The 288,358-nt window shown below is 44.3% G+C and overlaps 3 protein-coding genes and 1 long non-coding RNA gene across 18 annotated transcripts; 2 read left to right on the top strand and 2 right to left on the bottom strand.

Moving 5' to 3' along the window:
* The first annotated feature begins 91,532 nt into the window (after positions 1-91,532).
* Positions 91,533-257,315, top strand: ATP2B4 (ATPase plasma membrane Ca2+ transporting 4). 9 transcript variants are annotated; one of them, XM_081193411.1, is made up of 22 exons: positions 91,533-91,691; positions 170,013-170,615; positions 190,802-190,999; positions 202,087-202,344; positions 203,168-203,293; positions 204,124-204,249; positions 208,599-208,634; positions 210,692-210,856; positions 212,961-213,175; positions 214,597-214,839; positions 216,994-217,235; positions 219,861-220,095; positions 223,247-223,426; positions 224,116-224,203; positions 225,477-225,583; positions 226,639-226,830; positions 227,879-228,092; positions 230,417-230,628; positions 233,445-233,552; positions 234,035-234,217; positions 238,644-238,733; positions 247,615-257,315. In XM_081193411.1, exons 2-22 carry the CDS (start codon positions 170,420-170,422, stop codon positions 247,918-247,920), a joined length of 3,720 nt encoding a protein of 1,239 aa, XP_081049537.1. In that variant the 5' UTR covers positions 91,533-91,691; positions 170,013-170,419; the 3' UTR covers positions 247,921-257,315. The 9 variants fall into 9 exon arrangements, with proteins under 9 accessions (XP_081049537.1, XP_081049535.1, XP_081049529.1 ...); XM_081193409.1 differs by having other exon boundaries at positions 238,644-238,842; positions 247,615-247,779; XM_081193403.1 differs by lacking the exon at positions 238,644-238,733.
* LOC308586716 lies at positions 116,709-139,635 on the bottom strand. The gene is made up of 2 exons (XR_014008039.1): positions 139,060-139,635; positions 116,709-117,293 (listed from the first exon to the last, which is right to left on the bottom strand). It is a non-coding gene; the product is annotated as an uncharacterized lncRNA (long non-coding RNA).
* A 5,090-nt stretch (positions 257,316-262,405) lies between the features above and the next one.
* On the bottom strand, positions 262,406-283,786 carry ZC3H11A (zinc finger CCCH-type containing 11A). Of its 7 annotated transcripts, none has more exons than XM_081193433.1 (18): positions 283,571-283,786; positions 279,789-280,174; positions 278,863-279,066; positions 278,469-278,588; positions 276,125-276,248; positions 275,032-275,232; positions 273,575-273,697; positions 272,777-272,857; positions 271,965-272,066; positions 270,827-270,889; positions 270,255-270,350; positions 269,151-269,216; positions 268,114-268,617; positions 267,261-267,334; positions 266,469-266,787; positions 264,993-265,165; positions 264,636-264,700; positions 262,406-262,729 (listed from the first exon to the last, which is right to left on the bottom strand). In XM_081193433.1, the coding sequence occupies exons 3-18, from the start codon at positions 278,914-278,916 to the stop codon at positions 262,471-262,473; spliced, it is 2,424 nt and encodes an 807-aa protein (XP_081049559.1). In that variant the 5' UTR covers positions 278,917-279,066; positions 279,789-280,174; positions 283,571-283,786; the 3' UTR covers positions 262,406-262,470. The 7 variants fall into 7 exon arrangements, with proteins under 7 accessions (XP_081049559.1, XP_081049560.1, XP_081049562.1 ...); XM_081193434.1 differs by having other exon boundaries at positions 279,789-279,968; XM_081193436.1 differs by having other exon boundaries at positions 279,789-279,842.
* Positions 283,787-283,926: 140 nt separating this feature from the next.
* On the top strand, positions 283,927-287,562 carry SNRPE (small nuclear ribonucleoprotein polypeptide E). Its single transcript, XM_081193590.1, has 5 exons — positions 283,927-284,143; positions 284,957-284,983; positions 285,713-285,775; positions 286,215-286,293; positions 287,290-287,562. Exons 1-5 carry the CDS (start codon positions 284,090-284,092, stop codon positions 287,343-287,345), a joined length of 279 nt encoding a protein of 92 aa, XP_081049716.1. The 5' UTR covers positions 283,927-284,089; the 3' UTR covers positions 287,346-287,562.
* The last annotated feature ends 796 nt before the right edge of the window (positions 287,563-288,358 follow it).

The following is a 288,358-nucleotide window of genomic DNA, read 5'->3' as shown; positions in this document are numbered from 1 at the left end:
GTAGATTCATGTTTTTAAAAAGCAATTAATTGGTTAATTTATTTCATTTTTCACCTGTTCTCCTCCTCTAAGTTGGGCAATCAACTGAAGTAAAAAACCAATAAAATGTTTTAAACGTAGAGATAGAATTATGAGCTCCAAAACCGCTAACTCTGTTCTTCTGTAAGTTATGAAAAATCACAGGTAACATCACTATTTGTAAAGGATTCATATATATATATATATAAATACAAAAAGAGTCCAGGGCTAGGCAGTTACTTAAAGTTCTTAAAATGCATAGAGAAGTCTAACTTCAGATGAACATTGTATTCCTATCATCTGTGAGTCAGGCCAACTCTACAGGCCAGGACCAGCCCAATATATTTTGCTGCCTGAGGCAAAGTAGCAAATGCCCCTCCAACCCCCTTCCCAGTCTAGAACCATTAATATCCAAGGCCAGCCAAGGTATGCTGCCCTGCAGAGGCAGAAAGTCCCACAAACACCTCCCTTCACTCCCCTGGCACAAAAATACAACAATCATAATAATGCATTTGCTGCCTGCTCACGGCACCCAGATTCTGTTGCCTGAGGCAGCTGCCTTACTCTGATGGCTAGCCCTGCCCCAGGCTTTCCACCCCCTTTTATACTCCTGAGTCCTGAATTGTCAGCTGAGGCAAACTCAAGAACAGAAGCTTTCTCACTAAGTTTCTGTCACATCATCATTCAATGAGTATGACTCCCTCTCCCCTCCGAAAGGTAATTCTTTATAGGGTTGTATCATCATTTTTTTCTGGGTTTCTGTGACTTTAACAGCTTCGTGACACACAATGATTCAATACATGAAGCTTTCCTTGCCGCTGCTTTTCCATTTCTGTTTGTTATGCAGGTATTTAAATGCTCTGGGGATCTGTCAGAAGGAGAGAGAGGCAGCAACTCTCTTATCCATTAACACTATTTATTATTATTATTACTTATTATTCTAAATTTATATCCAAAAAGAGCCCAGGGTGGCAAACACAGAGACGATAAACAATTCCAGGTACTGGGAAAGATCTCAATAGAATAGAATAGAATAGAATAGAATAGAATAGAATAGAATAGAATAGAATAGAATAGAATAGTTGGAAGGGGCCGTGAGGGTCATCTAGTCCAAACCCCCTGCAATGCAGGTGTTATCAGCACCACGCTTTAACCAACTGAGCTACGCAGATTATCTGTAAAGTGGTACCTCAGGTCACAGACGCTTCAGGTTACAGCCTCCGCTAACCCAGAAATAGTACCTTGGGTTAAGAACTTTGCTTCAGGATGAGAAAAGAAATCGCGTGGCGTGGCGCAGTGGCAGTGGGAGGCCCCATTAGCTAAAGTGGTGCTTCAGGTTAAGAACAGTTTCAGGTTAAGAATGGACCTCCAGAACGAATCAAGTTCTTAACCCAAGATACCACTGTACTTAAAAGGCTTGTTGGGAGAGGAAGGTGACCAATATTCAGGGGAGAGAATTCTACAACACTGAAGGCCCAATGCCTAGGTCATGCAGAGTGAACTTCCTGATAAGAAGGTATCTGCAGGAGGGCCTCATCTGCACAGCACAGTGGTCAATTGGATATACACTCTGGTCTTAGGATGTATAGCAATAAAAGATTTATATCCCTTGTTCTCTCCCCCCAACCCAGGCCTGCTTCTATCATTGTCCCTGCTACCAGCTTGAGAGATGCCTACAGCAACACAATATAACATCGGAACTTGAGTTGACAGGAGCTGAGGGAGGCAACGTCTGGTTGATAGTTCCTCATCAAGTCTGGGTTGTCCTCCTCTCCCCTGTTCCTCTGGGTGGGCTTGCTATGGCAGGCACCTTGGTTTGATGGATTGAAATGGGATACAGAGGAGAAGAAGAAAAAACACAGAAGCAGCTGCGTTATTAAAGAGCTGCCCTTGGCAGCATTGAGGAGGGAGCCTGCCGTGCTGCACACGCGTCCAGCTTCAATCGTGCTGATTTAAATGGGATCATCCAAAGGCTGCCAAATGGCTTGACAGAACTGTCTGTTGGTCTGTCTGCCTCCCTCCTTCCCCACCCCACCCCAGGTAATTTTTAGCAGCAAGAGAGGGGGGGGTACACTCTGGTGACTCAGACGCTGTTTACTTCAGCCAAACCCTTCAGGGGCTACAGAAACAGCCTAGCGTCACCGCAGCAAAAATAAGCTTTCTCAGGAAAGGCCTTGGGGTTTAGCGACACAGGATTAAAGGTATGTTTGTTTGTTTGTTATATTTTATCATATTTACCCCCCTCCTTTCTAAGTAAAATTGATCAAGGAAGTGGTGCGAAAAAATAATTTACAATAAAGCAGTAAAACACAAGAGAAATAAATGCTTTATATAGATAGCGGCAGCGAATACTTTGATCGATTGTCATTTCCTTTTCTAAAAATAAAAGTCCTGGTAAAGACCAAGGTTTTACTAGTCAGCAACTTAAGGCCTGCTGGGCCAAGCTGACATATTCAGCAATGCCTGCAGTATCCGGATAGCCATTGCTCCAGTCCATTGCTCCAACATAGGTGGTGGTTCACCAAATGGATTGATGCTATTATTGCCCCTTCCAGTCATTACCAGGAATGTCTGGAAATCTTGAGCCTCTCCCCATGAGGAAGACAATCATGGTATCTAACCACTCTCCCCATGTTACATATAGTGCCATGTGGAGCTTTTTCCAGGTAGCCTCCGTGAAACCACAAGAAGAGCCCTGAGACTCATTCACATTAGTGCTTTCTGTTTGTTTGTTTGTTTGTTTGTTTGTTTGTTTGTTTGTTTTTTAAGCTGGTATTATCGCCTCTCACCTCCTTGCGATGCATGTGATGCTCACCCCTGCTTCTGTTGATACTGCTACTTCTGACATTTTATTCTGAGATTTTTCAGACTGAGACAGTTATGGCATTTTGCTATGACCCTTCATCTCATGTGCACTACTACTGATATCCCTAGGAGTGGCTGGGTTTCTGCAGAACTGGTTTGGCACCCTTCCTCCACTCCCCGCACCTTCCTCCCTCACCCCATCTTTGACCTAACAATGGCTCTGTGAGATGGAAATGTTATTCTCCATTTTATTCCAATCTAGTGAATGGTCCTATAAATTTTTCTATGCTATTTCTCAACGGACACCTGTGGAATTGTGCATGTTCATGCACAGCTCAAATATAAGCTTTTCATTTAAAATATATATGCTACTCTCTATGCTGCTTCCTTAAGTGGATGCAGCATATAGGCTGAACTGGTCGCCCTGCCCAGAAGGCATAGGAAATGAGGCATAATGTAGTTTGCCTCTTACAGAGTTACACTTCCCAGAAAACCTTAACAAACTACCATACCCAAAATTATTTGAGGGAAATAATGTTATTAGAATGTGCTTTAAAGGCACAATGTGTACACTACCTAACTCTCTCGTGTCCATCTTAGCTCCATTATGGGACTTGGGTTCTATGAGGGGTTCATGTTGTGTGCCTTGGATGGAGTTGGGTCCTTTAAGGGGGACTATTGAGTCTACACATGTCTACTGAGACATGGGTTCAATGGGACTTACTCCCAGGTAGGTGCATATAAGATTGCTACCATAATCAACTTGCGATCCTCTGAGATGTGCAAAGAATTCTGGGGAAGTTTTCACTGTCCACCAGACTTTTGAGAGGTTGAGAAACAATGTAAACACTTTTGGCTATTTTTAACCTTCCCTGACACTGGCATGAAGTTAGTAAGAAGTTAGCATGAAACTTAAAAGGCCGGGGAGAGGCTCAATCTTTCCTTTTGTGCCAGGTGGAAACAATGAGAAAACTAGCATTCATACTCACCTTCCTTGAACCCATCTGAGGAATGAAATACAGATCTTCTATCCATCCTTGGAGGACTCTGAAGGACTCAGAAGAAGATGAGGCCAATCTCTGTCATCCACTGAACTCCCAGCAAGTAATGAGAGAGTCCAATTCCCCAGTGATTGATAAAAGCTCAAGAGAAAAGCCAGCATAAATCAAGATATCAATATCCACCTCTCCTCCCCTGAGAAGCCTGTGATACAATAAGGGCTCTATGTGTCTGGGAATGTCAGAGGCAATGAGTTTCTATCATGTTGCTTTGTGACCATCTTGAGCACTCTCAGGGCTGGCCCAAGGCATTTTGCTACCTGAGGCAGAGTGGCAAATGGTGGCCTCCTTCAAATCATGATGAATAGTACCCAAGGCCAGTCACATTATTTTAGCACCTGAGGCAGAAAACCCACAAGAACCTCTCCCTCAACCTGGCAATAAAAGCACAATAATAATAAATTACATAAATGTGCTGCCCCTTCATCCCTTGCACCCAAAAATAGCTGCCTGAGGTGGCCATCTCTCTCTGTCTAATGGTAGGGCTGGCCTTGAGCATTCAACACAAAGGAAAAATGATACTGACACTGCTGCTGAAGGGATGGTTTCTAGGGCCTGCCCAGCCTGAGGGAGAGTTTCTGGCAGAAACGTGGAATATTAATGAAATATATCAGCTTAGTTATGCATGAGCACTGTGCTATAGGTACATACTGAACTATCTGTTCATGCTTAGATTCATCTTAGAATTTTAGTCTTCTGGAGAAGCAGCTTCCTGTTTGAGGCCTTATTTTAGTGTAAAGGGAAGAAAGCTTAGGTGGTTGTGAAGAGAAGTCAGCAAGTTCAATTAACTACTAACAAGCATCTCCTGATTAGCCCTATTTTAGAGAATTAATTAGCCCTGTTTTAGAGAATTCTCATTAAATATTTCCTTACTAGAGCTCCCTTAATGGAAGGAGCTACTTCTGCTTTCTCCAAAATAGAGGAAGACTTGCTGTTGAAATGGAACACTCAGGATGAAACAGTGAAATCAGCTATGATTAAATGGGCACAAGATGTTGGACATAACATAATGATGGCTGACTGGGAACAGTTATGGACCACAGGTATGAAATTCACGGCATGTAATGCCCTAAGAGAAAATTTAATGAAAATGATTTATAGGTGGTACATGACACCAGTCAAGCTTGAAAAAAATTACCATTTGCCCGATAACAAATGTTGGAAATGTAATGAGACTGAAGGTACATTCTTTCACCTTTGGTGGACATGCCCAAAGATTAAGACATTCTGGGAGATGATTTATAACGAAATGAAAAAGGTATTTAAATATACCTTCCTGAAGAAACCAGAGGCCTTTCTCCTGGGCATGGTCGGCCAATTGGTGTTAAAGAAGGACAAAACTTTTTTTATGTATGCAACAACAGCAGCAAGAATACTCATCACGAAGTATTGGAAGACACAAGATTTACCCACCTGGGAAGAATGGCAGATGAAGTTGATGGACTATATGGAATTGGCGGAAATGACTGGCAGAATCCGAGACCAGGGAGAAGAGTCGGTGGAAGAAGACTGGAAAAAGTTTAAAGACTATTTACAGAAATACTGTAAAATTAATGAATGTTAGAAGAATGTTGGAATGAAGTTATATGGCTTTAGTAGAAATGTTATAAGGAATTAAGTATAAATAGACTAATAGAGAATTAAAGGGAAAAATAAGGTTAAAATGTGTTAAGATAATTATAGGATAGAAAACAGAGGAAGATGGAAAGGAATTGCTGAAAGAACTAATAGAAGTGGAATACAAAAAGGGAGGTGTGAGGAGGTCGTTGAAATAAGTGAATGAAAGATAAGATATTGAAATTGTTTGATATGTTTTAAACTGTTTTTGTTTGTTTTTGTTTTGTTAGTTTAATGTGTTAGTGTTATGTGTTATGTAGTGTTTTTGTATTGTATCGTATTATTCTTTTTTTGTAGCGTTTAAATTGTTGGAAAAGTAATAAATATTATTTTTTTAAAAAAAAGAAATCTCAGGCAAAAGGAAGCCACATTTGGAGATGGGCATGGCAGATGGATGCTGTTCTCTTCTCAAAATGTGGGTTCCCATTGCTGCTGATGCTACTTACTTCCTGGCATTATATCCTGCTGCAGACCCAGCCCTCAGAAACCTGACAAATTTTGACAGGAGCTGTAAGCACTGATGGTATGCCACCAGTGTTGTTAACTCTTGTCAGAAATATTTACATGCCCAAGCCTCACAGTATGCTCTGTCACACCAAAATGAACCTACTGCTGTGCTGTCAAACTTCTGGGAGCTGGTTTCAGCTTTAATAAGGTACAGGCAGAAGAGCTATGAAAGCCTTTAACGTAGTTTGACCAGTAGAAGCCTTCGCATCAGGAGACTTTAAGAAGGAATGTGTGTATTGTAGTAATGAGGATTCTACAAGAGTTCTGAGCACCAGGAACCATTGATACTCATCTGCCCAGGTAGGGAAGAGCCCTGCTGCCTTTCGACACAAGCATCTCAAAATACCAAACCTGCTGCTCAGTAACACAGTTCCAGGATGCTGCTTCTCTGTGGCCAACATGGTCCTGATGAGTAACAGCAGCAACTCGGGGACCGAGGAGATGACTTGTGGTGTCACAATTTCCCCCAGCTCCCTTTCTACAGCCTTTTCAAGAACCAAGGCACTGTTGATAATTTCAATTTCTGTGCCATAGCATATAAGGTATTTCCTGTTTATTCAGGATCACATTTCACTGCATAAGCCTTCTCTTCACATGTACAAGTGTTTGCATGAAAAAGTGTGCTTTTGTTGATTTGTACAGCTCAACTGTTTGTGTACACAGGTATTTATCTATTTGTCTATCTTGATTACATTTGTATACCAGCCTTCATCCATAGATCTCAGGAAAGTTCACAACTTGATGAATGTAAAGTGTGACTAGTCCTTGTGTGATCAGGGGACCGGTGATGAAGCATTGCATCAACATGGTGAACTGGCAAGAACACCTTCTCACCCCTTGCCTTTTCCTGTAAGACCTATTGCAGTCGTTAAGAGTCGTCAACAGGCTCATCTCAGCTATCTGCCAATCTCCCATTCCCACCACCCTTCTGAGTAATACCCCTCCCCACCTTCTCACTATATAGAAGGATCTGGCAACTTCTGTTTCAGTGTATCTGAAGAAGTGTGCATGCACATGAAAGCTCATACCAAGAACTAACTTAGTTGGTCTTTAAGGTGCTACTGGAAGGAATTTTTTTATTTTGACTATGGCAGACCAACACGGCTACCTATCTGTAACTGGCAAGAACTGGAAACACTAAAACTAGGGTTGCCATATTTCAAAAAGTAAAAACCAGGGCACCCCAAAAGTTGTTGAGCTTTTTGTAGGAAAATCCGAACGTATGGTCACCTTTTGGGAATCCCCCCCCCCAGATGTTAGTTCCTGGTAATGTCCAGGAAAATCCGGACGTATGGCAGCCCTAACTAAAAGTATCCATTCAAAATTCCTTAAAACAGGAGTGTCTGGATGGTTCATTTTTAGAAGACGTATTCTGGTACAAAATTACCCTTAAAATATTGGAATCATAGGAACATAACAAAAGTCTACTGGATCAGGCCAGTGGTCCATCTAGCCCAGCATCCTTTTCTCACAGTGGATGACCAAATGTCAGCAGGAAACCCACAAGCTGGACCCAGACACAAGAGCAGCCTCCGCCATGTGTTTTCCAGCAACTTGTATTCAGAAGCATCACTGCCTCTGAAAAACCTAGAGGGCAGATAACATCAGCTTTTTCTGATTCCTTGTACAAGTGACAGCAGAAGCAACTTGAGAGACATCCATTTCACTCTTTGGCATATGACAGGCCTCTTGGATATAAAACACAGAGTTCCATTTTGTATCTTCTGAGTAATGACTGACAGGAGAAAGACACAGTCACTTGGCTGTCCCTGTAGCTCATACACAATGTCCTTGGAATCTGGAATTCCATTTTTCTATGGCTTGCTCTTGAAGATAGCCCTTGGGGCACTGAAGCCCTGGAGAAACAGGACCTGCCTGGCTTCAGATTAGGGCTCCGTCACGATAACCCGTGTTGATTCTGTACAAAGCTACTCTGTGTTCAAGGTTAATTCAAATCTTCCTTTAAAACAGGTCTCTCTAGAGGGGATTACAATTGCAAGCAACCCACCTTTTTCATGTTATCTAGCTATAATCCTTTGTGCTTTGTTAGCAATGCACAGGAGAGGGGCAACTAGAGAGGTGTGATGCACCACAAAAGGTCATGCTGGGTTTGCTAAATCCAACAAGAGGACGACATTTGGTGCAAAGCCTGGGTTACCAGACCCACTGAGCACCCACAGCTTTATTCTTTTGCAAGAACAGTAGTGTAAGTTCTACAGCTAACTAATAAATTATAGTTAAAGTTTAGTGAAATTAACTGAAACATATATGTAATTTCTTGCATGTGCTGGCAGACAATATAGGGCTCCTCCAAGCAACCTGTTTATTCAGCATTCATCCTGATGTGCTTGCACAAAGCTTGTGCAAAGGTTAGACTGTCTGGTCTTTACTCAGCATTTGTTCTGATGTGATCTATTTACAGGACAGTTACTGTATATGTCTATGAGCATTCATCTTCTTGTTAGTCAGTTATTTACCCCACACTTTTCAGTGCATTTCCATATCACTTTCCAAACCCCAAAAATCTGGTTTGTCTTTTAAAATAGATTTGCTATGCTAGGGTAACCGAGTTTCCCGGCAGAGTGTGGAAGGCTCTGTCTGTATGATACATTTAAAGCAGCATCATACCACTTTAAAGAGCTATGGCTTCCCTCACAGAATCCCTGGAACTGCAGTTCACAGAGTTCCCTGGGAAGAGGGATTGATAGTTAAACGTCTCCAAGAACTGTAGCTATGTGAAGGGAACAGGAGTTTCCTAGCAACTCTCAGTATCCTTAACAAACTACACTCCCCAGTTTTCTTTGGGGGAAGTTGTGTCTATTTAAAGTGGCGCAGTCCTGCTTTAAATATATAGTGCAGATATGGTCCTGAAGTTCTACTGTGCATTTGAATCCCACCCACAAAATACTGACATTGCAGAGGCAGCCACAATGAATTTTCCAGTGTGTGTGTGTGTGTGTGTGTGTGTGTGTGTGTGTTTGAACAACCACCATCTTGACCTCTTGCTTTTGAAGCGCATAGGCTGCACCAACATGGCTGCATTCTGTGGAGCTAAGGGCTAAAAGACAACAGAGCAGGATGAAGAGCAGAATATTCCTGGAATGGCATCATTTTCTCACCAGAGTGTATTTATTATCATGCCTGATTGAGTTAAATTCATCAAAGGATGAATCTTTTCTTTCACGACACATGCAAATTTCTAGGCTGGCTTTCTAAAATGCTACACCCATGTTTTTGTCAAAATGGAAACAGGTATCAGCACAATCCAAGTCGAATGAAACATGGTGTGTTCTTGTCTTTCTTACAAAAGCAACTGGAGAAGATGCAGGAAAAGGCAGAATTTTGCTCAAACTCTGCTCCTAATAGGTTTGAGCAACTCAGCAATTACTGCTGATAAATGTTTTAAGGTTGCCATGGAAATGAGAGAGCCTGTCTAATCCTTGGGTTTCCTTTCTTCAAAGAGAGGAAACTTTCTGCTGCAATTGAGGGTTTGCCAACTCCTGTCATCTCCATCTCGTATGGCCTGTGGTGGGCACATCTGAAGGGCACCATGTTGGCTACTCCTCTTTTAGTTAGAGTGGCTGTCAGTCAGCATAGACAGTGTTGAGCTAGATGGACCAGTGATCCTACTCTGTATAGGACAGCTTTCTATGTTCCTGTGTTCTGCATGTGTCCCCGCCCTAGACCACAGGTAGCCCACCTGTGCTCTGGGCAGACAGCAGTCACAAGGATCAACTTGCTAGGCTTGCCTTTCCTTGCCTGAGCCAATGCATCTTCCCAGTCCCCACAATGGATTTATCTATGTGCATCAGAAGTTCAGTGCAACAAATCAGCTTTATAGAATTATCCCTTAATAATTCTCTTTATTCCAAAGACCATAGGAGGGAGTTTTAGTCATGCAACCACCCCATGGCACACACTACTCTGGCTTCAATAAAGCTTACTCTCACACCTTCCACTGTGGACAACTAGACATGACAACTGAAAGTGCCCCAGAAAACCCATTTGAACAGAGATTGAGACACCGGGAGATACAGCAGGAAAAACACCTGCGAGGAACAGACGGAGCTAAAAATAAAACAAGATAAATAAATGATCAGCTCTTTAAAAATCTGGGATGCATTAGGAGCTAGGAATTCTAAGAGCTGTTTTGCATCACGCTGTGGCTGCTGAAGGGTTGGTGGAGAGGGGACATAGGAAGCTGACTATATACAGACTCCGACTGCTGATCCATCCAGCTCAGAACTGTGGCTGTCAGGTGCTCTCTACAGTTTCAAGCAGGAGCTTTCCCCAGCCCTGCTTGGAGACACCCAAGACGGGACCTGGGACTGTCTGCACTGCAGTCCTTTCCCATTGCTGCAGTACAGTGGGGTAGTTGCCTGATATCTCAGCTATGCCAGCTTGCATTTAAAAAAAATAAAAAAAATCTTGATTCTTACCCATTCCCATTATGGCTGGTGTTTGGTCGGATTGCAGCAAATTATTTGTTGTGTTTTAATATTTATTGTTTTATGTGTAAACAACCCTGGGGTAGTACAATGAAAGGCAGGAGATAAATAGATTAGATAGATAGATGATGATGATGATGATGATGATGATGATGATGATAGATAGATAGATAGATAGATATAGATCAAATGAACACGCTGCTGCACAGTAAAACAGCATAGCAATACCTATGGAAAGAGCAACGGGGGGCGGTTCTGGATTTCAATGAGATGCACACATTAAATCAGGAATGGGGAACCTTTTATAGGCTAAGTGATATATCCCCATGTGGGCGTAGCTAGAGGCAAAAGTGGGTGGACTCTTGCCTTTGATTAGTAGGCAACATTCAAGTCACACGCAGTTCAGAGGTTTCTACACAGAAATCTCTATCTAGGCAAGTAAGGGGCATGGTCAAAGTTCAAGGGCACAGTGCAGCCATGCAAAAGAACTCAATGAGTGCTTTGGATCAGGGTCACTGAGGGATGTGGCGTGGGAAGAGGGCTGAGGACTGGACCTGAGGTTCCCACCCCCCTTTAAATGCTCTGCAAAATAATAAAAGAAACAGGGACCTCTAGCAGAAGCTACACTAAGAGGACCTCATTTTTGAGAAGAAGTAGACAATGCACTATACCATCACACAAGAGGCCGATCTGTTTTATTAGTGCTGGATTTGAATGACTCAATTAACAATCACTCTACCAATGTGAGTTCTGCAAGTATCACTTTTTGGTTCTGCAAAATCCTTTTGTACCTGAGATTTTTAGAGGTCCCAATTCAGGAGTCAAGGTGGGACCACACGTTAAATTGTTCATGTGATAATGGCAGTATTTACAATCACCACAGATCAATAACCATCATGGATCACTGCTTATTATTGTGTCAGGTAATTATGCAGCAGCAGAAGCCAGCCTGGGCATAGTGTGTTCACTGGCACTCATACTGAATGGGCACACTCACCTGACTCAGGGGAAGGCACCTTTTGGCTTAAATCCTGTTACATAAGTTCTGAATCCATACTAGACTCCAGTGATCTGTCGTTATGACTTAAGCAAGCTGCTCAGCTCCCAATCTCTTGCTCCAACTTGCTATCAAACCACCAGTCTCCATGCCCTTACTGTCTCCCATTCCCACCCATCAATCCATTCTTCCCCCTGTTCTTTGAAAACCTGTTTCCTTTACAACATATAAAATTTGCAAGAATGCAATTGACTTCAGTTGTACCATTCACTCCAATAATTGAATCAGAGCTTCCTTGGTGTAAAACTTTGTAGCTATAAAATTCATGCTTCCTGTTTATGAATGACCATTAAGAGACTTTCTAGGGCAGCTGTGAATGGACTGATGGGCATCATACAAAAGAATTGTGGGACTAAGACAAGGGCATCTCTTGCACCAGGTCAGAAATTCAGAAATGTCATTTTGTGCAGCTGCCATGTGTCATTATTATTTGAATTATTGTTACAAAGAATTTATATACTGCTCTTCATCCTATCTGGATTTCAGGGTGATGTACAATGAAAATTTACCATCAATGAGCAAGCTAACTTTTCTTCAGCTTGTCCGTGAAGTCCATAGCCCAGTCCCACTTAGTGTGGGCTGCAAAAATCAATGCAGGGCAGCGGGGGAATAGTTATCTGTATCCGTCCAACCAAATGCAGGGATTCTGCTTGTTAGCTGATGGTTCTCAGTGCTGTGTCCTAATTGCTTGACAAATCTGCCTTCCGGGGAAGAACTATGTAGGTCCGTTTAACTCTCATCCCTGGGAAATTAGTAGCTGAAATGTCACTGGCACCAAGGATAAGAACATTAGTCCTAGCAAATATCACCATTTCCTAGACAACAAAGTAAGCTCAAGCCAAGTATCTCATCTGCTCTGATGCCAGTAGGGGACTTTGTACTTGAGATCAATAGGAGAGATAGATTTCCATTCTAACTTCACCATGTATATACTGTAGTCACTTGAGGAAGAAGGATCTTGGTTACCAGGTGCATATACTAGTCACAGCATCACAGAACAGGAAAATATTGGTGGACCCAAAGACCACCTGATCAGTGCTCATCATGGGGCCACCCCTATCTACTAGACACCCACTGAAAGATCTTGGTAATCCAGACCAATCTTTATGCCATAAAGAGTGAGCAGGTGTGTGTCACATTTAGGCTTCCCCATACTCCTAGAAAGCAGTATCTACTTCCAGCATGTGATTGATTATTTTGTTTTAATTTCAACTTCTTTTGCTGGCAAGGAGTAATCCACATTTTATGCCTTTTGGCTGCTTCTCAGAGGCATGTTCCAGGATTGCTTAGTTGCTAAGAGCCCATGCACAGGGCTCGTTCCAAAACACAAGGCAAGCAAGCTTATGGAGCTATGTGCTTACATTGTGTCCACTGCAAGCTTCACCAGCCCTAAAATGTCAGCCTAAAAAAGGATTACAAAGCAAATTGTTGCTTTCATTCTCCTAGCAATGCCCTCTTCTCAAAAGTTTCTCGCCGGTGCAGCACAAATTGTTCACTCATTGGCTGGGTTTCAGTAGTTGTTGCAGATGATCCTGCACTTACATTTTGGAAGGTTCCATTTTTCAAATGCACAAGATTTCATGTTTTGTTTTTCCTTTTTTGTCAAATCATTCTCAAACCCCTCAGGCAGGCTCAGAAAGCATCCCCAATGGAAGGCACTGATAAAATACACACCTGCCTGTGTATGTATATTTTTCCCCTCAATGTGCCAAGCAAGCAATTGTCCAGATTTTTCAAAGCAAATCTATGAAATTAACACATATCAAAGCAGCAGAGACAAAACTAGTACCACAGCTGATTTATTAATGGTTTGGTAACATTCCTGATAGAGCTTCAATATTCAGAGTCAATTAACAATCAATCCCTCTTCCTAGGAACAGTCAAAACAACAACAACAACAACAACAACAACAACAACAATAATAATAATTTATTATTTATACCCCGCCCATCTGGCTGAGCTTCCCCAGCCACTCTGGGCAGCTTCCAAAAAAAATATTAAAATACTGTAATACATCAAACATTAAAAGCTTCCCTAAACAGGGCTGCCTTCAGATGTCTTCTAAAAGTCTGGTAGTTGTTGTTCTCTTTGACATCTGGTGGGAGGGCATTCCACAGGGAGGGCGCCACTACCGAGAAGGCCCTCTGCCTGGTTCCCTGTAACTTGGCTTCTCGCAGTGAGGGAACCGCCAGAAGGCCCTCGGTGCTGGACCTCAGTGTCCGGGTAGAACGATGGGGGTGGAGACGCTCCTTCATATATACTGGACCAAGGCCATTTAGGGCTTTAAAGGTCAGCACCAACACTTTGAATTGTGCTCGGAAACGTACTATATCCCTCTGAGGCGGAAAGAGTCTCATTATAACTTTCAGCACCCTTAACAAGACACTTCCCAGGATTCTTTGGGGGAAGTCAAGATTGTTTAAAGTGGTATGATAATGCTTTAAATGTATCGTGCAGATAGAGCCCAAGATCCATCAAAGACAGAGGGACACACTTCCCAGTAAGCAAACATATGATTGTGCTATGAGACGGCAAGGAAAGAGTGAGCAAGTGATGCTGTAGGCAACACTGACCCCTCCTCAAAATGACCTTCAAGGACATCTGTATTGATTTTGAATCTGTCCACAGAACAAGACAGAGGAAGATGCAGCAAAAGCAGAGTGGGAAGGAGCATATTACATGAACTGGGAAAGCAGTGAGAGCAGAAATAAGACAAATGAAAATAAGATTTTACTTTGTTTCCATTAATTGTTATTTAATTTGTGTATTTAAGGGGGGAAGCCACCCCTTACTGATTGACTTGTATTGTACGTGCTGCTACCGGCATCACTGATGCTCTCATACTTTGTCTTAAAATTATTTCTTACAAGAAAAGCAAAAAATAGGCATGGGAGGGTGAATGCTCCATTTTATCTGTGGTACTCTCTACAAAATTACATTGCATGCATGAGCCTAGGCTTTTTCATTGTTCCTTTTATGTTGTTGTTTTTTTTGTAAAAATTTTATTGGTTTTTACAATATTAACGACAAACAAAAACACAGAACAAACAAAACATAACAAACATAAATCATACCCTTATTGAAAATAACAGTTATTGACTTTGTAAAACAACTTCCTCGTTTCCCCTTAGTTGAATTTCATTGTATATCCTTATAACGGTTTTCCAAATCCCAATTTTGATTCCCTTTAAATTAAACATTAACATCTTTAATTCTTCTCCTTCTTGTATTAAACATATTATTTTATCAGTTAACATAAATACAATCCTAAGCCCATTAAGTATCTGGAAGCTATTTCCAGTTAGTTTAGCTTAACAAATTTAGCTAAATAATCATTAAATTCCTCCTTTCTTCGTGGTGTTCCTCCTCCTGCTGGTCGCGGACTCTTCTGGTTAGATCGGCTAGCTCCAAAAAATCCATCATCTTCATCTGCCATTCTTCTATTGTTGATAATTCTTGAGTTTTCCACTTTTTGTTCCTTTTGTGGTGTGAGTTAGCAATTTCCTTGGAGGACCAGGTGGAAAACGGGCTGGTAGTTGACATGCTTTGTAAAATTAGGTGCTTGTTCTGCTGCTGATCTTCTTTAAGCCATATACAGCTGGTTCATATATAGAAGCATGCAGGCTCATGGTGGGAAGCAGGCAGAAGTGTAGTGTAGTGCTTAGACTAGAGTGTTGCACCTAAAAGACCTAGAATTGGCAGGAATTGAACCTGGGACCTTCTGCACCTTCAGATGCTCTTCCTTTGAGCTACAGTCCTTCACGTAAGACCAGGCATAGGCAACTTGGCCCTCCAGATGTTTTGGGACTACAATTCCCATCATCCCTAGATAACAGGACCAGTGGGCAGGGATGGTGGGAGTTGTAGTCCCAAAACATCTGGAGGGCCGAGTTTGCCTATGCCTGCGTAAGACTGTAAGTGGCAGTCAAAAATATCTGAAGGGCACCAGGTTAGAGAAGGCCGCTTAGAGGTGGTGCTAAAGGGTTAAGAACCACACATTCCTCAAACATTTCCTTTTGGTGGAGAGGCCTTGAAATACCTTTTGTTGTTATCGCCTATGCTCAGCTCAACACACCTGCCAGGAAGCATTTCTCAGTCTTGGAATTTAACCAACGCCTTGCAAAGCATGGAACTGGAGGCTGCATATATTCCTTGCCTCCATTCACGCATTGACTGATTGAAAGGGCATGCAGCTACCAAGATATATTTCATTGCTTGTTCATCAAAAAAATATTCAACTACTCAAAGTCATAGGCTGAAAGCTTGAAGAAAGGGAAAGCGGAGCAATTGGAGAAGATGAGCCACTGGCCCAGAGATGTGGGGTTGGGTGGTAAGGGGGAAAGAGAGTTTTGCTTTGGAGAAGCTCGGGGCTCTAGAATTAGGTCATCCTGCACCTTCAGGTGGGGAGTCTTCCCACATGGCAAACCCACACATAAAGGCATCTGATCAGTGCTGATCATATCAAGAGTGGGTTCAAGGAGACAGGTCTTGTTTGTCCCAAGGATGGGTGAATCAAAAGGAATGGCAAATGAAGGCTGACGCCTCCTCTGCAGCAAGGCATGCCTTCCCCTGTGTGCCGCTCGCTGAATGATTGATGTGGGAGACTCCTCCGAGAGAAAGTTTCTAACCAAGAGAGGGAACAGGCACAGACGTTTAAGGCCTCCAGAGATGTGGAATTAATTTCAAAGTAAGGCGGAGGAAGAGCCTGCAAAGCCCTCTTCCCCTGGACGAGGAATATGATTTGTAAATTAATTTTAAAAGCTCCTCCTGGACTGAAACGAGTTGTAGAAGATGACGGCCCCCAAGGTGCTAGGATGAGCTACCTGATCTGCCACTGAAAGAGAATATCTTAGCTTGTCAGTGCTTCCAAGCCCTCTTTTATTTTGGTAAATCAGAGCCTTGTAAAACGAAATGAAAAGAGCTTGGCTGTTAAGTCCCCAACATTGCCTGACATTGGAAGGAGAGAAGGAAGCATCTGCATCACACTGTGATGCTCTGAGTGCCAAGCGCCCTCCTGTTGAATGAGGTATGTGCCCTTCCTGCCTTCCTGGCAACAGTCAGCAGGGCACAGCAAGGTGATCGTGCTTTAAAAATCACCCTTGCGCTTATTGTCGCCCATGAGGATGTCATGCTGAAAACACCGAGGCAGGCAAGGGAATGCTAGCAATGCTGAATGCCTGCCCTACTTTCTAAGGTTCATATAAGGTGGTTGTCTCTGTGGCAGATTGAAATGCAAAGATACATTGAAAGTGACACTCCTTGCAGGTTTCTTCATATGCACTGCTTTCCTTGCCAAGCAGGAGTCTGGATCTGCATTTCTCAAACACTGCTGCCCCCAACAAGCCTTTGAAACTTGAGGATACTGCCAGAACACATTGTAAAGCAGCACAGATCATGTAAAATGCAAAGTGCCCCCCCCATACAATGCTTTCCTCATCACTCCTTATTGACATATTCAATCATAGATTTTTTTCACCACCTGTTTTTGCTTCATGTTGTTTTATTTTTCTCTTATTTTTAAGCCTGTTTCCATTTTGCTCACCAGGGGCTATAACCAACCTGCTTGCTTTCGAAAATACTAATTAAGGCATTAAAACTGGAATGACAGCCACAGGTGAATTGGTCTCGGAAAAATCAGGGGGAAGAAAAAGGAACAGATGTTTGGTTCCCGTTTGGAAATGGGGGAAGTTAAGTTGTAGCACCGATCAGATGCGGCACTTCTTCAGGATAGGCAATAAATGTTCAGATTTGCACATATAATGGGCTATAGCAGGGCTGGGGAAACTATGGTGTTGTCAGGAGCTTGTCCTACACTTGAGTAGGACCCTGGCAGAGACACATGCCCGACTACCATGTTCTCTCCCTCCTGTTCGTTCAGGAGCTTCAAAAGCTTTCTTCAGCCCGAACATCACAGCGACCGATGCCAACAGACATTGGCACACTTAGGGATCTGCAGAGTCTTTGCAGCTTGCGTAACAGACCTCAGCAACTCAGCATTTTGGCTAATCTACTTTATTTACATATGAACACACACTGCAACATGGCTCCCTCTCTCTCTAGCATCAGACAGCAAAGAGAAAAAGAACAAAGGACAATAGTCCCACTTCATGGAACACAATAACACAAACATCCTGTCTCTGTCACTTCCCACTCTGTGGAGTCAAAACATACACCGTCATGTGATAGACAAAAATCCCATGACTGCAATAACGGAGCAGGAATTCTAACAGGTCCTACATAGTTTGCTGGACTCCAGCTTCCCTCATTTCTAACTCTTGGCTATGCTGGAGGCAGCTGATAGACTACACTACACTACATTATGAGCAAAGGCAGTCCGCCTGGTATATGTAACAGCTGCTCAATTCTGCAGTTTGAATGGAGGGATGAGTCATCCAAAAAGATATTTCACAGCAGAATCACGCTCAAATCATGCATTGCATGAAATTTTTCATATGTGTTTTCTCTCTATTCCTTTTTTAAAAAAAACAGCCCAAATCATGTGTGACGGTGCCCAAGTTTTTATTTCCTAAGAGTAATATAACTGATGAATCAACTCTTTTTGGTAAATGGTAGGAGTGTGCATTCAATTTTAAAATTAATGAAAAAATAAATGAATGAATTCCCATGTATTATAATTTTTTTACATTTTACATTTTTTAAAATGTAAAATGAATGTAAAGGCGTAAATGATGTAAAGTGGGAGACCCAACTGTGGGTACATTAGTTTTCATTTTTGCTTTATCTAATCTGCAAGTAGGATGGCTGGAAAATTCCTGAAAAATTAATGTCATTTGAATAGAAAGCACCAAAGCTCATAGAAATATAAGCTACCTTATATGGAGTCAGACCACTTGTTTATTTAACTCAATTCTACAGAGGGGTTCTACAGAGCCAACTCCTAGGGGCCATGGGGTCTTCGGCCCCCACAAAGTTGATGGGCACTGCCATTCAAATGGTTTGTGTGCCCTGTGTCATGTGATTGATTATGTGGAGTGGGGCTTACTTGAGCCCCCACAATATTTTATTCAAGTTGGTACACCTGTACAGAGATGGGAAATACCATGTGGGCACAAAATTCAGCAAAGTGCAAATTTTGAAAGATACCTGTTTAAGTTTGTAGAATGTCTTAGAAAGTGCCAATTTAGGTAGGTTTGCATTGAATTCCATGCTGAACTTAATTTCTCCTCCATCTTAGCTGGGAGAAGATTGATTTCTTACTGCACCCATGATTTCCCAACCTCTGCAAATAAAAAAAGGCTTAGAGACTTACTCCTTTAAAATAAAATAAAAAGCTGAAAACTCACAGAAGGGGCTGGATTTTATCCCTGAGAGGCTAAGCTGTTGCAGTACCCCTCTACCTGTGGCTCTGGCCTAGGTCACATTCACACCCTACATTTAAATATATTTTTATTAAAGATGTCTTAGTTTACAAAAATATGTGCATTGTCTCTTTTTTCAAGTTGCGTTTTCTACAGATCAGTTTCATTTGCTATGAGACATTCATGTTACCACACCCTACATTTAGAGCACATCCAGGGCATATTTAAAATACATGGCTTCACCTAAGAACTCTGGGAATGGTAGTTTCCCTCTCACAGAGCTACAATTCCCAAGCCCCTTAAACTACACTTCCCAGAATTCTTTTGGAGGAAGCCATGTGCTTTAAATGTGCATGAAATGTGTTCTGTGCCTGGATACCTGGCCTCTAGACAGCGCAGAACAGAATGGGAACAGATGAAGCCCTTTTAAAACCACTTTCAAGATAATTGGTCATCTTGCACTCATTTCTGGAATGCTGAGTATGTCTAGCAAAACAGTAAGATTGCTTTGTGTATTTTTGTGTAGACCAGCAATAAAACGCCTTGATGCTTATCTTTAGGAACTTTGCATGCATTATCTGAATGTCTGAACTTTGAAATGCATTTTCTGAAAGTCGTGTTTGTTTCCTTTCTTTTTCTCTGATTACTTTGCTTTCTATATTACATATATATTTGAGACAGTGTAAAAGAAAGATAAGCCTGGCTAAGGGGGAAGGGACACAGCTCAGTAGTGGAACATCTGCTTTGCATGCAGAAGGTCTTAGGTTCAATCCCTGTCCTCTAAACGGGGGAAGGAGACTCCTGTTTGATAGCCTGGAGAGCTGCTCCAAATCAGTGTAGATGGTACTGAGATAGATGGACCCATGGTTTGCAGTTTCCTATGTCCCTAAGTGGCACTTCATGGGGTTTTGAAGCTGCCACAGGACTTCTTCATGAAAGCAGAATGGAAGTTCAGTTTGCCCTGTTGGTCAGGAGGAATGTTAAAGTAGAGATAAAAGCTAATACGTTGCACCATCCAGAGAGTTTATTTCTAATGAAGGCTACCCATCAATCACTCTGAATTGTCTCCAAGGCAGAGAGAAGCTGTGAAGGCAGTGGAATGAAAGACGCATGCAGTCCAGAAACTGCACTTCTGACCCAGCTTCGGGGGTGTGCCAATAGTGGCTGATATTAATGCTCTGAAGTATTGCTCCAATTAATTAAAAGTTGGCCAGCTTGCTAATCTCCTGCAGATAAAACAGCAGGTTAATAACACACTAGCCTGAAGAACTGGATTTGGGCAGAGTGTAATGTGTTTTCTCAAAGGAGGACCAGAACAACAAAAAAACCAAAACAAACAAAAAAAATCTCTGACTAACTATTGGCCAAGATGGAAATACATTCAGCAAAACTTGTCTGCCTGCGATTGACATCTAGGCTTTCTTCCTTGTGAATTATTTCCTCCATCAAAGATGTGCTGTGTAATTCCCACAAATCTGATGGACACACAAGTCACCAAAGCTGCAAATAACACTGCCCTGGGCTTCTTTGGGAGGAAAGGGTAGTACACAAAAAGTTAACAAACATCTAGGAGTCTTGGTTGACCACAAACTTGACATGAGCCAACAGTGTGACGCGGCAGCTAAAAAAGCCAATGCAATTCTGGGCTGCATCAATAGGAGTATAGCATCTAGATCAAGGGAAGTAATAGTGCCACTGTATTCTGCTCTGGTCAGACCTCACCTGGAGTACTGTGTCCAGTTCTGGGCACCACAGTTCAAGAAGGACACTGGCAAACTGGAACGTGTCCAGAGGAGGGCAACCAAAATGGTCAAAGGCCTGGAAACGATGCCTTATGAGGAACGGCTAAGGGAGCTGGGCATGTTTAGCCTGGAGAAGAGGAGGTTAAGGGGTGATATGATAGCCATGTTCAAATATATAAAAGGATGTCATATAGAGGAGGGAGAAAGGTTGTTTTCTGCTGCTCCAGAGAAGCGGACACGGAGCAATGGATCCAAACTACAAGAAAGAAGATTCCACCTAAACATTAGGAAGAACTTCCTGACAGTAAGAGCTGTTCGACAGTGGAATTTGCTGCCAAGGAGTGTGGTGGAGTCTCCTGCTTTGGAGGTCTTTAAGCAGAGGCTTGACAACCATATGTCAGGAGTGCTCTGATGGTGTTTCCTGCTTGGCAGGGGGTTGGACTCGATGGCCCTTGTGGTCTATTCCAACTCTATGATTCTATGATTCCTGCCTCTCACAGCCTGCATCATTGCAACCATTGTGCTGTAGCTAAGGAGAAAGTTGACATTTCCAAAACAATATTTTTTTTAAGAGTAAGTAAAAATCTGTTTGTTTGTTTGTTTGTTTGTTTGTTTGTTTGTTTGTTTTAAACAAACACTGATTTAAAAAGAAAGAAAGAAATTCAGTGTATTTCAGAAAGGTAACTCCAAATGTCAACACCTCCACATGCAGCCTGAAGTGAAAAGGTGTGTATTTATGCACTTAACACTTACAAAAGCACCTAAAATTTTCTAAGCATTGATTTGTGCAGATGTTAAAAGGCAAGACAGTCCCTGTCTGAAGCTTCACAATCTGACAGACAAGATACCAAAGAAGAAGAAGAAGAAGAAGAAGAAGAGTTTGGATTTGATATCCCGCCTTTCACTCCCTTTAAGGAGTCTCAAAGCAGCTAACATTCTCCTTTCCCTTCCTCCCCCACAACAAACACTCTGTGAGGTGAGTGGGGCTGAGAGACTTCAAAGAAGTGTGACTGGCCCAAGGTCACCCAGCAGCTGCATGTGGAGGAGCGGAGACGCGAACCCGGTTCCCCAGATTACGAGACTACCGCTCTTAACCACTACACCACACTGGAAAAAGGAAAAAGGAAGACTGGGGGTGAGGAAAGCAAACAGCTGCATCTTTGTAGACTGGTGGGTAGAGTCACGCTGTTCTCTCTTTTGCCATAAAGTTCACCCAGAAAGGCAGAGAGTTCAAACTTCTACTGGTTCTGTGCAGGGAGCACAACCTCCTAGTAGAAGCCTACCCTGGCCCTTAGGCTGATGGATGGGAGCAGAGTGTGCTTTCCTCCAGTTCTGCATCCCCAAGGCAACTGGTGGTTAGAGCAGACTTTTACTTTAAATGTATCTCTTGATTCTGCTGCATGTATAGTTTAGCTGTGGACCAAGAGCACCTCCAGACCATCACTGTTCTGTGGGAAGGATTCAAGCTAATGGCAGAACTTTATGTTTACAGAATTAAAGTGGATCAAACGGCTTTGTCACCCCTGGCATAACAAATAAACTTTTTTAAAAATGGACTTTTTGCTGTTAAGAGCACGATGGAGAAATGCACTTAAAGGTGTGGGATGAATGAATGGTGAACAAGAAGACGTGTAGACACCTAGCAAGCAAAACAGAATGTATGTTCTTTTGCCCTATAAGGAAATCAGAATGAACACTAAAAAAAAAAAAAAGAAGACCAGACATAGTCTCACCATTACATAAACAAATCAAGACAAATGCTGAATAAACAGGTTGCCTGGAGAAGCCTCAAGTGTTGAAGACTTTCTTCTGAAACTCTGCTCTGCTAGACTCACTAGGTAACCTTGGACAAACCATTATCTCTCATCCCCACCAAAGGGAATATTTACGACCTTTCTTCCCAGACTTAGGAATGAATAACAAGTGGTTGGTACACTATAAAATGCCATAGGATTCATAAGTAATAATATGTGTTTCCTGCCATCTTCTGCTGACATTTCATATTATTTGCACACGCAAAAACCCACAACAACCTTTGTTTTTGAATAATTTATTTTCAGAGCTTCTTTTTGATGATAAGCATGAAATTGTGTCAGCCATCATCATGCCCAGGGCCATGAAGGGCAGAGAGTCACCTCTCTAGTCATATTGCCTTCTTGTTTTTCCACTGTTGTTTGTGCTTACGGGTACATCCAGCCAGCTCCAGAGGAAGAAGAAATATTAAACATTGTATTTCCTCTTGATGTATAAAGCAGGCACTGCAATATCCCCACTTCCAAAACTGCACCTCTCTACCTCGCCCCCTCCTTGAGCTGTCCCGTACTCCATGGTGAGTTTTGCCAAAGAGAAGGGAGTGTTAGCCTGGAAAGAAGCCTCCGAGTGCCACTTAAGTGCTTCTGCCAGGGATTAAGCAGCCTAGGGCAATTCAGACCAAGCCACCAGACTTGCTCTGGGGATGGTGCCAGGAGCCACTTCCATCCAACTGGAGAAGCTGCTCCAGCTTGATAATGTCCTCCCCAAAGGGGGGGCATTTAAGCTCTGGTAAGGGAGGAAGAGAGGCGCTCTCTCCTACCTGCAAAAACAAACTGTTCTACTTGTTCAGTTGGTGAAACAGGCTAGCTGCATTGGGCCTTTCAGAATACTGCTTCACTTTCTCTTGGTAACCATTCCTGCCTTTTTCCTTGCCTTTCAAGGTCAGAGTCAAGCTAGCGAGCCTGCCCTTCCCTTCATCCCTTCCACATTATTAATCATATTCAGCTAACCATGGAGAAAGCAACTAAATACTAGGGACACCTGTCATGAAAACAAACAGCTGAGCCAGAATAAATTATAGCAAATGCAGAAATGCCACACCAGTCTCTCTCTCTCTCTCTCTCTCTCTCTCTCTCTCTCTCTCTGTGTGTGTGTGTGTGTGTGTGTGTGTGTGTGTAGTCAGCACTGGGAATAAGCTAAACTTATTCCTCCCCCCCCCCATAACACATCAAATGGCTGACACTTTCAGGAAAATCCATGTGGCGTTTTCATACTGATGCAATATTCCAACTACAGACAAATGTGGGGTTGATATTTTGCACAAATTTGGCATTTCTGAATACTTAGTTACTTTTTTTTAATTTTGAAAGTTTCAAATATTCTTTTTGACATTTTCCTTTGAGGAATATTTGTGGAGAGGGGAGCAATCTTGAGTCCTGTTGAGGAACTGTTTAAATTATCCGTTTGCCAAATCCTTGACTCTTATATTGGCTTTGGATAAAGCCCTTACATCTAAAGTGCCAATAGCTGGATATTTAGAAGGAATGCAAACAAGTAGGCAAAAAATCAGATTTTTTGCAAACAGATTTTTTCCACTGAGGTGGAAGTGATGCTGAGAAATCATTATACAGCCCAGCCCCCAATCCCATCACAATATAAAACTCAGAAGCGCCCACAATTCACATTCTGCACTGTCAGGCATAACAGAACATTTTGTTGCATTGTGTTATTCATCTCTCGGTATTCACCCTTTCATTTTTTAACCTCTCAGGTTGAGGGGAACATTTTAGAATGGCTAGTTGTCCTGGGGATCATTTGACAGACATTCATTCTGCTGCTCTGGAAGGTAGGACCTGAACCAATGGATTCAAATTACAGGAAAGGAGATTCCGATTAAACATTAATAACTTTTTGTTCAACAGTGGAATAAACTACTGGATAGCCATCTGACATGGATTTTTAGCATTGCAGGGGGCTGGACTAGGGGAGTCTTTGGGTCCCTTCCAATTCTACAGTTCTATGATTCTATACTAAGTTTCCACAGTGACATATACCATTTCTCTGGTGGCTGGTGCCCAGTAGATGCACTGCAAGGTGCAACAGTGCATCTTCCCAAGTGCTTTACCTAGATTGCCATGAACAACATCTCTTTTCACTGGATGGAGAAAGAAGGCAGTTTTGGAACAGGGCATAAAAGCATAGCAACCCAAAAGGACTGTCATTCCCCATCTGCAGACAAAGGCAACTGATGTCAGCAAACTGCCTGTTATTCTAAAACTCTGATTATTGACTCTCAACGCTCCTGGCGCCCTTGAAACGAAGTGATCCCAAGAGATGCACAGACACTTTGCTGCATTCTCCCTGCTGCCCAGCCTGCTGCCACTTTCGTTCTGCCACCTTGTCTGCTTCTGCGTTTTTTGCTTTGAGCTGTTACCTGGAGACACATCCAAAGCCACTCTTAGCTTGGCCCCATAGTGAAGTGATAATGGAATTGAGTTGCCTGCATGACACAGCTGCGGGCTGGATGATTATTTAGATAGCACCAGAGAGCTTTCATACTGTTGGGTTAAGTGTACTCGAGCAAATAACAACCCGTGGAGATAGTCTCCATTTCCTTAATTAGGAACTGGGTGGCAAAACAGGGAAGTGAACCCAGATTCTTGGGTCAGGGCTGTTTATTCTGCTAACTGTTTCCGTGCAACATCAAATTATTTGTCAAGAATGAACGCAGTGCTCGTTGTTCAAAATTTTTTCTTCCCTCTGACTGAGTAATGTAAGCAGTGAGTTCCTAGCCAGATCCATGAACTGGGGAAGTGGCTCTCCAGCTCCCAGGTCTGGCTGTGAGCTGTTCCCATGAATTGCTCATTCATTCATGAGAAGTGGTCTGTAGTTTGGAAAATATCAGCACCCATGCAGCAGCTGGAAAGGTGCGCTTTGAAAATGGGGCTGTCTATGTGCCTTGCCATCAAACGAAATAAGAGGGGAAGCTTTCAATCAGTAATTGTAATACAATGAAACTCCTTTCAATATGAGGCTGCATAAGAAATACAAGGCAAACTAGAAGACACCCCCCCCCCAAATGCCCTGGCTAACACACCACCAATTACATGCCCTCTTAAACAATCCAGTAGTAAAATCAGCAGCAACTAGGCGCCTGACAACCTTTGAAAACCTCCTCCTAACAACAAAGGGACACGGCAAAGGGATGGTATCCGCAATATACAAAATACTACTCCAAAATGCCACAACCCACCTAGACATAATCAAAAAGCCAATGGGAGGACGACATAGGCTATGAGATTAACCCCACTCAGTGGACCAGAATGTGGCCTAAACCTCCCTTTAAATCCATATCAACGAAAAGGAAAGAACTCACTCTGAAACTCACAGGTGGTATCTAACACCTAGGAAACTAGTGCTAATACACCCAGGAACCTCACCAAAATGCTGGAGAGGATGCACCTCCATAGGCACATACCTCCACATGTGGTGGGAATGCCCCAAAATCCAACTATTCTGGACAACAACTATATGAGAAATATGCAAAATAACTAAGCAAGTATTAGATGTCACCCCAGAACTGGCCCTACTAAACATCTGCCAAGATAATAATGCCCACTCACATCACAAAGAGCTCATAACCCACCTACTCTCAGCAGCCAGAAACATCATAGCCAGACACTGGAGAGACCTATCAGGAGTAAGCATGGACCAATGGTACCAAATAGTATGGGAAACAGCCTTATTAGAAAAACTAACCAATAAACTGAAACTGACACGGGGACAAATGGAAGAAGATGCCTTCACCCCGGTATGACTCACAAACGAACAACCACACCCCAACCTATCTCACCACTAAAGGAACACAAGCGAATAGTAAAGAGAACCAGCACAAGCGATGCTGACACAAAACCCCAAACATACATTAAGTAAAATAGAAACATCGCCACCCAACTCCACCACTACTCACCATGGCCCCCTCCACCTCTTTCCCCCTTTTCTTCCTAATGTAACACTAATGTCTCAACAAATGAAACTGATCTGCAGAAAATGTAACTTGAAAAAAGAGACATTGCACATACTTTTGTAAACCAAGAAATTTTATTTATATATATATATATATATATGCAGGTTTTGGTGTCTTCGGGTGTCTTCCCGTGTAAGAGTTGGGGGCTTCTTGTTACTAGAACAGAGCCGAAAGCACCAGCCTGAAGATGACGAGTGAGACCTCGTCGAAACGTCGCCTAGACACCCCAACTCTTACACGGGAAGACACCCGAAGACACCAAAACCTGCATTCCTGTACCCGTGAAAATCTACGAAAGCAAATATATATATATATATATATATATATATATATATATATATATATATATATATATATATATATATATATATATATATATATATCTGCATACACTGTACTTTTAAAGCACATTCAAGGCATATTTTTCCCTTCAGAGAATCCTATAGATTATTAAGGGTTGAAGGATCTCTCCCTCATTACAGTCGATCAGGTATATGAAGATGAGCAGCAAAGTCAGTCCTCAGGGAATGTGCAGGCGACCTTGGAACCTTGGAATGGACAGCTCACGGAAGAACCCCGACCAAACCTAAGAGGAGGCGTGTAGTGGTGATAGGGGATTCCCTACTGAGGGGAACAGAAGCAGTGACCTGTGGGCCTGACAAGATGTCTCGGGAGGTGTGCTGTCTCCCCGGGGCTAAGATCCAAGATGTAACTGAACGACTGCAAGGAATCATAAAACCCACTGACAAATACCCCTTCCTCTTGGTTCATGTGGGAACCAATGACACTGCAAGCAATAGCCTCCAGAAGATCAAAAGAGACTACGAGGCTCTGGGCAGGAAATTGAAGCAATTAAATGCACAAATTGTCATCTCATCTGTCCTCCCAGTTGAACGACGTGGCCCAGGGAGAGAGGGAAAAATAGTGGAAGTGAACAGCTGGCTTCGCAAATGGTGTAAACAGGAACGGTTTGGATTCTTAGATCACGGACTGCAGTTTCTTGAAGATGGACTTCTGGCAAGCGATGGGCTGCACCTCACAACGGTTGGGAGGAATGTTTTTGCCAAAAATCTCAGAAACCTCATCAGGAGGGCTTTAAACTGACTAATGTGGGGGAGAGAGACAGTGCTCCTGAAGGTAGGAGTCTATCAATTGATGAAGATGATCATCCAAATGTCATAGACCAAATGGAGCAAACAGCACGCAGACCTAGTGGTGGGAGGAAAAAAATCCTTAAATAAGAGACACGGGGGAATGATTAATGGACTTCAATGTCTGTACACTAATGCGCAAAGCATGGGAAATAAACAAGATGAGCTTGAGCTCTTGGTACAGCAAACTAAATATGACATAATAGGCATCACTGAAACCTGGTGGGATAAGTCCCACGATTAGAATGTAATAATGGAGGGATACAATCTATTTCAGAGAAACAGACCAGACAAGAAAGGAGGAGGGGTGGCGTTATATGTCAGGGATGTGTATACCTGTGAAGAGATCCAAGATTTAGAACCTCAAAGCCAAAGTGAGAGCATTTGGGTCAAAATTAAGGGAGAGAAGAATAACAGAGACCTCATTGTGGGAGTTTACTATAGATCCCCAAGCCAAACGGAGGACATAGATGATGCCTTCCTGGAACAGATGGCCAAGCATGCAAAAGGAAGGGAAATAGTAGTAATGGGGGACTTCAATTACATACCCGGATATTTGTTGGATGTCAAACTCAGCCAAGAGCATAAGGTCAAACAGATTCCTCACTGGCCTTGCAGACAACTTCATTGTCCAGAAAGTGGGAGAAGCAAGAAGAGGAACAGCCATTTTAGATCTGGTCCTAACCAATGTTGATGACCTGGTTAGTGGGGTAGAAGTGGAAGGATCATTAGGCGCGAGTGATCATGCTCTTCTGAAGTTTACTATACAGCGGAAAGGAGCAGCCAAGCATACTAGGACTCAATTTCTTGACTTTAAGAAAGCCGACTTCATAAAACTTAGGGAAGTGCTGGGTGAGATCCCATGAACAGTAATACTAAAAGGAAAGGGAGTTCATGATGGCTGGGAGTTCGTTAAGAGGGAGATAGTAAAAGCACAACGTCAGGCAATACCAATGAGACGGAAACATGGAAGGTGCCTAAAGAAGCCAGGGTGGCTATCTAAAGAACTTTTAACTGAGTTAAGATTTAAAAAGGATGTGTACAAAAAATGGAAAAGGGGGGAAACCACCAAAGAGGAATTCAAACAAATAGCCAGCACATGTAGACACAAAGTCAGAAAAGCTAAAGCACAGAATGAACTCAGGCTTGCTAGAGAGGTTAAAAGCAACAAAAAAGGCTTTTATGCGTATGTCCGTAGCAAAAGGAAGAACAAAGAAACAGTGGGGTCACTCAGAGGAGAAGATGGTGAAATGCAAACAGGGGACACAGAAAGGGCTGAACTCCTCAATGCCTTCTTTGCCTCAGTCTTCTCCGATAAAGAAAACAATGCCCGACCTGAAGAATTTGGAGAAAATGATTCAGCAGAGGAAACACAGCCCAGAATAACTAATGAGACAGTACAAGAATACTTGGCTAGTTTAGATGTATTCAAGTCTCCAGGGCCAGATGAACTGCATCCAAGAGTATTAAAAGAACTGGCAGATGTGATCTCAGAACCACTGGCTGTCATCTTTGAGAATTCCTGGAGAACAGGCGAAGTCCCGGCAGACTGGAGGAGGGCAAATGTTGTCCCTATTTTCAAAAAGGGGAAAAGCGAGGACCCAAATAATTATCGCCCAGTCAGACTGACATCAATACCAGGGAAGATTCTGGAGCAGATCATTAAGCAAACAGTCTGTGAGCACCCAGAAAGGAATGCTGTGATCACCAATAGTCAGCATGGATTTCTGAAAAATAAGTCATGTCAGACTAACCTGATCTCGTTTTTTGACAGAATTACAAGCCTGGTAGATGAAAGGAACACAGTGGATGTAGCCTACTTTGATTTCAGCAAGGCATTCAACAAGGTGCCCCATGATATTCTTGTAAAGAAGCTGGTAAAATGCGGTCTTAACTATACTACCACTCAGTGGATTTGTAACTGGCTGACTGACCGAACCCAAAGGGTTATCATCAATGGTTCCTCTTCATCCTGGAGAAGAGTGACTAGTGGGGTGCCACGGGTTCTGTCTTGGGCCCGGTCTTATTCAACATCTTTATCAACGACTTGGATGATGGACTCAAGGGCATCCTGATCAAATTTGCAGATGACACCAAACTGGGAGGGGTGGCTAACACCCCAGAGGACAGGATCACATTTCAAAATGACCTTGACAGATTAGAGAACTGGGCCAAAACAAACAAGATGAACTTTAACAGGGAGAAATGTAAAGTATTGCACTTGGGCAAAAAAAAATGAGAGGCACAAATACAAGATGGGTGACACCTGGCTTGAGAGCAGTACATGTGAAAAGGATCTAGGAGTCTTGGTTGACCACAAACTTGACATGAGCCAACAGTGTGATGCAGCAGCTAAAAAAGCCAATGCAATTCTGGGCTGCATCAATAGGAGTATAGCATCTAGATCAAGGGAAGTAATAGTGCCACTGTATTCTGCTCTGGTCAGACCTCACCTGGAGTACTGTGTCCAATTCTGGGCACCACAGTTCAAGAAGGACACTGGCAAACTGGAACGTGTCCAGAGGAGGGCAACCAAAATGGTCAAAGGCCTGGAAACGATGCCTTATGAGGAACGGCTAAGGGAGCTGGGTATGTTTAGCCTGGAGAAGAAGAGGTTAAGGGGTGATATGATAGCCATGTTCAAATATATAAAACGATGTCATATAGAGGAGGGGAAAAGGTTGTTTTCTGCTGCTCCAGAGAAGCGGACACAGAGCAATGGATCCAAACTACAAGAAAGAAGATTCCACCTAAACATTAGGAAGAACTTCCTGACAGTAAGAGCTGTTCGACAGTGGAATTTGCTGCCAAGGAGTGTGGTGGAGTCTCCTACTTTGGAGGTCTTTAAGCAGAGGCTTGACAACCATATGTCAGGAGTGCTCTGATGGTGTTTCCTGCTTGGCAGGGGGTTGGACTCGATGGCTCTTGTGGTTTATTCCAACTCTATGATTCTATGATTCTATGATAGAAATTGCAGCAATTGCCACATTTGCGCCATACATTTAAAGTACTATGATACCACTTTAAACAGACATGGATTCCCTCAAAGATTTCTGGGAGCTGTGGCTTGTTAAGGGCACAGAGTGGTTTAACTATCAGTCCTTCACAGTGTGATTTAATTATTAATCCTTCTTCACAGGGAACTCTGTGGATTGTAGCTCTGGAAGGGGAATAGGAGTCTCATAACAATTCTCAGCACCCTTTACAAACTACGCGTCCAGAATTCTTACGGGGAAGCTATGACTGTTTAAAGTGATATCAAGATGCTTTAAATGTTTGGTGTAAATGTGGCCTTTGTGAAGGGTGGACTACAGTGCCCATAATTCCCTGGGGGAAAGAATGTGCTTTGAATGTGTTTTAAAGGTATAGTGTGCACACAGCCTAAGTCTCAGACACTTGGGTTTGTCACCCACTAAATTCCACACAGAGTAGACCCATTGAAATTAAAGGAAGCAAGTTAGTCATGTCCATTAATTTCAGTGGGTCTACTCTAAGTAGAATAGCCATTGGCGACAACCCTTATACTGTGGCCAAAACAAAGATGTCGATTCTGTACTTTAATAATTTCCTGATTGATGATCACAGAACTTTATTTTGGCCCATTGAGTTGATTCTGTGGTCCATTGCATGAAACCTTTACATTTCCTGAACTAGTAGTGTAGCAGAGCTGGTAAGCCTGTGATCCTCTGTATGTTATTGGACTACAACTCTAGCATTCCTGACCACTGCCCCTGCTGACTGAGGCATCTGCATCTTGCTCTACTCCCTGTCTTGTAGTACCAGTTTTGGCCACATGTCTTGTTACCCAGCGCATCCTTGGCTACAGCTGTGACTCACACTCAGGACTACCTTCTCTGTAGCTGCTGGCATGGCCTTTGCTAGGATCATGCTGATAGGGATTCTACACACTGCTACAAGAGGCTTATAGTTCTCTTGGACCAAAAATGTGCCCTTACCTGCATTCACCGACCAAAGGCTCAGAATCAGCTGCTAAACAAACAGCCCCCCATCGTACTGCTTCAAATTTATCTTCCTAGTAGAAGCCATGTTTCTAGAGGGAAAGCAAATTATATTCCTGGACCATTCCAGTAACCCTTTGGCTGCATGCTGGATGAAGGTTCCCTGCTTTCAAAAGCTATTTTGATTCCTGCATGTGCTTTGTTTGTTTGCTTACAGTAATCCATCTTCACCATTATCCTTCCTGTCCATCACTTAACTTGCTGCACTTTATTATTGGCTTTCCCTCAACCATCTGTCTTGCAGGCCATGGCAACTATATATGTCCAGCCGCATGTTTGTCTTTCCGTTCCTAAACATCATCCATCATCTCACCAGTCCATTCCTGCATCTCCTATTTTCGGGCTGGCTTCATTGTGCCTTAGCTTTCTTCCACCGACATCTATCCATCTCACTTTTCATCTGCCTGACTGTACCTGAATGTCTAGATGCGCACATCGCTTTCTTGCTCGAATGCTTCAGTCCCCTGCACTGCCACTCAGTTCAGAATCTTTTCTGGGGCTGCAAGAAATTTCATTACCTGGGCAAGTTCCCATTGAGAGGAATGGAACTGACACACTTTGGGTCTATTTCAATGAGTTATGCACGAGGGAGGGGGAATTACCAGGTGAGTGTGCTGAAAGTGTAAATATGGGAGGTGATACATTATATTAATTGTGTGAATGCAGTTGATGTGTAAGTTTTATTATTCTGTTCAACTATATAACTTGAGGTCTGCATATCTAGAAGAACAGCTGCTCCAATAGAGTAGAATGTGCATCAAATATGCTTTAATTGCATAGTGTGGATCAGATGTTAGTTTCTGGCTGCAGCCTTTTCCAGTTGTGAATGTCCAAGGTTCTGTATTGCATAGGGAGCCTCCAGAAGTAGGAAATGCTCCATTCATGCTGCAGCTGAACTTGTGAGTAGATATAATAATAATAATAATAATAATAATAATAATAATAATAATAATAATAATAATAATAATAAATTCTTTATTATTTATACCCCACCCATCTGGCTGGGTTTCCAGTTTCATGAGCTGGGGGACAGTGGGGGTAAGGGTCAAAACATGACCTTGTCGCTCCTGTAAGAATGAGAGATTTAGCCATTTCCAGCGTTTTGAATACCATGCCTTCTATGGACCCATCGCAATCTCTGAGAATGTACTATGAACATGTTTTTGGCCTATTAGTGGGCCAAACTGATTCAGATTATGGAGACCCATGGCCAGGTATCTTGTCTCTTTCCATTTTACTAAATACCAGGGGTAAGCTGGATTGGAACCATGACACTGGAGAAGGTGGGGGGGGGGGTTCCCCACACTATATTCCTGATAAAAATTCCACACACTCAAAGGTTGGTCTTTTAAGCAGCAACTATTTAAAAAAATAATCCTGAAGCTGTTGTTGCCAAAATGTAAGGAGATGAAAGAGCCTACCACGGATCTCTATTGCCTCATCTAGTATGGCCCAAAAGCCTATAGGGTAAGTTAATCATATCTTTAGGCACCATCAATGTTTCCAGTTAGAATTACAGGGCAATCCATGGTCATAAGTGCCATTGAGTTCCATGAGGCTTACTGCTAGGGTAATAGGATTTCAGGAGCCTCTAATGGTCCACCCTGCACTGGTAATTCCTAAATAAATAGGCAGTTTGGAACACTTGCATAATGCCAAGCTGAATCAACAACACAAAATTGATACGGTTCTGCTGGCAGCATTGTCACTCCAGCACATGAGACAGCTGGTTTTTTAAAAAAGCATGTAGAGGAGTAGAGAGCCAAAAGGAGGGAAATAAAACTTTGGCCAACTTCCCTGGGTTGTCTTAAATTACCTCATCCACCTCGCTGAACTGTGACAGTGTGCAGCTATCCAAACAGGCCACATAAGACAAGAACATGCTACAGGTGTGCTAGGAATGCTTTAGAAATCTGCTCTATTCTGACCTGAAAGTCATAGCAAGGTGCCTTATGTTTGCCCATGCAATTTTTTTTTTAAAAATCCTAGGTTGCAGCCTTGCAAACATGGAACTACATTTTTGACACATGCATACTACCAAAATTGGCATGTATTCAAAGCGTTGTATATGCTAGAGCTGTGCACTGGCTTCAAACCAATCCTGGATCGCAACTGAATCAGGCTGATTTGAATTGAACTGGGATTTGCCCAGAGTGGGTTGAGTCGATTTGGAGCAATCTGGCACTTCTGGAAAGGGGGCAGCCAGGCAGCTGCATGTTTAACCTGGGTTATTTAAACCTTATCTAAACAACAAGAGGAAGAGGAAAGCAAGAGGTTCAGGAACAGACACTTTTCTCTCTTCTCCTCAACTGCATGTTTGATTAGGCTTCTAAAACCTGATTAAACCTTTAGTCAGGGTGGGCAGAGGAGACACAGGTGAGAGTCTCTACCTGCATCTCCTTTTATCCGCCACCCAATGGCAACCACATGTTAAATTAGTTTAAAATCTGAATTAAATAATTGGACTTGTGCAAGTTCCCTGGGCCAGGTCAGGGCCATGCACAGTCCTAATATATAAAATACATGCAGAACTCATTATATTTATCGGTAAAGATTTTTTAAAAATCCCATCTGAAGAAAATAAGACAGAATTTTGGCTAAAGAAATGCAAAAATGAATGGGAGTGAAAGGAAAGTTATTTGTGCAGCCCTAGGACCCATCTTGGACACCTACCTTTCCTTCCGGACTTCGCGTCTGGAGTTTACAAATCTTATCCACTTCGCTTGAAATAAGCTATGACAGCCTTTCAAAACCTGATGCCCTCCAAATGTTTAGGACTACAACTCCCATCAACTCCAGCCAGTATGACTGTCATGGTCCAAAATATCTGGAGGGCAAAAGACAAGGGCACACGCCACAGAGAATAAGATCTATAGGAAATCCTGGAGAAAACAAATTGGATTCCCAGATAAATATTTGTATGTTTGACTTTTTAGCTGGATCGAAAAGGAAAATAACGTTTCCATAGAACAGATGCATGTTGGGCAGCATGTCATGGTACAGAGAATTACAATCTGTCTGAAACAGGAGGTGTTTGCTCAATAAGATGGAGACAAATGCTGTCAAACAGGCTTTCATGCAACTTGGGCTCCAGTCTTGCCTTTTGTGTTCAGCAAGAACTGCACCAGCACTAGAATTTACGCACCACACAGAGAAGGAACAATGCGGGAGCAGAACAAAAATTAAAAAGGCTTTTTTGTTAATGGTTAGCAGTCACAATTCTGAATACCATGACATGGTTTCGTGACAGCGTGAGACTGCCGAAAACGCCTCCTTGATGCTATCTATCTCGCTCACCTTGAGACATATGAATGCCGACTCTTCAGATGGCAAAGCGCTGCTTGAAGATCTGGCCTGCCTTCCTGCCACTTTGGGATTCTATTAGCTAACTTGTATTTGCGCTTGTTTGGATCAGGGTCCCCCCCCCCCCAGGGTGCATATACTTTCTCTCTCACACAAACACACACAGACAGAGAGCTTTCTCATGCAACTGGGTTAGTAATTAAGGCAAACTTCATAGAATTTGTGCTGCTAGCTGGTGGTCAAAGACCACCTTTGTATGAAAACCCTGGCTTCTTTAGAGGTTATGAGCTAGATATGCTTTACAGAACTTTTGAGCAGAACAGCCTCCTTCCCCAGTCTTAGCCTTAAAACATTTCAGTGAGCTATTTCTTTGTGTTTTCCTTCTAGCATACTTTGAAGGAATGTTGTCCATGGTCTAAGGGAATTCAACTCTTAGCCCATGGATATCAGGCAGGTGCCTTGTTTTATTGTTTCCAGTACCTGCTAAAAATTTCTTTGCTAAGGCAAGCCTACCCAGACATGCAAAGCTAACGCCCAAGACATTTTGACACCTGAGGCGGACCCCAAAATGGGGGGCCCTCCCTGCCAGGGAAGAAGGGGTGAGGAAAGATCTACATAAGGAACAAGAGAGAGGGAAGAAAGATTGGCATGAGGATCTGTTTCCCTGGTGGATTCTGCCACCTGAGGCAGTTGCCTCACCTTACCACATGAGTGGACCGGCTCTGTCAAAGGCAATTTTCTTTTTCAATAAGTTGGATCCTCCTCTACAGAGGGTCCATGTTGTGCTGTCCCTGGGACTCTCCCCAACTGGCTTGGAGGTGGGGCTCTGCCCCATGCCAGCCGGTGGAACCATAATCATGCTGCTTGCTTTAGCCAATTGGCGTTGTGGCATGATTGGAGCTAATGTATTTAAGCGGCAGCGTAACATGGGGACTTCCTCTTGCTTTGCGCTGCTGAACACCCACCCATTAAAGACAGTGTCTGGTCTTGCTTTCGACTTTGGTTGGTCACCAGTTTTGGAATGGGGGCCAGGTAGGAATTTTTCCAGTGTGGCAAATTGGCATTGGCCACTTGGTTTTCGCCTACCTCTTAGCAATCATCACCACTTTGTAAGGTTTGGCAGTTAGGCACTGGTTTAGGGGAACGTGGGGAGGGGGAGGTCCAGCCATCACCTGCCCCTCCGTTTCATAGGGTATTCCATTAAAGGAATCCAGGGGTCTGGATCTTGTCTGAAGCCCAGGGATGTGAGCACCAGTCAATAGCCATTGATGGAGCTCCCCCTGATGGTTGTTTATCCTTTCAGGCTCCCTGCAGGGTGGGGGCAGGAGCCAGTTATCGTCATTGATACCAATGCCTAAGCCAATACCAATCACACTTGTGAATTCAATAAAGTTGTGGCCTAAATTTGCCCATTAACATTTACACTAAATTCTGTCTTCATCATGTCTTTATTTCCTTGGGGGCGGGTTTCGAGGGCTTGATGCACAATGTATATTTTTCACTACAGTGGTGCCTCGCAAGACGAAAAGAATCCGTTCTGTGATTCTCTTCGTCTAGCAGTTTTTTCGTCTTGCGAAGCAAGCCCATTGACGGATTAGCGGATTAGCGCTATTAGCGCTTTTAGTGGCTTTTAGCGGCTTTTAGCGGCTTATCAGCTTATCGGATCAGCTGATAAGCGGCTTAGCGGCTTAGAAAAAGGGGGGAAAGGAAAAAGAACCCGCAGGAACTCGCAAGACATTTTCGTCTTGCTAAGCAAGCCCATAGGAGATTCATTTTGCGAAGCACCTCCAAAACGGAAAACTCTTTCGTCTAGCGAGTTTTCCGTCTTGCGAGGCATTCGTCTTGCTGGGCACCACTGTACTCATATTGTTCATATTTGAAATCCTTCCAGGAAGCACTTCTCAGTCTTGGAATTTAACCAACGCCTTGCAAAGCACGGAACTGGAGGCTGCATATATTCCTTGCCTCCATTCGTGCATTGACTGATTGAAAGGGCATGCAGCTACCAAGATATATTTCATTGCTTGTTCATCAAAAAAATATTCAACTACTCAAAGTCATAGGCTCAAAGCTTGAAGAAAGGGAAAGCGGAGCAATCAGGGAAGGTGAGCCACTGGGCCCAGAGATGTGGGGTTGGATGGTAAAGGGAAAGAGAGTTTTGCTTTGGAGAAGCCTATAGATTACTTTAATGAGAGAAGGAGCACTGAGAGGAGCGCAGACAGAAGAAATGTCATGGTGCATCTGCAGCAGTGCAGCCAGATACCTTCATCTGCTCCAGCTGCAACAAGACATGTCTCTCCTGTTTTGGTCTCTACAGCCAGAACAGGCGCTGCAACCTTCCAACAGTTTGACTTCAACTCCCAAGACAGATGGATGTCAACCAAATCAGAGTTCATAGTCCCGCCCCGCCCCCAAGGGCAGCCCTTCACTGAGTGCATTACAGTATTCTAGCTTTGAGTTGGGCCTGCCAGGTGGCCTTTAGAAACAAAGAGAGCAAAGCACAGAAGTGATGGTGAGGCTGAGGTGCTGAACTAGTCTATTGAAGGAAGGGCAACCCAGCCCAGAGTTTGCCTCTGGGTGCAGCAGTGTAAACAGAGCTACTGAATGAGGATAAATAGCAGCTCAGGATAAATGGCCCTGCATGAAGAAACCTCTAAGATTGGGTGTGGCTACTTGCAGCAGCTGCCCCCACCAGATCCTGACAGACTTTTGGAAAACCATTTCCTTGTCTCTAATTGTTTTTAGAGATGGGTGGATCAGTCGGTTTGGGGTCTGTGCCAATTTTGTTTGTGTTTGTTCATAAATCAGTTCCATCCTGTTTTCTTCTTAGTCTGTGATTTTTAAAGGAATTCTTCATGGAAATATAAATATATTATGTATTTTTGAACTTATTTTCTCACAAAATCCAGCTTTCTAAACTTTTTTGATATAGAGGTGTTAGACATGTTTTTAAGCATCACAAAATTCAAAGAAGTGCAAAGTCCACAGAGTAAGTACATTCCAGGGCACATATTAGTCTGGAAGGAGTAAACTAGGTACGTTCATATCAGAATTCATAAAGAACTGATTCATCAGGTATCCCTATTTGTGGCACTATCTAATCAACCTGGGTAGACCAATCCAAACTCCCCTTGCATTGGGCCAGAGTAGGGGTAGTTTTAATTGGCCAGAGTTGTCCTGTGCTCAGCTCTCCTGAGTCTTGACTAAGCTGGCCTCCCATTGGCCATTGCCGACAGAGTGATGTCATCATTCCATCAGTACAGCATTCCTCCTTCCACATGCCAAGCATAGGAACATAGGGAACTGCCTATGTTAACACTGAGTCACACTGTTGGTCCTTCTAGCTCAGAATTGTCTCCACTGACTGGAAGTGGTTCTCCAGGATTTCAGTTCCTACCTGGAGATGATGGGGATCAAACCTTGAACCTTCTGCATGCAAAGCTGATGATCTGCCACTGAGCTGAGTGGAACAGCGACACAAGACAGGATCCTCAGCATCAAGTTCCCAGGGATCAGGCAGTGACCCCCCCCCCAAAAAAACCCCTGCTAGAACTTCCCCCAGGTTCCACTGCAAACCATCTGGACATGACCAGACCACGACAGCTGGCCTCACTGTCATTGAACAGCATTGGGCCCAATCTGATCCTAATTGCTCGCCATCTCCAAGCCATCCCACCTTCCTCCCCTGGCTGCTGTACACAACAGGGCTGCGGTCAAGGGAGATTTGGATTGCAGCCAGGTGTGTCCATCTGCAGGGGAGCAGATTGTGTACGTGTGTGTTTTGGTTTGGAGAGCACATTTTGGAAGAACCGAGCTCAAAGGTGCAACAGGCAGAAATGATGGATCTGATCTAAATATCTATGTAAGATACAAAAAAGTAAAGGTGTGGCTGGTTCTGCAACACAAGTGAATTTTTAACATGTCTTTTTTGAACTGCCTGCTACCAGGGGCACTTTAAAACACAGTTTGTGATATGGTACAGTTGTCAGAAGATGTGAAAGTCAAAAGTCCTACTGGACATGCCTATGCCCTTGAGCCCTGCTAAAGTAAATGTTTGGATCCCAGCCAATGAAACAACATTTTACTAAGCAATTTGAATGCTCTTCCCTCAGGCAATTATCTCCTAAACATATTAAGACTCATAACATATATTTGTGAAAATCTACAATATGTTTACAATGAGAGGAAGAAACTGAGGCTCCCTCATTGGTGATTCAATGTTCTTGGTGTTGTTTCAAAAAATAGCATTATTTCCATGAAGAAGTCTTTGAATCTGATTTCCTACTTGCATTATTGAAAAACCTTTCCCTCTGCTATGCTTATGACTCTGCTTACTAGAAATTGAGGTGGGAGCTTGATTTCCTGTCAGATGACTGTTTACCACTTGAACAAAACTAACCAACTGCAAATTATATATAAAAGAGGGGTGGGGAGATGCAATATTAAACAGCCAGAGCTCCTTTGAAAAAATCACAAAAGGGCTGTGAATTTTTAACGTCTCTAGAATTTCAAATTGAAATGCACTATGGATGTGCAAAATTCATCAGGAGTGCTGCTAGTAAAGCAGCTTCCATTCATTTCAACGGGTCTTCTTCAGCAAGAGTCCAAGTGGGCGGCAGGTTAGCATACTCCGTCCTTTACAGAGCAGCCTCATCCTGTTATTCAGATGAATTATTGACTGAGCGTGCCCTTAATTATATGTTTACATCACCACAGCCCAAACCAGTTCCCAGGAGCAGTTACTGTATGCATCGATTGAGCCCATAATCCAGAACAGACGACTTAATTCTTTTTCCTGCAGGGCACATAGGGGTCATTTGGGATGTGGCAACCCAGGGCTGGCTTGTGATCAGTCCCTTTCCTGGTGGCACAGAAGATGGTTTGAATGCTGTGGTGATTCATGAAGTGAAGGATGCTGCTTCTAATTATGAGCTCACCTAAATTCTCCCACTTCCCCACCTGTCTTTCAGCATCAGCTGTCAGGGGCCACATCTACCCCGCAGGTTACCTTGCTTGCAATTTAGTGTTGTGACACTTGAGAGCATTTACAATTGTACCTCAAAATGTCCTTTTCTTTCGTGCGCTCCCATGTGCTGAGCCCATCCTCTCCTATCGTTAAAGGGGAAATGGACTATGCCAATGGTTTTCAACCACTGTACCATGGCACCCTGGGGTGCCTTGAAGGATGGTCAGGGGTGCCGTGGGCAACACTGGACTCTGTCCCTCTTTCCTTCCCTCCCTCCTCTGATGCCCTCTTGTGTCTCTGTCTCCCAAAGGCTTGCACAGCTGTTTGTTGCAGGAGCCCTGGCTACAAGCAAATGGTGCCTCTGGGGCTGGCCAGGGGGTGCTTCCCAGGCCCCTGTGGGGTGGTGAGATGAGGCACCTCTCTTTGGGGCAGGGGGGGCAGCTCAGAAACCAGGGGTGGCTGCCCAGAGGACTCCCAAGGAGAGGTGAGAAGAGAGAAGGCTGAGGGAACACTCCACAATGGAGGGTGTTCAAAAAGGAGTGAGGGGCTGCCAGCTCTGCAGGCAGGGGGTGACATAACTGGACTCCTGAGCCCCACAAATTGCCACAGAATGTAGTTGGTTAAGGGAGCCATAGACCCCAAAAGGTTGAAAACCTCTGGACTACGCTGATAATCCTTTTAACACCGGGGGCGAGGGACGATCTCCAGGTCTTGTTGGACTACAACTTCTATCATCTCTGACCATTGACCATGCTGACTGGGGCTGCTGGGAGTTGGAATCCAACAATATCTGGATGTCCACAGGTTCCCCCGCCCTGTTTTAAGATCTGACCTCCCCTCCCCACCCCACTGCCTTTCTTCCACCCAGTCCTTTTCCTCCCATTAACATTTTGGGCTGGTTTGCCCCTTCCTTATAGGTTTCATGTGGAGGGGTAGCCCCCTCTCTCTTTTTAGAGCCCCTCACTTAGAATTCTCCACATCAAGTGATTAAAAGGGGTAGTTCTGCACCTCAGGATCAATGCAATCAGATGGCAGTTGAACACACATCTACTTTGAAGCAAGATCTTAAAAAACTTAATGGGGCCTACTTTGGGGGAGACATGTATATTATATACATTTAAAGCACATTCCTCCCACCTAGAAAATCCTGGAACTCTAGTTTACCGCCGAGAGAGCTACAAATCCCAGGACAAACGACAGTTCCTGGGGTTATGGGGTGTGTGCTTTAAATGTGTTTTAATTGTATGGTGTGTGTATACAGCCTGTGTGTCTAGCACACATGTTTTCTTAGGGCACATGGGAGGAACTTGTGCTCCTCCAGGTGCTATTGGACTCCAGCTCCCATCACTCCCAGGCAGCATAGCCAATGAATAGGGATTATGGGGGCTGTAGTACAGCCACATTTGCTAAGCCACAGGTGTCCCACCTCTGCTTTAGGAGATTAGATTCATGGACGGTAGGTCTGTCAATAGAACCTCCATGTACAGTATGCAACTGAATACCAATTCCTGGCAGGGCTGCAACAGCAGGGGAGGGCTATTGCCTCCATAACCTTGACATGGGTGCTGTATAACAATACTACATATTATTATTATTAGCACCGTCTTAGGTAATGCCAGACAGCTCTTATTTATGGAACGTTTCTTCACAGCAATCTCAAGATGTGTTGGTCCCACCTACAGACTTCCAGAGCATCTGCAATTATTAGCAAGGTGCTGATGGCATACCTCTGATCTCTTCAAAGAGACAAATTCATGTCCCATCCACTACAGTCCTGTCATCTATTTAACACACACAAGAGCGCCAGCAGCCTTTGCGGATGCAATCACATCAGAAGTCCTACCTCTTTTCTGGGGCAATGGGGGTTAATTTATTTCAGCACTTTTATTTTCGGAAATATTTAATGCTCAGACATGCAAACAGTTTCACTTCCTTCAAAACTAATAATAACCCATTTCCACTGGCAGCTTCAGACCCAAGGATCCCTGAGAGTTCTTGCAATATGCGCAAGTGTCATGATGAAGATGCTTATTTTTTATTTTCCCCCTGTTGTTGTTTTTTTAAACAACAAACCTAGGAGCACCAGCACCCAAGGAAACCCACAAAAAATAATTTAATATATGGATTCATGCACACATTTAATATTGTCTCTGTCCCTGCAATTTTGCATTACTCTACTTATCACAAATCACGAAGGAAAACTATTCAGGGCCTGCCAAGCAACCTGCAGCACTATGAGGTAGGATAGATGAAGGCAAAAACTGGTATCTTCATAGTGTGGTCCGGGCTGGGCTGGCATGTGGGCTTCCTTCAGGTAGAAAAATGTCTTTGGCCCCACTGCATCTATGTCCATTTGACTGGCCTTGTGATTTTCGTGGTCGCTTGATCTCATGAGAAAAGGAAAACGGGGAAATGGCAAGTATTCAGTGAAGATGGCTAGGAGTGCTCCAAAGGGTGTCCTTCAGTGGGAATCTTCCAATTTGATGCTTCTGCTTCCACAAGCACAGAAGAACAATGCCATTCTCCATCATGCATTTTTACATTTTTCTAAGTTGATGAACATATAACGCTCACATTGAAAAGTGGTGCCGTGGCCAAGATTGCATAATGTTTACACAGAAGATTAATGCAGTCCATCTGTCTTGGATGAAACAAAAAAGGTGCTCGTTTAAAGGGAGGCGTTTTTGTATTAGACAACTAGATAATAAAGTGAAATAAAGGGAGAGTATCCTTTAGTCATAAATGTCAAAGAAACACACCCAGAACCTTTGAAATGCCTCTTGTTGTTTCCAACAAGTATTACTCTTTCATTCCCTGCTATTGCAGCCATTATCAATGGGCCTTATTTCAGGAACCTGTTGCACATCCTTTCACCAGTCTATACTGTGACCAATATTTAGTTTTCTATTTTTTCCTGGTTTACAATCAATATATCACGTGGAGGGGAAAGTCAGTTTTTCCTCCATATCATCAGTGTTCCCCATCCAAATTACTCAAGACTGACATACAACTTCCCCATTCAATTGCAAAATTAGTGATCAGAATTTTTATTTTTTTAAGGAATATTAGGTAAAATTGTCCTTTGAAATGAAAGGCCTATGGATGCTCATCACCTACCCAAACTATTGGACACACAATCAAGGAAACAATAATTAGACAAGAGATCAGCTGGTGTTTGTAGCCCGCTAGGCATTTCTTGGTGATGATTTTGCATATGTTTGGAGGAATAATGAGCATAATTGATTAATGATGAATTAATTCACACCACATCAGAGGAATTTGTCTAACCATCATTACCTGATGCAGCAGCCATCTCAAGCAACAATGACATGGGAAGGGAGAAGGGAGAATTATTTGTTCAGATCTGCCTGAGAGTCATTTTGCTGTCAGACAATAGCTGTGTGAAAACACATTACAAGGCTGCATGAGCATCTCTTTACGCAACATGATGTTATGGTTGATGAGTTGGCCTGTTTATTTTTGTGGGATTAAATAAGGATCCTCAGTGAGCTGGATGCTCAGAGACTTCGCCTCCCATTTACAAAGCTTTTGCTTCAGTTTGCTTCAGGTTTGCTACTGGTTTCTTCCAGGCCTAACATTCCTGCATCAATTGTTAATGGGCAGAGTATAATGATCTTTTTAATAAATATTTCTATCCAGGACTGGGTTACATATTAGGGTAGTCTAAATACTTTGTAGACCAGGGCCCTTGGGCCCCTGCAGTTCGGCAAGGGGCGGACTTCGGTGGTCTAATCAGCATTTCTTAATGTAGAAAGTCAGCCTGTCTTGCTCTATGCCTTCAATTTGAAAAATGCAAAAGATCATATAATGTTCTAGTTCCCCTTGAGTAAAAAAAAACCAGGGGAGGGGTGGTAATTTTGCCAGATAAAACATTGTTTCACGCTCCTTTTTCCCTCAGTAGCAGTGAGTTTAGGGTAGCTTTGCTATCGTATTTTTCCTTTGGAGGAATAAGCTGTGGAGATTGGTGGTATCTCTGTACTAGCCAATGTACAGTATATAAATTGACCAGGCGTTAGAGGGACACCAAAGCAAGCACACAGAATGTGCTAGTTCTGTTACAGTTCCAAAGCAGTCTGGTACACTTGCAAGGAGCAGGAAATGAGATAAAATTAAGGGAAATAATAATGGGAAAAGTATAAGTATGGAAATGCAGCAGAACTTTGTTTATATAAGGAACCAGAAGAGGGTATGGAGGGAAGTCTAGAGATTCAAAGAATCTCAAAGAGAAGGTTTGTGAAAACGTATCTGTATAAATCTAGATCTGGTAGAAATGTGAGTTAACTTTTGTTTTTAAATGTGAAAACCTAACTGTGGAAAATTAATAAAAAATTATTTACAAAAAAAACAACAACACACAAAGCAGTCTGAGATTGAACAATATTCTCCTCCTTTTAGGAACCTATTAGCAGAGCCTCCAAGTGTCCCTATTTTCCAGGGACGTCCCTGATTTAAAGAAGCCATCCCAGTTTCTTATTTGATCCCGGAATGTCCCGCTTTTCCTTAGGATGTCCCTATTCTCACTGGAGAAATGTTGGAAGGTACAGAGTTATCCAACCCCCGAGCTGTCTGAAGGCAATCCTGTGTAGGGAAGGGGTTTTTTTAATGCTTAATGTTTAATAATGTTTTTATGTCTGTTGGAAGCTGCCCAGAGTGCTGGGGCAACCCAATAAGATGTCTGGGTTATAAATAGTAAAACTATCATTATTGAATGGGAAGTCCCTAATTTTATTGGAGAAATGGAGGATTCACATTCGTGTTTGCCTGACCAGGGTGGTTTAGGTCACCCTGGCAGATGGGTATGTGACTCACCTTCCAGAGAGGTGGACCAGCCAAAACAGTGTCTTGTGGCTAGCAAAGTTATGGCCCAAGGCTCCTTGACCATTTTTGCTGCAAGAGGCCAACATGGCTACCCCTTTGGAAACTGGACCACCCAGTTGACCAATGCTGAGACATGTGTGGGGAACCTTTGGCTCTTCAGGTGTGGTTGAACTGCAATTCCCAACATCCTTGGTCACTGGCTATCCTTGCTGGGGACTGATGGGAGTTGTAGTTCAACAACATCTGGAGGTCCAAACATTACCCACCCACCTCCACTGCATGCCTAGGGAGAGAGCCATTTCTCTACTTTGCACAATAGATTTGCAGGGCTGAGTGATTGTCTGACCAGCAGGAGGAGCAAAATATTCTCTGCTCTCGTGTGTGTGTGTGTGTGTGTGTGTGTGTGTGTGCGTGCGTGTGCGTGCATGCAGAAAGTACACACGTTGGCAGGTTGCAAGTGTTGAATTTAGCCTAGATCCCCCATTCCTCTAATCGGCCCATTTTTCTACCTATTTTATTAAGCACACTCAGAGTAAATTTAAAGCTCTTCAGAATAAATTAAAAACAAACAAGCAGACATTGGCACGTTGCATTCTTCTCTCACTCCCCCTCTCTGCCCCCCCCCGTGGATTGTCATCTGTTGTTTACAATCTATTTATCCTTCAAAACAAAAAGTCAGTCTACAAATAATCACCATGTATATGAGACATGAAGGAATGATATTCAATGAGTTGGCAGTCTATCTAATACCTAATGCAGCCCAAACAGTGTGTCACTGCACAGCCATCAAAATTATTCCTAAGTGCACCTTTCACACCGTCGCTCTGATGCACAACACAAAGCCATTTATTTCCATATCTTTTCATTGTGGCAGATTTAATGCAGACATTGAAGATATTTCTCCTTTTTATCCAGCAGTGGTTATGAGGTTTATTTCACAGATTAAATAGTTCCCTGAATAAAAGCAGGAAATGTGCCTGCTGCATTTTTGTCCTCTGGGCTTCTCTATAGCATTTTGCATTCTGCAGAACATAAATATTTAGCAGGGGTATCGGTGGTGCTGTCGATTGAAAGAAAGCTGTGCATTGGGAGAAAGAGAGAGTGAATCCTCAAAATGCAGCTTTTCTTGATACCATCATTTAAATTCTGCTTGTAATGGGAAACTGCCTAGTCATGACCCTAAGGAGAAGGAACCACATCACACTCCCTGCTACACTCAATCAACTAATATAGCCCAAAGCAGGAAGCAGAAGTTAGCTCCTTTCCCCATCAGTTCTGGGTGAGATTTTCCAGTGTGCTGCATTTTTGCGAAACCGAATCTTAATTATTCCACTCCCTCTGCAGTGCTGACTCCTTTTGAAGCAGCAGAAATGGCATCTACTGATCTGTTATTTGGCAGGGAAGTGTCCACAACACAGGGTCTTATTGTTATGCTTTGCATCCATCTCTCAGCGCCACTTGTGGGAAAGCAGACCTCATAAGACTGCAAGGAACTTCCCAGTGCAGCCCTATATCATCTGAATCTTCACAACTGCCTTAAAGAAAGGATTAGGAAGGGGATTGTTTCAAAATTCTTTCCCTGCGTGGGATTTGGAAGGGGGCGCTATGCCATCATTGGTTATTTAGTACGTTTATTCCTCACCTTTCCTCAAGGTGACATATTTGGTATTTCCCTCTCCCCGGCCAATTTCACAGGAAAATCTTTGCAAAAGGCATCCCATAACCTTGTACAGTGGTACCTCGGGTTACAGACACTTCAGGTTACAGGCACTTCAGGTTACAGACTCCGCTAACCCAGAAACAGTACCTCAGGTTAAGAACTTGGCTTCAGGATGAGAACAGAAATCTTGTGCCGGTGGCACAGCGGCAGCAGGAGGCTCCATTAGCTAAAGTAGTACCTCAGGTTAAGAACAGTTTCAGGTTAAGAACGGACCTCTGGAATGAATTAAGTTCTTGACCCGAGGTACCACTGTGCCTATCATTGTCACTTAAATAAGCACATCCTACAAGACCATCTAACCTGTACCTTACGATCAGGGAGTAGCAGCCTGCTCAGAGTCCTGTCTGTTGGAGTGAGCGGAACAGCAACACAAGACAGGACATTCTTGGTGGTGGCACCTCACTTATAGAACTCCCTCCCAGTTGACATCTGATTGGCCCCCACCCATCCCAGCCCAGGCTAATTACATTTTTCAGTGTGCAGGTCTTTGCCTCCAAACAGCAATTAATTCTTCTGAGAGCGATACCACAGGTATTTGTCACTGTTTATCTGAGTGTGAACACATGGTTTTATTCATGGTGTTATCATTGTATGCATTGTTTTATCTTGTTCCTGCTGTCAGCCATGCCATGCTTCAGATATAAACATATTACAAACAAATAAATTAGTATTTTGGGGGATGACTTGCTGGCTATTCTTCTTCTGCAGCACTCTTATCACATACTATAGCCAGGCATGGTGGACGATGCTGTCTGCTTGTAACCTAACCCATTTATCCTGACAGTGCTTTTTCGTGGTCAATCCATTAATGACATATTCTTCAGGAATTTCTTTCCAGGGGTCTCTCTACCAACCAGCTTAGTCGTGGAGCTAATATCCCCCACCCTCTTTCTCCCTTCCCCCAACCCCTTTCTTTGTTACCACTGCGGGACTTAATGATGGAGAGAAGTGTCTATTCTTCACTCCAAATGGTTGGGTGATGATATCTGCAGCCAATTTCTAGCTTCACAGAGCAGAACGATTGCTATTTAGTGCCACAAAGAGCGCTGAAAACTCAGCTCCCCAAAGGTTACGTTCAAATTGTGCAGACAATAAGGCACTTGAGTCCTTTTGCTTGGAGAACCAAGACATGTGTAAAGGAGGGCATTCCCTCTCCTGCCCAGCACACACCACCACAGCTCCAGAAAGACTTAGCCTGCCTGCATGGGAGCACCACTTTCATCCTCCACCTCTGTTGCAAATCCACCTTGTGCATGTGAAATGCTTTATATGGTGAGAAACGCACCCACCACTGCAACGTCATTCCAGAGAAATCATGCCACAACTGCAGGCACGCAGTCTCACTAATGTCTATTCCCCCTTCCATTTATGCGCACACTAATCTGTTCAGGTAGCCATTCTCTGGTCTGACCCACTTTTCCCTCTGCCCCCCACAAAGAAAACCTGTCATGTGGGCCCTGAAATGTTGCCCATGAAGGAACGTGATCTGCAGGCTGAACAAGTTTGGTTTGTGTTGACCAATGTCAGCTCTTCAGGGCTTCAGAGAAGAGTCTTTTGAAGTCCTGTCTGCTGCTGCTGATGCTATGGACCTTTTGCAAAGCAAAATGTATGTTCTGCTCCTGAACCATGTCCCCACCCTGCAGGATCTCAGGCAGTGGTTCTTCCCATTACCCCCTACCTCATCTACCATGAATGGTACGTGCCAGAGACTGACTCTGGGGCTTTCTGCAGGCAAAGCATTTGCTCAACCAGTCAATGAAAAGCAGCTCGGACTCAAATGAAAACAGCTTGGGCTGAAAGTAATTAAGAGCCCACTTCATCTCCAATGTTCTGTCACTATTGATATAAGCGAGCCAAGAGTGTCCCCTTGGGCTCACCATCTATGCACTAGCTCAGAACAGCAAAGACATACCGAGCAAAATACAAGTGCAGCAGAGACAATGGGTGCTGCAACAACTCTGGAATTCCATTCTGCTAGAAAATTTATTACATTCACTTATAAATAAACCTAACACTGCTAAGTGCTATTTGTTTATAATTTATAAGATTAATTAAAATTGTAGGCAGAAAGAAACCACTTTCCATTTTCTACCATTGTAGCAGGTGAAGCAGTGAGTGATCCAGGTCCCCGGGGTGCACATTATTCCCCAGAAGGAAATGCACATTTGCCTTCTTTCCTGCTGTTTCCAGGACTTGTGCAAAACACTCACAAGTGCTACTTTTTAATGGACTTTGGTCTCCTGGTTTTAACAGCTGAGCAACAGACAGAGATCAACAGGTCTATTGAGAAAGCCTCACCTGTTGGTTTCTGTTTACCAGGCAACTATTAAAATCATAAAGATCACATCCACCCCATACATTTAAAGCACCTTTATGCCGCTTTGGAGGTTCCTGAGAACTGTAGTTTGTTAAGGGTGCTGGGAAATGTAGCTCCATTACAAACTACACTTCCCAGAATTCTAGAGAGAAGCTTTGGCTGTTAAAGTGGAATAAAGGTCTCCTGCTTTTTCAGCCCTCCTGAATGTTACGAACATGGAAAACGGCCTTATATTTTATTGCCAATTTCATTTATTTAATATGTTTATATACCACTTAATACTTAAGATGGTCTAAGCAGCTGATATGCAATATAACAAACAATGAAACGAAGAAACTGCAATATAATACAATGCATAAAATCCCTGCAAAACCAAAAACACACATTTTGAAACTCTTTAGAGTTATGGATGCCTTCCCTTTCCAGCTTCCCCCTTGCCAAGGCACAACCAGGCTCAAAGATGCAAACACACCCACCCCGCTAATACATGCACATCACACCCAACTTCTGCCTCATATCGGCACAAATCATACAACACCTGCCTCTCACTCATCATCACACATCTCATTCTGCTCCCACCCACCCACCAGTACATACAAACACATCATCTACCCAATATCTCCCCCTCAGTCACCAGCCACCATCACCAGTCATTCCTTCCACTCAACAAGAAACGCACTGCAAAAACACCAAGAGACAATGAATCCATTCACTGACAGAACCATATAAATAGCAATACAAATTGCCACCAGTCAATCACCCACATGTACTGTTCCCGACAGCAATCTGGCTCTCACCCAGGTTACTGCCTCCCACCCAAGACTCTCACCCACAGATGGGTGGAACCACACACACACACACACACACACACACACACACACACACACACACACACGGTGCTCCTTCCTCCCATCAGAGTGCCTCAGGCCATTCAACCCACACCAGAGGAACTCCAAAACACCCACCCTGAAGGGGAGGGCACCCTCATTACAATTCTGAGACCCCTTTGGCTCAGCAGTGTTGGTTTTCTAGCATGCTGGCCTGAGTGGCTTTTGCCAGCAAGAGCTAGCTTGACTCACTTCCTCACAGTTCTGGCCCAAGACATTTTGCTGCCTGAGGCAAAGGGCAAGATGGCTCCCCATACCCACACCCATACAGAAGCCGACTAGACTGGCTGTCAAATCATACATCAACACCGACAATGGGACAACATTCCGCACAGGAACTGGCAGCAGCAGGCTAATGTAGAGGTGCATGGAAGGCTATGTGGGGCACAAAGCTCTGACCTCAAACAGAAAGGGGGATCAGGAGCATTTGCTGTTGTTGCTGACCCCCTGCTATCTGCCACCTGGGGCAATTGCCTCGCTCAGCCAAATGATAGAGCCGGCCCTGGTTCTGCCCCAGCAAGACAATCCCAGGGCCAGTGAGGCTATCAGGGAGCAAGGAGGACATGTGTTTTTATCTCTCTCTCCCCCCCCCCTCCTTACCACCCAGTCTAAAAGTATCCCTTTCTCTGAGGAAGGGAAACCTCCTACCAGGGATTATCAAACTATTTCTCCATCTAACTCAGGATTGGCTACACTGGGCATCTTCAACCTTTGCCAACCCAAGACCCACTTTTAACCCAAACATGCATTTGAGGGCCCAATTCTTAATCTTTTACCAAGCATTTGCATGGTGGTAGTGCCCTTGTCACAATGGACATTAGATCAGGCCACAAACCACTAGCGGGTCCCAACCCAGCAGCTGAAGACCAGTGGTCATCAGCCACTGGATCCTTTTAAAAGAAAACTAATATTCTGCAAGCCAGATTGACACGTAAGAAGATCCTGCTGGATCAGGCCAATGGCCCATCTAGTTCAGTATCCTGCTCTCACAGTGGCCACCCATGGGAAACCTGCAAGCAGGATTTGAGCACAAAGCACTCTGCCCTCCTGTGGTTTCAAGCTACTGGTAAGCACATCTGAAGGGTGCCTTGTGATGCTGTTTACATATTTGGTACACACCAGTAACTGGCACGCTTAATGAGAACATAGGTACTGCTCTTGTTTAATAGGTCCGCTCAGAGAGTCATCTCAGAGAAATAATCAGCCCAGAGTCATGTGTGCATCAATTACACACTGTGCAAGCTTCCCAGCCACCCAACTACACTTATACCTCATTAGGCAAATGCAGAAACCAGCCACACAGATTGCTGTCTTTTTCCACATGACTGGCTCTGTCACCTCCACATGCTACATGGCAATCTGTCAATGGTCCCTTGCTCCCACCGTGTCCCTTTGAAAACTCAAAAATGCCACCATGCAGCACTGACGCAGCCACATAGGAGCAAAACTGTGCACGCCTGCTAATTAACTGTCAAAGGCACACTGGACTTCAGTTGATGCCTGGAGACACACAAGTGTCCCTTGGGAAATTGTGGACTCTCCTTCCTTGGAGGTTTTTAAGCAGAGGTTGGAGGGCTATCTGTCATGGATGCTTTAGCTGAGATTCCTGCATTGCAGGGAGTTGGGCTAGATGTTTCTTAGGGTCCCTTCCAACTCTGCAGTTCTGTGGTTCTATAAGTTTCTGTCAGTGTGTGAGAGATGTCACTTTGGTCTAGTTGGATCTGCAAGTAGGGAAGGGAAGAAAAATGACTGACCCTATGTGTCTGTAAAGTCTGAAACTGACCTACAGTTAGGTCTTAAATGGGGATGGAATGGCCTATCAATTTTGGTTCTCTCAGTTTCTGCTTTTTCCATTCTTAAATTCAGCTCTTGCACCAATTTGCAATTTTATTTTTAAAGAAGTCTCCTGAAAATTTATCAGCATTTTAGTGCAGAGTTCTCCTAAATAACACATTTTTATATTCAGTTTTGACTAATGTACTGTACATGTTTGCAAGGAATTTATGCTGATATAATTTTGTTCATTTTTGTTCATTAGCTTCATTAATATCTTCATTTTCATGCCCACTTCCCCCAGTGTATGCATTTTTGCAAACTTTTTGAGTTGGAAAATTCAGGAAAGTGTGAATTTTGAAAAAGAGACATTGGTTCACATATTGTTTTGGAAAGATTCAGTTTAATTGTGTACTGAATCAAATTTCTCCTCGTAGTCTTAATGGTCTAGATGTCAGACTGAAATACTCTAAATACGATATGTATAAATAAACTACAGCTTCCAAAACCTTTTCCCAGGGCAGCACTGCATACAGCAATTCACAGTAGTCCAAACCCAAGGACCTTGATGCTATAGCGTCCATGATGTCTGTTCAAAGACTACAAAACAAGGACAAATGGTTGGCACAGAGAGAAGTTGTTTCCGCCTTTAAGAGGCAAAGAGGAGAAAGTAACTTCCAAAGCAACTCATGGAAAATAAGGCAAGCATGGACCTCCATGTGTGTCTACAGCTCTGTGTGTGGTGCACAGATGTGACACATGGCCCAAGTGTGATGGCTGCAGCAACGGTGACAGCTGAGTCCAATCACTTTAATTAGTGGCTGGCCAAAAGAGTCCTTCCATGTGATTGAGCCCCTTCAGCTAAATGAAGAAAGTCAAAGAGCATCAAGCTAGAGGCCAATCTTGCTACTCCAGCTTTTCCAGTACATGTAGCCACCTGACTCTTCTGTCTGACAGCTCCCTTGGGGCAGCAGCACAACCAAGACAGAGCCTCCAGCTGCACAGGTCACCAGATTATGCCTTCATACCTTGTAACATTACTGAAGGCGGGGGGGGGGGGTGTCATCACCTTCCACAAAGGCAGCATCTGTCACAATCTAGAGACAGGCTATGATTACTGCTTCTCCAAGTACCCACAGGCTTCAGTGGACATAACAGAATCCTGAGACAGGAGGACTCTCCAGCATTGAGAGGACAGGTCATTCCATCAAGGTTAAGGAACCTTCTGAAAAATGGAGAGGCTGAGCAAGACAGGAATGGATGCACAAATATAAAAGGCCAGAGCGAAGGAGAATTGATGTTGGCAATATGCCGTTGTAAGGATCTTTTTATGTCTACTTTATAAAGAGCAGCACATTTAAGACTCTCTATCATCTCAATGGTTTAAGTGGACACCAGTTATTATGAGTTCGGCGGATTACCATTGCTGTTAACACTTTGCTTCCTACTCAGGAAGGAAAGTGTTCAATGTCTTTCAAACCATCAGCAATGCACAAAGTGCCTATCCAGGTTTTGCATTGTTTCCCATGATTTTAGTTACTCAAGTTCCAAGAAATCCTGGGACAGAAAACAGAAGAGGCAAAGCAGAATTGATAGCTCATTGAGTTAGGAGGCAAGTATGTAAACGGCATGCCCTTGTTGATTTCTCCACCCCAGGACTGGCCTTCCTGGTAGTCAATGACAGAAGTTTATAAAAGTATGCATGGCACAGAGAAAGTGGATAGAGAACAGTTTTTCTCCATCTCTCGTAACAACAGGACTCATGGCCATCCAATGGAGCTGCATGTTGAAAGATTCGGGGGAGATCAAAGAAAGTACGTACTTTTTCATGTAGCGCAGTTAAACTATGGAACTTGCTCCCACAAGACGCAGTGATGGCCATCACCTTGGACACCTTTAAAAGAGGACTGGACAAATTCCTGGAGGACTATCAGTGACTGCTAACCATGATGACTATCCTCTTCCTTCACAGCGAGAGGCAGTAGTGCTTCTGAATGCCAGTTGCTGGAAGCCATGCTGGGGGAACTGCTCTTTCGCTTGAGTCCTGCTTGCAGGTTTCCCACAGGCTACTTGAAGAACAGGATGCCGGACCAGATGACAGATGGCCTGTTCCAGCAGGACTTTCTTAGGTTCTTATGCATAGAATCATAGAATCATAGAGTTGGAAGAGACCACAAGGGCCATCGAGTCCAACCCCCTGCCAAGCAGGAAACACCATCAGAGCACTCCTGACATATGGTTGTCAAGCCTCTGCTTAAAGACCTCCAAAGTAGGAGACTCCACCACACTCCTTGGCAGCAAATTCCACTGTCGAACAGCTCTTACTGTCAGGAAGTTCTTCCTAATGTTTAGGTGGAATCTTCTTTCTTGTAGTTTGGCTCCATTGCTCCGTGTCCGCTTCTCTGGAGCAGCAGAAAACAACCTTTCTCCCTCCTCTATATGACATCCTTTTATATATTTGAACATGGCTATCATATCACCCCTTAACCTCCTCTTCTCCAGGCTAAACATAAATAGGCAGCTTCCCTTTGTTAAGGGGAAAGCATTTATGCTGCAGGAACCACAGACAGGAAGTTCTTTCTTGGGGCTGCAATGAAATGTCTGCTTCTCATATGTAAGAACAGCAGAATGCAAAGGAAAACTAGAACTAACGGTGAGATCTGGAAAAGAAAGGAGACTTGTGGGCCCATACAGTGGCGAAGCTACCTGCTCTGGCACCGGGAGCGGTGTACATCCAGGGGTGTGGCTGGTGCGCATCCCAGGAGGCATGGCACGCCTCTTGCGGGGGGCGTGAAGAGCATTGGGGGTGCGTGGCATGTGGTGCATGTCCCAGGGGGTGTGTGGCAAGCAGCGAGCGGCCCAAGGGTGCGTGGCAAGCACCAAGCTTCCCAGGGATGCACACCAAGCATCCTGGGGATGGGGGCGGCTGTGATGTCACTGTTGGAATGTTCCATTCCACCTTAAGGAACAGGCATGTGGAATTGTTGCATGTCACATGTCTGTTTACACTCCAGCACAGTATGCTGGGAACTTCCGTTTGTATATAGCTTTTGCTTTTGCTGTTTTGCTTTGGACATGAAGGAGATCAGACATGTTTCCTTTTGTCCTGATGTACACTGAATAAAACTTGCTTGTAAATATGCTCACACAGCCTCTCGTGCCACTTCTGTTGTGCAGTGCTTACTCTGCAGAGTAGCGTGCTCAGTCTTCTGAAGCCTGGTCTGCAGATTCATGCTGCACCAATGACTGAAATTCACCCAGCACACCAGCCTGTGGGCTGGAGCCAGCAGAGGGCCTGCCGATTGCCCCCGTTTCCTTGGCTATTACAGGCTCCTCTGGATCGGGCTCTCCATTTCTACCAGTGCCTACTCACCCATATCTAGCCATCACGTCTCAGTGTCTCTTACAGCAACCTGGAGCCAGTCCATTCTGAAGGTACCTCAGCATCCATCCCAGAAAATTATGAGAAGCCACGTCCACAGCCAGCACATCCTTCACTGCGAGCTTCGCTGTGCTTTGTCACATTATCCTCCAGTTTCCATAGGCCTGCTGCCAGAACACAACAAAAAAAAAAAAATAGTAATAAAACCCCAACCCTAATCAGCATTGTAGGCAAGACTATTTCTTTCTTCAGTGCTTTGCAGACTCCAGCAGGTTCATCACACTCTGTCATGACTTGCTTCTTTCTTACTCATGCTTTAGTTTTTAAAGAAGCAGGACAAAAAGGGGGTTTTAATACCTGTAGTGAATTCCAAGCAGTGCACTTAAATAACAAGTGACAGAATACAGTAACTCTTCTCACCATGGGCTAAGAAGACAAGCATTCAGTTACCAGAGCAGTGAAAGTGATCCACCCTGATTTATTTCAGGTTTATGAAGCTTTTGTTTTGTTTTGTTTTGTTTTGTTTTAATTCAAGTTTTATTACTGTGTTTGTGTGTGTCTGTACTTACACAATCAGCCTTGATAGTGTGTTGCTTTTGCACTATCATACTGAATCTAGGCAGAAATCCTGTGCACATTTGCCTGTGCATCCCACTGAACACAATGGGACTTATTTCAAAGTATAAGATTGGGTACATGAGAGGTTTGGGACATGAGAGGTTGGGTACATGAGAGGCTTGGTCGCACTGGTTGATGATCTCCGGCGAGCTAGGGACAAAGGTGAGAGTTGTTTCCTGGTTCTGCTGGATCTCTCAGCGGCCTTTGATACAATCGACCATAACATCCTTCTGGACCGTCTAGAGGGGTTGGGAGCTGGGGGCACTGTTATACAGTGGTTTCGCTCCTTCCTCCTGGGCCGTGTTCAGAAAGTGGTGGTGGGGGATGAGTGTTCAGACCCTTGGGCCCCCACTTGTGGGGTGCCTCAGGGTTCCGTCCTCTCCCCCATGCTTTTTAACATCTATATGAAGCCGCTGGGAGAGATCATCAGGGGGTTTGGACTGGGTGTCCATCAATATGCAGATGATACCCAGCTCTACCTTTCTTTCAAATCAGAACCAGTGAAGGCGGTGAAGGTCCTGTGTGAGTGCCTGGAGGCGGTTGGAGGATGGATGGCGGCTAATGGATTGAAGTTGAATCCTGACAAGACAGAAGTACTGTTTTTGGGGGACAGGGGGCGGGCTGGTGTGGAGGACTCCCTGGTCCTGAATAGGGTAACTGTGCCCCTGAAGGACCAGGTGCGTAGCCTGGGAGTCATTTTGGACTCACAGCTGTCCATGGAGGTGCAGGTCAATTCTGTATCCAGGGCAGCTGTCTACCAACTCCACCTGGTACGCAGGCTGAGACCCTACCTGCCCGCGGACTGTCTGGCCAGAGTGGTGCATGCTCTAGTTATCTCCCGCTTGGACTACTGCAATGCGCTCTACGTGGGGCTACCTTTGAAGGTGACTCAGAAACTACAGCTAATCCAGAATGCGGCAGCTAGACTGGTGACTGGGGGCGGCCGCCGAGACCACATAACACCAGTCTTGAAAGACCTACATTGGCTCCCAGTACGTTTCCGAGCACAATTCAAAGTGCTGGTGTTGACCTTTAAAGCCCTAAACGGCTTCGGCCCAGTATACCTGAAGGAGCGTCTCCACCCCCATCGTTCTGCCCGGACACTGAGGTCCAGCGCCGAGGGCCTTCTGGCGGTTCCCTCATTGCGAGAAGCGAAGCTACAGGGAACCAGGCAGAGGGCCTTTTCGGTGGTGGCGCCCGCCCTGTGGAATGCCCTCCCATCGGATGTCAAGGTGATGGACAACTACCTGACATTCAGAAGACATCTTAAGGCGGCCCTATTCAGGGAAGCTTTTAATGTATGATATTTTAGTGTTTTTTGGTTTCTGTGGAAGCCGCCCAGAGTGGCTGGGGAAACCCAGCCAGATGGGCGGGGTACAAATAATAAATTATTATTATTATTATTATTATTATTATTATTATTATTATAATGCAAAGGAACAGGAAGCATACAAAAGCTACATTTCCCATTCTCCATGCTTCTTCTTTGCAACTGCTAGGCCAAAAATTAGGTTGTATCCAGTATAAAGTCATTTAGCGGTATTCTTCTTCCACTGGCATAATGCTTTGTACCAGCAAAATGCAAGAGAATGCATAAGGAGATGACCAATAATTTTGCCACACAATAGATTGCACAATCTATTGCACAATGACTTACTAGTGCAGCTGTTGCAGGAGATTCTTCTGTTATTCAACATTCAAACTCTCTTCTCTGCTAGTGCAAGAGCCCTTGCACTAGCAGACAGAGAACACTAAGAATACACAAATAGCCCAAAGAAAGCTACACAGCATTGTCATAATCTGCTAATGTCAGAGAACCCCTCAATCAACAGGGTGGCTAGTACAGAGCCCTTTCTGTGATCTAGACTGCATCACAATTCCCACTAATGGAGATGTTCTTGGAGCTTATATGCTCTTGGGATTGCATAAATCACAGTTGGTATTTAAGCAATACATACTAAAGTGAAAGACTATTTCATTCTTGGCAGGCAGCCAACATAAATACTTTTTAAGACTAGTGGATGTTCCGTACAGCATGTGTCATGTGGGACCTCGGTGGAAGCTTATCTAGAAGGTCACAGTTCCCACACAGTGCTGTCTCAGCATAAACAGCTGTGAGTTAAGTGCTGTTTTATGGAAAAGTCAGACTCAACCACTTTAAGGCCCAGGATTTCCAGGCATTATCTGGGCACAAGAAGGGGAATTGCTGGCTGCCACCACATTCTCCTCAAGATAACAATAATCTTATGCAATATTGAGATTCCACGTACAGCGCCTGTAAAGCAATCTCACTTCATCCCACAAACTGCAGAACTCTACCCTTTTTCCAACGCATACTTCATTTCTCAGTTATTATTATTATTTATATAATAATAATAATGCTCTTCATCTAAAGGTCACAAGGTGGTTCACAATATAAAAATAAAATGAGAACACGAAATACATAATAAAACAGAAACCAAAGCAAACCAATAATCCCCCTCCCACACAAACAGAAAGTGTCTATAATATAGCAGAGCCTCCACTGTCTTTTCAAGATTCACCTTCAGTTTATTGGCCCATATTCAACCCATCACCACATCTAAGCAACATTCTAACACTTCAGCTGCCTCTCCTGATTCCATAACCTCCAACATTTATCCTATGAAAAGAGGGATATCGCATTCCATAATGATCATTTTACTATTTATACCCCACACGTCTTATTGGGTTGCCCCAGCACTCTGGGCAGCTTCCAACATATTTAAAAACATAATAAAACATGAAGCAATTTTTTTAAAAAATATTCCCTATACAGGATTGCCTTCAGACTGCTCAGGGGTTGGATAACTCCGTACCCTCCAACATTTCTCCAATGAAAATAGCAACATCCTAAGGAAAAGCGGGACATTCTGGATTCAATTCAGAAACCGGGACACCTTCTTTAAATCAGGGACATCCCTGAAAAATAGGGACACTTGGAGGGTCTGTGATTCAGATAGTACAGTGAGACAGAGCTTGTCCATATCCTCAGGCCACAATGATCAAAATTAAGCCAGTACAGAGGGAACGAGCAGTGCTCTAGGTGCCTCCATTGGAATTATTCTAACTGGGCATCCAACTCTGTCAGGGCAATAGTGTCTTGGACAGGTGTCAAAAGTTCATTCCTTCAGGAGAAAAGAAGACAAGATATAATATCTATATCTATCTATCTATCTATCTATCTATCTATCTATCTATCTATCTATCTATCTGTCTATCTATCTATCTGTACACCAACATGTTTCCCAAGGCATGTTTTGGCAAATATCAACCCTCACTGGGGTTTGTAGCATTTTGGGGGGTGAAAGCAAGCGTCATGTGTTTACTCCCTGCTTCTGCGGAGAAAGCCTGGGTGCTGACACACAGAGTTTCCTCATTCAGATTCTGCTATTAGGGGTGCCTGGAATCCTCTCCTTATGCAAAAAAAAAAAAAAAAAAGCACATGGCATTCTCCTGTTAGGCTCTGGCTGGCTGTACTGCAAGGCTGGTAGCTCTCCTTTCTGACAGCTCCTCTTTCTGAGTCCATCTGTGCATGCCAACAGGGAGAGGGCACTATGACCAACAGGAGATGCCCTCCTCACATTCCAGGAACTGACAGGCAAGTGTCATTGAAAACATTTGGGTCCCTCTCTCTCTCTCCCTCTCCACATCTGATCTGCATGCATGCAGCGCGGGTGCAAAGTGGCTAAGAAAAGGGCAGCTGTCTTCTTCTCTATTTTTCCTTCCTTGCTGAGTGTATGTATGGCCCTCCACTACAACAGAACTAGATGCAAACCCTCTTCGCTCATCATCCTCCGAACAGCAGCTGTGTGCACAAGGCAATGTTAGCTGGGCTGCAGCAAAACCAGCAGCCTGTGGCATGTCTCCCTCTCAGCAGGTGTGGCTGCAGCAATCTGCTAGCTAGTGAAGGTGGCTCCCCCCCCCCGCCCCGCTTTCCAAGAGGACAGCCAACAATGAAAACATTACCAGGCTGGAGCAGTGCAGGGACAAGAGGCAGGGGGAGAGCAGCTTGATTTGGAGCTGTGTGTTTACGCTGTAATAGCAGGGGTTAGCAGCTGCTATTTGCTCTCTGTGCTGGCTTTAACGCATACTGTGGCGCACAGTGTAAATAGCTGTGTTGTTCTTCTCCTGGAGTGTGATATAATAAACACTATTGCGTGTGCCAATACAGAATACGCAGCCTCCTCCAAATTTGCCGCTTTCTTTTCAGAGGACACAATGGATGGTTTGTCCTTTGTCACCCTGAAATAAGAGTTAATTGGGTCAGAAGGCTGGGTCCAGTGTAGCACTCGCTGGCAGCGAGGAGGCAGAATACTTTCTGTGTCCAAAATGCTGTTCAAATGAAACTCAATCCTTGCCGTACACTCTTGCCCCTCCCCCTCCAACCCGGCAGGTAGAGATCCACTGTGAGCACAACTCTCCTCTCTTACATGAAGCATCTGTGTGTGCCTGATTTGTTCCCACAAGAAGAAATGATGGGCACCAATTTTTGATGGCTATTATTATTATTATTAACCGCCCATCTGACTGGGTTTCCCCAGCCACTCTGGGCAGCTTCCAACAAAATATTTAAAATACATTAAAACATCAGTCATTAAAAGCTTCCCTGAAAACGGGCTGCCTTCAGATGTCTTCTAAATGTCAGATAGTTGTTTATTTCTTTGACATCTGATGGGAGGGTGTTCCACAGGGCGGGTGCCACTACCGAGAAGGCCCTCTGCTTGGATCCTTGTAACTTCGCTTCTCACAGTGAGGGAACCGCCAGAAGTTCCTTGGAGCTGGTCCTCAGTGTCCAGGCTGAACGATGGGAGTGGAGACCCTCCTTCAGGCATACAGCCAAGGCCGTTTAAGGCTTTAAAGGTTTGCACCAACACTTTGAATTGTGCTCGGAAATGTACTGGGAGGATTCATGGAGGAGGATGCTGTGAAAGACTACCAGCCACAACAACTATGTCAGAGGCAGTATGTCTCTGAATGCCAGTTGCTGGGAATCACAAGTGCTGTTATGCTCAGGTCTTGCTTGTGGGCTTCCTGTAGGCATCTGGTTGGCCAATGTGAGAATAAGATGTTGGACTAGATGGGCCATTGGTCTGATCCAGCAGGCTCTTCTTACCAGAGTCATGGAGCCCTTGAAAGGAGCTGAAGTGCAGTGCTGGCTCCAGAATTTAGCAGGGAGAAGTGTGGGCTGCCACTGGGACAAGGAGGATGTCATATGGATGCTGTTAAAAATGAGAGAAAGGAATAGAAAAACAAGCAGCTTCAAATCCAGATTAAACTCCAGGGTGTGGACAACTCCTACACTACCCAGGTGTTTCAGGCAGCTCAATGCCTTCAACAGACCCACTGACACCCTAGGCAAGCAAACTGAGAATGAAGTGGAGGATATCAGTTTCCATGACATATCCTTGGACAGATAGCATAATATTTTGTTCACAAAGGAAAGGTACACTCCTTGGTCCTTTTCTAAGAGAAAACGCGCACACAAACACATGTTGTTATCCACTGAGATGGATAACGCCTGGAGCAAGTTCACCCCAATAACTCTTGTAGCAAGGGGCACAGTGTTAGACTTAGACTAGGGAGCTGAGTTCAGGGCAATCCTGAGTTCAGGACTGCAGTCAGAATGAAATGAAATAACATCAAGTATACTGTTTAGAGCTCTTTCAAGGAAGGACAGGATACATTACAAATTAGATAAATTGACCAGAGGGAATCAGACAGAAGTGCCAAAAATTTTGATCTGGGGCTTCCGATTGTCAGTAAGCTGAATATGACAAGTGACAGAGAATATAGCTGTTCCTACAAAAACTTACGGCCTCTACTATAAACCGGTGGCCCAGATTCCTAATTCCCCCACCTCCAACTTTGACTAGTGGGTGGGACAGTTACAGCGACCCCTTAGACATTAATTTGCAGGCATCATTTGGATTCACACTGGACCTGCAGACAAAAAGGTTCTAGTCAAAGTGTAAAGAGATCCAATCCTTTGCCATCCTTTAAATGCCATGGTTATGTGTGCAATCCATGGTTCACAAGTATGAAGGGTTAATAGCCTAAGAAGAGACCAAGGGTCTATCTGGTTGAGCATCCTTCTTCCCCCAGGGGCCAATCAGATGCCTTTTGGGAGCTCACAAGCAAGGCTTGGGCACAATAACCCTTCCCCTGCTGTTTTGATGGCATGCTGCCATGTTAAGTGGTTTTGTGAATATGCCCTAAAATATAGAGTGGTAATTTTAATCTGTGAGAACAGAAATGTGAGGAGGCATGTATTATTAGTTAATGAACCTGGGGTTTAAAGAGGTAGGTTTTGAGAATGTTCCCCACTACCACCACCTTGGCATGATCTGACTACTTAGGTCTTGTGTTATTAACCTGCTGGGTAATTTTAGGAAGTCATTTCCTCTTTTCCCTAATTCAGTTCTTGTGACTACAAAGGGACAAAATGCTAAGTGTGACTGAAATTAAGCCGCCCACACATGCACAAATATATTTTCCCTCTAATTGCTTATTCTCTGTGTGACCTGACCCTGTTGCTTTAGCAAGGAGGCAAACCCCCTTGCCATTTTCTAAAGACACTCCAGCCTATAAAAAAACCCTTTCTCATAAATCACCTATAGGCTAAAGAACAGCTGATAAACAAAGCAGTAATTTCTGAAAAATGAGTCTGCTCTGCCCATTGCAGATCTAGCCAGGAGTGTTCTCCTTGTTTTCAGTGTGGGTGCTATTCTTGGCGGATCCCTGTTGTGGAGAACTGCAGAGGAAATTAATAATGAATCAATCTTACTTGTGAGAGAGACTGAGAAGCCAAAAACTCTATGACCATTACCTCATTCACATCACAGGCCTTACCTGCACACAGTGATAGCATTAATTGATTTGTACAGGGTGAGGGTTTGCTCTGTGGGGCATAAATCACCCAACTGCAGTTCAAGGTGAGGGAGACAAAGTCTGTTCCAAGCCTTTAGCCTATTGCAGGGATATTGGTCCCCCAAGTCTATCAGCCTCAGCCAGCGTGTTCAGGGCTGATGGGTGTTGTAGTCCAACAGCATTTGAAAGGCCACAGGTTCCCCATCCCAGGCCTCTTGGCTTAGTGTGCTCAAGAGATCTAGGAATCTATCAGAGAATCTGGTGGAACCAGCGGGCTCTTTGAACACTCAGTTGAAGGGGGTGTCTGATTCTAATAGTTCAATCCTATATGTGTCTACTCAGAAGTAAGCCTCATTGAATTTAATGGTGCTTGCTCCTAGGTAAGTGCACAGAAGAGTGTAGCCTATATTTCCATATATCCTAAGGGTCAGAGAAAGACTAAAAACCTGCCCAATTTAGGTGTAGTGGTTAAGAGCAGTGGACTCGTAATCTGGTGAACCAGGTTTGATTCCCCGCACTTTCACATGCAGCTGCTGGGTGACCTTGGGCTAGTCACACTTCTCTGAAGTCTCTCAGCCCCACTCACCTCACAGAGTGTTTGTTGTGGGGGAGGAAGGGAAAGGAGATTTTTAGCCGCTTTGAGACTCCTTAGGGTAGTGATAAAGCGGGATATCAAATCCAAACTCTTCTTCCTTGATATTTTGCAAGACCGCACCATACAGGATGGGCAAGGGTCACTTTGGCCTGCTGTACATCTTTAAATCCCCCAAGGAGCTTCCTGCATTTCCATAATTATGTCGCCATCCTTCCTGTGCAGTCACATTCACAAACACAAGTCTCCCCATCCCTTCTGTGACATCAAACATTCATGATTCCCTACATTAAGCCTTTCTCTCTCTCTCTCTCTGGCTCCCTGCGCTCAGCTGATGTGCACGCAAGAAGACACACTCTGATAGAATGTGGTGAGCAGTGAGGCTGTGAGGAATAATTTAGATTTCGCTGGGGGAGCATAATGCTTTCTTAATTGCCGTCAAGTGCCACATTGCAGGCATGCATTATTGATAATGATTACCCCTATAAAGCACTGACTTTGGGGGGTATGTAGCTTTGGTATTTGATGTCTCACAGTGTCCTTAGTCTACTGAGTTTCTGGGTCCCATTTCTGTCCCCTGACCCCCCTCCAATCATCCATGTTTCCCTCCCCCATCTTCTCATTATTTCTTGTTTGGCTTTCCTCCCTAATTGCACCATTTTATGTTCCTTGCTCATCTCTCCATTACAGCCCTTTTTCTTCCCTTTGCATCTCTACAGTGCCATTTCTCCCGCATTCTTTTCTCTTGATTTCTTCCTGTTAGAATCCTCTTTTCAAGCCATTTTCCCCCATCTGCAAACCTCCTCATGTTCTTTACAGTCCATGCCTAGTACATGTTGCACAATAAACATTTTTGGCTTTGTCACACGTGTCACTTTTTTTCATAAAAAAGGTTGCCAACTTTTTTTTCTCAATATGAAAACATATCCTAGCATGCAAATCCCTGTTTGGGAAGGACCACTAGCAGTAGGGCAGAATCTGCCACCACACCTGAGGACGGCAGACTAGCTTAAGGAGTGCGCGGCAGGCCATAAGTCACACACAGTTCTGCTGTACAAACCCCACCGCCACTGCCCACCTCCTAGTATCTGCCATCTGAAGGGCTGACTCTGCCAAATGGTGGAGCTGGCCGTGATTCTGGACCTTTAAGAGCTGCATATGTGTAGCTTTTCCTAACGTGTAATGCAGAATTGCAATAAGTTGCCATCTGCGAAATTTCCCCTCCTATGCAACTATCAAAGCACATTGGAGCCCTGTTGTGCATCTGGCAACCCTTTGTGTCTTACATCTGGCCTCATTGACTGGCTTTATAGTCTAATATAGGTCAAGCCTCGTGCTGCAAGCCTAACCACCTTTCCTTGGAAATAAATTCAGTTGCAATAAGTTGTGTTTACTTCTGAACAAAGGATCAAAGTGACAAGCCTCTTTTGGATGCTCAAATTGCTCTCTTTCTTTGTATTGCTGAAACCCGTCTAAAAAAGAAACGTGACTGGAAAGAGTTCCGTGCTGACACACTGAAAAGATCTGACCTACTAGACAAATGATCAGAGCTTCCCTTTCAAACTACAAGCGTGGCTTGGTGAAGGTGATGGGATGATGGCTGAAGAGGAAGGGAGAGATGAAAATGGAGGCCAGGGAGAAAGGAATCATGCAGCTACTTGCCTTCCTAGGCTTCAGCATTGGGTGAAACTATGTTTCCTGTTACCAGAAGGAACAGTCTGGTATTTATGAGTCCATCCAGTCAAATCAGGGTATAACATTTAGGTCTATTCCTTACAGAGAGGGCTTGAGCTACTAATATTACTGAAAAGCATCTCCCCTTGAAGGACACCAAATACAATTTCGGTATATATATATATACGAAAGCATATATATATATATATATATATATATATATGTAGGTTTTGGTGTCTTCGGGTGTCTTCCCGTGTAAGAGTTGGGGTGTCTAGGCGACGTTTCGACGAGGTCTCACTCGTCATCTTCAGGCTGGTGCTTTCGGCTTCTTGTTACTAGAACAGAGCAGGATCTCAGTGTTTGAGTTCCTATAAATACTGTTGAGGGGGTGTGGTGTATAGCCTCCAACGTTCTGGGCAGAGAGGAAGTTCCTAGGTTAATGTGCCTTTTCTTCTTTTGTTCATTAATTACTTGAGGGATATCTTGAGTGATTACTTGAGTGATATTCTGAGTACCACTTAGGAGGGTCATTAGGTGTGGATTAGTTGCTAAAGCTTTCGTGTCTTGACCTCTTGACCTTGTGAAGAGTTTTTCTAAGATGGCTGTACTGCACTTAGTTGTGCTCTGGCTTGGCTTCGTGTATAGGGGCGAGCTGTGGTTTTGTGCCCTGTGCCAGCCAGATCTGTGTAGGGATTGCAGGGGGGTGCAGCATCCGGAGGTGCCACTATGGTTTGGCTACTGGATGGTGTCTGTAATTTATCTGTGGAGAGGGTCTGGGTTTGGGTCTGGTGTGGTTGATTGGAGATGGCGTTCTGTGTGCCTCTGGTTCTGGTGTCGGTTTTTGTGGGGAGGGCTAATTTCCAGATGTCTGGCAGGCGGGACGTGTCGTCACGCTTGTTCATGTTGTGAGGGTGTTTCTCTATAAAATTTTTATTAGGGTTTTCAAAACAATTTTTTAGACAAACACAAGAACATACAGACACAACACACACATAACAGGTATAATTTTAAAACCTTAATTTCTTAACCACTTTCCCAGACTTCCCCCACCTCCCCTTCTTGCATCCCTATTCCAATAATTAACTCAGCAAGTTCTTATCCCCAAATTATCCCTTATTAACATTTTGCTTAAATCGTCTTAATTAACCGAATTTAAACTTCTATACCTCTTTTTAATACATAACATTTACCCCTTTTTCTAAGGTCGACCCAAGTTCCCTTTCACGAGTTTCCCAATTTTTATAATTATTACCAAACAACTTATCCACTAAAAACATATAATTATGCCCCTTTGGATTCCAAAATTTCCCCCCCCCCTTCCCCGGTTTTGATCCCCAAAGATTGTCTTTCAGTCTATCAATTCTCAGCCTGGGTCTATCACGTCCGAGGCCCTTAAGTCTCTTTCAGTCCCTCTCAGCCGGTTTTGTTGACAATCCTTCATGTTGAACATCAAGTCTCGGAGCAGCTTTGACCCACTAGGGTCTATATTTTTTCCAACCAGGCCTCCATATTCAAAGAAAAAGTCCAGATCCTGTTTCTTAGTCTTTTCAGATACCAATGTCCCAAATGTCCCAAATACTTCAATTTTCACCTTTATCGAATTTGTAATCCAAGGGTCTTCCGGACTCCCCATAGGGGAGAGTCCCCAAACTTCATTCTCCATTTCATACCAAGTTTTCATCATCCAAGCCTTATTTTCCTTATATTCCATCCTGACAGGCCTCTGGTTGTCCTTTTCCACCTGCCACATTTCAGCTCCTCCATTCGACTCCTCTAAAACAACACAAATTTCTTCTTCTCCAGCTGCAGATTCTTCTTGAATCAGATCCTCAACAGTTTCAACAGAATTGTTTATTTTAGAGTTCAAGGTTGTAAGATTTGTAGCCATAACATCACTCAACTCTTGCAATATTCCCAGGAAGTGAAACACTCTATCCAACTCTGCCTGTACTTTTCCATCTACAGCCATTGTAGTATCTCAGAACCCCCTCTAGAGGGATTCTGGTTACAATATTCTTTCTCCAACAATCAGGTTATTTTGTTCTTATTTCTTCTTAATTTTCCAAAGCTTATAGTCCAATGTAACAAAAATAACCGGTAAAAATAGCACAAAGCCAAGTTTCCTGACTTTGACAGCTCATTTGACAGCTGTCAAACTCTATTTAAAACCTCCACAGGCTCTCTCTCGGGTCGCTCCCGGATCCGGGGGGTTAAACTTCAGCTCTCCCAGTCAATTCTAATCCTCCAGCACCAAACTTGTATAGTCAAATCGTGAAATTAAAAGTTTTTATCTCAACGAGAGAAAGACAGTCTCTCGACCTTAGTTATCCAAATTCTTGCTTTAAGATGCCTGCAAGGGGGGGGGAGGCGGACTTCCTTTTAGCACCTCCCCCAGTCGTGCCGAATTCAGTTAAAAGAAATTTTTAATTCCAATTTCCGTATTACTCACGGGTTGTTACTTTGTAGTCCAAATGGTCAAGGAAAGAAGTCAGCGCTCTCTAGCCATGGCTTGCGGCTTCACTCCGTGGAAGAAGCGGTCTACTCACAGCACCACGCCGCTCTACGTCCCCCGCTCCGAAGCCTTTAAAAAGGCTTCTTCGCGGGTCGGAGGGGGTGCAAATGGTGCCCGCCAAGTCACCAAGTCCACAGGCTTCAGCGCCTGTGGTTTCTGAGGGTCCCCGCGTCGTCGCCGCGGCAGGACCCCTCTTCCACAGAGCCGATTCCCTCCGGAGCTCGGAGGGAATCCGCCATTAGCTGATCGCGCCAACCCGGAAGTCCTACAATTTCGGTATATTAGCACAATGTTAAGCACTTGCGGGTGGCACTGTGGGATGCGGGTGGCGCTGTGGGTTAAACCACAGAGCCTAGGACTTGCCGATCAGAAGGTTGGCGGTTCGAATCCCCATGATGGGGTGAGCTCCCGTTGCTCAGTCCCTGCTCCTGCCAACCTAGCAGTTTGAAAGCACGTCAAGTGCAAGTAGATAAATAGATACCGCTCCGACGGGAAGGTAAACGGTGTTTCTGTGCGCTTCTCTGGTTCGCCAGAAGTGGCTTAGTCATGCTGGCCACATGACCCGGAGACTGCACGCCGGGTCCCTCGGCCAATAAAGCGAGATGAGCACAGCAACCCCAGAGTTGGCCATGACTGGACCTAATGGTCAGGGGTCCCTTTACCTTTACCTAAGCACTTGCTTAAAGCCTTGCTCAGAGTGCCCCCACCAAATGAGGTGAGGCAGGGTAAGTCCCAGGGGCAGGGGTTTTTTGATAGTGGCACCCCACTTAGGGAACCATCTTCCCAGAGAGGTTTACTTGTTGCCAGGGTTGTGGTCTTTTTGGCCTTCTTGTTCACCCAGGCTTTTTCAATATCCTGGTTGACTATTGAAAAAGCCTGGGTGAACAAGAAGGCCAACAAGACCACAACCTTGACTAACACAAGTGAATAGCAGAGAACCTGCACAAGCGACACTGACACAAAATCCCACATATATTAAGTAAAATAGAAACATCGCCACCCGACCCCACCCCCACTCACCTTTCCCCCCTCCACCTCTTTCCCCCTTTTCTTCTTAATGTCTCAACAAATGAAACTGATCTGTACAAAATGTTACTTGAAAAAATAGAGAGAGACATTGCACATACTTTTGTAAACCAAGAAAATCTTTAATAAAAATACATTTTAAAAAATAGCCTGGATGGCTTAATTTTGAAATCCAAGTTCTAATTGTGTTTTTAATTTTAACAGTTTCTATTGCTCCGTAATTGTTGCATTTGTTTTGTGAGTCTTTCAGAGAGCCTATGGTGCAGCTATAACAGTTTAGTACATTAACGAAGCCTAACAATACTATGTGTATTGTTTTTGGAAGGGCATAGCTGAGGGAGTCAGGGTCTGGGTCTTGCAGATTTCACAAATAGTCCTTCATGTCTTTCGCCCTATAATTTGAGCACTGGTGCACCTGCCACAAAAGGCTGGATTTGGCTTCCAGCATAATATAACCATACTGTGGACCACTTCATGTGTGAAATGAAAGTACATGTGTCAGTGAACTGGGATTGACTACAGCTACCTGTTGAGTACACACTAAGGCTGTAATCGTATGCATGTTGACTTGGTTGTGAGTCCCATTGAATTCAGTGGGACCAGATTACAAATAAGCATGCACAGGATTGTGCTGCAAACCTGAAACCTAAATGTGTGTGTCAGGGAACTGCCATCAGCTCAGAGGCGAGAGGTGGAAGGGCAGTTGTGTTATAGGGAACCTCCGAAAATCTGGCGAGGAGGAAAGCCCCACCTCCAGTGGATCAGAGGTGGTGGAACCAGGGGGTGCTAGGGAGAGCCTCAACACCGAGCCTAAGCAAATCAGAGGGGAGGGAAGTACCCCTTTGCCAGTGCCCAGTCTGCGCAGTAGGTTTCGGCGCAGGGAGGGGAGGAGAAGGTTGGGGGTCAAGCGACTGTTATGCTGGGGGAGGTATAAGGACCGACCACTCCCAGATTCTGCTAGCGACTGAGCCAGACATGAACTTACAACACTCTTCACTGTAAATAGTTTGCACTAAGAATAATGCTTGGAAAAGACAGGGCGAAGTCTTGCCTGTTTGCTCTCGAGCAACCACACCACCACCTGACAGTGTGAAACAAATGTAGCTCAGCAGACACACCAACACATCAAAAACCAGGGGTGGGGAACCTGTGGCCCTCCAGATATTGCTGAACTTTAATTACAACTCTCGTGATCAACTGAAGCCAATGCAATGCATGGTTGTGGGTGCTTACAGAAGCATTTCAAAAAGTCTGCAGAGACTAGGCTTTGTTAAAGTTGCCATGGACCGAAGTGATCATGAGAGGAGACCCTGAATCTTAGGAGCAAACGAGGAAATGATATTAGTCCTTCAAACTTAGCATGGCTGACATTTCACAGCTTTGACCCTGAAGCATTTTCTTAGTAGTATGTACCTCTAGAGACCCAGCTGTGACGCTGATTCCCTCTGTGCTGTATACTAAGCACACAGAAAAAGAAAACTATTCCCTGCTTCAAAGAGATAACAGTTTGAATGTAGGACAAGAACAACACATGATAGATGGCAGAGCCCCGGGAAACAATGGGATGATACTGGACTGTATGATAAGTAGTGGTTTTCAATCCCTTTAAGTCTTATGCATTTTTCAGATGCTAGTTCAGCTCTGTCAATTCCCATTGGTTGGGAAGCAGGAATAATAGCAAGCTACTGGGTCGTGATTTAATTATACCATTTGGTGGTCTAAAGGCAGCCTGGAAGTTGAAGCTTGGGTAATCTCAGCACTTGGAGGAACAGCAGAATTCTTAAGTCTGGGCTTCATGCGGAGAGAGGCAGAGAAAATGATCATCTGCACTTCTTAATGATGCCTTTGGGTGGTGTAATGCTAGGCCCGCACCATATAATGAATGCCATCGCCAAGAGGAACCTCTTCTTTGCTGCCAGGCGCATTTCTGCAAGGGCAATGGGGAAGATGGGTAACACAGAGCAAATGCATTGTTGTTGTACTTTGCTTTAATTACTATTGTATATTTCCAAGTGTCTCAAGAGTCTCTGGGTTTGTTTCTGTGCTTTTTTTAAAACCAGCAGCTGAATAAACTGAAGAATGGTAGCCATCCTATTGGAGACCCTGGTAGGATGAATGCCAAATTAGTTTGGATGAGGTGGTGGTACATCAGTGATCAGATCACCCAGCTTGTACCCAACACATTCCTGCGAGTATGCTCCAATCTGAGAAACTGGCACTGTTACAGGTTCCATAGAATACTCGCTTTGCATTTGTAAGGAACTGGTATTTTAGAAGGGCAACACCCACACTGTGGAACTCCCTGACATCAGACTGGCACCTGTGCGGTGCTTGTTTTGTCGCCTCTTAAAAACATATTTGTTTAGGCAAGCCTATCCAGATATGTGGAATATTGGCATGTGTTTTAATCTGATTTTTGGCTTATTGTTGATTTTACTTTTTTTAATGCTTTACATTGTTCTTTTAAACATTTTTTTTTACTGATAATTTCATTGTTTTATCGTTGTTTTGTAAACTGCTTTGAGGGTTTTTTTAAAAAATAAAAACCATCAAGCAATATATAGAATCATAGAACTGCAGAGTTGGATGGGGCCCTGAGGATCATCTAGTCCAACCCCATTGCATTGCAGGAATATGCAGGTGTCCCATATGAGGGATCAAACCCACAACCTTGGCATTATATAGCTATTATGAAATAAATAAATATTTGGGGAACTGCTTTTTTGGGGGGGAGCATTCCTTCTCATGTTAACCTCCACCTGCAGTGCAGGTACAGCTTTACCACTTCCGTGACAACTAGGCCTTAGGTCAGTGTTTCACAAACTTGGGTCTCCAGCTGTTTTTTGGACTACAACTCCCATCATCCCTAGCTAGCAGGACCAGTGGTCAGGGATTATGGGAACTGTAGTCCAAAAACAACTAGCGACCCAACTTTGGGAAACGCTGCCTTAGATTAAGGCTGAAACAGTGGATTACATGGGCACTCCATGTACCTAGGGCTTGTCCACAGTCCTGCTTTTCCCATGCCTAGAAAGCATGGGTCTACATGGTTTTCTGCTTGCCCTGTGCTTTCTAGGTCCAAGCAGTTATGCCTTTGCCCAGCTGCTTTCTCCCAGAAAACCCACTCTTTGTCACTACACCAGAACAAACAGCAATCCAAGGGAAACCCAATTGCCTTTTGTTCCAATTCAGCACTAAACCATGGGTGTTCCCAGGGGAAAGCGGAGGGGGGAAATGGAGGTGTGGATAAGCTCTGAAACCAGACAGCGCCTTCTTCCATTTCAGCCATCTGCTCTGACACAGTTTCCTTGTGTGACCTTGAGCAAATAATTACACTTCTCGGAGTTTCATCTGTGTACTGGGGATGGTAAAAGCTATCTGTGATGAGAATAAAATGTACTGATGGCTTCCTGATGGTGGCCATCTAAGCATATTAAGCTGGAGACAGATAATAATTCTGAAGGGAGACAAAAATAGCGGAGAAAATGCTTTGCTTCACTTGATATATGCACATGTTTCTTTGTCTCATGTAGACTCTAGCAAAACACACTTTGCAAGTTTCTAAAACAGTGCAAAACCTGCTTATCAGAGTTGAAAGTAAATAAGCATTAACATCAAGAGCAGAAATCCCTCCTTTCAACTCACTGTCTGCAACTTTAAGTAAAGGGTGACATTAAATTCTCATGAATACGCAGGAAGGTGCACTTAACTTCCTTCCATTACTGATCCTAACTAAATGTGAGGATGTTCTGGGAACTTCTTAGTGCAGGTTTGTTGGAGATAAGAAAGGCTAAACCATGGGTAGGCAAACTAAGGCCCGGGGGCTGGATCCGGCCCCATCGCCTTCTAAATCTGGCCCACGGACGGTCCGGGAATCAGCGTTTTTTACATGAGTAGAATTTCCCCCTTCAAAATATAGTCCGGCCCCCACAAGGTCTGATGGACAGTGGACTGGCCCCCTGCTGAAAAAGTTTGCTGACCCCTGGGCTAAACTATGCAACCCTCACAAGTCGCAGTCAGGGATGTAAGGAGGCAGCGATTTCCAGCCCATCCTATGGATGTTGCCATCACCACTTTTTCTGATCTGCTGCAATTTGGCTTCTGATAAAACCTACATGGTTTGTCTCACTATTTACTTTGGCTGAACAGAGGTGTAACATGGGGGCCACAGGGGTGGTTGCCCCGGGGGCCAAATTGTTAGGAGCGCAAAATTTAATGCCATGCTATGACATTCCTGCATTTCAGGATGATGAACTAGATGACACTTGAGGTCCCTTCCAACTCTTCAGTTTTATGATTGTATGATTGTTCTATCTGCGCAAGCATTTCAACTTGCCAGACAGAATGTTTCTCCTTCTCCTCCCACCCATGCACTGTTCTGAGGGTTCCCTTGACATTCTCCACGCAAAGTCAATTTCAGGGATAACTTTGGGGACGGGGAGGAGCCCTGTTGTGCAAGCGGAAGTCATTGTGCAGGAACGCAGCTGACAGGGCTCATTGGGAGAATCCTGCCCAGAGTTTAAAAAGAGAGGATGGTGCTAGATCGTGTAGAAAAACCCCACCTTTCTTACTTCATAAATTGCCACAGAGAAAGAGCAAGCAAGGTGCAGTGCACCAATGTCTGGTACCTCAGGTGATGTTGCTACATTAGGTGATGCAAGGCAGGTTTAAGATGCTGCGAGAGGGGAGGGGAATACTTTATGGGTGGACATGGATAAAATTTGAGTTTTTAACTTTACTTGCCAAGGTTTATTTATTGATTTTATTTCATAAAACTCATGCACCCCTTGATTGTGAACATCAAACAAACCTCAGCGTGGTTTACAAAAAGATAAAGCAAGCAAATAAATAAATAGCGCAACAGTACTTTAAAACATACAAAAGTTAAAATGCTAAAACAGATTAAAATTACTTAGACTTCCTAAACATCTGAGTAGGGTGGTATAAATAAGAATTTTTTTAGTAGGCACCGAAAAGAATATAGGGAAGGCACCTGCTTGGAAGTTCTAAAGTTCAGAGCCAATGTTACATTCTGTTCCAATGTTTCTCATTAGGACGTTTACAAATGTATCCCATTTACAACTGTAGGCAATGGGGTTTAAGCAGCCTAGCTATCCTGGCAGCGAACTTCTGAAGAACTGAATTGTTTCTATATAACAAAAAAATTATCTAAACTCCATCATTTCCTTTTTATATTACCAGCTTCCCCATAGTAATGCATCAGTAATTGAAAATTAACAATGCTCTTAAAGTAATTGATTGCTGTGACATCTAGCACATTTATTATCTTACAACGGAATGGTAGAATAGAAGACAGTTTTTCATCAGGCTGAGAAGTGAGGCCACTTGCCTTTCTCAAAAATTCTCGGCTGAGGTACATATGGCACCAGCTAAGCCTAGTGACCCAAGGAAGCCAGTAGGTCGTCACATATGACATGTTTAGCACAGCAAAAAGGCAGAATAATCATCTACCAACATCAGAATTTGAAATCAGGCCCCCTGGTTCCTAAAATTGCATTATTTTATACTTACCACTAGCAGGATGTAAGCAGCTCCAGTTTGATCCAGGGGTTGTTGTCACTCAGTTTGGAGTTAGCTTCATGCTCATAAGGAAGCTGTGCCTGTAGGAAGAACTGTGATGGGAGAGACTTCATCAGGCAAGGCTCTCTTCCACCTGCCTTGCTCCAACCTCTAGTCTCTGCTTCTCAATTTCTATTGTATTATTTTATGTACTGTGGCTTGCCATTGTTTTATTGATTATAGTTTAGAAATTATTTATCGTAACTGTTGAGGGTGAATTTCTGTTTAACTTTTATATGCTGATAGTATTATTTTATACTATTCTAATGATTGTTGAATGTTACTTTTTTGATGTAGGTTGCTTATTTTAAAGTTATGTTTTATAATCGCATTTTTGTATTGCATTAGATTGTTATAAGATGTACATTTTTTGTTTCTTCAGCTTGTAAAGCACCTTGAGTATCGTAAGATAGAAAGACAATGATGATGATTTTTTAAACTCTAGATATCTAGATCTCTTCAAGCATTTGAAGAATTTTGATGCAAAGGTTTTCTGGGGTTGACCAAATGCAAAGAAGGATCTATTTTATGGTTATTTCATTTATGGGCCATCTTTCCTCCAAGGAGCTTGAGACTGCTCAACACACTTCTTCCACCTCCCACCCTTTTATTTTATCACAGCAACCCTACAAGGTAGGTTGGGCTGAGAATTGGTGACTGGTCCAGAGTCCCCCACTAACTTTCATAACCAAATGAGGAATTTGAACCCAGATCTCACCAGTCCTGTTCTGTGCAGTGCACAGAATGCCACACTGGCTCTCATTTCCAAAGTACAGGATGTTGCTCCTTGTTCCCTGAAAGGTTCTGCAGAATAATTTCAGCAGGTGCAATTTACCATGCAAAGGTGAAAAGAAGCTGAAGATGCTCTGCACCATTTTCTGGTTGCTTGGCAGGGCCTCTCTGTCTTTATTATCCAGCAGCTTGAAACAACATTTTATCAGCACCTTTGCACTCATAGGATGTAAGGGCTGCATGCGGATATGTTTGCTCTGTTACTCTACTAAGGTGTTTGCTCATAGAGTAGCTTCTCTCCTCCCCACCTGCAGCCCAATCTGTAATCTGATGCTCTGACGCTGCCACGTGCCAGGGATCAGGGTAGTCAGGCCCTGTGTACTTAGCACACATGCTTAGATTCCTAATGCATTCTTGGCTGATCAAAAGAAACAAGTAAATATCCAGCTGCCATCCAGTACTTTCCAAGAGGCCAACAGGGCAAACAGAAAGCTATGGAGAAATCCCATAGTGATTAGCTAGCTGGGGAGAGAGGCTCTAAATCTTACTGTCTCCATCAAAATCCGGCTGTTAGGAAGTTACCAAGAACCAAAACATGATAAGCAAACAAAGTCACTTAAGAATTGCATGTATGTAGGTAAGAGAGAATTTTCTCCAGATCCAACTTTTCCTATCACAGTGCTTCATTGAGGGGAAAAACCACATGTGCTGGTGGATTCTTCCCCAAGTTTTTAGAAATCTCGGGTCCTGTGCTTTTAAAATAGACTTGATCTGCCAATGTTAGCAAGTTGTAATGCTTATCTGTGTGCTGTGAAAAAATTCATCTGCTGACTTCTGCCCAGCAAATTGCTGTTAAAAACCTAAGCAGGCCACAACAGGTTTTTCTTCTTCCAACCAGGCAGCTGAGGGTCCTGTTCACAGTGTTTGCTGGGATGGGTCCTGTTATGTACTGAGTTGAATAGGATCCAAACTGCAGCAGTCTGATTGGTCCTAGAACAATAGGATCCAAATTGCAGCAGTCTGATTGGTCCTAGAACAATAGGATTCAGAATGCAGCAGTCTGATTGGTCCAAGAACAATGCAGCAGTATGATTGGTTGGCAGGAACCACCCAATCATGCTCCAGATATAAGTGAATCCACAACCTGATTGGCTTACAGTAGAATTCCAGAATTAACCAATCATGTGCAGCCCATTGTGTAAATAATGTATATAAAGCAGATACTTTGAGGGGACATTCATTCATTCCTCCTCACCACTATGAGCTGAATAAAGAGCATGAAATCACTGCGACTCTGAGTATATTTCACTGGCGACGAATGTGGGATCCCGCTGAGCTGACTGCTACACACAGCACCGCAGCACTGCCACCTGCCGCACCGCTGCCTCGCACCGTGTATCCAGGCTTCAGCTCCGGGACACAAGGAACTCAGAATGGCAACCGACAGCAACTTCTCGCCATTCAACCCAGCATCTGGAGACTGGGAAGCGTATGCCTCCCGTTTCACCTTCCTTCTAGAAGCCAAAGGGGTCACCGATGAAGAAGACGCCAAGAAGAGGGCGATATTCTTCAGCATCTGCGGAGAGGAGACATTTGAAATCGCCCGGGCTCTCCTTGCACCTGAAGACGTCGCTACTGTTCCATACAAAACAATAATGGAACAGCTGAAGGGGCACTTTTCGCCGCAGCCCTCAGTGGTGGCTCGTCGAAATGCCTTCTACGCAAAGCGGCAAGCCCCTGGGGAAACCATAACTGGGTTTGTGACCTCTCTCCACCAAGCTGCCCGGTTCTGCAACTTCTCAGAGCTGGAGAACATGCTTCGTGACCGTCTCGTCGGTGGCCTGAAGGATGAGAAGCTGCAACGACGCCTCTACGCCAAGAAGGACCTAACGTTCCAGGTCGCTCTGGAGGAGGCCCTGGCAACGGAAGCTGCCAAGAGGTCGACGCAAGAGGCACGGCTGAGCCTGCCACCCCAACCAAGGGTCCACCATGAAGACCTCACCGACGACTCAGGATCTGACAGGGAGGAGGTGCACCGAGTACAGCAGCGCACTCAAGCAGCCAACATACCACAGCTGCCTCGACGAGAAGGAGGGAACTGCGCAAGCTGCGGGGAAAGTCACGAGAGGAGGACCTGCCGTTTCCGCAACGCAGAGTGCAGGCAGTGCAGAAAATTGGGACACATCGCCCGGGTGTGTCGAGCTCGGACCACCCGACGCCAGGCATCAGATGACCAATCCAAGAGCCCCAGGTCCCGGGGCCCAACGCACCAAGGCAACTCTACAGAGCTCACGGACTTCCAGGTATACCAGTTGCCCCACCCCAACGTAGAGAAAATTTATGTAGAGGTACAGATAGAGGGGGCCCCATGCCGCATGGAGCTTGACACGGGCTCAACCCTATCCATAATCTCAGCAAGGACCTTAAGGAAACTGTGTCCTACTGGGGGTCCCAAACTCAGGCCGGCCCCATTCACCCTCCGGGACTTCCAGAAACGTAAGGTCCCCACAATGGGGGTGGGGACCTTCAGGGTGCAATACCGAGGGCGGACGCGGCAACTGGACTTGCTCGTGGTCAAGGGCCCCTACATTAGCTTACTGGGATTGGCATGGTTTGGACCACTGGGGCTAGCCATCACCGGGGTGAACCACACTACCTTACAAGTGGACGTGGACGCCATATGCAAGGAATTTCCAGGGGTTTTCGATGGGAAATTGGGACAGTATACGGGCCCCCCCATTGCTCTACAGCTTGACCCCACAGTACGACCGGTCAGGCTCAAGGCCCGCCGGGTCCCGTTCACCCTGAAACCCCATATAGACGAGGAATTGGACCGGCTCGTGGAGCAAGGAGTGCTGGAGCCGGTGCCTAATGCCCCCTGGGAAACCCCAATCGTCACACCCGTCAAGCCTAATGGTTCGGTCCGCATCTGCGCAGACTACAAATGTACCATAAACAAGGCCCTCACGGCCCATGCATACCCAGTGCCAGTGGTCAGCCATGTCCTTGCCACCCTGGCTGGGTCGAAAATTTTTGGCAAGCTGGACTTGGCCCAAGCATATCAACAGCTGCCAGTAGATGAGGCCACAGCAGAGGCACAGACGATTGTGACACACAGAGGAGCGTTCAGGGTAAAGCGGCTGCAATTCGGTGTCAGTGTGGCACCAGGCATATTCCAGAATCTAATGGACTCGCTCCTTAAAGGGATTCCTGGCATCACCCCCTTCTTTGATGATGTGTTGATTGCCGGGCCCACACCAGAGGAGTTTGAGGACCGCCTCCGCACCGTTCTGCACCGTTTCCAGACGGCGGGTCTCAAGGTGAAGCGGGAAAAATGTCTACTAGGAGTGCCTCAGGTGGACTTTCTGGGATTTATGGTGGACGCAGAAGGGGTCCACCCGACTGGAGACAAGGTACGGGCCATTTGTGATGCCCCAGCACCCAAGAGCAAGACTGAACTTCAGGCCTTCTTGGGACTATTGAACTTTTACCATTCCTTCCTTCCCCACAAGGCGGCGGTAGCAGAGCCCCTACACAGACTCCTGGACAAGCGGGCCCCTTGGGTGTGGGGCCAGCGCCAGGAGGCCTCATTCCAGGCAGTCAAGGACTTGCTTGTCTCAAACTCGGTCTTGGCACACTTCGACGAGAGGCTGCCGGTGGTGCTAGCATGCGACGCCTCACCCTATGGCATTGGCGCTGTCCTGGGACACCAACTCCCGGATGGAAGAGAGGTACCAGTGGCATACTTTCCCCAGACACTCAGCGCAACTGAGCGGAACTACTCGCAAATAGACAAGGAGGGTCTGGCAATCGTGAAGGGAGTAAAAAAATTCCATGATTTCTTGTACGGGCGGCCCTTCACCGTGGTGACTGACCACAAGCCGTTGCTTGGCTTGTTTGCCCCCGAAAAGCAGACCCCCCAAGTGCTGTCTCCTCGCGTCTTCAGGTGGTCAATTTTCCTTGCCAGCTACCAGTATGCACTGATTCACCGCCCGGGGAAGGCAATGGGCCATGCAGACGCCCTCAGCAGGCTACCACTACCGGAAACAGGCCCCGACCCAGCACCTGCACAAGAGGTTATGAGCCTGGAGCTGCTTCCCGACCGCCCCATTCAGGCACAAGAAGTTGCACACCATTCCAAGAAAGATAGGGTCATCTCCCGGGTCCTGGACTGGGTGTGGAGGGGATGGCCCAGCAGCAGCCCCGGGCCAGAATTCACCGGCTACACAACCCGCAAACATGAACTGTCAGCCCACAAGGGGTGCCCGTTATGGGGAAGCAGGGTCGTTGTTCCCCAGCCCCTCCGCAAAAGGGTCCTCACAGCCCTACACGAGACACACCCAGGGGTAGTAAGAATGAAGGCCCTTGCCAGGAGTTATGTGTGGTGGCCAGGGATCAACGGAGAGATAGAGGCCTGGGTCAAACACTGCCAGGCCTGCCAAGAATCCCGCCCAGATCCCCCAAGGGCCCCAGTCCAGTCCTGGGAGTCCGCCCGAGCACCATGGTCACGCCTGCATGTGGACTTCGCTGGCCACTTTCAGGGGAAAACATTCTTCATAGTGGTGGACTCCTACACCAAATGGCTGGAAGTCGCACTGGTACCGTCCACTTCCACGTCCGCAGCCATCCGGGTACTACGCAGGCTGTTCGCAACCCACGGGCTCCCTGACACTCTTGTCTCAGACAACGGGACTGCATTTACGTCAGGAGAATTCCAAACCTTCACAGCGCAGAACACCATCCGCCACATCCGTTCGGCGCCATTCCACCCTGCCACCAATGGCCAAGCAGAACGCATGGTGCGGACCACCAAGGACACCCTTCGCCGCATGACGCAAGGGGATTGGGAGTACCGCCTTGCCACATTCCTCCTAGCACAGCACAGCACCCCCAGCTCAACGACTGGCCGGAGCCCCGCTGAACTACTAATGGGTCGGCGCCTTGCAATCAGATTGGACCGCCTTCACCCCGATAGAGCTCAGGATGAGGTAGTGGTGGGGGAAGGCAGGAACCCCCGGACCTTCGAGGCCCAGGACCCAGTGTACGCAAAGAATTTTGGGGCAGGCCCAGCATGGGTACCCGCCACAGTCACCAGGGTCACTGGCCCCGTGTCGTACAAGGTGCTAACGGATGGGGGGCAATGCTGGCGTCGCCACTGCGACCAGATACGGCGATGATTCCCGGGAGAAAACCAGGAGGAGGAAAGGTCAGTGGAGTCCCAAGGGAACAGAAGGGCAGTGAGGCCCATAGAGCAGGAGGGGCCAGCAGGAGAGGCAGAATCAGTAAATACAGAGAGGACCCGCGAGGCCGAAAGGACACCGGAACCAGAACCACGACTGAGCGAGCCGGTTGCGCCAGACCAAACAGGCCCATCACAGCCAGCATCCTTGGAACACGAGCCAGAACCTGAACCCCGGACCAGGGAACACCACAGGCCGCAACGTACACGTAGGCTGCCGGCATACCTCGAGGACTATGAATGCGACCTCCCGGGCAGGACTGGAACTTAGAGGGGAGGGGTGTTATGTACTGAGTTGAATAGGATCCAAACTGCAGCAGTCTGATTGGTCCTAGAACAATAGGATCCAAATTGCAGCAGTCTGATTGGTCCTAGAACAATAGGATTCAGAATGCAGCAGTCTGATTGGTCCAAGAACAATGCAGCAGTATGATTGGTTGGCAGGAACCACCCAATCATGCTCCAGATATAAGTGAATCCACAACCTGATTGGCTTACAGTAGAATTCCAGAATTAACCAATCATGTGCAGCCCATTGTGTAAATAATGTATATAAAGCAGATACTTTGAGGGAACATTCATTCATTCCTCCTCACCACTATGAGCTGAATAAAGAGCATGAAATCACTTTGCGACTCTGAGTATATTTCAGGTCCCCGGGACAATTTGCCACCTTTGATCTCAACCATTTTACCTCTAACAGCTTCATGGCAGGCAGAAATCCAGAAGGCGCAACCTGTTGCCATGGGATAGTGATGATGTTCTGGCAAAGGCATCATGTGTTGAATTTCCATCTTAAGTTTATCATAATGCCTCTGTGCTGGGTTGGGTTGGGGAAAGAACCCCTTATTGTTTGAATTCTTCTCCAGCAGAGTCTGCTGCACCTCCTTGCCTAAAGTCCCCTGTCCCACCCACTTTGGGAAACAAGACGACTTCCGGGTTAGCGTCTCCGGCAATGGCAGATTTCCTCTGACCGGGAGGAATCCGCTTCGTGGAAATCAGGGTCTAGACCGCCACGGCGAGGTGGAGACCCATTAAAAACCACAGGCCGGAGAAGCCTGTGGACGTGGGATTCGGCTGGCACCTTTTGCGCCTCCCCTACTCGCGGGGAAACCCAGTTTTGGGGATCCGGAGCGACGTGGGGTGAGCGGCGCAGTGCTTCAAATCGACTGCTTTTTTCACAAAGTGAAGCCGCATTGCTGTTGCCGGAGAGCGCTGACTTTTTCCTGTGGACAATTGGACTTTAAACAACTATCCATGAGTAGAATGGTAAATTGGATTACTAAACATCTTTAATTTGGCACCAAAGAGGGAAGGTTCCAAACAGGAAGTCCGCCTTCCGCTTTTGTAAATAGATTGAAGCAAAGGCATTGCAAGCTAAAGTCTGGAAAGTCTTTTGTAAAGGATTAAATCTCCATCGGCTAAAATCACTAAACCCCCCTTGGAAGCAGGAGAAGAGGGGGAAAGTTTAGATTGTTTAAGCCTGCAGGAGAGAGAGCGAAGAAAGATAAATTACCACCGTTTTGAACCTGGGAACGGGCTGCCAGGGAGCGACGTATTGAGAAAGTTCATTGACTGTGAATAAAATGTATGTTGACAGATAGTTAAACAAGAGAAACATATTGATTCCAATGTTTCCTTTTGCACTTGAAAGGAGCAAAATATCTGAAAATCAAAATTAACTTTGTTAACTTTGTTGCTGGACCCACTTTTAAAAAGACGGATACAAATAGAAACTGTTTCCCCTAGAGGGAGCTCTTGAAACTGTTGCAGGAGTGGATCTGGGGAAGTCTCCAGCTGTAGAGATTAAAGACCGTGAGAAATAGACATTGACCTTGGACAAGAATGTGGACAGAAGAAGCCTTAGTGATTGCTTTTTGCAAAACAAGTGCCTTATTGGAACAGCTTCATGAGAAGATGGATGCGATGACTACCAGCATTGACAATTTTGGACAAAAAAGGATTGATTTGGGACAAAAAGTGAATACTTATAAAGAAACTACTCAGGAACCGACCCAGGAATCTGCCTTGACATGGCAAGCTGTGGAGAAGACAAAGGAGGAGGTTGTTGTTGAATCTCAAGCAATACAAGTGGAGAGAGCCTCGGCCTTGTATGAGCATAAGCTGTTGCTTTTGAAGACCGAATCTGGAGAAAGCCAGATTTGGAGAGATGGAGTCCTGCTTGGATTGGAGAAGGAAAGTTGGAAAGATCCCCTTATGCAGGGATGTTCTGGCCTTTGGGATCTGGTTTTGGGCCAGGGGGAGATTGGAGTGGCGGGGGCCTTTAACTTTGGAGGGACTTTGAAAGGTGTTTTGAAATATGTTTTGGATTTCGGCCCTGTCTATGGAGAATGGGCTGACTTGTCGAGAAGGGATAAAGACATTTGTTAGGTTGGAGTCTACCCAAGATCTACTCCTCAGTGATAAAGGAAGGAAATTAAGAACAAGATCAGCAGAAGACAAAGTAAAGTGTAGGTATAAATATGAAGAAGATCTGCAGAAGGGACATGGAAAAGAGTTAAGAGCCTCGGACAGGAGATCACCAGGTTGATGGACTAGATGGAATGCATAGAAAAGACTGACAGAACCCGAAACCAGGGTGAAGAGACGGTGGATAAAGATTGGAAGAAAGTTTAAAAAATTATTTAGAGAAATATTGTAAAATTTATGAGTGATAGAAAAATGTTGGAATGAAACTATATGGCTTTAGTAGAAATGTTATAAGGAGTTATGTACAAATAAGTTTTAAGTTTTAGGGTTTTCTATGGTAAGATAAGGTTAAAATGAATTAAGATAATTAAATGACAGAAAATAGTGAAAAATGGAAAGGATTTGCTGAAATAATTAATAACTAGAATACAAAAAAGGGAGGTGTGAGGAGGTCGATGAAACAAGTTAATGAAAGATAAAGATATGGAAATATTGGATCTATCTTTAATTTTTTTGCTTTTGTTTTTGGTCTTGATGTATTGTGTGGTTTGTTCTCCTTTTTTTCTCCCCCCCCCTTTTATATGTATTGACTTGTATTGTTTAATCTCTTTTTTCTCTTTGTTCTTTTCACCTTTTTTGTAATTTTAAACTTTCAATAAATATCATTTTAAAAAAAACACTTTGGGAAACAAGACTTCAAATTCTGCCTCACTGCAGATGGTGGGGGAAGTGGACCACGGCTATGAGTGGAGCAACAGGGAAGGTATTCCGTGACTCTACTGCATGGGTAGGCAAACTAAGGCCCGGGGGCCGGATCCAGCCCAATCACCTTCTAAATCCAGCCCGCGGACGGTCAGGGAATCAGTGTGTTTTTACATGAGTAGAATGTGTCCTTTTTAAAAAAATGCACCTCTGGGTTATTTGTGGGGCCTGCCTGGTGTTTTTACATGAGTAGAATGTGTGCTTTTATTTAAAATGCATCTCTGGGTTATTTGTGGGACATAGGAATTCATTCAAATATTTTTTTTCAAAATATAGTCCAGCCTCCCACGAGGTCTGAGGGACAGTGGGCTGGCTCCTTGCTGAAAAAGTTTGCTGATCCCTGCTCTACTGCTTAGTGGGAGCTCCCCCCCCCCCCAGTTTGTGAAATGGGCTTGCCTTTCTAGCCTATAAACAGTACCCTGAAAGGGGATAGGAAGGCTTAAAACCTTTTTTTTAATTATTATTCTCTGCATAGTTACTTGAAAATAAGACCTACTGTGTCCCACAGGATGGCTGCCAGAAACTTAGGGCGCTTTTGGTACAATCTAGCCAGTGATAGGTCCACTGATTTTGATGATATAGTTAAGCATGTGCTTAAATTTCTCCCAATGAAACAAAGGGTTCATCCACACTTTCACTTGAAGTGTATTTTGATCATACTGTATTGGGTACAGATTTGTTCCCCCGTCTCCACCCAAGAACTTGTGGATATCCACTCTTCTGTTCTGTGCTGAGTCAGATCTTATCAGATGTGTGAAAAATCCAAAGAGATTTTGCCTAACCAAGCTTCTATTCAATGGGTCAGAGCAGATTTTCACAAGGCATGGTCATGAAAGAATGAAAAAAGCTCTCAGACCTGGGGGAATTAATTAGCACACAATACAATCAAAATATGGCGCAAGCAAAAGTGTGGATGAGTCTTTAAATGACATTAAAAGTGCTTAATAGCCAGATCATGCCATCTCTGTTTCTTATTTTATTTAAAAAGATTCAGCCAGCATCCTCAAAGAAAATACTCTGCGTCAATGCAAAAGTTGCCCTTTGAATCAAGTTAATACCTGAAAGACTCATCCCAGAAAAAGACTCCATTGTGTTGACTGCTATACAAGCGGACAGTCATTATTAGTAATAATAATAATAGCAGGTCCTGGCTCCAGGAAATTTCAGGGGGGAATATCAAAGTCACAAAGGGACTTTTCAAAAGAAATGGGCCTCATTGTTGGATACGGATAAATTTCTCCCTTCTAACATTAAAGAGGAGTGTGGATGACCAAGAAAGGAATGCAAACCTGTCCCTCCAAATGCCCTTATATTACTTGCAGGAGAGCCTTTGAGGCTTCTGGTGGTGCCGTACTTTGAAGATTAGAGACAAAGTCAGGGAGGAGGCTATTTAAACACCTGCTTTATTTATACACACAGCAGTTTTTTTAGCAGAGGTCTTTCCTAGCAAGACTGTGTTAAGCATCCTAAGGCAGAGATTCCCAAACTGTGGCCCACTGATCATCAGCAGTTGACGATCTTCATTCAGGAGGTCCGTGGCTTGTCTGTGAAGGAAAGTTACCATCTGAATTCTATAAAATTCTGCAATAAGGAATCAAAGAAGCAATAAAATGCAAATAAAAACCACATGGTATCTAGAACAGCACTTTGCAATTGCTACAACAGGCAGAAGAAGAAAAATTGAGTAGTCCACTAAGATCGTCAGCAGTTTTCAAGTGGTCTGGTGTGGGGACGGGTTTGGGATCTAGCAGAGGGTGCTCAGCATAGTCACACTGGATGCCTGCCTCAGAAGCATCATCTGTCAATCAAAGCTGCCTGTTAAGGAAAAAGCTGGCTCAAACTGTGCCTCTGATCACTCAACCTTACGCAATAGGATGCAAGGCCACCCACTCTTTGCTATCTTGTGATCCCTCGGAACGCAGACTTCACACACCCAAGGCCTGAATGGAAATGGACATCATATGATGCCATTCTCATTCTGTGTGACCTGAACTTAGTCATCAGGAGAATAAAGCACAAAGGAGAGTCTATGGAATGTGTGGGTCAGGGTGGCATATTCTGATTGCCAGCAGCATACATGCAATAAACTGCAAATCTCTGATAGACTGGGAAAGTTTGATCAGTGCAAACTTTGCAGATAGTTTACCAGCAAGTCAATACAGGCTGATGGATCAGCAAGGCAGTACTTATCATAACCCACCGTGACCATCTTTAACTTAAAGGCAAAGTACCTCTTTGCCATTAGATTCAACTTTCAGTGTTAGAGGCTGTAATGCTTTTGAATACCAGTTGCTTCTGAATACCACTTCCCACAGGAAGGGAGAGTGGTATTGCACTCAGCTCTTGTTTGGGGGCTTCCCATAGGCATTTGGTTGGCCACTTGAAGACAGGATGCTAGACTAGAAGGACCTTTGTCTCTTTATACAGGAGGGCTCGCCTTATGTTCTGAAGATATGCATTTAAAAACACACAAAGCAAAGGCAAATTTAAGGCAGGGCGACCAGTTCCACTGCACTGGGCACCAAACCTAAGGAGCACTGCAGGGCACTGCAACTGTGATGTAGTGAACTGAGTAGGATGGAAAGTGAGAAGTAGGGGGAGCCAAATTTCGGCCTCACACAGGACACCACTGGAATTTAAAAACCAAAGTCCACCCCTGTACAGAGGTCCAGTTCCAAGTTTTGGGGGCCATGTAGCAAATTAGGGGAGATGGTCCCTTATCTTTCTAGAAGTGTCGGGTAACTTTCTTGGAGTAACTTTCTTGTTTTCAATTTCTTTTTGCTTTTAACTAGTTTTTAACATATTTTGCTGTCATTGTTTGGTTTCATGTTTTTATATTGTTGTAAACCACTGTGATTTTTTTTTAATGCAACAATATATAAATATTTCAATCAATCAAAGTCTTGGACAGTGATGGACAGAAAATGAAATGGGTGGTGTGCAAAATGGATGCCACATTTGCACCATGCATTTAAACACTTTAAACAGTTCTGGTTTCCCCCGAGGAATTCTGGGAGCTGTAGCTTGTTAAGGGGATTAAAGAGTAGTTAGAAGACTGCTCTTTTCCTCACAGAGCTACTATTTCCACAGTTCCCCATGAAAAAGGCTTGATTGTTAAACTATCCCAAGAACTGTAAGGCCATCCTAACAGTTCTCAGGATGCTTAGCAAACTATGGCTCCCATGATTCTTTGGGGGAAGCCATCACTGCTTGAAGTGGTGTGCTTTAAATGTATGTTGTAAATGTGGCCTAATATGCCTTCTCAATGGCCTGTGGTAGATAAAGGCAGGGCATACCATTAAGCAGAGTGAGGCAGGTGGATGATGGTGCAGGTCAGAGAGTGATGGTGAGGCATTGCAGGACATAGTTGGGCATCCCAAGCTAGCCTCCTGCTGCCTGTGTGGTGGCAGATGCTGTCCTATCACCGTTTCAGAAGTATGATTCAGCTGCAAGTCCAGCAGCTTCCTCGACTCAGGCAGCAAAATGTTTTGGGCTGCTCCCAGATGATAAAGCTGCCAATAGCTACTGGTCATGATGGCTGCATTGTTTCCAGGATCAGAGACAGGATGCCTCTAAATACCAGTCTCTGGGAAACAACAGCAGTAGATGATTATTATTGTTGTCATCATGCACTTCTTTACATCTTCTCAGAAGCATTTGACTGGCCACTGTAGGAAACAAGAGGCTGGACTAGACCTGGCAAGGCTCATCTAAGGCATAACCAGCTTGGAAAGAACACCAATATTTCTAGGTCACATCTGAATAGAGAACTTTTTTTTTCTTGTGTCTTTCAGAATATCTTCAAGGAAGTTTACAACAGGCAGGGCTTTTTCCAGGCAGAACTTAGTCCCAGCACTTCTCAGATGGATTCCAGCACCTCTCAGCTGGGGGACATTGCCATTCTCAGAGAACAAGGGAGGTGTTCATGGTGAGTTCTGGCACCTCCTTTTCTAGAAAAATGGTAAAATAGAAAATAGAAAAATACTGACAAGAGGGAATGTTTGTCAGCCCAAGGGCCATGTGCCAGAGGTGCAAAGGTCGAGAGGCAAAAGTGGATGGAGCAACAAATGTTTTTGATAAGGAAGTTTTGAGGCAATCGGGAAGAGATCAGGCTAAAAGTTGACTTGAGGTATTTTGGAGTAAGTGGCAGCAGCAAGAGAAACATGGAAAATGAAAAAAGATGTGTACAGAATCTCAGGTACACGCTACCAGTCTTATAAGCAAAAGCTGGATTTCAGGTGTCTTTCATAATATGCCCCCAGTTACCCAAGTGCTCCAGCAGCTGATGCCATTTCCCCTGGCACTTTGGCAGATGAAATTAAGAAGTTGCACTTCTACCCTGCCCTAACCAGTGCCCCCCTTTTTTGCTCTACTGTGCCACTGATTCTACCTTTCCACCAAATGGTGCTCAAAATGGAATCTATTGACGCATAAAGTACAAACGTGGCCCATGTGTTGTGGGCGGAGCCATCCTCCCAACACCAGCATCACTGGAGCTTACCTGGGGATGTGCAGGGCAGTGGGGAGGTCAGGGCTGAGCAGAAGTAATGTGGCCCTCCCACTGAGGTGACCATGCAGCCCCAACCTTGCTACCACCATACCTCCACACTCCCACCCTCCAGGCAAGCTACAAGAATACTGGTGCCAGGAGGGCCCCAACTCATGGACCACTACTCAGGAAAGTAATATTTCCCAAAGTTTACCATTATTTCCCATGGAAATATTCATTTTCAACTTTCAGGAAATATCGTGTCTCAACTGGAAGTTCTAGTATGTTAAATATAGTGAACTAGCAGGTGACTGATCTAATGGAAATATACTCAGCTAATCCAGCTCTACTGTTAGGCAGAGGGAGGCGACAGTCTCAGGCATCTGACTTTAGGTGTCATGAAAGGGCAAACCCTTAGTTACTACAGGCTGTAACCCAACCCCCCTGGCCAGCAGTGGTGGGGCTTGAGGAAGCAGTGTAGTCACTGCCACTTGCCTACAGCACCACCTTTTGAACCAGTCAGGGAGGAAGGGGGGATGGAGCAAAACAATGCCTCTGTGCAGCACCAATTCCCAGCAAAGCAAGAGGCCAGGATCATGCCTATTGCTGTCATGTGGTGGCAGAATCATAGAACCATAGAATTGTAGAGTTAGAGGGGACCACCAGGGTCCTTTAGTCCAACTCCATGGAATGCAGGAACCTTCTATCCAATGTGAAGCTCTGTCACGGTCCGGTTTACAGGCAGTTGAAGTCCCGGCCAAGGACGTCAGGACTGAGGGCAAGACGGCAGGGTGGGAGCAGGAATGGGAGTCTGGAAGCCAAGGGTCCCAGGGTCAGAGAGCCGGGAGTCAAGGAGCCAAGGGTCCAAGGAGTCAAGAAGCCCAAGGCAGGAAGCGTGTTGCTGTGGCAAAGAGTCAAAGGCAAATTCTGACCTTATATCCCTTCCCAGCTCTTGCCACCAGGTGCTGTGAGTTACCAATCAGCCTCACCTGTGCGGCTGCACCTTGCCGCTCCAGAACAAACTTAGGAAAGCCCTGGTCCTGCGAAGCCCTACTGGTCACAGGGCCTGGCTCCTGCACGCACTCCTGACAGGCTCGAACCCATGATCCTCAGATGAAAAGTCTCCTACTCTATCAACTGAGCTATCCTCAGGTCTGCCCTCAACCTGCCCTCAAAAGGTGTCATGGTGGTTCACTGGCTTCTGTGGCGGTAACCCCCCTGTGGGGTGCCCCTTTCCAGCCAGTGGGGCTCCCCCATTGCTAGTAGAGCTCTTCTGCCAGCGGAAGCCCCATCTAAACCTACTCCAGGATGGCAGACAAGGACTTTAAATTGCTCTGTTAATGTAGCAGAAGGGGAGTGGAACATGTGGGATTTCCTGCCTGTCTCCAACTCCTGCTGGTTCTCCAGCTAAGGTGCCTTTAGAACAGAGGTGACTTGGCTACTGTATTCCATGCACTGGTGACTTCTAGATTTCAAACTCACAAGGCCCATTTTAAAAATAGGCATGCATACAGAGCGTGCTGGGTGTGCCCAGGCACACCCTAATGTCTCAGGCAAAAGTGGCTTTGAGAGTCCCTGATCTTACTCAGCTGTAAAGCTCAGCACAAACTCTACCTTGGCACCAGACTGTTGCTCTGGGCATTCCAATGAGTTCTGACCCTGAGTCAGTGGTCATGGTACCCACCACCATCTGAGCCATGAACACCAATGGTGCATATAGGCTGAGGAGGAACTGGAGAGCTGTTCCTACCAGGGTGGTAGTACATTTTAGTTGACTTGTAGAAGCCCTATCACTCACCCCCTTTTGTAGAGAGATATCTGCATGTGTGTGTGTGTGTGTGTGTGTGTGTGTGTGAGAGAGAGAGAGAGAGAGAGAGAGAGAGAGAGAGAGAGAGAGAAGGCAGGGCAGCAATGATGATGATCTGTGGGCCCTCAGGCCACACTAGTTAGGAGGATAATCAGGCAAGTAGCAGTTGTGCATTGTTTTTTAAGTAAATCCCTATCCCTATCAGGAGGACTCTCCCTAACCCCATGGTTATAATATACTTCAGGAGAAGAGTGGCCATCTAAAGGAAATTTTAGGGGGCTAAAAGAGGGAGAGGGTAATAAGAAACTTAACATGTGTACAGTGCTTTCAAGTGTTCGAAGTGCTTCACGTGCATTTTCTAGCTGTACCTACAAGAGGTTATACAGATTCCATCCCTACTGAGTTTCTGGTGCCTGGTCAAGAGGCCTTTGCACCCTGAATGCTTCTCTCTCTCTTGTCAGAATAAATCAGATGGCAACCCACAATTTATAACCCATAATTTAAGGATGTTCTGGGGTGGAGGGAGTGCTTTCAGTCTAAGAGTTTGCGGTGGTGCATAAGGAAAGATAGAAGGCTCTTGGGGTTATGACTCATGGGGTGGAAAAGAAGGAACTTGCCTTTTACTGGGTGAGGAAACCTCGTTCCGCTCAAGGGCATTATACCCTCATGGATAACCTTCTAGAGACTCTGCATAGTAGTGGTGGGTGTGGCTAGAGGCAAATGTGGGTGGAGCATGGGGTGCAAATCTTTTCTTTGTTCAACAGCCCACATTCCAGTTATGTGGTCTATACGCATGCACACACATCTATCCTGAAAAGGAAGAGGCATCACCATACTTCCAGCCAGGCAAAAGCACTCAAGGAAGGTGTGGCTGGTGCAGTTTGTGGAGAGCGGTGTGGCCTGAGAAAGAATCCAAAAAGCCACATAGATAGGCCTGGAAGGCTGCATTCGTTTCCCAAGCCCAAGTTCCCCAACACGCCATAGGATCTGTTGTGGTGATCTCTCTACAAGTGAGTTGGGTGGGGCTAGCTGCTCAGCAAGTGAGTTGACTGGATGGAGGGGCAAGGTGGAGGGGAGGTCAGCGTGATGCAAATGCACCAGCAGGAGTACCAGATTGGCTCTGCTAGTGCAGTTTCACTGTGCCAGCCTCCCCACTGCCTTCCACTCTTCCCATCTCCCTCCCAGTAAGCAACAGCGACCCACTTGCCTGGCAGCTATTATAGAGGTTCCACCTTAACCAGAAAGCCACTTCTGCTTTTTGCACAGAAGCAGTCCTAGGTAATGAGCCTAGGCAAGCAAGAATAATTACAGTGGTACCTTGGTTCCCAAACGGCTTAGTTGTTGAACAAATCAGCTCCCAAACGCTGCAAACCCAGAAGTGTTCTGATTTGTGAACGTTTTTCTGAAGCAGAACGTCCAACATGGCTTCCGTAGCTTTCGATTGAGTGCAGGAAGGTCCTGCAGCCAATCAGAAGGCGTGCCTTGGTCTTCAAACGGTTTTAGGAGTCAAACAGAGTCCCGGAATGGATTAAGTTCGAGAACCAAAGTATCACTGTAATTGTATCACTCTGAGAGGGAAGAATGCAGGGACCTCCTTTGCTCCCGCCCCCCAATTAATAGAAAGGATAAAAGTTTCTGTAACTTTCAAAACATAGAATCATTATTTAGAAGTGCAACCCAACTCAAATCTATTTGATTAGGATATTACATTTCTGTACTATTCAACGGTTTACAAAATTGTCTACAAAATGGAAACAAAAAACACGTCTCTGCCTCCTACTCAGTCCTACTTAGATTAGGGCCATTAAAATTAATAGATATGAGCCAGTAAATGTCTATTCATTTCAGTGGGTCTGTTCCAACTAGGACCCATGGATATCTGGCTGATAGGTGCTCTATATGGCAATCGGGTCAAAGTCTAGATGTCGCAGGTGGCTGATCTACTTTACGATGCAAGAGTAGTTCTAAGAGCCCCATCACTGTTTGCAAAGCCTTGCAGAAATAACAAAGTAGCTATGCACCTTTGTGTTATGTTCTTGCGATCATTATATAGATATTTTGTTTACTGGTTAAGTTGGTCTGGGAGAAAGGAACATGGTGGGCGGAAAGAAAGCAGCCGCAATCGAGAGATACTTTGTTCTAAAAGCTGCCTTTTCTTCCAAAGCAGCGGTGTTTAATAATTGCCTGCAGCAGCGTGCAATTAAAAAAAAGAAAAAAAGCAAACCAGCCCGGCATCTCCGATTCTCCCCATTCCTTCCTGGCACTCCATTGCTCCTGCTCAGAGTTTTATCTGTCTCCCTACATGCGGGCGGGGGGGGGGGGGGCCGCGCGCGCGAGCGAGCGAGCAAAAACCCTCCAGCGATCTTCAGGGAGCCGCATCTCCCTTCCTCCCCCTTAAAAAGCTCCGAGGCGTCCGGGCTTCGCCTGCTCCACCTTAAGAGAGTCCCTCCTCCTTTGGAGAAGGGCGGGCGGGGGGCGCGAGTCTGGCCGGGCTAGGCAGTGGCGTTGCCATGACGAGCATTTTCTTAAGCTCGCGCCGCTCGGAGCAGGAGGGACTCGACTCGCAAAACGCTGGATTTAAAAAAGGAGCGAAGAGGCAGCGCGGAGACCGCGCCGAGGAGCCGCCTTCCCGCAGGTTCGTGTCTGCGCCCTAAGCGCGCCGCGTTGTCAGGATCCCCGCAGTCTGGACTGGGGCCGTTTCCCGCCACTCCGGGGTGGATCCCGGCTCGCTCCAAACTTCGGGAAGAGCGAGAGACCGGCAGGATCCGGAATCGAGCTTCCCAGGGCTCTCCCCCACCCCACCCCTTTCAGATCTCCTCCCTCCCTCCCTCCCTCCCTTGGAAATCCAGGGGGTTTTCCCAGTCTGGGAAAGGCGGGTTGGCTGGAGGCGGAGGAAAGGCAGCTGCGAAGCCGCCTTGGTCTCCGGCGCCGCGCAAAGCCGTCGCGAATCCGGGTGCGGACGCTGCGGGCAAGCCGAAGCCGCCACGCTTGGAGCGGCTGGGTGGGTTCTCGGGGGCCGGAGCCCGCCGCTCTCGGAAAGACACTCGTCGCTGGGATCTCGCCGCCTGCTTGCTTACAGACAGGCGCCCAAAGTAAGCCAGATCCTACGGATCTCTCCTTCTCCCGCTTTTTTGCGCTCGCCCCCGGGGCCTGGCGAGGGGGACGCCAGCCCTCCCCCCGGCAGCCTGACTGGGGGAACAGGCAGAGGATGGAAAAGTGTTGCAAACATATTTTCCATGCCCGCTCGTGGTGCGCTCGGTCCGCAGGAAGCAAACTTGGGAGGAGGGAGGAGATGGAGCAGGAAGGCAGATTTGGGTGGGGCGGAGCGGAGCCGCCGCTTTGCATGGGAATCGCGAGGCGCCGGGAAGAGATCGGGCTCGGAAAGATCCTCCGTCTGGCTGGTTTCTCGCGCAGCGGGGTGGGAGAGTGTTTCAGAGTTGATTTTCATTTCTCCATTGAATTTGTACGCCGCCCTTCATACGGAGATCACAGGGAGGTTCGTAATGCAAACCGGCTGCACAAAGTGCATAATAAAAGCAACAGTTTGTCCGCCTATAATTTAGCGATGGAAAATCCGGGGCGCTCCTTGAGGTCAGTTGGTTGGTTTTGCTGCTTTTTCTTTTAAGAGTGGGTTCTTGTGCGGAGCAGCGGGGCGTTTGCGGAAATCCATTAACGATTATAGTCGGCGTCTTGTCTGTAGCTATAATAAAGCTGCGTGCCTGTTGATGGTGGGGTATTTTGTTTTGCTTACAACTGTAACATGGTTGCTCTGTGGGTTCGCTCATAGACTGCTTTTTTTAAAAAAAGAAGAGTACAGAATATCTTGTTTCCCAGCCTTTTATCTCTCTCTTCCCCCGCGATGTTGAAACTGAACTTAGAAAAAAGAGAGAAATCCTTCCACTACTACTCTGCTGCATGCAGAAATGTTGGCAGGCGGTGTAACCGCGCCTGACAGTCTTATCTTCCTGAATCGCCGTTTCAGGAATACACCCCCAACATTACAACACTCCTCTGTTAGCAAAGGTGGTGGTTAGAGGCCGGGCGGGGGGTGGGAGGCGCGGGAAGGAGGGCTGAATTCCTGAAGCAATTTCGCCCGTGTGAGGGGAGTGTGAGAGAAAGACTCATTCAACGGATCGCGGGGCGCGGAAGGGGAGTAAAAGAAAACGAAAGTCTCGACCTCTTGGCCAATCCGTAGTAAAAGGCGTGCGGGGTTGAGCGGGCGCGCGGCCAGGCCGCGCGCGCTTCCCGGGCAGCGCCTTCCTTACACATGGGGCCCCGATCCCGCTCTCTTGGGGGCGGTGTGTGTTCAGTATTTCTTTTTTAAAAAAGAAAAAGGGGAAGATGGCAAGCAAGTTAGCAAGCGCGAGAGGCGGTCTGTGCAGTTCAGAATGCCAGATCCGAACCTGTAGCCTGCTTGCGTGGTGTGTTTGTGCAGCCTCCTGGGCTTTTAGCACAGTGACCTGATTATTTACCGGGTCGGGAGCACAATACTGGGTCTGTGTGTCACCGACGACGACCGTTTAGGCGTTTTAATTTGAAAACGGCGGCGTGGGGGGGGGGGCGGGTTGGCTGAGCCCCTCCTCGCTGCTTGGCGGGGCGGGGGCGCCTGCTTGGCGCTGACAAATGGACTGCTGGAAGCCAGACGGACGAATGCAGGAGGAGGAGGAGGAGGAGGGAGAGCGGGGGAGCTCGAAAAATGCCAGCTAATCGGTCGCCTCCGAGGGGCGCGGCAGGACGGGGAGAGCGTGCCCGGCCGCCCCCTCCTTCCCACCGCAGGTCCTCTTCCCGCCCCGCCGCGACGAGGAGGTCTTTCTAAGGGTTTGGCAATGGGTGTTGCAAAGCGGGGCGCCTGGAGGAATGTTCTGCTTGCCACTGCGGAGATCGGCCGAGGAGGAGGGGGGTGGGCTTCGTGCGGGGGAGCGGCGGAAGGAGACTCCCCGCCCACGCTGCGTGGGTGGGTCAAGGGCAGCAGGACCGGACGCCGGGTGGTTCTGGCGAGTCGGGAAGGGCTTGCGTTAGTGGGCATGCCAGAAGAAGTGTGGGGGGGGGGACACAAGTTGGGGGCCATGGCCGCATAGCGCGCCAGCAGGTGAGGTTCGGTGGGAGTGAGAAAGTAGGAGAAAGGGCACGCTTGTGTAACTTGTTCCGCTGCTTCGATGCACCCGTGCAGGCAGCGGAATGTGCCTTCCACACCCATCCCATGCCCCAAACCACGCTGGGCTGTCTCTCCGCCGCCGCCGCCCCCCCCCCCTTGTGTTGCTAGTGTGGCGGACGCGCGCGCGCGCGCGCACACACACACACACACACACACACACACGGAGGAATTAACACTAACCTCTCCCGCGGCGCATTATTCAGAGTCGCATCGATTAGAAAATCCACGTCTCCCTTTAGAATGCTTTAAAGGGGCGGGAGAGCGGGGTAGGCAGGAGTGACATGACATTTTCCTACTCCTTAACTCCTAGTTGTGAGAGTTCTGTAGGAATCTACTTTAAGCAGTCTAGAAGAGGGCGGGCGTGTGTTGTGGAGGAGGAAATGGAAGTGTGTGTGTGTAGTGTTTATATAGCAATGCTTTTTATTTCCAAGTGGCGTTCTGTTTTCTGTGTCCCCCACAAAGCTTGTTAGAGTCAATGTCCTCCCATCTTTCTTCAAAGATTTGTGGAGGGGGCTTAGAGGCAGCAGCCACATCCTTAAGTAACTATTGAAGAGAATTCCACCCCCTCACCTCGCCCCAAAAGGTTTAAGGCTGCAATCCTTTGCACGTTTACCTGGAAGTAAATCCAATTAAGCTCATTGGGATTACTTTGTAGTACTCTTGCATAGGATCCTGGTGTGTGTGTGTGTGTGTGTCTGTCTGTCTGTCTTTGCATGGTGTTTTCCGCACTCCCCCGAGATCTCCCCTTTCTCTTCCTCTTCCCTCCCCCCTCCGAGCAGCTGACACCAGGGACTCCTCCTATGGGTAGCTGTGCAGAACCCCTGCAGTCTGACACAGTTGGTAATCAGGGCTGCCAAATGGCTGTAGCAGATGGAAGCACACCCTGTTCTCCCCCTCCCCATTAGCGGCAAGGCAATCCTGTCTTGACTTTTTGCCAGGCTCCTGACAGGTGGGGGGAAAGCACAACCTCATTTGGGGGAAACTCCCATCTGCTAGTGAACTGTCGCTGGGGTAAAAATGATTTTTGTTCCTCCTGTTGCCTCCCTTCCCATTTCCTTTCCGAGTGTGCCTTGCTCGAGAGGAACCTCCACTAGGTGTTGCTGGCTTTTAGCATCCACCATCCCTGTCCATTGGTCATGCCAGCTTCAGCTGATGGGTGTTAGATCTGGAGAGCTGCAGGTTCCCCATCTCTGATCTCAGACCTGTGTGCTGCATTTACCATGCCTTAGGAGTGCCTGCCTTTAAATAGAGCCCAGGGAAGAGAAGCGTTAAAGCATAATTTTGTTTAGCAGCTAAAAAAATAAATCTCTGCTTTCTCTAAAAGTGCAGGAAGAGGACTTTTTAGCTGTTTCTGTTGCCTGGTGTGAATTCAGAGTAACGGGCAGCCATGGTGCTTTGCATGGCACGGCTCAGCCCTACCTAACACCACTCACTGTGCAGGGAGGATATAGGAGGGAAAGCAGTAATATGTGCACAATACAAAAAGATAATATGAAGCAGCCTTTTGAGAGCCTCAGTCCTATTGTTGGTGTGTCCAGCCTCCGGAGAGATCTTCCCTGCCCAGGCTTTCCTGTGCTCTTTTAACTGGATTTTTCAGGGATTGAAGAAGAAGCCTCTCGCAGGTTGCAATTCCCATCGTGGAACCACAGCCCTCTCCCAACGTGGGGCAGTAATTCTATGGTAAAGTTGGAGTGCAGTGGGGCAAGGCTGGAATAATGAAGGCTGTCGCAAGCCAGAGTGTGTGCAAATCTAGCCTTAGAATTAAATGAAGGCTATTACAAGTCAGAAAATCAGAATGGAGGTGCAGTGACAGAGCTGGGAGGAGAGCCAAGAAAGGGTTGATTAGCTGAGGCTGTTGAATACTCAAGTGTAGGGTGCTGGTTGTCTTAAAGGCTTGGAGGGAACTTGGGGTGTTGAAGCTATTCTGCAATATGAAGGTCTAGTTGAGAGGTATGACTCAGGGCTGAATTGCAGCTCTCTATAGGGTAATGTTGCTTGATTTTCTTTTCAATGGGGTTTTGATGTGTTTCATTAATTTTACTTCCCTGTTTGCACCAGCCTGTCATATTAAGGGAGGGAGGGGGCAGAAACCCACAACATCGGGGTGAATCATACTCTAAGCCCCATCATCCACACACCTCTGAAAGTTTGTGTGTGGGGGAGGGAATGATCTCTTACTATCTCTATGAAAGCGTTGGGTCTGAGCATTGTTGAATATCTGGATTGAATCCCCACCACCTGCGCAATATCTCCTAAATGTCATCTTGTTGTTTTCATTCACTATGCAAAACAGCAAAACAAACCCCTTCCGTGCAATGTTATTTTTAGACATAAGTAAAGGTGTGAAATAGCGAGCAGAAAGGATTTGAGCAGTCTTCTGCAAAGCCACTTGTCAGCAAGCCAAGGGCAAGGAATCTCCCCACTCCCTGCAAGTCAGAATGCTCAGAGTACAGATGATTCTGGTTGCATTCAGATGGCAGATTATTCCCTTTCCCCAAAGCTTCCCCAAGTGTTAAATTCCACATTATATTTCAACTTCCACATGGCATAAAAGCCACTTCCAAGAAATCTAACGAAACATAGCACATGTTTTGTGTAACATTTCCATGTTACTTGACTCCAGGAAAAAAATACAGTGGTGCCCCGCAAGACGAAATTAATTCGTTCCGCAAGTTTTGTCGTCTAGCGAATTTTTCATCTTGCGAATCACGAAATCCCATAGGAATGCATTGAAAATCAATTAATGCATTCCTATGGTCAAAAAAAGTCCAAACAAAGCCAAATTTGGTACAACAACAGTTTATTAACTGCTCTTTAAAGTCACACATACTGTAAAGAGCAGTTCAAAAATTGAAGGGAAAATAAATTAACTTTATAAACAAAACATGTCTTTGTTTTTAGACAAAGGAAACAAAGCCACGAGACGTTTTCGTCTTGCGAAGCAAGCCCATAGGGAAATTTCGTCTTGCGAGGCAAATCGAAAACGGAAAAACCTTTCGTCTAGCGAGTTTTTTGTCTTGCGAGGCATTCGTCTTGCGAGGTACCACTGTACCTGTTTGCAGCCTCCATAATCCTCAGAATTGCAGGATTAAAGTGATAAAACTTGGGGCTCCATACTGGCGAACGGTTCTTTCCTGCTGTTATCATGTGGGAACGGAAGCACGCATGTGCAAGAAGAGTGGGGGAATTGTTCAATGTTGTTGTCACACCACACCAACTGGTTTTTATTATTATTTAAATTTGTATGCCACTCTTCATTTGTAGATCCCAGGGTGGTTTACAACACAAAAATGCAAGATAACAAACACACACAAATAATAAAAACCAGCACAAATAACCCCTCTTCCCACAACACATTTAAAAGGGTATTGGAAGTTAATCAGCCAAAGGCCTGGTTGAAGAGGAACATTTTTGTCTAGCGTCTAAAGGTGTATAATGAAGGGGGGCCCTGAACCTCCCTAGGGGTAGCATTCCACAAACAGGGCAGCCACTGCAGAAAAGGCCCATTCTTGTGTTGCCACCCTGTCCACTCGTATCTCTAGAGTGATTTTGATAGTCAAGTTTTGTCTGGCTATAATCCATCACCTTATAATGTTCTCCATCAGCAAGCTGCCAACAGAAGACAATCTGTTATGTTCCTTAGAAGGGCCTTGGATTGTGATCTCAGGGTCCAGGTAGTTTCATATGGGAAGAGGCAGTCCTTGCTGGTATATTGGTCAAAAAGAACATTAGAAAATGGGACAGGAGCTCTAGCATCATAGCCAGGGAAACTAATGCAATACAGTGGTATCTCGGGTTAAGTACTTAATTCGTTCCGGAGGTCCATTCTTAACCTGAAACTGTTCTTAACCTGAAGCACCACTTTAGCTAATGGGGCCTCCTGCTGCTGCTGCCACGCCGCCAGAACACGATTTCTGTTCTCATCCTGAAGCAAAGTTCTTAACTCGAGGTACTATTTCTGGGTTAGTGGAGTCTGTAACCTGAAGCGTATGTAACCCGAGGTACCACTGTATTCGCCACATCTGAATGCACCCTGTATGTTGCAGCCTGATCCCATGGATATTCATAACCTAGCGTAGTAGCAAAGCTAGCAGCAGCTGCAGTTCCTCAGTAGAAATGGAAAGGCATCTGCATAAGTATATCTTCTGCATCTAGTGCCTGCATGGAATATAACTTGTGATTCCGTTGGTTTAGGTTTTATAGGTTGGGTTTGAAACACACCAGCAGCGCAATGGGTAGTGGGTCATTTTCTGAAGTATAAGATGGCTTTGAAGTTAGAACTCCTTAGTCCTCTGAAGAAAATACAATAGCAAGCTGTGTTTCCAGGACTGTGGAGTGTTGGTGAGCTGGGATTAACATTTTACTTCCCTCCGATTTACACTTGAGCTTTGAAATTCACCCAGATAGCCTAGAGGGTAACACAGATGCCCTCTTTTTCCCTCTTCCAGGAGGGTGTGACATCCCTCCACAAAAGGGATTCCACCTCTGTTTGAAGAACTGGGGAAACTGCTCAGATCAAGTCTCTCACTACTTTGTGGGAAATCTGAGTTAAGCCGTCAAGGGAGCCAAGAACAAATGTAGTGGTGCACTCTTTGCCTTGATCTGTGGCACAACAATAAGCTTCACTGTATGTTGCAATTCTATCTGTGTGAGAGAGATACCAAGCACTACAGTTTGGAAAACCTTTCTGTGAACCTTCTGTGTGCTATTGCTGCAGCATGGAGTGTTTAGCTGGCCTCCTATTTCAAATGCCATGCATACATTCACTTGACAACGTTGGTTGTAGGGTGTCTGTCACTATGACATCAATTCACACATTTTTTGGGATAGTTAACTGGCTGGCTGTGCGAGGGTTGTAGAACATACAACAGCCGCTGGTGTTTTCGTCTTGTTTGTATACAGTGGACGCTTGGGTTGTGAACGTGATCCGTGCAGGAGGCACATTCGCAACCCGCAGCGCCGTGTCTGCGCACATGTGGACTGCCATTCGGCGCTTCTGCACATGCACAAAACACAATTTTAGTGCTTCTACGCATGCGCGATTGCCAAAACCCGGAAGTAACCCGTTCCAGTACTTCTGGGTTTCGGCGCATCCGTAACCCGAAAATGTACAACCTGAAGCACCTGCAACCCAAGGTATGACTGTACAGTCTGATATTAGCAAGGAGAAGGCACAATCCCTAATATGCCCGCTTTTTCTGTTGAATCATCAATTTCCCAATTTTCCCACAGAAAAGCATGTGCCTCATGAACGAGATGCAAAATGGATGGAAGCCTTGCTTTATTCCTTATCCCATTCTTTCTCTTTAATTAGTGAAACATTTATTTTTAAAAATTATAGAGAAATAGCACCTGCTCACATGGGGTGCTTCCAGATGACCTGATTACTGAACATTTCACTCTGATTGGTTTGTGGGGAGGTTAAAGAATGTTGTGTTGAAGCAAGTGTTACCCCACACACTCTAGCGCATTTCCCTCTCACAACCCTCATTGCAGAAAGTCCAGTCTTTTGGGAAAGCTAGCTTGTTGCACCAGTCCTCCCAGTCAACTTGAATTGTGCAACTGGGTCCCACCTGAAAATAGTGATAGTCTGGAAATACCTGGAATGTCTTGTGGATTTTGTTTTTCTGAAGTAAAAAATAAATGTTGTGCACAGCTGAAGTTTGATCCTTCCCATCTCTTTTGGGGGGCAGGGTGTTCAGAAGAGTGCCTCAAATGCATCACTTATTTTTGTTCTATGTATTCTATCCTATCCTTCAAGGACCTCAGACAAGCACTCCTCACCACAACCTTAAGATGGAATTGAGAGTGAACAATCTGACTGACTTGCCTGAGGAGCATCATAGCTAAGGGGCATTTGAATGAGGTTTCCACTTTGAAGCCCAGAAGTCTAGCTTCTGTATTATACTGAGGATGTGCAGCCAATAAAAAATACCTCCTATTTTAGAACACTACTTCCATGGAGAGCATAGAAAATAGTCTTCTGCCAAGTCAGACCATTGATTCATCTAGCACAAATGCGTTGTGAGAGTGACTGACCAGGTTTTCAGGCTGGGGTCTTTTGCTACCTTATCAAATAGTACCAGAAATTGAACCTGAACTTCTGCACGGGGACAAACTTTAGTGAGGACAAAATATTGCTACGTATTTATTATTCTCACAATAATTCTTTTTGGAACAAAGTTTGTCAAAGAGCTCTCCCTTTCATTTTACTCATGCTCTCAAGTACACAATTTTGCACCCCCTCAGCTTGGTGCCCTGTGCGGGTGAACTGTCCATACCACCCTAAACCTGGCACTCCTCTGCATGCAAAGGATGCACTTTATCATGTGTCATGGAAGTGCATGATGATAAATAATGGAACAACAGCAAAGGGAAAAATGACGTGTCAAAAAGTGCTGGCCTGTGCATGTATCTTAGAGTCCTTTGACATGGCTATGAAACTTTTTCGTAATCTTTGTTACACCAATGTTACAAGCTAGATTTTGTTTATTTATTTTAATAATAAGTTTGTTTATAAACTATATTTATATTTAAAAATATCCATCAAAATATCATGGTGCTATAATTAAACATAACAACATAAGATCATAAAATACAGAACAAATAACTAGCATTGAAATAACTAGCATTGAGTCGATTGTCTAAAATGCCTGGTGAAGCAAAACATTTTCCGCAAGTGATGTTATTTTCTTTCTTCCCGTTTTTGTTTTTGCCAAACGTTGTCCATCCATGGTATCTAAAGGACCGGGCAGATGGTCTAACCAAAGGTTGAAAGGCATGCCTTTACTCCTATTGATAATAGTAGCTGTGAACCCTCTTCAGGGGAGGGTCTCTCACTGTCCCGCTTGCTGTCTTGTCTCACTAAGTCTGTTGTTGGCTTGCTGAGGTTCAAGGATTTATCCTCTTTGTCACTGCACTTTCACTTGCCCCTGTAATAAATTTGGTGCCACTAAATATATCACATGGCACTGTAACAAATTGGTTTTCTACCCTTCTAGCTGTGCTGGGTCAGAAGCTTTCAGATATTTGTTGCAGTTCATAGATGAAATTTTCAAATAGAATGTAAATCATGACCCTACCTCACTGTTTCAGTAATAATAGCATACAGTTCATTATATAGTTATTCTTCAAAAGATGTATCGGTACTGCTTTTAAATGCAGAGGTCCTGGTTCTTTTGATTATGATTCATACATATTTGGCTTCCTTCCTTCAGCAGGTAAGTGCATGTTTTGAGAATTACTGTTCCCCTGTTGACATTTTCACAGATCCTTTGGGGTGCTAGTGTACCTCCCCCCTGTCCCAGGGCCGTGCTCCAGCTTTTATGCTGTCAGAAATAGCTGTGAAGCAGCCTTTAGTGAACTGCCCTGGGGCACTATAGGATGACAATGAAGCCATACAGAGTTTATCACCAATGCTGATGCTAAGGAGGGCACTCAGATCAATTGGTCCACCCTCCTCCCTGCAGTTTGTTCTCATTTGCACTGAAGCTTCAGAATTGTTGCATCAACACCATTTGTGTGTGCAGTACCCAGCGCTGGATTTACGTGTAAGCTAAACAAGCTATAGCTTAGGATCCCACTCTCTTAGGGCCCCCCAAAAAAATTAAAGGAAAAAAACCTGGATGTACATTTCCAAAATATAAGATAAAAAACAAATAAAATAAAACCTACATATAGCAACAGTGTTTTGTGTTGTGTAGGCTCCTAGGATGTAAGTAATGGGCCCTGCCTGCGAGCCTGCTCCCTAAAATATCACTGGTTTGCTCATTTCTATATATAGGGTGCCTTATTTCTGCATGTGCAAATGGCTTTAGTTATCTATTAGGTCCATAAATTACCATATATTCAACACAAAAAACAGCGACAAATTGGTGTTGACAAAGGACAGCTGGACATATAAAAGGTCCCATTACCTTTAGTAGCTTAGGGCCTCATCAAACCTAAATCCGGCCCTGGCAGTACCAAATTCTGATATGGCCACTTATACGTGGTAGGGATAATTATTGGGGAGGGGGCAGAAAAGTGTGTGTTCAACTCACAGAACGGTGTTGATTCTGGATATTATAGCTGGGCTCCTCAAAAAGGAGCCTTTGACCAAAGTTGGTTTCTTTCTGGTCTAAGTCTAGGCTGCTTCCAGAGGGATGCTAATGAATCACTATTCAAGTGCAATTGGCTTTCCACACTATGCAGAATATAGAACTTTTACTGTATGTTGACCCCACGAGATCCCCCTCCCCCACATTGCTCCTGTGGGTGAAGAAGGGGAAGTTCCAATGCTCCTGAACAGCCATTTGGGGTTTCAAAATGAAATGAAAATCAATTGTTTATTTCACACTAAGTACTTATTAATTTAAGCTTGATTGCACCTTACTACTCTCTCTCTCTCTCTCTCTCTCTCTCTCTCTCTCTCTCTCTCTCACACACACACACACACACACAACCTAAAATCCCAGCATGTTTATTTTGAATTAGCAGTGTAGATTGGAAGTGTTTAATTTGGTTGGGGGGGGGGAGGACATGCTGCTGGTGCCGACTGGAAAGGTTTCCGTCTTTTTAAAATGTGCATTATAGTGTTATAGTGCTATAACACTTTATAATATATGCAGGGTTTTGCTAATATTTTTATTTTTTAAAAAATAACTGGAAAGTAATTTTAGTGCTAATTCAAAGATAATTTTTTAAAATGTTGGCAGGGATATAAACTGGTGCCCACTATAGCAAAGGCTACAGTGAATATGTGACAGGTTTACCTGTCTTTGAAAAGATGGAGCAGCATCACTAAGGGCATAACGTGTCTAAACATTCTTCTCAAAAAAAAAAATCGGATTTCCTGTTGTGAGGGGAGAGAAAAAGGAAGAAGCACTGGGAAAATACATGAGGGTTGAAAGTAAAAGAGTAGAGTACAATGTCATTTGGAAACACCCCCCACCACCACCACCACCAAATGTATGTCATATCTATATCTACCTATGAATGAATGAACAAACAATACAAGGTGATGCCACACTAAATGCCCAGTATGGAAGCAGCCCTAAACTGCTAAATTCTATACCTTGGGGAGGAATTTGCCTGCCAAGGTTAGATAATAAAGGGGGAGAGGTACGGTTTAGGAAGGGAGAGGCTTTGTCCAGCCTTAAGCTTCAGAGAGTGAGCACTTGTATATAGTATGCCAACCCTCTGCTGCACTCTTTCTCTGCCCTGAGTGGCCATGAGCAAAGCCCTTAAATACTACATGAGCAAAACCTTTCTGGGATGAAGCGAGATTGGCTTCTGGGCCCTGCTGGCGATACTAAGGCCATTTTGGGCACAGGATCAACAATTAAATATAGAGCTCTTTGCTAAACTCTCAGAAAATACTACGATAACTTACTACAATGAGACACATCGTTTCTTTGCCCTGGGGATGCTGGTCTGGCATAGAAATTCTCTACAGTTCCCTTACCCTGTTTTGTTAATAGTGTTCCACAGTTAGCAAAAATATATATCTGGTACTAAGAAAAGAAATCCCAATCCTGATGGGAGTACAATCTCTGCCACACCCCCTGCATGTGCCTGCCATTTCTTAAAAATGAAAAGACATGTGGATCACGCATTTCTTGTATTGTCTAATTTGGCATAGTGTCTGTCTATAATATAGACACAAACGCTCTTCAGTACTGATGTTTACATGACATTCTAGCCTATCAGATGATACAAACGTTCTTTTTCAGGCAGTTTATGTACTCAAAGGTTGGCTAAGCTTTGGACTCCCATCCTCTCGAGCCAGCATGGCCAGTGATAAGGATTGTTGTCAGTTACAGTCCAACACATGTGTAGGAGCCACTGGTTAGCCTGCCTGGCCTACTCTACCCAAAACTGCAGCAATGTAGTGTAGATCAGTCAGAGGCAAACTCGGCACTCCAGATGTTTTGGGACTACATCTCCCATCATCCCTAGCTAACAGGACCAGTGGTCAGGAATGATGGGAGTTGTAGTCCCAAAACATCTGGAGGGCCGAGTTTGCTTATGCCTGGTGTAGATGCTCAGAAGCACAGCATTACTACTATGAAAAGGAATTTAGGGTTTTTTTTATTGCTTTCACTCTGATGGGTGTGGTAGTGAGGTGATACTCAGAACCATCTGCTGTGGTAACAGTGGTGTTCTGTATTCCCCAAGCGGGGCAGATGTTCTAACAAACTACACCCTCATTTTAAAATCAGCCAATGTTAGGTGCTTAAAGCTCGGTTGCTATAGAATGCTCATTCCTTTAAGGTGTCAGTTTGTGACCCAATGCTGCAGTCATCCTTCCCACAGTTCTGCTGTGCGCGTCTACCAGTGGAATTTAGTCGTGGTGCAATAAGGTTAGACGCCTCTAGTTTTCCCTCTGTGGGGTTAACAGCAGCTTCAAGAGGGGGGTATTTGTCGGGGAAGAAGCACAGACAAGGGTTAAACATCCCCTTCTGCTGCACCACTGCTGTGATCAAATTTGTAGCCCCATATGACTGTTTCAAAGTAAACCCAAAACCAACAGGAGATCCATTATATCGGATCTGCCACATCATGTATAATTTGACTCTTAGTGCACAAGCCTTACATTCTGAGATTTTTTCTTTCAGGGAGTCTTGGCAAAGTTTGCCAGCTGATAACACTGCTTGCTAAGATGTTCCAGCTTTCATCCATCTCTTGTCTGATTGGTTGTAGTGGGTATTTAATGGATGTGTCCCTGGAGAGTTACAGTAATATCTTATTGTTGTATTACTTCTTTCTTTTTGACAACAGTAGTCTATTACTCATTGCCACCTGACTGGGGTTGTTTCCAGGGCAGCATTTTTCCCTCCTCTGAAGAAATACCTGTGAACAATGTTAGGTACACATATGTGGATTTCCGCATTCTAACTCAAATATTATTCTTGCATGGTTGGTGTTCTCTGGAAAGAAGATAATATGTCTGGACTAGCCCTCTGACCCAAGCCTTTCTAGGGGTTGATCATGGATTGTCACAGATGAATATTCAGGTTGCAAGAGCATTGGCTTTCAGAGCAATGGAGACCTATGCAACTCGATGAAAGCTTTTGGTATCTGTGCTTTCGTCAGAACAGAACAGAGGGGATGTTTGGGTACAGCGACGGCACTGTTCAGGTGGCCATCTTGAGATGAAATGACAAGCTGTTTCAGGCTGCAGAGGTGAGCAGAAGGAGGTTTTTTAGTGGATAGGAAGAATTTACAGGCTGCCTGAGACTTTTGATCTGTTAAGTAGCATATCTCTGGTGGTGGCTAAGCATCAGTGTCCCATAGGGAGGCAGAGGGCATATGTGAGATAATCTGCACCCATAATAGTTTCATCCTTAATACTGCCTAATAATTAAATGCTTGTTCAGACCCTAAAGCAGGAGATTATATCTCCTCCATCTGCAACAAAATTTATCAGGATTAACCACAGTGAGGCTGGGCTGCTATTGCTTATTATCCCTGCAACACTGCTGCCCATGTCTTTTTCTTTTTCCTGCTTTCTGAACATCCACAGGTGATGTTCTGATCAGGTAGAGATGCCGTGTTCCAGCTGGTCATGGGAGCTGACTTTGCCTCTGTCCCTTGCCAAGATTTTCCAAGGCTGAGCTAATAAAACATCTGACGTTGATGGTGGTTTAATTAGTTGCTTTTGGCTTTAATGTCAATGGATAACAAAGTTTCCATAGGCTTACAACCCTTCCCTATATTTTCCTTTTTTAATCTTCTTTCCTTTCTCTTGTTTCTGCTTGGAGGGGAAAAGAGAGAGGCACCGTCTGGCCTCTCGCTATGTGTAGTCTGAAGAAAAGAAGGTTCTGTGTGATGCTGGATTAAATTTTAATAATGTTGATGCTGCCTGAGGATGTCACAGCCCGTCGCTTCCATGAAACACATCATGGCAGTGGGCAGCTGCATTATGACCCCCAGTTTGCAAGGAGGCCCACGAAGGCAAGAAAGGCAGTGTTGTTTGCCCAAGCTCATCTGACAGATCAGGGGGTGAGCCACAGATGGAACACCGGCTGACCTTGGCATATCAGAGGGGCAGCCGAAATGACCTCATTGGAATATTTCAAGTCCCCAAATCCTAATTGGTTATGATGTAGGGCAGGTCCTCCATGTTACAGAGGCCCGACTGATTCCATGCCTTAGGACACTCTTCCCACAGAGATTCTGCAGGCATCCTCATGACTGAGTTTCAAGACAGCTCTTGAAGACCCTTTTACAGTGGTACCTCAGGTTACGTACATAATTTGTTCCGGAAGACTGTTCTTAACCTGAAACGCCACTTTAGCTAATGGGGCCTCCTGCTGCTGCCACGCCGCCGAAGCAAGATTTCTGTTCTCATCCTGAAGCAAAGTTATTGACCTGAAGCACTATTTCTGGGTTAGCGGAGTCTGTAGCCCGAAGCGTATGTAACCTGAAGCATATGTAACCCGAGGTACCACTGTATACCAACAGGCTTATGTAGTGTGTCATGGTGGTTAGGGTGTCAGACCCAGGTTTGGGAAGCCAGGGTTCTAGTCCTAACGTGATCATGAAGCTCACTGGGTGACTTTGGGCCAGTCACAGTCTCCCAGCCCAACCCACTTCACAGGGTTGTTGCAAGGATTAAGTGGAACAGGGAGAGCTATATATGCCACAAGATAAGCCTGTCATTTTTGTTATTGTATTTGTGGTATGTTATGTTTTATTGTACTGGTTGTTGTACACTGCCTTGATATTTTAAATAGGTTGATATTAATAAAATGAGTGTTTTCCCATTGCCTTTGTTTCCCCACATTTGCCTTGGGAATTGAACTGATTCTAGGGGAGGAAAGAAAGTGCATGCCTGCTACTATACTTGGTTGCTTCAAGGGTGCACAGCCACAAAGCACTGCTTTTTTCTTCAGCAAACTTAAAATGAGTGTTGGTACCAACAATGCACTTGCGGCATTCCTCTGGAGCTTAAGAGACATTTCTGTTCTTTCAGGTTAGGCATGAAGGCAGGCTTGCCTGGTGACCTTCAGTAAGAATCTCCTCCAGGTCAGCTAGGAAAACAAGCATCCAGTGAAACAAACCAAATAACTAGGAAAAAGAGTCATTAAATTTTTTTATTATGGCCTCATGTACCAGAAATGAATCACATAACTAGGCACTGGGAGGTGGGCCAGTAAAAATAACTTTTGTGGACTTCACTGGAAAGCTGTTTGGGGGAGATGTGGTTGTGCTATCTGCATTTCTATCCCACCTTTCCATTTCTAGTTGGAACACCCCAAATAATTTTAAACAATCAATTTTAAACTGGATTGGAAAATGCAGATGGGGGGCTGCAGATAAAATCGAAGGGAAGTGATACACAATACCCTGAGCAAAATGGTGTGTGATGTAGCAGTCAGATTGGTCATTTCCAAGCAGAGGCAGCATTAGAGCCCAACCTAGGTGTGGCAGATCAAGACTTGGTTCTCTTGGTGTCCTTAGCCCCCTTCATGTGTTTTTCATGTTCATGAGCACAAGGGGTGTGGGGCCCAGCCCCTGATGTCATGTGTTGCGCACTGAAGTCTGCAGCAGCGCAGATTTCCCCCATGACATGGAAGCCTATGGGTATCATTTTCTCTGTATGTACATCGTACAGAAATCCACACATTGATCCAGCACAGTCAGGGAAAGAGAAATAACTTGGGAGAAGAGCATCATCTTTGCATGCGGAAGGCCTCAGGTTCAATCCCCAGTATCTCCAGGTAGAGCTTTCCATATCTAAAACTTTGGAGAGCCACTGCCAGTCAGTGTAGCTATTGTTAAGCTGGCTGGACGAATGACCTGACTTTGTATAAGGTACCTTCCTAAGTTTACAACCCTGGAGCCAAGTCCAGCAGTGAAGCTCCGTAGCCCCATGTACTTGTGGAGCCCCCTTCATGTGAGTGATACATGAAGGTTCCCCCCCCCCTTATTTAAAAGCAGCTCCACACCCACACTTGGATTCAGGCAGTAGTACTGAGGGGGATGGGTTAACCCAAATCTCGTGTATCATATCCTTTATTGGCATTGATTAGCCCTGCCCAAAGCTTCTGTTAGGGATACTGGATGGTGAAATGAGATACAACAATATTTGCCTTCCTGGGCCAAATGGAAACTTCGGGGGCTGATTTTAATCAGAAAATTGGTGCAGTGGGAGAGGTTAACCCTCCAATCCAAATCGGTAGGGCCCTTGAGTATTATTAAGACTTTTTAAAAGGCATGAGAGATCCTGTTTGACAGATCTCCTGCATTGCATGTCTGTTTTGGCCCTTATATAGGAAGGATGGAGGGCACTGACTGAAGCTGTAAGGTCCTTATATAGTCTGAGTGTGTCTTAAAGAATGAAGGCATCGGCTGCCAAGACTTCTGTCACCGCATAAATGCAGTCATTGAAGATTGTTTGAAGATTGTGGATCAGCAGCCAGGATCTCCTTGAAGTCTTGATATCTCGGTGCTTTTCCCTAGCTTTGAAGCTGAATTACTGCACTACAGTGAGCAAGTCACTTACCTCTCGGTGCCCTCAAAGCCCAGACTCCCCGCCCCATCTCGCCCTTTATCTGTGTGCACTGAATAAATTCTTCGGAGCAGGGACTGCTTTTCAGCTGATGTATGCACAGTGCCATAAAACAAGTCATTAATTAGAAATTATGTATTTTGCAGCTGTGTACACTACCGCATTGGGTTTAACAAATCGCTGCACTTCAGAATGGAGGCAAAGCTCTGTTTGTTCTGAGAATTAATCCCTGCTATTGTGAGAAATAATAGGGCAGTGTTGAATAAGAGCATCTTCTCAGGCTCGCCCCACATGCCTGCCGGGAACAAGGGGGGCTAGCGGCTTGCCAGACCACCTCTTGGGCTGCTCTTACGCAGGAACACTGTGGATGGGCAGGCTGGTAGAAATGGGTTGTGGGCCTTTGAGGACTTTCACGCAAGTCTTGACGAACAAGGCAGCGCCCATTTTGAGATGTTTCTGTGTGGCTTGCAAGCATGATGTCCTGGTCTGGTCTGATGCTGGATCCCATGGAAAAGGTGGTAAGGCAGGGCAAAAGCAAAGGCTGTTTAATCTTTTGTCACTAGATGACCTCTAAGCTCCACCCGGTCAAGGAGAACTTCAGAGCCGTAAAAACCCAACCCCTGGTCAGAAGACAGGCACTCCTCCCTCATTCCATAACCTCCCTCCTGGTGCACTCCCTGCATTTCTGTGAGCTCTGGTTTCTGTTACGGTGTTCCGTTGTGCCAGAAGTGGTTTAGTCATGCTGGCCACATAACCCATAAAGCTGTCTGTGGACAAACACCGGCTCCCTCAGCCTGAAAGCGAGATGAGCGCTGCACCTCACAGTTGCCTTTGACTGGACTTAACTGTCAAGGGATCCTTTGCCTTTACACTCCCTGCATTGCTGGACTGGTGAAGTGTAATGGGAGGCATCTGGTTCTTTGGAAGAAGGCACCCATGAGGTCTGGGCTCTGCTCCTGGAGGGTACTTCGGGGTCTTCTGTTAACCAGTATCAGTCATAGTGGTCCCCTCATCTCCAGCTATCTGCTTAGAGCCCTGAACTTTATCTTGCTCCTCAGCTGATGCCTCTATAGTCTCCAACTTTGTGTCTGAATTGCTTCTGGATTCAGGGATCATGATACCTGCTTGCGCTCATGTAAGATGTGAAGTGAGAGAGTCTTGGATTTCATCTTCTAGCAGCATGATGCCCACTTTTCCCATGGTGCAATTTCCCCATTGCAGGGAAGTATTGTGAATCCTGGCTGTTCAAGACCAGTTGGGACATAGGAAAGAGCCTTCTCTGTGGCTGCACCTGAAAGGTGGAACTCGGGCGGTCCATATTGACCTTCTGCCTATTAATCAATAATCTTTTTAAAATTCTGGCAGGCATTTGGCCTACCAGCTTGATGGGCTTTTAGCAGCATGTCTCTTTGTTTTAGGCTGCTTGCTTGTGTTGCTCACAGTAGCAGACAAAGTGATGAGATAGCGGCGCTCTCCTGTTTACTGGGAAGGAGATGGGAGGGGCAAGGTTGGTGCAGTGCAAACACACTGAAAGAGCTAACCTGGAGTTCCTGTTGGTGGGTTTGCACCATGCCAGCCACCCAGCTGCATCACCAGTCGCCCACTCCTTCACGGTAATCAGCAGGCGACTCAGCTGTGAGGAGGTCAGGTGAATGGTGCTGCCATACCATGCTGGCTGTTACTGGGAGCAGCGTATACAAATAACCTAATATGCTCTGCTAAAATGTCATCAACCCAGCAGGCTAAATGCTTGCCAGGCGGAATAGAAATGAAATAAACAAATAAAATAAAATTTTAAAAATGCCTTACCTACTGCCTGCTCCTGTTTTCTTGCTTTTGCTGTAGTTATTGTATTCTGAACAGCTCCTGTGGTGGTTGTTACCCCTTTCTTCATATTGCCAATATGCTAGAAGGGCAGGATATAAATCTGCTGTAACAGTGGCTGCTTAAGGGGTGACCCAGCTGGATGGGTGGGGTATGGATAATAAAATTATTCTCATTCTTATTAAGGACATAAAATAAAATTTAAAAGCCACATGGGCTGTGCACATCTTCTCTGAGCATTCCTGCTGGAGTGATGGGTGGAGGGAAATCCCATGTGATTGACCACACCCGTGTGACTTCTTCTTTCTCTCTCACCCCAGCAGCTGTGGAGAATGATTTCTTAGGGAAGCAGTCCCTTGCCATGTTGTGGGCTGTGCATGTGGAGGGGGACCTAAATTCTGTGACACCCAGCGGTGACATCCTGACCAGTCCTTCCTTGTGACTAGAATACCTTTTCCTAGTCTGAATGTTTAGGAAACAGTGCTGTTCCCTGTTCGCCCGTCCTCCCATCTTCCTTTTTTTGTTATGCTTTTTAAGCTGGAGAGAGCAAAGGTGCATTTGCCCTTCCAGGCAGAGGACAAACATCCCACTTCAGCCCCACCAGTCTTATCAAAACTATCTTTCTGCGTGGCTGTATCTCCCACCCACCCACCCACCCACCATTGCCGTCTGCCAGTTAGGCTTGGTTGTGGAAACTGTGACGTTCACAGTATGCTTATTAAAAGGCAGAATGATAGCAGCTGTCAGGAATGGTAAGGAGCTTTTTGAATTCTTAATCTATGAGATGCTTTTATATCCCCCCCCCCCCAATCTTCTCTTTTAGGCTTGTCATCCTTTTAAAGAGAGACCAGGACAGATTTTTTTTTTACTGGTGTTAAAAAAAAGAGCACCTCCAGCCTCCACTGATGCGATCTTGGTGATGAGATGTGCACAGTGTGCGTTCTCCTTGAAGTGCTCTTTGTAACTCAACCCAGGCTTGCTTTGCTGTTGTTGGTTATTTGTATTTATTATATAGACCGGAGGGCCTTGGTGCTGTGCAAAGTCACAAGGGAGGGAGGGAATTCTTGTCTGTCAGTGCAGATCTAAGTAGATAAGCGGTGAGAAGGAAGGTGGCTTCTTGTCCCTTTTTTACATATGGTACATTTGTGAGGGAGAAAGCGAGGCAGGCGGACAGGCTAAATGACCTTTCCAAAGTCTGATGGAATTGCTGATAGGGCAGGTACTGAATCGTAAGTATTTCAGTCATCCTGACAGGATCATCGATAGAAGGCATTTCTTTCTTGCTTGCCTTTGTGGGTAGAAGAGCAACAGGCTTCCAAGAAGGTCGGCACAGAGGTCACAAGGGTAGCTTGAGCACAGCCAGGGATCTGCCCACATCAACATCCACCCTGAGATTAAATTTGCGGGTCCTAGGGCAGGTGTGTCTGTGTGTCAAAAAATCTAATAGTTGTTGCAGGTCTTCTTTTTCATATGGACCCTCTGAAGTGGGAGGGATATCTGTATGGGACAGTGAGCAATGCATAATAATGGCATTATTTTCATCACACTACTGTTCATGCTATTATTAGGCTCCATTGAAAAATGACAAAGAAGGGAGCAAAGTTTCCAGCTTGTCACTCCCTTCTGATGGACTTAAATGCTTGTTCAACCCTTTGTGACATTGCAGTTGGTCCTAACAAATATATTAATTAAGCTACTGATTTATGACCTCAGTTTCTGGTTGGTTTCTACATGTTGAGAAGGTGATTTGGAGTCTGAAGAGAGTTGAAATGGAGTTCAGCAGGCCCTGGTTTGAACTCCCTTCCTCTCATGGCTTTCCCCCACCCCACCCCGAAACTCTGGGCCTTTTAGCCTTGTCAAGGTATTTGTGAAGGTGCTGACAAATCCTGAAAATCCACAGCCCCCTTCATAGAACTGCCCTCCCTGGGATTCTGTGTGTGGCAAGCCATAACAGTTGAACAGGTCTGAAACGGGCTTGAATTTGCAAACCTCCAAGAATGAGAACAGAATACATCGGGGCTCCTTCAGCTTGCCAGTTCAAATCTTTCCCTTGTCATTACTCACTTAGAGCCAGTTATCTTTTGGCAGGAGGAAAACTGAAGTGAAATGAGCCTGGTGGTTGTTGACCACTTGTCGGGGGAACTCCTGGCTTGTTGCAGAGGGCAAAAAGCCTTTGAAGACAGAATGAACCTCTCACCATGGAGTGGGGGTCATCATACACTCTGCTGAGTGGGTGGTTTATTTGTTGATTAGGAGAGGGGATTTCAGCAGGTGTAGCTGTTTGTTTCTTTTCTCCTGGCCATCCAAACTGGTAAGGAGACTCCAAATGGGCTGCTTAACCAACAGCTACTCAAAGTCTTAACTGTTTCATAGGAGTTGTAATCCGCAGTCGCAGCAGAGTTCAGTCCACAAAGCCATTCCCCCCCCCAGCCACACCCCACACCTCATGTCACATGAGCTCAATAGGTAAATGTGTACAGGACTTCAGCCTAAAGGCTTTCGATGGCTGCCCTGGACTAGCAGTCATGTTTGTGAGATCTGACAGCTAAAGATGGAAAATGTGATGTCAGGACAAGGGTGCTTAATAGCAACTACTTAGTTACAGTAGCTCCAAAAGATGGTGCCACAAGAAAGGAAGTATGTACAGAATGACACTGTTGTCAAACCTCTTTCTGTTTTCTTGGGTCTCCTGGAATATTTGCGATAAAGCCTGGATGGATTTTGATGGTATGGCAGAAGCAATAGGAGGTCCTAAATGTGTTTAGGACTGCAGCCATTGGCTTCAATTCTCTGCAGACTTACCTGCTGGTAACCTTCACTTTACACAGAGGAATTTATTCTTGAGTAAGCATACATAGTGCTGTTGCATATGCATAAGAGTTCTGCACAGAGCTGTAGTAGAGTTCGTCATACTCTACTAAGTTGTAAAACTAAAATTGAATTTTTTGAAGCTGGGCAGTGATTTAAAACATTCCCTAGTGACAACATACAGCATAGCTTGGAGAGGTTGCAGGAATGTGCTGTGCTCCATATTAGTCAGCTCTCCAGGGCAGTGGATGTGCAAAGTGAATTTGAGTGCAGTTCTATGATACACTGGACAAGATTTTTGTTTTTGTTTTTTATCGCTTGAACTTTCCCTTTTGGGTTAGAAAACTGTTGTGTTGTACTGTAAGGTCTGCAAGGAGACTGCTACAAATGTTAGCTGAACAAATTTGTTCATATGCTGAATACACTGCCCGCCCTTCTCTGGTTTTGCAGTACACTTCTGTGCATCTGTGGGCGAGTCATTTCCTCCTTCTTCCTAGTTGCCAGGACTAACACCACATGGGATTATTTTTTTGATCCATTCATTTGTACTTGCCCATGCGGTGCGAGAAGCCATTGAAGGACCGAAGCAGATTGTTTGATACATACTCACAGAGGAGATAGTTGCTGGTGATTAAGATGGGTTATATATTCTCTTGGAAATGTTATACTGTTTGCTGGTACTTTGAACTCAACGATGAATGAGCTCATTGACAAATGGAAGTGAAACATTTTGTTGGAATGTTTTGCCGGTGTTCTATGCCTGACTATTTTCACTACTGTCAGCTGCTTCCAAAATAAGGTGACAAAAGTGTGAGTCAACATGAGAAGAAAAGGACCCTATTGCCATCAAGAGAGGAAAGTATATTTGATTGCAGATGCTTAATGTTTTCCAAACAAAAATTCCTCATTATCTCTTTGCCGAATCTCTTGCCAAAAAGTGGGCTACAAGGTATTGCCTGGAGCGTTGGCACCTGCATAAGTCATTTCCATGGCCAGCCCACAGGTGTTGATGGCTAATTTCTCCTTCTGACATCCCTAAATGTAAGAAGTGAAACCCTGTGGCCCACATGGTTTGGATTTAGATTGAGTTTCTGGAAATGGGAGGCTGCAGTGGGTATCATGGAGAGCAATAGTTCCCAGCTTTTATTTTTACTTAGGGGATTCTGGACTTGCCAGTCAGCCCCACACCTGACCCTCAAGTATGACCCACCTAGTATGTCTTTGTGCTGCTCTTTCCCCCAGCATCTGGTGCCTGCAGATCTGAACTCACCCGTTAGGAATTACAGTTCACAAAGTCCTCTGCAACACAGGACATCTGAGACCTGTGCGGTGGTGGTAGAAGGAGGAGGCCTTTTGGCTCACTTGTTGAAGGTCAGGTTTTAAAAGCCACAGGCTACTGTACCTCCTGGGAACCTGTAATTACTGGGACATCTGCTGGAAGACAAAAGGAACTTTACACAATTCATCAGGGAAAGATGATTATTTGTGTAGCTGCTTCATGGAAGCATCAAAACAATGGATGGCCTTTTAAAAACATTTCTGGAACAGCAATGTTGTTGTTGTTTTTGTTGTTGTTGTTAAGAGCTGGGCTCTTTCTCAAGCTGAAGGGCCAGTGTTCAGTACATAAGCCAGTAGAGATCTTCATATGCTGCTCTGTACATTTGGTCCTGCTCTTGCAGAGGTGAAGGGTACAGTGGTACCTTAGTTTGCAACCGCTTTGGATTACAACTGTTTCGGATTACAAGCACATCAAACCCAGAAGTGCATGTCCCTATTTTTGGATTACAACCCATTTTGGGGGGGAGGACCCATTGGTGAAAGCACGCCTTGGGTTACAACCTGTTTTGGTTTACAACTGGACCTCCAGAACAGATTATGGCTGTAAACCAAGGTACCACTGTATTCTTCTTGCAGAACCATTTCCCCCTTTCCTTCCCCGTTCTTTTCACCATTGCATCCTCCCATCTGGTCAGCTGTGATGTTGCTCTCGCTCCTCTGCTTGCATGCAAAGCTCAGCCTGGGAGGGAGTGTTTCTGCTTGCAGCTGGCACTGTATTCATGCCTGGAGGCGTTGGCTGTGGGGTGGTGCGTAGGAACTTCCAGGCAGGTGGACAGGATTGTGGAGTCAGTGCAAGCTGGGTCCATGGGAGCAGATGGCTGGGCTTGTGGCCATGCAAGTGTTTGCCCAAATGGACTTCTTTGTGGAAGAAAAAAGACAACAAAGAATATTGTGGCGCTTGTCCTGGCTCCCACCCTCCAATGAAACACTCAGACTCTTGGCTTGGGAAATTCCAAAGGTTTTGTTAAAGAAGCTATTACATGGTCTCAGCATGAGCTCAGGTTCCAAGGATCTCAGTTTAAAGGTGCAGTGGTAGAGTCAAGGATACATGGCTAGGCAAAGCATAGACATAGATACAACATCTGGCATGTCCCTCCTGCAAGGCTATCATTGGATAGCTCTTATCCTAAACAAGAAGACTGGACTCACAAACAAGCACATGTACAGTATGGACATAGGGAGCGGGGACTGTTCATCTCTGTGCCAACAGTGGTGCCTCCTTGGTGATGGGACTTGCATCCAGCCCTTTCCCTCTCTCCCTCCTTCTGACTCAGCTGGCTCAGGCTCCCCTGATTTGGTCATCTGGCTCCTCTGCTCCCTTGGTTCATTCTCATCAGAGTCCCCCTCCCTTGCTGCGACGACTAACGGCTTGGGGACCAGAGAACTATATACCAAGTTGATCTTTTACCTCCCTCTTAAGTCTCTTGCAAAGCATGTTGCATTGATCAGGTTGAGGTTGATCCTATTTCCCGAATACTAACTTCAGTGCTTGTTTTTCTGACTTTCTTTCTGTGGTGCTTTTAAGTCTAAAGGACAAGTCTAAAGGTTTTTTACAAAGACCATGAAATCTGAAAGTTTCTCTGCCATTCCTGGTGCCCTCCAGATGTTCTGCTCCCCTCATCCCTGCATGGCTGGGGCTGATGGGAGTCTTGGGAGATGTTTCTTCAATGCATAAATATAGACTTAAGTTGTAAATAATAGATGTTTTACAAATTGCAGAGGAAATACAGTAAGGCCTGAATAAAGAGAAGCTAGTGGGAGCCATTCCACTAATTCTAAGGAACATTTGCCCAGTTCTTCCTAAAGGAAGGGATTTATCCCATTTCCAGCTGCTGCAAGCCCAGTCAGTCCCACCCTAGGAAGTGGTTCGGTAGAATTACAGTTTCATAATCATTTGGCAGTGCTTAAGATGGGAGAGGGAGGCTTTCTCTTAAAACTGTGAAGTAATGCTTTATAGTTATAGCTAACTAGTCATAAAGGGCAGGTATCAATCCAAAAGTATATTGCAGAATTAAAGGGAAGACTGCAGCCATTTTTTTAAAAAAAATATTTTGCAATTTGAGGTCAAGATTAACACACGTTTTCAATTCTCCTTTAGCAGCCCTTCCTCTGCTTTTGGAGGCCGTTGGTTTAAAAGTTGCACTTCCACTAAATACCCATGTTCTGCAGAAGAACAAGATAATTTCCACATCACTGTCATTCTGATTTCTCAGCCAGCCTAGCTTTTTGTACAAGTCTACAGGTCTTGTTTACTGTGGTCTCATTGGAGTTGCTAGAAATTACTTTGCTCGTCTAAACTTATGGAGAGAGAATGTGGGAGCAAAAGAAAGCAGCACAAGATAGCCATAGTTTGGGATGCTGGTGGGTTATTTATGATACAGCAAGTGGTGTCTGGAGGCTGATAGTCCATATCCTACACTTAGCAAGCCCTTGCAAATTCAGTTTCCACCTACAGTCAAAGCAGCCCAAATCTTGTCATATATGGGTAGGGTTGATATTGTACAAATGATGGTTGAAATATTGTCCATGGATGTTCATGTCATCTGTTTAATCTTCCCATCACAAAGACTTAAGGTGCTCCCATTTGAATACAGGATATATATGTTTGCCATTGCCTGCAAAAAAAATGATTTTCAGCCTAAGAAAACAGTTGTGTTAGCTTGTTTTTCTTCTTTAGCATCAGGTGCCCCCCACAAAAAAGAACTGAATTTGAATTCAGCAATAAATATTTGAGGATCTTTAGGCTTTTGTCTTCCCTTCCTCTTTTCCCTCTCTTTCTGCTGTGGTCTCCTCTTTCCCTGAGATTTCATCTGAACCAGTAAACTATGGTTTGCACTTGTGCTGCAAATTAGGATTGGAAGCTGGGATCAAGCCATTGTTCCCAATCCTGGTTTTCAGGACAAGTAAGAACCATAGAATGCTTGATTAGGTGAAATGGCAAACTATGGTGTGCTTCAAACAGGAGAGGCAACAGGAAGAGGAACTGTACAAGCCAAAGGGTTCATAAAGGCTTCTTGATGTAATACCAAGCCATGGTTTAGTGTTATATCAGAGTCAGACCATTTTGTACATTTTTCATACTGCGGTTAGATTATTTCTGCGCAGGAGAGATGTCATATGAAGACTGTGGGCCTGTGGAGAAACCTCTGGATTTTGTGTACTTTCCCCCCTAATCTTTTAAAATTAGGGCTGCCCTTGAAAGGCGGTTGTCTTCATGTCCAAGCCGCCTCTTTCCTGGCAACTGCCCAATTAGCTTCATATGATTGTCTGTGGTTTAATTGGACCAGGGCTAGAAATATGCCACAGATTCATTGTGCAAGAATTCATATTGGCAGAAGGAAGCACATCTTCACGAAAGATGCGAACTAGACTTGCGGAATTTGCTGACCCGTAGCCAGGTGGCCTTTCCAAATGTGTGGCTGCAAAAATGAAAGACTGGTCTATTGACAGCTATTAGCCATTATGGCTCTATGGAATCTATATGTTCAGAAGCAATATACATGGTAGTGCTCCATGCTGGTGCAAGTTTATGTGTTGCAGCCCCTGTCTTGTGGGTGCTGCGGTAAAACACTCCATGTGGCAGCTGTTACCTGCAGTGCACCATTTGACATTGGTAATTGGGATGCTTTTCATTATGACAGAGAGAGAGAGGGAGAGGGAGGTTTCTGGCATAGTAGTGAGGATTGGCCAATTTTTGCAGTCATGACATGCCAGCAATTTGCCATGATGTGCAGCGGACATAATGTGCAAGCCAGCCCTTGTCTTCCCTCCCATCTCTGCTCCTTCCACCTTCTATTCACTTCCATTCTTCTTCTGCTGTTTGTTTTTTAACAATGAGTTTCCATCCTTCATTCTGACCTGCCATCTGCAGATGATCAGACTCTTTCAGGGTTGTTTCTTTGCATGCTAGCTCCTTTCCTGTCTGGCTACTTTGTGCTAAAGGATCACATTTAGCAACACTGAGAGGCACCGTAAAGAAAGGGCCAGGAGCAGGTCATGGGTGCCTTCTGTTCCCAGCAATCCTACCCCGCCCCCTGCTGCTGCTGTGTGTCTGCTCTGTCAGGACAGCCAGCTATCCTGACGTCACTGCAGTGTGCTGCAGCTGAACGTGTAATGCATCCAATTGCTGTAGAATGCATTGACATGCTGCAGCGCGCAGCTTCATGGTGTAGAGTGCGGTGGTCTGCAGTGCATAAGTTTCTGGCACAGCTCTGATCTGTGATGCAGTAAAAAAAAGTGGGGGGGAGGGAGAGTTGGTAATGACCCATGAAAGCATAGAATTGGGAGATGCCTTTAGCATGTGATTGGAGGGGGACTGTTCTCTGTAAAGATAACCAGATTGCTACCACAGGCACCCATGATCCTGTTTCATGTTGTAGCTCTGAAGACAGCAGCCTGATTTGTGGGAAACCTATGACTCACATCTCTCATTTCTGTTTCAGGATTATGGCTGCTGTGGGAATGGGGAGGTCTGAGACAGCTACAGTGCTTTGGTAGTTGTCTGGAGACTCCCTGCACTGCTTCAAAAGTGCATTTGAAAATACATATTAGAATTTGGAATGTTGTTTCCACCAAGTGCTTTGGCCGAGGGAAAACACGTTCCCATCCCAGGCAGGTTCTATTCCCCCATCAGCTTCTGATCATCATAATACCTGTCTCTTGAGCTCCTTTTCCAAATTACATTTATTTAGCTTCTTCCTGAGCCACCTATGGGGGCTGAACCCTCAGAGACTCCAGAATAGCTCCACATCACAGTCCTTAATTGTGTACATTGAATATAGATCCTGATTTGCTTCCGTTCACCATATGCTGGGAAGATGGCAAGGATGGAATGCAAATATGTATAGGGAAGATGGGAGGAAGATGGTGAAGTGTGTGCAAAGCAGAATGGCCTTTCATCCTCCTCAGATGCAGACTGACATGCTGTGTGGTTGACTCCATGTAGCTTTTGAAGTTCTATGATACTTAAGAGGTTGACAGACTCCTCCATGGCTGCTCCAGAATTTTAGGAATGGGCTTTTTAATGATATTGTTGGCGCTGGTGCCTTTTTAGATGAATAAGGCATCTATGTAAAAGTCTTTTTTGTTGTGTAGGCAAACACTAACTCTTGAGCTTTGGCTCTAGATGCCTGTGTGTCTTGCTCCCAGAGCTGAACAATTTTGCCTCCGAGGGCAGTTTCATACATTTCATTTGTTAGACATATACGGGGGAAAATCTTACGAGTACCCCTAAAAATGCAAAGGATGGATGCTTCAAACTTATGCCGTGGCTTGTTGGGAAGCTGGAAGTTTTTGCTGCTCTTTGTCAAGTGCATGCTCAGTGGAAAATCAGAATGTGTTGTCATGCAGTGTGTGAAGCCGTTACCTGTAGTTTGTTCAGCTGATTAAATGGAAGAAATTTGCTAATTCTGTGCTGCTTGTGGGACCAGACTGGAGGTCTTTCCAGACAACCTTGCTCATATGCAGAGAATGGCACTGTGATTACTAATTCAGTAAACAGGTGCCTGATGACGTTGCCCTAGCAAGTGCTTCTGTTTGTGGGAAGATGTTTGGTTTCTTAGCACTAAGAGCAATGGAAGTGAATTGCTGAGATGTCGTGTTCCCACCTAGTAAGTACAAAAGCATCCATCTCAAAATATGCACTCCTCCGTTCATTCTATAGGAACAATGAATCCTACTGTTTTAAGTTACATATGTTGGGATGGACGCTTTTCTGCTTGTGTGTGTTTTAGTTTGGACAGGCACTTTTCACCTATTGTCATTACTCAGAGAATGTGTCCTATGCATGTGATTTTTGCGTAGGAAATATGACTTTCTTTTTCTACTTGTGCTTCAGCTGTTCTGTGATTATGCGCACACCAATATTAATACACTGACTTTTGAATGTTAAGTGCAGTATAGTTATTTTATTAATTCATACAACAACCCTATATGATCATTCAATAGTACTATTACCATCATTGAGAGATAGTCACTTAGTAATTACGCAGCTGAGTAAAGATTTAAACTGACATTTTCTTGGGTTACAGTTTAGCCACTACAATGTAACAAGCCTCACAGTTTTCTGATCGACTTTCACATGGATGTGATGATGGCAACATTGGTGGGAAATTCACATTCAGAGCTATATTGTTGCTGGATGTAGGCAGTGGCTGCTGCTACACTCCAAACTAGTTTTGACAGTCAGCTCTAACATGTTGCAACTTGCATCATAAATGATGAGCAAGTCTTGAAAGAGTGAAGCATCATGCCTTACAAAGTACCGGTAAGCTCTGGAGTGCCTCCAAATAAGAACTGGGAGGTAAGCAAGGGGCTCACGCAAGATGCATTAGGAATCTCTTAAGAATCCTGGCAAATCCACATCATCCCAGCAATCTCAACACTGGCTCCGCCTGTCGTGGTGGAGAGAATTGCTTATTGAGGTCGCGGTGGTGGACAGACTACACGCCCAATTTTCAGTAGAAAGCTTGGAGATACAGTTTCATCCTACCAATGGAGCTTGAAACAGAAAATGTGAATGGTTACGACAAAATTCAATTGAAGGAGCTTAACTTACAGTTGCAGGCTATGTAGACTTGGGAAGCTGAAAATGACAGCTGGTGAAGATGTTATCTGATTTTTGGTGGTAGGTTTATTAGATGGCAGGCCTCTGCCATCTAATAAAGCTAATGGACCTTCTGCCTTTGGGGGAGGGAAAATAATAATTTGTGGCACAGGTTCAAATAATACACAATATACTCAATCCTCTTTTAAATACATACACGCACAAACCTTATTGGGCTGTGGAAGATTTCTCTCTCTGTAGAGAGCCAATGTGGTGTAATGGTTAGAGTGTTGGACTAGGACCTGGGAGACCAGGGTTCAAATTTTAGCCTAACCTGCCTCACAGGTTTGTTGTAAGGATAAAATGGGGCAGAGGAAAACCAAGTATGCTGCCACCTTGAGCTCCTTGGAGCAAAGGTGGGTCAGAAATTAAATGTATTAATTAATCAAAGAAGAAGACGTTGCGTTATGCAGCCATCAGATGTGTTGCTTTCTGTCCTAAAGAAATAGTCGGCGGTGTTATGCTGAGAACAATTTATTCCTAGAAATTCCCATGGAATATCTGAGAGCACAACTTCCACAGCATGTGTTGTTACGCTCTTTTTCCATCTATGCTTCCGGCAGTTGAGAAGCTGTTCTGGAGTCCTTGCTGTGCTGTGCTAAAACTCTGCCCTTCCCACTCGATTAGCTGCAGCAATGGGGGGAATGTGTCAGAAAAGAGCATTCCATTTCCTGCAGCTGTTTGAATTGAGATCAGCGTAGGAGCGTCACCAAACGCTGCAGATCTTTTCCCTCCTAAAGTGTTTCATATTTCTCCTTTGTCACCTGCCTGCCATTTGGTGTCCCACAAAAAAAATGACTTTTCATGTTCTGGTTTTTGTGTTTGCTACGAGTCTTCTGTCCACTAAGCTTTTAAAGAATCCATTCATTTTGGTTCGTCCATTCAGCTGCAGACTCCTGTGACAGCCGAACCATACCCTTCTCTTGTCTGCATGTGATGGGGAGTGATAAATGGGTTTGAACTTTTCTTCCTTGTTTTGTGCCAAGTATAAAACTCAGGAGTGAGCGGGCAGGTTGAGCAGCCGAGGCTGGTGCTTTTGGGGACTATAAGGGCAAAAGATATAGGGAGCCCAGCAGGAGGTGGGGCTTCAGCAGGCAGGGCCAGAACCAATGAAAGGCAGAGCTAACTAATTCTGGTATTATCCCCAACCTCCTCCCTGGTGAATTCTACAAGATCAACACTGGGACTAAGGAGCAGAGGAGGCTGGCAGCCAGAGCCACCCCCTGCTTAATACTTCTTAATTTTCCCAGGTAAGGAGGCAGGCAGTGGGTGGCATGGGGGGCTGGCTGGGGGTGGGGGCAGCCCCCTATTTGCCCTGATAGACCAGCTTCCGTTGTGTGGAAGGGAACTGTCCCATGTAATAAGAACTGGATCAGGCCAGTGACCCATCTAGTCCAGCAGACTGTTCTCTTTGTGGCCAGCCAGATACCTGTGGAAAACCTGCAAGCTGGTTCCAAGCACAATCCTGGTCTGTGGTGGTTCTCTCAGTTGGTCAAGCTCATTTGACAACAATGGGAAGCCAAGCCTGTAGCATCATTGGCTCTGTGCCTGTGGAACACCCGCCAGAAGAGATTTAGTGGGCTCCTTCCGTGCCAGCTTTTAAACACCTTCTGAAAACTTTTAGATTCCCCCAGGCCTGTGCAGGCAATTAAGAGACATCTGAAGGCAGCCCTGTTTAGGGAAGCTTTTAATGTTTAATAGATTATTGTATTTTAATATTCTGTTGGAAGCCACCCAGAGTGGCTGGGGAAACCCAGCCAGATGGGCGGGGTATAAATAATAAATTATTATTATTATTATTATTATTATTATTATTATTATTATTATTATTATTACCCACAATGGTCTGTTGATGTTTGTTTTTAATTCATTTGATCTTAACTTGTTTGTAGTAATTTATTATTTTACTGTAAGGTTTTATGTTTTTATATAGTTCTAAAATGCTGTGATATATTTTATGATACAAGGGTATATCAATCTTTTTATAAATAAATAAGCAGGATTTCTGCACAAGAGCACTTTCCCCTCCTGTGATTTCTAGCAACTGGTATTCAGATAGTGTTTCAAGGGGTTGGAAAATGTGATATTCCTTCAGCAGAAGTGCAACCTTGAGGGAAGGTGTGTTGACTGTGCAGAGTGTGGAATTGTTGCACAACAAAGGGCCTCTACCTCAGATTTCTGTTTCGTTTCCTCTAGTAACAAGGTCAGGAGAGCCAGCGTCTATTCTGAGGGTTCCTCCTTAGCTGAGTAAAGGGAAATGAGGAAGGCAAAGATAGCCAAAGACAAAGAAAATGAGGAAGACAAAGATTCTAAAGGGAAGCAAGCTCTGGTCCAGGAAAAATTCCAAGACATGAGTGATGTACCTCTGTTTCCTCACCTTGGGGATTCTTGAGGCACTGTAGTCATTCATTCAGTGTGGGAAGTAGAGCAGTCCAGGAAGGAGGAACTGACCTCCCACTGACACAGTCACCCCACAATGATAGTTGCAAAAGTTCCAGGAAGACTCCCTACCTCCTGTCTCAGTGTTCTTTCTTGGCCGCAAGCATCACAGACAGGACATGCAGCAGGGGTTGGGGGCTTCAGTTCCTTGGCATGTTGGATCCTAGCTTCCATTCATACTCTCCATATGCAGATGAGTAGGACTAGATTGTCTTCTGCGGTGCCAGTTCAATGCAGGGGACTGGCTGTTTTCCAGACCTGTGATTCATGTGCAGGCAGACCAAGAGATGAAGACCACAGCTGTTGATGAATCCAAGGGAAGTTTCTTGCATTTGCCAAATGCAGAGTGCCCAAATCTACTTCTAAACATGCCCTAGATGAGAGTGCAGATTCTTTCAGGGAGCTCAAATGCAAACTCTTTTAATCTTGAGGTAAAGGTGAGGTTTAAGTCCCATTCTATACCTCACTAAAAAACCTAATACTTCATTTTCTACTCCCACCAATTGGGGATGACTTATCTACAGCCAATTTGGATTCTTAGCTGAAGATGTTGGAAATTCCCCCTTTGCCTGTCCAAATGGTCATGGGGGGACAAGGAATCTCTTCTCATTTTCTGCACAGAAGGCATCAGAGTTAACTGGTTTTCAGTGATAGGAACCCATTGGCACCTTCATCCAAGATCAAATCCAGGACTGCAGTTATTTTAACCAATCTGGTGTTCAGCAACAGCACCACTGTACTGGTTTACAAAAAAAAAGGCAACCTGGGTTTCCATTGGTGAGCAACAAGTGGGGATTGCTCTCACTTGTCTGTGCACCTTGTTTGACCCTGACTATACTCATCATCATCATCATCATCATCATCATTTATATCTATGTTCTTTCCTTCTAATGGCTAGGCATGGCTGACAGCCACTGTTGGAAAGAGTGCTGCAGAAAGAGCATTGTGGGGCAGGATGAAAGGGGGAGGAGGGGTGGAGCGGGAGGAAGGAAGAAAGGAGAAGGTAAAAGAGCCAGGTGCACGGCTAACATTTATTTGCAAATAATATACCTTTCTAAAATGGTCTGGTGTGCAGAAGTAAACTGTGAATCTCCCCTCCCCATGCTTTCCCAGAGGAGGGACCCAAAATGTTTGTGCTTTTGCTTTTCATGTTGTCCCAAGTGGTGCAAGTGGATAATTCGGCAGAAGCTAGTGGCGAATGGGCTAGAGAGATAAGCCTTGTGTCTAGTGCAAAGCTGGCAACTACCCAGGAGTGAAGTTGATCTGCCTTGGCATAAATGACAGGAAAGCATAAAGCATGCACACCCATGCTAAAAATTAAAATTTCCTTCTCATCATTTATTTTTTAAATGCATGCACTCCTATTATTGCTTTTCTGTATAGTTTTGCAGCTGCTGACTATTGCCCCACCCCCACCCCTCGCCTGGGTCTGATCTTCCAGGGCTATGATAAGCACAGCTCCATAAGGTTCTAATTTAACCCTCGTCCCAGGCACTATTCTTCTTATAACTATTGCCTTTCGGTCTTCTACATGCGTCTTTCTCTCCCGCCCTCCCTTTAATTAGCCTTCTTACTGCATGGAACAGTTTGCAGATATATATGGAAAGCAGCCTACACTTTCCCAGGAGCAGAGCTTGCTGGGAAGGGAAGCAGGACCAGCAGCAAGCTGGCTCTCTCTGAGAGAGGAGAATTCTTTTTCCTATTGCCTTCACTTTTTTTACTTTTTTTTTGGTTGTTGGTATTTTGTTTAACCCTTAACGTGGCTTGGATGGAATGTGATTTGATTTTTTTTTAAAAAACAAGCTTCTCTTATATTGGTGAATTTCAGCAGATGCTACAAGCTCAAAGAGAGGTGAAGGATGATCCCCATTCCTTGTTTAGATAACCACTGGGGGTTTGTTAAGTAAAAGCTGAAGTTGCCCACATGTACTGTATTTAAACTTACTAAACTCCAGGAAATTTGGAGTGCTATGACTTTAGGATTTCAGATTTCAGTAGCAAAGTTGTTTCTTAGTTGTTGTTTTTAATACACTGAAGCCCCAAAGTCACCCTCAACTGGGCTGTTGATTTGCACCTTTCTAGCAATATTTTGTGGACATCCCACGCAGAACTCAAGGAGCTTTAACACACACAGGCTATGTGGCATTTACCTTTTGCATGCAGAAAAGAGATCTGAGTGCTTCAAACTCCACCTGAGAGCCTGGCTGTCTAGAACAAGCCACAGAGAGACTCCCTGCATCTGATCTAAAAATCCCTGATGCTGGCTGTCAGAGACATTGTTGTGCTAGCTGATCCCTGGGGGTGGTGGCCTGATACTTGTGAAAACAGGACTGTCTCTTGGTAGTAGTTTGAAGGCTGCTTCATTGGCTGCCTTTTCTTTCCTTCACTGAAAAGGCTTCTGTGGAAAGCATGAAACCCACACGAAGACAATGATGTGCAATGATCACCTTCATGTATTCCACAGCATGTACACATGGTATACTTGCGCTGGGAAGCCTAAGTCGGTTGCTGTGCTTCAGTCCACATACTTTTGGAGAAAAAGACATGTGTGCAGTCATGTCACCTGATGATCTGCAGATAGGTTTTGTGCTTTCAGTTATACTGAAATGATTGCTGTGTAGCCAGAGTGTTAAGTGTGAAGCTAAGGACCCTTTTTGTAATCTAACCCCCAAGACCCTGCCGCCTTCTTCAGACAATAGGTTAACCAAAGGCAATAGAGGCAAAATATAGGGTGGATCACAATAGAAGCCAGAATACCACATCTTTAGCTAGTAATAATAATAATAATTTATTATTTATACCCCGCCCATCTGGCTGAGTCTCCCCAGCCACTCTGGGCGGCTCCCAATCAAATGTTAAAAACAGTACAGCATTAAATATTAAAAACTTCCCTAAACATTCCTTCTTCTTCTTCTTCTTCTTCTTCTTCTTCTTCTTCTTCTTCTTCTTCTTCTTCTTCTTGTTGTTGTTGTTGTTGTTATCTTTAGCTAGTTCCTTTCCCATATTGGTCAGTTTTACTGACAGCATGCGTAATGCCATCATCATAGCATCATAGAGTTGGAAGAGACCACAAAGATCCCTTCAATGCAGGAAACATTTGCCCAACATGGGCTCGCACCAACAACCCTAAGATTAAGTATCTCATGCTCTGCCAACTGAGCTATCTGAGCAGATCATCCACCCTACCCATCCTTGTTCAGGAAGTGGCTCATGTTCATTGGGGTTCTAGTTCCTCCTCATCCTGACAGCCACAAGTGGAACCATTTGCCAGCTACTCCCACCTTTCTAATTAGAACACCACAGATTTTCCCCTAGGTTGGCAGATATCTTTAGTCTAGCAGGACAAGGAACCCTGCAGCCTCTGTTTGAAACCAGGAACTCCTACAAAGACTTGAGCTCAGCTTCTATCTATCTAGATAGATAGATAGTATACAGCATGAAAAATAAAACTAAGACAAAGAAAAGCCACAAAGCCTGGGGCAGAATTGCTCCATATTTACTTTTTGAACCAGTAAATGGCATCTTGTGCAGATCATGTGAGACATGGGAGAGATCTCAGGCTACTTAGTTACTCGTAAGGTTTGGGTGAAGGATGACAAGGAGGACAGACAGCAGAAGACTGGTCACACCCACACCATACCTTTAAAGCACATTCAGCACTTATTATTATTATTATTATTATTATTATTATTATTATTATTATTATTATTTTATTCCCCCAAAGAATCCTGGGAACTGTAGTGTACTCCCCTACAGGACTACAACTCCAGCTCCCTTAAACTACAGTTCCCACAATTCTTTGAGGGAAGACATGTGCTTTATACATAGGGTGTGGATGTGACCTGTTTCACTCAGTAGGAATTTGGTTGGTGCGACTTGCCAACTGAATGTTTAAAAGGATAATTGGACATTGATTACTTCTAGGAAGGAAAACATTTCAAGTTTATGAGAGCAATTGCCAGGGAAACCTTTGATCAAGCAAAGCATTTCAGAGAAAGGGATATGGAGCGGGTGCATTTTCCCAAGCAGAGCAAGTGGATCAGAAGAGAGAACAAAGGGCTGTTTTCATTTGCATAAAGCAACAACACATAAAGCTACTTTTGACCATCTCCTTCTTTAAAATGCTTAAGTTGACCTTTCTTTTGAGGTATTGTACAACAGTTGCTCTAAAACAAGAGGGCATGGTGTGTGGTGTGCAGTAGCAGTCAACAGGGTGGGGCTGTGGGCCTTACCGTTGTTGCTGCAGTGTACTGGAAGAGGCGAGGCAGTGGGGAGGTTGACATGGTGCAAACACAGTGGCGGAGCAAACCTGGCACTCCTGTTAGTGCGATTGCACCATCCCAACCTCACTGCAATCACCCTCCCAGTAAGCCACAGCCACGCTAGTGACAGGAGGTCAGGTAAGCTCTTCTGCCCCACCAGCTAATACTGGTGTGTGCTATACAGTATGTCATGGTTATGTATATGATATGTGCTAGGAAGCAAGACCAATGCATTGTTTGGTGGGGAATGTTGCGTGGAAGCTTCTTGGTCCCTACAAGCTCTTGGTAGCCTTTATTTAGTTCACCCAAAAGCAGCTTTTAAAAAGTTTGTTTAATAGCACAGACCAGTTCATGGCTGAGAGCAAGGACCTGCACTTTGATAATACTTCCAGGGTCCAGACAGCTCTTGGCCACCACAGCAATTGCAGGGTCGCAGCTATTAGTGGGAGGAAATAACGCTGCCTATTTTAAGCTCCTAAGAGAGTTTCAAGATAGGAATCCCCTCACTCTGCTGCCAAAAATAACTTAATTGCTTTGCAGGCTGGCAATAGGCCTTCCACCACTATCCCTTGTCTTTCCTGCTCTTTACAGTTGGCCTCTCTGACCGTGTTTTTTCCTCTCTGTTTGCTCAACTCTCTGTTTAAGCCTATGCTGTGGTTCAGAGCAGAGTGCAAGCAGGTATCTTTTGAATTCCCTTCAGGTTGAGTTTCCTTGAGAGAGCTCCTCCAGTAACTTTAAGGTCAGGTGCAACCCTCCATGGAATCAATAGAGTTGGAAGAGACCTCAGGGGTCATTAGTCCAACCCACAGATGTTTTCAGACTCCAATTCCCATCAGCCCCAGCCCAATGGTCAGGGATGATGGGAGTTGTAGTCCAGCAGCTTCCAGAGGGCTGCAGGTTCCCCACCTGCTGGTTTAAGGGCTGCCTCATGTTTTTTTGGTCACTTATATATGTGAAAGGGAGCAGTACAATGGTACCTCGGGGTATGAACTTAATTCGTCCCGGAGGTCTGTTCTTAACCCGAAACCATTCTTAACCTGAGGTGCACTTTTGCTAATGGGGCCTCCCGCTGCCGCCACACCACCGGCGCGCGATTTCCGTTCTCATCCTGGGGCAAAGTTCTGAATCTGACAAACTGACACTGACAAACTGGAACTTGTCCAGAGGAGGGCAACCAAAATGGTCAAAGGCCTGGAAACGATGCCTTATGAGGAACACTAAGGGAGCTGGGCATGTTTAGCCTGGAGAAGAGGAGGTTAAGGGGTGATATGATAGCCATGTTCAAATATATAAAAGGATGTCACATAGAGGGAGAAAGGTTGTTTTCTGCTGCTCCAGAGAAGTGGACACGGAGCAATGGATCCAAACTACAAGAAAGAAGATTCCACCTAAACATTAGGAAGAACTTCCTGACAGTAAGAGCTGTTCGACAGTGGAATTTGCTGCCAAGGAGTGTGGTGGAGTCTCCTTCTTTGGAGGTCTTTAAGCAGAGGCTTGACAACCATATGTCAGGAGTGCTCTGATGGTGTTTCCTGCTTGGCAGGGGGTTGGACTCGATGGCCCTTGTGGTCTCTTCCAACTCTATGATTCTATGATTCTATGAATCTGAGGTACTACTTCTGGGTTAGCAGAGTTTGTAACCCGAAGCATTTGTAACCCGAGGTACCACTTTATGTTTTAAGCGAGTAGTTGCCTTATCTCTCTGGCAAGTGTCTGCTTCGTGTTTGGAGAGGCACAGCTCCTTTTTTGTGTGTGTAAACGGCAACATGCAAGGTGTACAAAACAGATTGAGGCAGAAATCTTGTGTGCCCTTACTTGGAAGGAAATTCTATTGAACAAAGTGGGACTTCCTTGTGAGTCAACACACACTGGGGTCAAACTTGAAGGGCCAGAAGTAGTTCCAAGTATGTCAGGCAAAACTGCATTCAAATGGGTAATCTGGAATGTGGAGTATGATTTCTCCCCTGAAAATGACTAGCTAGGTAAGGATTTTCTAGTCATTACTAGGCAGTTTGTAGCCAAAATACTTTTTTTCTGGTGTAAAGCATGCACTGTGAGCTGACTGAAAGTGGCAGTAAAAAATCTTGACACGATTCTCCATAGAGATGCCTCCAAAGTAGTTTTCACACTAAGGTTACTACAGGAATAGAATCGAGACTGAGGGTGATTTGTGTGAACTGCAAAAATGAAGGAGCTGGTGGGAAGCTTGAAGTATGGCTGTTTAAAGTGAGCTTTTTAGAGTTGCCATCTACTGAGAAAGATGGAGTTTCAGTTTTGGAGTTATAGTGAAACCCCATCCAAGAATTCATTCTCTTTCCCCTGGGATTCTTGTTCTTGTTTTCCTTCTATGAATGTTCTTCTGTGAATTAATTTCTCCACTTTGAGGGATGCCCTGCAGGGTGAGTTCGCTTGCCAGACGTTAGCTGAGAGGTGTGGAGAAGCTTGAGTGAGATAATTAAACTAAAACTAAATGTATTTGGGAGTGTAGTACCGTTGCTAACTCAGATACAAACACCCATGTGAACTAGCTATAGAATCCATTGGAAATGTAATATATTGAACGGCCAGGGCCAGATATGTTTTGTGCTTCCATTACATCCTCATACAAGCATGGAAGTCTATGGAGCGTCACTATTTTTCTAATCTCTAGTCCTTATGATTGTGAAGATCAGTTTGAAAATATTTTGGGCAGTACCCAGTGAAATTTCAAAAGCCAGAACAGGCTGAGCAGGATTCCAGTGATCACAAACTGAAGGTTCAGTTTTCTGCATAGTTCCTGCCCGCCCTCCCAAAGAACAGGAGCAAAATAAATGTGTGTGCCTGTTTCTGCGCATGTGCGCGTATGCAGTTACAAATTTCCTCTAGGCTAGAGCTATGGTGTTATTGTCACGTACCTTGGATTTATAATCACAGACCATAGACAGCCCTATGAATACCTGATTAAGAGGGTGAGAAGTTTGGGTCATGATGGTTGGCGTCAACTTTTCCATATCCATTTCTTGCCAGTACATGTGGATATCTCTCAATTGGTTGGACAGGATGCCAGGACTGCTGGCATGCCAATGTTGAAGGGCAAAATGGTAAGATTAATAAGGGTGGAGCCTGACTGCAAGCAAAAGCCATCTGGCAGGAACTGGTTGTGGCCTGGGAAGGCACACCTTCATTGATTTGTTTTTATCTGTGGCAGTAGTGTTTTGTTTAAGCAATTGTTTGCTTGCCATGTAGCTGTTAGCTTTCATGAGAGCATTTATGCGGAAGATTCCAGGATACAAACCCAACAGGAAATCTAATAAATAGCAAACCCTGAATCTGTGAGCAGAGTCGGGCTCCCAGTTTCGGGCTCCCAACAATCTAGTTCCTTCTGCTTGGATTTTACATGTAAGGAAGGACAAATCAGTGTTGTTTCTGGTACTGGACAGTTTTGCATGTGCCATTTCATAGAAGTCACTTCTATCTCACTTCCTCACCATTCTGCAATTTTATTTTTTAAATTGAATAAAAAGCCACGTTTTAATGTGTGTTTTTGAGCATTTAATCTTAAAATTCACTTTTTTTGTATCTGCTTTTATTTTTTTCCTGTGCCAAGAGCTGTGCTTGGAGAAAAACTGGACAATTTAGCTCCTTCCCTTCATCCAGGAAGTGCAAATCAGATTAGTTAGTTTAAAAATGGTGACCAAACTGCAAGCATCCCTAGTATACAGGCAGATTTATCAATGGAAAAAACCCCATATAACACCTTAGTGAACCACAAAGGGCAGTAGTTGAGTGTGGTCCCAGGTTCCGTCCCTGCGATCTGCAGGCAGGGCTGAGGGAGACCCATCTGCAGAGCCAATTCTGATCTAGGTTCCAGGCAGCTTGCTGCAGTCCATGAGTGTTGGAGATTGTGCTTCCAAAAGCTCTCTAGGAATTATTACACTGTGTATATATGTTTTTCAAGGAATGCACACATCTTCCTATCTTCTGCTAATGTGCCTGTACAGGGGAGGTATAAGGCTAACCAGAGGTGGCAGACTAGCTGGTTCAGAGAAATGTGTGGATTTGAAGTCTCAGAATGACAAGGGACTGTTGTGTATGTGTGCAAGAGTGGGATAAGGGAGGAGAAAACAGCAGAACAGTTGTGCGGTATCTCTTAGCCATTACAGTGGTACCTCAGTTTAAGAACAGTCCTGTTTACGAACTATTCAGTTTACAAACTCTGCAACACCGGAAGTAGTGTCCCGATTTGCAAACTTTACCTCGGTCTAAGAACAGAATTTGAATGGTGGAAGGGCACCGGCGGCAGGAGGCCTCATTAGGGAAAGCGCACCTTGGTTTAAGAACGGTTTCAGTTTAAGAACGGACTTCCGGAACGGATTAAGTTCATAAACTGAGGTACCACTTTAGTCTAAAAGCAGCTTTGGACCTAAAGGGCCTAAAGAACTTCTAGACCAGGGGCAAGGAACATTTTCCAACTTGAGGGCCACATTTGTTTGTCAGCAAAATTCCTGGGGCCATGTTTCAGTAGTGATGGGGCCAGAGGGTTGCAGGTTCTCACCTGTTTTTGGGAATTAGTAAACATTTGAAAAGAAAGTTACAGATCTCCAAATACGGAGGTGTTCTGCAACAGTAATCATTCCTAAACTTAAACTACACCCAAGAAACAGTTGTCTGGTCTGTTGAGAGTGGGTGGGAAATTCCTAGAAGCAGCAAGTATCACCTTTGAATCTGTTATTTCCCCTGGTGACTTTGGAAACCCAGGGAAGGGTTTACCTAACTCAAATTAATCCTGCCATGAGGAGAGACCACAGGATGCCTGGATGAGGATTATTTTTTCCCCTCAAGCTGAAAAACTGCTTCCCTGACTTGTCAGTCCTCCCATGTATTTTTAATGTTTGTCCTCGCAGGCGTCCTTTCCTCTGATTCGCTTGTGATAACTGGCTGGCAGGCACTGTGTGCCAGAAATCTCTCTTTGCTGCATCACTTGCATTCCCAGAGGGAAGATCCTCAGGATCTAGCTTCAAAAGGAGGAGAGGCTCTCTTCAAAACAATCCCATCCTCCCACCCTGTGGGCCAGTGGCATACAGATAGCCCCACATGGAGGCTCAGTGGAAATTCTGTAGGGGACAACCCATCTGCCAAGCAGGGGGAATCTCTTAGCTTGCCGTGTGAGGATCCCTTTGGGAGAAGGAGGGAACACCTCTATGTTTGACAGGATTCCATCTTTCTGCTCTAAAAGGAAGTAAAGGAAGTGTCCAGGCTGTGATTCCCCCCCCCCTTCTCTCTCTGCATGTGCTGAGTATAGGACTAAGAGACAGGGATTTAATAACAAACAGTAATAATTTCAGGGCTTGTGTCCAGGTTTCTAAATGCATTTCACAAAACTCTGGTGCCAAAGGTGCAGGACGGCTTCTATTACTGCTGATGCCCTGGCAAAAGTTGTTTCCTTTTGGTTATATGCTTCAAAGAGCCTGGCACCCAACACTGGGATTATGTTTTGCTATCAAGTGCTTGGTAGCCATGTAGGACCAAAATACAGTGGCATGCCAGGGTCAGAAGGTGTGTCCTCCTGAATACGAGCTGCTGGAAACTGCAAGAGGGGAGGGTGGTCTTGCTTGGGTCTGGCATGCGGGTGTGCCATGGACTAGGTAGGCCATTGGCCTAATCTTCTTTTGATTATCATGCGATACAACTCTGAGTGTGTGCAGGAGTTTTAAAGCAAAACATAAAGGTAAAGGGACCCCTGACCGTTAAGTCCAGTTGCGGACGACTCTGGGGTTGCAGCGCTCATCTTGCTTTACTGGCCGAGGGAGCCGAGGGAGCCACTTCCGGGTCATGTGGCCAGCATGACTAAGCCGCTTCTGGCGAACCAGAGCAGCGCACGGAAATGCCGTTTACCTTCCCGCCAGAGCGGTACCTATTTATCTACTTTCACTTTGACGTGCTTTCAAACTGCTAGGCTGGCAGGAGCAGAGACCGAGCAACGGGAACTCACCCCGTCACGGAGATTCAAACCACCAACCTTCTGATCTGCAAGCCCTAGGCTTTGTGGTTTAAACCACAGCACCACCCGCGTCCCTTAAAGCAAAACATAGGTGAGTGGGAAGATATAGGAACAATTTCCTTGCCTATGTTTCCCTTCCCTTAGGCCCGATTCATTCCATGTGCAGCTCTGCGACAGGAAGCATCCCCCATCAGGAAGGAAGTCTTAAAACAATAAGAAGTTTCAGGGAGGAAATCCTGGCTGGCGGGCAGACGGGGATTTTCCCACCATGCAATTAAATCTCCCATGCTGCATATGGCTACATCTCATCTAGTTTTCAGTTATGGATATCTATGAATAAGGAAACACCTAAAAGGTTCCAAAATCCATATTAGGTCGAAATGCGTATTAGGGCAAACTCTTGAGTTCTCCAGGATCCTCATCAGGGTAGATGGGTAAACAAAGCAAATGAGATGTGGGGGTGAGGAGATGAGAAGCAAAAATGCTGGCTGATGGTGCAGCAGTGGAGTCTGCATCTGGTCATAGTGTCAGGATGGAATGTGGGAGGAGATGGCAGACATTCAAATAAGGCTCTGTTAGGTGCTGTGCAGGCTTCGGATTCCACCAAGGGCTTCTCTAAAGGACGAGGAGAAGGCACATTCCATGCGCTCACATTGTGATTGCGCTTATGATCCTTGTGCAGCATATTGACACCCGTCTGCAGGAAAAATCTGACCTGAGCCTATGTTTGATTTCAGAACCTTTCAAGCCAGATTGCAAACCATTTTTCAAAATCTGCTTGGTAACCTTTGCAAGCACACTGTAAACTGCAAGAGCTGGAGCACAACAGTCCCGTGTTGCCTTAACTAAAGAACTACCCTTCCCACCCCCATATTAAAGTTGCACAACTTTCCCTGAATCTCTGTGGCCTTGAACAGGTTTCTAAAAAAGTTACCAACTTCAGAAGGGAGGAGATGGCACCTGGACTTCTTCATTTGCCTTCCTTCAGTAACAAACCTTGTATTTTACTTTTGAAACATTGTGCAAATGCTAATCTTATCCTCCACCTTTTTGCACCTTGTTTGCACACCAAGCTGCATAGATGAGTTGGCATTTATGTGTTCCTTATAACCATGTGGTCTCCAGGGTCTGGGCAGCAAATGTTGCTAGTTTGTAAGGGAGAGGTACTTTCTTGGCTCCTGTGCATCTGAAAGACCCTTTGTGATAGATTTTAAATCGAGCATCTCTTGTGATTCATTCAACCACAACAGTCTGGTCTCCACTGCCAAATCGTTTCTGACTTGGACCCATTCTACAGAGTTGTATTGTGTGATAATAAAAAAAGGGTTATATGTCAAAGCCTCTTCAAGTGTGCAGTTCTTGTCAACACCACCAGTGTTTATCTGCTTTTACTGGGATGTTGTCTTGTAGAAAGACGAAAAGATCTTGCCAAGTGATTTGGCTTTAGCTTTTTGTTAAATGGACAGTGATGTGTGCCTGTGTCTGAACTATAGTTCCTTTCTCTGTCTGCCATTCCAAACATTTCCAGAGTGGTAGCCATGTTAGCCTCTTTCAGCAAACACAACAAAGAGACTTGTGGGCTGGCACCTTAAAGACAAATTAATGGTGGCATAAGCTTTCATGGACTCGGAGCCCACTTTGTCGGCATTCCTACCTCCCCCCCCCCCATTATGTGTCTGCTGCATTTCTTTCTTTCTTGTTGCTCCTGGACTTTGGAATCCTGGTGTCACCTTCAACTCTCACACACTCACCATTCATTCATTCATTCATTCATTCTAGTTATTTATTAGTTTAGGACCAGACCCTCACAAAGCACTGTATGGAGAAATAAAAATAATAGAACCTCTGACACAGCATGAAGCACTGAAGGAGTACAGACAAACCAATGCATGAAAGGTGTTGAATTAGGTCACCAAAATTCCTCTTAAGGAATTGTTTAAAAAGGCAATAGTGTGTTTTAAAGCTTTTTTGAATGCAAGAAGAAAAAAGTTAACTGCAAGAGCAGTTACCAGCCAGAAGATCCATTATACTGTAGTGTGCTTCCCAACCTAACCAATTTCAACAATGGATAAACAAGAAGGAACTCTGATGCATATCTTAAGATTATGGACAGGGTCGAATGGGGCAGGTGGTCCTTAAGGTAAATCAACTCACTTAGGGTCTCAGAAGATTCTTACTGTCAAGTAATTTGCTATTTCCCAGGTTTGCATTTCCTTATGTATTTTTTATTTTATTTATTTATTACATTTCAATACAGTCATACCACGGGTTACAGATGCTTCAGTTTGCATTTTTTCGGGTTGTGGACCGCCAAAACCTGGAAGTACAAGAACAGGTTACTTCTGGGTTTCAGCGGTCGCGCATGCGCAGAAGTGCCAAATCGCAATCCGCGCATGCACAGACGCGCCACTGTGGGTTGCGGACGTGCATCCTGCATGGATCACGTTTGCAACCCAAGTGTCCACTGTACAGCCCTCCATCCGAAGACAACAGAGCGATTTACAACAAAAAAACACAAAAAACCCACAATAACAAACAAAAAGAATAACCCTCAGTTTAAAAGGTCATGTATTATTTAATCAGCCAAAGGCCTGGGAGAAGAGGAATGTTATTGCCTAGCACCTAAAGATAGGTAATGAAGGCACCAGGAGGGACTCCCTGAGCAGAGCATTCCACAAGCGGGGAGCCACCACGGAAAAGGCCCGTTCTTGTGTTGCTGCCCTCTGGACCTCTCTGGCACACAAAGAAGGGCCTCAGATGATGACTGCTGGGTCCAGGTTGGTTCATAGGCAGAGAGACGGTCCTTGAGGTATTGCAGCCCTTTAAGCCGTTTATAGGTCAAAACCTGAATTGGGCCCAGAAAAGAACTGACAGCCAGTTCAGTCTTTATCACGCTGAGTTCCATCTTGAACTAACTAACCTGTAGGATGGCTCTACCTCTTGAGACAGACTTCCCTTTTCAACCACAGGCTCCACCCAGCCAATGGTCAACCTAGACAATGGTCATGGATAATAGAGTTTATAGTACAGAATATCTGGGGCGGGAACCAGGTTGGGGAAGACAGGCCTAAAACCTTCACTGCATTGATTGCCAAGTCAAGAGTTGAACCAGATGGGTACTAGCTCAAAACTCGGCTCTATTCTATCCCCATTCTCAACCATTCTTGGTGACCACCGTAGAAAATGGACTTTAGTTCAGGATGCTAGGGCTAAATCATAGGTTGTTGTGCGGTAAGACAGAAGAGAAGTACGTAGCTAAGTTGTTCCTTTCCTCACAGTCACTTGCATGACTGCAGCCAGCTCCTTGCAAAAGTACTCTCCCCTTCACCAATTAATTCTGCATGCTTGGGAAAGGAATCGGCTGAGGGTGGGGCCAGGGATAGAGGAACTAAACTGCCACTTTAAGGTCTTTCTAGAGTTGTTTTTAAGTGCGGGCAAGATGGGTGGGGTTCCTGATAATCTCATGGCCATGCCCAGTTCAGCCTTAGATACACATGAAGTTTAGTCTGCTGAGATCAGAGTCAGGCCCTTAGGCTCGCTGCAGCTTTTCTGCTGGAAGTAAAATTGTTAGGTTTACTCAACCTGCTGAGCTCTTTGTGTTCTGTCTTCAAGTGGAGCTGATTGTATGTGTGTGTGTGTGTATGCTTGCTTGCAGTGGGTGGGAGGAGGACAGTATTATTAGCCTGACTTCAGGGCGATGGAAAGAGTGAGTGCATCATACTTTTCCTCTGGGACAGAGAGAGAAAACCAAGGAACCGCTTGCCCAGAGTTGCTTGCATGAAACTTTGGGGAGGAACAATAGCTTCATGGTGAAGCCACATATATTGCCATATTTCCATGATCGAATCTCTAGCAGTTTCATATTTTCATATTTTTTTGTATGCTACCCTTCATCCAAAGATCTGAGTGGTTCACAGCATAAAAATACAAAAAAACATATAACATACAGTGGTACCTCGGGATGCGAACGGGATCCGTTCTGGAGCCCCGTTTGCATCCAGAAGCAAACGTAACTAGCGCCGGCACATCTGCGCACACACGCGTTGCTTTTCACCGCTTCTGTGCATGCGCGTGACGTCATTTTGAGTGCCTGCACATGCGTGAGCTGCGAAGCCCGGAAGTAACGTGCTCCGTTACTTCCGGGTTGCCGCAGAGCGCAACTCGAACGCGCTCAACATGAAGCATATTCAGCCCGAGGTATGACTGTACGTGATAAAAACAAGAACGAAAACAGAGCAAACAAATTACCCACCACCACCACCTCATCCCGCAAGCATATTTAAAACAATATATAATAAGACCTAGACAGCAGTTGCTGCCCTCCTGAGATCTTGGAGAGCTACTTTCAATTAAGAGTAGATCAGCTTCTGCCCACTTGGTGCCTGCCAGATCTTTGGGGCTAAAACTCCCAACAGCCTCACCCAGCTGAGATCTTGGAGAGTTGCTGCCAGTTAATAGTGGACCATGTTTTTCCAACCCAGCTTGGGGCTGATGGGAGTTGTAGTCCAAGACATCTGGAGAGCACCAGGTTGGTGAAAAGTAGGAATAGACAGCTCTGGACTAATAGATCAATGGGTAATTTGGGGACCAAATGTCACAACACAGAAGATCCATGATAAGGTCTCCTGATGTCTCCCCCCAACTTTAGAAGCAGCTGTGGGGAGTCCGATTTTTATCAGAGCATCCACACTGCGTGTGGACTGTGGGCTGTACCTTTCCTTCATCCTAAATAGGGAAACGGGACCTTGTACAGTGGTGGATTTAAATTGCAGAAATGGTTAACATTGCCATTTATTTCCTATACTTTTTGATTCTCCTTTTTAGACAGCTGACTTTATTTTTATCCTGCTTTTCAGACAATTGCCTCCCAGAGCAGCTCACATCAATAATAATCATAATAATAAAAAGAGGCAGCAAGAGAGAGAGAAGAGAGGCCCTGCCATCAGGCTTGCAAACTAAAAAGACAAGACACAGAACAGAAGGGGAGGAGAGCAGGCGAAAGTTAAGAAGAGGGAGAACAGTTCTTCAAGGCCAGATTAGAGTAGGTGAGCTTATAAGAGGACATTTATATCTGCTCCAGGCTAGGCCAATTTTACCTTGCATGTGTTCTTGCTTGAATAGCACCTGGTGCCTCTTGTACCTTTGCCCAAAGGAGATGATGGGACTAGGGTTTCTTTTCCACTGTGGTTCTGCAGCCTCCAGGGCAGAAGGCAGTAGGTGCAAAATTCCTTCCCCAAGAGACACCACTCTGATAATAATTAGAGCCTGCCACAGCTGCTTTTAAATGAAAGTGAAAACATTGGGAGACCCAGTCACGGAACATACTGTAGCTCAGTCAGTCGAGCATGAGACTCTTAATCTCCAGGTTGTGGGTTCAAGCCCCGTGTTGGGCAAAAGATTCCTGCATTGCAGGGAGTTGGATTATATGGCCCCTGGCTTCCTTTCCAGCTCTACAATTCCATGGTTCTACGAGTAAAGCACCTGCAATTTCTAAGCCATAGTTTATTTCAACTGTGGTTTAATGTGATGTATATACCAGAGTAGCAACTGCTGCTTGATTCTACCTGCCACTAACCTATCATTCTACACTTTCTCCCCCACTGCATCCATATTTTGACATCTATTGAAGATTCATTTGCTTACCTAGGTATTTGGAGAAGAGTGATTTCTTGTTTATAGCCCTGGATTTCTCACCTGTTATATATATTATATATAATTGTTTTTAAGCTTTTCATTTGTTTTAATGAACTGCATTTCTTATGCATTGACTTATCCCCTAAGCCTGCTGACCTAAAGCTCCTAGGCTAGTGTTGGTGCCTCCTTCTGATTATAATACACCCCCTACCCCCTTTACAATTTAGGACCACCCTAACCCTAGGACCACCCTTGGGGTTATCTCTCACATCAAAGATGGCTTGTGATGCAGCACGAAGAATGCTTGCCTGAGATACAGGTTAGACTAGCTCTGCTGCTTCTGCCGTAAAGGGGTCTGTAATGTACCAAAATAGATCTTGGCTTCCTATCTGACCAGACTGCTTGTAATTGATCTGTAGCAGGGTTTTTCACCTTAATTGTGGTTGGCTTCCTTACGATGAACATTTCTTTGGGCTGTTGCCCAGTGAGCAGCATCTTCATTGCAAAAGCAGCCTCCAGAAAGCTCATTGGTGGCCATGGCCAGGAGCCGCAGCAAGAATTTCAGCAGTTGAGCAAGCAAATGAATATTCTACTTTGTCTCCAAGGAAAACATTATAATGCATGATACGGATCTTGTTCCCTAAGAGCCTGCTTTGCTCTTTCCTCCATACACAGTATAAGTTTCCCGGTTATGCAGCTGTTATAAGTTGGGAGGCTAACAGAGCAATTCAAACTTGATTTACACTGGACTGCCCAATGTGTGGGTGGGAGACATGCTTGCAGCTGCTTCACCAACAGAGCCCAGCAAAAAACCCTAACAATGGGTGTTCCAAGGATGGGGAAGGGTTGGGGCTGAGCCAGCCTGAGATCCGCTGGATCCTAATCTGGTTGTGGAATGGTTTGGGGCCCAATCATCCTCCCCACTTTCCTCTGACGCTGCTTTAAGCATCTGGTGGGGAGTGAGGGGTTGAATTTTGTCCTAAGAAAGGGCCAAATGTATCATATCTGCATCTTCTTTGCCACTGCTGTTTCACAGCAGGTTGCATCTTGGCTGATGTAAGCAGTTGTTGTGTGCGCATCCCCTCCAAATAGAGTTTACATTCTGCACACAAATATAATTTCCTAGAGAGTCTACCTCTCCCAGTGTTAGGTTTGTTCAGAACTCCCATAGCCAAACATTCTGCATATGCTACCTGTACTGGAGCACCGGCTGCTATTGTTATAAGACTTTGATTGCTTCTGCACAAGACCTTTTCTCAGGAATTATTATCCAGATTATATCTCTGACAAATCGTTCCATTCCAGTGTTTTCAGTGTAGTGCTTTCATGTGCCTTTATTTTTCTTGCTTTTACCGTAGGCCTGATCTCTGTCAATTTTAGGTGGCAATAAAGTGCAAGTGCTGCTGAAACTTTTAAGGGCTTCTATGCCTTTAATCAAAAGTTTCCTGTTGCAGGTTAACTTATTTCAGTGCTCTCTGTTCAGCCTAGCTGGTAGAGTCATGATGAATTAGTGTCTAATTATTAATTTTATTTCATTGTTGCTGCTTTTTCTTTTATAGCAAAATTGGGTTATTTCACCACAAAATACAAGGAAATTAAAGCAAATCAGTAATTAGCGCTTCACTTTTGTGGGAAATAGAAGGTGAATAATTAAGGGGCAATTACTAATCCCCCAACCAGTCCAAGGAAAGCAATAACATGAGCTTCACCTGCCGCCTGGAAACTTTTAATTAACTTTGGAAAAGACCTTTTTCTGAGCATGACTTACTAGGGAGTAAGCATTAGAAAACGATATTGGCCAAGGGGAAAGGCATTTCTGGATAATAGCAGTATGTTACGGGCTCTTTAGAACCTCTCTTTTAATTCCTCTTCTAGCTAATTGCAGAAAAGCAGTGTTTCAACATTACCAACCAATGTAAATCCAATCTCCATAGGTAAGTTTAAAGCGAGAGAGAGAATTGTTATAATTATGTAATTATTAGGGGTTGTTGGATTCTGTGTGTAACAAAATTCAGCTTTCTCTCTGCTGTGGAAATATTTTTGTAGTTAAGTTACCCCCATCAGTAGGTGAGTTAGAGTGTGAGTGAGCTGCCATCATCTTTGCACATGCTCAGCTCTTGATGTGTATCTTGTCTCTGTGTGGAGGCATCTTTGAATATCCACTGTGCTTGCAAAACTCCTCCACTCCAGACTTGCTGGGCTGGGCTTCCAAATAGGAAAGCCTTTACTCACTGGTACCCCCTGTAGTTTCTCTCTGTTTAGTTTCCCAACTGGTCTTAAAGGCTGATAAACAATGGGAAACGGAGGCAAGAATATGCAGATGAGCAGAAGCATTTTCCTCATCTATCTGTTCACTCTCTCCACAAGGTCTACACCAGCCACCTGCAGCCTAGCACCTTCCAGATGTTTGGGCTGAAACTCCCATGGTGTCTGGGACCAAATACCTAGACCACACCAGGTTAGCAAAGGCTATCTTACCTTGCCCATTCCCTGAGTGGGGAGGGGGCAGCCAAGCTGCATCTCCAATTGAATTGTAGCAGAACAGCATCTCGTAAACCTTGAAAAGAGAGACATTTGGCAGGGCCGTTCTGATTTCTGCACATTCTTTCTCCAGCTTATATGTATTTATATATTCTGTAATATGGAACACTTAAAAAAGAAGCAAACCCAAATGATGCTTGTTGAAAACAGGCCTATGTGGGAAAGGGGGAATAAAATTATGAGGAATGCCCCTCCCCCAATGCTTTGGCAGAGGCAACAGCCACTAATTCACACAGCTGAATGGCAAGTCTCAGCCTGCATTATTTGTTTGTGTTGAGTATATATCCTCCTGCCCCAATTCATGCTTTTCTGCATTACCTCATTCAGGAGGCTGAGAGGATTATTTTGAATGCAATAACCCTCCAAAGGGCCCCAGAAATAAGCCATTGTGCAAACACAGATGGGAGGGAGGTTTCCGTTTCAGAAAATGTGCTGGGTGAAGACACGGTGTGTGTGTGTGTGTGTGTGTGTGTGTGTGTGTGTGTGTGTGTGTGTGTGTAAAAGGATAGGGAAGTGGTTTATACATATGGCTGTGCAACAATGGCTTTGTCTTGGGTAATAGGGTTGGGAATGGGAACCCCCGTCTTCATCATTTCAGCCCAGCTCCTGTTTCTTTGGCTCATGTCCCTTGCCCAACGGACGTTCTGCATAGCATTGCACCTGAGCTGGTGCCAAATCTTGGGTAGAATGGGAATAAATGTTGATTTGCTCTCAGAGTTTGGTTTACAAAATTAACCCTTCGGCCCTGCTTCCTTTGCAGTGCTGTCCCCAATCTGTCTCTTAGTCCCAGCAGCACTGAAGTCTCGAGAGTGAGGCTTTGGATGATTTATGGCAGATACTTAGAAAGACATACCAATGCCATAGATGGAAAAGTTTCCCCTCACAACTTACCAGAAGGTTTCCCCAACTCCCTTGCACATGTTAACATGCACACACACACACACACACACACACACACACGATTCTTCCTCTTTCCCTATGGTGTAGCTGCCAAAGGCAGAATACCTTAAGAAAAAGACTCTTTAAAAAGCTAGCAGTGATTCCCATAGAATAATCACCCAAGAGTTTGTTTTCTCTGCACCTGAATTTCAAATACAGCAGGTGGAATGCATTAGCATGCTTGCATTTTTATCTCTCTATGTTGGAAAAGATTGACTTGGAATTGGGGAACAATTTGTGGATGTTGGAAACTTATTACAGATGAATTGTTGTTTCCCCCCGGTACAGGATCATTTGAATTGATGAGCAGAATGTGCATTTGCATTTGTCTGTCCAGAAAATACTTGCAAATTCTGCTATAAAAAAATCAGATACTTGGTGGTTTATTTTTCTGTTGGGACATGAAGATGTGTTATGGAAAAATTATGTTTGAGAAATAAAATTCCAAAATAGTCTTCTTTCTCATTGTGCAACATCTTGGCACAATGCAATGTTTTTCTCCCTCTCTTTTGTATGCATATCTGTGCTTCTCAAGACGCTTTTAACAGGTACGATTCCAAGGAATGCATTATTTCTTCTTTTCTTTTTTTTTCATTCCGCCTTCTCTAAATCCGAGAACATTATATCTCCATAAAACCGTAGTGTTGTTGGATGATCCAGTTCCTGCCTTGTTTTCCTCTTTCTTTTTTAAAGCTGCAAATATCCTTGTGGCTTTACTTAGCACTTTAACTTAGCAATTGTTTCTTTAGCTCAGGAAACAGGAAGCTGTTTATTAGGCGGGGGGGGGGCATCTAAGTGGTCCGTCTCTTTCTCCCGTTAGATGGGATCTTGTGGCTCTGTAAGTACCGGAACTTGTTTTGTACGAGAGATTACAACTATTGGAACATGATTTGAGGTAGAGATTGCATTGCATGCTGAAGATAAGAATTTGCATCCGGAACTTAGGGCTTTCCCAGGCAATCCACTTACTGAGCAACAGATGTGCATTTGCTGCTCATTTGTTGTTTGGGAGCCTATGGGGACATCACATTTTCACAGCACTCAACCCATAATATGGTAAGGAAAAGGCATGACTTTCCCCAGCTAGCTGGCTTTTGTGTCTCATAAATGTCAACAGCGCTCCCCAGCATCACTGTTGATGAGTGGTGCAACTTTCCCCTTCATCATGTGACTAGTTTCTAAAAGTTTTTCTTTTCCAAATATTGAGACTGTTCTTGCTGTGCCACTTAAGTGCAGCAGTATCCATGTGCCCCTTTACTACACACGAGGTTTAGATGCCGTTGGATTCCAGTTGCCATGACCTCTGGCCAGCATGGCAGAAGTTGTAGCCCAACAATATCTGGAGGTCAATAGGTTACTCACCGCTGCTTAGTGAAGGGCTTCAGATCCTGCAGACTGGAACAGGTTATATCACGCTTTCGACAAAAGGCATTGCCACTTCCATGCATCTTTTAGAACAGGGGTTGCTAACCTAATGCCCCCCAGATGTTCTTGGACTATAGCTCATTTAATCCCTGACCATTAGCTATGCTGGCAGGGGGTGATGAGAGTTGGGAGTCCAACAACGTATGGAGGGTATTACAGTGGCTGCTCCTGGTTTAGTGTGATGGGAATGAGACACAAAGGGTTGTATCAAGCTTTTGCCCCTCCTCCACCTCGAAGTTATTTTTCAAACAAGCCATTGTTTATGATGACATGACAAACTATGATGAAGCAAAGCTAACAGGCGCCTCCTCCCAGGGACCTGGGATGAGAGGAGAGTGCACAAGCCTGAGGATCACTGCAGTTTATTCGTGTCACAATAAACCATGTCTTATGTGTCTGAATGCAGGGCCAATATATTTGGTGTGAATGGGACATTGTGTTGGTACTCCTGGTTCGGGATCTCTGTGAATGCAGCACTAAGCAGAAAACATGGTGTGTTTTGCCATCATCTGACAAATATTCCTGATTGGCAGTATCCCTACGATTATGTTTTTGATCTCCACCCCATCAAATGCACGTCTGGGGATGCCCCAAACCCATGCTACTATTCTAAGTTTTGCATGGTTTGCAGCTTCAACTTTGTGTTGCTAGCGTCCTGGCTGTTCTTGTTTTCTCCTTCCCATGTAGCTAGCCTTGGCCTGCAGGTTCCCCTTTTTGCTTCCTCTCTGGGCATCCCAGTCATAGATTTTTCCTTCTGCAAGAAGCAGAAATTGTATGAAAATGCAGAGTTGCTTGATGACAGAGCCCCAATTGGTCAGCAGGCTAGGAGCAAGTTCCACCTAGTATTTATTTTCTTCCTATTAGAAGACAAGGAGGCCATGTGGAAGAAGTGCTTAATGCAGCTTGGTATGTGTGAATAAACACAGAGAGAGCAGGGGCTGCTCGTTTCTGCATTCTTCACCAACCCCACTATATACTACCCTCACCAAACCCCTAACCTGTTGCCAACCCACCTCCTGTTACACCTCATCCTAACCCCCTTCCTCTGTTTACACCTCTTAGAGCTCAGCAGGAAAAAAACCTCTGTCCACAACTCACCAGCCAGCTCCCTGTATCCCCAAAGGCATATTTTCCTTGGGAAAGGCAGTGGTGGGGGCCAGCCCCATCAGTGGAAGCCCTGTGCAATAATAATCATAATAATAATTTATTATTTATACCCTGCCCATGTGGTTGGGTTTCCCCAGCCACTCTGGGCGGCTTCCAACAGAATATTAAAATACAATAGTCTATTAAACATTAAAAGCTTTGCTAAACAGGGCTGTCTTCAGATGTCTTCTGAAAGTCTGGTAGTTGTTTTTCTCTTTGACATCTGGTGGGAGGGCGTTCCACAGGGTGGGTGCTACTACCGAGAAGGCCCTCTGCCTGATTCCCTGTAACTTGGCTTCTTGCAGCAAGGGAACCGCCAGAAGGCCCTCAGCGCTGGACCTCAGTGTCCGGGCAGAACAATGGGGGTGGATTTCAGCAGAAATCCTGTGCACGGATTTCTGCTTGTGCAAAAGGAATTTTTTCCCCTTGCCCATGTGCCCCCCATCAGTTCTGGGGCTGTTTGGAGAACCTTCAAAACAGTTGTGTGGGGGAGACAGCAAGTATAATGTTGAATTGGACTCAATGTGTGTGTTTGTAAGTATTATGTAGCTAGAAACATGCAGCATGCAATTTCGGACTCAGGCGAAGAAGGGCTGGTAAAAGCATCTGGTGAGCTAAGTTACATTTGTGTAACTTAATTCAGTTACTGAAGTTGAGGACAAGACTCTGCAGACAGCTTTTCAGCTAGTTAGCCAGATTTGCTTGTCTTGGATACATGGCTGTCCATGTGACTGTATGGTCCTTAAAAAGTGGGTCTCCTGTGTCTGTCCTGTTAGATAGCAAATGGTAGAAGCTGATTCACTGATATGCAACAGATGGCTTTCCCACTCCCTGAGGGAGTTCGACTTTGTGTATGTGTGTGTCTGCCCCCCCCCCTTTGTTCCAGCTACACACTGAGAAATGAGCACATTACGGTTGAACTATGGAGTACGGTATATCGGAAGTGGTACAAATCTGCAAGTCTTCTGTACAGTGTCTTCTGCTCAGTGCTATGTGCTGGGCCTGACATGTGCATATGCTGATGTATTTGTGGCTGTGATGTCAGTGTTGTTGTTGTCTTGCTGCATTGTTTGCACCCAAAAAAGGAGTGGGAATTGCATCCCATACCTCAGCGTTATGAAGTCAGTACTGGATACTATCTCTCTGTCTACCTACCTATCTAATCATTGCATTTATATACCCTACCCTTTTCTCCAAGGAGCTCCATGAAGGTTCACCCTTCCTCATTTAATCCTCAAAACAACCCTGCGAGGTAGGTTAGGCTGAGAGGCAGTGAGTGGCCCAAAGTTGCCCAGTGACAGCTCATCTAGACTTCCATTTATCCCCTGATTCCTTCCATTTGTGCTCTGATTTTTGGTCGTGGGTGGGTCTGAGAGGTTCTTTTCTTGTCCCGCTGCTTTTCCCAGAAAAACCTGCTGTTTACTGCTGAATCAGAACAAAGACCAATCTGCTGAAAACTCGATTGGCGTTCAGCAGTAAACGGCAGGTTTTCCCAGGGAAACTGGCAGGACAGAAAAAAAGAACCTATTGGACCATTGGCCAAGTGGGGATTTGAACCCTGATCTCCCAGGTCTTAGTCTGGCATTCTAACCACTATGCCACACTGGCTCTCTAACATGGGCTGTGCTAGAACTGATTCTGATGTGATTGTCCTGTTATTGTGGAAGGACAGGGTTGGTTTTTTTAATGCTCTGGTAAGTTAGGTAAGAAAGGGGGAAGGCAAGTGTGCATTTTGTGCAAGAGCTTTAAACCGTTTCAGGGAATATGCATCCCTGCAGCGTGCAAACCTTGCAGTGCCTTTTGCTGCCTTAAAACCAGAACAGATTTGTTATGGGCATCATCTTCGGCGAACTGGAGCCCACTTAATCCAAGGCAAATGTGTGTCCTCCTATTTGTGTAGAGCAGGGGTCACCAACCTAAAGCCCATGGGCCAGAAGTGGCCCGCTGAAGTAGTTTGACTGGCCCATGAGCCGCCCTCGAATTAAGCTGCCTGCTCGCGCACTTTGTTAAACCAGCACGGCACGGGGACTCACTTTCGCGGCGCCAGCAATCGCATCTGCGCAGATGCCAAAAATTGCGGGCACACGCGATCTGGCCCATGGAGGGATCTCTGCGGGGCCAATCTGGCCCAGGCAAGATAAACCTTGCTGACCCCTGGTGTAGAGCAGCTGCAGACCCTGAATGCCGAGCAGGCTTGCCCAAATGCTCCTGTTTAGGAGCACAAGCCTTCATCAGCACATTCCACAGGGGAGACCCAGTACGCATCCCTCCATCTTGGGCGATGGATACATATTCGTGTGGACTCGGCATGGGAGCAGCGCACATGCACACAACCCTCACCCGGCTCCCCCTCCCAGCTCCAGAGGGCTCATGGGAAAGAAGTGGTGGTTGCCTGCTGGTGGAGACCTTGGCAAGAGCGTCTGCAAAGGGTGGAGCATTGCACTGTTGCTTTTTCCATCTTTCCATCATCACCAGTAAATGTTCTTAGAGGGAGCTAATGCTGCTCTTAAAGTGCGCTTCCTATGGTAACAGCTCACCCTTCCCGTTACCGCCTCTCAAGTTGCAGCTCGTCAGAGCAGCTTATGGCTGGCGGGGAGGGGTGTGGGAGTCAGCGCCATGTGGGAGGCTGGGAATTTTAATTTGATCTGTTTCCTGGCTGCCTTTGTTCATCCCTCTCCCTTGCTTTCCATGGCACTGGAGGGTGGTGAAGGGTCTGAGAGGTGCTTGGGTTCGGAGGAAAAGAGAAAGGCCAAAGCGATGCTGCTTCCCATCTGGGGCGGGAGAGGGAGGCAGTGCTTGCGGACTGCAGCTTCTCTGCCTGAACCGCTCCTTTATTATAAGAATTCTTATAAATAAACTGTGCTGACGAGGTTTTCCGTAGCTTGTGGGAAGTTAACCGAGAGACAGAAGATTGGATCCTGGAGAATGAGCCAATAAAAAGGACAAGGGGTGCTGATTTGCAAATGCTTCCTGTGGCTGCACCCCTCCCCCCACTTTGCAGGGCTTCCATGCTTTCAAGAGCTGCAGCTATTCACAAGGCAGAGTCTTTCCTATTCTTTTGCCTACGTGCTAAGAAAGATTGCATCTGTTGTACTACTACCTCTCATGCATCTATTTCCTGCTGGAAAAGAGGGGATTTCTCAACTCTCCCAGACAAACCTGGAGGTTCTAGCTACTGAGACACTGTTTCACATGAGGTGGTGTAACAGTTGGGATTGGTTTTGTAATACGGCATCTCTCCTTGTTGCCAGCATTGCGCGACTGCTTTAGAAATGCTCCGTGCACTCCTACAGTCGTTGCTAGCACTGTAGCTCTCAGTGGTGTGTGCTTAAATCCTGAGGGTAGCAATTAACAGCATCGCTGTTACACATTACTGTACCTTGGCAGTGCAGTTCCTGCACTGAAACATGGGAAGCTGCTTTGCACCAAGTCAAACCAACGGTCCATTGTGCTCAGTGTTGCCTCTACTGCTTGGAAGCAATTGTCCATTATTCCGGACAGGGAATCTTTCTCAGCCCTGCCCAAACACTGCAAACCCATAGGTGAGTGCAGCCAATCAGAAATCGTGCCTTGGTTTTCGACCGTTTTTGGAAGTCAAATGGATTTCTGGCATGGTTTCCGATTGAAAACTAAGTTACGACTGTATAATCCAAAATGGATTCTGGCTGGGGGCGGGGGGAGCCCTACATATTGTGGTATCGTTTTCATGATTTTTTGACCTTGTAATATATCGCAAATCATGATTTTGTGTGTGTGTGTGCTGTGCAAAAATCACAATGTGGGGAAAATTGGGAAGCCACCCAATGTTTCTCTCGATTCCTGCAGCCCCTGTTAACTGCTGGATCAACTTTCCCCTGCCTCCTGAAGGGAGCAGCAAATCACAAAAGCAGTCGCTGGCAACAACAAGGGAGAAACCATGAAGCCAGCCAGTGCTTCTACATAGCTTCATCCTTATTTCAGACATTGTGACATATCGGTATATCGCAGTGTTTAGCGGGTGATATATCATCATGTTGAAAACCATATATTGTCCAGCCCTACTGTTGCTATTAACCCCATAGAAGTTGATAGAATGGTTGTAAAAAGCAACTATATCGTCAGACTATGCTGCTTTATTGCTTTAAATAAATTATACAGATGCAGAGTTTCACATTTTAAACAATATTTTTTGCAGTGCTAAAAGAATAACTTTAACACCCCTCTTTCTCTCTGCAAAGATGTAGAAAGCAAGCTGATTTCTGGAAAACTTGAATGAGCTTTTTTAAAAAATTCAGAGCTATGCTTCAGAGATGCATTTTCCACACACTTCTTCAGGATTCCTCCTTGTTGCTCCATAACTCAGTGTTCAAAACTCCCATCGTTCTAGACACATTTTTGCGACAGGGAATTTAATTAGCGAGAGCAATTTCTGATCTCTGGGCACTGTGCTGTGCCTAAGATTTCCAATTAAAACTCCCACTGCTGGAAGGAAAAGAGGACCCTTTTCTGCCTCCCCACTTCTAGCTAGTCTCTGAAGGCTGGAGAAGAGACCCTCTTAAGAATATTAGGGGGGTGGGCAGCAGAAGGACTAGGCCATGTGAAAAATGAACATAATATTTCAGCTGCAGTTCATTCATTTTCAGCTTTGTATTCTTGTGATTTAAAAAGTGCACCTAGGCATTCTGTTGTTGCACCCATAACCTAAGTTTAAGATGCCATTTAGCTCCTAGGTTTCATATTTCAATTTCTAACACTCTCACAACTCTGCCATTTTAAGAAGCTCTCAGCACCAGAATTTGGGTTGGATCATATATATATACTTCATTGGGAAACCCCGTACTATATACAGATCACTGTGATAATGGAGCAAACAGTGGGACTCTGTATAGGGTTCCCCCCATGTTTTATTTTAATTCTTCTGCTGAGCTCTGGGATTAGTCTTTTTTTGTTGCTTATGGGTTATATTTGGCAGAATGCATCAATATCATGTGCTGTGAAGGGCAGTATAAAAAGATGGACGTTTCTTTGGGCAAGCAAGGCATGTGGAAGCAAGAGAACTTTCTTCTTCCCCTCAAGCACCAAGGGTGTGGTATTTTGCCCACTGGTCAAAAGGAGAAATAGATGAGTCACGAGGAAGGCTGTGGAGGGCAGAGTCACTTTAGCACCAAATGCAGAGGAGAGGGAACTGTTTGGCCTTTCCAGATAGCAGCACAGACACATCTGCTTTCCTGAGTCTTGCAGTTAGGGTGAGAGGCCCCTTTCCGTGTGTGGATAAGGAAACCCACAAATGTCCCAATAAGCTCCAGGTAGAGTAGATTTACCATGGTGTAAGCAGCAGCCCACTGGAGGTATCAGAAGGAGTTGTATTTTCACACGTGTGTGTGAGAGAGAAAATGAGAGGTAGTGCTTCTGCAGTGACCAAATTGCAGAAAAGAGGACAAATTTGTTTTGTCTTAATCATGGATCAGGCCCAATCGCCTTCTCAATCCGGCCTGCAGACGGTCCGGGAATCAGCGTGTTTTTACATGAGTAGAATGTGCATAGGCGCCGACTCCATGGGGCTTGAGGGGGCCCGAGCCCCCTCAAAAATTCGTTTGGGGGGCTCCGCCCCCCCCAATAATCTCCGGCGCCCCTCCAGCAGAGCGCCATCGCCGCCGCTCCCCCAGCCCAAAATGCACAGGGTCGGGCTGCATGCCTCCTGCCCTCCCTCCCGAGCAAAAGCTCCACCCAATTTCCTTCGGAGCTGATTAATAGGCGCAGCACGCTCTCCCCTATTCACTCACGAGGAGGCGGTGCCACTTTATTTGCATATTCATGAGCTTATCTATTATTCATGAGCTTTCCCGGGGCCCCCCCAATATTTTTTATAAGTCCGTGTCCCTGAGAATGTGTGCTTTTATTTAAAATGCATCTCTGGGTTATTTGTGGGGCACAGGAATTCGTTCATTCCCCCCCCCAAAAAAAAATATAGTCCGGCCCCCCACAAGGTCTGAGGGACAGTGGATCGGCCCCCTGCTGAAAAAGTTTGCTGACCCCTGCTTCAGAGTGTGCAGAGGAGTGAATGCTACATATCATAATGTTTTGTTGTGGCTAACAGAGGCGTCATCTCACCCTTAGGATTGTGGGTGCCTGCCACTGTAGCATAGATGTGTGACCTCACATGCACGTGCCTGTATATCGTGCGTGTGACGTCATATGTGCACAATGCCGTGTCACATTTTTGGATGCCCCCAACAACTGAGGGGGGGGTAGACCAAACAGAATGGTGCTGCTGGGGTGTGGGTGTGTTACCATTTTCATCCGAAAAATAGCACGGAAGGAAAGCGCCAGAAAATCATGTTCTCCCTCCTCATTGCTATGGTCAGATCCACAGCTGTATTTTAATAATCATTATTATCACCACCAATAAATCAGGAGACCCAATCCTGCCGCTACCATATAAAGAACACTTTGGCCCTTAGGCAAGCCATTATTGTCTCAGGCTCATCTCCACACAGGGTTGTTGTGAGAGATCCCGGAATAATTTATGTAAGCGCTTTGACCACTTTTAAAACCTTATAAAAATGCTAATGATTGTTATCGTTGCCGCAGTTAACAGCAGACTTTATTACACTGCAAGTAGAGGGAAGGAAGCAATCAAAAGAGGTTAACGTAATTTCCATTAATTTCCCTGCTGTCACCCATGGTGAAACGTTTTAACACACCTGGTGGTTGCCATCCCTCCCAGAGTGATAGAGGATAAAGTCAGCAGAAGGGTTTAGGTCTCTCTCTTCACTGATGGCTTCTCATTTTTCTGCTGAACCAGAATTGCTGGAAGAACTAATGTGCGGGGGGAACCAAGGTACAGAACGTTGTGTAGGGACCCCTGTCCAGTCCCCTATTTCAGCTGCCTGCCTACCCCACAAAGCTCACAATTGCTCACCCTCAGACACACAAAGAACAGGACCCTCCCGACATAGCTTGTAGCTGTGAGGTTCACAGAAAGAGAAGGTCCCCAAACCTGTGGCATAGTGGAGAGGGAAAGCAACTGCCAGACTTCTTTCCAGCACAGGAGCTATTTATTTTATTTCATAAAATTGATATGCCACTTGATAGTTAAAAACAAACAAAACTCCTGCTGTGATTTCATCTGCCAGAGTGCCAGGGGTCCTGCCTTGCTGCAGCAAGTGAATGAGGTGATAACAAGACTTTCAGGGTTTACCATTGTTTGTGGTATATTAGCATAGAGTCAGATAATGAGGCCAGTTTACTGTCCTTAGGCCATCAGCTGACCCTAATGAATAGGGTATTATGCAATACAGTATACTGATGCTATCTGGTGTGTGTGCATATGTCCATGTGTAAAATGGATCAACATAGCTGTCTGCATTTTTTGGACTCTCCCTGGAGGGTGTGGTTGTGGGGTCTGTCACAATGAGCTCCTGCACCTCAACATTTAACAATACATGGCTGCCAAAATCCCCTCTGTCCATAGTCCTGTCTAAACATTCTTAATGATTAGAATGGATTTGGACCCTGCAGGTTCCTTTGGTGTGTGAGTTTTCAGAACCTGTAGCAGCCGAGTCTCGGGAAAGACTCGCCAATGTCACAGCCCCTGGAAATGCCGCTTACCTTGTTGTGAGTAGTATTGTTGGCAGTGGGGTCATGGATCAGTTCACATCACCTGTGGTAGGGTTTTACTTCAGAAGAACCAGCCTCACAGTTTCATTTCATTAGGAAACTACAGCTCTGTGCCAGGTCAGGCGGTTTTGTTCACCTAGCCCAGTATTCTCCAACCAGACTGGCAACAGCTCTTCAAGGGTCTTGGGCAGAGGTTTCCCCACCACCCTCCACCTGATCCTTGAACTGGAGAGAGAGGGGACCTGGGGCCTTCATTATGCAATGTCCTGATGGTCGGATCTCCACAAGGTCTGGGTCAAGATAGCCCTTTAAATTGGGCTTCTGAAGATGCCCGTGGGCAAAACAGGGGAAAGTCACTGGATTTCATTGGGATGTCAAGTGATTGACAGGTAGGTGGAGCTGCCTATTCTGGTCACATTCAGTTCCCCACCCCTGCTTTAAAATATCAGGCCAAACTATTTGCAGTCTGGAAAATTGGGGCACTTAACTCACAAGGAGGAAAGTGGAAAAGGCCCTGTCATCTATTTCCTCTTGGTCCTAGATTGCTTCCTCTGTTTGTTAATCCTGTGTCCAAATCTGTTATTTCCAATCTCCCTGCCCTCGCTCCCTTCCATGCTCCTATTTTCCACTTTATTCTGGCACTCCCTCCCTTCCCTTCCCATCAGTGCTTGGGCTTTGGGGCAATGGTCTCCTCCTTCAGCAATCCTACCAAGTTCCAGGAGGCAGATTGCTCTCTCCCAGTTTCTGAGTGTCTTGGGATCTCCCCACTCCATTTCTTCCCTTCCTTTGGTCAGAAGAAAGCAAAGAGAAAAGATCTACCCATAATGAGAACTAGATGCGCCACTCTCTGTTTCTTTTTTGAGATGAGGCACAATCAGTTCTCTCTGCTTCCTTGTCCAAGATGAGCCACCTCGCCTCTTAGGAAACCCCCCAAGCAGGGCCCAGATGTTGCTCCACCCTCTGAATCTGTGGATGGAGCTGTGATGACTCACCTTCTCTGCGCCTTCCATTAGCATTTCTTGACAGGTTATAAATAACACAGATCTTGCTGTTCCTACTAATCGCCTTGTGCCAATGTTGGCCAGCTAGCAGGGGTTAACTTTAGCGATGCACACAAGTTACAATCTGAACTGACACACTTGTCCTGGGAGTTATTTGCACCAGCCTGTTTTTCTCATTTCTGTATATGGTGGAAAGGGGGATTGCCTTTCCCTGTGCAGTGAGAAACTTTGGGAGGAGGTGTTCAAAACTTTTTTTTCTTTCCCTCCCTCCAGAACCTCACCCACCACTTCCAAGCTCTTGGGCAAACATCCCACTCACCTGCCTGGTTGTTCCATTTGAACAGGAAGTGCCTTTCCTTCCCAGCTGTGTCTCTCATTCCCCTTCCCATTGTGATTCTTTTTGAGGAGGCTGGACCTCCTTGCTGTGCCTTGATTCCCTCACCTTTGTGCTCTGAAAACCTAATGTGACAGGCTGCTATTAAAATGAGCACACAGTATGGTGTGAACAGGGAGGGCTGCCAGTCTAAAGTTTTGCAGGTGGGCAGTTTTAGCTTCAGTTGTGAAAGGGTTGGATAGTGTGTGTGTGCGCGCGCACATATGTGTTTCCATTTGCAACATTTCTCCCCCTCTTCTTCCCACAACAATCAGAAGTAGTTGGGGGCAGGAGGGATGCTGTTACGGCCAATGCACTGCCACTGGGCCACTTAAATAAATAAGGTTTTGCCCCCCCCCCGTCCCCCCCGTATATATACAGTGGTGCAGAGGGCAGGGATCAGGAGAGGAAGGCCTCTCCGTCCTTTTCTCTCTCTTTTTTTTATAGCTCAGCCAGCTACTTCCCCCGCCTTTTCAATTATTCTGCCAAGATAAATGTCTGTCCAAAGCTGTAATCTCTGATATGCAGCTTTATAAACTAACTGCATATGTCAGGGTTTTGCTGGCCTCCTATTAAGCTGTAGGGAAAAGGGTGTCCAGAGCAGGAAAAGCATTGCCTTGCCATCTGCCCTTCCACACTTTCCTAGAGTCGTGCTTGCTTTTGTGTCTTATTATTATTATTCATTTCATTTCACTTCTGTACGTATGTAGGCACCCCGTCGATTGCAAGAGCCGCATGTTAGAATTCCAGCTCTGCCTTGCAAGTGACGTTTGGGAGGCTGTGAGCAGGAGCTGAAGTGCCCAACTCAGGGAAGCTGTGCTGAAATAGGACTCTCAGTGGTTCCTCTGCACTGAACAATGTGGAAGGGGATGCTCCCTTGTCTCTCTAGTTTCAGAGATGTGATTGGAGCTGGGGAGGGGAAACCTTCTTCCTCCAGAGCATGGGTAGGCAAACTAAGGCCCGGGGGCCGGATCTGGCCCAATCACCTTCTGAGTCCGGCCCGCAGAAGGTCCAGGAATCAGTGTGTTTTTACATGAGTAGAATGTGTCCTTTTATTTAAAATGCATCTCTGGGTTATTTGTGGGGTATAAGAATTAGTTCATTCCCCCCCCAAAAAAAAATATAGTCCAGCCCCGCACAAGGTCTGAGGGACTGTGGACTGGCCCCCTACTGAAAAAGTTTGCTGACCCCTGCTTCAGAGTGTGCAGAGGAGCGAATGCTACATATCATAATGTTTTGTTGTCTTTAGAAGTCTCAGCAGCCTATTCTCAGCTAGAAAGGCAGTAACAGGCAATGTTATTATTGTCTTTGCTAATCGCCATTGTATGCTGAATGAAGTACTTGGGGAGTTTGAAATGTGATGGCATTGAGGTAGGGCTTCTCTCTCTCTCTCTCTCTCTCAGTGGGTGTGTCCCTCTTCTTTTTGCAAGGGGAATACTTAACCAGAAAACACTACAATGAACATTTAAGAACATGAGAAGGACTCTCCTGGGTCAAACTAAGGAGCTACCGTATTTTTTGCACTATAACACTCACTTTTTTCCTCCTAAAAAGTAAGGGGAAATGTCTGTGCGTGTTATGGAGGGAATGCCTATGGGTGGTATGCCTACGGATTTTCCTCCTCTAAATACTACGTGCGTGTTATGGTCAGGTGTGTGTTATAGAGCGAAAAATACGGTGCCTAGCACAGTATCCTATTTCCAACAGTGGCCAAGCAGATGCCTATAGGAAACCCATAAGCAGCTTGCTATTGTGCAGATAAAGAACTACTGCCACAGTTTTGGGCATGGTTCACCACTTACCTTGATCTATTGGAGTGGATTAATAAAAATTGGTACCCTGGATATTTGCATAGTGACTGACCTCTGCTCTGACTCCATAGTGTCGTGTGTGTGTGTGTGTGTGTGTGTGTGTGTGAGAGAGAGAGAGAGAGAGAGAGAGAGAGAGAGAGAGAGAGAGAGAGAGATGGAGGGGGCAGGGAGAGGGAAACCAGCACTGTACTCACTACTATAGATGTCAAAATGTTTGACACGTAGACAGTAACTGGAGTTAGGGATACACAATCTGCATGCATGTAGGTTCAAACCAATGCTCTACCAGGCTCCGTGTTCTGCCTTTGAATGGTGGCTGGATAGACAAAATTAATAGAATCATGGAGTTGAAAGCGGTTACAAGGGTCATACAAGGGTCATGTAGTCCAACCTCCTGCAATGCAGGAATCTTTCACCCAACATGGGGTTTGAACCCGCAACCCTGGGATCCAGAGTCTCATGCTCTGAGCTAATAAGGTGCCACAAGAGAGTTCACAAGCAGGTCATAACAGCAACACAGTTCTTGGACAAGCTGTGGCCCTTCCCCATTCCTCGATAGTTCTCCTTGATAGAGTTGTCTCAGATTACTGTCTCTGAACAAGAAGGCGGCCACAACTATCATTGCTCAAGAAATCTGTATATGTCATATGTTGATGTGTTCCTTTTAAGAGCCATTGATGCTAGAAGGCATCGCCACAACCTGTGGCAATGAATTCCACAGGCTAATTATGTCAAGAAATACTTCAGTTGGGTTGCCAGCACTGGTTGCAGCCGAGAGCCTCCCTCCAGGCTAAGTTTTCTTTATCTTAGAGGGATTGTAAAATTTCTGTCAGCGCCGCTTTAAAATAATTAGATGAGTGCTAACTTCTTGTCATCATCATTATTCATGTCAGTTTTGTATTTGACACAGACTTGGACTATTAGTCTCTGGAGTGAAATAGACATGAAATTAACCTGCATTTCAATATAGGGAAGCAACACTGACAGAGTTCTTCAAATCCCAAGGTTTAATATCTTGTGAAAAAATACCTTGTGAAAAAATAATATTGGGAGCCTCCCTGATACTTTTCTGTTTCTGAATTACTGTATGGCCTTTTAAATTTTTGCTGTTGAAACCTTTTAAGGTTTGGTAAAAACCTGTCTCCATGAATCTGACATGTGCACATGCAAAGATCCCATCAAAATCCCTTTGCTCATGGGTTTTGGGATTTTTTGGGTTAGCACAAAATGAATGCTCAAGGTTCTGTTTATTGCCATTGCTCCCAGGACAGGAACAAGGCTGTGCACCCATTGCCATTTACCCTGTCTCCAGTGCCGTCCCAGTTCTGGTACCTGACGCTGAGAACACATGACATTAGCCACAATCCATTTGCATCCTGTAATTTCCTGAGAAACACTTGTGTTTGGTTAGCTTTCCTTCAAAGCAGCTTCCCTCTCATTTGAAGATGGGATGCCGCAGTTAACCTGAGGTGTGTACATTTGAGACATTCATTGAGCATGTGCAGATGAAAGGGCATGCTCAGATGATAGCTTCATTGAATAGGAGTTTTTTGGGGGGCGGGGTAGCAGGTGTGGAGAAACAAATCATGCAGTGCCCTTTGGATGAAGACCTCCCTTCCTCTTCTCTGGTGTGTACAGCAACGTAAAAACATGACTTGAAAATACCTTGCTCCTGTTTTAGGCCCTTAATGTGTACATAGCCTAATCCTGAGCCAGATAAACCTTGAGACCCTTGGCACCCCACTCCTTTTCAGCATGGGTGCAAGCCGAGAGAGGGTGAGAATTGGATGCCTTCTCCCAGAACAGCAGAGTCAAGGCTGCTGTCTCCACATGGTGTTCGCGTATCCATAAATAAACCCCAGAGGTAGCACTTAACACATCTCCTCTCCCTGCTTTCTTTCCCTCAGCAATGCCTTTGGTACTTGGCTTCTCATTCCTAACCACCCCCACCCCCAAATTCTTTTTCCCTTCTCCGACAAAATAACTTCTGCAGAGGTGAGTCAACCTTGCTTGGCACTCAAATATGCCCTGGTGCTGAGTGCTAATTAAAAGGTGTGATAGGAGCCTTGTAATCACTCCGAATAAAACACAATGATTTGCACCAGGGAGGAAAGTATCATTAACCCAGATTTTTTTTATTATTTTGTTTTTTTCTTAAGCCTGTCAGGAAGGTTTTCATGTTGTAAATTGTCTTTTAAAAATATTTTTTAAAAAATAATAATGATAATGCAGCACTCTGAGCTCCTTGAAGCACCATCTCTGTTTAATCACGTTAACCACTCCCTTTTCAAATCTTGTTTCATACTGGGGTTTCATACAGAGCGAGATGCAGTATTAGTAAGGAAAACGTTTTGCCAGGGGTTAAACTGTAGTCTGGCCATGTGGTCTACTGAGCAATTGCCCGCAGTGCTGATGTGCTAAGGATTTAATTCAGGAACTGCTTTGCCTGTAGTCACACTCAAACCCCTTGCACTGCAACCCTGCATGCACTTGTGGATCCCCAAATTGAAATTGCCTGCACACAAACACTCTCAAGAGTGAACTAAGGAGGCTGTGAAACCCAGTAAGGCATAACCACCCCAGTATTGAGAATGAAGTCTATTTGTGGAAGCAGAACTTCCTCATGCACAGCTGGTGCAAATGTGAAAGCACACCAGTATGGTGATGCTCTCATGCATCCCCACCCAGAAGCGGTGGAGCAACAGCTAGAGTCCTATTGGGTCCTGCGTCTTTTGGAGAAAGCTGGCTTTCCACTGTGGTTGCTACTTTTGTTATTTTAGACCGAGGTGGTCCAACACATAGCCTGAGGCCTTGATGTCTTTTTTTGGCAGATCTCAGCAACATTTCACACACACACACACACACACACACACACACACACACACACACCACACACAGCCCTCATGTTGCCTTCCCAAAGCTAGGTAAGTGAGGCAATTTGGGAAAGAGGTTGTGAGGACTCTGACAGTGTCCCTGAGTCCTCCAATCTCCTTCTCAAAGCCCAGTTAGCACTTTCTCAGCTCTAAGACCCCGCCAGAGCCTCACACCTCCTTCCTAAACCCCAGCACCTCTCTTATCCAGCTTTGGGAAGGCAGCATGAGGGCTGCAAGGGATGTCAATTTTCGTCCTTGTGCCCCGCCCCCAGCTCACAACAATACAGTGTGCATGCAGCCTGTGGGTCCCATGTCAAAGTACCCTTTCAACCCACTTGGTATGAAAGTTGGACTGCTCTGTTCTAAGCTGCTATGGGTGCGTGGTACAGTGGTACCTCGGGTTACATACACTTCAGGTTACAGACGCTTCAGGTTACAGACTCCCCTAACCTAGAAATAGTACCTCGGGTTAATAACTTTGCTTCAGGATGAGAACAGAAATTTTGCAGTGGCAAAGGGAGGCCCCATTAGCGAAAGTGGTACCTCAGGTTAAGAACAGTTTCAGGTTAAGAACGGACCTCCAGAATGAATTAAGTTCTTAACCCGAGGTACCACTGTATATACAGTTGCAGTATCATTTAAAGAGGGACGGCTACTATCAATGGCTATTAGCCACAACGGCTCTGTTCTGCCTAACCTAGAATCATAGAATAGAATAGAATCATAGAGTTGGAATAGACCACAAGGGCCATCGAGCCCAACCCCCTGCCAAGCAGGAAACACCATCAGAGCACTCCTGGCATATGGTTGTCAAGCCTCTGCTTAAAGACCTCCAAAGAAGGAGATTGCACCACACTCCTTGACAGCAAATTCCACTGTCGAACAGTGTCAGAGGCAGTGCACCTCTGAATACCATTTGCTAGCATTTGCTGGGAATTGCATGTGGGTAGAGTGCTGTTCTGCTCATGTCCAGATTGCAAGCTTCCTAAAGGCGTCTGTCTGGCTGGCTGCTGTGAGACCAGGATCTTGGACTAGATGGGCCATTGGCCTGATCCCGCAGAGGTCTTCTTATGGGAGCCTTCTTCCCTGTGGCAATTTCCAGAGGGACAGCCAGACACATTACTCCATTGCAGCAGGAAGTCCTGTGGCACCTTTAAGGCTAACCTTTATTATGATGTGGAATATAGTGCACTTCATAGATGCATCAGATACCCTTCTGATGAAGTGTGCTCAGCCCCATGAAATCTCATGCAACCTATCTTGGATTGGGTACTTTTGCATCATCTGAGAGTAGCCACAGTTCAGTTTTCTGACTTCCACGAGCAAAGGGGTTGAAAAGGATCTCCCTCACAGCCCTCTAGAATGCGCACTGGCCAAAGTAAGTTCAGAATAGGAACCCACTCCCTGTGGCCGTAACCAGGATTTGTTTTAGGGGGAGCAGAACTGGGTTATCTGAAATGCAGTTGGTCAGTTAGTTAAGTATTTTTATTTATTTACTTGATGGGGGGCAGCTGCTCCCTGCCCCCCTGGCTACACCCATGCCACTCCCTTGGGACAGCTGCCAAATCACAGCTTTCACTTCTTTAAGCAGATAGGCGGTGGTTGGTGGTGAAGTAGGAGAGAAACATTTGGCTTAGAAGCTGGATGGATTAAACTGCTGGCTGTTGCGGCGAAGGGAGAGGTGATGTCGGATTCCCACTCTCCTTGGATTTAGCCAACCAGAGCCAGAGAAGTGTGCTAGGCATGGCTAGTGAATAAGTTCAGACACATTTCCCTGTAAACTCCTTTCACATGCCAAAGTGAATAGAATAATCACCTTTGCTTGATCTCTGCTCTTTGATCTCTCTCGCAGGCTGTGCCTGCCCTAATGGCTTTCATCCTTGATAAAAGATCGTACTTTGCAGTCTAATCAGTCTAAAGGTGTCTGTGCTATATGGCTTGCAGGAGCATTTCAGCACCTCTGGATAGTGCTGTGAACTATTTGCTTAGGCTGAAGAATATTGCTTTTTCCCATGTGAACATACCCAACCATAGGCCTGGCCCTGCTTTTCCAGGCTGCTTCAGTGAGAGACCTGTTGCATTGATAAAACATTTTGCTCCTTGGAATTTTAGCCAGAGCTGTTACTCCTGGGTTTATGGGATATAAGGCAGACTCCCAGACTTTCATCTTGGGTCCCCCATAGAAAAATATAGTGGTGGTTGGAGAAATATCCCTGTAGAAAGCTACAGAGGTTTGTGGTTATCTGATGCCCGTATGGCTCCTCCACTGCAGCTTCAGTTGAATGGAGAGTTGTGGAAGCAAGTTTATTGTTATATACAGTATATTTTTTTCATGTCCATTGAAAAGTGCACAAACCCAAACGGTGCAGAAGGAAAATAAGTTCAGTTTTTTGCATCAGCATATCCTCCCACCCCTTCACTCTGAGATCTGTTTGCAGATTTGTGTAGTGAGTTGCTGTGGATCATGGGTGGCACCAGCAGGTCCCCCCAAACAAGGAGCCCCCCCCTCCCCCCCACTACAGCTGAACTCCAGTCATTAACATATACAGTGATTTTTTTCTCTTTCAGACATCTTCACATGTAGAATACAATGTGCCTGCCTAGAAATATATGTTACCCTCTTCCAAGTTCTTTCCCCCAGTGCCTCCATTGCTGTGGATATGCCCTAAAAATGTCTGTTTTCCCCCTTCTGTTCTCTGCCATGACTCTCTCCAGAAGCACCCATCCCCTCCTGCTTTCTGTCTGTTGACTGACAAGTGATGGCCCCAAGGCGCTATCATTTGCGCTGCTGGCTGCCTAGTGCTGCCCTGCCTATGTTGCTAGAAAGGCCCTTTGCCTTGTTCCAACAAATGCATGATCTCCGCCTGGCAGGACAGAGGTGTAATGCAGCCGTTTATTATTCCGGGCAGGTTTGTCTGCAGCACTGCATCAGCCATCATTTTTCATCTGCTGCTCACTACCCCCTCCTCCTCCTCCTCCTCCTCCACACCCCTTGGTTGTGCGCTCGTTCTCCTCGACACCCCCTCCTTGCTTCCCCTTCTCTCGTTTCTCACTTGGTTAAACTCAGAAATTGTAAGGAGAAGAGTGTGCAATGTGAGTGGGTGAACGTGCTAGTTAGGGAGAGGCTTTGGCTGCACTCTTGAGTATGCTGAGCAAGGCTGGATGGGACTTAGGAGAAGAAATGAGGAGGCTTTGGGTGAGCAGATGGAGAGGAGGGTGATTGTTTTTTTTTGCGTGTGTGACTTTTTCAAATTTCACCTTCCCAATCTTAACATGCTTGGAGCGTGAACCTTGCAGATCCTGTCTTTCGTGAGGCTCCCCTCTTGCAATTTTTCCTCCTTTGAAATGAATCCACAATGTACCTGCAAAGAGCCCTAAAGCAACCATTCAGAATAGCTGGGCTTTAAAAGCTTTGCTTTCCCTTCCCTTTTGCCTATTGCAGCTTCTCTCAGTTTCAGTCCTGCTCTCGTTACAGATAGGTAGCCGTGTTGGTCTGCCATAGTCAAAATAAAAAAATTACTTCCAGTAGCACCTTAAAGACCAACTAAGTTAGTTCTTGGTATGAGCTTTCGTGTGCATGCACACTTCTTCAGATACACACAGGCTCCACAATCTCTCATCCATTCTGGCAAGCAAGAGGCATTAATGACAGTTCAAGGACACATTTCTGTCAGGCAAAAGCCCTCAAGGAGAACACAGAGGAGGGCCAGTGAGGCATGTGAGGAGAGAGGGTGGCTTGAGAAGAATCCCAGGGACCAGATAGGGAGGCCTGGGAGACTGCATTTGGCCTTCAGGCCTGATGCTTCCCAACCCTGTTGTAGAATGTCAACCTGGAGATACCATGATTTGAACTTTGAACCTTCTTCATGCTTGTGATGCTTCTTGCTCCGTAACTAAGGCATGGGCACCTTTTGTTTCCTTGCTGAGAACACAGTAGGGTTTTATATTGAGCTTTGGCTTTCAAAATCGAGGCTTTTCTCTGAGCTAAAAGGAGCCTTTGGGGACCTTCAAAGTTAAGACTGGAGTGATGGCCCTTGACTCCTTGTATCCAGAATCCAGAAACGCTGCATTAATTACTCTGGCTTTTATGGAATAATTAAGCCGCAAACCCTTAGGATCAGGGGAGTGCTGCTGATTTATCAGGTTTCGTGTTAACAGCATCATGCTATCTTTCCTCTAATGAGCTTGTAGTCTAAGGCACTGGCTCTCGAGTGCTCGGTGCCCTTTTAGGGACTGAAATAAGATAAAATGTAAGTACCATTCTGGGAGGCTTTCTTTCTTTATCTGAAATATTATATCTGAAAGTGGGTCCATTTGATCCTCTTTAAAAAAAAAACCCACAAGTCCTAAATGGTGAGGACTCAAGCCAAATCTGTGAAATTGACATTATTTTTCCAGGCATGGTAATGTCACAAATTCTGTTCCTGCTATATTGCGACATCCTAGGCAGCAGACTTGGTATGTCTGGCAGTGGGGCTGGGACTGCTTGGGGCTGATGTAGTCCAAGATATCTGGAGGGCACCAGGTTGGAGAAGCCTGCAATATGGTGAGATGTGGCTGGGAACATCCTTCTGGAATTCTCCATTTTCAGTTTCTGTCTCTTAGCAGGCTTGACTTTGGACATCTGTGCAGAGGTCGTAAAGCGTATCCCTGACAGGGAAGGGGAGCAGGGAACCTATCCTTCCTCCGTAAAGAGATTTTTGTTTTTATCTCCCTTCTCTCGACCTGTGGCAAGGAATCCCTGGAGCCTTAGCTCTGAGAAGGAATCTTGCTGTTTGGAATGGGAAGATAATGATAGGTGCCCTGCAGGCTCCTCAAGGGGTAATTAGGGACTCTGCCATCACAATATTAATTAGTTGCTTTTTTCTTACCCTCTAAACTCTTTCCAGAATATGTTATTTGCTATTAAAGAATAAAAAATTAGCAAAAAATAATAATCGCCCACTGCCCCTCCCCAACATGCTATTAAACAGCAGGGGTTGGTTTAATTGGATCTTCCTTCTTAGCCTCCTTCCATGGGAAGCTTGAATGCCTTTATACATAGATGAGCAGTTGCTACCTGAATTTCTCAGTACCAGGTTTATAGGCAGCGAATCAGATGGACAAATAAACATGCATTTGCTGCTCCAGGTTAGACAGGAACCTGTTTTTATCAAGGATCTGTTTGAGAGGTTTTCTATCTTTCCCAAGCTATCAGTCTACTGTGCTCCCCCCATACCTTAAAGAGATCTTCCCAAACCATTGTTTTTTCCAAGATTGCCTTTTTGATTCAGGGTGAGCTGCAAGTTGGGCATCCCTTTTCGGATATGTACTGAAATTGTTCCAACAGGCCCGGAGACGGAGCTTTGTCTGAGATGAATTGTGATGACACATGTCGAAATTACCTTTTCAGGCTGTCTAGAGAATTCTCGACTGCTGCAACAGTTTTTCCTGTGCTTGAGGTTTTCTGGTGTCCTCTCTCACCGTATAAACTTTCTTAATAAGTATGGTTGCATCTTGGGGAGAGACAGGCACAATCTACTTGGCCACCTCACACTGCCTCAGCATTGCCTGCTCTAGTCATGAGCCCTTGACAACTGCAGGCAGCAGTTCAGCAGGTGAAGCTTTCTTCATCACAGCATTCCCGTGATCTGGAATTGCAGCAGTTCAATTTCCACCTCTCAAACACCTCCTCGCCAGCTACTCCTGAAAGCACCTGTTAAAAGCATAGGGGCCCTGCCAGAGAAAAAGGCAGCAAATCTCTTAGTGAGCTTCACTATCTTTCCAGCACAGTTGTTGTTATTACTGTTTTTCCTACCTGCGTCTCCAGCTTCATATCACAATGCTGCAAGACCCTGTGACTTTTTATCTGTGGGTACCAGAACCACATTGCCTCCTAACCAGTATTTCTCCTCATCACTCAGAACCCTTTTTGATCTCTGCCTCTCTTAAATTGCAGCTGAGACCCAATTTTAATAATAATAATAATAATAATAATAATAATAATAATAATAATAATAATATGCCACCCATTTGACTGGGTTGCCCCAGCCACTCTGAACAACTTGCAACAAACTATAAAACCACAGTAAGGAAAGCTACAACTGCTTACCTGTGTAACATGCCACACAGTCAGCTTTGTGTTTAAATTGGAACATAAGCTACTATATGGTCAGCACAAGGGATCAATGGTCCTGCTGGCTGCTGCACTAGCATAATAGTTATTTATCTGTAACATTCCCCCCCACCTCCAAGTTGCTCAGGGAGGCATGCATGGGTCTATCTCCCCACCCCACCCGCCACACCCACCCACACCCACACACCAATTTTATCTCTGCATGGCAAACCTGTGAGGCAGTTTGAGTTGATAGACCAAGGTCACCCTGTGATTTTCATGGCTACCTGGAGATTTGAACTCTGAGCTCAGCACTAGCCACTAGAGCACACCGGGTCAGAGAATTAAAGGGGTTGGCTTGCTACACACAATATTTATAACAAGTGTTTGGAATGCTGCTAGTGGGAAAAGCCACACGGGGAAAGGAATTGGGAGCAAAGAAATGGCAAGTGGCAAAAGGCTTGTGTTGGTATGAGAAAGGAAACATTGATGGGTGTAAATAATTGTACATTTTTTAAATAAATAAAAAGTAAGCAAAGTACAACAGTCACCTCTGTTTTAAATTTTCTTTCTTCCAAAGGAAATGTTAGGGCTCAGGGGTGAACCAAACCCGATAACAAATGAATGCATTTCTGCTTTGCAAATAGGAGCCACCAGCTAGAGGAAGCAATCCAGACTGGAACTGTGGCACCTTTTCACCATGCCATTTGCCAGTTAAAATTTTCCCCTCAAAGCTGCTATTTGCCCTGTGGAGAAAGGCATACATGTGTACACACATTTATTTTTTCCCCTAATGGTGCAAGTGGCAGCTGTTGGGGGGGGGGTTGCATTGGGAAAACAGCATGGGGAAAGGGTTGAGCCTTTGTTGCCAGCACCAGGATCCTGAACTGGATCACCTTCCTGCCGCTGCCACCGCCCCCACCCGCAGTTGCTGTTGCAAAAATTCAGAGAGCAGATCTTCATTCATTCAGTTTCATTACTCCTAGTTTGGCCCTTGGGTGCACATAGGTGCAATGTATAGTTAGTGTCACAGAGTGGTGGGGTCTTGGGCTGAGAATACTGTAGTCGCAACTTTACTTGGCAGCCTAGAAAAATGCTCTGGGGCTGAATAGCACAGCCAAATCCCCCCATATATATGGGTTGAGGAATTCACTCTTATTGAAGCTGGAGATTCTCAGCGAAGGATGCAACTGGCCCTGTTATCAAGGCTGAGGAGGATGTGACTAGGGAGAGTAACAGTTTGTCCTTTGAACACTTCCATATCCCCGCCTCGGTTCCTGCAATGTCCATCTGTTACAGTTTTCCTTTTTCTATCCTTATGCAACTGGCGATTTCCTTTAAGGCAGATTGTCATTTGCCAAGACTGGGTGCTCCGGTATGTGGTGGAAGCTGCTTATTAGCTCATGCAATGTCCCTGATGTCTAGTTCAGAATCACAAACTGTAAGGCTCTGGCTCTTGCAAGATAACAGTACACGTTCCTTAACTCAGATGGCTGTAGAAGTTGTTATTTTTGGTCTTAATGTTTTGAATGAAGTTAATGACTTCTTATGTTGCTTGTTTCTTCAGGGAAAGGTCTGTTCTGTAGTAGATTATGCATACCCAGGAGATTTACAAACCTGAGCTAAGAAAACCAGATTCCCTTCCCAACCTCTGTTTGAACAGTGAGAGATGGTCAAAGTGAGTTGGGGGACCAGTGAGACGTAGGGTTGTATCCAATGTTTGTTCTTCTCAGAATAGACCCACTGAAGTTTATGAGCGTGCCTCACTTAGGCTTATTAATTTCAATGGTTCTACTTTGGGTAGAACTAGCATTGGATACAACCAATAGGGAAGGGTTGTAACTCATTAGTAGATCATCTGCCAGCATCTTCAGACAGGGCTGAGAAAGACCCATGTCTGAAACCCTGGAGAGCCATTGCCAGCCACTATACTGTAGCTGGTACTGAATTAGATGGGTCAGTTTGGTCTCACTTGGTATAAGACAGCCTGCTACATAACCCATAAAGTGTAAAGGGTTGCCACTCCCAGCCTGAGTGTCTGTTGCCACATTGAACATCAAGGTGTTGCATGGTCCGTGTTGCCCATGGTTCAGATGTGAATCTGTGCAAGGCAAATTGATCACTAAGTTCATGGTAAGCATTCAGAGTGGAAGAGAAGCCCGTTACATGCAGTGGGAAACCAGAACATGCACGCACACACACACCATGGCAATTTAGCTAAAAGTCAAACTTAGCTAGAGTGCAAAATGCAGTGCCAGGGCAAAGTCCTTATTTAAACAATTTCACGGAAAGCTGCTTCTCCATTAGGAGAAAATCAGTAAGTTGGGTCAGAAAGCACAGCTACTTTTTCTGGCCCAAATTGTGTGTGACAGCAGCAGACCCGTTTTTTTTAAACTTGGATATGCCAGAATCACTTATCAAGTAAGATTTTAGTGCAAAAACGGCACACAGGTGCAATGGGCTCAATCCTGTCCTCCCACCCACTGCAGCCTCCAACTGGATGTCACATTTCCTTCAGCTGGAGCTCCCAGCTCCAGAATCAAGTTATCCCCTTTTGCTCTAAAACCTGGACCCTCAACCCACTTTATATGCAGCTGGGGTAAACCCCAGTTTTAAAGAAATGGATCTACTACATTCCATTGAAGACTTTTCAGGGGTAGTGGTCACAAGCTCCCCCAGTGTACAAGGGGGAAGCAGGACTGCATTGTGTAGCCCTGCCCCGACCAGCCCTGCCCTCTGACTGTCGCATGTACTGCGCAGGGATGAAGCCTCTATTGGAGCCTGTGAGCACTGTTCTGAAAAGGACTTTTCTCTTACAACATCTGGAAGGCTGGATTTCAGAGGTGTTTTCTCCCTGTTGCTGCTTCCTAACATCCAGCATTTTGGGTTGTATTTCTAAAGTGAAAGAAAGGCTTAGGGCTGGGTCCTTGTTTCTGTGAAAGGAGGGAAGATGTCCAGTAGGCATTCACGGTTAAGAAATGTCTCCGATGGATGATGTTGGCTTGCAGCAGACTTTTGTGTTGATTTTGTACAGTGTGTATGGCGAGGACACAAGCTAGTTAGGCCTGAGAGGCCAAACCCAGTGACCTTAAATAGTTTTCCATTAAGATATAGCTCTGGGTCCAGAAAATAGAGCCCCAAAGGAATTGCGGAATTAACAGAACAGCAAATTTTCCTTCCACTCTTGTCCATCATTTAATATTGTGTCATTCATTAAAATGCAGTTCTGCTGCCTAGCATCTGTATATCAATATCTGTATGCACAGAGTAGGAAAGGTCATCTACTGATAGAAAATCTCTCTACTCTTGTAGCATATTATTGGGGGTCAAAACAGATCTATTACCCCTGCCCAAACACACAAAATCTGATGGGAGTCTGGATGCACACTTCCATGTCAAGTCGAAGAATATTGCTGGCAGCTATAGATTGGGCTCATCCCTGCACACCAAAGCAAGATCAGAGTTAATCATAGCCCTAAGAAGGACCTCTAAGGCCATCAAGCCCAACCCCGTGCTCTTTGCAAGATCTGCAGTGCGGGATGAAGATGCAGCACCCCTGACAAACGTCCAGCCAACCTCTGCTTAAATGCATCCAGTGAAGGAGAGCCCACTGCTTCCTGCAACAGGGAGCTGGTCATACTGTTGGGAAGTTTCTCAAAATCTGCTTTCCTGCGGAGGGGGGCATTTCCTCCACTCCACCAACACAGGAGCTGTAAATTCCTCCCTGCAAGAGTGGAACAGGGGTGAAGGGAGGCTGAGCCCTTGGTTTTTCCCTTCATAGTGGCTGGGGGCGGGGCGAGGGTGGGGAGAGACTACTTTCCAAAGCAGTTTTTATTATATTTATTTAAAGCATCTTAACCTCACCCTTTAGCTGAAAAGGCCACCAGAGTGGCTTATAAAAGACATGACGCACTAGGAAAAAGGGATGGGGAGGAAGGAGAGGAAAAAGCAGCCTCAGGCACTAGTCCTTAAAGTTTGGTTCTTCTGCTCAATAGCACTGCTGAGAAGCCACAAGGGCTGAAGCCATCGTGCTTTTGTGTCCTTAGGTGGTTGTTCTTTATGGCATATGCCTTTTTGTCCTGTTAAGGTTGGGAATTTCCCTGGAGGATCCGCTTGCAGCCTTTTAATGTAAAAAGCAGTAAAGTCAGTTAGAAACTCCCTTCCTTTGTATCACTTCCCTGCCATTTTGTAACCTTTTCTTGTCTTCTTTGTATTTTCCTCTCTGAGGCCAAGAATTTGCAAATCTGTTTGAATTGAGCACATCATCTTATGGGGCTTCAACAAACAAACAAAAAAGGCTAGCCTTGGTACATCTGATTTCCAAAAGGTTGTGTTTTTTTTTTTTTTTTGCAGTGCATTGTTATTTATAATTGTGTATTATTATTATTTTAGCACTCTTGTGAATGGAAAGGCAGCAAAAACATCATTAAATGCATTCAGAGCTGCTCTGAAGAGCAGCACAATATCTGGGACAATCTTTAAACTTGGCTGCATCCCTTGCAATTTCATTCCCAGAATGGATACTTCCCATTGCCTCTGCTGCACCCATGTGTATATAAACTGTCCTCTTGGGTCTCTTATTAACTTATAATTTTTGTTTCCTTGTCTTGCAGTTTCAGTTGAAGACAGTATCCAGGGAGCCCATCTCTTTCTCTGGGAGATGCACACTGGCTGTTGCTAAGGTTGCTTCCACGGTAACATGTGCATCCTGTTTACACCTTCATCGGAAGAAGTTGGGCTTGGCTAGGCTCACCAGCTTTACCTGGGGAACTGCAAAAGGAAGTGTTGGTATCCCCACCCCCTTGCCAGCCCTCCCCTCTAACCCAGGATCCTCCGTTTCCCCCAGAGGCGTTGCTTGTGGTGCCATACAGGCCACAGAACTGGGCTGCTTTCTGCGTGGAGCTCAGAGGTTTACATTACCTGCTCTGTTTCCGTTGAGGAAAGAGACACAGAAGTGAAAAAGTTGCAGACAACATTTCTTGTGCTGCTCTCTGCTTGAACCAACTCTGCTTTTGTCAAGATGACGAACAACTCTGCTGATCACCACCCTGGGAACTCTGTGGTTGAGGGCAACCATGAGGGGGACTTTGGTTGCTCTGTTATGGATCTGCGGAACCTCATGGAACTTCGCAGTGGAGAGGCTGTGAACCGGATAAACGACACCTATGGGGGTGTACATAATATTTGCAAGAGATTGAAGACCTCACCAGTGGAAGGTAAGGAGATGTATTGCCCCAGTAGGGAAATAAATGGAGGCCTGGAGAAAGCTGGCCTCTTGCTTGAAACTGTTCCTGGGTTTTGAGTGGCTGTGTCAGTTAATAAGGAGTTCAAGTTCAAATGTCTTGGATCTGCATAGTTAGGCTCGCGTATATAAATCATCTGCCAGGGACCAATAATCTGCATACAAATTAGACAGCTTGGCAGCAAAGGCTACCCCTACCCCACTCCCCAGTTGCAAAGATAATTTGCTAGACAAATTCAGAAGAGACATACGGTTCACACTGTTGGGTAGAGTGGGAAATCATCTGCTGGGCTCATCTATGTAAAATGATCTTGCATTGTGCGATGTCTGTCAAGTAAAAAAAAAAGGTTGGGGTTGTTTTTTTTAGCATGGGTGTCAAAAGACCCTCTAAATACAGTACATCAAGATTCCAAACACAATAACAAAGAACAAGGCTGTTCCACACAAACGCCAAACTTGCGATGACTGCTTCACTCCCCTTCTCTTCGGTCCATGGCAGCCACTTCTTGTTTGAAGTTAAAAAGTTGCATGACTCATCGCCAAAATCGTCCGTTCTCCTGTAGGAAAGAAATGTGGTCCTGTGTGGGATTGTTTCCTCCCATCTCTCCACGGGCAGTAAAGGAAGTAAAATCTTTAAGAGAATACACCTCGGAGGCTTAAGAGAATAAACCCCCTCCAGATCTACCAGCCACCTTGAGCAGGGAGCTGCAATAGGCCAAACTAATAGAGCAGCTGCTGTGAATCCAGTGTGAATTGGATCTCAGTCACTGACCTAAATTCCTTATTGGGATTATCCCACTATTTGAGATGTGATGTGAAACCATCAAAAATATGACTTCTGTAATGTCTCAAAGGGATGCATGCACCATTGCTGGCAATGTGGCACATCTCCCTTCACTGTATTCTTTTGCCTGCATGCTTGCCCTTTTGAGTTCTTTTGCCTGGCATTAAAACTTGGACATGCAAAATGCAATGGTCTTCCCCAACCTGGTTCCCTCCAGGTGATGTTGAACTACCACTCGCATCAGTCCAAGTCAGCATGGTCAATGGTAAGGACTAATGGAAGGCCAGGGTCCAACAACACCTGGAGGAAACAAGGATGTGGAAGGCCAGGGTCCAGAAACATTAAAGAGTGGTGTGATTCCTATATCCAATCTGAGTGATACCTCTGATGTTTTAAATTATTTCTGATGTTGATATAAAGGTAAAATACATAGAGTAGAGCAGGCATCAGCAACCTAAGGCCCATGGGCCACAAGCAGCCCATGGGGGTTGTTTAACTGGCCCATGGAACCCCCCGTCCACTTGGGGACCCCCAACACCCACTCTGTTGGCTCCCGTGCGCCACGCTAAACCAGCATGAAGGAGAGCAGGGACCACCTTCCACGATGCTGGCCGGCTTCCCATTGGCTGCAGGAAGCTCCTGCAGCCAATGGGAAGCTGCGCACACCTCCTCCGCACTGGAAGGAGTGCCGGAAATAGCATTTGCCCATTGCGGCGTCTGCAGGACCGTGAACCGGCCCAAGCCAAAAAAACTTTGCTGACCCCTGGAGTGGAGGGTACAAATTAAGAATAGTTGGAGGTAAGGGTTATCCAACCTGCTTGCAGAATTTGAGTGCAGCTGGGAGTGCAGTCATAGTTTGCACAAAGCACCTGTGTTTCATGCTTCCTCATTAATCAAGCTGCATTCAAGTCCTGGACCACACAGTCTCCAAAGGCAAATTTGTTGTTGTTGTTGTTATATTTGTACCCCACCCATCTGGCTAGGTTGCACCAGCAGGTCTGGGTGGTATAGGGTTCTAAGTTGTCCATTCTGAGTTGGCAATCTAAATGTTGTTCTTGTTCTTTTAGAAAAAGCAGTGGAAGGTCCTACAGCCTCCATCTATCCCCTTGCTTTACACTTCAGAGGAAATCTGTACCTGGGGATCCTTAAAGGTCTTAAATGACTCTGTATGATCTCTGATTCACTGTATAGCAGGTGCAGCTTTAATGTAAAGGAATGTTTCCTATCCTCCTAATATATTACAGTAAAAGTACATAACAGCTGTAGTTGAGTCTTCCATTGATCCATGCCTTACTTGAAGTTGACACAGATGTTGCAGCATACAACATACTGCAATTTGTACTAGTCTGAAGAATGATACAATTCCTGCTCCAACTTACCATGCTCAAAAAATTCTGATAAAAATTGTGTGAATCGGACATTGTGATTATCTATTTTTGGAGGAGCCTAGTGAGACTTTAGTGTGGGTGCACATACACTTGGACACACACTTTGGTTCTAAAGGTGAGCTTTGTGGAGCAGGTTGCAGCTTTTTGGTGTTACTTTGTGCACTTGTGAAAATTCAAAGTGATCACTAGGGTGAGACACAATAGAAAGTGCAATCCAAGATTATTTGCATGCGGGTGCTATTAGCGCAGTGAACATACAACTGCAAAACCCTCAAGGGAACATGTTGAAAATTAATGAAGAGGGAGAGAACCCACAAGAATGATCTGAGGCTTAACCATCACACAAGTAGGTTATACCCATAAATGCACAGACCTGGCTGGGTTCCTCCCTTGATCTAAAGCCCCTTCAGTAAAATGCCAGGTCTTTCCCTTACATCTTAAATGCAAAGAGTGATACTTTTAAAAGAGACCTCTAGATCAAGGAATGCAGTGCAGACAATAGAACCTCTTTTGAAACTTAACTATGGTTGAAATTGATGAAAACAAGCTTTTGAGTTTGACAGATTTTCACATATGGGGCCAGCCCTCCTATTAGACAAGGTGAGTCCTTTGCCTAATTGCAATGGATCGGGCTGAGTGGTTGGCTCTGTGAGAGCACCTGTTTAAACTTCCATAATTTACAAGTGTTTAAACTTTAATAGTATTTGCCATTGCCAAGAGTAAAATGTGGAACCTTTGATACCACTTCAGAGCAGTGGCTCATGGGCTCTCCAAAACTGCCTCCCTCACAGTGCCTCACTCTGAGGAAGGACCCTTCCTCCAAGAGACATACAGTCACACCTTGGTTTTCAAACAGAATACATTCTGGAAGTCATTTTGACTTCTGAAACATTCAGAAACCAAGGTGTAGCTTCCAATTGGCTGCAGGAGCGTCCTGCCGCCAATCGGAAGCCGCGCTGGACGTTTGGCTTCGAGGCAAAGCTCACAAACTGGAGCACCCACTTCCGGGTTTGCAACGTTCGAGTTCCAAGTTGTTTGTGAACTGAGCTGTTCGAAAACCAAGGTACGACTGTACTGTGGGGTGAGAAGGGCCCCAGAGTGCCTAGAACTGTCTGAGTGGCCTCTGCTCACACATCAGCAAAAACTAAAGAAGGGCAAGAGGAGACAGCAGTGGAAGTCAGTTCACCTTTTAAGACAGCATAATCTCTTGTGCTGGCTGGCCCCATCCTCATCAAGCTGAAACTGATAATATGCAGACATAGCATTACACTGAGAAATATAGTGGTACCTCGGGTTACATACGTTTCAGGTTACATACGCTTCAGGTTACAGACTCCGCTAACCCAGGAATAGTACCTCAGGTTAAGAACTTTGCTTCAGGATGAGAACAGAAATCGCGCTCTGGCGGCGCAGCGGCAGCAGGAGGCCCCATTAGCTAAAGTGGTGCTTCAGGTTAAGAACGGACCTCCGGAACGAATTTTGTTCTTAACCCAAGGTACCACTGTACTATGATGCACTTCAAAGGCAGAGAGTATTTTTTTTCCTGCACCCCCCCCTTGATGTTTATCCCAAACAAAGAATTCTGTGTAACTTTAAAGGATCTGCATTTTTCTGACACCAGCTGGTCCAAAGAAGAGGGGTGATCTCACTTGAGCTGTGTTTTTTGAAACAGAGAGTGGGCACTTGCCATTCAAGCACTAAAGGATTCCTAGTAGGGGAGGCCATAGTGAGCACAAAGTAAACAGGCTGGTCCCAGCCAGTTGTCACACAGCACATGGGGTCAGCCAGTGTGGGATGGCAGCTGCACTAGGAAGGGTGAGATGCTGAAAACTACACTTTTCTGTGTGCGCGCTTTGAAAACTTTCAGGTTATTATTAGCTCTCTTGTTTCTCATGGTGTAAGCAGTGGATTAGCATATTTCACAGCTGCAATTGGGAACAGGAAGTGGCAAGGGAAAGACAATCTAAAGATGTAATTAGAGAAGGGGGGCTGTCCTGGTGGAAATGCCAAATCTGGATCACCGAGGCATGTGTTTCCTCTGCCAAGCGGTGAGCGCATACAGCTGGGGATGGCCCACTGGGTGAGCCATGGTCTCACAGGAGCAAACTAGGCACACCTTGACTTGGTTAAAATTAATAACCAACTTGCATTCCCCCCCCCCGCCCCTTATCCCAACTTCAGAGGGGTGCCGTTCTAGGCTGGAGCCTGCAAGGGCATTCTGGCCATGTGTAGCCAGGGTATCTGTCAGGCAGCAAGTCGTCAGATAGCATTGGGGTGGGGGGTAGGGATGGATTAAATAACAGGTCAGATAAAAGGGATTTGAGGGAGGTGCGTTTGGGTACAGCACATGCTTGTCATGCAGAATGCCAGATCCAGCCCCTGACATCTCCAGATGGAGCTGAAAAGAAATCTCCTCCTTGAAACCCTGGGGAGCTGCTGTCAGTCAGTGTAGGCAGTACTGAGCTGGGTGGATTCTGCACAAGGAAGTGTGCCTCTTCCTATGAGTAGCTTCCAACACTGATCTTTAGTTAGCTGGGGCTGCATGAAACATTTGTCATGTGGCCATTTAGCCCAGGCTTCCTCAACCTTGGCCCTCTAGATGTTTTGAGACTACAGTTCCCATCATCCCTGACCACTGGTCCTGCTAGCTAGGGGTCATGGGAGTTGTAGGCCAAAAACCAAGGTTGAGGAAGCCTGATCTAGCCTCTTGAAATCTTAATCATGAGTTCTTCAGTATGGTTTGGGATTGAACCTCAGACCTTCTGTATGCAAAAACAGATGCTCTACCCACTTTGCTATGGCCTTTCCCATTGCACAGATGAGCACTGTGGGGAGGAAATCTTTAGGGGTATCTCTGTGTATGCTACTTGATGCCAGTCACTGGGGAGCCACAGCAGAAGAGGGTGGTGGCACTCATGTCCCGCCTGTGGGTTTTCCATAGGCATTTTGTTGGGCTTTGTGGGAAACAAGATGCTAGACCAGGTAGGCCTTTAGTCTGATTCAACAGGGCTCCTATGTTCCTAAGCTCTTTAGTGACCCCTCTACCAACTGGTTTCTGTTCTGTAGCTCCAATGTGGGTTGCTTTCTTCCGACATGGCCAGAAGGGCCCCCATTTTCTCCCAGAACTCTTCAAACCAGCCTAGGGCCTCCCTTGGACTAGAGCAGTGGGGAGAAAGGAGTCGCAATGTGTTTGCCACAGTCACTGCTTATCCTCTTACTCAGTCCTGGGACCTACTGTGCCACAATGGATGTTGGGGGCATTTTGGCTGGGCAGGGTCATGGGGTGGGTGGGAGAGACTGGGCCTAGTCATTGCCCTGGCCATATCTTTACCAGTGTTCTGGCCCTCAACTCTGCCTCCTTCTCACACTTGGATTTTTCTCCACCCCTCACAGCCTATGAAATGATCTCACTTTGGTTTATTGCTGCTCTCGGTGCATCTGAGGCTGCTGCAAAACAACTCAACAGTATACAATTGCACATGCCACAAGCCTTTTCTTGCTTCCTGCCCTCTGCCATTACCCTTCCACATGCCCCCTCTTTCTTTGTCCTACTTTTTGACCTTGGCAGGCTGAGACAGTTTTGTTGCCTGTAATGAGACATTCCACATCATCAGTGGCCTGATGGGAACAGGCTTTTTCCATGGGCTGGGCAAAGAATCTGTTACATCGCCCCACACACCAGTCTTATTTCCCCAGGCCTTCAGCTTTTGGCTTTCCCTCCAGGAGTCTTTTCTCTTCCTTTCAAACGAGCGTGCATTTGTAGGCAACCTGCGTGGAAGCCTGTGGAAGTGCGAGATTGCTCGATTTATCCAGATAATATACTCCTTCTGAGTTGCTTGAGAATTCATTGGCAGAGAGGGAAGGCTGCAGGCTATGGAGGTGAGGGGGAGGAACTGGATTAGGTATAGGCCCCTTTTGCAGTGTGGGAGCTGCTTTGCTGTGATGTATTCTCATGTACCTGGAAGGTATATGAATATCCCATTCCATGGTTCTCACCACCACACATCTTCCCAGCAGGCTACTGATCAGATGGGGAGGCCCATGCAGTCTCTCAGTGGTTTGGCAGCAGCAGAGCTGCTACAAATTGAGGCTTCAGGGTGGATGCCTGGCTGGGAATGCATTCAGAAAAGGAGTTATAACACTGATGGCATTTCTTTACTATTGCTAAGGATATAAGCTTCAACACCTCTCTTGTTGACAGACGTTATAGACACTGGCACTGAAAATACACTGTGAAGCTGGGATATCTCTGTCTGGTTCAAAATTAAGCCCTGATTGCAGCCTTTAGGGTGCCGAGACAAAGTTTCCCCACTTTTTATTTTTTTTCCTTTACAAACTTTATTGAAAAGAATAAAAACAATTACCAAACACAAAATGCTGTCTTCCATTTTGATTCTGTATGAAAATATGTAGACAACAATGGGAGAAAGTGGAGTGTCGGACTTCCGGGTTGGCGCGAACAGCTAATGGCGGATTCCCTCCGAGCTCCGGAGGGAATCGGCTCCGCTGGGGACGGGTCTTACCGCGACGGCGACGCGGAGACCCTCAAAAACCGCAGGCGCGGATGCCTGCGGACCTGGTGACTCGGTGGGCACCTTAAGCGCCCTCCCCGACCCACGAAGAGCCTTTTTAAAGGCTTCGGAAAGGGTACGGAGAGCGGCGTGGTGCTGGGAGTAGACCGCTATCCCAGCGGAGCGGAGCCGTGTGCCATGGCTGATGAGCGCTGACTTTTTTCCTCAAATTCGGACCTGAAAAGAAGCAACCCGTGAGTAGATGGGAATTTGGACTCTAAAATATCTATTTTTGAATTTGATACGGCCGGGGGATGTGTTAAAGGGAAGTCCGCACCCCCCCCCTCCTGCAGAAGATTTAAAGCAATAGCAGGAGAACTAAGTTGGAGAGCCTACCCTTTTGGGGTGAGTTAAAAAGACATTAACTTTCACGATTTGATAAAAGAAGTTTTGAGCTGGAGTGTAGGAGTAGAATTTCAGAAGCTTTTTTCTTGTTGTGTGCAACCCCCCCCCCCCCGGGCCCGGGAGCGTCCTGCCTCTGAGCCTGTTGAAGAGGAAAGGAGTTTGACAGCTGTCAAAGCTGTCAAACGGGCAACTTAAAGTGAAAAAGCTTGCTACTTAAGATCTCTCTGGATTAAATGTGATACAATTGAATTAAAGTGGTTGATAACAAAGAAACCAACGAGGTTGAGGACTGTTGGAAAAAGATTACTAAGTAACCAGATTCCCTCTAGGGGGAATTCTGAGACATTACAATGGCTGCGGATGGAAAGTTACTAGCTGAGATAGAAAGAACGTTCTATCTTGTGGGAATTTTACAAGAACAGAGTCTGGCTATGAATAAACAACTCATGACCTTGACTTCTGGAATAAGCAGCTCTGTTGAATGTACTGAGGACTTGAATGGGAAAGAACCTGCAGCTGAATTGGAAGAGATATCTCAAGAATTGAGGAAGACTAAACAAGGAAAGGAGAAAGTACACATGGAAAGTACCAACCAGAAGGTTATATCAGTGGAGTATAAGCAAGAAGACCTTTGGATCACATGGATTACAAATCTGCGAAAGATGCGAAAGATGAAGGAGGAGGCCCCTGGAATACTTGGATTACAGGAATTTAAAATAAAGAAGAAATATAACTGGGGCCCCCACTTTGAAGATGAAGAGTTTGTGGAACTTTTGCAGCAGTTGTTTTTAAGTGCTCCTGTGGGAAGAAAACTTGATTTGATTGGGACAGAACTCCTTCGAGATTCGATGACCAACATAAAGGACTTCCAACAAGACCGGCGGAGAGGGACTGAAAGAGATTTGAAGGCCTCGGACGTGAGGAACCCAGGCTAAGAACTGTTATTATGGACATGTATTTGGGAAGGGACGGAAACCGGGGATGGGAGGGAGAGGGAAAACAGAACTTTAAAAACACTCTTGATTTTTGGGTTTAGTTAATATGATTTTTATCTAATACAACTTGGGAAATCGATGGAAGGGAATTTGAGTCCAACTTAGGAAAGAACCTAATTTTCTTTAAAAGGTGTTATATTAAGATGGTAAAGAGCAGACATAATAACTTGCTGATATAATTATGGAAATTGGGATGCATGAAGGGGGGTGGGGGGAAGTCAAGAAACAAGGTTAAGAAAATAAGATTTTTGAAATTATGCATGTTTTTGTCTTTGTCTTTTTTGTGTATGTTATGTCTTTATAAAATGTGAAAAACCAATAAAAAAAATTTTTTTTAAAAAAGAAAGTGGAGTGTCTCAACTCAAGGCCTCCTAGAGTACAACTTGGTGAGGAATGGGCTGGAAACAAATATTTAGGTTGACTTGACTTTCAACAGTCTACAGGCCAGAGCGAAGCAATCCCATTGTTGATAGTTTCCAACCTTTTCAGACTTGGGACCCACATTTAACCTCAACCAACAACAAGGGTCATATGTCTAATTTTTAAACAAACCCTGTGTTGAGCTCTCTCTTCAGTGTTTTCTTATTTCTCCGTAGTATTTCTCCTTCTCTCTCGCTCCTACTCTCACCTTCTCTTTCCACATACATCTGGCATCGCTTCTTTGTCTTATTCTTAAGAACCATTTGAAAAGAGACAGTTGTGGTGTGACCCGCCTTAGGTTGGATTACAATACCCAGTTGTGAGTCAGGACTTACCATCCCTAAGATCAGTCTCCTACACAATGCTTTCCATTGTCCAGATGAAGATGTGCCTCAGACATAATGGGAAAACCATGGCTTTCTGCTGCATAAATAAGCCAGTGGTTTGTTGAAAATCCAGCTTGTGCACAATCCAGGATCTTAAACCACAGTTCATCTTGAGTTTCGATATAACAGGGAACTGTGGTTTGTTTTAAAGGACATGCTTCTGATCTTTTTCTTATGTTCACAAAAGAGCTGGGGAGTGGAGACTGTGTGGTCCCATGTTACATCTGAAAAGGCTGAAGTCAATTGAAATACTGGGTTGACCGTATAGGTCTTAAAGCAAGGTGCACTGGCAAAACTCTGGGCATTTCCTGTCAAGATTCTTTTAAATATCAATGCACCTAAAATGTACATGTTACCTAGGAACTATGCCAGCCACACCCTCATGCAGTAGGACTTTAGCATTAAATCTGCCATGGGGAAGCTGCTTTCCGGACACAGCTCCAGAGTTTGGATAACTTGAGTACTGCATTCCAAATTTGGACACAGCTCAGCAGAGTTGCATGGCAGGCTCGGAAACTTTCCTGTGAGCAATGAAAAAATTATTGAATCCATTTTGCTGATTCAAGCTGTCTCTTGAGACTATCTGTCTTTCTCTATTAAAATATAGGAGTACTCTGTGGGCAACTAGTGCTGCTGAATCCCAGCCAAGCAGAGCAGCACCTGCTGCCAGGAATGTGCATGCCCAGTTCCCATCAGTCCCTGTTTTGCTTCATCTGCCCTTCTCTACTTAGCAACGAGCCCTTTGGAGACCAGCGCAGTGCTCAGGATCAAAGGCAAAACATTTTAAGTGCCAGATTTAGTTGACGTAAAGGCCATTTTCACCAGCTTGAGGTTCTCCTCAGCTAATTGCAGTAGTGTAAAGGTGAGCAGCCTTCAGCCCTCAGTCTAATTTCCTAAGCCCTCTGCATGCAGACAGCTCAGACTCTGGCAAGAGCAATCGGGTCCTCCCCTCGCAGTCTGATGGGTGAGGAAGAAAAGGGAAATGTGGTGGCAGAAAGAGAAAGATTAAGAGGTGGCCAAGCTTATATTTTGATTTGGCTCTACCCACTGCTGGCAAGGAGCCCCTGACAGATTACCTCCAAGTAATGTTGTTCTCAACAGGGTGAAAGGGAAATATTCCCCATCCCTGCACTAGAAATTGAATGTGATGTATCTAAGAAAGGGAGTCTCATCAGTGTATTAGCTTTTGAAGCTGGCATTCGTGCTTTTGAGTTTGTATCAGAAAAGAACCCAAATTAATCTCCCGTCTCCAGAAAACCCATTCAGGTTAAGGCAGCCCAGTGTGCGTTGTCTAATTATCATTATCACGGAGAAACTCATGACTCAGAATTGCTTCCATCTCAAGAGCTGTCTTCAGGCCATTCTGTGATCACGGAATTCATTTTAAGGTTTGCCGAGACCCTGTGTTGGGGGATGGAGAGAGTTTTGGTCTCTGCGCCCAGCAGAATGCTTCCTAAAGGATCCCTGTTGCTTTAAATATTCCTGCGCTCCCCCTTAATTTGAGTCACCCTTGTAATTTGAACTTTGATACTTTCACAGAAGAAAAATAATGTGTGCCTTCTTTTGCTACTTTTCTTTTTGAAGCTGAGACATGGGTCTCTGAGTTATAACCATCCTCTTCCCTTATTGAGCTTGCTGGACATGGGTATTTCTCTGAATCTTCACAGTCTTTGTTGTTGTTGTTCTGTTCAGTAATAATAATAATAATAATAATAATAATAATAATAATAATAATAATAACAACAACTTTTTTAACCTCCTTCTCAAAGTAGTACTGAGACTTTTACATTTTACAAACATTTTGTTTAAATGTTACATTATTAGAAACCAAAAGGTTGGACAGTTGTCATGCATGTGGGAAATTGCCACTGGTCCTCCATCCACGTTGGTGGCCATCGCTATGTTTTGTGAGAGTGAATTTCAAAGTTTAGCTATGCACCGTGTGGAGGGCAGAAGAATTTCTATACTTCAAGAAATACGCAACCAATCATTTGTTTTCTTCTAGATCTCTTGCTTCTTCCCATAACCATTAAACTTCCTATTTTGCCCCCCTCCCCAGTCTTCATTTATTTCTTGCACACAGGCTTCTCTTATAGTTGACTTCCTTCTGCCCTTTTCTAGATAAAAAGAGAGTTCAAGGCGTGCTCATAGGAGCCAGACTAGCTACTGATAAAGCCTTCTTTTTAAATCACAAACCACAAACGCACTTTGTCTTTATAATAAACTTTAGCTTCCTCATGATAATGTTTGTTTTATCAATGTTGAGAGATCAACATACATAGTACATGGACTTTGGAAATTGTGATTTCTGACCAAAGAAGGCTGACAAAGGATAGAAGGGAAAGGATTTCTCCTTTCTTCTTGGCAAATTGAAACCCAGACAGGCTTAAAATCTAGTTAGTGAACTAGCCAGAATTCGAAAATAAAGCTTCTCTGAGTTATAACAGGGAACGGTGGTTTGTCTTAAAGCAAACGCTTCCGACCTTCTCCTTATTGTCAGAAGAGACACTGAAGGATGAAATTTCCAAAAAGCATCACAACTGAGTTCTCAAAATCTCCACTTTAAGGCTGCCTCTGCACTTGTTGGCATCCGTCTGTCTCAAGAGGCAATGGAGTGAGCCTCAGCAGATGAAGTCAGACTGTTGCATTAGCCTAGGCAGTGTTTACAGAGGTCCTGGGCTGCCCAGACAAGACTCCCCTCTCAGACTCAGAGCAATATGTTGGAACCAGCTTGGTTTCAAGAGTTGCTGGAAGGAGGCGTACAAGGCACCATCCAACCATCTTACTCCTTAGCCATTTCTTCTCCCAAAGATATCCTCCTGCAAGGCAGCGGAGATTTAGGATGAGAGTTTTCCTTCTCCCAAATGGGCTACCATCCCAGGTTGACCATCCCCATCTGCCCCTCACTCCTCTCTACATCACGTGCAGAAACAGCCTTATTGACCATTAGACCCACTATTGATCTCGTCCGCTCAATCTGCCAGAGCCTGTCCTCACATGCAGGGGAAGTCCTTAACTTACCGAGGGTTTAAGAGCCATTGGCTACCCTGCACTAATGTCTTCCTATACACCTATAGCCTGAAATTAGGGTAGCTAACTTGGACATTTCAGTAACTACACAAATGTGTGTGCATGCACTCACATAGTAAATAAGAGCTAAATTTCAATGTTCTTTCTTTTTCTGCCGCTGCAGCTGGTTGTTGTACTGCCATTGTCAGCATGAGTCCTTTGCTATTAGGGTCTCTCACATGAGGTACCCTGAACTAGCAGGCAGTGTTTATTTATTATTTGCAATTTTATCCCACCTAATTCATGGTTCTCCCCTTCCCATTTTCATCTACACAACAACCCTGTGAGGCAGATTAGGCTGAGAAACAGTGAGCAGTCCAAGATCACCCAGTGAGCTTCATGGACAAGGGGGGACTAGAACCCCAATTTCCTAGGTGTTAGTCCACAAACCACTGCATATATTACATCTAACTTGCCCGGTTGGCATGGGTAACAAGGAGTTCCGTGTAGGCAAGTGAGTGTGCTGACAGCGGAGAGGCGGATGGCTCCTTCCCTCTTCTGCTAGCCTTCTTAGTTTCCATGCTGACCACAGAGGAAAAGGCTTCTGGCCAGCATGGAAAAACACAGCTCCATTTATTCTCTGCCAGCATGCTGGGCAGAAGGCAGTATAAAAACAGCAACTAACTTGCTAAGTGGCTTGGAGCTTACATTTCCATGCTAGCTGCACAGGAAGAGGCTGCTCACCTTAGCAGGCTAGTAAAATAAAACAACTGCTGACTAGTAACTGTGATGGGCTTGTTTCTAAGGTTTATATATTACAACTGTATGTATTGGTGTTAAGGCTTATCCACTCTGGAGTTTACTTTGTGTTTATGTTCTCATTTAAGCTGTGTAGTTCACATGATGTTACCCATAAGCAACACCAAATGAAATGTTTCCTCCCTGTAAATTTCAGGTTCACAGGGCTTTCTCTGTGGCAACTCCTAAGCTGTGGAATTCCTTCCCCTAACAGAAGTGCATCTGCCACCTTCTTAATGTTGTTTTCATTGTATGCTGAAGGCTCACCTCTTTGTCCTGGCCTTTGACCCCGATACATATATTCTCTTGACTGTAATTTGCTTTAAATTATTTTAGTACTGGGTTGTTGGTTTTTTTTAAGATGCAGGACTCTCAGCTAAAGCATCCATGACCATGACAGATGACCGTCCAACTTCTGCTTTAAAATCTCCAAGGAAGGAGAGTCCACAACTTCCTGAGGGAGACTGTTCCACTGTCGAACAGTTCTTACTGTCATCAAGTTTTTCCATAGTCAGAATCTCCTTTCTTAAAACTTGAAGGCATTAGTTTGAGTCCTACCCTCCAGAGCAAAAGAAAACAAGCTTGTTCCCTCTTCCATGTGAAAGCCTTTGAGATATTTGAAGATGGCTATCATATCTCCTCTCATTCTCCTCTTTTCCAGGCTAAACATACGCAGCGCCTTCAACCGTTCTTCATAAGGCTTGGTTGTTGTCGTTATTTTATCCACTGTACTTTTTATACAGCTACAGTCAGTGAAGCCCCATTTTCACACAGTGTACAGTTTATTTGTTTTCCTCTTAGTAGCTGGATGCACAGTTGTGCACCCAAACAGCTGGTGGCTTTGTGGATGCAGGGCGCTTGCAAGAGATTAAAAGAAAACAAAAGCCAGAACTTGATTGAGGAGGGTGTCAGACAAGCACACTCCAACCAAACAACCCAATAATTTGCAGACACAGTAGAAGAAAGGCAGCATGCATGAAATACAGGAGCCTGGGAAGGAGCGAGTACTGTAGCTGGGAGAAAAATGTGTTGTCAATAAGACCAGCTATAGCATGCCCAAGAAAGAGCAGCTCATTGCATCAGATTGGCTGTTCTGGTGTGCTTGAACTACCCCAGCCTCACTCCTGCCCTGCCCCCTCAACATCCTGGGACATGGTGGCAAGACTGCTCCTGGGAAGCCAGGCCCACAGTGGCACCCATCACCATCAGTCCCCAGCCTACTTTGGAGAATGACAGATTGATTTGAGGCAAAGTGACCCAGAGCATGGAGCTTGCCCACTTCAATGGAGACACCATCCAGTCTGGTCCAGTGGGCCTCCTGTCCTCCTTTAGAGAAAACCAGGAATGAGCTTTCTGTGGTGAATTGTATTTCACTTACTTTGGGGGGGGGGTGGCTATAAGGCGTGGATTTGTCTTCAGCCTCTGCTCTGCCTGGTGTGGATTTGGAAAAGACAAGATGAGGGACCTGGGTGGGGCGGGGGCGGGTAGTTTGAATGGAGTTGCATGAACAGGGACAGGGACTAGCTGCCTCTGTATACTGTGAGCATACATTAAACATTAACATGTGTTTCCCAAGAGTGGGTGCTGAACAGGAGGTGATAGGGACCTGCTCCAAGGCCTTTGTAGTAAAATCCACATAGATTTCCACTTCCGTGTGCAATTCCTCCAATGGGAATCTGTTGCAAGAAATCGCTCCCAAGAATGAAGCTGTTATATTGGAGTAATTACCGGTACTTAAAGAACACAATCTCAGGGTTGTGTTTGTACAAAGGTATTTGAGTAGCACACCCTTATATTGCTTTTGTTCTCACTTGGGGAAGAGTTTAAGCAAGGTGAGAACTCCTTGTTATGTTACCAGAGTTGAGCCCTCTGTCTCTTCTCAAGCTGCCTCTGCCTATTTCTTTTCTGGAAAGCAGAACAAAGGAGAGAGCTTGCAGAATAGTCCACAGTTCTTCACTAAGCACACCTCATCTTGTAGAGGAATGTACTCCTGTACATAAAATAGTGTGTAAGTAAATATTAAGGTATACACCAGGCTTCTCCATGCCCAGAGCATGCCAGATGACTTGGACTACAACTCCCATTAGCTCCAGCTGGCATTGTCAACGATCAGGGATGATGGGAGTTATAGTTCCAAATATACGAAGGGTGCCCCATTGGGAAAGGCAATCCACCTTGGAGTAATGCTCATTAAATGGTATGCAGAGGTGGAGTTTGGAGGCAAAGAAATGGTAGCCTCTCTGGAATCTTTCCCCAGAATTTCAGGAGTCGGAGTCAGGAGTAGGTCAGCAATAAAAAACACCAGTGTCCATGGGCATAGCCAGGAGGGCGGGGGGGGGGGGCAGCTGCCCCCCATCAAGTAAATCCATAAAAATACTTAACTTAATATGAAGGCTGCTGCCCCTAACATAAATCCTGGCTACACCCATGCTGGTATCAGTGAAGTTAATGCTTCATTCAAAGAAACCAAAACAATGCAGTTCTAGTGATCCCAGTAATTCTTTCCAGTAGGTCTTGCCCCAATGAGGCAGTCATGAGGACTGAAGGTCCCCACCTTCCCACAGCTGTCTAAGGCTCCTCACCTGGTTTCTTCCCTAGAATGCTAGTGTTCTGTTGTTCTGTCTCCCGTTGTTCCACCCTCTTCCATTTCCCTGCACGTTCTGGGAGACCAGGGAGAAGGGGAGCTGGTCACAGAAGGAGGGGGAGACTCCGTGATTCTTCAGCAGTCTGCTTCATTTTTGTATCCTGGCCCCCCCTCCTCTCCTTCCTCTGAGTCCGAACCACGCTCTGCCATAGCCTCTTCCTGCTCACTAAACCCTGTTGCATCTTCAGTTCCCGACACCTCCTCGTCCTCCCACTTCTCCCTCTGACCACTCATTGTCATCCCACCACCATTCCCCTGGCTCTGAGACTTCTTCACTTGGGGGTTCGCTTGGGGACAAAGTCGACTGCCTTGACAATTTAACTTTCCTTGAACATTCCCAATCAGCCACTGGTCTCTGGAAATCTTTGGAAGTCCACTCAGGTCTCATTTCTGGTCCAGCCAGAGGTCCTAGCTCTACAAAAAATTGGCTCAGGAAATATCAGTGTAGGGACGGGTATCCTTTCTTCTCTCCCAAAGCTAGGAGGATGAAGCAGCTTGCATTGGCTGCACCCTGATCTCCCCTCTTTCCTCTCTTGGAGCTGTCTTGTTTCCCTTGTTTTCCAGCTGCTCTGATCTGCTTGCTTTTGGATAAAAGCAACATTGATTTCTCTCTTCACTCTGGACATTTGTTTAAGCCAGCAGACTCCAGTAAGCTCAAGTTTCTTCTTTCCATTTCCTGCCCCTTCATCTGCAGGGAGAGGAGGGGAGAGGTGTAAGTCACCAGTCAGACAACGTGGCAAGTTTTCCGGAGCTTATGTGCCTGCTGGGAACCCCTAGCAGCATCCCATATGTCAAAGAAAGCGCCATCTAGATTGTTGCCACGCAGGGACATTATTCTGTCCTTTCCTGCCCAAGCAAAGCATTGTGGGAGCTGCCAAGACTCTGAGCATCTTAAGTGGCAGTCGGACATTTTGGCAACTATTACATTTGAGAAGACCTTAAAAGCCAGAGTGATAGTCCTTGGGAGAAGGAGTCTTCATAGTTCTAGGCCACAGAGGGCTTCATGGTTCGAGCTATGGGCAAAGCAATGAATATGTGCTCAATCTCTCTCTGCCAAGGCGTTACTGTTTAAACTTGGTCATTTGCTGTATTGAGGCATCACATCCACCTGGTCATGCATGGTCATTCATTGGGTTTAGCCTACTTGGTGACATCATTGAAGGAAAGCCAGCATGGCATAGGGGTTCATGTGTCAGACTAGGACCAGGGGAAGCAGAGTTCGAATCCTGACTCACCCCCAGTGCTGATCTGGGGACAGTCACCATCTTTCAGCCTCACAGAGTTGTGAGAATAAAGTAGGGATGGAGAAGGTCATGTACACCAACCTGAGATCTTGAAGGAAGCATGGGAGAAAAATGAAAATATTGTATTCAACCTCTCTGCAGCTGTTGCATGGTCATGTTATCCCATTTCCTTCATAAATTCCATTCTCCCAAGGAAAATGCTGTCTCTTTGCAATATAAATTGAGGCAGTTTTGCCACTTGGTTCATATCTGCTATAACTACCCTGGTAAACACCTTTAGTCGTAAAAGGAATTGGATGTTTCATGTTAGGCTCTATGGTAATAAAAAATATTATTATAAGGTGCTTAGCTCCAGCAGTGGGGTTCATTCCCTGCCCCCCGCAGATTGTTTGGTATCTGTGCTTGCAGGGCATGAATTATTTTGGGGATTTGAAAGTCCCACTGATGTGTGAAGAGTTTGTGGGGAAGGGGAGGGAATCTGCAGCCCAGAATTCCAATCTAGGAGGGGGACAGTGGCACAGGTGCTGTTCATTTCGTAATAATAACAAATATATATATATATAAATATATTCAAGGATATATTTATTAGTGTGTCCAGTTTGATCCAGAAATAAATGTGTAAGCTGACTGTGTGTGTGTGTGTGCGAGAGAGAGAGAGAGAGAGAGAGAGAGAGAGAGAGAGAGAGAGAAATAATGTGTCAGAAAGAATATTTTATTTTGAAATATAGTAGGCACTTGTGAAAAGAAACGCATTATCAGGTCACTTCTCGGTTTAAAAATGGCAAAATGTGCCTCTTCAAACGGAAAAATCCCTCCACACTTGTTATATTTATACGATGCCCCCAACAGCCTTGTGATTCCTTTTAACCCCTAAAGCTGAGGCAGTGGCACAGCACTGGCAGCTGCCATCACAGAGCTGAAAGAGATCTCAGGGGCTGGCTATTCCATCCCACCCACCCAGCTAATTCAGGAAACCCAGTCCTCCAGCAGAAAACACTGCTGCTCCTGTCCCCAGTTGCAGCAGAGCAGGGCCGTCTTACCCATAGGTGCTAGGGGTGTGGGAAACCCGGGCGCTGGGCTCTCAGGGGCACCAGGCCAATAGTCCGGGGCCCAAGAGTTGAGTTCGGGGAAGAGCCTGCCCATCTGTCGGAGCACCGTGGTGGGCTCTTCTGCTGTGGGTGGCTCTGTGCCACGAGTTCGAGGGCAACCGAGCCAGTGAGACGCTGAGGTGGCCAGCTGGCTCTGCCCTCCTGCGCGCCTGGGACTGGGCAACTGGGGGGCACCGGGCAGATCTTTGCACCCCAGCGCTGCATATGCTTAAGACAGCCCTGCAGCAGAGAGACTGGTCAATGCATAGTCAGCTCAGGTTTAATTTCTAATTAGCTGGGCCATGTAAAAGGTAGCAGGAGCCAGACTCTTTAAGAATTCATAAGATGGGGTGTTTGACCAACATGGTCATAGACTTGAAGTGGAGAAGAGATGAGAGTCTTCCCATTCCTACTTGAATCCCTCTTTCTTCTATTGTGTGCCAAGAATGTCTCCCCCCCCACACACACACACACCCAATAGCCTGCCTTGGAATTGGCAACCGTGAAATGAGTTCACCTCACTTGCTGGCTTCCCACCTTTCCCCAGATCACCCTGGTAGATTGCAGAGTGAACCCTCCGACCTGATATTTGAGCAAAGCTAGTCATGCAAGATCACAGGAGGTCTGGGGAAATAAGCGTAAGGAAGATATGTTATGGAAAACTATTTGTTTTTTAACTGTTTTTATGTTGTATTTTGTTTCTTTTTATTTTTTATTTTTTTTCATTGTTATATTTTAAAAACTTTAATAAATATCTTTTGGGGGGGGAAAGATCACAGGGCTCCTTCTGCTCCTGTTCGGTATTTCACGCCCCACTATCTGGGCGTCAGGAAAATCTGTGGGTGGGTGGGTGGTGGGAACACCGGCATCCTTGACACCTTGCTCTCTTCAAGTGAGAGCTGCCATGCAGCCTCAACTGGCTTTCCTCCTTTGTTTCTGAGGAGCAGCAAGAGCTTGGGCAAAATAGTACCATCTGATTGGTGGGAATGGGTTTCAAGGCCTCTTCTTATTTTGCAGACATTTCTGTTCCTAGAATGCATATGAAAATAACTTCTTTGATGAAAATCCTAATGCGGGATGGATGGGTTGTTGACCTGTGTGGTCAACATCTTTTGGATACTTGCCACAAGCGAGACAATAGCTAAGCCCCTTCCTATGTTGCTGCTTTGATCAGCCGAATGCACATTGTTATCTGGGAAGTGGACCCTGGTTGTCTTGCATTTAAAATGGGATTCTGTACACTTAACATTTCAAAAATCCCAATTATGTGATTAACTTATGCAGAGTAATTTGAATTTTTGGCCTTGCCTAATTACTAATCCTCCTATTCCTTCTTTATTCTGCACAAAGTTTTCTTTTTAAAAAAATGTAGATCTTCCTCTCCCTCTCCTGAACTCCTGTGGAGCAGGATGTGGTTTTAAACAGCTGTAAGAAAGACACCCAAAAGACAGGTGTAGCAATCACTACCAATCTGTGCAGCTGTCTTTTTTCTTTTTCAATGTGGGTGGGTGTGTTAAGTACACTGTCAGTTAAAGTGAGCAGATGAGGGGATGTGTGTGGAGGTACTCTGGATTTTCACAGAAAATATTTGATTCCATGCCTGCGTGATAATAAATACCAAGTATTCTATTCTTGGGATGCCAAAGTTCTCCAAGACTGTAACATGTCTTGAGCAGGGGTGGGGAGCTGAAATGTCTGGGGCCTTCGTATGACCCTCAGAATTCTGCCTAGGCCAGACCCTGAAAGTTTTTGCCTGGCTGGAATGTGTCCTTGAACTTTGCAGCTGTTAGAAATCAGTCTTCTAGGGTGGCAGCACTTCGGAACTCCCTGCCTGTTGACATCAGCCAGATGCCTTCACTGTACTCTTTTCTGCACCTGCTCAAAACATTTTTGTTTAGGCAAGCCTATCCCGATATATAGATGTTCACATGTGTTTATCTTTTACTGTTAATTTTAATTATCTCTTAAATATTTTTCAGTACTTGTTTTTAACTGTTCTTTGCTGATAAGGTTTTATATTTCTTGTAAGCAGCTTAGAGGTTTTATTAAGCCAAGTGATGTGTTAATTTTGTTAAATAAAGTAGTGTTACACAGTCTGGATGGAGGATAGAGAGGAGTGTGTGAGTGCAAATTCACCTATGATAAAAAGGTAACCTTTACATTTCTTGCTCCACCCACTTTTGCCTCTGGCTCCGCCCACTGCTGGCTTGTGTCCTCCAGAAGGGAATCCTGCCCTTGAGCTGCAAGTGGTTCTCCACCTCTCATTCATTCTCTTTGACATAGCAACTTCGTGTTTGCAATATTTATTTGCAAACATCTACCGCAGGAGAGTTATACTGTTCGCAGGGTGGGAAGTACTTTGTAATATACATAATGGAACCTGTGGAAGATGAAGGAAAGTGGGCATAAAGAGTGGGTTCAAAGTAATCATGCTTTTTGATACTCCCTTTTAATTTGCTCTCTCTTCCACACACCCTCTTTCTCGCAGGCCTCTCTGGGAACCCCGCGGATCTGGAAAAAAGAAGGCAAGCATTTGGCCAGAATTTTATCCCACCCAAAAAGGCCAAAACTTTCCTGCAGTTAGTCTGGGAAGCACTTCAGGATGTCACGTTAATCATCTTGGAAATTGCAGCCATAATCTCCCTGGGCTTGTCTTTCTATCACCCTCCTGGTGGCGATAATGAAAGTAAGTAACTGGACTTTCTCTGTTTATGTAGCTTGGCTCCCAGGGCAGCATGGGGGAGACCCTGTGGGGAAATGGCAGACCTTTGGGGAGGGAGGGGTGTTGTGGGGAGAGGTAGTATATATTCTAATGAATGGTTGGTAGTGTGTGTGTATAATGCTATAATGAATCTATGTTTAGGTTTCGAAATGTGTTGTTAGTTGCTTTGAGACCTTTTGCATAACAAATAACTAAGAAATCTGATACAGGCAATATTCATGCCCTACTCTGCCCCGTTCCACCCCCTTTCATGATGTCTTTATGACGTTTGGGGACTACTTCTGAGTACGGCACTCTGCATGCATGTGCAATCGCACATCATTTAGACAAACCTAAACCAGGAGTTGCCTGTAAATACTATTACTACAGGGAATCTGTCAGGGATTCTTTAGTAGTGATTCCTGCATTACAGTGGCTTGGACTAGATGGCCCTTGGACCCTTCCAACTCTATGATTCCATGAATTCTATTATTCTGTGCTACTGCTAATAATGACAATAGATGCTTCAAGGCATGAAGCCATTCAGCAGGTTCACCACTCCTATCCGGTTGTCACAGCAGTCTGTCCACCTGCTTTTCTTGCCCCTCTGCTCCATTGTGTAAGATTCCACTGGAACAGGAGGCCAGCTGTGTTGAGGTAGGGGAATGCCAAATCTGTGTTGCCCTAGAGCTGCAAACTGGGCACCTTCCCAAGTGGGATATAATCTTCCCACCATGTGGGCCATTGCTTTAGAACAGGGAACCTGTGGCGTTTTGGATGTTGTTGGGCTCCCAACTCCCATTATCCACAGCACAGCCAAAAAATCAGGGATGGTGGGAGCTGGGCCACAGATTCCTCATCTCTGCTTTAGAAACAACGAATGGCTTTAGAAGCAATGAATCCTCATCTCTGTTTTAGAAACAATGAATGGCTCACCTTGTAACATAAAGTAGACCCTTCACATTTCTTAGAACAAGTGACTTGCCTTGTAAGATAAACCAAACCCTTCTCATTTCATAGACTTAATAATCTGTGCTCTCGAGAAATGACTGTTTTGGGTGTTGCTGGGTCCAGATCTTCACTGAGTGTAAATCTATGTTAACTGTTAATCTGTGCTGAATTTTCCCTAGCCGAACATTTAATTTTATATTCTCCCTTCTTTGTTCCCTTATCTGATTGAGAGTTAAAACACAATATAGTCTCTCTCTCTCTCCCCCGCCCCCCCAATTCCCCAGCTGGCAGCCTGGCTGGGTTTTCCTGCCCACTTTCTCGCTTACCCTCTCACAAGTCTCGGCTCCCTAGGCCTTCCCCTCTTAACAGTGCCAACTGCAATGAACAAATAACATACAGCTTGATCTAAAAACTTCTGTCAATTAAAGGAGCTACTCCTAATCACTTCCAAACATTCTCAAAGGAGAGCTCCGTCCTTTGGCCTGGCCAAGTCCCAGCAATTGAATAATTCAGTTTTAGCAATGAAATTCAGTGTAGTTGGCTTTAGATGCAGGATCTCCCCACCCCCCACCGCCGCCGCCCTAAAATTTCCTGTTTATAATATTGTACAATATTTCAGAATCCTAGTAAACATGCTAGATGGTACTTCATTGATGCTATAGCAATTTCTGCCTAAGCAGTAATATTACCCAAATGGCATAGAAACAGAAGATGGAATCCTGTTTGTAAGTTCTTTTTGTTATGCTGGTATCCAAATAATTTTATGGACTTGGGTAGAGATCAGTGGCTGAGAAATGGAAACTGTAGTGGAGAAAATGGGGCTGAAATACCACCCCCACCAAATTCTCTCATAAAGGAAAGGAGATATCACTTGTTTCTGTCTTCATTGTTGTCTGTATTGCTGCTGTAAGCTGACAGTTCAAATTGAACCACTTCCCTGACAGTAAGGAGGCTGTGATGGTTGACAGTATTGAACAAGGAAGGAGGGCAGCTGAGTTGAAACACTTGAAAGAACATAAGAGGAGCCTGCTGGATCAGGCCACTCCTCTAGCCTAGCATCTTGTTCTCACAGTGGCCAACCAGAAGCCTGTGGAAAACCTATAAGCTTCTCTGCCCACCTGCGATTCTCAGCAGCTGGTACTCAAAAGCATGCTGCATCTGAGAGTGGAGGTAGAGCAATAGCCATCATGGCTAGGAGCTGTTGATGGGCCTGCCCTCCATGAATTTATCTCATCTCAGACTTTCCCTCCCTCCCAGGAGATACAGCCCAAGAATAGTTTTGAGCACAAGAGAAGAGACACTGTTCTGGTCAGTCTGATATGTAATTAGTCAATTCTCGAGCAGAGTATTTCTCATTCACAGAGATAAGGGAAGGTGGGAAGAAAGCCATTAAATGTACTTGTTGGTGTTCACTCATACTGTGTCCAAAATTAAGAGCATGTAAGAAAAAACAAATTATTCTTACTTGGAATAATTTTGTAACAGCATTAGCAAAGATGTTTTAAAAGCATAGGAAGGGTGATAAATACATTGGGATTAGGTGAGTGCTGACCACTGACTCTAAAACAGCCTTCACCAACCAGGTGCCCTCCAGATATTTTAGACCACAACTCCCAACAACCCCAGCCCTAAACTATGCCTTAGTAGCCTCTGGTTAGGAAATAACTGAGCCATGACTTACTGATTTTGACTAGCTTGTGATGACTCTTCTTGCTAACCTGTGGGTTGGTACCATTATCCAATGGTATTTACTGCACTATCAGCATCTTGACCTAGCCTTCCTCACAGTGGCTATTTCCTACAAAACCCATCAGTTAAGAATTCCACGTTGAGTAAGACCAATGATTAATTCAATCCAGTGTCCTGTGACTGACAGAGACTAGATGGAATGCGGGAAAGAGCTTGAGGTTTAAGGGAGTGGGGAGTTTGTATACTTTTACTGTCATGGTAGCAGCCAACAATCTTCTTGTCATGCACTTGTTCTGCTTCTCCTGTCTAGATCTTATCTAGCCCTTGAATGATATTCCTACTCTGGAACTTTTATCTTTGGAGATACTCTAAAGCTTTGATGATCACCTTGGCACTTTGGGGGTCCTTTATTTTTATTTTTCATCTGTTTCATCTGTTATTCTAAAAGCCTCCACAAATCCTGTGAACAAGAGTTTTATAGATTAACAGTGCATTACATAAAAACAATTCTTCATGAAAGCTGGTAGTGGCTGATTTCATTGAGTTGCTCCCTACTTGTTTTCTTGGGAAATCTAATGATGGGATGGATCTCCATCTGTGCAAGATACCATCATAGAGACCAGACAAAAATTCAAGTTCCTCATTCACTTTTCCTGCCCTTTCCTTGTGGATGTTACATAGTCTTACTTTCATCCGTGATGCCATCCCTCAAAGGACAAGTACTGTTAAGACTTTAAGGGATTTCCTCATAATGGAAATTATCCTTGGCATTGATATTTTTTGTTCCCTGTTCTCAACAGTTTGCTCCCCTCCAGCTCTATTCTGTCTTCTTTTTGTGTGTGATATAATAGAACAGCTCATGGAATCAAGTTGTGCACACAGCAGCAATGATTTTTGATATGGGCATTGTTAGCTTTTTCTTGTGTTGTTCTCTCCCCACATCCTTTCTTTTCCCCTTAATAGTTTCTAACCTCTTGGCTTACCTTCATAGCTACAGTGATGCATTGTTTATTTCAGCAATGAAAAATGACTCCAAAATCTGTTTTCTGAGTGGTGATTTAGAGCTCGACATTCTATGCTTACATTAAATAGTCGTTTCCAGTGAGCATTACTTTGCACTCATTGCACTGAATTTCATTTGGCATTTCACTGCCAAGTCATTTTGGGTTTTTTTGTAAAATCGTTCCATTCAGTCTATCCTTATCATCCTACAGCATCATTTACAATGCCTGCAATGCTAGAAATATGTTCCCCTCACTTGCCAGGTGAGTGTCACAGTTTGTGACATGACTAGACGTGGAGTAGTCATGTCTAGGGCTGGGCCGTGGGCAGACATTTGGAGCGAGTCAGGAACTGGGAGTCCAGACTGAAGAGCAATTGGGATGAGAGAGGGCAAACCAGAAAGCAGGACTGAAGGCCAGAAATTCATAACACACCAGAGCAAAGTTGCACCGAAACAGGAAGCTCTCTTACACTCTTTCCTGTCCAGGAGGAACCAATGGCCACCCTGGGAGGAATCAGTCCAGAAGGTCCTTCACTAAGAAGCTGTAGTGACAGTGATAGGCACAATGTCTCTTCCCTAGAATTTATCCTGCTGCCCATGTTGCTGTTTCTTATTGCCGTGTTCCAGGCCGTGTCCCGGGTCATAATATTTTGAGGAGGTCATCTTGCTTGTCTTGAGTGCAGCAACTTCCACAGGGCCATCACATTAGAAAGCAGGATATTTACTGTAGACACACACCCCATAGTGGTCAAGAACTGTCAAGCAGCTGATCTAACCATTTGTCATTGGTAGTTGCTTAGCAACATAAATTAAGCTGCCCTCTCTCAGCCTGGAAAAATGGTTTGCCCGGGAGGGAAGAAGACAAGGGAGAAGGGCAGTGATGAGGAAGTATTAGGAGTTGGGTAATAGCATGGGGAGATTCCAGAAGATCCATGGTATTTCCAGGTCCAAAGCTCAGTCCTGGAGAACTTCCATTTATGCTTGGCTATCCCAGATTATAGCCTGATTCACTAAGACAGACAGACACCGCACACATCTCTTGCAATTATTGTCCATGGATCCAGATTATTTCTCCTGCCCTCAGTTCTTCATCTTTTCATGTGCTGTCTTCCTTCTCCTGTCCTTATCTAGCTCCAGGAAGCTGTGCCTTGAAGGATATTCCTACTTGCCCTTCCTTGAAAACCATTTTTCTTTGGAGCTGCTCAAAAGCTTTGGTGTTCACCTGGGCACTTGAGGAGTCTTCCAGTGATTTCCATCTTGTCAAATGTGTCTTAGTTTCTCCTTGAGTCTTTTATCTCTTAGAGCCTGAGTGCTGGCTTAAGTTCCTCTCTGGGCCCGTATCCTGTTCAGCACTTGGTTGGTGTTCCCTTTGACAAGTGGCCCTGTGTCCTGAATCCTGGCCCCTGTGTATTTTTACAGGCCTTAGTCCTCGCCTAAGGCATATTTTGAGTCTTGATCTTAAATGTGCTTTTAGCAGGGCTGTGCAGGAGCTGTTTTTAATGTGGCTGCTCTATAAGGTCATCCCGTGGGTGGACTATACCAATTCTCTTCTGACTACTACAATTTTCACTGATTTTTCTGGGACTAAAGTGACTCACTGTCCTACAGTTCCACAAACAACTTTATAGCCTTTAAGACACACACATAGAATGCAGCATTACAATGGCTGCCTTCTATACCTCTGCCACATAAACTGATTTTATACAGTTAGCAGTTTTTGTAATGTCATTGTTCTGATCTCTGGTACTTTTAAGTGAATACCATCTGTTCTGTGTGACTTATTGCTGTCTAGCTTATCAATTTGCTCTTAAATGTCTCTTATTGAAAGATCAATTTGTGACAGCGCTTTAGATTTATTGCCGAAAATGTGCCACTTTTTCAGCTGTACTTCTTAATTTAGGGCCTTCTATCCAGTGATCTCTGAGCCCTAAGGCATTCCAAAGCCCCTCAGTAAAGTAGCTGATTGTGCCCTGTTATTAAAATTGAATTAGGGAAATGTTAAATTATATATTAACATATCTTATATGGGATCTAAAAATTAATTCCAGAGAGAATAAAGAGACATATTTTATTGGCATATGGATATAGGGGAAGGGAATGAAAATGCTTTTTCTGTTAAGTCTCTCATAAGTTGTTAAATCCCTTATATCCCTGCCTGATCACTGAGGACTTCAGGTGAGTCTGTCTTAGTTGTTCCTGTGGCTCAGGTACATGACTCGTACCCACTAGGAGCCATGCATTTAGTAATGTGGGCTCTATTTTATGGAACTGCCTTCCAGCTGAGGTCAAACAGGCCACTCTCTGCTTAACTTCCAGAGCCTAATGGTTTTTAAATCATCATCATCCAAGCAGGCATTTTTATTGACGTCTGATCTTATAGTTTTAACTGATTTTTATTTTTTGCATTGCATCTTTGTAAGCCATTTAGAGACTATTGCCATTAAGGGATATATAAATTGTTTGAATAAATGAATATATAATAAATTCACAGAACATCCATTAACTCATTCTTCTCCAACTTGGAACCTACCAGAAGTTATTTGTCATATTCGCATGTCTTGGTCTTAACCTGCCTGCAGTCTCCCACCATTCTTGGCCATGCAGATAGGGGTTGATGGGAGTTGTAGTTTAAATACCTAAAGGGCACCAGCTGAGAGAAGTCTACTCTAGATTGCTCCCACAAATCACTCCCATGACTTCATGTGGGAGGGGATTGTACATTCCATCTGTTCGCCACTCTCAAATTCATGGGATAACCAATGCTCCAGTAGATTTGAGTATGATCATTTCTCCCACAATGCTTTTAGACATGAGATTTGCTATGGGAGAGGTTGCTGTTTATTCCATGCTTCAGCACATGCACATAATTTGGTACTGGACCTAGAATTCATTTTTTCTTTTTTTTAAATAAAAGCTTATTTTTTTTAGATTTTATGACTGTGTAAATAGGCTTGAATGAAAGTATGTGGGCAGTGCCTAATGAAACTTCAGATGTGTAGGATTTGAATGAGCAAGTGGCAGGGCTTCAGTGAATTGCAGATTTCTTTGCTTCTAATGACCAGCACAAGAAGATTAAATAACACAAAGAAGCAACTATGTGCATATTTGTTGAACTTACATATATGCACCCATATGAAGAGGTGGTAGCATTCTGCTCCTCTGGATACAAAATTTAGCACAGGATTTCTCTCTCTCTGAAGATTTACATATTTTTTTACTTTCTTTAATATGTCTGCTGTGCCTTCAGCAATATACTCTCAGGGCAGCAAACAGGTAATTAAAACCATATCAAAACAACATACCAAACATATTAAGATAGCAGAGGCATGATTAAAACACACAAGAGTATCATGGAGGCAGAATAAAGCCAATTTAGATCGCAATTCAATTGAATTTATCTTTACCTGGCACCATGAAGACATAGGAGTGGTTGCCAAGTGAGTCTCCCTGGGGTGGGAGGGCTAGGTGCTTCAGCCAAGAAGGCTTCCACCTAATTTCCACCAAGACATCCACCTAATTTCAGAGAGTAGAAGCACCTTGCCCCTGGTCCCTGATGATGGCTTCAGTATATGGGCAGGTTCACAAGGAAGAAGGTTGCTCATCACTACTGCTGTGAAGGGCCACTGGGCTTAGTTAGCATCCATTTAGACTCACCTGGAAGTAGGTTTCTCTGAATGCAATGGAGATATCTCCTAAATAGATGTGTATGGAACCACACTGATAAGCTGTAGTTGAATTGCTGCTTTCCTCAACTGCACTAATATGGTTGGTCAATTACTACTGATGTGAAGTGGCATGTAAGTGGCCTGCATGTAAGCTCTAACAGAATTGTCACAGGCTCTGCTGTTGCATTCTGTTCCATTTAACTCCACCATTGACATTACTTGAGCCATTCGTGAGCGCTTATGCCACAGTGAAATTTGTTCATCTTTAACGTGCAACAGACATCTTCACTCCTGTGGAAATTATCATGTAATATGCCCCACTAAGTGGGATGGGACCAAGAACCCCACAAGTTTAAGTGGTTCTTCTGCTGCAAGATTATGACCACCATTCACATTCCACACAAATAAAATCTGAAAACTAGATGTAGCCCACAGCTCACTGCGAATTTGCAGTGTGGCCCTTGCTGCTCAGCAAGCTGCTCTTTTTATAGAGCTTACGGTACCTTTACCAGCTAATGTGTTTATAATTGCGTCAGCTACAGCCTGCTGTGTGGACGAACCTCCATGGACATTTCAAAAAGCTTTACGCTAAGCCTTTAGCAACATCCATCAGGCTCATGGATAAAAGCAAGTTGATCAGAGGACGTCTTTTTGTTGTCTAGAAAGATATTATCTCTGCAGTTTGGGGAATATAGTAATAATTCTCTCCTCTTCTGCATGCTGCATGGTTTCCAGTAAAGATTAGTCCAGTTTTCCTCCTTACATAACAATGGAGAAGCAAAAGGGCTGCATATCAACAGAGCTCTGATGAACAAAGGTTTTCAGATGGTGGCCTGCAAGCTCTATTCAGGTGGCCTGCAGAAAGGTTACAGAACAGTGACAGGTATTTTGACTAGCTCTCATCTGTTTTGTTTTCTGAAAACTGAGATCAAGGCCATTTTGATGTATGTGTTTCTAACAGACTAACAAGACCCTGGCTAAGGGCCTACTATTTTTACAATACAGTGTGGTCTATATAAATAATTTTATAAATAAATAAAATTTAAATATTTCCCCTAAAAATTTGCTAGCTAAAGCAGGCTGTTCTTAGCAGCCCGGTCTAAGTCCTGTGATTTTTAAAATGCAGTGCTGGTTTTGATAATGTCAGCACTAAAGAAAACAGTGAGATCAGAAGCTCTGTGTGTGTGCATGTACGTACGTACGTACATACGTACGTACGTACATGAAATATTGCTGTGGGCCATTTTGTGATGATGCCAGATTGCAGGAGTAGAGGCTTCATACATTTCATAGTATTCTTCCTTAATCCTCCCCTTGAAAGTTCCCAAGATTCCAAATTCTGTGCTACATTCCACGTTCTGTTCTTGCATGTTGAACCTGCAGGGAGTCAAATTTCACACAACCATGATTATAGTCAGGCTCTTTTCTCAGATGGCATTATTTTTAGGTGGCTCCTGTGCACAATAAACACACTCAAAATTAATTCTGTTTAATTAGCGAAAGCCATTGTAAACAGTGCCACCTGAAAGTAGTTTTGGGTAGTGACGCTCCAGAGGTGCAATTCCCTTCCCAGACAAATTCACCTGTCACCATCATCAATTTCTTTTATATGTCAGCAAACACTGTCCTCTTCACCCATTTTTGTTATCGTCTGGTGTTACAGCTGTTGCATTTGGGCTGAGCTGGGTTAGGCTATTGTTTTTATATAGTTTGAAGGGTTTTATATTGCAATTTTAAGTGTAAGCTGCTATGAGTGCTACTTTAAGTGGAAAGGAGTAAAACAACAACTAAATAAATAAAATATTCCCAGATTTTTCCAGTGTAGTTGCAGACGTATACACAGTGTAATTGCTGTGAGCCATATTTGGGCTTGGGGGAAAAAATCTTTCCCAAACTGGATTAGCTGGTGGCCCTGGGGAGGTTTCTGCCCCACCCTATAACATCTGGGTACTTGCCTGAATTATCTAGAGCCGTCCACTTTGCAGGCACCTGCTGTCATCTTTTGGCACTGCTTCTGACATATGGGTAACTTGATTTTATTGTTATTTGTATCTCACCCATCTTAGGGTCGCTTCCAACATGGTAGAATACACATAAAACAGTAATAAACATAAAAGCATTAGATAAACCAGCTGAAACCTGAGTCCTAAGGGATATTAAAAAACCTTGTCTAAACAAGAATGGCTCTCATCCTGCATCCCAAAAGAAGCAGGGCGGGTTGCTAACAAGTATGTTAGGAAGCTTCAAAGAACCACAACCACTTCTGGTTCTGCCTTGCAGGCAGATGCTAAACCTGATAGCTCAGTAGTGCCTTCCAACTTTAAGTTCCCAGGGGCTGGCTCATGCTTGCGTATTCATTACTTGGTGATAGCAACATCAAGTGATCCGCTCCTACAAACAGGTAATCATTAATGATAGAGTCTTCACATCTGAAGTGATTGCAAACACAGAGGGCTGGATTTAAGCAATATGGTGGGCTAGTGGAAGCCAGCACAGAGATTCCTGGTAGCACAAGAGGGTGTCCCTCCCAGACAGCCCACACCTCTCCCAAATCTGCTGTAAGGGGGTCAGGAGAACCCCTAGAACAGTGTGGGTGGGTGTGGTATGGGGAGATCACCGCACTGGCCAAGCAGAAATGCTTGTGCTGGTGGCACAATTGTATCAACATGACACTGAATTCCACCAAAGGTTTTCATCTGAGACCCTTCACATATTTTCAGCTGCATGGAAATTACAGTCTTCATGATCTAGGATACTAGGCACAGTTGTTTACTGCTTCCCTAAGATGGGAAGGATGGAGAGGAAAGAAGTTAAGGTGTGTATGGGAGATGCCTTTTGGGTTTGGGGGGGTCAGAGAGAACCATTGTGGTATCTTCTGACAGTTTGCTTTGGTTTGTGGACTTTTCCTTGTTTCCCCTGAATTTGGGGGTGGGACAGCTTTGTGGGGTAACAAGTCAAACCAAGAGAGGAAACCATTTTTCCTAATGGTTTTGTATGGGTATGAGCTTTCAGAGACGGAGTAATGTTGAACCTGTGAGCCAAGGTGGTTTGGAATAGCTGAGTAAAGGGCAATAAATAGGGCCAGAATGACAGTGGGGAAAGAGCAAGCGGTACTTTTGTTATTTTATGTTTCTTAAATGTCCTTGGTCAGTGTCATCAAGACATTTAATGCCTTGTGAATGGGCTGTCCCTGAACATGTCTCCTTCAATGAATAGGAGTTTTCCATCAACTGTGCACAGACTTTCCTTGCCACTGTCCAGCTACAAGGCTCCAGGCCCAATCTTAACACATTTTTCCTCAGAAGTAAGTCCTGCTGTCTCCAGCAGGATTCACTTTTGGTCAGTGTGTAGAGGGTTTTAGACTTATGCTTTTGAAAATGTGTTAATATGCTATGTAGTGACCTTTATTATGTGGATAAAAATAACTCCTCCCTTTTCGACCCTTTGTCATTCTGAGCTTCTAGTGCAATGTGCCTTCCTCTGCTTTCAAAGGGACTCACCAAGGCCACTCGTTACAAAAAAAAAAACCCAGGCTAGTTCCTTCCTTATTTTGTATTAATGGTTTGGAGAACATTATTACTTCCTTCGTCTCACTACTTGCTCATCATAATATGGGCAGGTAGCAAGTATTATGCTAGTGTCACAAACAACAATTCTGTTTTATGGTTTTTGTGAAGGGCAACTGGCAGATAGTGGCTGTAAAAGTAAGTTTGTTACTGAAAACATTCTCTCTCTCTCTCTCTCTCTCTGTCATCCCATGGCAGTGTGTGGGCAAGCAGCAGCTGGTGCAGAGGATGAAGGTGAGGCTCAAGCTGGATGGATTGAAGGGGCAGCCATCCTCTTCTCGGTCTTTATTGTGGTGCTGGTCACGGCCTTCAATGACTGGAGCAAAGAGAAGCAGTTCCGGGGCCTCCAGAGTCGGATCGAACAGGAACAGAAGTTCACGGTCATCCGGAAGGGGCAGGTTATCCAAATCCCCGTGGCTGAGATTGTGGTGGGGGATATTGCTCAGATCAAGTATGGTGAGTGAAATACGGTAACTGGCCGTACAATCTGCTCCTTCTTTCCATATGTCACGGTGTTTTTGTCATTCGTTATTATCCCTGAGCTATGTGAATGTTCTGCACTGGCAGTGGAAATGTCTCTTATCCATCAGAGAACTTCATTCCCGAGGATAGAGGTGGGTGTGATGGGCCTGAAAGTTATGAGAGCAGCTGGGGCAGTGTTGTGTTGGTATGGTGTAGGAGGTGAAAAATGATGTGGGAAGATATTATGGGCAAACGGCAGGGATGGGGAATCTAACAGTAAGTTAAGGAGAAAGAGAGCTAATGGATTTTTGGTGTATTGTAGAGTTGGTCAGAGAAATGCCCATCTTCCAATAATACACCAAAAAAGCCCTCTTTCTCCTTAACTCTCCCTGCTATTTCTGGCCAACAGAGTTGGAAGATGGGCATTTCTAGAAAGAAGTGAGGAGGGGAACGGCTGTGTAGTATGAAGAACCCAGCACTGAGGTCACTCATGGGTATTCAGTAGTTGTGCAAATAAGATTTCTGAGCCAAAAAATAAGGTTGAAGATGAAAACATCAGATTCCTTCAGATTCATATTAATGCATCCCAGTTATTAGCCTGCCTGAAAACCCGCATACTGTCTATATCTGTTCTGAACTTTCTTTCCTGCAAGCATCACACCAACCCCATAACCTGTCTTTCTGTAGAAATGTTTAGTGTTTCTCCCCTTTCAAGATTCTAAATGGATCTCAGAAATTAGTGAAAATGGAGTCGCTTCAGGTTTGGTGGAGAATAGCTGAAAACTCTTGAGAGTATGTTGATTTTTGCTTCTTCCAGGTGATTTGTTGCCAGCAGACGGGATCCTGATCCAAGGCAATGATCTGAAAATTGATGAGAGCTCTCTGACTGGGGAGTCAGACCAAGTGAAGAAATCTCTGGATAAAGACCCCATGCTGCTTTCTGGTAAGTCTGTCATGATTGCCAACTCAGATCCTGGTATACATTAGGGACAATAAGTTGAACTGCAGCCCATTTGGTGTTGTGTTCGAATTCTTTTTATCCTGGGGGCATCTGCTTGTAATTATAGCCATGCCCTGCCGGCCATCCTTAGTGGAGATTCCATAAGCTTTTCTGTGGTAGAGAAGTTATGTTGTGATGCTCTAGGATGTTATAGACAGGATTATCCTTTTTCACTGTGAGCAATGAGGTGCTATGTTGACAGGCCTAAAGATTGATCCTCTGCTGGAGGAGCATGCACACTTTGAACTGCCAGCATAACAGGCTTCTTCCTCCTGTTTCATTCTCAGTAAGCACATGGTGATGTGTGCTGGAGTATGACGCTCCATTCGTAGCCCAACAAAATCATTCACTCTGCATAACATCCCTGATGCCTTTCTTCTGCATGGGAATCTATGGAAGGAAAAAACAAGGGTAGCTCAGGAACTGAGTTGCCCTTATCCAGCTATCTGTTGTGGGCATGTGGGCTCTCATTAGCTCATGGATTTCACATCTGAAAGAGCTTCCCCATTCCTTCTTAGCAGAGAGGCCAACTCTGTGCATGCACTTATTTGCGTATGCTTTTCTGCTCCTTTCATTGAAATGAATGGAGAAGCCAGTGCACACATGAAATGAATGGTGAAGCCAGCGCACACATGAAGCTCTGGAAATCGCAAGTGAGCCTAGAAATGAGGCTCCATCTTCTATTTTTCTCTGCACTTTCTCGCAGAATTCATTGTGCTTTCTCCATTCCTCCTGGTTGCCTTTCTCCACATTTTGCCTTGTCTTTTCAACAGGGACTCATGTGATGGAGGGCTCTGGTCGAATGATGGTCTCGGCTGTGGGTATCAACTCACAAACTGGAATCATTTTTACGCTACTGGGTGCTGGAGAAGGGGAAGAGGAGAAGAAGGTCAAGAAAGGTAAGAAGATTCTGGAGCCAGGCTTTTGTGGGAAGCATCATCTGAGAGTTCCTTAGGTGTATTGACACTTGGTGGCTGGAGTGGAACACGTGCTCCCCTTTGTGTGAGTGTCTGAACTGAAACCCTGTGAGTTTTAGGAGGAGGAGATGTTGGGAGTTCTGCGTCCAGTGCTGTGAACTCAAGATGTAGCCAGTACAGGCCAATGAAAGAGGCTAGTGAATTTCCAGCAACTTCTTCTTGTTTCCTATTCAGCTGCCGCTCAGTAAAGTTGAAAAGGTGGGGTGGGGTTGGTGGGGACAGGACTCCTTGGGGTCTACTATCCATAACTAGTTTTAGAAACAATACATGGATTTGCTCCACTGAGCTATCTTCTTAAGCTGGCAGAGTTAGCTTTCTTAAAAGGGACACGTGGGAATTTCAACAAAGTGTTGCAGCGTGGAGTGGAACAAATAGGGCAGCAACCAGCCAGCCATGACATTCTCTCAAACATCCAGTTCCACCCCCCCCACGCCAACAGTCAGTATTCCATGGGAATTGAAAATGTGCAGTTTGCACTGGGCTATTTATAAGAAATATTTATATACCACTTTATCATAAAAATATCAAAGCAATTTACAGAATAGAAACAGGAAACATAATATCATAGAATAAAAACATTAACATGTTAAAAACAGGCATCTATAACAGTTGTGGAAGTACTCTTAATCGCCTTGATAGGCCTGGCAGAAAAGAAAAATTTTCAGCAGGTGCTTAAAAGTTGGAAGATGCCTGCTGAATCTCTGTTGGGAGAGCGTTCCACAGGACTAAAAACCTCCAAGTCTGCTGATACCTCACTGTTGTGTGTGGATGGTGCCATTTTGGCTGTATAATGTTAGGCACTTAGAGAATGAATTTACTTAGGATAAAGACAAGTCAATAATCTATCAATGGCTATTTAGTCATGATAGCATTACACCTCTGAATACCCAGTGCTGGAGTTAAGCAATGGGACTGAGGATTGTTGCTTCTGAGCTTCCCAAAAACATACGTCTGAGTTCTCTTTTAGAACTCTTAGTGTGATCAAGTAGAATTTTCCTCATGTTCTCTAAACCCTGAAAGAGAAGTTGACACATCATTGGAATGATCAAAGTCCTCTCCAAACTCCTTGTCCCTAAGACGTTGCCACCAAGTACATATTTCTCCTCTGTTTTTTGTTGCAATCTGAAATTATGAAGCCCCTGCCTTACTGAAGTTGGAATAGAGGGAACAGTAGGATGCATATGTCCTGCCATCATTCATGGATAACTTGACTGGGAGAGGTGTCTTGTGAAAGAATTCTGTTCTTTCTACCAGCAACCTGTGCAGGCTGGTGCCCATGGTCCACTAGAGCAGTATTTTCCAACCTTGGGTCCCTAAACATTTTTGGACTACAATGCTAATTGTCCCTAATAATAATAATAATAATAATAATAATTTATTATTTATACCCCGCCCATCTGGCTGAGTTTCCCCAGCCACTCTGGGCGGCTCCCAATCAGTGTTAAAAACAGTACAGCGTTACATATTAAAAACTTCCCTGAACAGGGCTGCCTTAAGATGTCTTCTGAATGTCAGGTAATTATTTATCTCTTTGACATCTGATGGGAGGGCGTTCCACAGGGCGGGTGCCACTACCGAGAAGGCCCTCTGTCTGGTTCCCTGTAGCCTCACTTCTCGCAATGAGGGAACCGCCAGAAGGCCCTCGCTGCTGGATCTCTGTGTCCGGGCTGAACGATGGGGGTGGAGACGCTCCTTCAGGTATACAGGACCAAGGCCGTTTAGGGCTTTAACCATTGGCTAAGAGTCCAACAGCATCTAGTGGGGAACCAGAGATGGAAGAACACTGCTTGGAGCATGTTATCACTGAAATTAGTAATAAGGAATACATTCTGTAGCATTTTACAAATACGTTTGTTAACTTGTTCATCCCCAGAAAGACCAAAGGATAGCTCAGTTGGCAGAATATGAGACTCTTAATCTCAAGAGTTGGGGGTTCGAGCCCCATGTTGGGCAAAAGATTCCTGCATTGCAGGGAGTTAGACCAGATGACTGTGGGGTATGTCATTCTTAGTCTAATTTTTCAGAAGAATAAACTCAAACTGAATCATAGTAGCTTTGGTCCAGACAGTCCTAACTAACCATTGATTTCATACTCTTAAGCATGATAAGGGCTGGCTCTACACCAGTACTTGAAATGCTAAGCATGATCAGAGCTGGTTTATAGCAAAGCAGTCAATTTGAATCAGAGCAGGTCAGCGTGCATTTGACTATGCTGGCACATAAGCCAATCTAATTCACACCCAATTCTTCACAGTAGGTTTGGTTTCCAAATAAGGCTTTGATGCTTTCTCACTTTCCACCGAAACACGTTGGCATGTCATTTACATGAACAGAACCTGCCCACAGGTCTGACTTGCTCGCTGCAGTTAGCAGAAGTGGCACCTGTACTTTTAACCCTACCCGGCGAGCCAGCATCCTCCCCACTGAAACAATACTAATGGACAGCCAGTGTTGGAAGCATTAAACAGACTGGGACAGAGTGAAGCAGAGAAGAGACTGTTGTTCCCCCAGTAGCCAGATGGGAGTCAACACTGTCTCTCCAGGGAATTTTGTTTTGTTGTCTTGAACTAAAAATAAAATATATTGATGAAGCTGGGTTGGAGAGTCAGGTGTGTGTGCATTCGTACACACAAGAGTTGCCTCTTCTTCCTAACCTTTTGGAAATTTGGAACTGGAAGAAATTGAAATACCTGCAGTAGTAGCTACCAAAGCTACCAGTAGCTTCATCAAAAAACATCATTTAGTACCTGGAGGATGCAAAATGTATTGAGCCGCACCCCCAAGGCTTAGCAGAGCTTCTGCACCCACAGAGCTCTGCAGAAACTGTAGCTGCTGAATCAAGCAGACCAGTTAAGCAGCCATAGTAAAAACAGACCCCCTACCCTGCCCAGCCCAGCCCAAAATACTGAGCAATATTATTCAGTGTGTGCCCTAGTTGCATAAAGAAAGTAGTCATGTTGGCGGAGGTGGGGTTCTCTCTCTCTTCTGGGGGAAAAAAATACAAATAAAGAATCCTGAACATTTAAAAATCAAAACATTACCATCAGGATAACCATTCCACTCCTCACTCAGTCTGGCTGTATAATTATGTATGTGCAAATCCCATCAAATTCCATGGAACCTATGCATGAGTATGTGTGTGTAGGGTTGTGTGCTGTTAGTCACTTAATGCAGATTTATTGCCCCAACACACTCTTTTTTTTCCTTTTTTGAGCCGCTGCTCCATACTTACAAACTGGGGCAGTGAATAAGTGGTAAAAGGATGGATTTTTCCTATTCTTTTAAGTTCATAAATTGACTGGTTGGTACGAAATCAGGGCATGGTAGTTATTCTGGATTAATTACTCTCAACTAAAAGGGCTGCATCTGGCAAAATCCCCATGCCAAACTTTATTCAGGTCTGCTGAGGGCAGACTGAAACCCATAAGAAAATGATGCAAAGCTGCTTTGCCGGAGGGGATGCTCTCTCTCATCTTTGCAGGTTTACATCACACTGTGGGCCATGGACTTATATGGCTGTGACATATTATGAATTATAATTGCCTGCTTCTGTTAGCACTGTTTATGAACTGTCCTGTAGAGAGGATTGGAGTCAATCTGCAACTCTCCCAATATGATTCATTCCTCAGTAGGAACAGTTCTGGGCAAGCTCTGTACTGCTCTTCCATTATACAAAGATCTCCTTCCTGAAGAAAGTGGAGTAGCAAAGAATTTTATTTAGCATTTGGCAGCTGCTCTGGAATGTAACCTGAGCAGCCGAAGCGGTTCCTTATATTAATGCTTTTGAAGATGTTTTATTTGGGTTTGGGAGGCAGGGAGGGCCTGATGCACCAGAGTTTGGGAGTCTCTGGATTAGAAATTCCACATGGAATGGAAGTCCAAGGATACGCTTCCCCATTTGTTGTTGCAGGGAGCTGAACCAAACCCCACCATCATTCCCCCGATATCCATTAGTCCCAAGGCTAGTTCCATTGATTCGAAGCAATGCTTGTTTCTGCAGCTGCTTGCTGCTTCCATTAGAGCGAAGGCGAGAGCTGGAAGGTGGGGTTTTGCAGTGGCCTTTTTAGTTGTGAGGAACGTTGGACTTCTCCAGCCCTGTTGCGATGGTGCTCAGCCCAGGTGGCAGCTGTGTCGTGCATAGCTTTCCTCCCATGTCCGACAGCCTCCCCAAGAGAGCACTGAGCCCCCGCATACAGGTGTCCACCAACAGGGACATCGATGTCACAAACCGTGTGCTCAGTGCTCCACCCTTTCTCTCTTTGTCTGAACAGGTAAAAAACCCGGAGCCCCCGAAAATCGCAACAAAGGTAACCAGCCTCTCCATCCTTTGAACCAGCACCACACTAACTACTGAGCATTCCTCCTTCCTTCTTCCCATGAGTCTGTGCTCTTTGTTGCTACGGCGGGATCTCGCCTTGTTGTTCTAGAAGAGGGTGTAATGATTAACATAGTGCTAACCACCCACCACTTCCGTCCTTGCTGGGCAGCTTCCCATATCTGGCGTTGCAGCACCCCCTGCTAGCTGAGCATTGCATTTCAGGGCTGACAGGGTTTTATTCATACATGTTTTTCTCCAGTCCCTAAGTTTCAAAAATTGTTCATTTCTTCATGAAGAAAGGATAGGCTGCTGTACGCAAGATGTAAACAAAAATGCAAAAAGTGTCAAGGAACATAAGAAAGCACTTTTCCCCCCACAGTTAAATTTGTGAGGTTGTGCTGAAAATGAAATTGCAGCTTCTTATCCTTGGGATCCCACAATATTTTAGCTTGGTGGAATTGTGCTAAGCTGCATAAATGCCCAGGATCACCCCAATTATTATCTCGTTCTGCTCCAAACCCCTAAATCTTTACTTTTTAATCAGGGGCCTGAGGTGGGTCCAGCAGCACACCTGGTCATTACACTCTGTTCTTCTCATGGCCTTTTGAATCAAAGTGAGTGTCTATTCTCTGATATGTTTCACCCCCTGTTCTTTCCAGGCTATGGTGAAGAAGCCCATTTCTGCACCTGTCTGTTCTCCCTCTTCCTATACCTTCTCCTTTCTCTTTCTCTTCCTTTTTTCTCAACAGTTTTGAGTTTTCCCTCCTTCTGATCTGAACTCTTGGGTTATTTTGGGATTGGCCCCCCACTCCCCCATCATGTCCTTCAATCCTAACTGTGCAGATCAGTTACAAAGCAGCCACGTACACATTCATCTGAACCCGCATCACTTTGGGAAGAGAAAAAAGGTGGAGGGAACTGGTTTGTTTATTTCAGGGATTTTAGGGATTGAATCCTTGCCTCTGGAAGGTGACACAGATTGCTGCAGTTGTGCTGATATGCACCAGTTGAGGATCTGCCTCTTGTATTTTGGAGAGGTTCCAAAGACATTGTGGTCTAGACCACAAAAGTGACAGGTGGGAAACAGACTAACAGATTCCCTTCCTATTAGTTGACTCAGTCCTTGCCCCCTCTTAATTAACCTTCCTCTTTCCCTCCCCACCCAACAACTCCACAATTGTTGTGTTATGTACAGTGAAAAAGACTAGCTCCCAGAGGCCTTAAAATGATCAATGCAAGGGATCTGATCAGTGGAAAGATTTTTCCAGCTAAAAACAATTCTAGTTTTGTATCATTTATTCAGGTGATGATTTAAAATAAGAGCTAATCTTATCTGCTGTTAATCTGCTATAAGGAGAACCTCCTGCAAATATTAACTATCAAGCAGCTCGGATCACTTGCTGAACTCTTTTGAGTTCTTCAGCTGCAAACCATCCCAGAGCCTGGACAGAGGTTCCTTGCACTTTGTCCATCTGAGCTCCTGAATGCTTGCACTTGCCTCTAAAATAGCCAGTACCAGCCTCTGCTGAGGAGCAGAGGACTTTAGTCATGCCATGGGAGTCTGAGTATAATAGCTGTTCACAGGTTAGGTTTTGCACCGCTTCCACCTTGCTACCTCAGTGAGGTAAGTACCAATAACTCCATCTTACAGAAATGCTCATGGAGGAGATGCCTTGCACAGGGACATGCAGCAAATCAGCGAGCCGATCTGGGACACAGATCCCCAGAGTTGTGCCTCCTGTGCCTTCCTAGCAAGGCTGTCCTTCCTTCCAGGTGTAGTCATCTGAGATGTTGAAATGTATTGGCCTTTGGGAGGGGGGGATTTTTTTGCCACCTGCTTCAGTCATCTGTTCCGGAGGGATGTGGAACAGGGCTCCCTGGATGTCTAGGTTTACCAAGTGTCTGTGTCTGTTGTTGGGGTTCCTGTGCACTGGGATTCTCTCTCCCTCTCTGTGCCGTCCTTCCTTCTCTTTCTGTTGCACCTAAAGTGTTTCTCAGCTGTTCTTCCCACTCATTCGGCCACTGTTTGTTTCGCCCTGGATCCAGCAAAAACTCAAGATGGTGTGGCCCTGGAGATCCAGCCACTGAAAAGCCAAGAAGGGGTGGAAAACGAGGAGAAGGAGGAGAAGAAGAAGGTGAAGGTCCCAAAGAAGGAGAAGTCCGTGTTGCAGGGGAAACTCACCCGTTTGGCAGTTCAGATTGGAAAAGCAGGTAAGCATGTCAATAGAGGCAGGATTTGGCCGTCTTGCAAGGCTGTCTCCCTAGTTTGTTTGTTGTGCATGGGCAAGGAAGGCAGATCCAAAGCAAGCATGACAGAAGTCAAGTGCAATTCCACTCAAGTGTTCAAAATCTGACTTAGGCTGCAATCCTGTGTGCATTTAGGGCTTATCCATACTTCCTCTTGTCCCACTGCTTTCCCCTGGGGAAAACCGCTCTTTATTGCTCAGTTGGAGCAAATGGCAATTCAGGTTTTCTCTGAATCGACATTTGCTCCGATTTAGCACTAAAGAGTAGGTTTTCCCTGTAAAAGGAGCAGGACAAGGGGAAATCCACTTTGACCATGCCTAAAAAGTATGGGCCAGGCACGGAACAAGCAGAAGTGTGGGCAAGCCCTTAAATAGGATCATACCAGAATGAAGTCAGAAGAACTTACTTATGAGTAGGTGTAAATAGGATTGTTCTGTCAACCCAGCTCCATACTCAGTATTTATTCTGACTGGCAACACCTCCCCAGGGTCTTTTCTCTCCTTGCTAACTGCAATTCTTTTAACTAGAAAACCAGGGATTAAATCTGAAAATATCTGTATGAATGTCACGTTCTCTGTTGCTTCCTCACTGGTAAGGTGAACACATTGTATATGGAAGGTTCCCAATTCAGTCCTACCATTTCTAGCTGAAGGGTCTCAGGTAGCTGCCTGGGAATTTGAAGAACTGTTGAGTGTCAGAGGAAATAATATTGAGCCAGATGAGCTAAAGTTCTGGCTGGGTGTAATTTGCCTTGTTCTTTTAAAGTGTGGTGGCCTCCTTCCCACTGTAGCTGTACAAAGATCCCTATCTGAATGATGTCAGAATCGCTCTTGATTAAATTTGTTGCCTTAGGGCCTAAGTGCAAACATGTACAACACCCCAAAGACCTTTATAAGAAATTGTTTGGAGGAAAGCTGGTTTTAGGAGGAACCATTTATGGCAGAGAAACAGGAGCAGCCTCTATGCTCCGAATTTCCAACTCCCAAAGCAGCTTTTCTGTAAAGGAAGAAAATACATACTGTTTGGGTTTTGTTAAAATCATTTGCATGTAATGCTTACGGGAAGGGCCATAGCTTAGTGGTAGAGCATGCAAAAGGTCTCCGGTTCAATCCCCAGCTTCTGCAGATAAGACTTTGCTCCCAGCCTCTGCGGGGAGACTCTTGCCCTAAAACCCTGGAGTGTCACTTCCAGTCAGTGTAGACTGTGCTATGCTAGAAGTTTACCAATGGTCTGACTCAGTAGAAGACAGCTTCCTATTTCCTAGGTCCAGTTGAGATTCCATTTGACACTGCACCCCAATTGGCCAAAATAACCAAGACTTCCTCCCTGCCAACCCAAGTGTTTTGAAAAATCCTGATTCATGACTTTTTCAAAAAAAGGGGGGGAGAATACGAAGATTGAATGAATAAAATTCACTAGAGAGACTGTTCCTTTTTGTTTGCCTTTGAGCAAATTGCTCTCAGAGCAGATGCAGGCACAAGCAATGCCAACCATTTCTCTGCAGCTACGAGGCTGGGAAAGGAGCTTCATCCTGAGTAATGAGTTCAAAGGCAGGGCAAAATTGTCTCATTGGTAACATGTGGCAGTGACTGACGGGGGTGACTTTGCATTCACCCCTGCCTTCCTGATACTGGCTGTTGCTGCTGCTTACTGAGAGGGGGGAGTGCAAGGTGTAGGGAGCACGGCCTGCTGCTGAGGCGATGGCAGAAGGGTCAGATTGGGTTGCTGCTGCTTGTGCCCCTACACTGAGCACCCTGTATTTCTCCCTCTTGCTAAGTGACAGTGATGCTTGACATTGGGAACCAAGCACCCCACACTGACCTCTGTTGTAGTCTCTACACCTCTTGGAAGAGAGAGAGATGACACAGAGAGGAGGTGCGCTTGTGCAAGTTAACTGGTGCATTGCAGTTCTCTCCATTGTGAGACCTGAAACCAGTAAGCTTTGATTAGTACCCCTCAGTCCAGCTTGGCAACTATAAAATTATCACTGTGGTCCAGCCAACCCTCTGATCTTCCGGTGGTCTGCCCTCACCTGCCTTCTCTTTCTGTCCCTGTTCCTCCTCCTCAGGCCTGATTATGTCAGCCATCACAGTCATTATCCTGGTGCTGTATTTTGTGATTGACACCTTCGGGATTCAAGGAAGGCAATGGCTGGCTGACTGCACTCCCATCTACATCCAGTATTTCGTCAAGTTCTTCATCATTGGTGTCACTGTGCTCGTGGTAGCTGTGCCTGAAGGCTTGCCTCTGGCTGTAACCATCTCTTTGGCCTACTCTGTGAAGGTGAGAGGCTGGAAGCCAGAAGAGATTTTGGACCTGATATTGGCTGCCAGGTTGGGGGGGAGAGGGCGGGGCTGGATCTGGAGGTTGGGTTGCTTTCTTCAGTTTTAGGGGGAAAGGCTAAATTTGGATTTGCCACAACAGATTTATTGTGCAAGGAAGGGGAGAGTAAGGTGCCTTTTTCTTTGGAGTGCATGAAAGGAGTGGCTAGAAGCACTTGGAGTTGGAGTTTTACAGTGTTAAAATAAGCACATTTACCGTATTTTTCGCTACATAAGACACACTTTTTCCCTCTTAAAATCTAAGGGGTCTGTGTGTCTTATGGAGTGAATGTGTGGTCCCTGGGGCTGGGGGGGGAGCCAGGATTCCCCCGCCAGCCCCACAAGCCTTGGGGAGGCTTTGCACGGCTATCCCTTTAAAGAGTGTGCAGCTCTTGCAGGAGGTGGGGGAAGGGAGAGAGCAAGGCTCTCTCCCTTCCCCCACCTCCTGCAAAAGCCCCAAAGAGCCGCGCTCCCTTTAAAGAGGTGCGCGGAGTGTGTGTGTGGCTCCTCAGGGAAAAGCCTTAAAGCGCCACACACACACTCTTCGCGGCTCATGAAAGGGAGCACTGAGCAGAGCCTGGGATGCATACAGGCTCTGCTCAGTGCTCCCTTTAAATAATTTTTTTTTTCTTGAATCGCCCCCCCCCAAAAAAAAAAGTAGGTGTGCCTTATGGTCAGGTGCGCCTTATGGAGCGAAAAATACATTACTCAACTCGAGCCGGCCTCCACTTCTTACACCAAATGCTTAGATAGAAACTAAGATAGATGTGAGGTCTGTTCATCTCTCTCTCATTTTTACTCTAATGTGGCATTTAAGAATAATATTGTTCGGCACATCACTGCGAGGTTGTTTAGTTACAACTATTTCCCAAAGAGGCAGATTTGCAAGATTTGTTTCCTCTCCCCTACTTTGATTTCTTTCATGCTTAATAATAATAATAATAATAATAATAATAATAATAATAATAATTCATTTATACACCACCCTCCCTGGCCAGGACCGGGCTCAGGGAGGCTAACATCAAAGTATGATACATTAAAAACATAAATCACACAATCAATTAAAACACAGCTTAAAATAAAATTTGGAGCAGAATAAAATCAGATGGCAACCCATGGATTATAACTATAACTATAACTGTTTGTGCTGGTCTTATATGAGCTGGTGGAAAGGGTTAGGGAGGCCACTTACATACTGGGTATTATAACAAAAAAAGAGAGGGGGTCAGACTGGGCCCCAACCAAAGGCCTGTCAGAACAGCTCCATTTTGTAGGCCATGCAGAAAGAGGACAGCATCTTGCATTAGTCCAATGGCCAGTCTGCCTCTTTGCCATTGAGTCTCCGTAACCCTTCTTAGTGATTCCTGTGTTTCCCTTGCACAGAAAATGATGAAAGATAACAATCTGGTTAGGCACTTGGATGCTTGCGAGACAATGGGCAACGCCACTGCTATCTGCTCAGACAAGACAGGTACTCTCACCATGAACCGTATGACTGTGGTCCAAGCTTATGTGGGGGACACCCACTACAGACAGATCCCTGACCCAGAAGCCATTCTGCCCAAGACTCTGGACCTCATCATCAACGGCGTTGCAATAAATTCTGCTTACACCTCTAAAATCTTGGTAAGTCCTGGCTTTGTGAAGGAGCTAGCATTGCCACCTTTCATCTAGTTCACCAAGGAGAGGAGTTTAGTAGGACCTTTCATCCACCTGAAGATTGCCATTCTGTGGTGGAAGGATTGGTGCGCACACACTTCTTCCCCACGTGTATAAAGCATAGTGTGCAGCTGGCACTCCATGCACAAGCCCAGGCGTTTGTGGACTTCATTGGTGTTATCTTTTCCTTTCCATTTGTGCCTGTGTGCAACACGCATGCAGCGATGCACACATGCTCTCTCCTTCCACCACAGAACCAAAAGATGGACAAGCATCCTTGTGCTTGTCCCACAATTAAATCTGTTCTCTTCAAGCATATCTTTAGTGTTCCCAAGAATGCTTGAAAATGCCCAGTTCCTTCTGCTGTCTACAGCCCTGTTTCTGAGGTGAGGGGGATCTCTTTTGGGAACCAGGATGGGGCCACAGATGGAGAAAGCAGCACCCTCAAAGGAGAGCCTAACCGAGCTTCTTCTCCTTCCTTTGGTGTCTGAAAAGTGAAGGTGCTTTCTGTGTAATGAGGCTACCAGTGCCATTTTCTCCTGAAGATCCCAGAGGTTGAACTGCAATCCCTCTGATCCACAGTGGGAAAAGATGCTGTGAGCTTCACCATGCTGGCATCATCTTACAAGAGAGCTTAGAGAGCTGTTTTATTAATCTTCCTAAATAAAATAAACATATTCACGTTATAAACAGGCAGCGAAAGGAGTGAGGCAGGCAGGGCTCGCTCATCTTTGAGGGAGCCCTCTGTCACCTGCTGCCCCATCCCTGACCCCAAAGTGTGTTCTTTGCTCTTTGAGTGGCAGATGGACAGAGGAGGAGGAGCTTGAACAAGCTGCATCAAGCTCACAGTGGACTGTGCCTGCTTTTTAATTTGATGGATGCATGCAACAGCCTCTGCTGCAAATGCTCTCCCTATCAATGTTCTTTTACCTAGGTGAATCTGTTAACCAACACTGTCAGCTGTCACTGATCTGCAGCATATTTACTGAGGAACAGAAGAGCCTCAGTAGGTTTGTAGGGAGGAGAGCAGGACATTTGTCATGAACTTATGGTCAGTCGGTCTCACTTCCAACAGGATTAATCTCTGTGTAGGGAAAAGCAACGTCTGCTGGGATCTCTGTTCTCAGACTTGGATCCCTGTTACATGTATTGGCTGCTTGCAGCAGAAAAACACACCGTGCCTTTCATGTGTTAACAAAATGCACTTTTTTCTTAAACATGAAAGTAATCTTCGTGTCTGGAAAAAAATAGCATATGAAGCTCTTTTTGAAATGTCTAATATACATAAACCTTCCAAACTCTCCAGTGAGGTAGGGAAGTGCCGTGCAGTTGGCTCCTCTGATCTGGGACTGACAAGGAGAAATCTGAATACCCACCAGTCAGTCTGAGATCAGAAGAGGTCTCTGCTTCACAAATCTGACAGGTAAGGAAATTCTGCTAATATCCCTTTCTCACAGATAGAAACTGAAGCCTAAAGAGATTAAGGCTTTGACTTCTGAAAGATAAAAATAACAGCCATCTAACTAACTCACTTTGGATTTTCGTCGTTTTTACCTCTGAAATTCTCTTCTAGTGACAGGAACCCACCATGGACAAATCCAAATGTTTTTCATTGCATATTGTTGCCTCTTTGCTCCAAGGAGCTCAGAGTAAGGGCCAAACCAGACAGAAAGTTAAACTCCTCTTTGCATTAGTATGCATGGTTTTTTGGTTTTTGGTTTAATGCAAATAGCATGAGCTAAAGGGGCTGATAATTACCAGGATCACAGCCGGGCTGGAAAGGGGGAATTTTGATCCAAAAGTGTTCTTCATATGATAGCTGCATATATTTGGTTTAATCCTCTTCCCCAATCCCCACATTGCAATTTTATTCTCCCTCTGAGGTGGTTGGGCTCAAGGACAGCAGCTAGATCAGGTTCACCCAGGGAGCTTCATGACTGAGTAGGGATTTGAACCCACAGCTTCCTGGTCCAAGTCCAGTGCTGTACCCACTAAGCCTGGCTTTCCCTTCCTGTTCTGTGCTTACCAGCCACCCGATTCTGATAGGGTGCAAGTGGCCATGGCTGTTTAGATGTGATTTGCCATTAGTTTGTCACCTGACACTCGTTTTGGGAAATCTAGCCACCAGAGAAAGAAGGGGGCCTCCCACGTCAAGTTGGAAACAAGACGGAATGTGCGCTTCTGGGTTTTGTGCTGGACCTGAAGCAGGATTATCAAGCCGTCCGCAATGAGGTGCCAGAGGAAAAACTCTACAAGGTGTACACCTTCAACTCGGTCCGCAAATCCATGAGCACGGTGCTGAAGAATCCAGATGGGAGCTTCCGCATGTACAGCAAAGGAGCCTCTGAGATCCTCCTGCGCAAGTAACTAACTTCTCTCCTAATGGCTCTGTTGGGGTCTCTGGTGATTCTTTCTGCCATATTCCAGAAGGGTAACTGTTACTTTGTGGGTGCAAAGAAACAGCAAAGAGTCTGTCATCCAGGAAAGCTTGTGCTGTAATAGATTTGTTAGTCTTTAAGCTTCTACTGGACTCTTCTTGTTGTTGTTTTCCATTTCTCTTCTTTACCACTGTTCCCAGAGTTCCCACTGGCAGTGGAATATCTAGGCAGACTCAGAAGGCTTTATTGCAGAAAGCTGGACATTTAAAAGCCTAATTGGGCATGATTTCATTCCCACAATTAGCAGTTACAGGAATGGGTTTTTTAAAAGTAAACAGCAAGAGCAGGGTACCCAATCCAGATTAGAGTTCAAAAGGTAGCCCTCCTCTCCTCCACTACAGTCCCAGATTGGAGCTGGGGCCTCTTTGCATTGGAAACTGTAGGAGGTCTCGGTTCAGATTAGGACTGCAGTAGGGCCCCAGGGTTAAAGCCATTACATACACCAGCATCCTGATTCAGATTAGCCCCCCTACACCTGCTACTTACTTGATTAAAAAAGCAACACTCACACATTAACAGAACTGATAATTGCTTGAGCGACATCATGTCTGGTTTGAGCTTCAAAGAAAAGCTTGAGTCAACTATCTAGGCTGCTGTTTTCCCTCCTTACGTTCAGCCTGTCTTAACAAACGAGAAAGGGGGAGGATGAAAGAAAGTTGGCGATGATGGAAGTTCTCCCAGACACTAGGTCTTGGTGAGCTTCACAGAATTGTAGGGATGGTCTACTGTTTTCCAAGAATTCTCTTTTGCTGAAAAAGCTTGGAAAAACCCAGCCCAGTCCAAACTGAGATGGGCAGATTTCACCCATCTTTACTACTCTGTGTTAAACGTTGGCCAATGTCACAAACACTGGTAAGGATAAAGCAGGTACCAAACTCACACTCAGAACTGAGCATCGCTTTCATAATGGTTAATTCAGTGCTGCAGTCTGGAATAATAAAAAGAACACGTATATCTGTATCCATTTTCATCAAAGAAACATCAGGATTAAGGTTGACTTAGGATCAAACAAACTCATGGGTGTTGAAGTAGGAGATATCTTCTCTGTGGTTCCACGCTACACATTAATTACTTGGATTTCAACACAGTTTATAGGTGCCTTATTTTTTAATATTTCCGTGGTTTTTGTAACAGAGGTTCTCTCTTACTTGCTCATGCCACTGCAAGGAGTCATAGAACTGTAGAGTTGGGAGGGACCATGAGAGTCATTTATTCCAACCCAATTGCATAATTTCATAGTCTCTTCCTTTTTGCTGCTTATGTCGGCCTAGCGGTATGCCATAAGTGGAGTCCTTAACCATTGAATTTCCTCTGGGTTTTTGAAGTGGCAAGATACTAACGACACAAGTAGTTTCATGGGTTAAGGAATATTCAGTGATGCATGCTAGTTATGAAAGAAGCTGCTTTCCAACAGTTCGTCACCCCCTCCTATTGTGCCCACAAAATGGTATTTCCTTTCCATGTTTTTACCGTTGAAAATCATACCTGCTGCCCATTCATAGCCTGTAAAATTCACTGTGTTCAAAAAGAGGATAGTCATGCATGTAGGGGCAGAATGAGGCCTGTGTTCTATTCTATTTATTTATTTGATTCCTATCCCACCTTTTCCTCCAAGGAGCTCAAGCTAGCAGCATACATGGTTTCCCCTTCCTCATTTTTCCTCACAACAACCCTGTGAGGTAGGCTAAGAGACAATGGCTGGCCCAAGTTCATCCAGTGACTGAGGGGATTCGAATCCTGATCTCCCAGGTCCTGGTCCAACGCACACTACACCACATTGTCCTGTAGCCGTGGATGAGGTGCTGGAAACTCTGTAGGTCCCCAAAGGATGGCTAAAAATGACCTACTCAATTCCCTTCTATTTATCCCAACTTGTCCAGTCAATGGTCCAGTCCACTGGTGGGGGGGGGGGCATTCTCCAAGAGAAAGACTCAGCTCTGCTCTAGACATGAGGCACCTCTCAATTTCTTTCTTGTCTACATCTGTACTAGGATTGTTTTATTTATTCTTTTATCGCTTGTTGTTTGCTACCCTAGGCTTCTTTGGGAGGAAGGGTGGGGATAGAAATTTAATAAATAGATAAAATAATAAAAATAATAGAGCTGTCTCCCCCCCCCCAACCTCTACAGCAAATGGATATAGACCTCTTGGTCTGTTCCAGGTGGCTACGAAAGTGCCTTATTACGCAAACAAAATATGCACCAAAATTTGGTATCTCTGTCCCATTAATATAGTTGCTGAAGTTCAACAGGCCCTTAATCTGTGGACAGTCTTGTAAGTTAAAGCTAGGTTAAGGCTCAAGTTAGGAATGGGCAGCAGTACATACTTTCCATTAAAGAGGGCAGCACAACCCTTCTCATTGTTATTCTGGGAAGGAGAAGGTAGAAAATGTACTCCTGTATGTAAAATAGTGTGTAATCCATGCCTCACTAAGGCACAATCCCTTTGGACCACGTACCTAAAGCTCTTTGCCTTTGCTTGCATGAATACAGCTTTTGGAACACATGCTTATTATTCCTTCTGTTTCTCCCCACCCTACCTTTGATTCAGATGCACAAAGATCTTGGACAAGAATGGGGAACCCAGAATATTTAAGGTGAAGGACCGGGATGAGATGGTGAAGAAAGTGATTGAGCCAATGGCTTGTCAGGGGCTGCGTACCATTTGCCTGGCCTATCGGGATTTCCCTACTGGAGTTGAGCCTGACTGGGATACGGAAAATGAGATCCTGTCTGACCTTACCTGCATCACCGTGGTTGGCATTGAGGACCCTGTTCGGCCGGAGGTACCAGCATGGCTCTCCTTGATTTTTGCCTAGTGCAAGGAGGAGACAAATCACTTCTTTCCCCTGAATCATATTATCCCAGCTGTTTTCAAGATTCATTTCCTTCAGACCCATCTTTGTCTCCTCTCCTGATGCTTGTTCCCTTGAATGGGTCTTGTGCAAACCAGTGACTTTTACACTGGGCCTCTTCTCTAACATCCACCTTTCCACTTTTCCTCATTTGTCACTGTTACTTTAACCACCAATTCAGACTTTCAGTATATTGGACTCCTTTGCCCTTTCCGCCCCCTCTTCTTTCCTACTGTCACTTCCTATCTTTGCCAAGGCTCTGCTTTTTCTTGACTCCTGTGCACTGCTTTCTTATGGGTCCATCTGATTTACTGAACTTCAGACCTGGCTTCTTATCTATCTGCTGCTGCTCATCTGCTTTTAAATGCCTTAGTCCCATAAACTTTCTGACTGCTGCCATCACGGTCCTGCCTCACTCTCTGCCAGAGTTTGAAGATAACTGTATTTCCCATTTACAGTCAGTGGGTTGAATCCAATGTAGCGCTAAATTGAACTCACTTAGTAGCATGCATTTTCCAATGGCAAAATATTTTGCACCAGCCGAATGTTGTTGTGCAAGAGGCTGGATAACCAGTTTACTGGTAACTTTGTGGAACAAGAGATTGCATACTTCATTATGCAGCACATTTCTGCTAGCACAGCTGTATTCCTCTTTTGCTCAACATCAAAACTTGCCCATCCTCTGCCAGTACACAGAGAATTCTGGATACTGCCCAGAAGCCGCTGGGATGCTGTGTTTTCAGTAAGGCTGGTAGTGTGAAGAAAAGGCCCCTGTGAGATTCTGGCAGCTACAGAACAATGAGAAAGTCATGAGGTACAGCTTTGTCCTCCACAGAGTCACGTTAATGGGGGGAAAGCTGCACCTGTTGAATGCTACCCTACTGTGCAGTTGTTGCAGAAGTTGACAGCTGTGTTAGGAATTGCCTGAAAGAGGGAATTTTGGCACACCCTTCTTTTCCAGTCACGGTGCTGCGGGAGGTGTGGCAAATATCTTAATTCTGTCTTCCAAGCAATTACAGAAGGGCCCAGGAACCCTGCCTCATCCTGAATGAGGCAGTTTTAATTTACAAATTCCACACAGAAGCAACTGCAGGGATTCTGACAGGGAATGAAGGCTGCTGAGGGAAGGGACACGTTTTTGAGCATCCAGCATCCGCCTCCTCGGCCTGCTTCTCCCCACCTCCCACACACTGTTTTCTCTCACAGCTTACTATGGTGGTGACAAGCAGACAACTGACCTAACAGAATCAACCATCCCAGGCCTACCTCTTGATTACATTTCAGTGCTGGCCCCCTGCAAGCGTCTTTCCTTAATTAGATGTTGAATTATCTGGGGTTGGAAATGGCTTTGCAGATGCCCTGCGTGCAGTAGCTCTGGAGGCGGTGATTCAATTTGCTGGTGCCTTAGTAATGTCTCCCTCCCTCCCTCCCTGCTCAGGCTTGCTCGGTACAAGATAAAGCCTATTAGAGCAGGGATGCAGCAATGAAATCAGTGTTGCAGGGCAAGGCGGGAGGCTGGCCTGCCACTACTTTGCTGTCCCATAGCGGGCGAGTGGTAAAAAAAAAACCCCTCTCGCCCGCCCACATCGTGGCGCCAGAGGTTCCCAAGCGATGCTGCGTCATTTGGGGGGTGGGGCGCAACAAGTTTATGTCTCCCTAGAGGCAAGAAATGGTGCCTATTCCAGAAAATGCTCAGAAAAAAACTTGTTGCCTGGCTACGAACCGTGCATTTTCTGAGAAGCCACAATTGGCTCCAACTCTCAGCACACAGATTTGTACCTACATACAGTGAAATGCATGTTTGTGTGTGAGAAAGGTCATCATGCATGGACCACTCTGGGCTCCTTTGGGAGGAAGGTTGTGATCTAAATTTAATCAAGTAACAAATAAATGACAGCTTACGTTTAGGTTTTGTACAGTTCCAGCAGTAGGGGATCTGTCACGTACGAAGACAACCCTTTATCGAGCACTTTCAACTTGCAGTTCATGGCAATTTCCTCTTAGTTCCTTTTATTTTTGACTAAGTGGAAGGCAATCTCTTATTTTTAGTCACACAAAAAAGGGCCTTGGATGATGATCGCAAGGTCCAGATTGGTTCCTATGGAGAGAGGTGGTCCTTGAGGCATTGCGGCCCTGTGCTGTTTAGAGCTTATATGTCAAAACCAGCACTTTGAATTGGGTCCGGAAACTAATTGGAAGCCTCATTGTCCATAATCAGATCATTTAAGGTTAAATCCATTTTAAAGTGTTAAAATAAATAAAGTTAAAACAATTTTAAATAATTGGGGTGGTAATAACAACAAGCCCCACTAAGCAATACCCCGACCCAAGGTTCCATTCAAGCACCCTGCCCTCCTAGGCCAGTTGGAGGAGGCCTGTAAGGCAGGGAGCAGGTTCCTCAAGACTACAGCCAAAAGTAGCCGAAATGAGCTACTTTTTAGAGACAAAATCTGAAGATAACTCCGTAACTTTTGTTGTTACTGTGTTGAAAGTCCAGTGGAAATAACTTGAACAGGATACATCTTTAAACAAATATTTGTTGCTTTTTTTTTTAATGACCTACGTTTGGAGAAGTTGCATTGCAGTGTTGTCTGGAATGTATGGACATAAAAACACAAGTGAAACTTGGAACAAAATGTTGCAGAGTGAAGTGTTCCTGTTCAGCGTTCCAGCCAACCCACTAGCCCGTCTTTCAGGATACTCCATTCCAATCTCCTCCCTCCCTCCCCTGGTTTTCCATTCCCCCTCACTGTCTGCATTCTGTGGCCACTGAGCCTGCTTAAAACAATTACTGTGTTGTTGAGGTGGTAGGGCTTCCACAGTTAAGGTTTCTTCCTAAGTATTTTTTTCTACTTCTGCAAACCTGGGTTCTCCCCCCTGAGCCTGCTGATTCCCTCCTGAGCACAGATGTATCATTTTGACTACATAAGGATCTAGACACAGGTAATGAGTTTCCTGTTAGTTTATAGTTGTTGTTCCCCACCCTCCCCGCTCCCTCTTCAGGCTTTATCCATGATTTCCCGCTGCCTCATGCATGCACGGCTCAGCTTCCTGACTCTGTTATCTCATGGCTTTCCTACAGGTGCCTGATGCAATCCTGAAGTGCCAGCGTGCTGGTATTACTGTCCGGATGGTTACAGGTGACAACATCAACACAGCCCGTGCCATTGCAACCAAGTGTGGCATCTTGTTACCTGGGGAGGACTTCCTGTGCTTGGAAGGGAAGGAATTCAACCGGCTGATCCGCAACGAGAAAGGAGAGGTGAGAGGAATAAGGGATTGAGGGAACAGGGTGGGGAGAAGCCACTCAGGGGCCCGGTCAGTTTATTTAGAGGACCACTCCCCTCTTGACAGCTTCTGAAACGTGCCTCATTCTGTGTAACGCATTCATTCTGTGATCTCTGGGGAATAATGAGCTTTTTCAAGCTCCTGAGAAGGAAACTCTTAGCTCTGAAGTGCAGGCTTGGCAAGGCTAGAATGCAGCTATAGAGAGGGCTTTTCTCTGCCCATGCTTGTTTTTAATACTACAGGTATTTTCTACGGCCTCCTGCTTTGCATCTGAGCTGACTCCAGCCACTTATAAATACAGAAAGCTGACTGGTTTTGCTCAGGATAGAATCAGAGAATTGTAGAGTTGGAAAGGGCTTTGGGGGTTATCTAGTGCAACTCCCTGCAATTCAAGAATCTCAACTGAAGCATCCATGATAGGTGGCCATCCAACCTCAACCTTCTCATGCTTTATATGAGATCCATGTTAGCATGGGCAGAATGGGTTTTTACCCACATGAATGGCTGACGCAACACCTTGGATTGTGAAATTATATTAGTTTGCCTTTAGATAAGCAGGTGTCACTTGTGAGTTCTCAGAACTTCCAGGTAGGAGGAAAGAGGAAAGCAGTTCTCAAGCTCCTGTTCCAGGCCAATTGGTGAGTTTGTGATTTTGTCTTGCAGGTGGAACAAGAGCAACTGGATAAGATTTGGCCCAAGCTACGGGTCCTGGCACGATCTTCACCCACAGATAAACACACGCTTGTGAAAGGTAAGAACTTCTGAGGTGACAGAACTTTCCCTCCAAAAAAATGTCCTCCAGAAAGTGGGAGGGGGAAGAGAATAGAGGGGGCAGAGCCCAGAATTTGCAGCTCCCTATAGCAGCATTCTGTGCATTTGCCTTTAACCTGCATGTGTGAAACAGACCTTTGCTTGGAAAATTATATCCTGCCATTCCAGTGCTGGAAAGAAATACTCAAGGCAACTTTCACAACCAAAACTAGTTAAATAACAATTAAAAAACAATAATTAAGAAAAATAGTGCTCACTGGAAGGACAGATCCTGAAGCTAAGGCTCCAATACTCTGGCCACCTCATGAGAAGAGAAGACTCCCTGGAAAAGACCCTGATGTTGGGAAAGATTGATGGCACAAGGAGAAGGGGACGACAGAGGACGAGATGGTTGGGCAGTGTTCTCGAAGCTGCCAGCATGAGTTTGACCAAACTGCGGGAGGCAGTGGAAGACAGGAGTGCCTGGCGTGCTCTGGTCCATGGGGTCACGAAGAGTCGGACACAATGAAACGACTAAACAACAACAAGAAAAATAGAATCGTGGAATTGTAGAGTTGGAAGGGACCCTGAAGATAGCCTAGTCCAACCCCCTGCAATATGCAGCTGTCCCATACAGGGCTCAAACCTGCAACCTTGGCGTTATCAACACAATGCTCTAACCCAGACTTTTCCAAACTTCTCATGACACACTTTTTAGGCATGCATCATTTTGCGACAAGGGAATTCCGTTTTACTAGCAAGTCAGAGGTTAAACTAACCCCTTTCCAGGAGCGCGGGGAGCGTTCACACAACACATCTACACACTGGAGCCAACACACTAACGTGTCGCGGCACAGAGTTTGGAGAGCTCTGCTCTAACCAACTGAGCTTAGAAAACCCCTTTTTCTTCATCAGCAGGCAGACTGAACGCTTGCCGAAACAGTAAAGTCTTCAGCTGACAGTGAAACATTGGCAAAGGGGAAGCCACACAAAGCTTCTGGAGGCAGAGAGTTCCACAGTCTAGGTGCCCCAAAAGAAAATATATCCTTGCCAACTATACTTAGTGGCATGTGTGAAAGGGTCTCCCCGGTGATCTTTGGTGGATAGCCTCATATGGTAAGAGGCTGCCCTTTTGGTATCATTGGCCCTAAGCTGTAACCACCACAACCTGAATTGCTTTTGGAAAATGACCCGTTGTGTTGCCGCTGGATGCTCTGCTGCCAGTTTGGGTCTCTCTGTGCCTGCCCTCTACTGATGTTCCTACCATCTTTCAGGAATTATTGACAGTACCGTTGGAGAACGGAGGCAGGTGGTGGCTGTGACTGGGGATGGCACCAATGACGGCCCAGCCTTGAAGAAAGCAGACGTGGGATTTGCTATGGTATGGACTGATTGGTGTGTTGGAAACCAAATGCAGCAGCATGTGGGGTTAGTGATTTGCTTGTGTGTGCCTTGGCATAATGGAGCTGATGAGCCGTGTGTGTGTTAAAGCTCTGTTTTTATTCTGCTCTATTTTCTGTTTCAGTTTTTGCACTTTGCAGAAGTCAGGAATGTTACAGCTCAGGACAAAATCTCACAATCCCTGGGCTCAGTAGGACACAGCAGGCAAGCATTAGGAAAAATTGGTCACCACAGGATACCTGCTTAATACTTCTGAAGCTTGCTGGGATTGTTCTGGCAGCGGCAGATTCTGTAGTAACTGACTGCCACCGTGTGTCTGTAATGGAGTTTTGCAATAAGCCTAATTGCCTTCTTGATCTGCTGCCATGGTTCTTCACTGAGGTGCAGGAGGAGTCTGAGCAGAGAGTTACTGCCTAGGTTTCTACCACACTTTTGGTGTTGCAAAGGGGGACAATCAAAATCACCAGTGGAATCTGCAGCAAAATGTTGCCATGCTCCATACCCTCCTCTATGATCCACCATTTCCCCCTGCCACCCAGTTTTGTGTGCTTCCCTGCCTGTAATAGAATTATATGCCCATTGCTCAGTCCTCAATGGGCTGTTTCAAGCCTTCCCGCCCTTAAACTTAGCAGGTGTTAAATGTGTGTGTGTGTGTGTGTGTGTGTGTATACACCCACACCCACACACCCTGCAAATTGTGAGGTTCTCTGAGGCCTTCCTCTTCTGCATGGATGGTCCCATTTTTTATACATAAGAGCTGACACTCAACTCTGAACTTCAGAAAGAGAGGGAGTATTTTATGTCTCAAAGGGCCTTGTATTTCCTATACGCCAATCAGTTAACTCATCCATTTTGGGGGGGGGGGATTATAGGATTAGCCATCTAATTCCTCCTGCAATCTCGTGGTCCTCCTCTGAAACTGGAAGGTGCCTGCCATTTTGAGCGCAAGCCTATCTCTGTGGAGAACCAGTCGTAGCAGCAGAACGACGACCTCTTGCCAGCTTGATCTCCTCCTCCTCATTTTTTCTCCCTCAGGGCATTGCTGGCACAGATGTGGCTAAAGAGGCCTCGGACATCATCCTGACAGATGACAACTTTACAAGCATAGTCAAGGCGGTGATGTGGGGCCGCAACGTGTATGACAGCATCTCCAAATTCCTGCAGTTCCAACTTACGGTCAACGTGGTGGCTGTGATTGTGGCTTTCACGGGCGCTTGTATCACGCAGGTAACATCAGTCAAACGGGGAGGGGTTTTATCTTTAGCTTAATGTTTGGAACAATTGAGGTGTCTTGGAACTAGCCATTCTGAATGCCATTCCTAGCTCTGCTGGGCCTCTTTTGTTTTGGAGCTTTGAATTTCACAATGTCTGGTCTTGATGCAGGGCAGCGTGTAAAGACCTGTGTTACAGAGATGGTTGGGTTGGATTTCAAAGGTAGCCATTTCCTTGTTGGATCCAGCCCAAAGATCCATCTAGCATTTCCAGCAGTGGCCAACTGGATGCTCCTGGCAGGTCTCAAAGCTGATGAAGGGAGCAATCCCTTGTTTGTCATCAGCTTCTGGTAATCAGAGGTATAATGACCCATAAAACGGAAGATCTAGATGGCTATTGCAGCTCATAGCTAGCAATGATCTGTCCTCAGTACCAAGGGATGGAGAAACTGCAGCCTACAGATGTTGCTGGACTACAACTCCCATCATCCCTGAACATTGGCCATGCTGCCTGGGACTAATGGCAGTTGGAGTCCTGGAGGACCAAAAGGTTGCCATCCTCAGCTCCATACATTTGTAGAGATTATTGCAGCATGGAAGCACTTGGAAAATTTGCTGTCATTGCCTACTGAAACATCTCTGCAACAATAAAGACTGCATAGATATTATTTTTATTAATTAAATGCAAGTTGGTGTTCTGAAAATAGTTAGGAGTTGGAGCCTTAAGGCTGCACAAAAGTTATTTGGGAGAAGATTATAGATCATAGAATTGTAGAGTTGGAAGGGACCACAAGGGTCATTGAGTCCAACCCCCTGCAAGATACATGTGCTCTCTAAGCTAACCCCCCACTCTGCACTAAATATTTAGTAGTTTAACACTATAGTTGTAGCATTAGTATTCTTGGGCTTCCAACTTGACCATCCCTGGATGATTATACTAGTGGGTTAAGAGTTTGAACTTGTTGCATGTCAGCTCCAGGTGAGCAGCTGGGGGAGTGGGGAGGCATAGTCCTGGACCAGAAATGAAATGCACTCCTTTCTGATGGATGCTTCTCCCTTTGCAGGACTCTCCTCTGAAGGCCGTCCAGATGTTGTGGGTCAACTTGATCATGGATACCTTTGCTTCGTTAGCCCTTGCCACAGAACCCCCAACCGAATCCTTGCTCTTGCGCAAGCCATATGGCCGCAACAAGCCACTCATTTCCCGCACTATGATGAAGAACATCCTGGGGCATGCTGTGTACCAGCTCACCATTATTTTCACACTGCTCTTTGCTGGTGAGAGTCAGAGATGGAACTTGCAGCCTTTAGCAAGACATGAAACCATTAGGTTGGGTCTTGGAAATCTAGCTTCTCCTTTCCCTATATCTACCTTGCCATACTTTCCTTCCCTCCACAAAAAAAATTGTGGGCCTTCAATTTAGCTGGCAGTAATCATTTATAATTCTATGGTAGCCGTTGATTGAGTGGCTTAGCATATAGGAAAGTTTTCAAACAAGGCTTCTCTTTCAATAAAATGAAACTGTTCATGCAGCTGATTCTGATAGCTGGCTACTCTCCCATCTATGATGTAGACTGCCAGGAGCCAGTGGTGGAGCAACATGCTGCAGCCCCCGGAGTGGAGAACAGGCAGGGGCATGGTGCGTTGCCCACGAGGGCATAGTGCATATCTTGAGATGGTGTGGCACACATCCCAGGGGGTGGCCGGGATGGCACCCTTTCCCCCAAATGGTACCCGGTGTGGTGTGTTCCCCCTGCCCCCCTTTGTACGCCAGTGCCAGGAACAACTTCTATGTATGATCTTGCAGGGTTCAGAGGCAGAAATTCCATGCAAAAGTCATAATGAAGACCATTGCATGTCTGGCTGTTGTGCAGCTTTGACACAGTCTGTCAGGAAAAGACAGTCTCTATGGAGACTATATGACCAATACATTTAATCCTTGGCCAAGGGAAGAGCTTTAATCTAGGAAATTATGCCTTTCATCAACACAATTTAGTTTTTCTTTTGCCTTTTAAAGAAAGCTGTTTTACATTGGTTTTTTTCCTTCAAGTGATGTATTTAAATTTGGACAGGTTCAAGTACAAGTTAATTGGACTTCTTTTGGCTCCAGTCTCATAAAGGGAGCTGTCTAATTTTCCAGCAGCTCCTTATCTAGGACTGACAATCCTCATTCCAAATACAACCCTCATTCTGCCCTGAGAAGACATTAATGCAAATTGCACCGTCCTTTTTGTGTGCATGGGTCTGGTTTGTATCATCCGGTTGCCAATATCTGAGACTTCGCAGAATGCAGACTTTGGCAAGTACAAGTAATGTGGAAGGACAGGGAATCAAGACAAGAATAGACATCTCACTTTCTGGATTCACTGGCCTGATTTGCACCTCATATTAAACCATAATTTAAAAGAAACTATTCCCACCACGCTCACTCCCTCGCTCCTGCTGCGCCACAGAAAAAACAAGCCAGAGTCTGGGTTGTCATGTCATCTAAACCTATGCTCATGGTTTGAGCAGTGAGCCCTTGCACATTGAACCATAGTTTGTTTTGAACTATGGTTTGATGGATTTTCTTAGTTCCATGATTATTGTCTACGTTCCAGTTGGCTGGTGGCGTTTAAGAAGGCTGAAGAGCATGTCCCTTGGCATACACAGCCAATGAGCTACTGTGTTGCCTCTGTGCCCTTCCTTTGTAACTGCAGGGAGCAGCTCTCTGCAGGGTGTTTGCAGAACTGCAGCGGGTTCTCTCGGAATGGTGCCACCCCACATGGTTGCTTCTGCAGATGGGCAGTCCCTATCTCTTGATACCCTGTTTTCCTGGATACACTAATGTCACATTATATTTGTCCCACACTCATGAGGGCTAGAAGCCTAGCTAGGATTTTGAACTTGTTTTTTAATGAAAGGTGAAATTCTCAGAAAAACAGAAATACACAAGCAACAGAAAGTCCCCAAATATGAAAATGTACAGAACAAGCCTATAGAGAACGAAGTGAAAATGGATACACACAATACAATAAGCAATACACATTCTTGATGGAACACCCATTATTAGCCTGCTTTGCCAAACGAGTCTTTTTCAGACATATTCCAGTAATGTTGAGTCCTTGGGAAGAAATATTTTCAATCGTCATCTTAGGGAATGAATCCAAATTCTTCATATGCATCAACAAGATCCTTTATTGGCCATTAAAACAGTCTAATATTAGGCAAAACAGTGTTCCATTGGGTGTGTATATTGCTTTTTGTCTTATGTATATCAGTGTTTATTCCCTTCTGTATATGGTTCTTCAGTACAGTATAGCATATTTTCATATTTTGGGTCTTTCTATTGCTTGTGTATTTCTACCTAGGGAGCCTTGCTGCAAGTTGTGCATTATCCTTGAATTCTCAGGAAGCTACTTTGTGTGCTGGAAGAATGAGCCTGTGCTGTTCAGAGAATGAGTTGCTTAATGGCACGCAAGATATGTTTGCAGTTAACCCTGGTTTGGGGATTGTGTTCTCTACTGTGTTGTATAATCACGTCATAATCTCTGGTGTCTGTGTGTAGGGGAAGGATTGTTGTTATTCTTATCATTTTTTCTTCAAACTCTTCTTCTGCTAGGTGAGAAATTTTTTGATATTGACAGTGGCCGGAACGTCCCCCTCCATTCCCCACCCACTGAACACTACACCATCGTCTTCAACACTTTTGTCATGATGCAACTTTTCAATGAGATCAATGCTCGCAAGATCCACGGTGAGCGGAATGTCTTTGAGGCCATTTTCCGGAACCCCATCTTCTGCTCAGTGGTGCTAGGAACCTTTATTGCCCAGGTAAATTATATTGGCTAAGAGGCAGGCGGGAAGGGGGCCATGAGGAAATGGAGAGAGAAAACTGGAGGTGGAGGGGAGAGACTATGAAAGGAAACACTGTCAGAAGTTGTTGTCTGAAGCATGCTCCTTGACCAAACACCACATAGCTCTTTGTGAGGCTGACCACAATAAGGCCTTGTATGGACAATCCATCCAGAAGATAAATTGTATATTGAGGAGTTAGTGATCTGACAAGACAGGCCTACCTCGCAAGTGTGTGGGAAAACAGAAATAAGATGATTGGATACGAGAGTGATCCACGCAACGGTCACCTCCAGACTTGATTACTGTAACTCACTCTACGTGGGGCTGCTCTTGAGACTGACCCAGAAACTCCAGCGGGAGCAGAATGCTGTGGTGAGACGCCTTACGGGGTCTTCGCTGCGGGATCACATTCACCTGGTGCTATACCCGCTGCACTGGCTCCTGGTGGAGTACAGGATCAGGTTTAAGGTGCTGGTTTTAACCTTTAAAGCCCTATACGGCCTAGGACCCTCATACCTACGGGACCGCCTCTCCTGGTATGTCCCATGGGGGACCTTGCAGTCTTCAAACAAAAACATCTTGGAGGTCCCGGGCCACAGGGAGGTTAGGCTGGCCTCAACCAGAGCCAGGGCTTTTTCGGCTGTGGTACCGATCAGGTGGAACGCTCTGTCACAAGAGACTAGGGCCCTGCGGGACTTGACATCTTTCCACAGGGCCTGCAAGACAGAGCTGTTCCACCAGGCCTTTGGCCAAGGCACAGTCTGACCCCCTCCTTCTGTAATCCTCACAGAACTCTAGCCCAATGGTGGCCAATAATTTGAGTTTGAATTGATTTTAAAATGAATTGATTTTAGAATGTTGTGTTACTTTTATTGTTGTTAGCTGCTCTGAGCCCGGCCTCGGCTGGGGAGGGCGGGATATAAATAAAAAATTATTATTATTATTATTATTACTCGTGGGAAGGGGGACAGCTTAGCATGGAGAAAGATCTCTTCTCTGGAACCAGAAAGACAGTCTCCAGGTCATCTCCAGAGGTGCAAGGTCTGCAGCCAGACAGACTTGGAGGTTTTCACCTTTCTAAGAACCCAAGGGGTGGAGGAAGAGGCAGCATCAGTAGGCAAAGCAGAGAAAAAGAGTCCTCTTTCAGTCATAAGAACATAAGAGCCCTGGCGGCTCAGGCCATCATGTTCTCACAGTGGCCAATCAGATACCTATGGGAAAGCCCATGAGTGCAGCAGCATTCACCCTACTTGTGATTCCCAGGAACTGGTATTCAGAGTCAGATAGACGGGTTCCCTCGTGAGTGGAGAGGAATTGCTTCTCTCAGGATACCTCTGCTTTATTCCCACAGAGCAGACAGTTATATTTTAGTGTGTTCAGCCCACATAGACCTCACCCCCTGAATGCACTAGCCAACAGGAATGTTGCTTCAGCCCAAACACTGGGAGCAGGGGGGTCCCTCTGAGTTGTCAGAGGTCTTTCCCCCAGGGCACCTCTTCAAAGGTTTAGTATAGTTATGCCAGGGAGGACAGGGAGCCCAAGGGTTAGAGTCAAGGGAAGTCCAGGCAGTTCCATTTCCCACAAACTTGTGGGACATCATTCACAGGGAATAGGCCAAACCATCTAAGCCAAAATCTCGTCATCATTTTTGCAACAAGTTCTACCATGTATCAGCTGATGTCAATGCATGGCTTGGCTACACCCAAGGCAGATGCCCCAGTTACACCTCTCACATCTGAGGAACTCTTGCTTTCGGACTTAGATGAATTTCTGAAATGGACTGAAGTGGCTGGGGCCCCCAGTGCAGATGCTTCAAGGCACATTTTGCGGCTCTTGAGCCCACAGCTACATCCTCCAGCAGCCTTCACCTCTCTGAACCAATCCGATTGAGAAATACCTGGACACATGGTAGAGATGTCTTCCCTTCCAATGCCTTATAGTGGACTCTCACTGAAGAAAACTCTCATGGCTAGTCTGCTGGCTTTCATTATGCACATCAGGGCAATAATACACATTGAAGCTTGGATCTGATTGTGTGGGTCCATGTTATGGCGCTCTGGTAACATGCCACTCAAACCAGTGATGAGGCTAATTTTTGTCGTACTTAACAAACTATGTTGATGCATTCAAGCATGACTCTCATAGAAACGGGCATAGAAATGGCCCCATGCTGTAGACGTGGTACAGTGGTACCTCGGGTTACATATGCTTCTGGTTACATACGCTTCTGGTTACAGACTCTGCTAACCCAGAAATAGTGCTTCAGGTTAAGAACTTTGCTTCAGGATGAGAACAGAAATCATGCTCCGATGGCGCAGCAGCAGCAGGAGGCCCCATTAGTTAAAGTGGTGCTTCAGGTTAAGAACAGTTTCAGGTTAAGTATGGACCTCCAGAACGAATTAAGTACTTAACCCGAGGTACCACTGTATTTACACCTTACATGTGAGGTATCACCAATGCACTGGCGAAACTTCCTTTTTCAGTTTTATGATATGAATAAGCACTTTTCTTATATGATGCAAGAAAGGGAGGGTCCCTTGAGTAGGTCTGAAAAATGACTTGGAGCCACCTTCTGTCCTTTGTCCAAAGCACACCCTGCACAAATGTAGCTAACTAGAACGTGACATGCAAGTTGTTGTATGTTTTTGTCTAGTAACATGCCATGAGTTACCTGAAGAAAATGTAAAGTGTACTGTTTTGGAAGGTAACAATTCTTGCTGTACCTCCATGGTTCTTTTTTTTTTTTTTACCAAAGCTGATCTGACTATGCTCTTTTTCCTCTTATGCCACAGATCATCATTGTAGAATTTGGTGGGAAGCCCTTCAGCTGTTCTGGACTCACCTTGAGCCAATGGTTCTGGTGTGTTTTCATTGGTGTTGGAGAGCTGCTTTGGGGACAGGTGAGCCTGAACAAGATATGGTCATGTTGTTAAAGGAAGGCTAAGCACCCGCCATACCTCTGAGTACACACACATACACACTTTGCAGCTATGTGGGTGCAAAATTTGGTGATGCTGTTAATAGTTCAAAGTGCTTTGTGAAGGCAAGACTCACCTCCAAAAGCATAGCAGTCTTTAAGCTTAGATCAAGGATGGGGAACCTGTGGCTTTCCCGATGTTGTTAAGTCTGCCTCTTTCATCAACCATTGACCATTCTGGCTGGGACTGATGGGAGTTGGAGTCCAACAACAAGTAGAGAGCCACAGGTTTTCCCAGTCCTGACCTTAGATGTCTGAGTTCAAGACCCAGGCTTTAAAGCAGAGAATGGTCAGTTCTATGCTGCCACAGAACTGAGTGAATTAAGGAGGCATGATTATCACAAACCAGACCCAAAATTGTACAAACCAGGGAGGAATTAACCTTGAGTGTCCTCTATGTCTCAGTTGATCAGCAGCATTCCAAACAAACAGCTGAAGTTCCTGAAGGAGGCAGGCCATGGCATTAACAAGGAGGATATTAATGATGAGGAGTTCACTGAGGGTCTAGATGAAATCGACCATGCTGAAATGGAGCTGCGGCGAGGACAGATTCTCTGGTTCCGGGGTCTCAACAGAATACAGACTCAGGTACAGTTTTCATTTCTCCCCTGCTAGGGACTTTTGACTGACTCCATTGGCGACTCATAGCTGTGTCCTCTCCTGCCATAATCAGAGCCCATCCCAGTGAAAGCAGGGCTGCATGCCATGGAAAGGGATGTGCCATTCACACTGTTGGAAGAGTTGGGAATCAATGGCCTGAGCTAGTGGTGTTGATGTACATGCAGCTGAGCTGATGCACTCACCTGGGCTTTTTCTAAGCATCGGTGCTTGCTTCCAAGGCAAGTCTCTGCATGCAGAGGAAAAGATGGAGCATTTGATGCCAACCTTCTCTCCCTGCCTCTGTGATGCAATTCTTTACAAACAAAAATAGCAGTCCTGCTGAGCTATGCATGTGGTCATTGCTCAGAGTCCCACAATTTGCCTCCAGATCTTTACAGCCCCACTAAATATTTGAAAAAGGACAATCTATCTTGCTGTTGATTTACACTAAATCCTTTGCCGCTTTTGCCATGGCCCTTAAAAGTGAACTTGGATAAAGCCATTACTTGTGGAGGATTCCACAAAAGGGAAGATCAAGCCCTTGTGAAATCAAGGGGAATGTGTTTGCCACCGTTCATGGACTTAGGCTGACAGCACAGCAGAGAGTTTCCTCCTTCTGGAGGAACAAACACAGACCAGGCTGCAGATATTTCTGATGTTAAAAATAAATTCAGCCACTTCATTCAGGGGCAGGTCCCCCTGAAGATTCCAGATGAAGATGAAGTTAACATTAACCATTCCTTGCAGATATATACACACAGAGACCATGATATTGCAAAAACTTGCATTGGCTTTCCAAGTTCCAGAACCTTTTCTTCATAAGTTATGAAATGTGTTTTGACAACTATTCGCCGAAAACAAGGTTACAATAGTTGCGCAGACACTGTGACTCCAAGCACATTCTTAGATTCTGGATTCTTCTCAAGGAAGTGGCATTCACAGAACAGAAGTCAGCTGCAGTTTCATGTCTAGCAAAGGCTGCATCCACAATACATCAACTTTCATAAGGTGTAAGGACTGGCTGATTATTAAAAAATACCAGCAGCAACATTCATCTTCTTGAGCTTGTATAACCTGGCCTAGATTGTTGCTTTAATATATTCTTTTAAGAAGAATATAAAGAAGGTTAGCTCCACTACTGTCTTTCAAATGAAATGGCTCTGACCTCACTTTTTGGGCTGTTTTTGCATATTGGGGTAATTAGCCATCTCAAGGCCTTGCACTATCCTAATGTAGCAACCTCATGCAATCAGCAATCATCACCAGTCTTAGACCCCACCTGCATTTAAATCAGTATCATTCCACTTTAAACAGCCATGGCTTTCCCCAAAGAATTCTGGGAACTGTGTTTCATTAAGGGTGGCGAGGGTTGTTCGAAGACCCTTATTCCCCTCAGAGAGCTACGGTTCGCAGAGTTTCGCAGGATAATGGATTGACTGTAATACCTCTCTGAATACTGTAGCTCTGTTGAGGTAATAGGAGTCTTCTAACAATGCTCACACCCTTCACAAACCACAGTTGCAATATAAAAACACAAAATACATACCATAATAACAAGCAAAAATAATAACCCCTCCCACACAGTATTATTATTATTTTAATGGTATGATATTGCTATAAATATATAGGGCAGATGGGATTTTTTTTGTCATTACTCTGAGTTCAGTGATGAGAGTTTATTTCTGGGGCCTTCCTAACCACTGGTGACAACTCACTGTTGCATGATAGTTATTACCATTATACTAGAGATGCTGATATAGTGTCACATAATTTTTATAAATCACTACCCTGGGCTCCTTTGGGAGGAAGGGTGAGATATATATTTAATAAATACAGATGAGGCGACACTAATTTCACTGTTTTCTTCCTTCTGCCTGCCAGGGGATGCACTAGTATTTAAAAGCCAAATCTAATGTATGGTGTATCCCAGTAAGCAGGAGAGATTGATGGGGAAGATAGAGCCAAAGGAGGAAGGGACAGAGGGCAAGTTGAGGACTGAGCTTTGTGGAATGGGTGTCCTAAGTTAATGCTCAGCCCTTTCCTTGTATGCCTTGAAAAGTCACCGAAATTTGCTATTTGTCCAGTTGCTTGCCTCCATGATAGGAAACCAGGCCCTTGAAGGAAGCGAAATGATCTTTGGTGAATGTCTGCATGAGATATGAGTTATATTTTACATGTATTTTACCACTGTGATCTGTGACCACCTGGAATGTGATTCTTTGTACTGTGCATTGTTTTAAAAATATTGTTTTGATCCGCACACCCAAGTCACATGGAAAGGATGAAATGAAGACCGAACCTACTGAGTTTGCCAAAGGCTGCATGTGGGCATACAGTTTGACGCAGCATCTAGTTGTTTAAAGTTCTGATGCTGTCTTGTATCAGATGGGCAAGGTCACTGTTGCATGTCACTCACTGCCTAGGATGTTTCACTGTGAGTTCCAAGGAATGCAAAGACCCATTCTGGGTCAGAGTTGCGCATCACTTGAGGCGAAGTGTCTGTGTTTAGTTGCCTGTGCTGGTCCACAACAAAGTCTTCAGAGGGAGAGCCGTTCAGTATCAGAAGTGCTCCTCTCTGTACTCCAGACATGGCAGATGATGGTAGGTACAACCAGACATAATATGGTATTGCAAAGTTTCCTGAACTGTAAGAAACCCTCATCAAGCCAATGAGGAAGAAGTGACCAGGTCAAGTGTGTGAAAGAGCTGTTTCACTGATGGAGCTTTGCATGTTCACTGAATGGACAACGCTGCCTGCTACAGCCAGCACTATGCAAATGTGAGACACCTTGAGTGGTTGTGGTTTTTTTTTAATATGTGATATGTAATGTAGATCTAAGCAAACAAGCCTCAAACCTGGAAACCAAAGCTCCTGGTAATGCAGATTCTCCTATATCTGTCTTCCTTCGGGAAAACAGTGGGGATTCTTTTTACTGCTTGCATGATTAACCACTGAAACAGTCTGCATCCAGGATGCAATAGCCACAGTCCTTCCCTTCTGAGCAAAAGGCATTTCCAGCTGAGATAGAATGACTTGCCAGTGCTTAGAGCAACCGGACATTGAACCAGTGCGGCAGCTTTTTCTGCCCTTCCCTTTCCAAAACCAGGAATGATACAAAGACCACTTTCTTCTCTTGTGATACCTCTGCATGTTGCTGTGCCCTTTCCGCTTTGGGATGAATGGACAAGCTGCTGCTGCAATTAATTCCAGCTTGGTTGTTATGTGACTTGTTTCCTAATGTTGGCCAAACGAAATGACCCACTCTGATTCAGGGCCTGGACCTTGGCAATAAGCCTGGCTGGCACACACCACTCCTGGTTAGAGTTTTCTGCTATTGGCCCTTAGTGTCCCTTGGTGACATTTAGAACCCACCACACATCCACCACACATGTCAATGTGCAGGCTGCACTTTTGGGTCATTCAGACTTCGGCCTTCATGCTCCTTCTTCCCGCTGCCTTTATATAAGATTCCCACCACCTGCCGTCTCACCTACACGTTTAAAATCAAAAGTGGTTTGACTACACCAGAGGTGGTAAACTTGTGGTCTTGCAGATGTTATTGGACTTCAACTCCCATCAGCCCCAGCCAACATGGCCAGTGGTCAGAGTCATGGGAGTCGTAGTTCATCAGAGGTGCCCCATACCTGTTATAGTCAAATGCATGTGATGAAACTCGGGCAACACCTAGGAATAGTGATTTGTAGCAGAGTTGTGGTGTGGTGTGCATATAAATATGCTTAATAAATTTGTCCCTCCCCTCCCACTTCAGTTACTCTGCAGGTGCACATTTATCCTTTGCAAAATGTGTATCTGGAGCTCTGAAGAGGGGTGGGTAAGTCGCTTTGGGATGAATTGAGGCAGGACAGTAAGAGGCCAGGGAAGAGGTTTTTTAATACTTACCTAACAAATTTATACGCTACCCATCCATGTAAATAATTCCAGGGCAGGCTAAAGGAACCAGGCTTAAAAACAACAACAAAACCAACAGATGGAATATAAACACCAGAATAAAAGTAGGAGTTAGGCTTCCCTCCTGCAATTTCTCCACTACACATTGCCCCATCTTGACACTCCACAGCAACCAAGATGTAGACCTGCAAAGTTTCATTATATGCATTTGCACATAACACGTAGTTGGACCCTAAAATACTGCACCTGCTGCAAACACAGGAATAATTGGGGAAGAGAAAGGTGATGGCTGGGAGCTCTTGGCTGAGGGGCTCTACGTTTTGGATGAACTGCTGAAACTGTTTACGGGGATGTCTTGGGTTTTTCCTCTTTCCCCTTCCACTTTGGTTCCTTACTGTTTGTATCTGTATCCTTTGTCTGCCCGGTTTCCCCTTCCAACTCTCCCAGTTCCTTTTCCTCTTTTGAATGTGGGACAAAGCTATCTTACTCTCTGATTCTTTGCAGATGGACGTAGTTTACACATTCCAGACCGGCGCCTCCTCTTTACAGGGAGCCCTCAGGAGACAGCCTTCCATCGTGAGCCAACACCACGATGTAAAAAATGTTTCTAGCCCAACCCATGTAGCTCTTTCCTCCGTCAATTCCACTCCCACCACTTCTGCTGCTGCTGCTGCTGTTGCTGCTGCATCTCCTCCTGCGGGCAGTGAGTGATAGTCTATTCAATGCATGACTTCCTAATAACCACCAAAGGGCACTCGCACAGACCTAACCAAACCTGTTCTCTTTCCCTTTTCTTTTAACCTATAACTTGATTCATGGTTTCTTGTCTTGAGAATTGGGAGGAAGTGCGGGAAAAAGCCATTCTGTTTATATATTATATACAACTTTTTTAAAGTTCTTGCATCTTTTAACTTTTAGTTCTTTCTGGTTCTTTTTTCTGTTTGTTTGTTTTTATCTCCTACTCTATTGCAACTTTTTGTCTTTCTCCTCCTTGCAGGACAGAATTATGACTCCCATATTTGGGTACCCAGAAAGTTTGATGCTCTTATTAGGGGGACAGCAGAGGGGAGGGGTAGTTTAGCTATCAGCCACGGCTAAATATAGAGATGGGCAAATGTCTCTGTCTTGCTTTCAACAGGAAGTGCTCCTGCTGATATTATTTTCCTCCTACTCTAATCGTAATTTCATAGAATTCATAGAATTGTAGAGTTGGAAGGGACCATGTGGGTCATCTAGTCCAATGCCCTGCAATGCAGGACTCTTTCACTCAACATAGGGCTTGAAGCCATGACCCTGAAATTAAGAGTCTCATGCTCTATCAACTGAGCTATTCAGGGATTAATTGAAAGCAGCATTTGCCCTTGAAGGGTTCTGGAAGGCTTAGGCTACAATCTTGTGCACCTTTACTTGGTAATAAGCCTTATTGCACTCAATGGAAATTACTGTGGAATAAACATTCTTCAGATTAGGCAGTTAGCACCTGACTCTCATTCAGATCAGGAGAAGGTCTCGGGGTAGCAGGCTTAGCACCATCAGTTTCAAGATTTTGTTTGGTTCTCCATCAAGGCTAATATTATCAGGTAGGACTGATAAAGTCTGCTGGTGCTGTTGAGTCCTTAGGCACTTCTGAGAATGATAGATCAGCCCTCCTCTTCTATGCAAACATCTCATTCCTTTAAAAAAAATAGGGGTGCAAATATAATATGTTCTGTCACCATACAGATGAAGCATAGCATAGATGCTCTTGATTTGGAAGAATCTCTTGTAATCAACACTGAGCTATTATTGGGGTGGGATTTCAGTCATCTAAAACCGGGAGCTTGTTTTAGCACTCTATAGCATATCATGTAATCTGCGTAAAATCCACAGCCTTTTAGTTTATGTCAGTGTGCTGCTGGTTCACAGAGACTTATGTGGGTCTTCTGTTTTAGTTAGACTCCCAAGCCAGACTTAAGTCCTTTATTGAAGCTAAACTTTGTGTTCTGCTTCTACACTGAAATAGACTTTACCTGTGTGCACAAAATTGGGTGGCTTAGTTGTTTAGAAATTGGATTTCTACAAATGCAGGCATTGGTCCAGTTCACATATTGCAGCAACCCATAAATGATTTCCTATGAATGCACCTTTCTGGGCATGAACCCTGTCTTAGCATTATGTCCAAACCAGGGATTATGGTTTGTTACAAAATATATATATAGTTGATCCAAGAACAAATGTTGGCCTACCGTGGTTTGTTGGGAGTGAAAGAAACCACAATTCCTAGTTCAAATGTAACTCTTAAACCCAGGGATCATGGCTTTTTTTCCCCTCCAAGTGAAAGCAAGGAGGAGCAAAGTGACCCAGATTGGTGTGTTTATGGTAAACCAATAATGTGGTGTGTCAAAGAGCGCATTAACTTTTCCTGCGCAAAGAGATGGCAGGTGTGAAAAGATGGTATACAAAATAATATTTACATAAAACAGCAGTTACTAATTTTTCTCATTCATCTGGGGCAGTCATTTATGTGCTTTGCTGTACTATAAATAATATACATATATTGCCCAGAAGGGTTATCTTTAAACACACACACACACACACACACACACACACACACACACACACACACACACACACATCTATGCTTCTAGAGTAGCCTTCCCCAATCTGCTGTTCTCCAAATGTTTTGAACTACAACTCCCATCACACCTGACTGTTGGCCATGCTACCTGAGGCTGATGGGAGCCGGAGTCCCAAACAAAAGTCTGGAGGCCACCAGGTTGGGGAAAGCTGATTTAGAATAATACATTTTTTCCCCCATGTTAAGAGGTGCTGTCCAATATTTATTGCTCTCCAGCATTTATTTATTTGCTTGCTTTAATCTCCTTTCTTTTTGACCAATGTTTCAAGGAGGAGAATTTTCCTAATCATTTACATTATGCACGTAGCCAACACTGACATTTTTATTTTTATGCATACCCCAGAGTTTCTGAAGAAGTGCAGCTGTTGCCATTTACTTATCTATATGTGCATCCGTGTAATAGTTTATTAAAAAGAATATGCTCAGGTTATATGCATCACATTCAGCAAAAGAAGCTGCCAACAGTGGCAGCGTGCCAACAGCACACAAAATAGTACTTCTTAATTTTTATCTGATTGAAGAGGGCTTGATAGGAAAAAGAAAGTGTAACATCTGTGTGGATAGCATGGTTTCTTGTTCTATAACAACTGCATCAAAAACTATCCTTTTCCTTTTTGGACTACCTATGCAGTTTCCTACTTGACTTCTGCTACTCTTTAAAGCTACATCTCTCTCTCTCTCTCCTTCTTTCTCTTAATACCTGGTGGAAAGTTCTACAGTGTTTAAAGTCACCAGTCCCAAAATGCTGTGTTCGTGAAGGCTGATTGGTTTAGAAAAGGAAGAGCTCATGAGTACATGAAAAGGGGTGGGTGGTGTGTCCATATCTCTATGGTTTGCTTATTGTAGACCATGTGAAAGGATTCCCGGTTCATTTCAAGAAAGAAGAGGTAAGATTCTAAAGGAACTATGGCTTGCCAAGTGCTCAGAAGGTAGCTAAAGAACATATATCCTATTTCCTTCCACTCGGAAGGAAGAGGGAAATGCTTCTGTTTTCACCCTGTTTGTTAATAACCCAGCCCTGAGCAGACAGCGGCAGAACTGAATCAATTAGCATAGATCACACTAATTGATTGTTCTCTTGGTGATGGATCTGATTATTACATGTGTTACAAAATACAAAACTTCTTTTCAGGAAGCTTTGCCATTAGCCTTTTTCAGTGCTTTTTCCCCCTGGGGGTACACAGGGGTACGCATACCCCTAAACATTTTGTGAATCTAAGTTTGGCCTCATCAAGGGGCAGTATTTCAATATGAGTAGGAAAATGAGAGTACCCCTAAACATTTTTTAGGGGGGAAAGGCACTGGCCTTTTTAGAGGTTCCTATTAGGACCAAAAGGCAGGAAATAAATAATTTGATACATTTTCTACCTGTGCTTCATCTGTAGCATGCACACCTTTGGCATAGGTGAAGTAAAGTACTTTACCCTCTGACATGTACTAGGCCAGTAGTAAAAGATGCAGAATACTTTATTTTAAATATGGAACCCATGGAGGGAGGGAAGAGGTTTGTAAGAACCTTTTATTTTAATGTTTGAAATGGTTAAAGTTAAAATGTAGAAAACTATGTAAAACAAAAACAAAAATAAATAAATTAAAGACGTACTAGGCCAGTATCCCAGATTTTTCCATATCAGTTAGTCTACCTACATGAACTGACTGGGCAGCCTAATGAAGCTGCGTGAGGATATTTGGTGTGTGTGGTTTTTAAAATAAAAATAAAAATTGAAAGGCAGTCTGAAGTGAAAACCCTTGTCCTTGAGGAACTTTTTCTTTCTACTATTATAGAACTACTCAAGCAGGTGGACTCAAATAGACAGCATGCAAAGCCAAACAAATAAAGAGGTCCCAATGGCTGTGGATCCTAAATTTATATAAGTTACTGTAATGTTGGCTAAAGTCAGGGCTTTTTTTCAGCCGGAACTCAGTTCCGTCACCTCTCAGGTGGGCACCATTGCTATTATAAGAGAACAAGGGAGGCGTTCGTGATGAGTTCCAGCACCTCTTTTTCTAGAGAACTAGCACTGGCTAAAGTTAACTTTATGATCATTCATTCAAGTTCTTGGATAGAAATGGGTTTCTTTTCCCAAAACACTTCTAAAAAGTCATTGTGTCCTCCACCACCCCATAATATTAAAAAGAAGAGGAGCCTGCATGCAAAATGCATAGGAGTGTTGAGATGAGGTCTTGGTTACAATAACCTATTCTCAAAAAGTAACGGAAATGCAACTGAAGCTACAGGAACACGCAGCTTCAAGATTCCTGGTTCTGAGTGATCTAATAACTAAAGCTACCATCGACTTTAATAATTCTGCTACTATTGATCAACCTCTGTGTCCTTTTGCTTGTAGTAGTTTTGGTGCCCCACCCCTTTTAACCATCAAGAGACTTAGAAGAGTCCTATTTTTAAGTTCGGCTTCAGCTGCTTGATCCTTGCTGTGAGCATGTACATACAAAGAGTCTCCTGGATCAGGCCAATGGCCCATCTAGTCCAACACCCTGTTTTCACAGTCGCCAACCAGATGCCTGTGAGAAGCCTGCAAGCTGGACACGAGCGCAACAGCTCTCTGCCCACTTGCAGTTTCCAGCAACTGGTATTCCGAGGCATCATGCCTCTGACAGAAGATGTGGAACATAGCCATCAATGGCCTTGCCCTCCATGAATGCTCTCTCACCCATCCAAGTTGGTGGCCATCACTGCTTCCTGTTGGAGCAAGTTCCATAGTTCAACTCTGCACAGCGCAAGGAAGTGCTTTCTTTTATCTGCCTTCAATCTTCCAACGTTCAGCTTCAACAGATGTTCATGAGTTAGGAAGATAGTCTTCTCCACTATGGTGAGATGTACTATCTTTCTTTTTACATGTCAGGATTTTGTTATATATTTATAGCTCTTTGCCCATGAAACTGACCCAGGTCTGCTTCAGGTGGCAGAGGAGGATAAAAGGCGAGTGTTTCCATAATGAGCAAAGCCAATTCAAGGAGAAGAGGAGCCAAATGTGGCTGATCTCTCAACTGAACCAGTGGAGTGGCCCCCTGCAGACCTTCTGTTCCTCCCTCTTCTACAAACTGATATATAATGGCTACTGCCAGGTGATGGTGGGCCTGCCTCCTTTTCCCCCCTCCTTAGTAGCCAGATGGAATGGCTGCTTCAGGTGACCAAAGAACAAAGTCGTCTTACGTTTTAATAGGGTGGTGATGATTATGAGCCATGACAGCAGAATATGTCTCTGGTTGTGTGATCTTGAGAACAGTCAACAGTTGATGGTTGGCACAGACTATGCCATGCTGCTCCAGCAGAGACTGAATGCTAGATCAGGACTGATTCTATGAGGCAGTTCTTAAAATCAATTTATACTCAGAGTATCAATCCTGAGGCCATGACTGTCAGGGAACTGCCATCAGAGGCAAGAGGAGAGGTAAGACGCTCCAATGATGCAGGGGAGGGAACTAGCAAGGAGAGAGAGAGAGCTTCCGCTGGGGAAGGAAACCCCGGGGACACCAGGGAGAAAGGGGAGGCTGAGAGTACTGCGGAGGGGAGGCTCCAAGACTCTTCCAGTGAAATCAGCGGAGAGAGCATAGGACCTCCGCTTGGCACGCCCACGCTGCGCAGAAGGCTTCCGCGCAGAGAATCTAGGAGGAGACTTGGAGTCAAATAATTTCTATGTTGGAGGAAGTTTAGGAGACGCCCACTAACGGATTCTGCCAGTGACTAAGACAGTCGCGTTGTAAGGGCTGTCAAACCAGGGAAAGGTTTAGCTATACGACCAGCTTGGAGCAGTTTGCAGTTTACGCACAAGCAACCCCAATTCCCTTTACAATGACCTTACAAGCGTCATTCAGTGGACAGTCTGTCCTTGCTGGCACAACAGATAGCATGATTCAGAGTTACTTGTTGCAAAGTTACTGTGACATTTTGTTGTAATAAGCAAAACATTCAGCTGCAACATAGCACAGAGAACCATTCTGGCAAGATGCAGAACTTTGCAATGAATACAAAATGAAGTTGGCAGCATGAGCAAACACGAGCGGAGTCAACTTGAGTTCCTTTTAGTTCAGAAAGAATGGTAGGGAAACCTGATCCTGGCTGAATAAGGAGGCCAGTCTGAGGAATCTTAACATTCCTCTACTTGCATAGAACATCTCTAGTATTTGAACTCAGTGCAGACCAAACTGCTTTTGATTTTGTCAGGAGTCATTCAGTTCATTAAAATAAAAAAGGGTTGGAGTATCACCTTCCATTCGTTGGCAGCAACAAAATTCATGAAGTTCAACAAATGCCTCTTCAGGTATTCAAAGTAATATGTGAGGGGTCAAACCGGATGAGGGTGCACAGAACCCAGACCACTCCCAACACCTCTGTGTACCAGCCCTGCCCTTTGCATAGTTAGTGCAGGGGTTGACTTCTCCCCATGACTGGGCATCCTGTACAGTGGGAGTTCCTTGTCAGAGAGAGGATTTCCATTGCATTCGGCTCAACTCTGTTAGAATTGCCCTTTAGACCTTTGGCACCAAACACGTGATCAGAGAAGAGGGGGTGTGAGGGGCGCATGCACACCTATTTCAAATGCCTAAAGAGGGGCTAGCATCTTGAGACGAACCGGGACATAGGAAACAACTTAGTTCAAAGGTGCCATGTAGCTAGGCTCAGGGCAGCATATTTCCCAGCCATATCTTGTGTGCTGGCCCCTCCTTCCCCTCAGCAAAGTGCAGAAGAGAAATAGCAATATGCAATGGCGAAGCATCATATGGGAGGACAGTGTTGAAAACTCCTGCAAATATCTCCCCCAGCCCCAATCAGGTATTTCATTAAGCAGAGGTCCAGAACCCTGACTGTGGGCCAGGGTGAGTTCTACCTGTTGTGCCTCCATTAGAACCCGCCCCTTCCTGACACCAGTTAGGAGAGGAGAAGCAACAAGCAGTATTTCAGTACACAAAGCATTCAGGGTATGCATAGCTCCAACCACAGTTCAAGTTGCATTACCTCCTGTTTTATAGACCTCTCACACATGTAAGATGTGTTAATTCAGTGGTCTACTACAAATGTTTGAGAGCACTCTACAAAGCTTCCACCCCACCCCCTTCATAGTGTAAAAACTTCCTTTATTTAGAGATCCAATGGTGAGAACCGGAAGCATAACCTACATGTTAATAGCAGATACATGTTGCTTCCTTTGCATTCAAAGTTACAAATAACTGTATTTAAAAGAGGGAGTGGGGATTCCTCCCCCTGGTTGATAAATAGGTAGTTATTTGGACCTGTTATTAATTAGAATGTTTTTTTTTAAGGTACTAATTGTGAGCCATCTCTGCATAAAATACAAATTACATTGTGATATATTATACTGTTGGGATGCATTTTATGCATTATGCTTTGCGGAAAGTAATATACTTATTCATATTTCATACCTGTATGATTAGACTGGGGAACCGCAAGTTCTGATCATCACACTTCCATGTTTGTGTTGGTTTGTCTGGGTAAGCGTGACTTTCACAAAAATATGCTTCATCCTGTAAAGGGAAGATGTCTCAACTCCATTGTTCTGGAAATGTGATTTGCACTTTACTCACGTGACCGAGCAAACTGTGATTGAAATGGGAATTGGAGGGATAGGAATGCCCTGCATTTGAGTCTGAGACTTTCTAAGCAGTCAAAGGAAATTAGCATTGATATTTTGCTACCAAATGTGCTTAGAGCTACAGACGTTGCTGTTAAAGAGCCATCTGTGTAGAAGCCTAGTTTCTTAGCTATGTTTGGGAGTCGAAAGCTCAGTTTTTCTTTCTTACCAAGACTCTCTGCACCAGAAAAGTGAGCTGGAGAAGAGATAGTCTAGTCTGTGATCAGCCAAAATTGCCCATATGGCTACAAGCTGAATGTCCTTTCCTTAGGCTTCTTTTTTGTGTGGGGGTTTCCACAAGCCAAGAACACTGAACCGGCTCCTGTACTGAGCAGCTGGATGCTAGCAAAGCAAGGGCAGGGGAACCGTGGCCCTCCAGCAGTTGCTGAACTCATAACTCTCATGAGCCCCATCCAGCAGAGCCAATAGTAAAGAATGGTGGGAGTTGTAGTCCAATAGCATTTGGAGGGCCACAGTTCCCCACGCCTTCAGAGCTAGGTCTGCAGTTAGTAATCACTGCCAACTGCAAAGCACACTGACTTGTAAGATGGTTCTGGAGCTCCTGCAGTTTAGCAGTCATCACCAGGTTAACTCTTGCATGCGCACTGGTACATTCATCATTATCGGCATTCTGCTTGGATTTGCTGCAGTACACGGTCTTGATCAATTTTTTGGTGTTTGTTTGTGAGAGAGAGACACATTCAGCTAATTAATCTTTATAGGTTTGGAAATTTAAAAGTGACACCACCGCTTCCCTGCCTAATTTCACCTTGAAGCAAATCACACTTTGCAAGAGTACATGTCTTAACTTGCCACTTTGGGCTGTTTTATTGGGGGCATTTGTTGTTGCTGCTGCTGAACACATAGACACACATTTGAGAATGGTTGTGCTTTGAATGTCCATGCATTTCAAAGCTATTGTCTTAGAAATGTTACATGTCTTTTCTTGCAGCTCCTGAGGCGTCCTCATAGTTGGTTGCCCCATCACACGCATAGTGCCTGACCTTTGACCCATGTGGCCATTCTGGTTCTCCATAGGTCCTCTTTTTAAGATTGATTTTAGCTTTTTTTTGTTGTTGAAAACTACTATTGTTGTTGTTGCTGCTGCCGCTGCTGTTCTTGTTTTTCATTATACCTGTTGAGTTCTTCTTCCCCCTGAAGTCCTGAAGAGCTCTCTCTGGCCACCGCTCACTTTTGTGTTTTTGCTTGTTTGTCTGTTTTACTCCCCAATCCCTCTTTGATACAGATCAAAGTGGTGAATGCGTTCCGTAGCTCCTTGTATGAAGGCCTCGAGAAACCCGAATCCAGAAGCTCCATTCATAACTTCATGACTCACCCAGAGTTCATCCTGGAGGAAGACGAGCCTCGGACCCCATTCCTTGATGGCACTGACGAAGACCCAGAAGCTGAAGAACTCAAACAGCAAAGTGAGGAGAGCCCAGGCGAGTCCTCACCCCTCAACAAAAATAACAATGCAGTGGACAGCGATACAGCTGAGGACACCATTCCGGAGCCAGAAAGCCCTTTACACAGCTTGGAAACATCAGTTTGACCTCTGAACTTTGATCCTCCTCTTTCTCCCCACCCTCCGCCCCCTCCATGCAACTTAGGCACCAACATCTGACCATACACTGCAGCCACTTCCTGTTAAGTGCTAATACATATATGCCTATTTCCTCCCTCTCTCCCTCCTCCACCCCCATTTATGATTATTTAGCCGCAGGAACCACAGTACCACATGGCTAGAGATTTGCTTCTCAACCATTGTTTTCTCAACCATTATTTGAGAGAGTTTCTCAGGAGAGAAACTGCCAGCTTTGATACGTCTTGTTCCTTCAAGTTGGGTTCCGTGTGTCTGTAACAGTCACTTTCCCTTGTTGAAGTTGCATGCGTGAAGAAACAAGGTTCAGATTCTCTTAAAGCAGCTGTGTGTACATCAGATGGTGCAGTTGTGGGGATAGCTCTATTTTATGTGCAGAATCTGAATCTTAGATGCCTCCCTGTGCCCTTGGGGAGAAGGGATGGGCACTAAGAGGATGCCATTATTAGAGGGGGATCTGAATCAGGTATTGGACATGAAAGTGAACCCAGTCTTCCATTGGAGGGGGGAGGGGAGAGGGAATGGTACCTGATTTTTACCATTTTTCTGTTTGTGTATTCTCTCTCTCTCTCTCTCTGTTTCCATGGTGGTATCAATCACCAGAGATAAGAGTGACTTTTAAAGTCTTAAAAAGTCTTCTAAACAATGTGGCTTGAAGAAGGCCAAGCAACAAGGAGTTATGAGAGCACCGTTTTCTCTGAGGGAATGGAACATGGCCTCTGGGGGAAATGAGTTGTATATGAATTAAGAGCAGATCACATAGGCACTCTGTGTTAGCTGAGGTGATTTCTGTTCAATTTGACTTTAGGGTTTTACTATTTTGACTCTCAGATTAATGAAGTCATTGGCCCTATAAGGTCAACATCCCAATTCCACGCCTGATAATAATAAATGATCCCAAATAACGTTGCATAAGTCCAGGCCATGGTCGCTGTATACTTTCAGAAGGCTTATTATGGGAAGAGGGGTAGCTCCTCAGACAGTGCAAAATGTAAAGAAGTTGGGCCGGGCCAGATCTAGTAACGAGCTATTACTACAGCTTCTCTTGCATTTTGTGTGCTGAAGAGTTAACAGTGTAACAGGAATGCAAAGGCCTTTGTGAAATTGCAAATGACTTGGTGCTATGGAGTTGGGCCTAGTTACATCACAAAGCACCTTCCTCAGTTATAATTTGAATGAGGCATAGCAATACAGCTTCTCCACATTTCTCATTAGGAGTGCCTTCCCTTTTCATTTCACTGAAACTGGCCTGCATCTTTTCCCCAAAATTGATGTTGCGGCTTAAGCTGCCTAAAAACAATAATATTTTTTAAAAAAATGCTGGAGAAGGTAAATCAGCTCTTGCATTGAACGAGGGTGGCGTCATCCTCATCTTAGCACACATCTCCTAGTATTAAGATGCTGGTCGGGCAACAGCCTTGCAGTGCGTAGCTATATGGGGAACTTGCTGAAACTCTTCAGAGCATATCTCAGTGAGGGCCAGTTTGTACGAGAGAGAGAGAGAGTGTAAAGCATGGGCATCCACAGTTTTAAAAACCGAGGGCAAATCTTGGTGTGATGGGTCACCACAGAATGCTTAACCTGGGAAGTGCTGCCTGGAAGCAAAGAGAGAGCCTAGTTGCTTGTAGCTGTATCTCCTTTCTGGCCATCATCCCGACATTCAAAAGTGTACAGCTTTCCTTTGGAAGAACGCACAGCAGAAACTCCTGTGCCTTGTCTAAGCACTGCCCAAAGCACCGCCTGCCATGTGGGGAGACGGTACTTTGCCAAGAGATAAGTGTTCCTTAAAGAAACAAGCAAAATGAAACTTAATTGAGTGTTTTGGTTTCATTTTTAAACTCAAAACCCCTTCGCCTTGCGGGTTGATTCCTGAATTCCATTGCAAGTTTGAGGTAGACCTGTGAAAACCCCTTCTCAGTAGATCTTCTGTTCCAATGCTGGTGTAAAGAGGACTTCAGTGCTAGGCGCAAGGAGCTGCTAATATCTCGGGGGGGGGGGAGAAATAACCATCAGTGACCATCTTAATTGCAAATAAGGCACCATTCCATCCCCACAACCCTTGTTTTCCTTCCAGATAAATTCACTTCCATTCATCCGAACATCGGGAGGAATTTAAAGAGGGAAACTGCCATCTCTTGCTGCGTGACCTATCAAACAAGACTAAGAAAAACTTTTGTTTAGTTACGTTCTAAAGATTACATTGCTTCAAAGGTCATTTTTCTATTTTAAAAACTTGCAAAAAAAAAAAAGAAGTGGTGTTATGCGCTTGCATAAATATTTGTGGGAGGGGATACTGATAACTTTTTTGCTGTTGTTTCTTTAATATTTTTCCTTACCTCAAACATGTTTTGGAAGAAGAAAACGTGGCCCTCACAAAGTCACTCCCAGAGATCTCTAATTGACCGGTGTGGTGAGGGGGTCTGGCCTACATTTTAGTCCACTGTTTTTCTTTTTGTGTGTCTAGCTTCCTTGGGAGGGAGGGTGCAGGTGGGGAAATAATTATATAAATATTATGCAAAAAATATATAGTTTTCTTTAGATCAGAAACAGATATTTTTAAGTCAGCCATATGTATTTTGTTTAAAGGAAACAGAACTGCTGAGTTATGTCACTGCAGTGGAATGTAGTCACATGGCTGGCGGTTGGAATTTAGTGATGGGCCAGACTCCAGTCGGCTTCCTTTTCTCTGAACAGCCATCTTTGTACTTAAAAAAAAAAAAAATCAGTTGTGTTATACAGAAATGTTTTTTATATAAATTATGTTGATATGGCTGGTTGCTTAAAGTATAAGTGTTTATTGTGCATAACATTCTTAATGTAAAATAGGTTGGGTTTTAGTTTTTTCTTTCTTTCCTATTTTAGTTTCATTGATATAACTGGCAGCAGTTGGCTGGCTTAAGTTATTCAGGAAATATTTAAAAAAAACAACACATGTGGCCGAGAAAGAGTGCTGAAGATATGAGGCACGAGCCCCAATCCACAGTCATGTAGGAATACACACACACACACATATACCCCAAAATGAATGGCCAGCATTTTGGGCTTCCACGGCATGGATCACCTGTTTGGGGGATGGAGGGGCAAGGGAGACCTCAGTTAAGTCACCACTACCACCACCTCCCCAAACAGGTGAACAGCACTGCCAAAGGTTGACTGCACCAGCCAGGTCTTAGTGGAAAGATAAGTAAAACCAGTTCAACAAAGATCAGCACCTGGTGCAGGGCTGCTGTTGTTTTAAGTCCACAAGGCATCCTTTTATGTGCATTTAGATAGCATCCATGTAAGGCAATCCACGCACCGAAGCCTAGTTCTGTGTATTATCTGCCTTTCGGGGATGGGGATAGATTGCAATTTCTCTGAAACATACCATGAAGGGCGGGAAGATATTTGCTGCCAATCGAGTGATCCTTGGGGGGTGGGGATAATTCAAGGTTGTGCCATGCCAGACAGGAAATGAGGTAATATCCTGTGATGTGTGTTACTTTGCCTTGGAATGCTGTGTTGTTGTTTTATAAGAGAGAAAAAAGAAACCCTGGACATAATTTTGCATCCAGTTCTTAATCGTAGGAATTTATTCTCTTTTTGTTAAATAAATTGGCAGATTGGTACCAAAGACATTACATCACTTCCTGTGTGCAATGAAGACTATCCATTTTTAGGAGTTAGAATTATGTAATTGGTTATTTTTATTGAGTCGCACAGGGATCTGACTTAATTTTTTTCAAAAGTTTTGTGCAATAAGTTTTAAGATAATATTATTTTAAAACACAAAAAGACAACTACAGAAGGAAAACAAATCTAATTGTAATTTTAGCCATGGGCAGTCATGAGCAGACATCAGTCTTGCTTAAGGGCAAATTTTGAATTACTACTAGAATTCTCTGCCTGTGTTTTCACTTGCCTCTTCTCTTCGAAATCAACACAAGGCTCTATCGTGATGGAGCTGAAGTCCACTGAAGACTCCTAATGCCTTTAATCTTAAATGGCCCACATCCCAAGATCCCCTTCATCCACCGAGAGGATCTGTGTCCGCTTTACAGCATCTCCCCCTCTCCATCCCCGTCTACTCTTCCTTTTGGTTGAGGTTAAGACAAATGCTTGGGTGCAAGCCTGATCGCAGCCACAGTTTTAAAGAGGAGCAGGGAGGTCTTGGAAGCCTAATGCCAACCATCGTCTTCTCTTCACACCTGCTCGAGAGGTCACCGGTCAAGGTTAACTCTGGACAAGGGCTCTTCTTCCTCAGCAGAGCACCTTGATGAGAGAAGGACAAGCTGCCTGCACCACTGAGGAGAGAATATGGCTATGACGAGAACTCTCTCTCTTTGTCTTGTCCACTCTGTCTTTAGAACACCTTCAATCGTATATTGGAAGCAATGTAGCTTCCATGTCGGTCCTTCTCACACTCTCTGCGGTCATGGTAATAACCCTACTAACCAAAAGGGGCAAAATCTGCAAATTCATGTGCCCTTTGATGAACCCATGGCTAAGACTACTTGTTTGTTTTTTTCTGCACATGAATAAATATATATACAGTATTGGAATAGATATTTGTGTATATATTTATTTGAATGAAAAGGCTTTTCTAAAGAAGCATGCAGATTAGAATTTACGTTTTTTCCCCTTTTTCCAGTAACTAGTATAATAAGCACTGGTATTTTTGTATAAAAAAAGAAAAAAAAGACAAAACAAAAGACTGAATATTATGTGGTATGCATGACATAAACAAATGGTGGTTTCAAAGCAATATGTACCCTGATGTGTTTGCCATATTCTAGAGTCCAGCTTAAAGTGCACCTGATCTGTAATTGCATTTTGATATTATTTAATCTCTATGTACAATGTTTTGCATGTATTTATATGGTTCTTGGGAAGAATTTTTTGTTTTGTTTGGGGTGAGGGGTAAGGAGGGAGGGATTGGAATGATTGACAACGAGCTTCTTCCAGAACATTTGAAACTCCAAGCAGAGGTAATGCTGATTGGAACCACGATGGGGAAATCAAGCCAATTTTTTTTTTTAAGGTGCAACAGGCGGGGAAAGGGATAAAAGTTTTGAACTAATAAAGCATTTTTTGCTGTTGAGCAAAAACAGTGCGTGAGTGCGTTGAGAGAATAAACTGTGCCCACTTGTAACCGTGATGTCTTCAATATATGTCCCACCAGTTTTTGAAGTCACTGATCATCTACTGAAGCTGAGATGAAGGAGAACCTGAAGGAATGCAAAAGTTTGGCTTGGAACAAAATTGTAGTGTGAAAACAGTTTTTTAAAAATATATATAACTAAAATTGATGTGACGTTTTCAATATCCAGTGTGCATAGCTGCACAAAACCTCTGCCACTTCTGTCACCTCTCTGCAAGGTCCAGAAAGAGCCATCAAATACTAGCCAATGCAGCATGCCAGCACAGAGAGAAATCCAAATGGTAATTTATTTCAACAGGCGAAAGGCAGCATGCAGTGTTTTGCAAATGGTGGATTTTTAATCACAAGCCCACAAAGGTGGAGAAACAACATGGATAATAAATGTTCTTAACACAAGGCAGCAACTTCCTCCAGTTACAGCAGTTAAGATCTGTAAACAAATAATAAATCAATGTTATTTCTAGCATTTCTGATCCTTTCTAAGAAAGTACCACAGGAGCAAAAATACAATGCTCCATTTCAGTAAGTTTGTTGAGTGTAAGATGAAAAGATCTGTTCATATATTACACTTGTGCTTTGAGCGCTTTGAAAGCATGTTCTTGAATCAGGCATTGAATGAGCTAGATACTGTACATGCACTTATCACACCCTATGTTTCATCATAAAAAACCTGGCAAAAAGTGTTCTGATCATTCTCCTTGAGCCACAATACATTTTCATGATGCACATATGGTGAAATAAATGTATGTCCTTCAACTTCCATGGGGTACCTGCTAAAAGTGGGGGGTCTACAACAATCCGCACCATTCAGCAAAATGAGATGCAAAATGTCTTCAGTCTATGCAGGGTATTGTGCTCCACCACATTTCTTTAATAGGAAGAATAAAAAATCTCTATTACAGCAAACGTTTGCAACTTTAACATCTTGCTTTTCTTCCCTCCTCTCTATTCTATACATGACAGCTGAGTAGTAACTCCCATTCTGCCATTAAATTCATTGGGACTTGCTTCCAGCTAAGTGATTATGGGATTGCAGCTGTACTCCCCTTCAGTGTAAGTAGGATTACTTCATAGTGCAGTGCAATGGTTCAACAATGCAGCTAATCTTTACAGGATAGTAGCAAAAGAAGCCCCCACATTTCCAAACCTAGCTAGTGAGACGGGATATAAATGTTTTAAGAATCCAGTCTGTACCTTGCTCATGCGGGAAGAGGGTTAAGCAGCAGTGAATTCTGCATCTAGGAGAATTGTGCACCGAAAGGGCAAGATTCAGTGGATCAGGCAAGCTAGAAAACTGGTCCGTTTCACTTAATTTGTATTTTATGATCAAACATTTTTCATCCCCAAAATATTGTTGGAAGCAAATCCCTCAGCTTATTCCAAAACACATTTCTTAAGTCGACATTCTGTGTAGATAACGGAGGGGGCTTTGATCAAAAGCTCTCCATTTGGATAAGGAACAACTGCAAAAAGTTTATTTTGTTTCTGTGACCTAGAAGTGAAAGTTGAGCAGGTGTTTCTCCTTTAATTGCCTTACCGCGACAAGAGGCAGCACCTGCTCAAATTCAGTTTCTGGAATGAGGGAACTGAAGCCTTGCTCCTATATTAAGTCTGGGAAATTATAATAACCCTGCTACTTTCCAATTCGTTGGTGGTTCCTGCTTACCAAGCGCCATTCTTGAAGCTTCTCAGCAGTGTGATTTAAATGAGACTCTGGATTTGTGAGAAAAGCCCTTGCCTATGCAGGGCTTCGCATAGCTTGTTGGCCTATTGAAAGCAGTTCTCTGCTAGGGTGGTCAATTGTGGAAACAAGGCCAGTCTCCTGCACCTTTTAGAGCAGGAATGTCATCAGGTGCTGTTTGCATGATAAGTTACACCTGATGAGCTTAGCTCTTCAACACCACTATTAAAGATGAGGGAGCCTGGCTCTCTTTTTGGATTTAGCCACTGGATTCTCAGCCCATGCAACGGAGTCAGCAAGGGTAGCATTTACACAACAACACAGACTGCTGGCATGCACAGGTAGGCTCATGGTTTTAAATGTGCTGAGCACCATAGAATCCTGCCCAGGGTTGTTTTGCTTTTGTGCACACAAAGTCTCATTTAAATCAGGCCAGGATAATGCTAAAACCAATGGTCAAGTAATGCTAATGGAGAAGTTTGCTGTTTTGGAGAGCAGGGAAATGTGTTAGTGTAATCTCAGGCTGGGGAGAGAAGCAAGCAGGCCTGTGAATCTCCAAAGGGCCATGATCTTATTTGTATGTAATTCTTTGTAATAATATCCCTTTGTGATTAAAAACCTGAGCCAAATAAGTACTTGGCAGAGAGCAGGATGATTGCAGGGTCACAGCAAGGTCATCGTTGCTTCCCAAATTGCAAGTGAGATACAGATGTTATAGCTGAGCAGTTTCCTATTATGGTTGTTTTTCCTATGCTGCCATACAATGATGCCAAATTACTTGTGGTTGTTGGACTTTCCTTTAAAAGAGCAGATCAATTATTTACCTGGTCATTGTCTGAATTCTGTGGCCTGTGTGGTTCTTGTTAGCGTGTGACCTGTGCTCCTTTTGTGCCATAACCTGGTAGATGTGAAAGCTGCCATTTTTGTGCCTTTCAACCAGCCCACCACTGCCCACACTCCCTGTTCCATCATCTGCTGATGATTTGCAGCTGCTGTTTCTTGACAAATGAGTGATAGAGGAACTTTTGGAGATTTCAGGTTACAGTCACTCCCAAGTAATACTTCATTGGCAATCCTGGGACCAAGATCTATTAGAGACCAAAAAGGAATCCCTGTTCAGGCATTCAGTTTATTATGCACATGAGTCTTAATGCTGCCTCTCCGTCATGTCACTGTTTCCATGCATGCTTCTTTCCATGAGCTGAAGAGCAAACACATGCAGCGGGGAGTCTCCTGCATTTGTGAAGCTTCTGCATGGGATTTAGGACCTTGAACAATCATGCACACAGGGTGGTCTTCACTGCAGAAATTCACTTTCCAACCTTTTCAGCATTCTTGGGAATGGTGACATGACTGCAGGAGCAGGGCTGGCCAGCAGGTCCCTGCCTTTTTCGCACAAGATGAGACTAAACAAGGCTGCAGTAAAGGCCACAGCATCAATAGTTGGGTATATGCTATGGGCTTCATCAAACATTAGCAAGTACAGTGCAAGTTACAGATACATGTGTCCCTGCTAGTGTTGCAGCATAGGTGTGCATTATAGGTATAACAGCTAGAGGACTCAATGGCTCGTGTTTTCTCAAACAGCCAATCGATGACAGCCTGAAATTAGATGAAAATTTCAGATGGACAAAGCCATCAAGCTGGAATTCTTGGCAGACTATCCATCTTAATGGGGTCAGCCCGGAAGTTCCTTTTGGCGGTTACACAGCAGCCTGCATAAAGGGGACTTTGGGTTATTTCTAGAAACTCAAATATTACAGGTTTTGATGGGATAAATCTCATGTTAGTTGAAGTGCACAGGTTTGTGAGGAATAGCCATAAGAGAACCAGAAGAGTGAAAGTGAATATAAGAGTCCCCAGTCTGAGCAGAAAAGTAGCTGGGCTTTTGGGGGGGTCCAGATCAGTTTCAAAGTAAACCTCTGGCACCCATGAGCAGGCAGGCAGTACATCCAGCTCAATGTTTCACAGTGAATCCCCAGTGCAAGTTGCAGTTGCTGCCTTTTGTGTCACCAGTTTGCGTGAAGTCAATGTTGCTTCCCTTGGCCTTAAATCCTATCATTCATTTTGGCCACAATATTTTTTTGTCTGAGCAGGTGTGTCCTTTCAAAAAAACAGTCCAAAATCTTTAGGGAGGCTAGTTTGTTGGCTGTTTTTGGGCCTTGCCCACTTTCTGAACAAGTCTGTTGGCTTCATGATTTCTAGAAAACTGGATTGGGATTGTTTACTCAAGCTATTTGCTGCTTGTAAACAGAGAAATTGGACCCAGCAGATCACTGCCTCAATCTATTGGCAAAAAGAAAAAGGAGAAATACAGTAAAACAATTAAAAAGCGTAAACCAAGCAAAGCCTCAATAGATATCAGTGCCGAATATTTACTGCCTCTTGTCTTCTGTGTCTGTCGCCGTCATGTGGTCCTCCACAGTCCGTCGCTGACAAATCCAGCCTGCGTGTGTGAGGCCATCCGTTGTCCATGGGCAAGCATTTTTAAAAAATTAATTGTAAATAAAAAGAATAAAAAATGTGGCCCATTTCTTCTGCTTCTTGGTATGTTTTGCGTCTCCAGCTGTGTCAAGTTGTGAGCTTTGAGGGGAGGGTGGAAAGGAGTAAAAATGAAGAGATTGTTCACATGTGGTTAGTTTCTGGCCTTGAATCTTGCAGTTCCAAAGAACTGAACCATGTTTGGGAAGCCTGAGGCCTTGCTTGTGGGCTCTTAAATAGTGTCCCACTTGTGCACCCTCTTAACTCACCCAATGGTGTTGGTGCATTTGCAGATGTGAACACATCCAACTGTTTGGACTAACATAGGAAATTGTCTGGCTAAATGGCAGCGGAGCCACTCCACTATGTAGTAAATTGCTTGAGATGTTCTGCTCATTTGACCTCATACAACTAATGCTGCAGCCAAAAACTTGGTAGTATGGTAGAGTAGGGGTGGGAGAGGTAATGCTTGCAGAATAGCCAGATGAGAAATCTAGGTATTTTAACTAATTTTTATAATGAAATATTTTTAGAATGTGTGATTATTTGATTGTTTATTTGATTGTTGTTAGCCGCCCTGAGCCCGGCTCGGCTGGGGAGGGCGGGATATAAATAAAATTTATTATTATTATTATTATTAGGTAGCCTGATGGGTAATACAATTAAGTGAATAGGGAATGCATGAATTCCTTTAAATATCCACAAGTAAAAGGGTTAAAGTTATGTGGCACTATCCCAGAGTTGTCCATTGAACCTAATTGTACTTCCTCCAAGGTAAGTGTGCTTAAGTTTGCTGCCTTGCTTTCTTTTAAAGAAAGCTTACACCTTCTGGGGAAAGGGCTGGACCGTCCCCAAGGATTCAAGAGCCCCACAGGCGCACTGCACTATCATTACAATCCTAGTTTTGTTGTCCTGGAGCAATGGTGGCCAGCTGCTATGGACTGGTTGGACGTGGAGGAATGGTAGGAGAAGCCATCTGGAGAATCACCAAGGGAAGAAGACTCAGAACCCAGGGACATAAAACTAGCCCCCATTTGAGGTCTTGGACTTGCCACTAAAATTTTCCACAGTGCCCATAATGTGTCAGCGCTGGGTCATTGTGAGAATTTACACTGGCCACTCCATCAGAGCACTTGCTGCTGCAAGGATCATGGGAAGACATTTTGCCAAGGACCCCTTCAAACCTTGAATTGGCCTTGCCTGCTAATAGGAGGGAGGAAACATGAGATCATGAAGGACATGTTGGACCAATATTTATCCTCCTAAAAGACAAGTGTTCATTTCCTGACTGGGCTTATCAGTGAAGCATTCAAGGTCAGGTGTAATTATTTGGCCTCTTTTAATCCAATCATAGATGTAGAAGACCCAGTCTAATGCTGCCTGTTTGGAGCCTCCCCTTTTGAGGTAGGACAATCACATGTTCCCTTTACTTCAAGCAGCTCTGGCATGCATCATATGCCCAAGGCATGTTCCATCAGCCTACTGTGCTAATAGCAATTATTTGCAATCACAGTAAGGGATGGTGACTTTTATCTGCCTGGATAAATTGCAGAGTGATCATATTGCCTAGTGCAGCTTTTGCCAAGCTGGTGCACTGCAGAGGCTTTGAACTATAACTTCCATCAGTCCCAGATAGCATGTTGACATGTGGCTGATGGGAGTTAGTCCAGAATCTGGAGAGCACCAGGTTAGCTGAAGCGCAAGCAGCACTTATTTATGGACATGATCCAACCCAAATTAAGATGGATTTTAACAGGAGAGTAAAATTAGGATTGCCATACATCCGGAATTTCCAGGACATAACTGAAATACTGCAGTCAGAAGCAGTATCCGGGCAGAAATCGGATGTCAGGGAAATCCAGCCATTCCCCCCCTCCCCCCATGTCAGCAGTGTTTTGCCAAAAAAGCTCAACTTTTGTGTCCGGATTTTCCCTTTTTGCAATATGGCAACCCTAGTAAAATGTGTGCCAAGTCTTTTCTTTAGACTGGATTGTGTCCGTGAATTGTGCAAGAGACATTTCTGTATCCAGGAGAAATACTCTTATCTGCTCTCCCCTCCATTGATCTTTATAGGACACAGCTTGGGAGCACAGGAAGTAGTCTTAGAGAAAGGAAATAACAAAAAAGCCAGCTATGCATTCTACACTGGCTCTGGGTTGGTCTGCTGCTAGTCTTGCAGAGTTTCTCCAGGGCAACAACATGAGCTAAGTTGGAAGCCATGAAAAAGCATTTCCAGAGTCCAAATGTAACGCAATCTAGATGTTTTCAAGCTGTTGGTGTTCAAATGAAGTGAAATGTCATAGCAGGTCAAAACCATTTTCCCCGGTGGCGTTATGAACACCTTTCCACCCTGTTACAAGACTAATCTACATGTAAATGACTCTTAACAAGTACATCACATGCTGGACACTAATTTTAAATTTGAGGGTACAACTCAAAAGGTGAGTTTACATTGCATTCTGTTTGATGCAAGATTTCATTCCCCTGTAAACAAACCCAGATGGTATGAACCTAATCCAGTTATTTTCTGCTTCCAAATAAGTCACTTTAAGACTGCAGGCAGACTTAAATTAGTGTTTCCGATGGGGGATTTCTCTCCCAAGAAAATACTAGTTTAAAGGGGATTTTCCTCGGGGTCACAGGAAAGGATTAAAGTATCCCTCTGCCTGCTGTAAGCCCAATAATTATTAGCATCCCCCCCCCCCCGATAAACAAATGCAATTTGCATACAAAACCATAGGTACTATAACAAAATGCCACATCTGCAAAAATGTGTTGTCCCCTTATACTATTCCCATTTACATGGAGATTTGCCTGAGCATCAGTGGTCTCTCTCCTTGAGCTGGCTTTCAGATGATAGATCAGTGGTGCCGTGCATTCTTTATCTTTACTTTTAATTTAACTTGTTAATTCCAAGCATCCTGGGGGACATACTATTCTTAATGCCCAGAGTTCTAAGGAGAATCCTATTTATAGAAATAGTAATTTATTATGACTCTGCATCCTACATAATTATTTGGCAGCTTGGACCAGCTTGAGAACCTTTCCCCTGCTCTATCTTGCCTAAGCACATATACCTAAAATAATTTTTAAGTATTACCCTCCATTTCCTATTTTCCATGTGTTGGATTCTGGAATGTAAACTTGAGAGACCTCTTGTACTCTGTAAAGCATCAGGCATACTGATGATGCTGCATTAATAATCTATAATACGAGACACTAGGGAGCCTGACAATTTCTGAATAGTTTATGAACACTGAAATATTACTCAAGCAAACACACAACATTTTTTTATTTAACTATGTACAAGCGCCACAGAGGAGCAGACTACCCCTAATTTATGAAAGGTGAAAACTCACAAGTATGTAAAAAGAGCTATAATCAAACTCTGCGGATAAAAAATGTAAAGGAAAGTGAGAATCTCACATCATAAACTTGATCTCAGAATTTGATTCTATTATCTACGATAATCCAATGACCTATTTTTAGTGCAAGACTTTTCTTTTTTTTAAAGAAATCTGGCTCTTTAGTCCTTTTATGTTGCCAACTCAATTTGGGGCCAGTAAAAGCTGAGAAGCCATGACAGGTGGCAAATTCCTATTCTATTCTGCACAATGTTTTGGAAATAAAACACTGAAACACATTTCCGACATTAACTTTATTTAAAACACAAATACTTCTCTCTCCTGCAGACTGTTTAAAGAAATAGCAAACATATCTGATTCAGATACAATGATTTAAATAGAAAACAAAAAGATGTACAGAAAGCAATGGGGTCTGTAGTTAAAAGCCTAGAGAGGAATCTCTTGTATGGGAAAACAAAACAAAAAAAAATGAAGAAAAATGTCAACAAACAGAAGGTTCTGCATAAGCAGACACAAACTATTGCAAACTATTCACAGTCTGTTACTTTTGTTCACCGTCAGAAGTTCTCTGGTTTCCCACTTCTTTGGAGTAATGTGTCAACTAGCAGTTAATGCAGGGCAGCTTTTAACATAAATTTACAAGTATGACTATTCAACCATATTTTGCACAGGCAAAATTTCAATGTGAACTTGCAAAGCACAGGATTTCTCCAAGTTAAAGTGAATATATTTACAACAGAATCAAGCAAATTTTTATTCTTGGTAGGAACGCAACCAGAAAGATCCTGCAGATAACAACAATAGTCAAAAGGTAATCATATGAAATATGGATGTAAGAATGATAGGGTATACAATACACCCAAGTCTCCACAGCCACGCTGTAGAGTTCATGGAACACTGCCAAATAAAGATCATTGGTGGGGCTTCAAGTGCTGAACATGGGTACAAAAGTTTGCAGGTGGGCAGTTTCAGAACCACAGCTGAGAACTCTGTGGATTTGGCAGGGAAGAGTGCATATATGGGGTTTACCTGGTTTACCTGCCAAAAGGCAGCATTCCAAAGCTTTGTTTTAAATGACCGGTGCAATATCAGCAAAAAAGGCCATCAGTTCAGGAAAAAAGAACAAAACCTGAGAATAACCTCACATGCCCTTGTAGGGCATGTTTTAAAAACAATAATTATTTTTAATGAATATAGGTACACACACAAAAATTCTTAGCTTTTGCCTTATGGAGTTTATGCTTGCTAGTGGGAACTAGTCTAAATGGTACAGAATAACAGTGAGGAAGATTAAAAAAACAAATGTTCAATGTTCTTTCCTTCTTCCTAAAGCCACGGAGATTACTACATTTCTGCTCTTCCTCATTTTAAACTGTACTCCTGGCTCTAGAATCAAATTTGAAAATATAATTGCATGACTCGAAGAGCTGACACAGTAACTTGGGAATACAGAAATTACCCCTAAAAAAATCACAATGAAGAAGCCGTGAAACAGACATTGAGGTTTGCCACAAGGCTGGAAAACAAAATGTGACAGTTAAGCAACAAAAATATATACAGGAAGGTTGTTGAGTCAACAAGTGGACCCTAGTTGAAATGTTTGTGGTTTTCTCAAAGTATTTCAGGTGGGCAGGATAGTAACAAGACAGTCATATAGGAACATCTCTCTGACCAGCAGGGCAATACAGGACAATCAAATGCAGCCAATTTCTTTCATCAGTTCAAGTGTGCTTTAAGACTTGCCATAACTTCTCACCAAGAAAAGGGTAATCTTGGTTATCCAGCAAAATATACAACATTTATTTTCTCTCAGAATAAACCATATGGGGATGAAATCAGCTGTCAATCATTTCAGAAAGTTCAAGCAAGAGGTCGTCCTCATCTTTTCCTGGGTCCAGATCAATCTCTGCTTCCAGTTTGCCTCCTGAGATTTCCCATATCAGCTTTTCAAAGTCATCGTCTACTGAGGTGGGTGTCTTCCCAGGTCCTGTTGAGCTCAGTCTGCGTGTCTTTACTGCTGCATGGGAAGAGGTTGCACCTGCTGTCTCTGCTTGTAACGTGGAGGCTGCCTGGCTCTCCATATGCAGTTCGGAGCTTCACAAAGAGGGAAAAGATAACAATATGATTCATCTCCAAGGGGAAAACAGAGATCCTGTCTGGACGTGGGGAACTCTTAGCCCCAGCAGAATGGTGTGATATTAATAAGCTGTGCAGGAAGTTTCTCCTCTAGCAGCAGATAGGTCATAAGTTAGTTACAAATCTGAAACTTAAATAGGCAGGATGCAGGTACATAAAGAGTAGAGATAATATTCTTATATGGGAATTCAAGCAACATTTGGGAGGGGGGTGTTGTGCAGGGCAACATGTATAGTTGGTGTGCACCAGCCCATCCTTGCTGCCACATTCACACCAATATGCAATATATAGGAAGGTCTAAATTAAGGATCTTGCATGATCAGAACTGACAGGGAATTTTGCACTATCACCAGTGGCTTCTAACTGCATTCAGCTAAGCATGGTTAGAAACCTCTTTTATGTATGGCCTGCTCTCCTCTTCACACACTAAAATGCCTGAAGAAGCCTTATGTTGAAGTGTCATCTAGGTCATATTATGATATGGTCAGGAAGCAGTTGGTTAGCAGAAAGAAATAGCTGGATTACTGCTATGCCACTAAACTATCTTCTTCAGCTATGCATGTTTACACTATGTAGCTGTAAAGGTAAAGGACCCCTGGCAGTTAAGTCCAGTCGCGAACGACTCTTGGGGTTGCGGTGCTCATCACCAAGGGAGCCGGTGTTTGTCTACTTCCGCATACAGTTTTTCCAGGTCATGTGGCCAGCATGACTAAGTCACTTCTGGTGAACCAGAGCAGCACACGGAAACACCGTTTACCTTCCCGCCAGAGCGGTACCTATTTATCTACTTGCACTGTGTGCTTTCGAACTGCTAGGTTGGCAGGAGCTGGGACCGAACAACAGGAGCTCACCCCGTCGCAGGTATTTGAACCGCAACCATTCGATTGGCAAGCCCAAGCGGCACAGCACCACCCACGTCTTACGTTTTGCTTTTAAGATAGCTAAGTTCAAAGTAAACTGAGCAGTATGAAAAACAAAATGCAAGACTTAAGAAACTAGTTTATGGGAAATATCAGGTATGATAAATAGCATAAGATCTTGAACAACTTAAAATACTGAATCAGCTTATTGCAGCATAAGCTTTGATGAGCAAATTCTACTTCAGATGCAGGAGTCCTAGCCATTTATTTATTTTATGGCATTTATATACCATTTAATTGCAAATAAGTAAATCACATAGCATTACCTACAAAAGGTTATGTCAGAATAATTGTTTTGTTGGTACCCATGTTAAAAACCAAGGACAAATGCCTGTTGATTTGGAATCTTGCTGGTCTAGTTGCAGTTGGGTTTCTAAATTATCATAATTTGGCTTTAAAAGGCAAATTTTTGTCAGCATTAGTGTGAGATATATAAACACTTCATCCAGAGTACTGCTATCTCCTCAGTGCAGTAGGATCTGAAGAGTGAAAGCTTGGTAACATTTGACTCTATCTTGTTGACTAAATTAAAACTAGTACAATGGAAAATATTCACAATTTGTATTAATTTCTTTTTAGCTGCTTCTAGTATTATGATGTACCTTCATCTATTACTGGCCTAACTGTATTTCTTCAGAATCTGCCACTACAGTCTTGGAATTTTCAATATGAACTTCAATATATCCCAGAGTCTTATGGCATTAAATTTAATTGAATCTATTCCCAGTGCCTGTTACCTGGACCTCCACTTGCAAACCTACATGGAAAGAAAGCTGAAGGACCTTATCCTAATTTTCACATGATCTCATTTGAGTAATGGCTACTAAACATTCAAAGTCTGCTTGCACAACTGTTCCAAGGGACAATCTCAGTGACATATAATAGGGTTATAGATAGATGATAGATAGATAGATAGATAGATGATAGATAGATAAAATAATTACCTGTTAGACTGCACTCTCTCAGGAACAACAGCTTCTGTGGCTTCTGGAAGACCAGGAGCACTTGCCTGAGAGAGGGGGAAAAAGTTTGTGGCAGGTTTTTCTCTCTCCATCATCATTATGCTGTTTTAATTCTTGAGCAACCATCTTATTACTCCCCTCTTATTCAAAATAAGAAATCAGACTCTCCCAAGTTAATCTTTGGTACTTTCCAAAAGATGACTGGTCACTTAGCACTGTAAATGTACCCTCCTCCAAAAAAATCCACCCCTGCTACTTATCTCAAAGTACAAAGTTACAGCACAAGCTAATACTTTCAGCTATCAGGTAGTCTCCAACAGCATTAATCAATCTTCTTACCAGGGCTGTGTTTTCAGATGGGTGCTCCTTTGTGTTTGGGCTTGGGATGAGACTCAGAGGCTTCACTGCAGCAATAACAGAAGGATGACTCTCTGATGCTTTGCGCTTCAGTGCCTGCTTTGCTGGAGACACGGGCTTCACCCCAGATGGTTTCACATTCACTTTTGGTTTGGCTAGAATATGAAAAAGCAACTCAAGGTTAGTCCATGAACACAGAATGGCAATGTTATTCTTCTCTCTCCCTCACTTTTTTCCAGAATAGCACATTTTAAAACCAAAAACAGCACTTCTCTTCCTCCAACAAGACCTTTTTTAGACATGTCAGGTCTGTAATTACAAAAAGATTCGGTGCTGTTTGCACATGGCAGTTCTTTATCTACATGAAAAATGCAACATCCTGCAAAGGGCTTTTTGACCTATTGCAGACCCTCCAAGTGTCCTTATTTTCCAGGGGCGTCCCTGGATTTAGAGAAGCTGTCCAGTTTCTGATTTGATCCCGGAATGCCCTGCTTTTCCTTAGAATGTCCCTATTTTCACTGGAGAAATGTTGGAGAGTAGGAAGTTATCTGACTCCTGAGCCGTCTGAAGGCAATCCTATATAGGGATTTTTTTTTTAATGTTTAATGGTTTATTATGTTTTTATATATGTTGGAAGCTGCCCAGCGTGGCTGAGCCAACCCAGTAAGATGTGGGGGGTATAAATAGTAAAATTATCATTATGGAATGGGACGTCCCTATTTTCATCAGAGAAATGTTGGGAGGGTATGCTGTTGCAACTAAGAATGTGTCTTTGCCACAAGTGCAGAAGCCTACAATCGGGACGTGTTAGACAGTGCCCAGATATAATGCTATCAAATCTCCCACATCCAGAGATTGTCTAGCAGTAAGTGAGAGAGAGCAAGTGCAGCTTCATTCCATATACCAAGAGGGGTCCAGTCACTGGCTAAGCAGAGTCACCAGGACTTCCCAGAGGAACTCTGGGCTTCGAATTTGTCCCTCTAATACTATACATCATTGTGCCTTTGTCTCAGGAGTGATGCAGTGGATATTTGTGACTCACAGCTTAAATGAGCAAGGCAGGTTGATAGTATGAGACAGAAAAGGCTCTGATTTCCATAGGCATTAAAATAGTTACAGCTGTTGCCCAGATTATATTTTGAAGCAACTGGGAACACACATGCTATCTCAGAGATAGATGAAATCTCAATATGTTTTGCCAATTCCCGAGTGTGTGTATCAGTATTATGCAGGAATATTCATCCCATCCCTTTGCACCTGAGACATGTAAGTGGAATGTGGGAGTATGCTTAAGAATACACACCTTGTTACTTAGCTCATAAGGCAATGCTGAAACTTAAAACAAGTAGGAACCTAGATGGCAGAAATTTAAAAGCCTCTTGTTCTACCTCTTATGAGCAGCTTAAGGAAGCCAACCTTTTTTTGACCCTTGATTACCATCAAGGTGTTGCTGTTTACCTTTAATCTTTCGTTCTACAGGCTGAGCAGAAAGTCTTGACTCCTCTGACCCCATGTTCTCTGGCGCTGCCTCCTGGGATCTCACTAGCAACCTCTTTGTAAGTGGACGGCTTTTCCCTGTTGTCACTGGGGATACAGGATTTTTCGCCCCTGGGGCCTTCCCTTCTGCAGTTTCTTCCCCAGCAGATGGCACAGTCACTTGCTCCTCCTGGGGCTTCCTCTCTTGCTGCTGTTTTAGCCGTTGCTTCTCCTTCCTTATCTCCTCCAAGCTCTTCACCTGGACTTTAGAATGTGAATTGCTCATGCCGTCATTCAAAGGCTGAGTAGACAATGAGAAATAAAGGGGTGAGAAAACAGGTGCTTCCCACGAAAAGCGCCCCCCCCCCCCGATTTCAGTATCTTGACATGCTTCCTTGGGTGGCCTGGCTCTGGATAGTGCTCAGGATTTCTTACTTCTGTTTATTTTTACTTTTTTGGCTTTTTATAACCATGATGCAGTCATAGTCTGGGGTTGTCTGTCAGAAAAATGATGCCCCATTGTGTTTCTTGGTGGCATGATGTGCCCTTCACAATAGGCTGTCAAAATATATTATGCTGAACTTTGGCCCAGAGCTGATTAGCTAATGGGATCTAAATGGGTGAGAAAGCAGGGTTTGTATATCACGTGACAACTAGTCCTGATATAGATGTCTAATGGCAGTTTCCAAAGATGCTAGATGATAATGAACATGCATCAGTAGCAAGGCCTGTTTTTCAACATAGAATGTATTGTGTACCAAAATGAAGACTTACCTTCGCAGTGGCATCTGATGTAAAAGTTCTTGGAGAGGACTTCAGCTCTATGTGTTTTTTTTCTCTTCCAGGAGCTGTTAAAACACCACATTGATCATTCTAAAAGGAGAATTAACTCTCCTGAGGCACAGCTATTTCCCACCTTATCAGGACAGGTAAATTAGGTGGGTGAACACCACACTCAGCAGTCTTCTATCTTGCTTGAAATGCTTGCTACCTTCCAACACCAAGGTCCATGAAGCACTACAAGCAAGGCAATTCATCTCAATTCCTCAATTTTTGAGGAACACATCCTACCCAGACACATCCTATTCTGTCCTGAACTAGAAAATGTGCATAATGGTGACATGCCAACAAGCTGCACTGACATTACTTCCAGCTGAAAATACTTGTTTTTTCCAGAAATATTTGTTCTGGCATTAGTTGCAGGCTTCTACAAAGTGAACTGGAAAGAGTACCCCCACTTGAATTTAAGGTCAAATTAAAATGTGCGATCCCATTTGCTGAAATACTGAAAAATGCAGGAAGGACACTTGCAGGGCAGGAGAAAGAATGCTTAATGCCTCCTGCCATTGCCAATACTCTCCTCCTATGAATACCCTACTCATGCTTTTTCCCTTTCCTTACTCTGAGCTCATTTCTGAGCCATGTGTGGGAATGGGGGGACGTCAGCACACTGCAGTATGTTCTGAAGCTGAAGTTCCTGACATTGCTCTACCCTATGTTCCAGAAGTCAAATCTATCACGAGTATTTATACCAATTTCATCATTTATAAAAAATCTGCTTCAACATGCATTCTGAATATGAGTATTTGGTAGTAAAATGGTGCTACAAACAGGGCATGTATAGTACCTGTTGGCTTTGTAATGCATAACTGTCTCCTCCCAACCAGAGTTTGCTCAGGTTGCATCTGCGTCTTTGAGGTGTTCTCCCCACTTTGCTGCATTCGGAGGGCTTTTTCCTGCTTGATTTCCTCTAGAGTTTTGATGCGCACCTCCCTAAAGTCCTTAGCTTTGTCAGAAGGCTCCTCCAGCTTTCTTCTGATGGAAACAGCTGAACCCAAGGAGCCTTGCTTCTGGGGCTCACCCTCCTGCTTTGGTCCAGCAAGGCTCCCTTTTTCAGTTTTTATGCGCTCCTCTTCCATTTGCCTCTGCTTCTTCTCAGCCAGGACCTCTGAAAAGGTTTTGATCCTGATGGCAGGAGACGGTTTTGCCACTGCATTGGGATCATCAATGGTAAAAGTTACTTGAACCTTGGGTTTGGGATGAATTTCTCCCTTTCTTTGGCTAGCCTTCTCCAAACGGATTTCTTCCAGTGTTTTCACACGAATTTCGCCTACTGGTTGGGCAGCATTCTCTACACCACAAACACAAAGCAAAATGAAAAAATGCACAATAGAATTAGTTAGTTTGCATTTTTATGTTAGTCAAAATGTCAGCTATTCTAGGCTCTATATACTTTTGCTCCCAAAAGATGCGGTATCACTCTGAGAGTTTAACAATCTGCTTCTTATCCCCCAACCTCATTCTAAATGGGCTTCCCTCAAGACGTCCATGTAGTATTTCAACCCTTGCCAGTTTATTGCATAGTGAAGTAGATTATCCAAGTCAAAAAGTGAGCAGTATGTAAAACATTGCTGAAGAACTAATGCTGAGAGCAAGATCTCATTCCATAAAGGAGCTCTAAATTCAGGAGGTAAGAAAAAAGAAGGCTGATCTTTTTGGGACATGGGCCTTTTATAGATTTTAGCCTTTTATATATTATTATCACATTAAACTCTGTGAGGTTTACTTCTGAGTAGAGTAGCTTGGATTGCACTAAGGCAAAGATCCACCTGCAAGAAATAGGAAGAGGATATCCCAAGGTACTCCAATAAAACCAATTGTTACCTGTTTCCATGTTGTTCTGCTCAGATGGTAATCCTAGTCTCTCTTTAAGTGACAAGGGAATTTGTACTGCAGAAAGAAAGAATAAAATGGTGAAGGAAGTTACACAGGAGTCTCCTGTTTTGTTCTCCTACAGCAATCTTCCTAGTGCCTTGGACTACAACTCCCATCATTCCTGACAATTGGCCATGCTGGCTGGAGCTGAAGGGCTGAAGGTTGAGGAAGCTGACCTATGGCTTCACACAATAAATTGTTTCATATGGCTTGCTTCACCCTCCAGCCCAAGAAGTCTTCATAAGAGAGATGTTGAACTGTGATGGGAGAAAGACTTCACGCTGGCCATCAGGCAATGGCTTTTTCCACCTGCCTTGCCCACCCTCCATCCCTGAGGCTTTCCCAGACCATGACTTTGAGAACAGCAGAAGCACCTGGGAAGAGAGGAGTTCCAGGGTATTTTAAAAATTAATGTTATAATTTGTCTGTCCTTGTTTCTCAATTTGATCCTTTTATATGGTTTTGTATGTTTTGTAGCATTTTATGAATAATGATTTGCCATTGTTTTTGTTGATTACAGTTTAAGAATTCTTAAATTCAATAGTAGTTGTTTATTTTAAAGTTATGTTTTTATTATGGCTTTTTGTATTGGATCATATTGTTATCAGGTATATGATCTTTGCTGTCTATTTTGTTGTTTATTCAGCTTGTAAACTACCTTCTGTATAGTAATATAGAAAGGTGGTATACAAATTAAAAGGAAATGAAATACTGTATGTTTTCTGCAACTCAAAAGAACCACAAATGAACTGCAAATAGATCTACTATTCTTCCAAAAAAAAATCTCTATCAAAGCAATTACATTTTATGCGCTGTGCACAGATCACCTTGACTATGGAATTTGGAGTACTTTGTGTACATCACTGTATGGAGACAGCATACAAGATTTTTGAAACAAACAACTGTTAATATGGCCTTTCCATTATATGCATTTGATTCCTCATCCCTGATAAAAACAGGAGTTTCACTGACATTTTTAGAACAATTTCACTTAAACAGGCTTGTTGCACTACGAAAGAAGTAGAACACATTTTACTATTTAAACAAACCTACCTCTCTTTGGTATTTTGTCTGCATTCTCCAAGGAGTCTACTTTCTTTCCCAGTCTTTCAGCAAGGCTACGTTTTAGGGGGAGACCACTCTCAGAAACTAACAGTAAAAAGAGAAGAAAGATTATTGTCAGGGTTTTGTTTTTTGCTTTCAGCTATGCTTGCTACTTTTAGTGGCAATTACATCCACATCAGTCTTATGATACTGAAAGACACTTTAGTGAACATTTTGCCTAGAAAGATAGGGCAGATATACATACACGTGCACACACATTCTGGCAGTGCAAGAAGCAGATGAGTGGGATAAGAGCTGATACCGGTCTAGTTTTTACACAGCTCTCCACTGAAATGTCAAGAAAAATTAAAATCCTCCTTGCCGCAGATTCTATGCTGTGCCATAAATGGCATATACTTTAATACAGTAATTTAATAAATCATCAAGGTTCACAAACAGGTAAAAAATGTACCCATGATCAGAACTTTTGTGCACGTATGCACCTATGATGGAAAATAATGGATAAGGCTGATATGTTAATAGAGGAGCAGGGTTTTTTAATTCTACATGCTGGTTCTCACCTGTAGAGGATTTCCGTTTTCCCAATCTCTCTGCAACAGTCAATCGAATCTGAGGCTCTTCACCTGACAAAAATTAAGGGCAAACAACTTTAACAGATGTCTGAAGTAAACCAATTGCTTTAATATTTGTATTAATATGTAGTGGTTTTTTCCATGAAAAACTGTTGGCTAATAAACAAACAGTATCTATACAGCAGTTTATTTACTTGCAGTAGAACCTGCATTTGACCATAAGATTAACACATGCAAATTTAGTTGTTAAGTACAGGATACTCAACTCCTCAATGGGATCCACCCACACAATGGTAAGGTGATATAAAGGCAGATTGCAAGCAAAGATGCCTAGATTCAGATTGCTCACTATCACATTCTTTCACCTTTTGTCAAACAAACAGGACAGGGTGACCATAGGTGAAAGAGGCAAGAAGATCACACATGACAACCCTCTTGTTAAACAAATGGGATGGCCAGTTTATCCCATTTCTCACTATTCTTAAAGTGATTATAGAAATTATAAGAATCACTCATTTCACAGCCCCTCCCCTCCCCATCACAATGCACTGGCAAAAAAGGGTATAAAAAGACCATTAGATGAAAAGGTTAGCTAGCTCTCCCAGCTCCAATACAACAGAACTTACCCTGCACTTCCTAGGACTCTGCACCCTACTGCTTCGCTTTAAGGACAGGTATACTTTCCTTTTCCCCTTCCCTTCTTGTGTGGGTTTATGGCAAAATTGTCACCTTGCTTATGTAGGTGTTAGAATAGTTAGGGTATTTTCTGCTCTTTAAAGTGTGTTTGTATTGTGATTTGCTACTCGCTTAGACTGTAACTTTGCTATCTAAAGCAGCATTATATATATATTCTGTCACTCCTGATTTATATAATAAAATAAGCTTCCATTATTTCTTTGTGAGGGTTTCTTGTAGGAAAAAGATTAAGGATTAACACACATCCATAAAAAGTGCACGTCATAACTCCAGCAAAAGATCCTAAACCTCTCAGCAGTGTGTATATGAACATACATGAGTACACATCATAACAGTGATGCTAATTATAATCGATAAAGAGGAAGGGCATTTCCAGAAATGCCACACCTACCAGAGCTGCTGAACTGGATACAAACAGAATTACACTTACCTGGCTTTGTAGATAAAGTTACAGTTCTGACCACAGTCCGTACATTTTCTTTTTCTGGGCCTGGATGGGTCTGAATCTGAGCAGAAACTTCAGAGGGGTTGTCTGAGAAGAGCAAGACAAAGCTATATTAAGCTGCACTGCCACCACTATTTGGCATTTCATGAATTTGTGGTTGAGATGCAATTTGAATATGAGGCTTCTAAGTTCACACTCTTGGCCAACTGCAATGCGTTGGTGCCTTAAGATAAGTCCAATCCAAAATTCTTTTTTTCTTGGAACAATCATCGAACAACCTCCACTAGCCACCACCCCAACACTTAATTGCTGTGATTCAATTGTAGGGCACAAAACTGCTGAATCAATGATCACTGGGACATCCAAGGCTACACATAAAGGTAAAGGGACCCCTGACAATTGGGTCCAGTCACAAACGACTCTGGGGTTGTGGCACTCATCTCGCTTTATTGGCCAAGGGAGCCGGCATACAGCTTCCGGGTCATCTGGCCAGCATGACTAAGCTGCTTCTGGTGAACCAGAGCAGCGCACGGAAACGCCGTTTACCACCCCCACTCCGGAACAGTACCTATTTATCTATTTGCACTTTGATGTGATTTCAAACTGCTAGATTGGCAGGAGCAGGGACTAAGCAACAGGAGCTCACCCTTCGCAGGGATTCGAACATTAGCATTTGCAAGGCTCTAAGAAAAGCAAGCAACAGCCCACCCTGGACTTCTAATAATAGACACTGCAACAATGAGGGTGCCCAAACATAATGCTGTGGAATATCCTTACAATTACAAAGGTCAACTCACCACCTTGCTTCTTTGATTTTTCCTTCATTTTTTTTGACTTGATCTCATCAAGGGTTTTGATTCCAAAATTCAAGTTATCAACTGCAAAATGTGAAAATCTGAGTAAGCGGATAAGTTTCTCTCAAATACGAAAGTGCAGAAAACAAGCTCAAAGTTAGATAACCTGTGAAAATTTATTCCAGGGGTGAGAACCTGTGGCCCTCCAGAAGTTACTGAGATACATTGCCCATCACATCTGATCATTTTTTGTACATGCTGGCTTAGGATGGTGGGAGCTGGAATCAAACATCTGGGGTGCCACAAGCAAACTTGGCAATTTCAACGTTTTTAGCTTTGTTTACTCTATACAAGTATAATCAATATATTAAATTAGATCACTCTCTGGGGCACCAGCAAATTTTCTGTTGTAAACTGAACATGTTCTGATGCACATTACCCTAAATATGCAGAGGAAATATTTCCAGAAAACTTTCCACAACACTTCCTGTGGACAAAAAATGTTTGTTGGTTTTTTTGTTCCCATCTTTCTGCATAACTCCTATATCCTTTCCACTCTCTATACCCCCATCTACCTTCCTGCACCAGCACACTAATGTCCTTCTCTCCAATACTTGCTTTAAAAACAAACAAACAGCATTTATGAAAACATACTTTGCAAGTCCTCAATTGCAAGAACTTAAATATAAACACACACTGAAGCAAATAAACAATCCAACCCAAATGCTGAATGTAGGTATCCTTGGCCGAAATCCCTTGCTAAGGGTCTACTCAGTTTATTTTGAGCATATTAGTTCCTACCTTTACCTTGTTTTGTGCTACTTGCTGATTTCCGAGTAGAAATTATCCGCAATCCATTAGAAACCTCCGCAGAGGGTTGTTGAACAGGCATTTTAGATTCATCACCTTCTTCCGATAATTGATCTGAAAGAAGTAACATTGCTACTTTGAGTCCATTCCTATTTATTCAGAAGTAAGCCCACTATGTTCAGTGAGACAGATTCCCAAATGTGAATAAGTCTTGGGCTGCACTGATTTATACCCATTTACCTGGAAGCAAGCTCCACTGAAATATGTCAGACTTAATTCTGAGTAGGCATGTATACGTTAGAACTGTGAGTCAAATAAAACTTCATCTGGATTGTCTCACCTGCTTAGTCAAGTAAGATCAGTACAACATGCAATTAATTAAAAGGTAGGTAGAAGATCTATGATTTGCCAATTTAAGTTTTGCTACTCTTAGATACTATAGGGTGGAAACCTCCCCACTCCATATGCTCCAGAGGATTGGAAGAAGCACCAGGGGATGTTTCAAGGTGCTGGGATAATGCTAGGGTTGCCATATTTGAAAAAGTGAGAATCCGGAGCTGGGGGGATGGGGAGCAAAGTTGTTGAGCTTGACCGTTTTTGAGCTATTTGTGAGGAACATCGGTAAAAACAACACTGATGGTTGTTGGCAGCCATAAGTCCGGATTTCCCTGGACATTTTGCCAATTTCCACCCAGACACTGCTTTTGGTTGCAGTATTTGGGGTGTGTTCTGGAAATTCCAGGCGTATGGCAACCCTAGATAATACCCAATACCATCACCTGCTTTGACATATTTACTGTTGTTTTCATCTTGATTTTAATTTACTTTAATTTTTATATAAGTTGTTAGGCACTCTGAGGATCTGCAGGATGAGGTGGGGGAATACACTGAAGCCATGACTGTATTAATGATATGCACTGAAACAACGGAGAAGCGGTGATGGACTATATGGAATTGGCGGAAATGACTGGCAGAATCCGAGACCAGGGAGAAGAGTCGGTGGAAGAAGATTGGAAAAAGTTTAAAGACTATTTACAGAAATATTGTAAAATTAATGAATGTTAGAATGATGTTGGATAGAAATTAAGTGGTTTTTAGCTGAAATACTATAAGGGAATATGAAAAATGGATTACTAATAGGTAAAAATTTAATGTTACAATATTTTAAGATTAAAGACTAGGATAAACAAAGAGGGGAAGGATTTGCTGAACTAACAAACTGAACTGGAATACAAAAAAAGGGAGGCGTGAGGAGGTCCGGGAAACAAGCTAATGGAAAATAAGTAATGGAAAGATTGAGTTGTTTTTAACTGTTTTTTTATTTTGTATTTTTCTTTCTTTTTTCTTTTTTCATTTTGTAATATCTTGAAAATTTTAATAAATATCTTCTAAAAAAGAAAAGAAACAACAGAGAAGCATCATGCTTTAGGGAACTATATTTTGCTCACCATCATCATCTTCATCATCATCTGCAGCATTGATAACAACTGGTGGATGAGTGGGGCTTGGTACATTTTCAGAACTTTCCACCTTCATTACCCCACGCAGCTGAGGAGATGGATTGGACTGAACAGAAAGTTTATTCTGTTGCAATGAAATCTGTGTAGCCTTCATCTCCTCTTCCGTAGGTTCAGGCACGTTTAGAACAGCTTTAAACAAAAATGCACAAGGATCTATAAACTACAAGTTGAAAACCATTATCAATAATATAAATAGGTATCTGATCCATCATGTGTAAAATCTCTCCAGTAATATCAAAATCATGCTGCAAAGGATTGTGACCAATATTAATATAATTTTGATACTTAAACTTGGGGGGAAAATCTCCAATAAGTGGTGGCCCTATTCCATCTTGCTTACACACACATCTACACTAAATACCATTCTTATGGATTAGATCTAGCATTCTGAAACACTGGTCACCTAATGCTTCTAGGAAGTTAACCATAAAGAAATGATGGTGAAAGTATTTGCCCTGTTGTATGTTAAATATAAACAAGTCAGCTATTTGTCTCAAAGAGTTTCCTAGATGGTTATAGCAATTTAAAAAGGGAGAGGAAGGGCTGCAGGGTTGTGGTTGAAGATATGTAAATCACTTTTCAGAGTGCTGTGTTCACACAGATGTCTTCAATCTGCTAGTAGGACAAGTGTGAGGAACCTTTGGCCCTCCAGATGTTGCTGAACTACAATTCCCATCAGCCCCAGCAGGCGTAGCTAAAGGTCAGGGAAGTGAGTTTCATTCCAGCAACATATGGAGGGTCAAAGGTTCCTCACACCTTCGGTAGTTTTTAGGTTAACAACAACAAAAACAATGTTGTGAAGCATCCACCTTTGTGCTATAAAGAACGTGTCCCTGCATAACCTTTATCTACTGTATTGCTGCTGGAATTTTTTTTGATGCACTGCTGGGGGGAAAAGTCAGGCAAGTATGGCTTTCCTTACAGCACCTACAGAAATGTGGAAGTCTGAAGAAAGAATGCAAGATCTTTTGTAAATAGGTAGGCGTAAAGAGACATGCCGAAAGGTGAAATTACAACTCACTCTTGCTTGGAGGTAAGAAAAGCCCATCCACAAAACGTCCCTTGTTGTGGTGGAATGCACAGTTCATCTTCTGACAGCCCACTGGCTGATTCTCCCAAAAGCATGGGATCTCACTGCGTTTTTTCTGAAGACAAAACATAGACTATAAGTGTACACTAGGAACAACCTACAAGTCCACAACTAAGTTAGTAACACACTGAGATGGTATCAGCAACATAACCTTTGCAGCCTATAATTTATCAGAAGAACTGATAATGCAGATATTATTTCCCACTTCATTTAGGACAGGCAGTCATCTGCGAAGAGACTACTTAATCACAATGGCCAGTATCCAAAGAGCTGCAGTGTTCGAAACTCCCATTATTCTAGGCCAGGGGTCTGCAACCTTTAAGACAAAAAGAGCCACTTGGACCCGTTTCCGAAGGAAAAAAAACTGGGAGCCGCAAAACTCATCATTATAAAAATAACTTTTTTGTCACTTTATTATTTCTTTGTTTGACCCCTCAGAATTACTCCTCCTCATAGAAATAAACGATAAATTAACAAGTTACCTTTTTTGTGTGCGTGTGTGTTCTTCACTCCCCTTCAAAACAGTGACCAGTGTACATGCCCCCTTTCAATGCAGTGACCAGCGTACATGCCCCTTACAATGTAGCGGGCGGGCAGGCAGGAAGGTGACGTCGGGACGGTGCGTGACTAACGCAAGCACCGCCCCCATGCGACGTCACAGCCAGTACAGCGCCCGCCACAGTGGGGAGTGTCGGGGCGCACAATGTGCCTCCTCCCCTCGCTAGTATCCGCCCCGGAGCCGCAGCAAAGGTGTAAAAGAGCCACATGCGGCTCCGGAGCCGCAGGTTGCCGGTCCCTGTTCTAGGAGCATTTTGCAACAGGGAATTTCATTAACACGAGCAGTTTCTGAGCTCTGGGCGCAGATTTCAGATTAAAACTGAACAGTGGAAGGAAAGGGGGACCCTTTTCTGCTTCCCCACTTCCAACCACTTTCTGAAGACTGGAGAAGAGACTGTCTTAAGAATATTAGAAGGGTGGGCAGGGGAAGCATGGCTTTGTTTTTTGCAGTCTTCAGGTGAGGATTAGATCATGTGAAAAATGAACGTAAGATTTTAGCTGCAGTTCATTCATTTTCAACTTTGTATTCTTGTTATTAAAAAAGCATGCCTAGACATTCCGTTGTTGTGCCCGTAACCTAGGTTTAAGGTGCCATTTAGCTCCTAGTTTTCATATCTCAATTTCTAACACTGGCTGCATGTGGAGTTCCACTCATGTACACAAGCTGTGCCAGCAACCTCTCTCACACCCTGAAAAGCAGCCCTTCTGGGAAACACGTTGTACAGATGCACGCAATGTAGCATAAGAGATACAGCAGAGGGGAGATTGAGCAACACACATACAGTGCATATGTGAAACTGCTTTTCACTCACCCATAGGCTTTTTGGATCCTGGCCCATTATTATATTTCAGCTCTACCTTCCTACATCCTACATGATATCTTCTTTTCCTTCCAAATCCTACTGCCTGCCACACCTTTTGATAAGATAGACTAACTTTATGTTTACCCCACTATTGTTTAAGAATAGGGAATTACAGACCCTTTTGGTATGCACTGTTAAAAACAATCATTGTTAAAAACCAAATAGCATGTGCTGCACTTCCATTTTTTATAGCTATAGGGTAGGTCCTGCTATCACATTTCTTGTCCACACAGGTCACCCTGTTTCTTCCCAAATACATTCTCATGTGTGTATAGTATGCAAACAAGGTAATGGGTTACTGGCAGAAATAACTGTGGGACACTAGTTGTGGCCACAATTCATGCATTACATTTCTACAAGCTAGCTCATACTATGAAAAAGCTAGGACAACTCACATGGTGGACAAGGGAAAATATCTAAAACAGAGTTCACATGTTTCTTCTCTCATTTTTGTAGCTTTAATGTAAAAAACACAGTCACCATATAATAAACCAACCCAAATAATAGCACCCCAAATTCAAATCAAGCTGGAAAGGTGCTTAGAGACTAAGAAACTCATGCTGGTAGTCTAAACATGGGAATCTCAAACTACTATGAACAATTTCTTCATTTATAAGTGTATATGTGTGGATATATTTTTTCAAAGCAAGGCAGGAGTTACCAAAATAACCTTGCAAACTTAAACTTAACAAACTAACTTGATCGCTCTAAATCATGCCTATGTCTTTATAGTTTTTAGGAAAATGTTCTATGCAAAAAACACTACACTTCAACAATGCACACAGTGCCTGAATTACAGACCCAGATATCAAGAGTAATCACACTGCTAGACTATATATTGAGGCAATACTTACATCAATCTCCATGTGTCTAAATCGACAGACACTTCTGAAACATCGCTGCTCTTGCCAAAGCACACACACAGTTTCATTCCCCAGGGCAGCTTCACAGTGACGGAAGGGGCAACTGTCACCCTATGGAGAATGAAATATGGTCTTGGTAAGCAATACATACATTAAAAATCAGACTAATATAACCAAGGTTTCATTGAACTGCATTTCCTATGCACAAAAGCAACTTGAAAGGTTTTACTACAACTTTGCATATTCCTCTTCCTGGCTACCAATAAAGTCACTAAAGGAAGGGACGGATGCCTTGGCTGGAGTCTATTGGGTGTATCAGGTTACATTATACTTATAATACTGCAAGCAAGAATAAAGAAGACTAGAGGACAGGGGAAATACAAACCTTGGTACATGTGGAGTAGAAATAAAAGTAACAATCATCTCCTTGGTTAGACATATTCAGCTGAATCTTTATTGTCAGCTTATGTTGGAGAGACTGGTGGCTGAACAGAGGTTTACTATTCTCTCAGTGATGGCTGATCAGTTTGGTTTAACTGGCAAAACCTTCTATAGGCTGGATTTACTGGTATCTTCTTTAAAATATAATCTTGGAAAGAGATGAAGGAAAATAAAAAGAAACCTTCATGTTACAAATCACAAGCTTTGCTACTTTTTTTATTTTAATGGCACATAATAAGTTCTAAACCCCAGTAGGTTAGGTAAACACATTCTACTTTTATATATGTTATGAAAACTGGTTCCCAGTTTAAAAACAAACCACATAAATCTGTTTACCCTCCAACTTCCTGACATCCAATTTCTTTACATCATAGTAAGAAACACTAAAGCGGGGGTAGCCAACATGGTGCCTTGCAGATGTTGGACTACGACTCCCATTAACCTCTGGACAGCATGGCCAATGGTGAGGGACAAGAAGATCTGTTGTCCAGCAATATCACGAGGGCAAAATCCAGAAATATAGAAGTTTCATATTTGGCAGCAAGCAGACAACACACATTTAATATTTTGGGAAGCTCAATTCCTATACCACCACCACTTCTTTGCTGACTGCTTAAAACAGATGGATAAGGTGAACTGACAAGAAGGGATGCTGAGATTGGGACATGCGCCAAGTTGAATAATTAGAACAACATTTGCATATGCTATTGCTATTGCAGAAACCTTGGCCACTGGGTAAAAACTGCTGCCAGCTAGTCATTTTGATAACCCTTCAAATTTTAGCAACTGCTAAGATATATCTTAAGCACCTGTTGAATTGCAGTTCACACACTAAACCTTCCCAAATGAATACATTTTTCACTGAGATACCTTGGTAGGTTCAGCATGCAACTCTGTCTTCAAAGACTTCCAGTTATTTTTCTCCTGTAGGTCGAATCAACACTCAATCCATGAATTGATAATAACGGGATAGAAAGACTTTTCTTCCTCACATTTCCAAGGAACACATCTCATTCTCATTCAAAATTCAGACAAGGTGAAATACAACTACTGGAGAAAGCAAGTCCATTTGAACGGTCAGGAAGACTGGAGATAGTGAAGGTTAATTGCCTCTTCAAAATAAATTGTTCATTTAAAGATGAACTTGTGTTTCAAACTGGCTGCAAAGAAGATCCATCTTCCACAGCCGGAAAATTTTAATATTTTTTTAAATTAAAACACATTTTTCAATTTCTGGTCTTCAAGATTTCTTCCACCTATTGGAAAAAAGGAAAAATCTTCCCCGCTCTTTATTAAACTGCATAGTTAAAAAAAATACTTGTATGTATAAACACAGATATGTATATACACATAAGTATCCTTAAATACATTTGTGTTTATACATGCAACAATGTATATACAAGCATGGTAGTTAAATTTAAAGATTGAAATTTTGCAACAGAATGTTTCAAATTTGGGGAACTAAAAATAAATTGCCATACAAATTTCAGGCCAATCGTTTCCCACATAAGCACACAAATAGGTACATAGACATAGGGTGTACACATGATGTATAGAGTATTAAGACTGATTTTCAGACAAATTGGGATCCAATTAATTTTTATGCAGAAACTAACTGCATGATGCAGTTTTAAAAGCAACAGGCTTAGTACTACAAAATCAAGGCAACTGTTTGATTTTGCTGTCAAAATGTTAAATTTGTTTTGTTTTTTTCTGTACCTAATTTTGCTCAGTCCCCCATACATCACTGCAAAGATACACCATAAGTCACTGTTTTTCAGTGATAAGGTTGAAAGGATGCAGCAGGTCCAACATCCTAGCAACCAATGCATCTTCAGTCACAAAGTGACCCAAAAGAAAAGAAATTGTTGATCCCTCTTTCAATGCCATTTTGGGTATATATTCCTTCTTTCAAATTGAAGAGTGAAATGTAGGAATCTTTTATTCACACAAATGCTAACATATTTTGGGGGGTAATTTTTGGCATGGTATTTCACCCAACTCAAAAATAGAGAGGGGAAAGTATTTTTAAAAGGAAAAAGTAGTAGTCCATGATGAATTTTACACAAGGGGAAATTATATATATAACTACAACAATTAATTTTCATTATTATATTCTCTTCCCACCCAGTTTTTTTATTTATTCAAACCTGATTTGCCTGCACTAAATGATATTGGTGCTTCACATGATCAATTCCGCAAGGAGAAAGATTCTGACAAATGCACAATACCTCTCTTTGCCATAATCAGCCCACATTTAGTGTCAACCAAACTATCCCCTTGGGGGGGAATTGTGCAAATACAGGCATTATAAGCAGCAAATTAACTTTAGGTATTTCCTTTCTGTAGCCTTTTATTTTTATTTTTGCATACACAATCCCTGAATACAAAGTTCATTTCTGTACATACTACCTTAAGGCACACAAAAAATTGGTTAATTAAACTGCCTATCCCAATTTAAGTGCATGTTATAAAGCAGTTTGTATATTATCTGCCATGGTTTAAGAACATACTGCACATCCAGCTCTGAGAACAATTATTAACTTCATTAAATATTACACTGTTTTAATATATAGGTGAAATCCAAGAACTGTTGGTGTCTTTCACCAATATATAAAAACCAACAATTTTTAAAAAGCAATTAAGAAAAGGTGATTAATTGTTTTCCCATCCCCCCTCCAGTAAAAATAATGGGCATAGCTCTGATAGTAGGAATATACTTGAAAGCCAGATTCTCATGATGATGCTGACATCCTTGATAAAGCTGAGCAGTTTTGTGTTCAAATCATACAAAAGCTTTTCAAAAGTCAACTGATGGTGGGCTAACTTTTGAGCTTATGTGAGAAAAAATGCAATAGAATCACAGAACTGTAGAGCTGGATCACCCCCTGCAATACTCCCTCCTAGGAATGTAAGCTGAAAGGTTTAGGCACAGGAACAGAAACTTTCATATAATAATTCCTGTTCATACAGTGTCACATTATCTCCCTCACTCTGATTATCAAACATAGTTAACATCCCTGTCTCATTGTAGGTATTGAGAGTATATGTTCACAAGACACTTTGGAGGTCAAAAAGCAGCTAGTGCTAATGATGGATAGCAAAGAGCAGCATTTTCATATGCACTTCAAATTGTCTTGAAGCACAGAACACAGATTTTATTCACTGTTCTCTTAAGCACCTCTCCATTTCATTGCAATGAGTAAGCACCATGCATGCCAAAGCCAAATGCCTGAATAAGTATATAAAGGAGCCATTTCCATATTGTCATTGTCAAATTATGAAATGAGTTTATGTTCAGAGGTCAAGAAATTTGTTGCTCTGACATTCTGACAGCAAGGTAGAAGAATGGCAGTTGAGGTAATTTATGACCACTTGGGCCAATGCCCAATTTCTCAGCTTCCCCTATCAGCATATGGGTTTCTGTTAACTAAACCTAAAACCTGTCCTTTGATACTATGATCTTTTTGCATGTTTTGAAAGGCACATGAATAGGATAAGCACCTCTAACTACAATAGCTTTAGGAAGTGCTGTCCATCTTTACTGCCATCTGTGCCAGACTCTGCACTGGGAGGAAACAATGTACTCTTAGGTATTAAAACTGCTGCGTCTTCTCGTATCAGAAAGACTGGGGAAATTAACACACTAAATTATTAGCTGCTCAACGCACAGAAAAACTTTATCACAATTATTACAGCTAATTCAGCTGCAAATGGTCTGCAGTGGGAAGAACTAGTACCTAGTTTCAAACTGGATATACGCCAGATATTTTGGTTACAAAAGGTATTTTATGTCCTCTGCAACCATTGATCATCCTCATCTTCATTTAAGTAGTCGTCTCTATGCTGCCTAGCAATAGCATGCAATGGCAGTTCTGTTTTTCATTGTGTTTTAAATTGATTAGCCTATGACATTATATTCCTAAAACATACTAGATGCACAGCTCAATCTTGGAGTGCAGCATGCACCAATGACAACAATCTGTTTTGGAAAAGAACCTCAAATGCCACCAGCTAAATGCCATGATAATCAGAGACTCTTTTTTTGTCAACCAGAATTACTGTACTTCCTGGTTTTGCTATTTTTCAGTGTACTACTGAATTGCAATGCCGGAGAGTTCTGTTACATCAATAGCACTAGAAGTGGCAGGTCTTGGCTTAATTTTATTTCATTTAAAAAACAAACAAACAACCCACTATTATTGAAAATCCCGCACTGTGGTATTTCCTTTGCCCTAGTTTTCTCATCTTTGGGATTAGGCCAGTTAATCCTAATGCCCTTTCCTAGATGGTCGCGAGGATCTGGGAGACTAGGAGGGAAAACCGAATTATCTAAACAAATCTTGAAGAGCAGGAAAACAATCGCTGTGGGAGGGCCGGGAAATAAATAAATAAATAAAGCGGGGCCGTTCCGACGCCATTTATATGAAACGCAAAAGGAAGCAGAAAATGGAGTTAATTTAGGGGCAACCATAGATAAAATAAAATAAATATAAGGAAGCTGTCGCAGTCTCGGATAGGGACTCGGAACGGGCCGTTTAACAAAAGGAAGAGCGTAAATTTGAAAACAAAGAGGCACTAGGCGGCGGGCCTACGGAGAGCCGCCTCGGCCAGGGAAACCCAGGGAATCCTATACGAAGCGGCCTTTATACCTATATCGGTGGCTGAGGGAGGGGGACCCCGGCCCCTTGTCACCCGCGCGCAGGGACTTTACCGAACCCCGAGAAGAAGCCGCTGTCGAAGTCGGGACAACACTCCTCCAGTCACCTTCTCTCGTCTTCTTCTTCTGGACGGCAGACGGAACTCGAGGCGCCTACTTCAGCAACACCGCTGCCCTCCTCTAAGATGGCGCCTCTCACCAGGTTAGGCCGACCCTGCCCGCAAGCGTCATGGCGGATGGGGAGGAAGAGGGCGGGGGCGCCTGCGCGATTGGCCCTTTTCGGATCACGCGGGCGCCGCTCTCTCAGCCTCGCCATTGTGATGCAAAAAACGAACGGCTGTCGCTTAGCTTCCTGCCCGCGCCGGAAGTTCTCTTAGCTACGTCGGTGGAGCGTCGGCCCGCGCGCGTGCGAGGAATAAAGCGAGGAGTGAGAGGAGTTGACCGTTGGCTGCCCCGTCCCGCCTAAGTCGGCTCGTCCTGTCGGGGGTCGCTCCCAGCCCAGCTGCCAGCCATGGCGTACCGCGGGCAAGGCCAGAAGGTGCAGAAAGTGATGGTGCAGCCCATCGTATCCTTCCGTGGCTTTCGGGAAGCGAAGCAGGCCCGGCGTGGGAAGGGGATGGTAATGGGCGGGGGGGGGAGGTAAGCAATGGCGCACAAGGGAGGTGTCTTGAGATTCGTAGGGCGGGGGGTCGTCAAGGGGGCTTGAAGGGGCGAGGAGAGAAGCAGGTGCTTGGTTTCCCGTGAGGAAATTTCGGCCCAGGAGTGGCGGGAATACATTGATTTGTGTCGCGTAGCTTGTGCAGGTCGTTGGCCCGGGAGACTTGGGTTCAAATCCCCAGTTGTTTCCAGTCAGCAGTAAAAATGGACCGGTTCCACGCTCTCAAGCTAGTCCCCCTCACAGTGTTTTGGGGAGTGGCGTTGAATAATGTGGGCAGCCTTGAAATCCTCTTGAGTAAAATAATGATAATAATAATAATGCATGTAGCGACGCCACACATGCACTGTTGTGGGTAGCCTTGATATCCTCTTTAATAATAATAATAAACTTAATAAATTTTATTATTTTTACCCCGTTCATGTGGAAAGCGTGAGGGGGAAGGGCAGAATATAAATGCTGGCAAACAGACTAGACTTGTGGGGAGTGGATAAAATGCGGCTCAAATTCGACCCAGAAAGCAGCCAAATGTTCAAAAGGATCTTCCAAAGTAAATTGGAATGGTTTTGATTAGAAACGGCAAGGCATACTAATTTGTGGTTGCTGTTTTCCTCAATATATGTTGAAAAGTGGAGGTGGCAGTTCTAATGCCACTGTCAAAATTGGCTCGCTTTGTGCTGCTTTATTATGAATATGTGTTTTTCCTTAAGCCACTTGTTGCAGAACCTCATCTTCAGATACCTACAGAATGTAAGTAAACACAATTTGCGATTTTTACTCCTTAATAATGAATTTGAACAAGTAGTGCTATTCAGCATAACTTGTGGATGAAGAGCAAATGGCCAGGAGATCTGGAATTTTTTACTGTGTTATAAAATCATAGTCAGGATGTGCTATTTTGCTTTATTGGAGGGGAGCGTATATAGTCTGTATTACAAGGGCTTGGTGTGAACTTTTAAAACGAATGTGGCAGGCAAACTTTTACCTCATTTTCCTGCTGTTCAGTGTTAGAAACTGAGATGTGAAAGCTAGGAGCTAAATGGCACCTTGAAACCTAGGTTATGTCCTAATTTGAACACTGCCCATCCATTTCCATGGCCTCTGTTTATGGCATTTTAACTGCGCCGTAGGATTGAGTAGCTTTTTGTCTTGAATAAACCATAAACATTTCAAACAAAGTAAGTATAATGTTGTGTAGTGCTTCAGCACTTCAAAAATATGGTTTGGATTAAGACATCTATGCATTTTGGATTGGCTTGGTACGAATCCATGATTCAGGCTCACACCTTCTGAATATGCACAGGATGTTTGTCTAATGTCATGCTGGGTTTTGGAATTTCTACCTTTTCCAAAGCCAAGTATGATTTGGCAGCCCTTTGTTCTTCATGTGAAAGCCATGGATATCTTCAATAGGCAACTGAATTTGTGAAAGCCTCTTTGGAACCATTATAAATACTTCCTTTACTATTTACTTTGCAGAGGTCCAGAATTCAGGTGTGGCTGTATGAACAGGTGAACATGAGGATAGAAGGCTGTATTATTGTGAGTATTGCCATCACTGTTTCTCTCTTTTCTTAAGTTCATTTGGTACCAAATTTAAATGCCAGGTTAAAGCTATCTGTCAAGACACAGTAAAAGTTAAGATGGTGAAGCAATAAAACAATAAATTTAAAATAAAATAAATAAAATGTAACTGAAGACCCAAAGAGCACAATTAATTCCTGCCATTGTCAGAAAAGTCTTGCATGTCCAGAATTGAACTTTTATTTTAGTTTAATTGTGTCTTGTTTTGGAGGTTTGTGTCATTGTTTTGGTATATTGGGTTATGCACTTTTTTATATAAAATCAGGCAGCATGTGATGATGTTAACAAGCTGTCTGTATTCACTACTGGGATATATTGCTTTATTTCCTACCTTATCATGTGTTCTGCTTTCCCTAAAACAATGTGAAGTCATAGGCAACTGTTTTGGCTTACACAGGGATTTGATGAATATATGAACTTGGTTCTGGATGATGCTGAGGAGATTCACTCCAAGACAAAATCAAGGAAACAGCTGGGTGAGTGTTGAGGACACCATTCCCTTTTGTCATTAGCAAATGCAATTGTACTTTCCATATTTTCAATAAAAAACCTATTTGACTGTTACATCTAGTACAGATGTTCCCTTCCAGATGTTCCCTTTTAGCCACTGGGCTTTCACTGCCCTGCTGTGCCTGGATCTTTATTGGCTTTCTGCAAATTTTCTAGTGGGCTGGATTTCAACCACTAAGTATGAAAAAGAGCTGACTGTTGCCTGTCAAATGGGCATGTTCTTTCTCCAGTGTCCAATTATAATCTTAACAAGTGATAAAGAATTACCTTTTAATACTACTGTGAAACCGCTATGAAAATTATTATTAAAGTGTAGTAGAAAAATAACATGAAAAGGAAGAATAGCTGCTTTTTTATCTGTAAATATTACCTACTCTAAGTCTTATTATATTTGCAGTTCATCTTATCCTAGGATGTTACTTGAATGTTTTTGGATAGCAAATTAATGCTGTAATTGAGGGCATGAAAGAGTTAGGCCATAGAAAGGGAAAAGAGAAAGGGTTAATGCTGTACAGTACTGTACTTTGCCACCCTTGCCAATATTTTTAGTACTGATTATACAGTTTAGATCGGCCTTTCTCAACCTTTGGTCCCCAGATGTTGTTGGATTACAACTCCCATCATCCCTAATGCTTGCTAGGAATGGTGGGAGTTGTAGTCCAAAAACATTGGGGGACCCAAGGTTGAGAAAGACTGGTGTAGATAAATGACGAATGTAACTGAAGTGGGTCAGTTGGTAGAGCATGTCACTCTTAATCTCAGGGTCACAAATTCGAGCTCCACATTGTGCAGCCTGCATTGCAAGGAATTGGACTAGATGTCCCTTGTGGCCCCTTCCAATGCTACGATTATATGAACTGAAAGCTGGATTTAAGATGTTAGTAGAAAAGGGGTATTATGTTGTCAGAAAAGGGGCATCTTTTTTATTCCCATAGATCTAATGGCACTTTTTTCCATTGCAGGTCGAATCATGTTAAAAGGAGACAATATTACTCTTCTACAGAGTGTTTCTAACTAGAAATAGTTATTGAGTCTGTTTTGCTTATTATTTTAATCTTTAAAACCTATAGAAGAAAACGTGCAGTGGTGTAATGGTATCGCTCCCAATTCTACCATTGGTGTCTGAAGTGTGAAGAATGAAGCCAGTTACCTAATTTGTGCTTGCATAATTTTCAATAACTTTTCTACATTGGTGTTGAATTGTAGTTCTTTATAAATAAAACTTTTTGTTAGTACATCTTTGTTACTTATTATCCATAGCACCTGGTGTAGAAATCTTAAAAGTTCTATAATGATACAGCAGAAAACAAACTGTTCAGCCCAAATTACAATGTTACCTTAGCAATAAACTTTTCATTAGAAGATACTGGCGACTTTCCCATCAACATTTGGGAGTCTCTTTTCTGATTGGCTCCCTTAATTTAGTCGTCTTCCCCTGGTGAAAATCTCTTATCCTGCTGTTGCTTCATTTCTCAGGCAAGTATAGAGTACACCCCACTCTGTTTCCCTTTTTTAAAAAAGATGTCTTGTTCTTGTGAGTAGTGTTACGAGTTTGGCGGGTTAGGCGATGTGCCAAGACCCTTCTAGTTCCTGGATCTAGCAGGGATTCAAATTGCTGAGTTAGCCAGGCAAGGGCCATAAAGGCCCTAAGTATGGATCCTTAAGGCAACAGAGGAAGTCACTCTGTGCCAGAGGGTAAATGGGTGGGCCGGCCACCCTCAGCTGTCTGGTAGTTAGAAAGACAAAGGGCAGAGTTGAGGTTTGTGAGCTAGAAGCTAGAAGCATACAGATGCCAGAGAGAGTGCTATGCATGATTTCTGCTGGAATCCAAGGCTGTGGCCATAGGAGAAGCAAGATCCTCTTCAGGTATTAATCCTGTGAACCCCTCCATCATAGGTTCAGGTTGCATATATATGTAAATAAACCATATATCATAAAGACACCACAGTCTCCACTTTGCATCATTCCAAAGGAAACAAACCATGGGCAAGCACCTAGAACCCCTGGAAACTGCTCAGAGATTTGGATGGT

This window comes from Podarcis bocagei, assembly GCF_964188305.1.
Source record: "Podarcis bocagei genome assembly, chromosome: 5".
In the NCBI taxonomy this organism is placed as follows: Eukaryota; Metazoa; Chordata; class Lepidosauria; order Squamata; family Lacertidae; genus Podarcis; species Podarcis bocagei.
This window is presented reverse-complemented; position numbering and strand designations above follow the sequence as displayed.

Excerpts from the sequence above, each read along its gene's own strand:
- ATP2B4 (XM_081193411.1), top strand. The coding sequence starts at position 170,420 with ATGACGAACAACTCTGCTGATCACCACCCTGGGAACTCTGTGGTTGAG. Across the intron at positions 224,204-225,476 it reads TAAACACACGCTTGTGAAAG|GAATTATTGACAGTACCGTT; the intron begins GTAAGAACTTCT and ends ACCATCTTTCAG. Across the intron at positions 226,831-227,878 it reads CGGGCGCTTGTATCACGCAG|GACTCTCCTCTGAAGGCCGT; the intron begins GTAACATCAGTC and ends CTCCCTTTGCAG.
- SNRPE (XM_081193590.1), top strand. The coding sequence starts at position 284,090 with ATGGCGTACCGCGGGCAAGGCCAGAAGGTGCAGAAAGTGATGGTGCAG. Across the intron at positions 284,984-285,712 it reads TCTTCAGATACCTACAGAAT|AGGTCCAGAATTCAGGTGTG; the intron begins GTAAGTAAACAC and ends TTTACTTTGCAG. Across the intron at positions 285,776-286,214 it reads GGATAGAAGGCTGTATTATT|GGATTTGATGAATATATGAA; the intron begins GTGAGTATTGCC and ends TGGCTTACACAG.
- ZC3H11A (XM_081193433.1), bottom strand. The coding sequence starts at position 278,916 with ATGTCTAACCAAGGAGATGATTGTTACTTTTATTTCTACTCCACATGT. Across the intron at positions 276,249-278,468 it reads TTAGACACATGGAGATTGAT|AAAAAACGCAGTGAGATCCC; the intron begins GTAAGTATTGCC and ends TTTTGTCTTCAG. Across the intron at positions 265,166-266,468 it reads TGTAGAACGAAAGATTAAAG|CCAAACCAAAAGTGAATGTG; the intron begins GTAAACAGCAAC and ends TTCATATTCTAG.